The sequence below is a fragment of the Perca fluviatilis genome, chromosome 2, assembly GCF_010015445.1.
Source record: "Perca fluviatilis chromosome 2, GENO_Pfluv_1.0, whole genome shotgun sequence".
Lineage (NCBI taxonomy): Eukaryota > Metazoa > Chordata > Actinopteri > Perciformes > Percidae > Perca > Perca fluviatilis.
The window spans coordinates 21,880,582-22,151,000 of record NC_053113.1 but is presented as its reverse complement, the minus strand read 5'-3'; the positions used below and the strand labels follow the sequence as shown (position 1 = coordinate 22,151,000).

At 40.0% G+C, this 270,419-nt stretch overlaps 8 protein-coding genes across 21 annotated transcripts; 2 read left to right on the top strand and 6 right to left on the bottom strand.

Annotated features, from left to right (window-relative positions):
* Window positions 1-42,069: 42,069 nt before the first annotated feature.
* Window positions 42,070-89,150, bottom strand: st3gal4 (ST3 beta-galactoside alpha-2,3-sialyltransferase 4). 4 transcript variants are annotated; one of them, XM_039780426.1, is made up of 13 exons: window positions 88,687-89,150; window positions 83,470-83,554; window positions 74,319-74,386; window positions 71,866-71,952; window positions 70,027-70,102; window positions 69,622-69,711; window positions 67,963-68,060; window positions 67,495-67,558; window positions 64,896-64,991; window positions 53,096-53,285; window positions 52,466-52,603; window positions 43,069-43,218; window positions 42,070-42,979 (listed from the first exon to the last, which is right to left on the bottom strand). In XM_039780426.1, exons 4-13 carry the CDS (start codon window positions 71,915-71,917, stop codon window positions 42,893-42,895), a joined length of 1,041 nt encoding a protein of 346 aa, XP_039636360.1. In that variant the 5' UTR covers window positions 71,918-71,952; window positions 74,319-74,386; window positions 83,470-83,554; window positions 88,687-89,150; the 3' UTR covers window positions 42,070-42,892. The 4 variants fall into 4 exon arrangements, with proteins under 4 accessions (XP_039636360.1, XP_039636376.1, XP_039636369.1 ...); XM_039780442.1 differs by having other exon boundaries at window positions 71,881-71,952; window positions 88,687-89,137; XM_039780435.1 differs by lacking the exon at window positions 83,470-83,554.
* A 3,344-nt stretch (window positions 89,151-92,494) lies between these two features.
* On the bottom strand, window positions 92,495-95,683 carry LOC120570530 (toll-interleukin 1 receptor (TIR) domain containing adaptor protein). Its single transcript, XM_039818925.1, has 3 exons — window positions 95,299-95,683; window positions 94,466-95,098; window positions 92,495-94,238 (listed from the first exon to the last, which is right to left on the bottom strand). Exons 1-3 carry the CDS (start codon window positions 95,369-95,371, stop codon window positions 94,045-94,047), a joined length of 900 nt encoding a protein of 299 aa, XP_039674859.1. The 5' UTR covers window positions 95,372-95,683; the 3' UTR covers window positions 92,495-94,044.
* A 1,717-nt stretch (window positions 95,684-97,400) lies between these two features.
* On the top strand, window positions 97,401-106,820 carry srpra (SRP receptor subunit alpha). The gene is made up of 15 exons (XM_039777878.1): window positions 97,401-97,515; window positions 97,633-97,770; window positions 98,282-98,365; window positions 98,508-98,671; window positions 98,867-99,027; window positions 99,144-99,306; window positions 99,758-99,911; window positions 100,051-100,172; window positions 101,034-101,155; window positions 101,315-101,401; window positions 102,109-102,281; window positions 103,979-104,192; window positions 104,333-104,496; window positions 104,935-105,033; window positions 105,543-106,820. Exons 2-15 carry the CDS (start codon window positions 97,648-97,650, stop codon window positions 105,669-105,671), a joined length of 1,959 nt encoding a protein of 652 aa, XP_039633812.1. The 5' UTR covers window positions 97,401-97,515; window positions 97,633-97,647; the 3' UTR covers window positions 105,672-106,820.
* Window positions 106,821-106,928: 108 nt separating this feature from the next.
* Window positions 106,929-123,298, bottom strand: fam118b (family with sequence similarity 118 member B). The gene is made up of 8 exons (XM_039777887.1): window positions 122,731-123,298; window positions 121,538-121,627; window positions 121,029-121,281; window positions 115,613-115,840; window positions 113,759-113,887; window positions 113,280-113,577; window positions 108,461-108,526; window positions 106,929-108,169 (listed from the first exon to the last, which is right to left on the bottom strand). The coding sequence occupies exons 2-8, from the start codon at window positions 121,618-121,620 to the stop codon at window positions 108,156-108,158; spliced, it is 1,071 nt and encodes a 356-aa protein (XP_039633821.1). The 5' UTR covers window positions 121,621-121,627; window positions 122,731-123,298; the 3' UTR covers window positions 106,929-108,155.
* Window positions 123,299-124,875: 1,577 nt separating this feature from the next.
* On the bottom strand, window positions 124,876-132,628 carry ilvbl (ilvB (bacterial acetolactate synthase)-like). Its single transcript, XM_039788863.1, has 13 exons — window positions 132,221-132,628; window positions 131,510-131,711; window positions 131,035-131,162; window positions 130,662-130,958; window positions 130,040-130,137; window positions 129,738-129,874; window positions 129,328-129,462; window positions 128,914-129,028; window positions 128,520-128,689; window positions 127,949-128,019; window positions 127,775-127,846; window positions 126,619-126,724; window positions 124,876-126,177 (listed from the first exon to the last, which is right to left on the bottom strand). Exons 1-13 carry the CDS (start codon window positions 132,332-132,334, stop codon window positions 125,999-126,001), a joined length of 1,824 nt encoding a protein of 607 aa, XP_039644797.1. The 5' UTR covers window positions 132,335-132,628; the 3' UTR covers window positions 124,876-125,998.
* Window positions 132,629-132,715: 87 nt separating this feature from the next.
* Window positions 132,716-139,818, bottom strand: LOC120572799 (beta-galactosidase-1-like protein 2). 8 transcript variants are annotated; one of them, XM_039822263.1, is made up of 19 exons: window positions 139,325-139,680; window positions 139,039-139,107; window positions 138,832-138,927; window positions 138,643-138,751; window positions 138,464-138,556; window positions 138,293-138,374; window positions 137,995-138,059; window positions 137,689-137,773; window positions 137,284-137,421; window positions 137,114-137,194; window positions 136,867-136,973; window positions 136,214-136,360; window positions 136,030-136,101; window positions 135,152-135,230; window positions 134,340-134,427; window positions 133,975-134,089; window positions 133,589-133,705; window positions 133,354-133,471; window positions 132,716-133,132 (listed from the first exon to the last, which is right to left on the bottom strand). In XM_039822263.1, exons 1-18 carry the CDS (start codon window positions 139,573-139,575, stop codon window positions 133,361-133,363), a joined length of 1,905 nt encoding a protein of 634 aa, XP_039678197.1. In that variant the 5' UTR covers window positions 139,576-139,680; the 3' UTR covers window positions 132,716-133,132; window positions 133,354-133,360. The 8 variants fall into 8 exon arrangements, 7 of the variants coding, with proteins under 7 accessions (XP_039678197.1, XP_039678231.1, XP_039678205.1 ...); XR_005641495.1 differs by having other exon boundaries at window positions 132,719-133,132; window positions 133,277-133,471; XM_039822297.1 differs by lacking the exon at window positions 132,716-133,132 and adding an exon at window positions 139,776-139,818 and having other exon boundaries at window positions 133,165-133,471; window positions 139,325-139,510.
* Window positions 139,819-143,825: 4,007 nt separating this feature from the next.
* Window positions 143,826-167,699, top strand: LOC120551419 (beta-galactosidase-1-like protein 2). The gene is made up of 20 exons (XM_039788856.1): window positions 143,826-144,323; window positions 145,104-145,289; window positions 145,581-145,649; window positions 146,129-146,224; window positions 147,061-147,169; window positions 147,654-147,746; window positions 147,947-148,028; window positions 148,821-148,885; window positions 149,073-149,099; window positions 150,138-150,225; window positions 151,746-151,889; window positions 152,756-152,836; window positions 155,293-155,399; window positions 162,149-162,295; window positions 162,629-162,700; window positions 163,115-163,193; window positions 163,347-163,434; window positions 165,323-165,437; window positions 166,390-166,506; window positions 167,190-167,699. Exons 1-20 carry the CDS (start codon window positions 144,220-144,222, stop codon window positions 167,274-167,276), a joined length of 1,956 nt encoding a protein of 651 aa, XP_039644790.1. The 5' UTR covers window positions 143,826-144,219; the 3' UTR covers window positions 167,277-167,699.
* Window positions 167,700-168,857: 1,158 nt separating this feature from the next.
* On the bottom strand, window positions 168,858-250,707 carry b3gat1a (beta-1,3-glucuronyltransferase 1 (glucuronosyltransferase P) a). 4 transcript variants are annotated; one of them, XM_039822319.1, is made up of 9 exons: window positions 250,099-250,707; window positions 211,499-211,726; window positions 189,275-189,437; window positions 182,556-182,698; window positions 180,474-180,545; window positions 179,857-180,368; window positions 175,473-175,769; window positions 172,341-172,447; window positions 168,858-172,015 (listed from the first exon to the last, which is right to left on the bottom strand). In XM_039822319.1, exons 4-8 carry the CDS (start codon window positions 182,665-182,667, stop codon window positions 172,361-172,363), a joined length of 1,080 nt encoding a protein of 359 aa, XP_039678253.1. In that variant the 5' UTR covers window positions 182,668-182,698; window positions 189,275-189,437; window positions 211,499-211,726; window positions 250,099-250,707; the 3' UTR covers window positions 168,858-172,015; window positions 172,341-172,360. The 4 variants fall into 4 exon arrangements, with proteins under 4 accessions (XP_039678253.1, XP_039678269.1, XP_039678261.1 ...); XM_039822335.1 differs by having other exon boundaries at window positions 180,474-180,506; XM_039822327.1 differs by having other exon boundaries at window positions 189,279-189,437.
* Between the last annotated feature and the right edge of the window lie 19,712 nt (window positions 250,708-270,419).

Genomic DNA, 270,419 nt, shown 5'->3' with positions numbered 1-270,419 from the left:
GGAACAAATAGGAGGGATACATCAAGAACTTTGTTGCCCCCTTTCCGTGTCTAAATTTGAATTCATTAATTCAAATTATACAGCAGCAAAGTGTAGGTACATCTCAGAATTCACCCAAACCCTGACATCTACCAATAGTTGTCCAAGCCTATAAAGGCTTAAAACCAATGGTTTCTCATGGATTAACATGATTGTGGCTGCTGGAGTTCTCAGGACTTCAGCAGCATCCCTGAATCAGCTTTGTGTGTTTGGAGACTGCAATTACACAGGCACATGTACACACACAGGAAGACACAATCACAGAAAACAGCCGGCACACTGATTACGAAGACCACCACAGTTATTAACTAGCAACAGAGAAAACGCTGCACAAGTCAAAGGGGTAATCGCATTCATACAGCCTCTACAGAGTACAACTTGTCGTAAAATGAAACATGATGTTACATTAGGTGGCCAGTGTGTCAGGAATTCACTGAATCACAGCAATGTGCTGTCAAGGCTATTCTTGTCAGAGCTATTACATTTGGGAGCTGGATCGTCAGCAAGCTGACAGTCTCTGATTCAAATCTGAATAATGTACGATGATGAATATAATGCGCCATTGAATGGTGCATTGAAATAGGTACCCAAGGCAGGTCCTCGTGGGTGAGCATGGGGGTCTGTGATAAGAGAAGAAGAGACGGGGAATCAGTCATCACTACCTCAAGCCAACACCGCACATGAACGCACAATAACACCCACAAACACACAACAATACGCAAAGTTATTTATTTAAGCTTTTTCCAAGTTAGATGTGCCCTTTTTTACAATGAGGAAGTTATTCAAGGAAGAGAACAAAGAAAGTTGCTAAAGCTGATGAATGGCACCGCACCAACAGAGTAACTAGCTATTGTTCTTTTTCTTTACATGGTTAGCTGATGCTCTTCCCTTCTACTTTAAATAATGCATGCTTGTTATGAAGAAGGAAGCACTATAGGTCGTTAACAACTGTGTAGTCAGAATAAAACATCCTGCGCAAGAAAGAGAATTATAGTCACAGACAAAAAAAGCATGTGGGAGGAATTTTACTCTGGTACAACACAGTCACAGTGTAAGCTCTTTCCATAGTGTTGCTCCATCCTTGGACTCCCATTATTCTGCTTTAACAACTCCCAAACAGACACAATGCAACAGGGCATTGGTTATTTTACAGTATGTTTCACATTTTTCCATGGATCGCCTGGTGATGTTTTTTTTGTCCATGATCCAGAGCAACATCCAAAGATGAAAAGGCAAGCTAACCCCATTGTCCCCTCTTTAGCAACTGTGTCACCCTGCTGCAATTATATCTTATTAAGCATTCAAATATCTTATTACATGGTACGGTAATGGCTCCCTTGTCTTTATTTCCTTACAGCTCCCACAGCTACAAAAGAAGGCTTTATGTCATTTGCTTCTTCTTTTTTCTTTTTGAAACTTGTAATTTAATTCTCTGTGTGCACTGGTAAGATTGGTGCAAACTGTAGGTTGAAGACTCTTTTGCACATTCATATTCATGTGCAGCTCTATGTCGCACCCGATAAGACCTGGCGGTTTTACTAGGAATCTTCCTTTGCACAAAAGCTGTAAGCCTCCAGGATCTGGCACTGAACATGTTCCAAAACCTTATGTAATAGCTTCACACCGTGCAAGTGAACCAATCACAAGAAGGAGACATATTTCAGTCTGCTGCTTGTTCATGGTGAAACTTAGTTTGAAGCAGGTCAATTAAAACAGTTTTAAGCACTTAATCTGTGGGGAAAATATTTTCAGAAATGTCTGAAATTCAGGGAAAACAATACCCCCATATAAGAGCTTCTCATACATCCACATTTCGTTAGAGCAGAAACATTGCGTGCTACCATACAGCCATATGTTAAACACAACAAACAGCCTAACCACACAATTCTTAAGACTGTCTTTTCATAAGTGAACGCATAAATTACACACATAGTGGCTAGAAGTAGGAAAAAAAAAAGCATTCGCACTGCCAGACAAGTTTGTTTGGTTCTGTATAAAAGGAACTTAATAAAGCATCTTTTTTTCCGAAGTTTTGAATGGAGCAGGCAGATACATGCACAGACACACAGAGATAAACCTTTGCCTTTTCCCAGCCAGGAGAGAGAGGTCTGCCCTTTGATGTTTGGAGGATGGCGGCCTTTGATGAGAATTTCTATGGCTGCAGAGTGGCTGTGGCTTCAAATTAAGCTGGCTGAGCTTCTCCTGTTGAGAAGCACAAGCAGTCAACACTGACGGCACAAGAATATTGTCACAATGCCTACCTCTGTTTAGGCATTTTTGCATATATTTTATCAGCGCATTCTCATGAACGGGTCCGTATGATATCATACGAAAATGAGTACACACCAAAATGTATGATATCCTACGAAATTAGGAGACCACTGGTCACGTGATGCCGGCTGGCTACTAGCTCCATGACGCCGAGCAGCCGCTACAGAGTTTCGTGACTCCAGCTACAGACCTCCGTTGTATCAGTACCAGAAAATAGATGACTTTGAGCCTGGTAAAAAGCGCCGCGAGCTGCCGGTCGTTTCGGTGGACATTACAGTTAAATTTATTCCACAAAATATGAGCGTTTCGCCGCGACGAAAGTTAAGATTAGGCACCAAAACGACCAGTTAAGATTAGGAAAAATATCGTAGTTTGGATTAAAACACTCCGAACGACAGAGATGGGAAGTAACGAAGTACAAATACTTCGTTACTGTACTTAAGTAGATTTTTCGGATATTTCTACTTTACTTTACTACTTTTTTTTGTGGCGACTTTTTACTTTTACTCCTTACATTTTAACACAAATATCGGTACTTTCTACTCCTTACATTTTAAAAATTGGCTCGTTACTTTAGTTTTGTACAACAGGTCGTAATGTCGGAGAATAGCGCTGACCAGGGGCGTCGCACCCGTGGGGATGTGGTTTTAACACCCACACTTTTCCCGGTGATCGCTGTCTGCCCCCTGTCATCTCATATACCACATATGGTCATTTCCTTTTCATCAGCAACCAATCTTGAAAGTCAAAGGGGGATTATTTGATTCTAAAAGCGCAATCTCATTGGCTGATGCCAATTTCTGACAACGTGATTCGCTTAGAATGGTCACGTGACGCGCTCTGACATTTCCGCGGTAGTTCAGAATGTCAAGGAAGTGCGTCGAAAACGGTCGAAAATCACCTCAAAGAAGACGAAAACAGTTGTTATCAGCAAGAAGACACAGGGGATTACACACTAAGACAGCAGATGATGAAATGTCTTCACATAGTACGTTGATGTGTCAACTATCGTTCAGAAAACAGGAGTTTTCAGACAGCGGAGGTAATCAATCAATCTCTCCCTCTCTCTCTCTCTCTCTCTCTCTCTCTCTCTCAGCAGTTTACAGAAATCCATAGCCTAGCTACATGTCATATATTAAATATGTGGGTGTCACATATATACTATTCTACTATAATTACTATAAAATACTAAACCAATCTGTAATTTTGGGATCCTAAGTGGTTGTGAGTCCCTCAGGCTGTGGCAGGCAGATCCATATTTAGCTGTCAGTAGAGCTGCTGTTCCCTCTCCTAGGAGAACTATCAGCTTCTCTTCTGGTGTTAACTTTGGGAAGTTTTATGTTTTGGGCTATTTTTCCAAGGTGTAAATCTCTTAGTGAAGATACTTTTTCCCAGTGGAGGAGGAAGTGCATCTCTGTCTGACCCAGTTGGTGGTCACTGAGCCTGTCTCTCTCTGACCTGTCTGTCTGACCCGGTTGGTGGTCACTGAGCCTGTATTTAGTATGGATGGTAACTGCACCTTTTTAGGTTTACTAGCAACGTTAAATGAAAGCTAATATGTACGAGTAGTTTCCCATGTAAGAGGTATAACGTTCCGTAATATTAGCTGCGTTATAGCATTCATAATAAACGGATAAACGGATCATAATATAATTACGTATGTGGTAATTTGCATAAATAGCACAACAGATCTAAACATTGGGTATAGCCAGGTGAAAATGTAAAAGTAAAAAGACTTAATGTAAAGGTCTGAATGGAACCCATTTAGGCTACCCATGAGAATTAATACATAGAGGCAGGAAGAAGTGCTTTAAACCAGTATTGATTATTGAGTGTATTAAACCAGTATTATTATTATTACAGAGATGGGGTTTGGGGCTGAGTCAGTGGGACTGTTTTTTGGGGATGAGTCTGAGGGAAGAACAAGGTAAGGAGAATGCAGAAGACAAAAGGTAGGTCGAATAAAAAATGTAACCCCCCAAAACAGCCCACGGACCCGCGCCCCAAACCCCATCTCTGCAATAATAGGCTAATTAATAAATGCTGGTTTAAAGCACTTCTTCCTGCCTCTATGTATTAATGCGCATAGGTAGCCTAAATGGGTTCCATTCAGACCTTAATATTAAGTCTTTTTCTGTTATATGTCAACAATATATGCGTAGTTGGAAACCAGCATCAGCTTTAAATACGGTCCTAATCTAGTCCTCACTAACACGTTTCAAATAATTTCACTGGAGTTACCGTTATTATTTTTCGTGTCATCAATAGGCTACCGAATTCAATCTAATTGGATACTACGTTGTATGCATGTAACGCACCACTACAAGACGACTCGACAGATTCGGCCGCATTCTGCATTCATTTGCGGCAAATAATTGCAGCTTGATGGTGGTAACGTTAGCACATAGTAGTATGGACGGCGACATGATTGAAAATGAAGAAAACAGAGATCCCAGAGATTAGGCAGACAAGCAGCAAGACATTCCCAATCATCCCTGGCCTTATCTGAGAGAGATGTTTGAGATAGGCTAGGAGGCGTCAAGTATGACTCCTGGCCAATGTGCTGCGTAACTCTAAAAGTATGAGGAACTTCTTAATTAATCTATGTTTAGTAATTCATATTGTATCCTCTATTTTCTTTTTATATTTGAGCACACACACACACATGTAGATTCCTTTACATGTTAAGGGGACGAATAAAAAAAGAGAAACTTGATCTGTGAATTCTCACAGAATCACAATTGAATTCATATCTTGCTACTCAGTCAGAATCTTATTAAGTTGGAGTTCCAGTCTCTGTAACAATAATCATATATGGGATGTTTGGCAGACATCCATTTAAAATGTAGACGATGGAATATAAAGAGCCTGGTTTTTATGTCCACTGAAGTTTCTCATCTTGCACTCTAGTAACGTGTGTGGTCCAGGTAGCTTTGCATAAAAAGTGGTTGTCATTCGCAAGGCTACTTTTACTTTTATACTTTAAGTACATTTCAAAGCCTGTACTTTGTTACTTTTACTTAAGTAAAGAAATTAAATCAGTACTTCTACTTTTACCAGAGTATTTTTTAACACAAGTATCTGTACTTCTACTTAAGTACGGGAAGTGAGTACTTTTGCCATCTCTGCCGAACGATCATGCATTTCCTGGTTGAAAGGCTTTAATTAAGGGAAGTGAACTCCGCTCTCTGGCTTGTAAGTCCTGTACAGTATGTTACGGCCCACCCATCCACCACAACCTCTTCCCCACGCAGCCAGCCACATTCATATACAATTCAATTCAATTTTATTTATAGTATCAAATCATGAGTTATCTTAAGACACTTTACAGATAGAGTAGGTCTAGACCACACTCTATAATTTACAAAGACCCAAAAATTCCAGTAATTCCACCAAGAGCAAGCATTTAGTGCGACAGTGGCGAGGAAAACTCCCTTTTAGGGAGAAACTTCGGACAGACACAGTCTCTTGGTAGGCGGTTGGGGGGTGTGATGAACAGTGGTAATAATAGTCACAATAAAGATAATGGAACAGTGACTAGAAATAGTAGTCATAGTAGTTCATGGCATATATATATATATATATATACGCAATATATATATATATACGCAGTCTCAGCCTTCCAGCCTTCGTTCCTGACTACAACCTGTCCCCAGTTCTGCTCCACTGCCTCTTGCCTGCTTTGTTTGCCCTTGCTATTGATTACCTGTTGTCAAACTCTGCCTTGTATATGTATATATATATATATATATATATATATATATATATATATATATATATATATATATATATATATATATTTAATTTTATCCTCTTGGCCCCCTTGGGAGCATAGGGTGTCCACCATGGATCTCCACCTCACTCTCCTCTGCGCTAAGATTTTTAATTCTTGCCAGGAGGTCCCCATCTTGGTCAGTTCATCAAGCATGGACCGCTTCCAGTTGGATTTAGGTCTCCCTAGCCAACCCGGTCTCACGGCAGTTCGTGTAAATGTCAACGTTATTCTTAATCTATTGATACGTGTTCACAGAGACGTTTTTCTCGTTTTTTATGTGTAAATATCACGTTATTTTCTCAGGGAAAGGACGCCGGGAGGCGGCCCGAAAAGGAAGCTCCATAATCCGGGAGGCGCCCGCCAGGCGGCCCGCTGGGGACGCGCCACAATAACGGGATGGCGGAGGTTGGGTTCAGGAAAAAACATTACGGGGAAAGGGCGCCTCAAATGCTGGGAGACGCGCCACAGTAACACGTGGGACAAAACGCCACACGCGGGACACGATCCCTGCTCGCCCGGGTGAAAGTCCTGTGTTGTTTGACCCATCCACCACCCCGACCAGCCTCCCTACGCGGATTTTCGGCTTTTTATATTACTCCCTACCATTTTCATGCTGTGGCCACAAAATATGCTTCCCATGGAAATACATTACTTCACATTTTCGTGTTGTCCACCACGTAAAAACCGAAAAAAAAAACGTCTCTGTGAACACGTATCAATAGATTAAGAATAACGTTGACATTTACACAAACTGCCGTGAGACCGGGCTGCCCTAGCTTCCTCTTGCCTTGGGGATTATTAGTCCAGAGCTTGTCTTGCTATGTTCCTCGGATCCATTCCCATTTTCTGGATTTGCTTCTCGTTCATGCGTCTCCACAGGTCTACATTTTATATCTTGTTGTGCCACCAAATCCTCAGTATGTATCTGAGACAGTTGTTAGTGAACGCTTGTAGTTTATCAATGATTGATTTGGTGGTTTTCCAGGTTTCACAGCCATATAGAAGGGCTGAAGACTGATGCGCAGCTCGACATCTTTATTAGCTTATCCATCTGTGCTGATGTTGCTTCCCAGGTATACAAACTCGACCACATCTTCCAGGGATTGCTCCTCGATTGTGATAGGTTGGTGGGTTTTGGTGTTGAACCTCATGATCTTGGTCTTCCCAACGTTTATCCTGAGGCCTATCTGTTTACTTTGTTCATGCAATCTGGTGGTCTTGCGTTGGATGTGTGAATGTGTTCCTGAGATCAGAGCCAGGTCATCAGCAAAATCGAGATCTTCCAGTTGCTCAAAAGGGTTCCACTGTAGTCCTGTCCTTTGACCATCCACTGACATTTTCATTGTCCAGTTGATGGCGATGAGGAAGAGGGGGGGGGGACAGTAGGCAGCCTTGACGTACTCCTGTTTTTATAAAGAGGGTGTCCGAGAGCTTACCATTTGAGGTGACTTGACCTGTGAATCCATCATACATGCATTTAATGATGTTGACCAGTTTTATGGGCATTCCATAATGTCGGAGCAGCTTCCACAGAATGTTTCTGTCTAGACTGTCAAAAGCCTTTTCGAAGTCGACAAAGTTTATGAGTAGTGATGACTGCCATTCGATGCACTGTTCGACAATTATTCTGAGTGTTGCAATGTGATCTGTACAGGAGTTTCCGGAAACCTGCTTGTTCTCTCCTGAAAATCTTGTCTAGTGGTTATTGTATTCTGTCTAGGAGGATTTTGCTGGGGACTGAGAGGAGCATGATGCCTTTCCAGTTTTAACATTCGCTTTTCTTGGGGACTGTGACAATTAACCCCTCCTTCCAATCATTGGGAATCTCCTCTTTTTCCCAGATGTAATTTAGGAGCCCATGGAGGATATATATATCTATACCTGTTAAATTTCTCGTTAATTATTCAACCAATCACATGGCAGCTGCTTCAATGCATTTAGGGGTGTGGTCCTGGTCAAGACAATCTCCTGAACTTCAAACTGAATGTCAGAATGGGAAAGAAAGGTGATCTAAGCAACTTTGAGCGTAGCATGGTTGTTGGTGCCAGATGGGCTGGTCTGAGTATTTCACAATCTGCTCAGTTACTGGGATTTTCACGCACAACCATTTCTAGGGTTTACAAAGAATTGTCTGAAAAAGGAAAAACATCCAGTATGCGGCAGTCCTGTGGGCGAAAATGCCTTGTTGATGCTGTAGGTTAGAGGAGAATGGGCCGACTGATTCAAGCTGATAATAGATCAACTTTGACTCAAATAACCACTTGTTACATCCAAGGTATGCAGCAAAGCATTTTTGAAGCCACAACACGCACACCAGCAGAAGACCCCATCGGGTACCACTCATCTCCACTAAAAACAGGAAAATGAGGCTACAATTTGCTCACCAAAATTGGACAGTTGAAGACTGGAAAAATGTTGCCAGGTCTGATGAGTCTCAATTTCTGTTGAGACATTCAGATGGTAGAGTCAGAATTTGGCGTAAACAGAATGAGAACATGGATCCGTCATGCCTTGTTACCACTGGACAGGCTGGTGGTGGTGTAATGGTGTGGGGGATGCTATCCTATCAATATGGGCCAACATTTCTAAAGAATGCTTCCAGCACCTTGTTGAATAAATGCCACAAAGAATTAAGGCAGTTCTGAAGGCGAAAGGGGGTCAAACACATTATTAGTATGGTGTTCCTAATAATCCTTTAGGTGAGTATATATATATATATATATATATAAATAGTATAGTATATATAGAGCTTATATAACCTCTTGTTTGGACTACTGCAATTGAGTCCTGTCTGGGGTCCTTACCCACACCAAGACCTGGCAGTATATCACCCAACCCTCATCCACCTTCACCGGCTCCCAATTAAGTCCTGCATCAAACATAAAATCCTCCTTCTCACCTACAAATTCCTTCATGCCCTGGCCCCACAGTACCTCTCGGACCTCCTCCATCCATTCACCCCACCCCGAAACCTGTGGTCCTCAGATGCTGGCCTGCTCTCCATTCCCCACACCAGACTCTTTACTTTCGGAGACAAAGCCTTTAGTCTTGCAGCCCCTTCCCTCTGGAATACCCTCCCAGGAGATATACGAAATGCTACATCCCAGGACATTTTTTTAAAAACTCCTGAAACACCACCTGTTTACCACAGCCTACAACCTCCCTTAGCTTAGCCACAGTAATTCTGTAAAGTGTCCTTGGGTTTCATGAAAGGCGCTATATAAATAAAAGTTATTATTATTATTATTATTATTATTATTATTATTATTATTATTTGTATTATTATTATTATTATTATTATTATATGAGACGATTGATATCACTCATGTCTGTACAGTAGACTACTACACATAAAGCTACCACCATCAGCTGGCTAGTTTCTTAGCATTAAGACTGGAAAGAGCTAGATTGGTTCTCTTCCACGGTAACACATTCTGCTCATACCAACACTTCTAAAGCTCAATAATTAATATGCTATATCTTGTTTGTTTAATCCATACAAAAACCAAAGTGTGAAAATGTTAAGTTAAGATAAGTTGCTGTTTTACAGTGAGTCAGGCTAGCTGTTTTCCACTGTTTTCAGTGTTTATGCTAAGCTAACCCATCCAGCTTTAACCGTAGCTTAATATTCAGCATCCTAGACTTGACACAGCTCCCCAAAAGTAAAGCTAAAACATCTCGATCAAAATCGATCGATCGAAAATTAGTACACATCAAATAAATGATTCCCATTCGTGTCATACTGATGTATGTTCAACTGTTAATTTTTCTGATGAGTTTGGTTTTAATTAGTTATTTCTTGCTATAAAAAGGGGGTGTAACTTTAATATTGACAGCTGTGATTGACATGCAGTTAAGTCCGGCGGATGTTTGTGCGGGACCTCAATAACACGGCTTCAACCCTGATCATAACTGGGCACACTCTGGCTCCAAACAACGTCACTAGTGCAATATGGCAGCACCTGTACTTGGAATGTTTTGGCTTAATTTTTGTACAGTGGGAGGAAATGGAGACATGTCGTCCATCTTAATAAACAGTCTATGTTTAGCATACAGATACTGTATGAGACAAGAAGGTGAAGAAGTGAATTTCCCAAAATCTAGAACTATTATTTTAACTGCAGAGGGGAACCCTTAGGGACTTCTAGGACTTCAGAGAAGGCCCAACATATCAGCAATTTAAATGTTATATTTAAGATATTTCAATTAATAATATTTTCCTATTTTAATTCTAATTTGAGCTTGATTTTTATAATCAAATTTGCTTCATAAATAACAGTGTTACTGTCCTAAAACCTTAAACAGAGTTGTCCAGTCAGATCTAGTTGTTATTGTGTCTAGGTAAAAAAAAAGAAAAAGGTTACTGCACGGTCACTCATTGGTTAGGACTTCATGACCGGGACAGAAGTCCAGAGCTTGTGTGTAGTAAGTGAAGGGTGAATTAGTCAATCACATTTCACTATTATAGTGGGCGGGACAAAAATACATCGCCCTACGCCTTCCAGAAGCCCGTTGTCTTTAAGCTAGGGTCAGTGAGCGCAAAGTTAGAACGAAGTACTATGGAGGACAACTGCATTGTGGCTAGCTTGATAGCATTGCCTTTTTTAGGGCATGCTTTCAAAGATAAGTGATCGATAATCAGAAATGGAAGACAAAGTCCAGCATGGGATTTAACGGAAAAGGGGAAAAAGGTTGAAAGGCATTTTAAGACTACTATTTTGCATTGCTTTTATTGTTATTTCTATTCTAAGTATGGAGAAAGACATCCAATGGATTTGGGATTTTTGGAGCGCATTGGAGCTGTGTGTCGGAGCTTGTTGTGCAGTGTGTTCATATCTTTAAAAAGTACCCCAAAAAATCATGACTTTGCAACATTGAAGGCCCAGTGTCAGACCCCACGGTTCGCTACTGTTTAACAGTCTCCAAGTCAAAATGCTCACCCAAAAAGGAAGTATAAGGGGAATTAAATAATTTGCTTCCCTTCATGTCAGAAACTTCTGTGGATGTAATTGTTTAATGCTCTGTGAGACAATTCTGTCACCCCAGGTCTACTTTAAAATTGTACAAGCCAACAGGGTTGGATTAACACTGACCTTTTAGCATCATAGTCAGCCATAATTTCTACAAGAATACTGCAGTGAAACATGAACAGAATTTAGAGCTGGTGGTGAAGAGAGGAGTTTGTAATCCACAGGCACTTTAGAAGTTTACTGACTCATCATCATGGCATAGCACAGAGCAATGCAGCAAACATTGGATGCTGTGGTACTTTGGATTTAAAAAAAAAAAAAGCAGAGATTTTGGTTGAGGTTTGCTTGCTTTTTAGTATTTCCTTTGCTTTGCTTTTGGTTTATTAGACAAACAATTGGAGTCTGGAGGTTTTGAGGAGAAGCAAGGGAAGTAAGTGGAGAAAGAACAACATCCAGAACGTAAATGGGGGAGGACGTTTTCCCTTTCTACAGCCTAACCAGATTTTAACCTATCTTAGAAGTTTAAACAGTTTTGGCAGAATAACTGCACCATCCTAATGCCATTGTTTTTCTACTTGCCTCTTTCTGGAATATTTTACAGCCAGATTTTTCTGCCTCTTATCCAAATATTGCACTCGTAAGTAGGAAAAAAATAGGCTGTAACTGAAGCGCACTTTTGAACTGATGATGGATTTAAGCCCTCTTGAGAACCCTTTGAATGTGTAGGAGAAAGCAAGTGAAGTCTGTGAGATGTGAGAGATCCCACATCAATGATAGAGATTAATCAATAGTTCCACACAATGGCTCCAAATGAAAGCATCGATTAGCTTTGTCTGGGAGCTCTGTTACCAAGAACCACTTTGCAATATTGTCTGCCATTCAGGAAAGATGCAACCTTTTCTGTTATGTTGAGAGAAATGCAAAGAAAGAGCAGACAATAAGGATAGATAAATGCCTTTAGACGCTTTAAGGGTTTACCCCAGAAAGCAGCCCTCCTTTTTCTGTAAACAAACATAAAAATTAAATGATGTAGAGTTTTTTATGTTTTCATTATTCCCTGCAGTGAGGGTAGCGTATAATGTTGTAGTTGCAGAAAAACCAACTGTGGGTTTATTGGCAGAAATCATCAAATCACATGAGATACAGTATAAATGATTAGATGTGCCTTAATAGAGAATATGTTATATAATAATGGAAAATAAAATAAAATGACTTATTTCACTGCATGCTGTGCAGTTCACCAGTTTGTCTGTTAAAGGCAGCTGTGTTAAATCAAATTACCTCATGCAGAGATAAGTCTACTCTATATTTATCCGTTCTTTTCTCTCTCCCTATCTCTCTATTTTTCTATCCATCTCTCTTGCTCATTGAGTAGGTAACCCTCATGACTCCTCTCCCTCCTACGCACCAAAACAATACTTGAACAGGAAAGAGAGCTGTCCGGTTCTCACCTGCCTGTGGATGATCATCGCAGCACACACATGCATGGAGGCAAATTGCGAAATGCCATAAAATTAAAATGACTAGTGCCCTCCTGTGCCTCTGAAAACGGGAAAGATTGAAACTACATTTTCAATTCCTCCACAAGCTCTAAAATATCACCTATTTGATGCTTTTTCTTAAAGTCTGTTTTACACAATACAGCACTCTACCAGCTGACAGAGAGAGTCCACCGCCAGCAAAATCCTTGCCTCTTAAAAGACATGCTCAGTTATTACTCATACCTCCAAACCATATCGTACAGTACAGTATGGACACTGTCTCACTTCAACATCTGTGGGTTGTTTGGGTTTTGAGAGAAATATTGAATATGTATAAATGTGACTAAACTGTGCTGTGTTGAATTGTACTGAATTGAAGCATTTTCATTTTCCAGGCCTATTGTCTCCTTTGGGTCCTGCCATTTACATGCATCTGTGAGCTGCTTTGTGCTATAATTCTTCATGCATAAGTCAGCTGTCCTTTATGAGTCATACTATAATCACATCAAGCATATACAGCACTACACATACATTGCTGCTGTTTCATACGCATTCACAGCAGGCCACTCAGAGTGCGCCTCTGAGGGAAACGCTATCTCGCTTCCTTTATGCAAACTAAGCCGATGGGTCTCAAAGACTCTTGAAGTCCCAGAAGCTTTATGCATCTTCAACACGTGCTTCCTTGTCACATGCATGTCCTCCCTCCAGCCAAGCTAGTTGTTTTGCCTGTGACCTTTTAACAGATTCCCCTGGCATCACTGCAGCCTGCAGTCATTTGCAGTGTGCTCCGTCCCAAACAGCATAGTAAACGTTTGCAAAAGGGTCATAAACTGTATGTCAAGCATCAGAGGCAGTCTGTTTGATGATTTTTATACAGATGCGTGCATCTTGTTGTCATGATGAAAATATTTCAAGGGTGAAGAATTAGAAATATGCTTCCCACACAGACTGTGATTTGTTTGTTTGCCCTTTAGCATTGGATTAGGACTATAATTAGACAAATGAAGTATGCTAATGAGCACCTAGCTTCTGGAAAGCATATCTGACAGCCTCCACCACACGCTCTGCCAAGTCCATAATCTTTACCCCAAATCCCTTTTTTTTTTCAGCTTCTAATTTTTTCTTCACTCTATTGTGATCCCATTGTTAAAACACTCATTACATAACATAAAGTTTGTTCACATTGATATGGGTGTGAATGGTGAGGGGAGTTCTCACGTTTGTTAGTTGTTTAAGTGCATCTTAATTTGACCCAAAGACCCCAGAGAAATAACACTCTTGCATAACTGTGCTCTCTCAGATGGAGATAAGAAATTTGTCCCCTGTCAGAACTGTGCTGACTGTCCTGGTGAATCACACCCGTGCTCACGTACCTTTTTATGCTGATTCCATGATCCAGAGCAGGCTGTTTTTCCTGTCTCGTGGCAGGAAAAAGTTAAAGTCTCACTGTTCACTCACTGTGGAAATTTCATCTTGTTCGAAATTTCATCTTATTTCAATCCAACACACCAATCATTTCTGTGTTCCTTTCATTCAAGTGCATTGAGACCATGTCTAATGGTGATATTAGACTTTGAATAAATTTGATTGATTGATTGATTGATCGATCTAAAAATAATTAAAGGTATTTTTAGAAAGGTTTTCTGTCAGAGAATTGCTACTAGCTTTCTAGGCTAAGCAATAAGTGCAAACAAGCAAGGACAAAACTCCACCGCGAGGCTTTTAACTCACACAAGCAATAGAGTGCACATCACACTAGTTTTAGCATCACTTCAGTGGTAACCAGTTCATTTTAGAATTCATTTTAAAGTTCTGCTCCTTACTTTTAGAGCCTATATCTACATATATATACAGTGTTTCCTTTAGGATTTTTTTTAGCAGTGGGGGCAGTATTTTTTGAGTTTCTATATAGGCCAACTTTGATATTTAGGCTAAGCATTCTGTAGCAAATAACAATAAACCCACTATTAATTACATTATCTTAATGTAGTGTCACTACTTCAGCATGTAAATAATGCACCTACAATACAAACGTGAGCAAGGGCGTTCAGCAATCTCTATTATATCTAATCAACAGCCACGTGCAATTTAGCTCGCAGGTGAAGAATACAAACGAAAATCACTAGTTAACTTAAATTTGCAAGACCAGGCTTAAATGAACTGACAACATAAGTTATACAACTTACAGTTCTGAAGGACGTACACAAACGATCTCAACTGGCTTATCATCTGGACAGGATCTCTTTTTCCATTCTCGCTTTTTCTGCCGAGCGACTCGAGTGCCCGCTCGCGGTGTGCAGCTCATGTCCGCACTATTCTCCGACATGCACTCTAACAATGCAGCCCTATTTCTGATACCGTGGGTGGCAGAAATATTGCCGTGGGGGGGGCGCCACGGTCAAATCAACACAGAGGAAACATTGATATATATATGTATATGACCTGATACCCGTCGCACTTCTTCCTGGAGTCTGAGGTCAGATGTTGTTAGTGGTCTCCCGCACTCATTTTAAAACCAGAGGGGATCCATCATTTCTGGCAGTGGCACCCAGGCTGTGGAATGCACTGCCCCTCTCTTTACAGTGTTCAAATTATGTTGATTCTTTTAAAAAGCAGTGGAAGACTTTGCTATTCAAACAGGTTTTTAGTTAGGGCATTTATGGCTGTCTGATTTTATGTACCTTTGTTTTCCTTTGTATTCTTATGTCTTTTATTTATTGTATTTCACTTTATTGTGAAGCACTTTGTGATTTTTATCTGTGAAAAGTGCTTTATAAATAAACTTTACTTATTTACTTACTTACTTACAAAAACAAAATGCCTAAAACTAAATCACCAATATCTTTAAAATCATCCACAAAGGCTTGAAATGATGAGATGTTAGTCGAGGGAAGAAAGGAAGAGCTGTTCACTGTTTCTAATTAAGAGGAGCTCACAGTATTCCTTAAAATCAATGGAAGCTATTTTCAGTACTAAGCGTTTAGACCTCTGACACCAATACTCTGTAAGCAGTTGGATTAGTCTGACAAAAAGGAAACTTGGAAAGAATCAAATATAAAAAATCCAGGATTGATTATATTTAAAAAAAAAAAAAAAAAAAAAAAAGTATGAAATCTATTTTGTTGTGTTGCATTCCCATAACATTGTCAGACAAGTAAATAATCCACACATCTTTTTTCCTTAAAAACCTTGGTTTTGTCTAATGCTTTTATTTATTTTTGAATTTCCTTTAGTTTAATGTTTGTGTAAAACACTTTGAGTTGCCCTGTGCTGAAATGTGCTATAAATAAAGTTGTCTTGCCTTGCCTAATGAATGTCTGAGGATCGTGAAGTAAGTTGAAGTGACGGACATAGTGTGACGTTTTTGTTCTAACTTTGATGTAAAACCGAGACTCTCCTCCCCAAAAAAGACCACATAGGTTGTTTGTACAAGCAGTTAACTACGACCTATTTAGAATAGTGGCGGCAACCTGCAGTGGCTGTAGTTTTGTAATTATGATCGGAGCAAAGGAGGAATTCAGGTGACAGATTGTAAAGAGCGATAGGTCGAGGTGGATGGATAGGTCAAACAAATACAGGACTTTAACCCAATATTGACCTTTACAGTAACTTACATACACAAGTTAACTTGTAAGTTAAGTTACGTATGTAACTATATTATGCTACATTATGTAACTAACATACTTATTTTGCTAAACCTAATCCTTCTTTCTGAAAACTCCGGAAATCTTTAGAGCTGATTTCAATATTATCCATGGTGCAGTGCAATTTGTTATCCTGAACATCAAATTAGATAGATACAATGTTATGTTAAAAAGTCCTTAGAACTTCTCGAGGGTCACATAGTGGCTCAGTCGATGGTCGTATGTGTCCCATCAAGTCATGCGATCCAAATTTTCACATTTGTTGCAAAATGAAACCTCATCCCTTATATATCCTGTGCCCACACTCTACACAACCTAATCAAGCAAAAATCCCATGATAGCAATCTCATGATGGCTCTCAGGAGATGATGAATAATGTTTAGTGAATCCTTCAGTGGACTGATTTACCATTTATTAGCATGCTGCTAACATCTTGATGGGTTATACAATCACCTTGTGGCTCTTAGGATATCATAATATGTTGCCATCTTGATTGACACCTTTACAGTTGATGAGGCAAAGGCACAGTCTGAATTAAAGAATGTTTTCCAATAAATAGCAATTTGTGGGCCAATAGATGAAAAGATTGATGTTACTTTTATGTTGTGTATGGTAAAAAATGATGCTACAGCCAGCAGCCAGTTAGCTTAGCACGAAGACAGGAAACAGCTACAATGTATCATTTTTTACACTTTTGTTTTGGATTAAACAAATACATATAGAGTGTTATTAGTGAGCTTTAGAGGAGCTGGTATTCCGTTTTTGTTCAGAGAAAGGACTAACCCTGCTGTCTTTATGCATGGATAAAGAGCCTATAAGCTATAATCTGATGCTGGTGGTAGGTTCATAGTAAGCGTACAGACATGACAATGGTATCATTCTTCTCATCTAACTCTCGGCAAGAAAGCAAATAATGCGTATTAATAATGCATATTTCACAAAACGTCAAAATATTCTTTTAATTCAAGAAGCCCATTGAAAAGAAATGAGAAAAGCTGCGAGATTTGTTTTCATGTGATGTTTTTAAAGTGGCTGAAATGTTTTTAGTGTCTTCTCACGGCTCATACAGTAGCAGTACTTAAAAATACGTTAAATTTGAGACAGAAAAATTGTGGGGTTTTTTAAGATTATTTTTTGGGCATTTTAGGCCTTTATTTATATAGGACAGCTGAAGACATGAAAGGGGAGAGAGACATGTAGCAAAGGGCCACAGGTCTGAGTCGAATCTGCGGCTGCTGCATCGAGGATTAGACCTCTATATATGGGCGTATGCTCTACCAGGTGAGCTAACCAAGCGCCCTTGCTCAAATTTTTTGTCCTTGTAGATGTGTGTCATCAGGGCAGTCAGCCCTGGCATTTTCTGCATTTGTATGTGTGCCTGTATGTGCATGGCTGTCTGTGTGTGTGTCTGTGCATGTATTTATGTGAGAACTCAGCTGCAAAAGGATTTAATTAGGATTGGATGGCTCCTCGTATTCCTTGTATTCTCAGCTATTATACAGGCAGGCCTCCTGTGGGACAAGCTCTCCTAAATTAGAAATGGAGAACTGCTTTTCATTAAAATGTATTCAACCAATCCACTGATTCATCTAAGTGCAAAGGTGTCAGAGTTGCCTCTGTCTTCGTATATCATGAATCTGGGACCATCTTGCAGCCATTCAACTAGAATTGTTTTATTTAATCTCCAATAAAAGACAATGTCTGACAGTTAATTGCTTTAGCCTCTGTGCTCCATTAAGGTGGCATTCAGACTGATGACAAAGCAGCAATGGCATCGCAAGATTTTGCAATTTGCAAAACACTATTGCTCCATCTGACAAATGCCCCTTGATGGCTCTTGTTAATGTCATTTTTAATCCGCACATATCCCTGCTGGGTAGATGTCATGGGTAAAAGGGCTGTCAGCCATCTGCAGTATGATAGCTTCATCAGGAAAATGTTGTGTGACTTGATGAGCTCACGCGATATCTTGGTGAAGTGTGTGACACTTTTTTTGTGCCACTGTACGACTGGATTTGAAAGTGGTCTTTAACATTTGTGGGAAATAATTGCGGAAACTATTGTCCGTTGGTGCTTATAACAGCAAGACTACGGCATATTATGTTCATAATTTCTGATTCCGTGCAAACATAGTAAGTGTTGCTACACAATGTAGATGTATTAGAACAGTTATCATCTTTACAACAACACAATGGTGTTCAACAATATCAGAATCTTTTTTTCTGTGCAAATAAGTGTTCCAAACCTTACTAGATATCCAAACCTTAACATTTAATAAAAGAATAAATACAAATTTAATGAAAATGACATGAAGCATAAAATAAAATGTAATCCACTTTCTAATGACAACATCATCCATTTTTTACTTTGTATAATGTTTGATATTACTATCATCCTATTCCGTGGGCTTTGTATATTCACTATCCTACTTTCGTGGATAAAAGGCATAATGGGTCAATAGCAACATTTGGGGATAGAAATTGATTATATTGTAACTAATCTGATCGTGTTTGCTGTTTTACACACTGTGGTGCATCAGCTTACAGTAGATATATGCCATCCACACTGACAGCAGCAATCCCTTGCACACACACTTTTAAAAATGGTCATAATTCTGAGCACAAAGCTCCCCTTTTAACAAAGCTTTCTGATCAAGTCAAGTCAGTGTCATTAATGTAGTGCTGAATCATCTGGCATTATTATCTCAGGGCATTTTATTATATAGAGCAGGGCTACACAATACTCGTCTTATAGTATTCACTCAATGAGCAATCATACCTGCCCACTCTGGAGTTCTGGGCTCAGGGCTGCTGCTTGGCTCTTCACAGTCACTGTTAGCAGCAAACTGGACTAGTGGCTGCTGCTGAGGATCTACAAGGATAAGTTTGATTCATAAATATGAACAGTGGTTTGCAGGCAACGTTGTATGATGTTCTGCACGACCACTAGTGTCCTGCACTGCTCGAAACTAGCTTAGCTTACCCGTATCATCATTTTCATTTCACTTTTCACTGGCAAACTGCGCGCTGGTTTTAATGAAAAAGTTCCTTAGTTTAGCACATCTGTCAGCGTCACTTTCTAGAACTTTCCTTTGCTTGCGGATTGCATCCTATAACAAGCCCTGCTGACTAAAGTGTACAAGGTGACAGTTTGTTTGTTTTTTGAGCAAGGTGCTGCCGTCGGAGTCAAAATATAATTACCTCATAATAACCAGACTGCACTCTGTAGTGGGCTGCATTAATGTAGAGAATGTTGGGCTGCAAGATTAAATAAATAAATAAATAAAATTGGCTGCAAGTGCAGGCAGCCTAGGAATAGCACCCATGATATATTTCAACTATGATTTCAACCCAGTGCTATGACTGAACACCGCCAACCAAAAAAACTACTTTTAGACAAATGCATGATATTATGATGTTTTTCAAACTGTAATGCTGTAAGCGAGTAAATCTAGTTCTGAGCTGATCAGAGACCAGTCAAGACACTTCCCTGCTGGCACAGACAGAATCATCACAAAACTGTCTCGGCTCCTTCCAGTTGTAAAGGTAAAACTCTCTCAATCAGCGCAGTCTGCTTTGCTCAGTGTGCCAGCTCTAAATGGTTGAAATTCATGCCCACTTACTACACTGGTGTGATCTGCATTGTGAAGGCTTCACGGTGCAAGAAATACAATTTCTCAACTAATTTATTCCGACGCTTGTTGCGTTGAATACATAAATGGAACAATATTTTAAGAAAGTGACAGCTCCACAAACAAAAAGATTAATATCTGGGGTTAACACTAGTTTGTATTATTGAAGCTTTAATCTTGCTTAAAAAGGAAACTTGTAAATGTTCTTAATAACATAAAAGTAAATAAACATGTTAAATAATGAATTTGTCTTATCAGCCTGACACTGTGTGTGCTTAAATATGCACCTTTGGCTGCAAATTGGCTTTACTGTGATTTGTAGATGGGCTGTAGATATCAGGAGTAAGTCTGATTTAATAGCAAAACCAAAAATGATTTAAAACAGTGAGAAACAGTAATGCAACAAAAATAAATAAGCCAGGCAAGACTAATTTAAAACACCACAAAACATCTGAAGTGCTTGATCCTATTTTGCTGCAGCTTGTCTCTATCTAGCATCTGTTATTTCACACCCTGTTATAGCACAGTACATACAGTACAGTTGCTTCTGGGTTAAAAGTTCTGGCTCTTTCCAACAAACCCTTTCTGTTTCGTGATGCCGATTCCCCCCCCCCCCCACGCGCATCATTATCATTATCTGGGCCGGAGCCCAACAGCTCCATCTTATTCACATTTTAAATCCAGTAAGACTTTTCTTCCCTCTAACAATTTCAATTGGCCAAAGAAAATGACAGCCTACCTCTATATTTCATATAGTGGCCCTCCCATTCTAACTCTAATTAATGGACAAAGCAGCTACAGCTAAGCGCAGCACTTTGATGTAGGGCTATTAGAATGTAATCTGCCCCTGAGGCTGAGTTTTTATTAGCCAGTGTTTTGATATAGTGAGCTGAGCTAAGGTTAAGGGGCTTCTTTGTCCTTTAATCGCTGCAGGCAGCCTGTCTAATGACCCTGATTCCATCCTCCACTCCAACCTAATCTCACACACATCATCTGTTAATGATCAACACATATTTCTCCATTTTCATCCACCTCAATTTTAGTTTTTCGTATTACATTTACATGTACTTGCTCACTCTGTCTGTTTCTCTGACTGCTGTCAATCACATGCAGACAGATGGTAGCTTATATTTAGCCCAAATAGAAATATGGGACATCTGCAATTCTGCACCAATGCCAATTCTTTCCACCACATAAACTGTTCCTATATAAAACTGAAAAGTATTTGCAGGTTTTATGTGAATGGACATGCATTTGATGTCCACAGAAAGAAGTAAGACGTTTAAAATGGTTTGACTGACACAATTTCAAATTTATTCAATACCAATAATTTAGTCTGAATGTTATATGTGCCAGACTAAATTAATAATGTCCTCTACAAACATTTACTGCAAAAGCATAAGATATTCAAACATGCTGTCTTAAAGTGCTCATGTTATGCTTTTTGGCTTTTTTCCCTTTCCTTTATTGTGTTATATATCTTTTTGTGCATGTTATAGGTTTACAAAGTGAAAAAGCCCACCCCAAAGGGACTTACCATCTTCCAGAGAAAACACTGTTCGCAAACTGCTCCAAACAGCTCTATTGTAGCATTCACTTTGTGCGTCACTTTGTAACACACGTTATAATGCTCACCTAGCTGCTGGCGTGGCACGCCCTCGTGCTCTGCAACTGTCTAGATAGTAGTCCTTACCTAGATACTGCACATGTGCGACTCCCAACAAAGATGGAACAGAAGTGTGATGCCTCACTCTGTAGCTAAAACAGAGTTCAACACACAGGGTGAAAAGAGGAGCTGCTGCACTGTGTAGTACAACTAAATTATAGTGTTTTTTGAAAATTAAACCATGTAAACCTATTCTGATATAACCTCTAAATACAATTATGAACCTGAAAATGAGCATAATATGAGCACTTTAAGATAATGGATTTTAAAAACCCTTCTCATTCAAAAACTTCTAATTAATTGTTTTGTTCCTCATCTGCACCAAAGTGTAAAATTCTAATTCATGTTTGCCTTTCTCTCTCCCAAGTAAAGCTTGGTCAGGTCTACCTGCTGGAGAACTGTCTAAGAAGAAAATCCCTCATTGATCCTCTCTGCTCTATATGTATACTTTTTACAGCATTGATGCCAGCATCATCATCAGCAAGGTTGCCAGGATGCTGTGAAAAACTAAACTAAGGACAGTGTAACACAGACTGTCAGACACCTGAGGCAACTGCCAGGGGAAAAGCAAAGGGATGTGGTAAGAACTCATTGGTATACAAAAGAAAATGATACTTATTAGCTGCAGGTTAGTTGGTTACATGGTTAGTACTGTAGGCAATGCTCCCTTAAAGAGCCAGACTCTGAGTAGTAGCCTACTAATGACAACCCACGGTCCTTCATGACAGAATGTGGAGCTGGTGTGGAGAAGCTAATTTTTAAATGACAAGCTGTGTAATGCAACCACACGACAGCATTGTTATTTTGGAGTTTTCAGGCTTACATGAAATTGCCTGCAAGCAATTTTCACATTCACTGTAATGTTGGCTACCAGGCAGTGACAATTTCCACATTGAATAACATTAAAATTTAAGCGTCACTAACTAAAATGGGTTGCACCACATCAATTCATTCTTGCATAGAGCTTTGTTGTTCCAAATTTAAAGGCCAATTTCTATAGCTATAGGGACTATAGCCAAGCTGTTAGATTAATTAATGGTTTAATATGGAGTTCTGAGATGCTAGCTTATACTGTATATATATATATATATATATATATATATATATATATATATATATATATATATATATATATATATATATATATATATATATATATATATATACAGTACAGGCAAAAGTTTGGACACACCTTCTCATTCAATGTGTTTCCTTTATTTTCATGACTATTTACATTGTAGATTCTCACTGAAGGCATCAAAACTATGAATGAACACATATGGAATTATATACTTAACAAAAAAGTGTGAAATAACTGAAAACATGTTTCTTCTTTTTTGATAACTCACTTCACAGGTGTGCACTTCACAGGTGTGCTTTGTCAGGGTTAATTAGTGGAATTTTTTCCCTTATTAATAAAAAAGCAAAAGGTGGCTACTTTGAAGAATCTAAAATATAAGACATGTTTTCAGTTATTTCACACTTTTTTGTTAAGTACATAATTCCATATGTGTTCATTCATAGTTTTGATGCCTTCAGTGAGAATCTACAATGTAAATAGTCATGAAAATAAAAAGGAAATGCATTGAATGAGAAGGTGTGTCCAAACTTTTGGCCTGTACTGTGTATATATATATATATATATATATATATATATATATATACATATATACAATGCTATATAATACATTATTTTTATAAAATATCAATTATAGCCACTTTACATACTTTGATATTTGAAAATATATTCCAGAGCTTATGTTCACTCAATCAGTTTGATATAAATAGGAAGAAGTCTAGATACCCTAAAGCAGGTCTTATTTGTGCTACTCTCATGATACAACATGCATAACTGTCATTGGATTTAATAATTAAAAATGTATTATAAAACACCAGGAGAATCACTAGAGGGGATGGCTCACAGTGATAGGGAAACTAGATAGCCGCTAAGGGGTGGGTTGCACACACTCAAACACATAACAGAGTTACTTGAAAAGATCAGATTTTCACATTTGACAGCCTTACATTTGTTTGACGAATTTCACATATAATTCAGTTTTGTGTGTAGCGATGAAGCCATACAGTATCTCTGACTTTCTCGCTGTCTCAGTTTCCCAATATATATTGAGTAATCTTTAGGTCCTAATACAGTACATTGTGTGGGACAAATGTGCTTTCTTATAGCTTTAGGGTGTAATGTGTCCCTTAAACCCTTTAGGAATTACACGCCTGGGTTATATAGCTTGTGGCCAGGCCTAGTTTTGCCTTGAGGGTAATCCATTTTTTTTAAATGATTCTAAAATTAATCAGTAGCCAGTGAAACAAGGCCAATATAGGAGTGACAAATGAAATGTTTCCTTGAAATGGTGAAACCTTCAGGCTGCACTTTGTACCAGTTGAGATAACTCTGTCTTAAGCCCTATTCGCATGGGACAGTATTACCAAGGTATCTCATGTGATTTACAAATGTATAATTGCCAACACAGTGTCCATAATTCTCGCCCAGGAAAGAGACAGAAAAAAGACCCCAAATCACTGAGATGCCTGTTCGCACGGCACTAATACTATAACATAACCTCTGTGTTTGGCAAAATATGGTAGGTAATTTGCATTGAAATTTTAACTTGACAAATTACGGACATGACAGGATTGAGATGACAGACGACGTCTGCAATTATTACCAATGACCAGAGGTCCCCAAATACTAATCCTGTGTGACTATGGCTTTAGGCAGAGATACATTTGACAAAAGCATGTACAACTTTCTTAAGGGCAGCAGTGCATAAAAATACCATATTTGGGAGATATTTCTTAAATGAATAAAGCAAGGCTGTACAACTTCCTATAATTTGAGCAGCAAAACCAAGGTCTGTATCAAATAGGTGACTCAAATAACTGGAATTATGAATTGTACTATTGCATTAAACCCAACTTATCTGGTGTTCAAAGAAGGAGAAAATCAGCTATTTTAAGTAAACAATCAACTACAGTTGCATGTCATGCGTGTGTGTGTGTGTGTGTTGTTGTTGTTGTTGGTGTTGTGTGCGCGCGCGTGTGTGTGTGTGTGTGTGTGTGTGTGTGTGTGTGTGTGTGTGTGTGTGTGTGTGTGTGTGTGTGTGTGCCTGCGTGCATACGTGCATACGTGCGTGCGTGCGTGCATGCATACATCTATGTCCATGCTAATTAATTGGGACAGGAACCAAGGGAGAGTGGATCTCCAGCTGCTCTTCCCTGCCTCTTTACCCCTGGGTTAATTCACTCCTCTGAGACCAATACACACATATGCACATGCACGCGTGCGCACACACAGACACAGAAAGAAATAGAGAGGAGGTGTGTCATGTAAGGGAAAGAAAATCGGAGGTTAAGACTGACATAGCTTAGAAGAGGCAAAATGGGAGTCAAAAGGGACATTTGCAGCTTCACGTATGCCACTTAACTTGCTGTCAGAATCTTTTTGAGGTAACAGCCCCCAGAATACTACTATGTAAGCTGCAAACTGCAAACTTTAGATGTACAGTGATCAATGACACTTTGAATTTGGGGCTTTTTGCGGGCCAAGATCACCAACTGAAATAACTGTAGCCTAATGGAGTGTCCTATTTTCCTGTGGTGATGGTGATATGAGCTCAGCAAATATTTGGGAAGCTATGTTTATTTCGATTTTAACAAATTTAAGATAGATATTACATTTATTAACTAATATAACTGTCCACAAAAATTTACCCAATTTTGCTTATCTTTATCTGGGAGCAGAATTAATTTAGAAAAACATTACCAATATTATATTATTCATCTTGTAGCACCAACACTAAAACCTGTTAACGTGTGTCATGTGTCAGTTATTGAAAATGAGTAGATACTGGACAACTTACTCAGGTGTTGTGCATGGTTCATGCTTCTTTCAGTCATGCTTTTGGAAAAATTATAATTTAATAAGTATGGGGTGAGGGGGTCTCTTCTCAGGGCCATCCAATCTCTGTACGACCAAAGTGAGAGCTGTGTCCGGGTTCTCGGCAGTAAGTCGGACTCGTTTCAGGTGAGGGTTGGCCTCCGCCAGGGCTGCGCTTTGTCACCAATCCTGTTTGTAATATTTATGGACAGGATATCAAGGCGTAGTCGGGGTGGGGAGGGGTTGCAGTTCGGTGGGCTGGGGATCTCATCGCTGCTCTTTGCAGATGACGTGGTCCTGATGGCATCATCGGCCTGTGACCTTCAGCACTCACTGGATCGGTTCGCAGCCGAGTGTGAAGCGGCTGGGATGAGGATCAGCACCTCTAAATCTGAGGCCATGGTTCTCAGCAGGAAACCGATGGAATGCCTTCTCCAGGTAGGGAATGAGTCCTTACCCCAAGTGAAGGAGTTCAAGTACCTTGGGGTTTTGTTCGCGAGTGAGGGGACAATGGAGCGGGAGATTGGTCGGAGAATCGGCGCAGCGGGTGCGGTATTACATTCAATCTATCGCACCATTGTGACGAAAAGAAAGCTAAGCCAGAAGGCAAAGCTCTCGATCTACCGGTCAGTTTTCGTTCCTACCCTCACCTATGGTCATGACCGAAAGAACGAGATCTAGGGTACAAGCGGCCGAAATGGGTTTCCTCAGGAGGGTGGCTGGCGTCTCCCTTAGAGATAGGGTGAGAAGCTCAGTCATCCGTGAGGAGCTGGGAGTAGAGCCACTGCTCCTTCGCGTCGAAAGGAGCCAGTTGAGGTGGTTCGGGCATCTGGTAAGGATGCCCCCTGGGCGCCTCCCTAGGGAGGTGTTCCAGGCACGTCCAGCTGGGAGGAGGCCTCGGGGAAGACCCAGGACTAGGTGGAGGGATTATATCTCCAACCTGGCCTGGGAACGCCTCGGGATCCCCCAGTTGGAGCTGGTTAATGTGGCTCCGGAAAGGGAAGTTTGGGGTCCCCTGCTGGAGCTGCTCCCCCCGCGACCCGACACCGGATAAGCGGAAGAAGATGGATGGATGGATAATTTAATAAAAATTATATTGTAATAATCTGCCTATAACGTAATAAAAAATGGTGAGCAAATTATGTCATAAATAACTTTTAGGGCAAAATGTAACAAGTTATATTACATGTAACGCAAGAAGGACCGATGGATTTTTACTGTACTTTTTCTTAAATATCCTGACTAATGGCCAATGTAACTTTCAAAGAAACTACTCTGAAGAAATATAAAAATGCAATGTAGAGTTGCAATATTCACTTACAAGGAATTCATATCCATTAGGGCAGTTGTAGCAAACAAGAAAGATCAATACAAATAATTTGTAGCTACTTTCTATATAGACTAGACTAGACCCATGCATTTCTTTTGAAATACAGGTCAGGTTTCACTGACAAGAGAAAGTCTCTCTTGCACAGACTTGGATTGGCTAATGGGGAGCACCGGTGAGCCGGTCTGTTTTTTTGGTCGCAAGGGCCGGCAGTGTTCAGTCATGGTACTGGGTTGAAATCATAGCCGAAATGTATCATGGACACTGTCCCTAGGCCGCCTGCACTCGCAGCCCACTCTTTTTATTTACAGTATTTATTTTTTCTTGCAGCCCACCGTTCTCTACATTCATGCAGCCCACTCGCACTCGCAGTCTGGTATGACGTAATTATGTTTTGACCATCCCGATGGCGGCAGCTTGCTAAAAATAATTTAAAAAATCACGCAAAACGTAATACAACCTTGCAAACCAGCATTCATGTTAAGAATCAAACTTATCCTTGTAGATCCTCAGCAGCAGCCACTAGTCCAGTTTGCTGCTAACAGTGACTGTGAAGAGCCAAGCAGCAGCCCTGAGCCCAGAACTCCAGAGTGGGCAGGTAGGATTGCTCATTGAGTGAATACTATAAGAACTACAATTAATATTAATGAATAGTATGGTGTAGAACTGCTCTATATGATGCCCAGAGATAATCAATGATGACAGATGATTCGGCACTACATTATTGAAACTGACTTGATCAGAAAGCTTTGTAAAAAGGGGAGAGTTGTACTGAGAATTATGACAATTTTTAAAAGTTAATTTAGTTTCAGAAGCAGAGCCAGTACTGTGCACGGGATAGCTGCTGTCAGTGTGGAAGACACTGTAAGCTGTTGCACCACAGTGTGTAAACCGGTAAACATGATCAGATTAGTCACAATACTTTATAAAGTGACCCATAATGCCTTTTATCCTCGAAAGTAGCATAGTAAATATAAAAAGCCCAATGGTGTCCCTGCGTGTGGCGTTTTGTCCCGCGTGTTACTGTGGCGCATCTCCCGACGTTTAAGGCGCCCTTTCCCCGTAAGGTTTTTCCTAAACCCAACCTCCGCCAACCCGTTATTGTGGCGCGTCCCCAGCGGGCGTTTCAGGCGCCCTTTCCCTGTAAGGTTTTTCCTAAACCCAACCTCCGCCATCCCATTATTGTGGCGCGTCCCCAGCGGGCCGACTCACGGGCGCCTCCCGGCTTATGGAGCGTCCTTTTCGGCCGCCTCCCGGCCGCCTCATCCAGTGCGTCCCCAGCGGGCCGCCTCGCGGGCCCCTCCCAGCTTATGGAGCTTCCTTTTCGGCCACCTCCCGGCGTCCTTTCCCCGAGAAAATAACGTGACATTTACACGTCTCCGTGAACAAGTATCAATAGATTAAGAATAACGTTGACATTACACCAACTGCCGTGAGACCGGGTTGGATATTCCATCACCAAATTCACTTCTGAGACTTTTTTATGCGAGAAATCAACTATATAGGTTATCATCATCAGGTATGGAAACACATGATTGCTTAAATGTAGACACACCATTTAGGTTTAATCACTATAAAAATGCAGCAGGTAAGACTAGTATTTTCTGTACTGTATTTTCAGGGTTTTTTTCAGATCTTTTTATTTATTTGATGTTTTTTGTTTACTGTAATTGTAGCCTTGTCTGTTGTTTGTTGAGCTAACAGTGTTATGCACACTACTGTAGCATGAAAACTGGGACATGTTTTGTTGTGATTCTCCATGTTGACATGTTGACTGATTTGGGTGTATGGAGAGAAATAAATTATATTTTCCTCAGTCTGCAGCATTGGTCTTATGCGAGTACAGTCGATAAAAAATAACGAGCCGAACCTGTGCGGTCAACACAGAGTAGCTGCAGCTACGTCTACAAGCTTCCACTTAGCAAAAACAGCAGTTGTCGGGGCAAGGTTTAGAGTGCCTTTGTGCCTCTTAGCAGACACAAAATGCAATTAAAATGTCTGTGCAACATGAACAGGGCCCTTACGTGACAACAAGATGCATTTTCAACTCAGGACTGTCAGGATCCTGCTGTGACTGACTGCCTTTGTGCCGCTCTGGTGGCCATTTTGTATATTGTGTTGTGTTTTCTACTTGTTGCTGTTCCCCATGTGCTCTGTGGTTACCTGTCTGTCATGTGTCTTTGTCTCCGCCCATCCATTTATATGGTCTGCACTTCTTGTCTTGTTAGTTTCCTTCCATTTCTGCTCTCACCTGTTCCCTATTATGGTCTTGTCTAGTCCCCTGTCTTCCTGTTAATTGGTCTGTGTATTTCTAGTCCTGGTGTTCCTGTGTCCTTTGTTGCTTCGTTTCTCTGTTTGTCCTGTGAGAGTCCTGTTCGTCTGTTCTTTGTTTTGTTTGTAGTTGTAAGTTTGTAAGTTGTAGAGTCGAAATAAAGCGTGTTTGTCTGCACTTCTGCCTGGAAGAGTCTTGCATTTGGGTCATCCTGCTGAAACCGTGATACAGACATTGTTTAAATTCACCTACCCTGTCTCTATCCTGCCGGTAGCTAGCTCTTCCTGCTAGCTGCCGTGTGTTCAGCTAGGCTTCTGTGATAATCATCACGCAGCAGTTCTGTGTGTATTTGTAGCTCATCCATTTTGTGTGTGATCAATCTGGTGTTGGTGAGTAGGAGGCTTGGCAGTGGCGATCTGTGTGGTAGTTCCCTTAGCCGGACTAGCAGGCCCGACCGACCGGCGTCCTTGCTTCTGTTTCCTCCCCACCTTCGTCACCTCCCACTCCCCACAACAATCCACAGAGCGCTCTCCAGAGGACAGGTCATGCCTTCGCAATGAAAACTTGAAGTTTATTCCCCCTCAAAAATAGGTAATTGAGCACTGTAGTGGTTATGACCATATTAGTGACTGTGTAACTACATGGAAACGGGCCAAATGATGTCTGTGGCTTGCACAGTGATAGCATTAGAGAAGGCTAGCTGAAGTCCCGTTGTAGCAGGAAAAGTTAAACAGTGTGCAGATCGCTCCGAGAAGCAAGGATGCTGGTCGAGCCTGCTAGTCTGGCTAAGGACTCTACCATACAGATCGCCACTGCCAAGCCTTTTGGTGCCTTTTACGAAGGTATGTAGATTTACCAGTTTGATCTCTCTCTCTCTCTCTCTCTCTCTCTCTCTCTCTCTCTCTCTCTCTCTCTCTCTCTCTCTAGGGCCAGCTAATCAAGGTTTTGTCCCTCATCTGCTTACTGTAGCACTTTTTCCCCCTTGAACAGGATGAAATAAATTCAGATGTGTCAGATCTCCTTTAAAATAATCTGTAGGGAGCTAGAATACAGAAGGGGAGTTGATTACTAAGTAGGCCTAAGTGTAGCTCTCACTCCACTAAACATATTGATGTTTCCTGCTGGACCATGACTCTTATTCAATCCTCCTGTTATCTTCAGATTTACTAACACCCCGCATCCTTGGGGTCAGTTTGACCCCAGAAATTTAAACCTCCAGAGAATTATTGTAATTAAAATGATCACCCAATTTCATGTGTCAGGTACTTTATGTTTCTTTGTTGACTACCTAAATACCCATTTAGAGCAAACATAATCCCCCCTCCGCCCCCCACATCTAGAATACCCTTTACTCGACTATGAAAAAATATGCAAATTACCATAAAATCACTGATTGACCTACAATTTTAAAGAAAGCTTTGGCATGTTCACATGTAATTATAGTGCCTTTTAAACCTTCTGCCATGTCTAGTACCACCCTCATGCCCTAATTCTCTCTTAAGGTGCTTCCCAGTTTACACCTGCATACTCCAGAGATAGCTGAACTGTGCATGCTACCCATATTTTGATACCGCATTTGTCCGGGTTGTTTGGTATGCATTGTCTGAAGTGATAGCGGCAATGAAATGCAACCAGACATTTATCCACAGTCACGTGGGGCCTGCATTGTAATGAGAGGGTAATTGCTGGACCCACTTATCCCATACATCGTGTATCGCTGAGAGTTTGTCACAAAGTGTATGACACAGTTGGAAACATGGAATGTCTTATGTTGCCTTTGCTGTTGTTTCAACTTTTGACTTGGACACTCCTGCCAAAATGAGTAACCCAATTTGGGTTTGTAAGTGGGTCCCATCCAAGTCTTTCCAACTGTCCCAATACAGTTAAACTAGGGAGAGGGACCATGATAACTTTCCATTTTTGGAAGGTGAACGTGTCCACTGGAGGCTAAAAGAGAACACCATCTGCTGATGGTTGAGAGACAACAAGACTATCAACCCCTACAGTCTTTTCTCATCTGAGGAGGATGCCTCATAATCATGATCCTCCTCAACATTTCTCACTCTCAGACTCATTCTCGTCTATGTCACTTTCCCTGTCAAAGACAAAACCTTAAGAGGCAATTTTTTTCAATGGAGAGAGTATAAAGAAAGCCCACAGAGCACCAAGAGAAATGGTTTTGAAGGCTGCATTACAAACTATTATGTTTGTTCCGCCCCTATGTTGTGTGAAGTATCGATGTCCTCGCAGGAACCATATTTCCCCTCCCTCAGTGTGGGACATATCAGGGGTTCTTGCACTACTACAGGTATGGTTATGGCAGGGCCTAAAAATTATACAATTGCATTTGATAGTTGCCTGAATATCAGCCAAAACAACCTAAACAAATGTGTGTAAAATGTCCATATTCACAATATGTTTCATACAGCTAAAACAGCCTGGGGCACCAATGTGTACAAAATGCATACAGGACATTGAAAGTATATCATCATGTTCATTTTATGTTTACTTAGTTGTCTCCATTAAGTAAGGAAAAGGGTCCTGTCAGTTACTGGTTTCTAATCTGTGTATGCCACTGAATGTGACCACTACCCAGACCCCATCAGTCCCCAACCGGGTCTCGGTCATGGTGCAACAATAAATGTAGATAAACATGAACACTAAATCAACCATACAAAACTAAAACCCAGGTAACATGCACACCCAAAACATTGTTAGAACATTATTAAAACTAGGGCTGAATGATTAATCGCATTTGCAATAATATCGCGATATGTTAAAACGCGATTTCCTAATCGCAAAGGCTGCGATTTGGTCACGTGACTTGTGAGACAAAATCAGTCTGCACTTCGCAGAGAAAGCATCACTTGGCATGCTAATGCTACACCGTATCTTGAGCAGATTTCTGTCATTCAAACAACTCTGAGTTGTAGTTTAAAACTTTTACAGCCATTTTAATAAAATTAAGGGTTTTATTCGGGCTTGAGTCCATACATGCAGTTAAAAGATACAGGCACACAGAACTGAAGGCTCGGTTAGCAACAATTAGCTCTGATTAGCGGTTAGCTCCAGTTAACTAGCTCCGTTGTAAAGATATGGAGTGGAGGAGACTGCCGCGGAGAGGGGTAACAACCAGACTCTGATAAATGACATTCGGGGAGCTTTCACAGCAGCGTGGCCGCGTTGTATCAACGGTTTTATTAGTACAGTTAATCCCACGGCAAGACCACCAGCAGCATGCTACTACTAACGTTGCGGTAGCTTCTCTGAGCAAGTGCAGCGTTGACGCTGTCATGCACGCGGCACGCAACTTCAAGAGGGGGAGGGGCTGGAGGCAGCTCCTCTGTGTGCGCTGTAAACAAATACACCATTAATATATATATATACTTATTTAACTGTCTAGTAAAGTTCAAAGACAGTGTTTAAAAAGTACAATCCACATGTTTACATTTGTTTATTACAGTAAATAATAATTAAATAATCTAAATACTACTAAGTGTGGTAAAGCCACATATTTGTTTTTATATTTCTGCACTTTAGTTTGTGTGATTTGTTTCTGACTTTTATATACATTTTTACACCAGGCTAGGTCAGTGCTCAATATACTACTGTGATTGAAGTAAATAAATAAAAGATGTCATTCATATAAATCCATGCATCACCTAATTTCATCATCACATACAGACCTGGCCTCCAGGAAAGAACAGTTTGTTAAATATATTTAATCTTGTGTTGTTCATACTATACAATGATTTATTGCTTGTCTTTGTTGAATAATACAGAAGACAAAGACATATTAAATCGCAATCGCAATATTGGTGAAAAAAATCGTAATTAGATTATTTTCCAAAATCGTTCACCCCTAATTAAAACACACTTTAACTAGGACAGAAACCGTTCAGAACATAGAATTTTTCCCATGAGCCTTTGCATCGCTTCAGCGCAGAACAGTTCAAACATCCCCCCTCCTCCCATCCAGAAACATAACATCCTTAGTTATCTCTGCTTAATATGATTTGTGTACTGCAAACTTAAGCTGATTATTACAAACAACTAATGTGATTTAGTTATGAATATGGTTCTAACAACACATAAAATAATAGGTAGTGATCACTAAAAAGTTTAATTACAACTAAATCTGGGTTTACAGTGCAAAATAGACACTCCCATTACCATGACGGTGCTGACGAGTGGATTTTGTAGAGGAGCTCTTTTGCACCACTCAGAGTATTTGCCTATGAATATCATTTAGACAGGAAAAAAAAATGTTTTAGGCATTATGAAACAATCCACCTCTGGCGATATTTTTACATTATTTTGTATGGTCATTACTGAAGCTTCTGTATTACAAGCAGACAAGGAGAGGGAGAAAGAGAGAATTGACCTCTTGATAACGTGGGTGGTCATTACCACATCCAGAGGTGGTTGACAGGTACAAAAGGCTTCAGCTTACTCCAAAAAAGTCGAATGGATATTGAAAAAGCGACGGCATTATTATGTAAGTGCACATTGCAAGCAAAAAAAAACACATTTCGCCATAAGAGTGCAATATGCCGCTCAATTATCCAAAGCTGCTCTGATTCTATTCCAGAGAGAAAGATAGAGGCAGAACATGATGCAAAAGAAACCCCAATGTTTGCCTCGAGCTTACAATATCATCATGCATTCAGTCTTTTATTTATCTGTGTATAACAATAACAGTAAGATCCTGTATGACAGATCCCATCATCACTCTTTTCCAAGCTCTTTTCGTCTGGATTTACAGTCAACACAGCATGAGTGAGGTGCTCCCATGTGTCAGCAAACAATTTTAATAAAGAATAAATAGTGACAGTGTGACATAAAGAAACAAGACAAATAAGGGTTGTCTCTGTTCTACCCTGCTGTTCACCACATGTCAGTCCCATATAAATGTCTACTATGCATTTACAGTATAATACAAAACTATTCAGTAGTAAAAGAAAACATTAAGGAATAAGGGTAAATAAGGTACAACTTCTTTGAAAATGTGCTAAATGAAAATGAAATCCTTTATGACAGCTATTCTGCTATCTGAAATGAGCAGTGGTATTGTATAAAACTAGATATGATATATTGATTATTAATGAGTGCAAATTGAAACATTATATCCATCTCTCTTTCTCCATATCTCCTTTCTCAGAGTGAGGAGGAGGCAGCGTCTGTCCTCCAAAAAGTCAACTCATAATGCGCTCCAATAGCTCTGATGTTAATATGTATCAAATACTGTGGAGGTGTAAAGCTTGAGTATTAGATGCCTGTGGACTGGGAGCTCACATTATTCACATCTCACAGCTTCTTAATACATGAACATGAACATTTTCTGATGAAGTTTGAACAGTTTGGTTATTACTGTAAAAGGTTTCTGTATTTCTTTGTTCTCTTCTCACTGGTTAGAAGTGGGCAGGGCTGAGTTGAAATATGTGATGTCACCTATTTTTATGCAGCAATCTGGATTTAACAAACATCTGAATCAAAATCTGATGAACGAGACAGGAGTCCATGACAGGAGTCCATGGTACAAATACGTATTTTGAATGAACTGTTTGAATTTATTCTCCTCTCAGCGTTGAGTTAAAGGAACACGGCTACTTATTGGGACTTATTCACTTATTCCCCGTATCCCCCAGAGTTAGATAAGTCCTTACATACCCTTCTCATCTTCGTGTGTGTTGTTACTCTGTCTGACGCACCCACCGCTAGCCTCGCTTAGCACAGATGCTGGTGGTAACCGGCCCCTACTGCTCCCAATAAGTGCCAAAATAACACCAACATTTTCCTATTTACATGTTGTGATTTGAACAACTACTGGGAACTTCCCAGTATGTATTAGAAGATGGCTGTGTTTCATGTGACACTGTTATTTGTACACGCTGTGACTATACAAATCACAACATGTAAATAGGAAAATTGTGTTATTTTGGCACTTATTGGGAGCAGTAGGCTAAATGGAGCTTGGACCGGTTACCTCCAGCATCATCCAGCGGTGGGTGCGTCATACAGAGTTATGACACGCACGGAGATGAGAAGGGTATGGACTTATCTAACTCTGGGGGATACGGGGAATAAGCTAAAGTCACAATAAGTCAGCGTGTTCCTTTAAACTAACGGGCAAGATTCTTAGTATGTGTTATCTCATTTTCCATTTTTAATAATTTTGTATTGAACGAAAAGGTGCACAATCAACTCATAATTCGCTGCAATAGCTCTGATGTAACAGTTTTTTACGATTGTTTACACACTAAAATAAAAATGTCCACACAATTTGCAAAATTCTACTCCAATGAGCAAAACACCTCCACAGATTTGCACAACATTACACACAATGTCTGCTTCACCCTTTTTGCAAAACATTACACACAGTGATTTGCAAAACTCTACACACATTTTCACACCTTAGACACAGATAAGGATTGTGAGGTTACTTCCTTGTCATTACAAAGCCCCGGATTGCCAATGACCACACCAATGAACGAATTGGATAAACACATCCACCAGGTGTGGAAGCACACATGTGCTAATTTGAAAACGCAGCACTGAGGTGTGCTATATGGCCTGATCCAGCCAGACGGAGAGATGATGAATAGTTACAGTATTCTTGTTGCTTTTACAGTAGTTTTTCTTCAGAGTCAAAGTGTGTGTACTTCATGCAGTAAATTTTATTTGTCTACAGATTTTATTTGTTTCATTGATTTCATTGTTGGTTGATAACTGTAACTGATTATGGTAAGAAATACTGTAAGTATTGAAATAAATACTTGAAATATTCAGTCTGCAGCATCTGTTGTGCAGTGCTTGGTAAGTTTATAGTAGGCCTATTTATGTACATTCTCCCTATATCTCAAACTAATCATGAAGAATGTTGTGGGTTTGTCACTTTTTTTTGTCATCTAAATTATCCCTTACATAACAATGTCTGGCCAAAAATCTAGCACATGCTATTTCCTAAAATTAGTTTTTTTACAAATGTGTTTTTTATTTATCACAGCAGTGTGAAACTGGCTGCAATAGTGTCTGATCATTGAGGACTGTGTTGGTTAAATGAAAACTAATAGCATTTTCACAAATATGTGTATATGTTTTGACTGAAGTGTGTATGTTTTGACTGAAGTGTGTCATTTTGCAAACAATCTAGGAATTATGCAAATTGAGTGTGGTGTTTGGATAATTGTGATTATATTTTGAAAAAAAGAACCCGGTTTTCAAAATTGCGTGTAAACAATTGAAAAAAAATGTTATATCAACTACTGCGGAGGTGTAAAGCTTGAGTATTAGATGCCTGTGGACTGGGAGCTCACATTATTCACATCTCACAGTGTCTTAATACATGAACACGAACAGTTTCTGATGAAGTTTGAACAGTTTGGTTATTACTGTAAAAGGTTTCTGTATTTCTTTGTTCTCTTCTCACTGGTTAGAAGGGGGCAGGGATGAGTTGAAATATGTGATGTCACCTATTTTTATGCAGCAATCTGGATTTAACAAACATCTGAATCAAAATCTGATGAATGCAATAGTTATGAGACAGGAGTCCATGACAGGAGTCCATGATACAAATACATATTTTGAATGAACTGTTTGAATTTATTCTCCTTTCAGCGTTGAGTTAAAGGAACACGCCGACTTATTGGGACTTATTGACCGTATCCCCCAGAGTTAGATAAGTCCTTACATACCCTTCTCATCTCCGTGTGTGTTGTAACTTTGTCTGACGCACCCACCGCTAGCCTCGCTTAGCACAGATGCTGGTGGTAACCGGCTCCTACTGCTCCCAATAAGTGCCAAAATAACACCAACATTTTCCTATTTACATGTTGTGATTTGTACTACTACTGGGAACTTTCCAGTATGTATTAGAAGATGGCTGTGTTTCGTGTGATACTGTTATTTGTACATGCTGTGACTATACAAATCACAACATGTAAATAGGAAAATGTTGGTGTTATTTTGGCACGTATTGGGAGCTGTAGGCTAAATGGAGCTTGGACCGGTTACCTCCAGCATCATCCAGCGGTGGGTGCGTCATACAGAGTTATGACACGCACGGATATGAGAAGGGTATGGACTTATCTAACTCTGGGGGATACGGGGAATAAGCTAAAGTCACAATAAGTCAGCGTGTTCCTTTAAACTAACGGGCAAGCTTCTTAGCTTGTGTTATCTCATTTTCCCTTTTTAATAATTTTGTATTGAACGAAAAGGTGCACAATGGGGAAGTAGAGAGAAAAGTAGAAAATAGAAAGAATCTCCAGGAACTACTTTTTAAAATTGTATTTACTGTCTTAAAACATTTTAATGGTTTTAGTCAGCTCCAAAGAATTGTTACTCATTAATGTATTACAGACCATGATTTTTTTTTAACTTGAAACAGGCAATGAGTATGTTATATTTAAACTTGTCACAAATCTAACCAAAGCACTCACACCAATTAGCTAAGTTGTTCAGTATCAAACTCATTAAAATTATTGTGTTTTTTCTCTTGAATTGTTAATTATTTTGTCATGAATAGTTACAGTTATAGAGACATACTCGAGATTAGAAACTAGGTTTTTACGGGTTTTATAGAGAAGGGCCTTATTCTCCTTTTCGAGTCTGTTCATGTCATAAGTTAGATTTTAGTTTCTTTGTCTGTTAGTCCTGTTCAGCATTGGAGGGGACATGAACCCTATGCCCCCACCCCACACAGACAGACAGACACACACACACTGCCTTTACAGTCTGCCACACCACTCTGTGTGAAGTTGCCTGATTCAGCATTCATGTCATGCAGCATGTGTGAGGTCCTTTGCCATCTCCGGTGACACAAAATAAAATAAAATACTGGGTCGTGTGTTATAGAGGTACAGTACACACTGCCGCCTCCAGACATCCAGTCATCGAGGACAAGCAGACAGATGTACCAACATACTGACAGAAAGAGCGGTGCCAGGATAAAAGCTCCACCCTCTTTGGCACAACAGGAGGAGGACGGGATTGTCACACTCTGCAGTATGTGTGTAGCAGGATAACAGTCTTATGTGGCTTAGCGGTACAAACAACCTGGAGATCTGCACATGGAGCCAGAACAAATCAGTACATCCAAACACACACAAAACATTGACCGTGTAATTTGTATTCCATGCTGTATCTGGAGGTCATTCAGAGGTAAGGAAATCTATTCTATTCTCTGACCTTAGACCCCTATTTTGCCATGGCTGGTGCACAGAATATGCCAACTGTCTGTGTCACAGCCTCAGAAAGAAAGGGTGGGGGAAAAAAATCGAAACTGTACGTATCGTGAAATCGATACTTTTCAATATTCAATATTTTCTTTCTTCTTTTTTTTTTTATCAACGATTCACCTAAATATTTCCTGTTTATACGGTACAGCTGACAGTGACTACGTCATATGTGTTTCCAGCAAAACACATCGAAAGCAGAAAATGCAGAAAATACATGTCATGTACTACTTTACAAATTAACTAAATGTCCAACTGAGTGAAAAAGAAAATTGCAATACTCAATACTATCGAATCGCAATACTTCTAGAATCGCAATGAATGGAAATAGCAATACAAATCGAATCGGCACCCACGTGTCCTGAAAGAATTGAAACAGGACAAAAGCATATCATTCCAAGCCCTATCAGCAAGATTGTTACATATTTATTTGTTTCTTGAATCACTGTTTTTTTTTGGAAGACTATAAACATGACTTGCTCTGACTCTAACTTGGCTTAACTTGCGCTCAAAACAGGTCCTGTTTCCTCCAGCATTTATTCCACAGTGACTTTGTAATCGCATTCATTAAAAGACATACAAACATAAACTTCATAAAACCTGATAATAAAACCATCATACAAACCTAAATTTACATCTCTGGGCTGCTGTTCACTCATTTTTTAATGAGTGAACAAATACTGAGCTAACAGAAAATACTCCTTTGGCTGCCTGTGAGAAAACAATGATGGCGTGTTAGCCTTTAAATCAGCTGAGTTGGCTGACCTTTTGGGCTGAGCAACAGATACATGGAACTACTTAGCATAAAGTGTTGCGAATTAGTCTGTTTCTATTTTTTTGGTAATGTTTTTTTCAGTTTGTTGCTATTTTTGACAGTTGTCCTTTTCAGTTACCGAATAAAACTGCGCATTACACACTGCTTTTTTTTTTAGCCCAAAGCCTCTCTGCAGGGAGGAATGGATGGAAATTATACTGAACATCACATGGACGCAGTGCCCACATGAGAGTCGGGAAAAGGGGCTTTATGAAGGAAAAAGCAGAACTAGCAAAACTCACACTGGAGAAAAGCAGCTTATCTTTTTTTTTTTTTACCTCACTCTTCTTATTTTCTACTCATTCTCCTGGTTCCCATGGTAGTGTTGTGTTGTCATGAGCACCTGACTCACAGCAGCTCTCTGGGCTGTGGGGGAGTTATCAGTGAGCCAAGCAAGATGCCCTCTCTCTAGGTAGCTGGCTACATACAGTACTATACCTCTTCTGCCTCTTCCCACACAAACTGTCCACTGGGCTCCTTACACAGACACATCATAGAGCCACATTGTGTGTCTTCATTCTTTTTCAACAATGAGAAAAAAGGGTCCTCGGGTGTCGTCACTACATAACTCTGTAGGCTACCTGATATCATCAAGTTAATGATTCAAGGTAGAAAACCGACACCTTGCAGCACATACAAATTAAGTCTTCCAGCTCCTGATCCCCTTTTGTTGACATCAAACTGCATAAGAGCTTTTTTTCACTTTTATTCACAGAAAACAAGTGATTTAAAGTATGATGTGGCACTATCAGGCTGGGAGCATAGAGCAGATAGTGTAATGAGATATACTGTAATAGCAATCACACTGTCAGAGCTTCGGTCTGCATGCTACTGCACCTACACAGTGTCACAGCAATCGTCACGGGCCATGTATATTTCTATGAAATTGCTGCTTTGAAAAATTACAACCAATGCATTTAGGGTCATAGTGTACTGGGGGTCTGCCTGAAAGTTCAAAGCTTTGCATTTCAAACGAATCCTATTGTTTAGTGGAGCCACGGGCTCATTCTGTCACCGTAACATGCATAAATGCGCTTAGTTAGTACACCACAGCGTGATCGGTGCAAGAGTTTGGAGTTAATTCACAGAGGAGCTACCCAGGCTAAAAATATGTATACTCACTGTACCATAAGATGCTTTGGTTAACAGCGCTGTATATAACATGTTCCTTCTGTGGCATACTAAAGCCCAATGTGGAGCTTGGAGTTCAAAGGTGTGCTTACAGTACAATAGATTCTCCTGAAATGTCTGACCTGATTTTCAGTTGTCATATAAACAGCCCCTAGATTCACACAAATCCTAAACAATTATGTAACTTCCTGTTGTGTAAGAGCAGTAAACAAAGCCCATTAAGCGTTACGTGACTAGGTTCTTCCTTCAACACTTTCTGTTGTACAGAAAACAAATGCATATCAAAAGTACAGCTAATTTACATACTGTCTAGTTACATATTTTAAAGAATCAATATAGGTGAGGTGTTTTCAGTCTTTGTAGATCTGAGTAGAAACATGTGGAGCTTATGCGTGTGTGCTTTTTTAACATGCCTGAATGCTTGAGGAGGGGATGAAAAAGGAGGGTTTTCATTGGCGATTTTAGACCCTTTTTAGGGGGGCTTAAGCATGTCAATAGTGTTCATAGTGTCAGAAAACGTTAGCTGATCTTGTTCAGTAGCTAGCTCAGAGATTATCGGCTAATGAAATAACTGATTTAGCAGGGGGGGTTAACACTTTTGCAAGGCACTGTATCCATGTCACATTGTCATTAGGGGCTGAGCCCCCCCTAAAGGTCTGATCCTAGAATCGTCCCTGATGGTTTTACAGTATGCGACAATACCCCTCTAAACATATAGCTCTCAGAACTAAAATGATGAGCTTTAAATGGGCTAAAAAAGGACGTTTTGTTTGTCAGATTGGCTTTCAGTTGTAAGAAAATCAGTTAGTACCAACAATTGACAATTGTAGTAAACTGATTAAGAAGGTAGGCGTTTGATTATGGTCTTTGCCCTGCTGCAAACATGATTGCCCACCATATCAGCAGCATGCAGGCAAAACACAGATTTAGGCAGAACAGAACACACAGCTGAGCTAACATGCAATAGCAGAATTAGTACACGGTAGTAAAAACACCCCTTCATGTCAATTGAGTTCTGCTAGTAGCAGACAATGGCACAGTTCTTTCTTTCATCTTTCTTTCATCGTTCTTACAGTCTGATGTTGAGGAGAAAGTCTACATCACTATTGCACTACTCCATCACTTGAGATTTTACCTTCATAAAAGAACACATTCACACCAGAATATGGAATGGGAATAGGAATGTGTCACAATAAGTAAGATATTATTATTATTATTATTATTATAAGTGGTAGTAGTAGTAGTTATAGTAGCAGTCGTTTTCCAGCATTGTCTGTACCTTCCTATGATTGAAAGCACAACAAATGTCTACTGTAGTTCTGATATCAGCTGATAAAGTGGACCTTGTCACAGCTGATATTGTACCACCATACAAGTGAGCCTAGTTTATAAATGCCAAGGGCACAACTCCATTCAGGCCGTGCTTACAGAGAGTAGAAACCATCGTTAACATCTGTCGCTACTGACATATGCATGTTCGTCATTCTAAATTATAATGTGAAATTTTCCAGTCTTCCAGATGTCCATACTGTACATGTACGTGTTCCCTAATGAACACATGTGCTAGTGCTAGTTTTGCTGTTACCATTACCCCAGGCACCTTGAGATGGCCTGCTGCATGACTGCACCATGTGCAGTGCAGTAGATTACCTACTGTAATATGCATGCAATAGAGGCTGTCTGCCATCTAGTGGTGTACAGTGATATCAATGTTAATGACAAGCAGCAGTTCAATGCGGGGGGGGTCACTCTGGTCAATGAATGTGAATGAAAGTGTTGGGATGTCCATACAGTGGATATATGAGCGTGTACAATAATCCATGTGAATATAAATAAGTTGACAAAACATATGTTAAATAAGATTCATTTTGATTTGCTTTTAATTAAAAAATGATTTCATTTTCTGTACAATAAAAAATATCCAGTGGCACCATTTATTGGTATTGTTTCTAAAAAAAAATAGCCCCCCACCCAAAAAAAGGATTAAATAAATAAAAATAAAAAAACAGACTGTAATCAAACACTCTAAGAAATTGGCAAAATACAAGTTGTATTTCCAGTCCAAGAGATCTAAAAGTAAAGTGAATCTAAAACTGTGTAAATCAGGATTGTGATCAATTCATTTTCCTTTCATTGAAACTAAAATGTACATTGAAAGTTAAATCTCACAAAAAATCTCTATAGATTATTACACACCTCTTTACTGTAAAACAGATTCTGATTTGATAATACTGAAAATGAACCCATGCTATCAAATGGCCATAAAAACAACATTAAAGCATTGGAATTATGCAAAGTCCAGATATAATGTGATAATTTGCTTATCACAAAACGACAACTGGGTCGCCACATGAATAGTTAATGTCCTGCAAACTAACTATGAAAGTTGTGATTCAAAACCTTTAAAGTTACAAAACTTAAAAAACTGTGAGCCATGTTACCAACGTTTATTCTACTGGACAAATTGAAGGAAAGTTGTTTAAAAAGCAGGTAAATCACGTTTCATGTTTTGGAGTTTGACAGAATATTAGGCGCCAGGAAGATTAACATTCTTCAGAGCTAGATCTGTGACACTCGTGTCACCAAATAATGCCTTAATGCACCAGCATAATGTCTTGCATCCCACTGCAGAAGGCACATTAAGATTTCATTTGGATGGGATGACCTGAACCACATTCAAATGCTATTTGGTGTGCAATCATTTCTTTTTGGATTAAATCAAAGTGGAAAAGTGGGTGTATCATCATTGTTGGTGCAGGTTCAAAATGGCTTTCGAATCCTCCAGTCTTTTTAAGGCTTCAGCTTCATGATTGAGGTCATGGTAAGAATTCTGCACCAGATAGAAAAAGGAGCATTTGTATGTTATAACACAGGATGTTAAAACAGAGACTACATTTGAAGTAGATGACTGGAACCCACCTTCATAGACTTCATGGTGTCATATCCGTAGTAATGGATAGGGTGCTTTAGGCTCCTTGTGTTGGGGTATCCAAAACCAGCAATGTGGACCACATCACAGTAGTTGAGAGCAACAAACACAGCGAGGATACCCGTGGTAGGATGCACTGGCTGCTGAAACAAACAAAACTTAATGAAAGCACACTGCCATAATTGTGTCTCCTGGCAAACTTTTTAAAGCCCATCTGTGTAGGATTTGAACATTTCTGAAATTGGTGACTCCCTGGCAGACAGCTGGTAACACACAACTACACCAAATTTCACTTGGATTATGGCATTTCTTACAAATAAAATCAGAAGCACTTAAAAATGATCATCATACACATCATTGGTGATGGCGCAGTGGATATGACACATTCCTTTGTGGTGGGAGATCTAGGTTTGATTCCCACTGTGACACATTAACCAATGTGTCCCTGAGCAAGACACTTAACACCTAATTGCTACAGAGGCGTGCAACCTCTGACGCATATTGCAATTGTAAGTTGTCAAAATATTGATCAAAATGCACATTTTGCACAACCTCAGATCATATGTTCATTTAACAAAGATCGCCTGTTCAATAAGACACAACTTAACATCAAAGTACTACTATTTCAAAAGGCAATTCACACATTACATTTCAGATGACTGTCTATTCATTTCATTACAATCATATAACTACAACTGCTCAAAATGGTAACTGTTGCATTACTCTTAATGCATAGTTGTATGGAAACAGACAAACAATATTCCATGTTTAGATCATGAAAGTTTCAAGATAACGAGATTCATTGTTAGCATGTTAATTTGTCACCAGTTAGCATGGAGCAGGAACCAATTAGACTACATAATCTGTGGATGTAATATTTCATCATCCTTCTTTACTGTAATGTACTACTGTTTACCAGACACTGTTTCTATGGTCCCATGTACCACCTTTAAGACTATTTACTGTATTGACAGTACTGCACTGTATGGATGCAGGCCCTTGGAATTGCTTGTCCAATTCTGCCAACTCATTACTGATGATTGAGATATATAATTTATATATACTATATATAAAGTACTGTATATATATATATATATATATATATATATAATATACTGCTCAGTGGCCAACAGATCAGACTGTGATTGTACTCAGCAGCTTCCAGGTATGAATGTGGAACTGTGTGAATGTGACAGGTCGTCGTTGAGAATGAGAATTTGTTCTCAATCGACTTACCTGGATAAATAAAGGTTAAAAAAAAAAAAAATATATATATATATATATATATAAATAAATATATATAATATATATAATAAATATATATATATTTAACCTTTATTTATGTGTGTGTATTTATATATATTATATACTCATACCACATTGGTCTGTAGTATTCTCTCTACTACTACAGTACTTTTACAGGGATGTATTTATATGTAGTACCATAATGAAACATGTATGACCTATTTTGTACTACAATATTTAATGATTGTACGTGTGTGGCTGATCTAAAGTAACGTTTCAATGGTATTTCACCATAAATTAGTTTTTTTTGAACCAATAATTGGGCAAGTGCAAGATTTATTTAAAGATATGAATGCACAATGCAATGTTTTGAACATTGGATAGCCTGTGTTACAAGTGATGACCGTTTTGAGTTTTGTGTCTAGAGTTTTGAAAAATGATGTCAAGGTTCTGAAATTAGTAGCAAAGTGATTGTAAAAAACTGTAACTAAAACTCTACATGCACTCAACATAACATTTGCTTGACACATGAAAGAGGTTATGAAATGAGAACGTATGTAAAAAGTAAAATGCTAATTGTGCATCGGTTTTGTAGTAAAAGATAGTGTTGAGTGTTTTACACAGCCAGGAATAATAGACTGAAGTGCAGCCTCTCATTCCACCACTAGATGGAAATAGAGGGCAACAGAAACAGCTGCTCCTGACCTTCACTTGCAGTTCGTCAACACAAGCCTTCCACATGTACAAAATACTGTCCAATGACCTCAGCTGCAATCGTTGTGAACCTCATGCAAAACTTACAGCACAAAAAACCCCACATCTTTCTCTTGTTCCTATTCAAGATTGAATGCGCTTACTGTAAGTTGCTTTGAAATAAAGTATCTGCCAAATGATTGTTATGTAACGGGAAACATCATGTGAGCTTCTTGCAAAACAAAACAACCCAAACATTTTAAAGGAACATTGTGAAATGTGCAAAAGTGGGTTCAAACTTTCCAGGTCATTTAATACAAAGATAATCCTCATTTTGTCTTGCAGCTTTTTTTCCAGAGAAGAGGTAATTAACATTAGGTAAAACATACCGTTAAAGCACACTTGTGTGCACTTTACAGTTATAATTCAGTCACTGCATATTTGTTCAACAATGTGGCGTCTTCTTTTACTCAACACTACCTGTACCCTTGACCCCTCCTCCCTGGCAGCTTCCTAAAGGTCTTGGTTGTGTGACAGAAGAGTTGCTGAACGTTCCCCTGCAAATTGGGTCTTTTCCAGCAGCTTATTCACTACCTTAGTATGGCCTCTTCTGAAGAAAAGCACTCTTGAGACCAGTACCAGAACAAGTAACAACGTCCCCTTGATGTGTTTGACGCAAAATACTTGATACATGTATTAACCTTCAGCTAAGAAAATAATGTATTAAAAGAAGAAAAAACATTCTAGTGTATGCTGGTGCTTTTTTTAGTCGATTACCCTGTCCTTATTGAAAGGTTAAAAACATGTAGACTATTGTATTGCTGGAGTGTTATGTTCATCATAGTAATTTCTTTCTATGTGTAGCTGCTATTTGGCTGCTTTTAGGCTCCATGCATAGCAAATAAAGAACAGTATGTGTCCACTGTAATGTATACAGTTTTCTGCTTCATCTAGAAAATTTGAGACCTGTTGACAACCTTTATTATTTGCCTTATGGAAATCAATGCCAGGATCAATGCATATGGTTCATGACGTAACAGCCTGCTTGGATGGCACACAACTGAGATTCTATTAATGGTAACATTTTGATTGCAATTTTAATAATGGTCCAAAACAATGGCCTTCAACCATAATGGGAACATTGTGGTCAATTCCTAATGTAAGGCACTACAGTGAAAATTAAGGAGGAGCTCCTTGAGATATGCCATCTCATTTTTGAGTCATCAGACACAAAAGCATGGATATTAACAGAAAATATAGAAAAATATATTAATACATAAATTGAAATTATAAACAACAAAACAATGATTATAATAACATAGAAAAACACATAAAAAAAACAGGGCTCTCTGACACCATACATGGATTAGTATTTTGTACTTTTAAATTGCTTCTTAAAACTTACTTTTTTAGTAAAGCGTTTATGAATATTTAATACGTTGTTGTTTTTTATCATCCTGCCCTGCCATTGCCCATTTACTGTATGTCTTTGTACATTTACAGGCATGTATGTATATGTGTGTATATATGTATGCCAGAGATGGGGACTTGAGTCTGAGACTTGGACTCGAGTCGCACTTAAATCGCACAAACAGATGACTTCAGACTTGACTTGCGACTCAACCCAAAAGACTTCAGACTTGACTCTGTTTTCAACTTGTTTTCATGCAATTATTGCTTTTTAAATCTAAATTCATTCATGTATTTCTATTTTCTTTTATTGGCGCATATACGTTGGGGAAACGTATGACGAGCTGCATGTCCCCTGCCCTTTGCCATAATGTGCAACGTAACACGTGCTCTATGCCTATGTGCGTGCACTCACATATCAAAAAATGCATTGACAATGGCGACACCAAGTCCTCCCGGAGTTGTGCCTTTTGTCATTAGTTTTGCTTTCAATAACTTTGTAAACAGTGGCACCAAGATAAATGATGGTGGATCAACAACGTCAAACTTCATCAGGCATCTCAAAACACACCCAGAAACACTTGCTAATGTGAAAGATACGTTAAATTTAGCATATATCTTCCCAGGTAACAAGCTAACCATCGCAAAGTGTTGTGCTAATGGTGGAAACGGGCCAATTGTATCTTTACAGTTGTATCCATATGATGTGACAGACTTAGGTTAAAATTTCACCAGGTCCGAGGGCTAGAGGGATGTGTTAAGTAGCAGAAGATTAGACTATACAGTGTCCTAAATTGGAGACCCAATGTAAGTTCTAGATTTAACAAAATTAAGCTAGCTCCATTAAAGCATACGTGATATTTTTCCCTTTCACAAGTTGAAATGTTGAAAAATACAGTTATGAAATTGAAACAGAGTTCTTAATTTGTGTTTCTTCAGATTGCATTGCAGTAGACCCCATAAAGTTATCCTACAACTGATTTTGATACTGTACTGTATGGATGGTAGCTACAGATTTAACAATACAGTGTTAGGGACAGACCAGATGGCCAGAGACTTGCGACTTGACTTGGACTCGAGCTCAAAGACTTGAGACTCGACTTGGACATGAATATATGTATGTGTATGTGTATGTCTGTGTGTGTGTGTGTGTGTGTATGTGTGTGTGTGTGTGTGTGTGTGTGTTTTTTTTTTTTTTTTTTATATATATATAGAATATAGAGGAAAGGACAGGGACACCTTCTCATTCAATGTGTTCTTATTCTCATTGACTATTTACATTGTAGATTCTCACCTGAAGGCATCAAAACTATGAATGAACACATATGAGAATTATGTGCTTAACAAAAAAGTGTGAAATAACTGAAAACATGTCTTATATTTTAGATTCTTCAAAGTAGCCACCCTTTGCTTTTTTGATAACTCTGCAAACCCTTGGTGTTCTCTCAATGAGCTTCATGAGGTAGTCACCTGAAATGGTTTTCACTTCACAGGTGTGCTTTGTCAAGGTTAATTAGTGGACTTTTTTCCCTTATTAATAAAAAAGCAAAGGGTGGCTACTTTGAAGAATCTAAAATATAAGACATGTTTTCAGTTATTTCACACTTTTTTGTTAAGTACACAATTCCATATGTGTTCATTCATAGTTTTGATGCCTTCAGTGAGAATCTACAATGTAAATAGTCATGAAAATAAAAAGGAAACGCATTGAATGAGAAGGTGTGTCCAAACTTTTGGCCTGTACTGTATATATATATATATATATATATATATATATATATATATATATATATACATATATATAACAGCTAAATGCACCAGTGATGACGTATGAGCAGGACCACACGGACTCTGTGGAATCACAGAATATCCATCACATTTTAGACAAATTTAAAGAATTAAAACTCATGTTAACATATCTCCACCCCAAGCAGAAAACAGTCTGCTAAATTCTGCAGATTTTCATTCTGTGTCACCGCTGAAAACTGTAAAAAGGATTGCGTTTTGGTCTGCTGATGAGTGTGTCATGGTGAAGGGTTGCATTTAGTGATGTTAAACATTAAACAAGCCAAAGACCAAGAGGAAAGGTGGATATGTATTATTGGTACTGTGTACACATAAGCTGGTATCACTGAAACTTAATGCATGCTATTTCTTTAGTCAGAATGAGAGACACAAGGAGATAAAAGAAAGGAAAATAAACCGTGATGATGATTACACCCTCTGGCTAACTTAAAGTCTAAAAGAGATTATATACAAATAACAGGGTATCCATGGGAACCTTTGTTGCATGTCTTCCCCCTCTGTCCCCCTCACGCTACATCCCGTAATGCCTTGCTGTGCCTGGCTATGACATGAACTACTACGACTACCATTGTAGTGACTGTTCCATTATCTCTATTGTGACTATTACCACTGTTCATCACACCCCCAACCGGCACCGTCAGACACCGCCTACCAAGAGTCTGGGTCTGCCAAGGTTTCTTCCTAAAAGGGAGTTTCTCTTTAGTTTTTCTTTAGAAATAAAAACTAATGTGAGATGTAATGACTTGAGCCATGTTGTTTATGTTGTCCCTGGCGGGCTCTTACTGTGCACAGAGATTTCCCTGTGTTGTTTGCCATTTCCCAAACTACTCTGTCAATGATTATCCATGTTCACGAAGAAAAGAAGGAGATCATTTCCACATGACTGGGAGATAGAAGAAACATTCTCTTTCCATCCCTCTCCAACATGTGCACACTTTCCCCAACAGACTTTTCATATCTCTCTCCTCTACAGCTTTCCGCGTTATCATCAAGTTTTCTCTGCAAGACTCCTGTGTGCAAGGACATTTATACTGCATAATACAATACCAGTATTTACAATGGCCTGTTTCCCAAATTTTCACTAGCCAAAGTTTACTGATTGTCAAAACCATTGGTTTTTACCAAGACTAAAGGTATTTTGTATACTGACTATTCATTCATATAAGATAATGTAAATTAACTATTACAATTTCAATATCAACTTATTGATTTTTTAGACATTACCTATGGTAGTCAGCTGCAACTTGTCGAGTGTTGGATCTATGCAAATTCAGCTCATATGCAAAAATGAGTTTTTATCAAGCGTCCAGCTCTTTAGCCATAACCCCTTAGATGGCTAAGAGACAGACTCTCTACTTTTGGTTTCCCTGATAGGAAAGAGTGCACGTGTATGGCAGTGTGTGTTTAGTATCTGTATGTGTGTGTTGCTATGCTTAAGTGCACTCATGTTGAAATTTTGCCATATCTAGGCAGTCTAACCACGACAGCCTTTATAAGCAATTGAAACACAGTCTCTTTAATGTACTCTTCATTCCTCTCTAAAACATTACACCAGATCAATTTGCTTTTGCACTCAGTCTGTCTTTTTTTTCTTTAATTCAGAAACTGAGGACCCCACAATGGGACACAGCTGACATTCTGTGTGTATTAGCCTCATGTGGTCGCCAACACACGATCGAAAACCAGAGGTCTGCAGCGGGCCGGCGCATAATTTGGATGTAGGCCCATGGAGCATGGGAGGGGAGGCAGAGGCTTGGGTTTGGGGAAAGGGGTGTGAACATAAGAGTTGTGTGTGTGCATGTGTGCCTGCAATGCAAAGGAATGAAAAGGTGGGGAGAAGTGTGTGTGTGTGTGTGTGTGTGTGTGTGTGTGTGTGTGTGTGTGTGTGTGTGTGTGTGTGTGTGTGTGTGTGTGTGTGTGTGTGTGTTGAGGGGGTCCTTGTCTATCTGGCAAGTTCATTAGCTGAGGGTGGTATCTGCAAAGAGGAGGTCTGCTACAGTCAGGACTCCTGCTAGTATTTTGAGGATGAGGAATAACAATAGACTGTAAAAAATAATGGACGGAGCTTTCGGGCCATATAAGTGAAACCAATGTGGAAGTGCCTTAAACATGCATTCTATCAAATTTCCAGCAAAGGGTGACTCCCCTGGTTGCAAAACGTAGTCGGCTTACGTAGAAGTCTATGAGAAAATGACCCTACTTCTCACTTGATTTATTACCTCAGCAAACATGTTCAGGTCTCAATCGCTAGTTTTAAGTTTTCTTCAATACAACATGATGTTCATTTTGTAAATTAAGGTCCCATTTATTTTAAAATTGACAATTTAGCAGGGCATGCTTTAGGGTGGTTCTACACGCCGAGCTGTCAATAATGGTAGAGGCTTAGTAATGTATATCGATGACACTGTGTACATTAAAATAACTCGTTTTTGGTTTTGGGGTGAGTCATCCTCACCAGCTCTGCACTCTTGTCCAAATATGGTCACTTCCAGGTTCAAGAAACCCAGATGGCCATGGCCAAATTGCCAAAGTCAAGGCTTCATAATGGTAGTCCACAAACCAATGGGTGAAGTCACTGCTGCTATGTTAATTATTTTTACAGTCTATGTGAATAACCGAGGACAGAAATAAGGAAAAAGACAAGATATAGAATGAAGATAGTGAGAGAAAAAGGAGTGTGTTAAGCTTGTTCATATTATTAAATATATTTGCAGCCATATAAATATAATATATATGTATATATATATATATATATATATATATAGCATCCATAGCGCAACGCCCAGGGACCAGCTCCTGTTGTAATGCCAGTACCTTCGTCTAGGGTAGCGGCAGGAGGAGAAAATGCAAGCTCCAACAAAGCTAGCTCAGTTTCTGATGTTTTAATACTCTTAAAGCATAATGTTCTGTAACTGTCTGTAGGCTCCAGGTCTTCCCATTGCTTTATCCCTCCATCTTTCTCCTTCTCTTCCCTTCTACCGTTCCTCCCCCCGTTGGCCCTTTCCAGACTGTACAGATGGCGCAGAGCTCCTGTCGGGCGAGCCCGCTGATAGCCTGTAGGATCGCTGCCTTCCCACTGCTCACTCTTCTCATGCACCAGCTAGCGTGTGTGTTTGTACTGCAGTCCAAAAGGGTACCCCCCACCCCCTCCGCCTCACTATTTGACAAAAAGGGCTCAGGAGAGGGGAACAAGCAGAACCAAAACAAAACTTGGCTCAGAGACAAGATCCCTACCAAACACACAACAAGACCCTCTTGGCAGATGGGATGCAATGGGCCAATAAAAACATCTACATGAGTAATGGTTCTAGTCAAATCCCAGGGTGTTTCAAAATCCAATCACCTCAGCCAAAGAGTTGAGGTCCAATTTGTGAAACTAAATAAATCAATGGTAGCCTACACTAAAAAAAACTTCATGTGTTATGTTTTCTCATTGCACAATCACTGCTCCTCAGTTATAGTTTCATTAGTTAGTTTATGGTTATGTTTATGGTTATGGTTTTGGTTATTGTATATTTTTTTGATATGTTATGCTAAAGTTACCTTGTATTACCTTCACTTTATCCTTTACTTTCATGTTTGTTTTATTGAGCCAAACTTCACAAAACAATAAAGATCGACTAATCTGTTGACGCAGGGATTTTTTCCTGAAAAAACAGCAATAATCAGCTTTACAGAGACGAAACACAGAGAACCGCCTTTTTTTCTAAGAACAGAACATCTGGTTGAAATGTATACAATATTTTGGCTTTCCTTCAAAAGCCAATTATTTTCCCAGTGATTCACTGTGCAGCCTAGAAGACACACAAAGCTTATCATGTAATGGGATGCCAGAATGCCAAGCAGAAGCTAATCTTCATCATGTTTTGCAGTAATTGGATCCACAAAATAGCTATTGACCCGGCTACATTTCGAGAGAAATGCCTCTTCCAGTAAACTGTTTATCACAGCGCTTAAGATGTATCATTCTACAAGCTGTGGCTAATCAGCGGATGCTCCATCCAGCCTTGTTAACATTCATGTGGGGAGTAGTGAAGGGCAAAAAGGGGGAAAAGGGAGGTATGGGAGAAAGGGAACAAACAAGAAATAGACGAGAGAAGGTTCTAGTGGGAAAAATTATTTTGAGGTTGACAGAAATACGAAATATTAATGAGCTGCAACAGAGGAAAGGCATTGCCACCACATTTAAAGTTCATGATTCTCAAAACAGTGACATGGAAGTGGATCTCTCACCTGTTTACTTTTGGGTTGCAGCGGGATCCGGAGCAGTTTGTCTGCAGTCTTGTGCAGAAAATGGGGGTCCAGCACTCTGATTTTACTGGTGTCACCCAACCAGATTTGGGGAGGGGGCTTCCAAAAGCCTTTCCTGACCTGGAAAGCACACATAAACATGGATAAAGATAAGACACCGGATGTTGTGAAACTGAGATGAAAAAAAAAGGACAGAAATAGAGTAAAAGATTGCTATGTTTAGTTAGAAAACTGAGTTCATTTGCAGAAACATAGATACAATTGAAGCTATGACTCCCTTATGTCTGGAGGCAACCAAATTTATGTGCAAATTAGCAAGTAATGACCCTGCAACTATTAGCAGAAGGAGGCCGGAGGTGCCGGGAGCAACAGAGTGAAGGATGTCTGCGATGGAAAATACATTTAACTCTGAAGGGCACAGGCATCACTGAAGTAGAACCTTTTAAGTATTTGTTCCTGATATGGATGGCTGGCAAGGGTTGGAAAAGAAGCTAAAAGGATTGTGTTTATGTGAGACAGAGAGAGTCGGAAAGAAAGTGAGACGGAGTGAGATGGAAAGCTGTGTGTGTGTTTGTGTGAGAGAGAGAGTGCATTCTCACACATATCCTGTACCCTCTTCTCATTATAGAGGATCTCTTTGAGCCAGCGGAGATCTTGCGGCTTGAAAGGCACCAGGACCATAAGCGTGCCGGGCTCGTTGTGCAATCTAGGGTTGTAAGAGGCCGACTCGGGATAGAAGAACCTCATGGTGGTCTTGTTCCCTACGTCCTCCTCATAGCCTCTCACTGGGGCATCGTTCAACCTGAGGCAGGGACACAATGCTATATTTAGGGACGAAACTAGTCAGGTTTGTTTTATTTTCATTTTTAGCAATTACTCATGCAGTAATATAGGAGTTTTTTTTCTTTAATCAAACAGTATTATCATTATCATGACCTTTGCAGTAGGAAGGATTGCGAAGATCCAGGACTTACCCAAATGATTTGAACATCAACAATTTCTCAGTCCCTCCCCCCTTTATGCTAAAGCCCAAAACGGTCTCCTAAGCCCCTCCCCCCAAGGGTGAATGAATGCGTGTGCATGAACAGTGACTGACACGCACTGACCCCGGCCCTGATTGGTGCATCTGAACAGGGAGCGGTGGATTTTTGCAAATCGCACTACAGGCTGTAGGTGGTGCCAAAGGAGCCAGATTTTTTTTTTTTTTTATTACCTACTTCATATAGTTCTATTGGAACATAGGGTCAGTTTCAGCAAATGACAGAAAGTTAGTTTTATAAGGCTTACCTACTGCATCGTTAAAGGCAGCAATTTCAACCTGGGTCTTATTCTCCTAATTGTCTATTCTGGCTTATGCTAACTTTTCATTTGCATTTGACATTTCCCATCTCCCTTGTACGGTGGCCAGGTAGTGCAAAGCAACATTACAAAGAATGAAACACTTTTACAAAGCTCGAGACAAATTTACATTTTGGAAAACATTTTTACCTACCATAAAACACAATTACATGTGCAAAACACTTTTACCAAGGACAAAACAAATTAACATTTTAGAAAACAAAATAACATTTTAGAAAACAAATTAACATTTTAGAAAACAAATTAACAAGACGCAAAACACTTTTACCAATCCCGAAACAAATTTACAAATGACAGATTCTTCACGGAAAGGGAATGTACCACATACCGGAAGTGACACGGAAGTGATGAGGTGTTGTTGGTGAGCACGGTCAATTTGTGTTGTCGTTGTGAGTGTCGGTACACACGATCCGTTCTACACATGCGCAAGATAATGCTGTTTTACCGAGGATACGACCTGCACGATCTGTTCCATGCTAGCCTATGGCTAGCCTCCACCGGGAAGCTAACGTTAGTTTAGCTAACAGCTAATTCGGCTAACCGCTAGCTGACAGCTAGATTCAGTCTAAAATAACATTAAGTCAAACTTAATGGGAGAAGCAGGCTACAGCTAAATTAAGACTTTACAGTAATAACAATAAAGACAAATATTGAGTGATTGTATTTTAAATGAGCACAAGTAAAGTAGAACTGACGTAACAGCTGTTATATATGTTAACGTTTATTTTCAAGTTTTATTTTGAGGGTCTTTTAAAGGTACTACATGCTGTCTCAGCTAGCGATTAGCCGAATTAGCTGTGACCGAAAGCGTGGAACAGATCGTGCAGTGTCGTAAATCCTTGTACAACAGCGCATGCGCGAACATTTTGCACATGTGCAGAACAGATCGCGCATGCGCAGAACGGATCGTGCAGGCAGAACGGATCGTGTACTGACAGTGAGTATATGGCGTGAATTAAGTTTATGGTGACCCATAGATATATACATGTCGCCTTGACTACGGCAGTTCATTGGATCGAATGCGTCAATAGAGCCGCCATCTTGGAACAGGGGCGACACTCCCTTATATAGAGAGCCGAAGTCCCGCCCCTTTCGGTGGACCTCATGGGACCTAAACTCGGAAAAAATATGAACGGTAGTGAACGGCGAGAAGCAAATTATTTCTTGATCCCGTTTGAATTGAGCCATGGATTACAAATATGATGTTCGTCAATTTAAAAGATAATTTTTCAACCGAAGAAAGTCTCAGTTACCCGTAGTTTTGTCGTAGTACCACTTAGTTTTGTGTGAAACCGCTCAGTGGACTACATCTCCCATTTCACACAATCTACCTCACCTAGCTTGATGCTTGGTTTGCTCGCTAGCTAGCTAGCTTAGCTCTGTTCCACAACACAACGTAACGTTATCTTAACTGCTGTGTTTTATCCAGTCAAGTGTTTTCAGCAGAGAAGCAAAAGAACAAGCGAGATCCTCTGCTCATTAGAGTAACGTTACATCCCGGTACAATACACAGAGACATCGTAGCTTCAGTGAGACGTCATCCATGAAGTTTGTAGTCTTTCTAATTACGTATTTTCACAGTCTTATACTTCAACAGTTTAACAATAAACTGAGACTTTCTTCGGTTGAAAAATAATGTTTTAAATTGACGAACATCATATTTGTAATCCATGGCTCAATTCAAACGGGATCAAAAACTAATTATTATCTCTCCATTGACCCTTGTTCATATTTTTCTGAAAGATAGGTCCCATGGACCGGAAGTAGAACGGCGTGACTTCGGCTCTCTATACTGTCTATGGGCACTCCTCTTTAATGCATCAGCGTCAATGTAGGCAAAGGTCTAACGGAAAAAAAATCACTATAAATCGTCAAAATCTCAAACGATGTTCTAGTTTTTTTAAACAAAAAGACAAAGAGACTAATTAATGTGTTAATACAAAGACTATTTATTATAATCAGTTCACAGATATGAGTACAAACGGAAACTTCACCCTTCTGAACTAAGAGTTTCTGCTTCAAAGTTAAGTTTAAACAGACTGAAATGTCCAGGCTCACTCCTCCACTATTGATTCATTTATTTCTGTGTGTATTTATTTATTTAACGAGACTTAAAGTCATGTTTCATCAGCCACAGTCCGAGTCCCGCCAGACTCCCTTTAGGAAACCTGTGATTTAAACTTCAGCAGGCTGTGACAGTCCGCTCCGCCTAGTCCTGGTTATGGTTCTCCCGGGCTTCCCTTCCCTCCAGTGGGCCCAGCAATACGGCCTGGGTCTCCAGCTGCGTGGTGTCGGTTTTGGCTCCCAGGATTGGGCAGTGAACTCCAGGTCCTGCAGCCGCAGACGGACTCAGCTGCCCCCTGCTGTAGCTTCTATCCGGCCGCGGCTGTCGATACGTTCCCTGTTTTTCCAATGTTTCCGTCAGGTCCGCGTCCTTTAAAAACTCCAAACACCGACCACACGTAAAGCAAAACCACATTAAGCTGTTCATGTGTTTGCCACAAAACGGGCAAAACATCCCTCCATGTTCGGTCACCATAAACTTCATTCACGCCATCTACTCACAACGACAACACAAATTGACTGCGCTCACCAACAACACTTCATCACTTCTGGTATGTGGTTCATTCCCTTTCCGTGAAGAATCTGTCATTTGTAAATTTGTTTCGGGACTGGTAAAAGTGTTTTGCGTCTTGTTAATTTGTTTTCTAAAATGTTAATTTGTTTTCTAAAATGTTATTTTGTTTTCTAAAATGTAAATTTGTTTTCCAAAATTTAAATTTGTTTTCTAAAATGTTAATTTGTTTTCTAAAATGTTAATTTGTCTCGAGCTTTGTAATGTTGCTTTGCACTTCCCGGCCACCGTACTCTTGTAAGGTAGGAAAGCTTTTTTGCACACCTCTTTGTCGGACAGGTGCGTAGGATATGATCAAGTAGCAGATCAAAAAGTTTTGAGAAAATCCTGTACACTGACCATTACGCAAGCAATAATTTATTAAGAAGAAAAATACAACGTTTCGCTCTCTGACCTTCATCAGGTAAATTCCTTTTACCATCTCTCTTGTAAAAATTTGGGAAATGCAACTCTGGCTTAACAAGTATATCAGAGTTAGCAGTCTGAGCCTCCTAAAGCTTTACAAATAAACTTAAATTTTATCTAAATAACTTTCCTAAGTCCAACCAAAAGTACACAGAAATTGAGAGCCGTGAAACCACAACTTTCAGATTCTATTTCAGGACGTAAGAAAAACTAATTTAAAATCCCATATGCATTTGTAATAACACAAAATACAAAACAAAAAAAATACAGCATTGGAACAGAGCCTTTCTAAACAGCACACCGTTTTAATTTTCATGAGAGGTATAGTTTTTTGTATGCTAACAAAGTAATTGTTGCACTAGAATATGGAGAGTAAAGCCCAGGAACATGTTTTTTTTTTTCCCAGAAAGAAATGCTCAATGAAAATTGCAGAAGAGTTGTAAAAGCTAGTGCAACAGAGGCAAGACTATAATGCCAGGGCTTTGCCTCTTAGCTATTATAAGAGATCCACCGGCTAACCAAGCTAGCTCTTTGGCTAGTTAGTAAGCTAACTGTTTGGTTAGCCAACTAGCAAGCTGTTCATCTGAAAAAATAACAAAACATCTATATCCTTTAACAATTTCATGAAATGAAAAACGTTCATTTCACTGTTACATTGATTCCCCCAGCCAGATAAGTTCTTTTTTTCCCTCTAGATATCTTCTGTAACTTTTCAGTGTTTCTTTTAACAAATTATTGACAAATCTTTAAAAAAATTAACACAATAGCACAGCATGAGACCCTGCACTTTGGAAACCCAGTGACGTCAAACTCTTAGGCATGCATTGAATTCTGAATGTCAATAACCTTACTCTGCTTGGCCAGGGAGCGATTAGCTTCTGATGGAGAGAGAAAAATGCATTGTGGTCAGGCCAAATTCTGACTGTTTGAAAGAAGCTAATAAAAACTCAGAATGCTTGTGTTCATTCCAAGGCTGTAAAGTCAGATTTGCAGAGTGCCTTTGTCCCTGAGTAAACTAAACGCTTTCTTTTCTCCTTTAAAAGAACTAAAGAAAAAGTTTGATAATTGCTGAGAGGATGGCTCTATGTCTGGGTCAGATGGCCACGCAGTCGGATACTGTCCATCATTAGTCTAACTGTCAAGTGAATTTAAATCCTGCTTTCAGTGGCGGGGAAAATCACCACATTCCCTTTTTAAGGTCATCTAGCAAGGTTCTCTCTGTTCTATTTCATATAGGCTTCGCCCTCTAAGCCACGCTATGGGTTCATCCCTTCGCGCATGCGCAGTCGTGAAGATTTTCTTTCCCGCCCTTGCGTGCCGCACGGGCTTCAACTACGTCTGCAATTACTGTATAAAAACAGGGCGGACCCATTGCTCTGCTCCCACTTTTTCTTCAAGCAAGAGCAGTTATGAAGAAGGTAATGAAGACTACCAGCTCCAGCGGCGTCCACCTCTGCCCCTGCTGCGAGGCCGGTTACATTTCCTCGCCGGACCTCCACCCCCGCTGCGAGACCTACCTCGGCGCCTCTCACACCGGCAAGGCTCTCACGTCCGACGCCTCAAGCCCGTTCTGCGCTCACCTGCCTTCTAAAGAGCTTCAACGGCGGGCGGACGCTTTTCTGGCCTTTGAGGTTGACGGAGAGGGGGATGGCAGCTGGGCGGACCGACGTGACACCGTCGACGCCCTGGAACCGCTGGAAGAGGGCGTCTTCGACGGAAGGGAGGACTGGATCTGGAGACACGGATCAATGCCTTTCCGCTACGGCTCTCCCAGTCTCCAGAACGGCCAGGGACACCGCCTCAGCGGTCTTCCCCTCTGCCGTAGGTGGCTCAACCCTCCACCACCAAGACTCTTTTTATGGACCTGCCGGAGATCATAAAACGGGCGGCGGACCAAAGGGGCATAGCGCTTCCAGCGGAGCCTCCAGCCCCCTCTCGCGGCCTCCTGAGCGGTGACATCTACTCTCAGGAAACGCCGTCCAAATGGGCCCCACTCTGGCCGCGCTTCACGGAGCTTCGGCCGTTCGTGGAGGAGGCTCTCTCTCAGCCAGGGAAACTGAGGGCGCCAGTCTCGCGCTATGCCCCGTTCACACGGGTTCATTGCGACACAGAGGCAGGCTTTCCTTCGGTCCCCCCTCTGGAGCAGAGCCTGGCGTCGATCCTGCTTCCGAAGGCTACCTTCTTCAGCCACCGGAAGCCGTCCCCCCCGTCCCCCCAGGACCAGGTTTGCGCCCATGTCACTGACCGGTCTCACCAGTGTGCGGCCCAGGGCTTAGCGGCGCAAAACAACATAGCCTTGCTAGCCTCCGCCGACTCCGCCATGGCCACCAACCCGGAGGCGCTTCCTCCGGAGCTAGCCACGGAGATCGGCAAGGCTATGACCACCATCCTCACCCTCACCACGGCGACCACGGTGGCGTTGTTGAGGATCCAGGCGTGGCAGACTGTGGCCCAGCGAAATATCTGGCTCCACATGTCACAGCTACCCACGGAAGACAGGCGCGAGCTTCTGTATGGTCCCATAGCTCCCGATGGACTATTTGGACCTTGTCTACAGACAGCCACATCCCACCTCCACCAGGCAGCCGAAGAAGCAGAGCGGCTACGGCGGCTTGGCTCCTGGAAGGCGACGCCTCAACAACAGCGCCACCGCTCTACCAACCGCCATAAGAGGAAACGCCCCACAGCCTCTGCTGCGGCTGCGCCCTCCCAGGCTTCGACCTCCGCCCCTCAGTTTCCCCTCAACCTAGCAGCCCTTGTTCCCAATGAACATTACGCTGATATGACAGATGTTCCCCACACAAGCACACACCAGGTCACCGCTGCTCGCGGAGCTGCACCGCTCTCTCACTATGCAGACAGCGGGAGCAGACGCCATGCCGCTACACTTAGCGCTGCTCATTTCTCCTCCTTCCCCTGGCTATGCTAGCGGGATGAGGACGACGATGACCCGCCACCCTTTCGACAGGGCCCTACCATGGGCTGGGTGACACGTTCTACCCACGTCTCGCCCAGCGGCGGGACGGGCTCTGCGCTTCCTGCTAGCTATGTCTGTAAACAACACACAGACATGCGCGCGCCCGCTTTCAGAGCACAGCGCGGCATGGATCAGACTGACACACATGGACTCATGGATGTCAAAACTGATATCACGGGGATACACACTCCAGTTCGCCTCCCCCCCGCCTCGCTTTGCGGGCGTGTTGGAGACAACTGTGTCGTCCCGGGCGGAATCAGACGCCATGACGTCAGAATTACGGGAACTGCTGTCAAAGGGAGCAATTTCCCGAGTTCCTCCGGGGGAGGAGAACGAGGGTTTTTACTCCCGATACTTTCTCACTCCAAAAAAGTCAGGCGGGTTTCGCCCCATCCTCGACCTGTCCCAGTTCAACCGGTGTGTCATGGTACATCCATTCCACATGCTGACTATCAAACGTGTTGGAATGCGTGCGCCAGCAAGAGTGGTTTACATCCGTGGATCTGAAAGACGCTTACTTTCACATCCAAGTCATCCCCAGACACAGGAAATTCCTGCGCTTCTTTTTCCAAGGGGCTCACTTTCAGTACAACCGACTGCCAAGTCCATGCACTTCCAAGAGCATGGAGACCGCACTTCAGCCGTTGCGGAAAAAAGGCGTCAGAGTCCTGTTTTATCTGGACGATTTGCTCATCCTTGCTCCCTCTCGGGAAACGGCGGCGCTACACACCGTGTCAGTCCTGCAGCACCTGCAGACACTCGGTTTCGCCATAAACTGGCAGAAAAGCGCATTGGTTCCCTCACAATCGATAGTTTATCTGGGCGTAGTGCTAAACTCGATTCTTATGAGGGCCAGGCTGTCAACGCCGAGGCAAGATGCGCTGCTTTCTCTCCTGTAGCGCACCACGCCCCGCGCAAAGGTGTCAGCGCTGTCTATCATGCGCCTTCTTGGCATGATGTCCGCGGGCTACATGATAGTACCCCTGGGGCTTCTCCACATGAGAAAAATCCAGAGGTGGTTCCTTCGTCAGCGCGTCGACCCCATACGCCACAAGTGGCGAATGCTGACTATCCCTCCCTCTCTGCAGTCAGACCTGTCATACTGGGGAAACCCCCAGACCCTGTCAGCTGGGGTTCCCCTGGGCAGAGTGACGTCATACGTGACAGTGTACACGGATGCGTCCCTCACTGGCTGGGGAGGAATGTGCGAATCACAGGTGGTGGGAGGGGAATGGCCTCCTCCTCCCCTCCCACACATAAACTGCCTTGAGCTGTCCACGGTGCTGAAGGTCTTGAAGCACTTCGCCCCGAGGGTAGCAGGGAGACATGTTGTGGTGCAGACAGACAATGTCACAGCAGCGGTGTTCATAAATCGCCAGGGCGGCGTACACTCGGCCCGGCTATTGGAAATAGCCAGGAGCCTCCTGCTGTGGTCTCACCATCATCTGCTGTCCCTCAGGGCCGTCCACATCCCCGGGATACTAAACCGGGCGGCAGACCTAATGTCGAGGGGGGGACCCTCTCACAACGAGTGGAAATTTAATCCCACTATCGTTCGGAAGCTGTGGAGCAGGTTCGGGGAAGCGGAGGTGGACCTGTTCGCCTCACGAGAAAACACACAGTGCGCTCTGTGGTTTTCCTTGAGCTCATGGGACAACCCACCCCTGGGCGCGGACGCTTTCTCCCACGATCCCTGGCCCAGAACCCTCCTATACGCTTTCCCCCCGGTCCCTCTGATCCCTCGCCTCCTGGAACGCATCCAGGAGGAAGGCCTGTCGGTCATCCTGGTGGCACCGGGGTGCACGAACTTCCCGACGCTGGTCCAGCTGCTGGTGGCTCCCCCATGGCAATTGCCGTGGCGCGAGGACGCCCTGTCACAGCTGGACGGCGCAATAGCCCACCCCCCGACTGTGGGGCTGGCTACTGAGCGGGAACGCTTGCAGAGGTTAGGCTTGCCACCTGCCGTGGTGCGCACCATTCAGAGCGCGAGAGCTCCCTCTACAACAGCGTGTTACGCGGCGCGTTGGTCCGCTTTCCAGCGCTGGTGCACGGAGAGGGGGTCAGACCCCATATCGTGCCCCCTGCCCGTCGTACTGACTTATCTCCAAACACTGGTAGATAATGACTTGGCCCCATCCACGGTCAAGGCCTACGCGGCAGCCATTTGATCTTGCCACGAAGGCCATGGAGAGAGAATGTTTTTTGCGCACCCCCTGGTAAAATGTTTTTTGAAAGGGGTCAGACGGCAGAAACCCGCCGTGCGTTCTCTCACGCCCCAATGGGATCTGGCCCTGGTACTCCGAGCCCTGGGGAAGCCCCCTTTCGAGCCCCTGGCACAAGCCCCTCTCAGGTTGCTGTCTATAAAAACGGCGCTCCTCCTTGCACTGACATCAGCGAGTGAGCGACTTATGTGCGCTGTCAGTCTCGCCGTCCTGTCTCTCAATCAGAGGGGATGGGAGCGCAGCCACCCTACAGCCCAACCCTTCCTTCACACCAAAAATTTTAACAAATTCCTTTCGAGGGTTTTTTCCCTCCAGGGTTTTTTCCCCCGCCTCATAACAACGACACGTGGGAGGCATCCCACAGATTGTGCCCGGTGCGTGCGTTATCACAGTATGTTTTACGCACGGCGGACATAAGGCGGACACAGCAGCTGTTTGTTCACTACAGGGAACACTCCCAAGGGGCGGCCCTGTCGAAACAACGCCTGTCCCACTGGCTGTGCGAGGCTATCACCCAGGCCTATAACACGGAGGGGGCGCAGCCCCCCCAGGGCATTCGGGCACATTCTACACGGGCTCTGTCTGCATCGACAGCCCTGTTCAGAGGCATGTCAGTGTCCGAAATCTGTGCAGCGGCCTCTTGGGCATCTCCATGCCCTTTCATCCGCTTCTATTTGCGGGATGTGTCTGAGCCCTCCCTGACTCACTCGGTCCTCTCTTCTCACAACGACAAATGAGGCCCTGTCGTATGTATAATTGTATATATTATGTACATATGTATATGTTTTGTCACTATTATACAATCACGACATGTGCCGCTTTATGTTTTCTTCTGCCCCCTCCCCTCCCCCCCCCCACTCTAGTCGTCTGGGAGGAACTCGGGCGTCCCATAATTATCAATCATGTATTTCCCTCATCAATCAGGCCTGCATTCTCGGCTTGGGCTTTCAGCCAGCTAACAGGTCGTTGCCATGGCGGCACATGAGAGTTAAGTGACAGTAAGGGAAAATAAGTTAGTCTACGTTCCACTTGTGGGATCTGTCGCAGGTGGCATTGACTACATCAGCTTCGCCCTAACCCATAGCGTGGCTTAGAGGGCGAAGCCTATACGAAATAGAACGATAGTTACGTTATTGTAACTCCAGATTCTATGAGTATAGGCGTAGCCCTCTAAGATTCGGGCCACCTGCTCCTGGAGTTACAATAACGTAACTATCGTTCCTTATTTATCAACCCAAACAATCCTGAAACATTAAGGTGGTTATTAAGAGGTCTTGGGTTTAACAATTGTGTTATCAGAAATGATTATATAGTACAGTCACTTCCTAAAAATGCATAGCTTGGAATGGAATCAAAAAGCAGCAATGCAAGTGTTACATGTGCCTCTTGTGTCTTGTTTCTTTCTCTCTCTCTCTCTTTCCCATTCTGCCCTCCTCGCTCTGCCAGTTGCACACCTGAGAGTAATCAGTGCTCAGGTAGAGTGGGGGAAGTGATAAGAAGGCAGAGAGTGGAGAGCACGAGAGAGCACACTGGCAGCATACCAGTGAGGAGTTTTCTCCTCAACTTTCTTTCTTCCACAAGCAGGTTTGTTTGTTACTTTTGGGAGTATTTATTATTTAATAAAGCTTGTTGGATTATTGTTAACTTGGTGTTTGGCATCCTTCTCTTTATATATGTTGCATCCTCCATTCCCTTTTGAGCCTTTGTTTGTTCCTTTTAATGGAGGCCGTAACATATTTGGGCCCAAATATGTTAGAGAGAGAGAAAGAAACAAGACACAAGAGGCACATGTAACAGCAAGTTTAGAAGAAATGCATTTTTTACCCTGATAAACGTAAGGAAAATTTGTGTTTGGTGGATTATTTCTCTGTGGTAACAATGCTTTTTGGCAATAAATATTATACCGTTGGAAAGCCTGTTTAGTTCCCTTTCAAATGGCGCCCCATTTGTAAGGAACATGCATTTGTGGGATGAGCAGCAGCACTGAGTATGTGGGTTGCGCCCCTGAAAAATTTGCCAAATCTTCTCTGCCAATGCCAAACAACTCTGGCACGAACAGCACGCATATCTCCACAGTCTGGGACCGAACTCTATCCTCCAAGATGACAACGCTCGCCCCCACAGGGCAGGGTTTATCAGAGACTACCTCCAGAATGTGGGAGTGGAGAGGATGGAATGGCCTGCCAGCAGTCTTGACCTCAACCCCATTTAACACTTGTGGGATCAGCTTGGGCGTGCCGTTCGTGCCAGAGTGACCAACACAACCACGTTGGCTGACTTGCGACAAATGCTGGTTGAAGAATGGGATGCCATCCCACAGCAGTGTGGGACCATGCTTGTGACAAGCATGAGGAGGAGGTGCCAGGCTGTTGTGGCTGTGTATGGTTCTTCCACACGCTACTGAGGCTCCTGTTTGTGAAATGAATTAATTGTTAAATTGCCAATATGTCTTGTTTCTTCAAACTTCAATCATCCAATCCACCAAACACCAAACGAGTCAATGGCAGAATAAGCTGTTTGGCATTGGCAGAGAAGATTTGGCAAATTTTTCCACATACTCAGCGCTACTGCTCATCCCACAAATGCATGTTCCTTACAAATGGGGCACCATTTGAAACTAAACAGGCTTTCCAACGGTATAAGATTTATTGCCAAAAAACATTTTTATCACAGAGAAATAATCCACCAAACACAAATTTCCTTACTTTTTGTTTTAAGTTTATATTCCTATTCTCTACAAACAAACAGAATGACATATAGTGAACAGTACTAATAATAACTTAAAGTGATTCATGAGGTGTTCTATGTGCTTACCGAAAGACCACGTCATATTTGTTGATGGTGCTTCCCAAGGAGCTGTTTTTAATAGCAAAGCCATTGCCTATGACAACACAGGTTCTGCATTCAGGGCTGTGGAGAAAAACACCACATAAAAACGTGTTTTAAAGTTTTGTACAATGAGTAACACCCTCTCTAGAGACATAAATGACAAAATATTTATCTAGAGCAGAGATCTTCAACAGGGGTCCGAGACCCGTAGGGGGTCCTCAGAGTTACTGCAGGGGGGCCCCAAGTTATTGTTGTTGTTTTTTTTGTAAAAATGTATATATATAAAAATATACATAAACATGAGTCCAACATATTATTAGCAAAGATAAATCGGCCTATTTGTGATTTGTTGTTCATTTTACACATTGATGACAGGCTTACTGGCCTGTAGTTAAGGTAGCCATCCGCAGATACAGTTAATCCTTAGGATTCACTGTGCTACATGTACACTCACCTAAAGGATTATTAGGAACACCATACTAATACCGTGTTTGACCCTATCCTATCAATATGGGCCAACATTTCTAAAGAATGCTTCCAGCACCTTGTTGAATTAATGACAGCAATAATGAATGCAGTTCTGAAGGCGAAAGGGATCCCCCACACCATTACACCACCACCACCACCAGCCTGCACAGTGGTAACAAGGCATGACAGATCCATGTTCTTATTCTGTTTACGCCAAATTCTGACTCTACCATCTGAATGTCTCAACAGAAATCGAGACTCATCAGACCAGGCAACATTTTTCCAGTCTTCAACTGTCCAATTTTGGTGTGCTTGTGCAAATTGTAGCCTCATTTTCCTATTTTTAGTGGAGATGAGTGGTACCCGGTGGGGTCTTCTGCTGGTGTAGCCCATCCGCCTCAAGGTTGTGCGTGTTGTGGCTTCACAAATGCTTTGCTGTATACCTCGGTTGTAACGAGTGGTTATTTGAGTCAAAGTTGATCTTCTATCAGCTGGAATCAGTCGGCCCATTCTCCTCTGACCTCTAGCATCAACACGGCATTTTCGCCGCCCAGGACTGCAGCATACTGGATGTTTTTCCTTTTTCAGACAATTCTTTGTAAACCCTAGAAATTGTTGTGCGTGAAAATCCCAGTAACTGAGCAGATTGGGAAATACTCAGACCATCTGGCACCAGCAACCATGCCACACTCAAAGTTGCTTAGATCACCTTTCTTTTCAATTCTGACATTCAGTTTGGAGTTCAGGAGATTGTCTAGACCAGGACCACACCCCTAAATGCATTGAAGCAGTTGCCATGTGATTGGTTGATTAGATAATTTCATTAACGTGATATTTAACAGGTGTTCCTAATAATCCTTTAGGTGAGTGTATATCTAACATTAAAACATGATGTATAAATATTAGTGGTGTCAGTTAAACACGTTTTTAACGGCGTTAACGCAAACCCATTTTAACGGTGTACATTTTTTTTAATCGTGAGATTAACGTTCTTTTTGGCCTAGCAAACTTTGTAGTTTTTTTCACATGCTATTGCAACAACTAGTAACGTTATAAAAAATACAACACCACACCGGATCTAGCTAGACCGGAAACAAAACAACAGACGCGCCGCACACACCTTTTTGGGCTTGCGAGCCGGCCAAAGAGTAGTAGGCAAACGTTACGTTATGAGTGGAAGGCGAGCACGAGACGCCGAAATGGATGCCAATAAGATTCTGAATGGAAAGTTTACTTTTAAAAAGTTGCCAAATGGTTCCATTCACAAGACCAAAGTGATCTGTGTGTTTTGTCGTGAACTGAGCTATCATCGCGGCACGTCCAGTCTGAAATACCACTTGATGGCCAAGCACACAGCTGATGCGAATTCTCCGGCCCCTCGTCAAAGCCAGGCGACAAAAGCACAAAGCAAGCCGATCCACTTTTCCATGTTGATAAGAGCATTAAAATGGGAAAAAATAATGTGACAAAAAGAAATCAAGGGACATTTAAAATAGATAAAAATGTGCAATTAATTGCGAGTTAACTATGACATTAATGCAATTAATCACGATTAAATATTTTAGCACTAATAAATATATGAATATGTCAATAATTATTATTTGAATGGCTTTGTATTGTATGCACCATAAAAAAGGTATGGATGAAGGCTTTAGGCCAATCCCTATGCGTTATTGTAGGCTCAGTTTAATATGCAACTCAATTTTATACAATATGTTGTGGGGGGGTCCCTGCTCCGTCTCTCTTTCAGCTAAGGGGTCCTCGGCCTAAAAAACATTGAAGACCCCTGATCTAGAGCAGTAGAACCCATGGGTGCTTTCTTGACCATAATGATGGACAATTATGTGGCTAAGCACTAACAGCTACCCATAAGTGCCCATAATCACAGTGATGAAGTTATGCAGGACTGAAAACGTATTACAGGATGCGTACCACAGCTGGAACACATCTTCGACCAATCGCAATGTTTTGTCCATCCTGTTAATCCTGGACTTATAGTATATTGTAATTACTACTGCAGTGCACTGTGGACTTAGTAAATCAGTAGAAACCTGGGTTAATAAAACATTGAGCCAGGTATCATGAGCCAGGTTGGCTGAAGTGTGCTCACACTTACTTTTCAATTTTGGCAGGCAACTCATCATTTCCAATTACAGCAAGAACTTTCACTAGCAGCGGCTCTAAAGAGAAAGCAAGAAATGGAGTCCTTTAAATGGTGTAATTGTTTGAAAACTTTGAATACAGATGTGCAATTCACATAAAAGACAGTTTGTAGTGCTTCGGCAGTAATACAAGCTAAAATACATGGTCAAATTCCACAATGACTGAATTGTTATGTTTTTTAGCAAAGCACTTTGACTTGACTATAGCAGTAAAGCATCACTGTCAGATATGGTCATACATTTAATCACAGAATATAAAGAGTCATTTTTTAGTTCTGCAAACGTCATCTGTAGAAATAAGTGAATATTTAAAAAAAGGATAACACATACATCTTCATACAGCAACCAGTAATACCAGGGTGTAGGACATGTGCTGAGTAAACTGAGCAGAAAGAGCAGGGGATAATATAAAGTCAACATACCACTGCTTTTAATTCCATAAGGTAATGCCAGATTTGACAGATGCTCCCGCCAGAAGAAATCTTCCATTTTCAGAAAGAGCTGCATCTTTCTGCTAATGCTGCATGAAGAGATGTCAGGGCAGGAATTACAACATAATACTGCTGTGCACTGTTTCACTGTATAGATGAATTATATTACAGGAGGGGTTGTGGCTGAGAGAGGGGAGGATATGAATTAAAGTTGCGCCCACCCTCCACACCTTTAAATCTCATTTAAAAACATATTTTTACTCCCTGGCTTTTGATTCACCATAAGAGCTACTGTGGTCTTTGTTGTCGCTGTCATTGTTGATGTGTTTTTTTTTTATATTTTTATCTCTGTAAAGCACTTTGGTAACCTTGTTGTTTGCTTAAATTGTGCTATATAAATAAAGTGGATTGGATTGGATTGGATTGGATGAATGAGGCGTAAGACAGCGAGGATGAAAAAAACTACTTTCCATTTTTTGGCTATAACAACTATCAAACCACACAATGGACAACACTAACTGTGCTGCCAGTACAGTACAGTGTTCATATTGGCGCATGGAAAAGCTTGTCTTCACTTTTCCAAATGTTCTGGTATCTATTAAGCAGGTAGACCAGACTCATTGTAAGTGAACCAGCCATTTATATGATGCCATTCAATAGCAATTTCCCTCATTAAAATCCCCTGTTGGCATTTCTCTGCTGAGGAGAGGGGAAAAAAACAATAACATTCACAGAGCCTGTGGAGTGAGACAAATGTGGCAGGTTGTAATACGTGAAACAGTTGCCTTTCTGTGTTCGCTGGTTTCAGACTCCAGCTGTTTATGACCTACTGTATTTGACAGTGAGTTTCTAAGACATTTATTACCCTTTTGTGCCAGCTAGCGCTTCACAGGAGATCAGGATAAATCTCCGGGGAGGAGTCTAATTAGAGAAATGTCACTCTGATTGCCTGGAAGGCCTCTCTGTGACTGTAATAACTGATGTGAAACCCCTAGAACAACCAATCAGTGACTTTATGTAAGACTGCAAATCATGTTCTTTAACAGTGGTTAACACAGGGATTATTAATCTTGAGGTCAAAGGGCGGGCAGTGGATGGTCTACGGGAACTGTAGAAATAAACAGTGACCTCGGAGGAGGTTGGGACAAACCACAGATGGAGAACATATCAGTATTTTGTAACAGAACAGAGACCACAAAAAAAACAGTAAATATACAGCTGAATAAACTGATAATAGAGCATATGAAAATAAATGAAAGGGGACTCAGGGCTGTGGAACAATGATTACATGTCAAGGCAGACAAACAAGCTATTGTCTGGCTTCCAAAAATGTAACTTTATCAAGAGCTCATTCTTAGCCAACATTGGTTTATATATTAACCCTCCCTCTCAACCCTTTAATTAACACATTCCACTTGAGTTACTAAAACGTACATTTAGATGGCAAATTGATTCTTATAATATGTCCTGTTCTTTTTCAATGTAATGTGCTTTTCCATCATGGCATTGGCGAGTAAAGACCAGTCCTAACGCTCCAAGGAACCTGGCACCTTATGTTCAAATAAAAATACTGGCATATCTTTCTCCCTTAATAAGCCATCCACTCCCTCCAGTTTGTAAAAACAAAAACACAGACATGCCATTACTCACTTAAAGTTAAGGCTCTCCCACTTCTTACTGGTTAGCCCGTCACCACACAGCGGCTTGCTACTGTCCGGACACTTGCTGCTGCTTCTGTAGCTGAAAGACAGACAAGTACCACAAATTAAAGTTACTGCTGACTCCATAAAAACACAGTGTGCCAGTAACTGGGTCCACACTACTCAAAAAGTGCAAGAATGGGCATGTGTGAGGGCCTAACTTGACCAGCAGCTTAGACGTCCAGATGATTACTATGTGGGTTGTCCTTTTAACTTTTAGTGACTCAGCACTGCACAGATTTCAAGAATTTACAGTTTTACCAGCAATGGACATAACTGTAATTGTGTGACCTCAATACCGAGAGCGACCAAGAAAAAAAAAGAAATGGGTGTGTTAGTGTGTGGGTGTAATTACCTCTGAAGTATGACATAGGTGGCGTAGTATATGACAAAAGAGATGAAGAAGAGGAGAATTAGGAGAAGCCACCATGCTGGAGTCAAAGAAGAGAAAAACAGAAGAAAATGTACAAGAATAAAACATCACATCCAACACATTCTAGTTTCAAATTCTTGACACATTAAAGTGCAATTTCTTCAATGTTATGGCCATTTACGTAAAGGGTGCTGCAGTGAAGGACCCTATGAAAGAAAATAATCTACTGTAATTGTGATTTTTATTGACAAATAAAAAGCTTTTGAAAAAAGGTACTGCTCAACAGTTGGCATCCCATGTAACACAGGTGTGGTTTCAGTATCACACGGGGTACTGAAAAATGAAACTAAACTGAATATTAACAGCTTTCTGCAAATTCCACTTGCTATTTAGAGAAAGCCGCTCAGGTCCACAGGAAACGCTTTATCCTCACTCACAACTTAAGGACAACCGTTTGAATTAACACGCATTACCTATTCAATAAGACCTAAAATGGTTCTTCTCTAATTACCGTAATCAGTAGTATACTTTTGAGTCTTGACAGGTCAGTATGATAAGAGAGAAGAAAGCTACAGGTACCACTGGCCACCATGCATACACTTTCAAAGTAATAATAATGGATACTTAAAAGAATAGTTTAACATTTTGGGATATACGCATATGCGCTTTCTGTCTACAATTTCATGAGTGTATACAAAATATGAAGCTATAGTTATATTTAATGTGACACTATTGCTTCATATTTAGTGTATCCATATTATTTTTTTATTTTTATTTTTTTATTTTTATTTTAAATTAGTTTATTTGTCAGGGACCATGCACAGTTCAGGCCCTGTACCAGAGTTAGCTATACAGCTAATTTACATCTGTGGTCCCTCGGAAAGGGAGATAGATACAGATATATACAGATATATACAGCCGAGCCATATGCTGGTTAGCATAGTTTGGCACAAAGACAGGTAAAAGGGGGAAGTCCAAAATAACTAATAATTTGTTTAATCCGAACAAAAAACAAGGTTTCAAAACAACAAGTTGCAGTGTAACAGGGGGTTTTGTGTTGGGCTTTTTCTTGGCTGGGCACAGTGACTTTATGTAGTCTCTGCTGGATGCATAGCAACCTCACTATGATCAAGCTATTTCTTTGCAGACAAAACAGCCTATAACAAGTACCAAGAAATGTACTGTAACTGACATTCAGTGGCAGACTATATTTCAATCAAGCAACCTCAAATGCCACTTGCACTCTTTTGTTGAAAAGAAATCCCTGCAAATGGTCTCTGGCTATGGTATAAAGGCAGGAGCCCTCTCATCTAAAACAAAATCTAAAGAGCATCAACACAGCTTTGTGTTTTCCCACAATAATTTAGTCAACATCTGGAGTGAACAAGGCTTGCAATTTTTGATAAGTGACTAAATGTTGTGTGGCTAGAAGCACAGTAGACTGTTATTACAAAATGTAGTAGGGACAGTTATCATTGTGGAATACAGGATGTTGATGCGCAGTGCCATTCTAGACCAGTGGTTGTCGATTATTTCAATCTGTGACCTAAGGTCAATTGTCTTAACATTCTCCTGATTTTAAAGGCAAAAAACTGGTGGTACTAAGCACAGGTAACCCAATGAATATAAAATAAAATAAAATAGTGGTTATAATGTTAAATAGAGGGATCATTAAGGGCATTTTGGTCCATAATCCTCTCATCATCAGATGAGAATAAACACAGAGATCATATTAGTGCTTTACTGAATATCAAGAGAGGGATTTAAGTAATCATTATCAAATCAGCAATTAATAACATCTGATAATTAAAAAACACATACCAAAAAAGAGCTTACTTTTAAATGCCTTCTGGGACATCTTCACATGCTCCATTGACCTATCATGTCTGTACAGTGCATGAGGTCATCCTGGGTGAGGGGTACAGAAAGGAGAAAGACCAAATGTATTAGAACCTCCTTCAAATTGCTTCATGAAAAGCAGTCTCCTTTTCTGAGCAGATGATTTGAAAGAGGATCCACCATAAATAAAATAAAATAAAATATACAGCATGTATACATTGACTCATGGTGGGCGTTCCATACCCACATTTCAAATAATTGCATTGACTAGCTTAGATGTTAGTTAGTGTCAGAGTAAATAGGAGGATCAGAGAAACAAATGAATGCAATGAAGCAAAAACACAACAGGAGTGTGCATACCACAGAGAAGGGGAGAATAAGAGACAAAAGCAGAGAGAGCGAGAGAGAGAGAGAGAGAGAGAGAGGAGAGAGAGAGAGAGAGAGTGAGAGAGAGAGAGAAAGAAGGGCAGCAGATAAAGGCCGATAAGTTTAAGAGGATCATACTGGACTAAGAGACGCTTGGTCCATGAACTGAGGGATATTTGCAATCCCACAACATCACATCAGCTACAGGGCTTGCTTGGTTGCTTTAGAGATTTCAGATTACAGTGAAAACCTGATTAAAATTCATGTAACCTTGCACACTTTTGACTATTTAATGCACAATGCACATCTTATCAACAATCATCCTGATTCATGATTTACAGAGGGAGGCCATAGCCATCCACCCAACCAAAGAGTTGCGCAAAACATGCCTGGAACTGCTTCAGGGCCAGCCCATCACTGACAAACATTAGCGAACTGAAGGAGTGCACAGCTGAATATCTATTTTGAGATGTGCGCATGCGCACATTTACCCGCTACATTGCAACAGTAACGTAATACGGCTGTAAGACAGCGAAGGAGAGGAAACCACATGATTGATTAACACCCTCAGAAAGACACTCTGCACGTATGACTCTGCAATATCTAGATACACCCTTCTGTAAAACAAAACCATTTCAATCATTTCACAACATAAAATATGATATGATACTGCTGCCTCCTGAATCAGGGTGTAGTTTCTTAAAGTTAGAGCATTAAAGTGTTTTCATTCTGAACCGGACATGAGGCTGGGCTGTACTACAAAAACGCTAAAACAGGTCTAAAGGAGCACACTTCAAATGTATCTTTTTCTTTTATGAAACAATGAGTCACTGTTGTGTTTGATGAAATAGCACATGTTGTGCTCATTAGTTGATAAAGCCATTAGTCAATCGTCCGGAAATGTAATCACCAATAATTGTTACTGTTATTGTTAAAAGCTGTGGTAGGCAATTTATTTTTGGCATCGTTGGGCAGAAATTCAATAATAATCTTTCAGCATATTGTAATTCAAGTGGTCTGAGAGAAAACTAGACTTCTGCATCTCATTTCATACTTCAGAAACTGTAGCCTGTGTATATGCCTGTGCAACAGAGAGGGAGAGCTGCAGGAAGAGGTTTCGCTCTACGTCAAATTATGTTGGTTTTTTTTGCTTTCCATTGCAGCTTTATGTCCTTTAGTAAGCTAAAAGTGCTCAAACATTTGCTGATCCCAACTTCTCAGATTTGAGAATATGCTGCTTTTGTCAGTTTAAATGGGCATATTTCACAGTTTGTTTTACAAACTAAAAGACAGATTCATTGACACTATCTAGCAGAATGTGAGTAGCATGACCGCACCTCGCCACTTCCGGCATTTCTATAAATACCCACCTAACCCTTTCCTCCTCTTTCACTCTCCTATTCTACACCCCTCCCTCCCACTCACTCTGTTTCCCTCTTCCTGTTTCTCCTCTCCATAGGGTTCTTAGGGGCGTCCGTCATGCCCGGCTGCTACGTCAAGCTTCCCCACAACGCAGACTGCAAGCGGAAGAACCACAAGCGAGCCTCAAGCCCAGCACACCATTTCTTTCATTTTTAAATCATTTAAACTACTTTCCTTGAAGGTGTGGTCCTTGCTAGTGAAACAACTGAGGCCTATGCAGCTGATGCAGCAAGTCAGTGGAGTGGCTGTGGTGCAGAGGTAGAGTGGGTCAGGCCTCAACCACAAGATTTGGGGTTCAATCCCAGGCTCATCTGGCCACATGTCAAAGAGTCCTTGAGCAAGACACTGAACCCCAAGTTACTCCCTTGATGCTGTATGTGGCTGTCCACTTCTCCTTTTGCTTAGAACGGTTTAAATGCAGAGATTGAATTTCACTACATTGTACTGTATGTTTTTATGTGATGAATAATAAAGGTTTGGCTGGCCCTGAATACAGATTCTTTCAGACATTTCATGATTATGAAGTGCTTAAATATTGCAAATTGAAGTGTACGTTTACAAAAAATGTAAATGAGGTTCTCAGGGAACTGTGTAGCCACCAATTACAAATCAACAAAAACCCACAACATTACTACAAAACATCTTACCTTTTCCCTCTTTCATTTCCAATTAGTATGTCCTCAGTGGTACATATGTAATGAGTCGGGTTTTCTCCCTGTAGTAAAAGCAAAACATAATTTGACATATGAAAGCAACAGGAGAATATCTGCATAACTAACTTGTTATGGTTTGTTTTCTGCTTGTCTTTGGACTTGATTAGGGTACTAAAATAAAACTGCCAGTTGTGTATTGAAAGCAACAGGAAACCCCATACATGGCAGATCATTTTGTATAGAAGAACTAAATTCTTACAGTCTTGGATATGGGCTGATCTTCTAGTCTTCAAATTTATAGCATACAGCTAAAGCTAAAATGATTATTATGGTTGATTGAAAGAGATTCATTTGATAATTGGTGAGCAAAATGTAAAGATTTGCTGGGAGATAGTAAGTTGGACAAAACAAGTAATTTAAAGACGGGACTTTTCACTGTATAGACGAATCACAAAAATAACTGACAGATTCATTGCTAAATGCAAAATAATTTGTTGCAGCCTTACATAGTATAGCGCTATAGCCCTCTATCAACATCCTGTACGTGAGGGAGTTAAAACAGCTGGACATACAGGAGGCACAGGACCCTCTAACAGACACAAGAGGCAACACAAGAGCAGAGCAGCACACTGCCTGGCTGTGTGTGACACTGTACAACGTGTGGGGGAAGGAGGGGCGGCTGGGAGAGCAAAGGGGGTCAAACGCTGCGCTGTACAATGCCGGGGGGCACGCTGGCCTGCTGACTGACACTGGGAAGATGTGAGGGACCAACAGAGTAAGATTTAGTCCTGTCAGAAATGCCCTTCACCACAGACCTACATAAAGCATTGCTGCATGTCTAACCATGGGTCACCAAAGAAATGCAGACAGACCACTTAAAGAGCTGAGTCACACACTGTAGTGATTAAAGATGAGTCAGGCTGCACAGTGGAAGTAATTGGAGCAAAAGCACTGCATGGGAAAATATTGTCAGGGATTTGTTGGTTCCTTCCTCCCACATTCCAAAAGCAGACGAGGGCTGACAAGGCTAATACTGTAGGTACTTGGCATGAGTAGAAAAACATGTCATTATCAAGCTAATTATTAAAGATTAACATTTATTTTAAGATTGGCATTAACATGAGCTCCATATTAAGATAGTCTTGTTTTATGGTAGCTTTGAGTAAGGATGTAAACAAATAATCATTATTTAATTCATATTAATCAATATTACCAATTAAATTGATGTATGAATCAAAAATAAGATTTATTGTGAGATTTATTTGGGTCGATTGTAAATGGGTAAAGTCATTGCAACGCGGTCAACACAGACAAAAATTATGACTCAAAATGAACTTCTTCTTTGAACCCCTGTTACCTACCAGCTGATTTATCTCAAACACCAAAAAACACTCTCTAAAGAAAATCACATGTGCATTCTGCTCACAATAGAAAATCGGCTCTAAAACACATAATCCCTGAATTTAATCCGGTCGGAGGAGCTAAATCTGGTGCCCATTTGTAACACTTTGACCGCTTTTATGAAGAAAAGCTTTCAAATAAATTGCAGGCTATAATCAACTTATTTTGCTTCCTAAAGAGATATTTATTTTTTAACAACAATACTAATAAAATATATATACAAGAAATAAACAGGACCGAAAAGGTGTAGGCTGAAGCCTGATCTTATTACACCTACCCTTTTTTCATGAATTATATTCTTTCATACGAAGATGAAAGTTACAGAAACTAAGTATGCACTATATAACCCAGTACAACACAAACAATCCCATACATTTTGTGTACTTTCTGGTATTCACACTTCTGCTTTATATTTGTTAATCACCTTATGTTTAAATAAATTTTTTAATCGGTAGATTGTGTGACATTTTCATGTCAATTTCTAATTCATTCCACAGTTTAACTCCATACACCGAAACACATCTTTGTTTTACATTTGTTCTGATATCCTCAGGGAGCCATAGAATATGTAGAATGTACAGTAGATGAGACAGGGTGACTCCCTGCCGGGTTTCTGTGGTATCATGTAAGGACAATTTTGATCCTAGGATTCTCTAATATCCTAAGCTTCTTTGTCAACTTCCACGTTCTCAGATTTCAGACAACATATTATTAGTAATCCATACTAAAAGATTTTAATCATCAATCTATATCTCTAAACCAATTCCATATATAGACAAATAATTTGCTATTGGCCTAAACTGCTTACTTTTTTCTCTTTTTTACTCAATATGTAAAGTACCCCTTCTGCAGTTGCTAAGGGGTACATGGAAAGCCTAGTATGAAAACTAGTTAGCAAGTGAATAGGGAAATCTAAACAGTAAGCTAAAAGTAGGCTTATGGAGAAATGGTTGAAGTAATTTGCTAAAGGTAATGAATTAACAGCTCAAATAGGTAAATGTAAATGGTAAACCGTCAAAATAGTTAGCTACATGTGGATAAATGGTTGAACTAGTTAGCTAAATGCGATGGATAATTTTTGGAAATGCTTGTAACGTCTAGCTTCTGCCACTCAGTCAGTGCAAATGCAAACTTGAACAAACCAACCTAAACACCAATATCACTTGTATAAAAAAAATATTGTCAACTATTATATATCCAATATTGTTACAGTAAGATAACATCCAGTTTGAAATCAGATCAAATGAACACATTTAGAACATGAAGGGTGGTGTCGATGCGTTGGTGTATGAGTCTGACAGGGCTGAGGGATACATTAGATACAGATACAGATACAGATAAACTATGGAAGTAAATCGGTTTCATCAAATTTTGAAATTAAAAAGCCATTGAATTTCTAGCACCAAATATTTATGCACTGAACTCATGTATCTGAAATGTTTGCCTCTGAATTTTACTCTTCAAATTTTGGACAACTAATTTAAAAAAAAATCCAATATAACAAATCCAGATGCTAAATACAATGTTTAAAATTCAACTAACATAATTTCAACTTGCTCAAATTCAACAGGCCAAATTCAGCTGCAAAATGTAATGTTTAAAATCCAGTGTTGACATCCGGGAACCCAAGAAAAAGCAATTGATTCTAGAATCTAGATCGGTAGTAGTGAAAATTAGTTGTTGAACATTTCAAGAGTAAAACTAGAGGAAAAAAATTAAGATACATATGATCAATGCATAAATATTCAGTGCTAGAAATTCAATGGCTTTTTAATTTCAAAATCTGATGAGACAGCTTTACTTCCATAATAAACACTAATTTCCATACTTATGGTTAGCCTGTGGTTTTTACTTTGTTGCTTCACTTCTGCTGTAAGTGCTTCATGTGTTCTATGTCATCCACATTCCATCATGCAATTTAGGTAGGTCTTTGTTTTTTTCACTTCCATTCTCTTAGCTATGCTGTTATAATTCTAGACTGCCGGGGAAGTTCCTTCCTTCCTATGACACACTGAGCTGCTCTCTCATCTCTGTTTTCACTTGTTTCCTTTTGTATGCATCCTGTCCCAGAAATGCTTGTTACTAAGTTATAAGAGTCCTTATGTTTTTTTCTTCCTGCAATGCCCGGCCGCGTCTTGCTGCGTCCTGCTGCGTCCGCCGCATCCACCCATGCTCTGCAGCGCCACGTTGCATCCCACAACGCCCTGCTGTGATGTTCATACGCACAGAGTAGTCAGGATCCGGTATTGCAGACTGCACTACTCAGTATGACACGATGTGCCCTGCTATGACATGAACTTCCACGACTACCTTCGAAGTCACTGTTCCATTATCTTTAATGTCATCACATCCCCAACCGGCCCAGTCAGACACCGCCTATCAAGAGTCTGGATCTGCTGAGGTTTCTTCCTAAAAGGGAGTTTTTCCTCGCCACTGTCGCAACAGCCACTGCTAATGCTTGCTCTTGAGGGAATTATTGTAATTGTTGGGGTTTTGGAATTTATAGAGTGTGGTCTAGACCTACTCTATCTGTAATGTGTCTTGAGATAACTCTGTTATGATTTGATACTATAAATAAAATGTAATTGAAATTTAATGGAATTCCTGTTTGTTTCTAGAGGAACTGAGTTTCAGAATTCCTTTGGAGTTTTAACTTCTAACAACAAATACGATATTTTGCTATACAGACAAAAAAAGTCAACTAAATTATGACTGTACAGTATTCTCTATTGCTCAGGATAGCTAAAGATGATTGCCTCAGAACATAGACAAACACTTATAGTTCATATTTCACAATAGGAACTCCACCAAAGCTTTACAAAAACATGTTTGCTCAATTTGATACTAATCTAAAGCCCGTTCCGAACAGGCACACGCTCTAAACGGGCACTACACTAGTTCAGAGTACACCGTCATTTGACAAGATGTCTTATTAATAAATTGATTTATTTACATTTGAAACATGAGTTAATTCTTTTAGTAATCACCTTATGCAGGTCACAGAGTGGTGTGCTGAATGTACCACGTGGTGTGAGGATTGTACTTAAGAGTTTTGACAATTGTAAGTTTGTTTCAGTAAATGTGCCAAATCGATTGAGAAAAAAACTTATTAGTTCTATGAAGGAGAAGGTTGGCTCTGTTGTATTTTGGCAACAGCTGACCATTTCCAATTGGTCATCGCAGACTGTTCCCACACTGAGATATTGAACCAGGGTTACATATCTTTGGGCTTTACGGTCCTTACCATCTGCAAACAACTGGGCTTTGTGTGTCGCATCCAAAGGTAATTACTTGAATGTATTATCTAGAACAAGGATTCATAGGAATAAGGCATCTCATCAGTAAAAAAGCTGATGGCTGTATACTGCACTCTGCTATAAATATAATAAGAAAATAGCTTTCTTTAACATGCAAACAAGCTCATATAGCTTTATATTCTGTGCTCTAAATATGACTAATCTCAATAACAATAAGATGTATTTAATTTGATGCATCTTTTAAATAGTGCAGTAGGAGTGAGTCATTATTGCAAGGCATATCAACTCTTCAGACTGCGACCAGTGAGACGGTGCAAGTATTTTTGGCACGTGTCACTGCAAATTTGACAACTTTTTTTTTTTACATTTCATGTTGGAAACCAGGAGGGAGCAGGTCTGCCAGAGTTGGCCAATGTGTGTGAGAGGGGTAGGGTCTTGGAGTAATTAGTCAGCTGCTTGTGTTTCATTTTTTACCCTCATAGTGTTTTAAAACTTTCTTGTGGCAGCAATAGAGGCAGTGATGTTTACTGTACGGTATTCTCAAATGGTCTCCAAACAGACTGACAAGTCTGATCACCGGTTAAGCCTGGTTCACACGGGACGATTTTAAAATTGTCGGCCGATTTTCCAATCCTGAGAGACCCCACACACGGTGATAAAAAATCACGGGTCTAACAGTTTTGGTCGTACAGTGTGTGGTGCGCAGCACACGGCAAAATCAACACATCACACACGAACCGATTTGACTCCCGAGCATTCCCAGGTCAGACGGGAAATCTCGCAAAATCCCTCGAGATCAAACGTGACTTCAGAGTAAACAATCATTGCGGACGAAGAGGATGCAGTGGCAATAGTTTGTAGTGTGTTTTTAACCAAAAAAAAACGTTATCAAAAGAAAAGGCGATGGTCAAAGAAGACAACGCGAGCATGGACTATACTTGCTACATCATGATATGGAGGTGATTTGTTTTTTCTCATAGAAATGTCGTTAGGTATTACACAGATTAATAAACGTTCATATATTCGTTTCCATGTACTCTGGTGGACTGCAGTTGTGGATGTAGTTATGCCCATCGACTTTATTTATTTTACACAGGCTGCGTGCTCGTTTGTCCCCGGGGGACACCACACACAAGGAGGAATCGGGCCAAATAAATCCAACGATCCCCGATTTGAGATCGGAGCGGTCCAGACGTCCTTCCGAGCAGACGAGAGCAGTCTTAACACACCACACACGGCAGGAATATCTGATCAGATTATTTTACGATAATCGAAACATCCTTAAGATTGTCGGGAGGGGTGAATCAGGGCTAAAATCAGCCTAATTATCCTGCCGTCTGAACCAGGCTTTACATGACGTTGGGGTTGCATTTCTCCCAAAGTTAACTTTATTACAGTATTAAAGGCCCTGGACAGCCACACAGGTGTTTTCAGTTGTTCTGGCTGATTAGACCTCTGCCCAGGTTAAAGGTGATATATATGGGAATTTATTACGTCACAAATTTCATCTACCAATAAGAATGATAAAGATGTCATGTGTCCTGCCCTAACAGGTGCAACAGAGCTAACTGGAGGCTCAGAAAGATGTCAATCAATCAGTGTATACACACCCACAGAGTCCTGGGAAGAGGTCTAATCAGCCAGAATAACTGAAAACACCTGTGTGGGTGTCCAAGGTCTTTAAAGAAAAAAAACGAATAATCAAATCCAAAAATTGAAAATCAAATACCTACCCAACAAACGAATATCCGAATATTCGGATCCAGCCCTACTCGTTAGTGTTGAGCTCGCTCTGATCATGTTATCGACTGCATTTTAAGCGCTATACAAATTCAATTTATTATTATTATTATTATTATTATTATTAGTAGTATTATTATTATTATTATTATTATTATTACTATTATTATTATTATTTTTACTCAGTGTTGTCTCAGTCTCAGACAAAAAGGACTGGGTTTTATTTCAACACCATTGCAGGTATATCACTTTAGGGATGCACCTTACATTTGGGTACTCGCCAATACCGAGTACTTACCCTCATGGGTCGGAGGGTGTTTTCACCCCCCCCCCCCTCCTCCTCCTCTATAGCTACAGACACAGAAATGGCACATACTAAGGAAAGCTCATTGTGGGACTGGCTCTAGTGGCTGTAATTCTGCACCAAGGCTGAATTTCGGAAAAATGACTTCAGATACAGTATTAGGGGACCACTAAGGCCTATATAAAAGCACCCAAAGAGCACCATGTCATGGGACCTACAGTGCCTTGCGAAAGTATTCGGCCCCCTTGAACGTTTCGACCTTTTGCCACATTTCAGGCCTCAAACATAAAGATATAAAACTGTAATTTTTTGTGAAGAATCAACAACAAGTGGGTCCCAATTATGAAGTGGAACGAAATTCATTGGCTATTTCAAACTTTTTTAACAAATAAAAAACTGAAAAAGTGGGCGTGCAAAATTATTCAGCCCCTTTACTTTCAGTGCAGCAAACTCTCTCAGAAGTTCAGTGAGGATCTCTGAATGATCCAATGTTGACCTAAATGACTAATGATGATAAATAGAATCCAGCTGTGTGTAATCAAGTCTCCGTATAAATGCACCTGCTCTGTGATAGTCTCAGAGGTCCGTTTAAAGCGCAGAGCATCATGAAGAACAAGGAACACACCAGGCAGGTCCGAGATACTGTTGTGGAGAAGTTTAAAGCCGGTTGGATACAAAAAGATTTCCCAAGCTTTAAACATCCCAAGGAGCACTGTGCAAGCGATAATATTGAAATGGAAGGAGTATCAGACCACTACAAATCTCACGAGCCCGGCCGTCCCTCTAAACTTTCAGCTCATACAATGAGAAGACTGATCAGAGATGCAGCCAAGAGGCCCATGATCACTCTGGATGAACTGCAGAGATCTACAGCTGAGGTGGGAGACTCTGTCCATAGGACAACAATCAGTCGTATACTGCACAAATCTGGCCTTTATGGAAGAGTGGCAAGAAGAAAGCCATTTCTTAAAGATATCCATAAAAAGTGTCGTTTAAAGTTTGCCAAAAGCCACCTGGGAGACACACCAAACATGTGGAAGAAGGTGCTGTGGTCAGATGAAACCAAAATCGAACTTTTTGGCAACAATGCAAAACGTTATGTTTGGCGTAAAAGCTCATCACCCTGAACACACCATCCCCACTGTCAAACATGGTGGTGGCAGCATCATGGTTTGGGCCTGCTTTTCTTCAGCAGGGACAGGGAAGATGGTTAAAATTGATGGGAAGATGGATGGAGCCAAATACAGGACCATTCTGGAAGAAAACCTGATGGAGTCTGCAAAAGACCTGAGACTGGGACGGAGATTTGTCTTCCAACAAGACAATGATCCAAAACATAAAGCAAAATCTACAATGGAATGGTTCACAAATAAACATATCCAGGTGTTAGAATGGCCAAGTCAAAGTCCAGACCTGAATCCAATCGAGAATCTGTGGAAAGAACTGAAAACTGCTGTTCACAAACGCTCTCCATCCAACCTCACTGAGCTCGAGCTGTTTTGCAAGGAGGAATGGGCAAAAATGTCAGTCTCTTGATGTGCAAAACTGATAGAGACATACCCCAAGCGACTTACAGCTGTAATCGCAGCAAAAGGTGGCGCTACAAAGTATTAACTAAAGGGGGCTGAATAATTTTGCACGCCCAATATTTCAGTTTTTTATTTGTTTAAAAGGTTTGAAATATCCAATAAATTTCGTTCCACTTCATGATTGTGTCCCACTTGTTGTTGATTCTTCACAAAAAATTACAGTTTTATATCTTTATGTTTGAGGCCTGAAATGTGGCAAAAGGTCGAAAAGTTGAAGGGGGCCGAATACTTTCGCAAGGCACTGTATAAGCGCAGTGGCCATGGGTTGGACATTGCCCAGAGCTAATGGCAATACAATAAATCATATAATTCCTGATATCAAAATACTGAGTGAAGTTTAGAAAAGAATGAAGAACGCAAAGTCCGATGACGTTATTCACATGCATATTGAGTAGCCATGTGTTACCAGCTCCAGCAGAGAGGATGGTTTGTTTACACCAGCAGCTAAGTTTACAAGCTATTGTTCAAATAGACTTTATAGACTGGCAAACTATACAAACAGTTAGACTACAAATCGACAGCTTTTATTTTAGCTTATTTGTAAAATAAAAACGCCATTTTCAGATTAGCATTGGGGTTGTTAAAACAGCGCTGTGTATATATATATATATATACATGTATATATACATGTATAGACCGTATGAAAACGAAACAAATCGAAATATCGTTTCCTTCATGTTTTTATGCCTGTTAAGCTGATGAGAGACATTGGGCTGACACTGCTACTTAAAATAGCTTCAGCCCATAAGCTTCAGTAGTGAAGCTTACAGGCAACAGGCTGCTGATGTGCTTCTTCACAAAGCAGCTTTGGAAACACTGTTTCTGTGATGTGGTGACGGCTGGGAATCTCATACCTCCGCTCCAGTACACTGAGAAGACGTCAAAACCCAGTGTTATTAATGCGTAAGCCTGCCTGCCTGCCAACATCCAGAGAAGGTTCTGAAAAAAGAGAAAATCAGTTAGGCCTACAATTTAAAAGGAACTGAGATATTCGAAAAACGGAGATACAGAGGCAATCTAAGGAACATGCATTTATGGGATGAGCAGCAGCGCTGAGTATGTGGGTTGTGCCCATGAAATATTTGCCAAATCTTCTCTGCCATTGCCAAACAGGTTATTTTGCTGTTGCTACTGACACTTGTTTTGAGTTTCTGTACCCCCAGGTGCTGACAATCAGGTCAAAAGAGTGCCTATTTTAACAGCCAAAAATCTCCAAACAGCTGGCATTGCTCCTCTTCTGCTGCCTAAACCTGCTCGACGGAGAAGTTAATGTAACGTTGCTATAAGGTGGTATTGCGTGTGGTAGTATTGGAGTAATTTTATGATGTCAAGTATGAGTACATGCGCATGGCATCGGACCGATGCCGGATACTGTCATCGGTATCAGTGCATCCCTATATCACTTAATAGCCTTCGTATTTACTGATTTATCTGTATTTTTTACCGCTCCCTTTAATTGTTTGAGCAAGGTAGAGAGAGCAGAGACCGTTAATTAATTACATAAATTACAATTAAATAATTACACACAGACTGCTTTGCCTTGCCTTAAGCAAATGGCAAGTTACTTTAAGTTTGAGTTTAAATACACAGTTGCCTGAGGCAGAGGCAGTAATACAGTACATTGACAGTAATAATACTTTGTTTACATGTGTGCATTTGTTAAGGACCATTGTGTCACAAATGTGACTGTAAACTAAAATAAAACAGCACATTGTAGTATTTTTATTTATTTGTTTTGGTGGCTTAACGTAACCGCCACGTAATGTAATCTATCTATCCTCTTTATTGATCCCCAATTGCAATTTACACTTTGTTGTTATTGCAAACTAGACACAGGCCTGAAATACACATACTTATGCTCAGGTCCTATACATGCACTAATGGAGAGATGTCAGAGTGAGTGGGGTGCAACTGCTTAACAGGCGCCATGAGCGGTTGAGAGGGGTTTGGTGCCTTGCTCAAGAGGAGGATCAAGGTCAGGAGGTGAACTGGCATCTCTCCAGCTGCCAGTCCACACTCCGTACTTTGGTCTGTTCAGGGACTTGAACCAGCAACCCTCAGGTTCCCAACCAAACTCCCTATGAACTGAGCTACAGCCACCCGCCTCTAGCTCTCTATCTCTCCATCTATCAGTCTGTCAGCAAAGAGCGGAGACCGCTTGAAAAATAAATACACACAGGCTGCTTTGCCTGGCCTTAAGCAAATGGCAAGTTACTTTAAGTTTGAGTTTAAATTAGAGATGCACCGATTGACCGGCCAGTGACCGGAATCGGACGATTTTCACGTGCTCGGCCATGACCGGTGACCGGCCGGTCAGTCTGACTTATGCCGATTTTATGCCGGTCAAATGCACTCGAGCGCCGCATGATTAACATCGCGCAAGATCAGCGCACCGCCGCTCAATCACCTGTTCATGAAATGTTATAAAGTCGTAATTATATACTGCTCTGCAGAGCAGTCTGCTCTACTGATCTCAGCCGCTCTCTCTCTCTCTCTCTCTCTCTCTCTCCCCTCTGAGGCTCAATAAGTGGAACATGAAAACCGCGGGTCCCGTGAAATATGACAGCTACAGTTTATTGGAAAATAGCGTTGGGCACACTGACTTTGATGAATTTTTGCTGTTGATCAGACCCCAGATGAGACAAGAAGCTAACGTTAGCAAACGCTGCCGCGACTGTCCCTCTGCCTCTGACGCTGCAAGAGACGCTGTGTTAAAAAAAAAAAAGAGACTGTATTCCTCCGACCCGCTGTATTAACGTTACTGTTTAAAACGCTTTCCAGGTTAGTGGGGGTGCATATACCGCTCCACACCAACATTAAAAACGTAGTAATCTTCCCCCAGCGTTTAGTTTGTTGCTAAACTGTGTGTAAAATGAGTGGTGACGTTTATGTTTTCAGGTAACGTTACTGTTGACGTTCAAACAGGCCTGCGTGTGTTTTGAGAAATATCTTTATACTACAAGGCTATATTTATTATATTAAGTTGGTTATTGGATGTGAAAAGAAGGAAATGGTTCTAACATTGCTCTTTAGATGTGTGTGAATTTCCCACACCAGGAGTAATTTATATAGTTATATTTTATAGTGATCCATTATCTGTTCAAAAAATGTTCTATACAAAATGCAAAATGTTCTATTTAAGAAAAGATAGAAAATAAATATTTGGGTGTGCTGTAAAGTGGTTAGAAAAAATGAAATCGGAATCGGCTAAAATCGGTATCGGCAGGTCAAACTCAAAGAAAATCGGAAATCGGAATCGGCCTAGGAAGTTCTAATCGGTGCATCTCTAGTTTAAATACACAGTTACGATCAAATATTGACCTTGTCAAAACATAATAGTGCTTGTGTGTTTTTAGCTTTGTGAGCTCCTCTCTCTCTGGCTTGCACATCAATCTTTCCAAGATACTATTTATCTCTATCTATCTATCTAAAATGCTGTACAACAACTGCAATCTAAGTGTATTACACATTGGAAAGATGTTATTTTCTGTCCACCCCTTTGTCACTCCAACACACCACTCTAATCTGTCAAGTTTGGACTTCCGAGGTGATCTACAGATCAGTACAAATGGTCTACTCTCAGCATGTTATGTGAGTTTGTATCACAATAAAATATGGATAATATTGATTTACAGTAAAGCCCCCTTAGCCCCATTTGGCCTCCGATCTGATAGCAAAAATAACATAATTAATACGGTTTGTAGTGTTAGGTACATGCTGACACCTGAACACCAGAAAAGTAACTGAACTGTCCTGGTAAGTAAGAAACAAAACAAAACAAATAGCCTAGACACTTAGAAATGAAGAATGTGTATACAAGACCATCTTATGTGGTTCATATATAATTAGGATGGAAAGATTTGCAACTATCTTAAAATCAACTTTTCATCTTTTTATCTGTCTTTTTTAAATTTTTGCACTGCAACACAAAGATTTTGCAGCTGACCGTCAGTGATTTAGAGAGGTGAAATCCCATGGGGTGATCATATAGTACACTCTTATATATTTAATCTTTAAGTATAGTTTCAGAAAAAAAATTTACGGGACACCATAATTTGTTAGTAAGCATTATGTAAATTTTAATTGGTCCTAGTGTCATTTACTTTTTGGAAACGTTAGCTAATTTTGTTTATGAAAGCAAGTTTTCTTAAACTTGATTTACATGTGAACAATATAATTTTGTACAAATAAAGTATAAATAAAAAAAATGTCATAACAATTTTTGGTTTCTTGTAGTTACTGTAATTAGTGTAACATTGTTTCAATATATCAAAATCAACTAGGCACATTCAGTGTCAGTCACGACTAAAAATCTGACATTTAGTCATAACGAGCACTTTCAATATGGTTTCAATGTCAGGATCAATATAGATTCAATAAATTGAAAAAGTATAGTAAAACAATATTTCACTCATTCGATCATATTGTGCCATCTGGGTGTCTATTTTTTTTGAAAGATGACATTGAGATTTACATAATCATCCTCACACTCATTCACAATCAAGAGTTGTGGCAAACAAAACAAAAATGAACATGCCTCACACTAACAAGAAGCAAGCATCCAATAGGGGAATGCAATGGTGGCAATGGATCAGAAATCAGTAATCCCAAATTACTGTATAATAACCTTTTTTGAAAGAACAGCAGTTAAAATTTCTGTACCCAGTTTGGGCAGTATGCATACAGTTACATTTCTGTACCCTACGCTGTCACATCAGACCTCATCGTGGCTAAGTTCCTACAGTAATTGTCCTGCCTCCTATGTACAAGTTCGAGACAATATTTGCTTTCCACTCACCCACCCACCACAACTTTGGCATATTGTCTTTTATGATGTGAAAGGCACTGTCCTGATCCAGCTGGGAAGATTCATGGCACAATGCCAAACATATATTTGGACTTTGGAAGGGTGAAGTGCAGTATAAAGCCACTAAATTACATTATATGACTTCATCTTATCTTTTAATGTAGTTATTCTGCAGGTTCTGCAGAGCTCTTAAATTAAATCTGTTGTTGTCGCTGGTACCCGACCTAAGGACATTGTCAAATCATTTACAGGTAAATGTAGGTTGAGAGATATAAATGGAAAAATGAAAGCCCTTTTCATAATATCCATTCTTGATTGTCATATTGATCTTGTTGCTGGCTGCTAGACTAAATTACACAGACTGTTCTTTGCTTGAACTAAAAGGCAGACTTGCAATCGACTGACTGATTCAAGGACAGGTGCTTCCCAGTGTGTGTGTGTGTGTGTGTGTGTGTCTGCGTGTCTGCGTGTGTGTATTCCTTGACCTTGTGTAGTAACAAAACAAATTGCATGTGAACAAATATGACAAAGTCCCATTAAATGCAACATCAGTGGTTAAGTTACAAAAGAAAAGACATTATTTCTGTGATAAATAGAAGTCTATTGTAAAAGTAACAGACATATCTGAAACATACTACAGTAAATGTTTACTCTTCAGTCAAATGTTGTGTTAAACTACATTCAGGAGTATGTACTGTAGTGGAAAAACACATCTGGGTTTTGCAGCAATAAGCAACACACAAGACTGATGCATCAAAAACTATGTATATGTATTGTTACTATGTTACTATGTTATTCATGCAGCAATGCCAATGCAGCTCCTTAGTCTTTATCTATTAACATTTGCCAAACGTATTTCATAGTGTACCCTTGCTTGATTATTAGAGTGAGAAGAGAGAAATGATAGGGTACCCGGGAGGCTTGAGGTTTAGTTCCACTTCGAGTCAGATTCAATGCCACTGATCACAGGACATAATAACTCTCGGTGGTTGAATAAATTCAAGAATACATGTCATTATCCTTTACAGATATGATGCAGCCAAGTCTTTTCCAGCCCAGCCCATCCATCCAACCGATCAAAAGGAAAACATAACTAAATACACTGATCCAAATGTACAAATAAATATAATACATTCCCTATATCGTGATCCAATGAGGCCAGTTATAGCAGATCAGTGGTCCCCCATGTCTCCCTACAGGCACGTAGACTAGAAAACTCCCAACACAGGCTGCTCTAGGTTAGCTCGAAAAGGGTGTTACTTACCAGCAGCGCTGCCCGACAGAGGAGCTCTAATCCGTGGAACAAGCCTGTTGTACTGTACAATGATGTTGCAACCAAGTTCACGTTGCTCTTGGTGACACACACTGCGTGGGAAAACGCGAAATATGCGTCTGCCTGTAGCACACACACCCGGGTGGAAGCACTGGTGCGATGTGAGCGTCAAAGTTCATCCCTCGAAACAATGTGGCGGAAACAAGAAGCTGGCGGAAACAAGAAACGTACACGCTAACCACAGGGGCGTTTACAGTTGGTCTGAGTGCCCTGAAGTCTGTAGGAACCATAGACTGTATTAATATTAACAGTCTATGGTAGGAACGTATAGCGGTTCACTGGAACGCTTTTCTAATTATCTCCGTTACAGCGCGTTCCCTTTTCACTCAACGCAAGGACGCATGCGCATGGGTACGCGCACTGGAGAGAACAGATCCAAAATGCCATGCCTGTAAAAATGTACAAGCCGAAACTTGGCGGTGCTGGCGTTGAATTTTGAAGTTCACAAGTTCTCGAATCGTTCCATGTGATCTCCAGTTTATTGTGATTATATGCCCCATGCCTCCTCAATCCGCCTCAAACTGGACTTGTATCCCAGAGGAACAACATCTGGAAATACTTTGCTGTTGGCTGTGAGAGTCTTCTTTTAAACCTCTGAATTTAAAAGATAACAGTGAAACACAGGGACGAGCAGTGGTGGAGGAAGTACTCAGCTCTGTTAGTAAATGTCCATAATAGCAAGTCTACTCATTATTCAGCATGGCTCCTTTCACAATAATAGCCTATGTTGTTGGAGTATTATTATTATTAGTAATGAATGATTAATGTGTCAACGTCATTTAAATGTTGCAGCTTATAAACTACTTTATATAACCTACAGTTGTGGCTTAATTAATAAAAACTAAAACAATTGTATAATTATAATTTATTGACTTTAAGTGAGGCCTGTTTTTGGTAACCTCTAAATATCAACTAGGAATTGAGTTTGATGCATCATTTAACCAAGTTTGTATAGGCTGTGTCTTTGTCTTGTCTGCATTAGGAAGGGAGAAGTTCCATGTAGCACAATGATTCCTGAGCATCCGCAGGCCCCTTATCATGCCAAAGAACCTACATTTGGAACTGGTTGAAGTGTGGTTGTTCTTGTTGTGTTTAGAATGCACCTTCAGCATTAGGAAGGCATTATAAATGCAGGTTTTCGTGCAGAGCCTTTTGCTACACACATTAGAGACTGCTTTGTAATGTGAGAAATATGCGTCACTTTTTTTGTATCGCTAATAATTAATCCAGGCAAATCCAGACACATCAAAATACCATGGCTGCATAAATGTAGGCTGCCTGTGGGGCTGAAACTGAAGTGCACAGGTTAATTAACTTTTCCATGTCAGGTATCTTCTGCTAATTTTGAGGAGTTGCCCTATCTTGTATTAGATTGTGAATAAACACTTGTATCTGCTGGCAACAAAAGTTCAAAACCGAGATAACACCTTGAGCAAATATTTGCTGGCTCCAGACCAAAGTACGTGAATCAATTACTTACAAGCCTATTCATATAATTGTTGCATTTCATTATCAAGTTACGGTTTCCATAATTCATGTCTGACTCAGTATACAATTGCTGCTGTTTATTCTGTCTGCACCAAATGCAGATATAGTAGAAAACAACTTCTCTCCCAGACATGCAAGAGGGACAGATGACATGGTTTTGTGTGTTTAGCGTACAATTTTCATTTCACATAATTAGCCAAAAAAAAAACATAGTATGGTCAAAAAATGGTTACCATGCACAGGTCTTTTGCAGAATGCATGGAGATCCTTGGGTCTTATACGTTTAAATGTAACTTCCTGATCAGTTGAGTTCAGATCAAATCTTTATTGTACCAATAAAGCACAAACATTGTTTCCAGGAAAACATCAAGGAAAAAACATAAAGAAACAAAGAAATTATTTATAGCGTTGAGAATCCTAACAGAAGTTATGTCAGGATACTGTGGTCTAGACCACACTCTATAATAATAATAATAATAATGATAACAATAAACCCCAAAAAAACTTTTTTTATGAAGCATATGTTTTTTCTAAAGCAGATGCTAAACACCTGACTGCATCGAACAAATATTAATAACTTAATTTTGTGTGCCATTCTCCTTTTCATGTTTCATTGCACTGTATGGCCTACATTCACTAAAAACCCAATACAAGGTTTGGTCTCCTGCTCTCTTTTAATTAACCCAGCTGGTCCTTCGCTGTAGCATGGCAAGCTGAATTTACTCACCCCAGACAGAAATGTCCAGGTCTGTTCCACAGCGCCCAGTGGTGACTAACAGCTGATTGCTTTTCCATACTGTTGGTGTTCCAAAGCACACCAGCTTGCCGTCTTGTGGCCTGAACTCTTTCCTCTCATTCATTTGTTGCTTCATACTGAAAGTGCTGGGATGCTGACTCAAAGCATGCCTTTTCAGGGGTTTTTGTCAGCTATGTTTAGATATTGCTTTAGTCTTAGTCCTAAAATCAAAAGTCCATGTGGGTATTAGTCATATTTAATCATCAACTTTATCCTAGTTTTAGTCAGTTTTTAGCAGACTTAAACAAATTTTAGACTTCAGACTTTAGTCTCAGCTATAAAAAAAATATTTAGTCAAAGAAAACATGCAACATGTTATTCTAGTTGTAGACCAAGAATGAGCATTTAAGTCAAACTTCAGCAGACTGCTTGTGGGTAAAATTTTATCCAAATAGATTTTAGGCTACCATTAATATGGATTTGGAAACAAATATTTACATCTTTGCATGCAACACAAGCGAAAGGAGCTGACTACTACCCAGAAGACAAAGTTGTAGGCTGTATAATGCTGTGCATTCTCATATCAATCTCACATTGCAAATAAACTGGGCCTATATTTAGTTGGCATTGAGCCATTAAAAATCATCAGGACCTGAATATCAAATATGTGTTGTATTTATATTATGCTTTAGTTAGCGTGGACTGCATGTTTAGCACTCAAAATTAAACAAACTTATCTTAAACAACAGGCTAGTAAATTTAGCTTGCCCGGATACTGGTTAGATTTGGGTTAAAATGCAGTGTCCGTAATGGGCGCTTCGAGGGTTAGGGGTTAAGTTAAGTTTGGCTAAACCTCCATATGCAAGCAATGTCACATTGTTGTTAATGTTAGACCAGTGTTTTGGCTTAAGGAATAATTTGACATTTTGACAGTCGTTTTCTTGCCGAGAGTTCCGTAGGTATGATAAATGTGAAGCTACAGCCAGCATTAGCTTAGCATACAGACTGGAAACAGAGGGAAACAGCCTAGCTGGCTCTTTCCAATGGTAACAAAATCAACCTACCAGCCAGCTTGTTATTGTACCAGGACCCCTGAAGTTCACTAGTTAACACGTTATATGGTATTTCTTTAATCCGTACAAAAACTAAAGTCTAAAAAATGGCAATTCACCATTTTGTGGGGTGTTATGAGCCAAACATTGAGGTGACTCTTAAGTTTTGTAGTATTCTGTAGTATTCCCAGCTATTTTTTTTTTTGCCATGAGGCAAAAAAACAATACTTACTTTTTCTATCCATAGCATTGTATTTGAAAGTCCAAATGTCCAAATGTCAACCCATTCATGCTGTTGCCATCATGTACATTTTCAGTCTCCATCTCTTGTTAGTCAAACTATATAGCTGTAGAGTACACACTCTTGCTAGGTCAAGGCTTTAGCACACCATTGGCGGTGCATTGCTGGTGTGTAAAAGTTGCCATCCAAGATGAAGAGAAATGTGCAGTGACAAAAAGGAGATTTGGTTTGCGATTTTTTAATTCCATTTTAGTTTCCTGTTTTGTCGTGTCATCTGGAAGAGGATTTGTTATGGCAACAGAAAAAGCCTCATAGAACATCTGTGTCTTTCAGAGATTAGTCTAAATATGTTATTATGTTGGCTTGCCACAAAGGAGGCGATTATCAAAGGTCTTTTATTGTGGCGCTAAATGTCTGTTGGTGTTTAGGGAAAGGGAAATGGGAGGATGATACAGATTAATAAAAAGCAAAAAAAGAGAACATGTAGACAGATGGGGTCTCATGTAAAGAAATAATAATAAAAAAACAGCCCTTGTCTGCATCAAAAAAATATCAGGATCACAAATGTCATGCTCCAGTTGACTCAATGAACACCTGACATTCCACATTATAGTTGATACACATTAAAATGCCAACAATCTGAAATGAAGCACTGCCCATATATTTGATTATCAACAGAAGGTGCTGCCAAGGGCATTTAAGGCTAATCATACCTAACAGAGAACTGAATGTTTTTGTTTGGGTGAAGGAAGGAAAGGGTGGTTCTATAATTCTTCAACATGTTCAGACTTTGTTCCGAAAGCTGAGATAAAAGCACTCAGAAATATATTGTGACTGAAATATTAATACCAGCAGAGCAGAGCCATACTTGTGAGCTCTCGCTGTGTTTAAGAGATAGTTCATAGACAGTATAAGTAAAACACTGTGAATTTTCTCAAAAGGAATCACACTTCCTCTGTTATTACTTAAAGTCCCAGTTCAGCAAAAAGGTCATGTCACTGTCAGTTTGTCATGGGTGGGTCCCTTGTACTCTCACTCTTCCTCTGTTATTACTTAAAGTCCCAGTTCAGCAAAAAGGTCATGCCACTGTCAGTTTGTCATGGGTGGGTCCCTTGTACTCTCGCTCTCTATTTCACACACATACATGTACAAGACACTGTATGTTATCATTGTTGTTGATGGTAAAATCTTTTTTACATAACATTACACTATAGAGAGATCACACATCTGTGACTGGCATCTCCTCACAAGCCCTCTTGATTGGATAGAAGAGGAAAATACACCACCTAGTGGTAAACACTATATGTATCACACTATTATCATCATTTCATCCACAGTATCATCCACATTAAAGTACTCTCTCAGTTTTTACTCTGTTCAAAGGAGGATCAAATGCATTTATGGCGTTTTAGTGTCCTCTATATCGTAAACATTAACTATGGACTGCAATTGAACTGAATTATGTGTAACAAGCTCAGACTATAACCACACATTTTTATGATATGTGCTCATTGTTTACCTAGGACATAACACACTGTAGGCTACTTCTCTAGATCGGACACAGGATATAGGTCACACTGCTGCTTGTTTCCTATTCATCACACATGCTTAGACCCAGTTTGGGTTATGCACATAAAAAGAGGAAAAGCCCTTGCATCACTTTGCTTTAAATACCGACATGATGCAATAAAAGGGTCATTTAAGTTGAGAGAGTTGGTTCAATAGAAGCAGTTTTTAATTCAGAGCCACTTGCCCTTTATTGCTGTCTTTGATCACTGTTGATGATTACAGGAAACAACACTGAAGCTTTCATCTCTCTTCTCTATCTCTTCCAGCGGTACTGAAGTCTCAGTGGGGAAATACTCTGACATCAGCTTGTCTTTTTTTGGGCTGCCTTCTCCACCTAGTCCATGGCTGTCCATGCTGCAATCAAATGTCTTCTCATTTTTAACCAGGTCTTTCAGGTCTGGAGAAGACAACAAGAGGAGAATATTAAGAAAATCCTGCCCTCCAAAAACTGTAAGGTAATTTGCAGATGGGCTTCTTTTTTGCAGCTTACAGGAACCACAATAATAACTTGACATATTTAGGAGAGAAAAAGACAATTTGCTGAAAACAGACTTGGGGCTGAGAACAGGCTCAAATTATGCTTATAAATCTGGCCCAAAGAACATAATCTTTTCCATTACTCACACTTGAGAACAGTCTTGTTGACGAGAGCATAACCTCGGTCAGGGTTTCTGCTCAGGTCAATGTAGAAGTAGAACCTCAGTTCCTGAGGATACTCAGAGTGGGACAGGTTCTGAACCAGGGGAATAATACGATTGGACATAGGTCCTTCTGCCAGAGCCTGGTGCATCATATACTTGCACCAATCATCCTGCAGGAAGTGAGGAGTGATAAGCAGAGCCCTTAAGTGGCTGTTTTGCACAGCCTGGCATAACTCTGTGGACATTGCACCTCCTGGACAGGTGTCCCTCTGCCACAGAAAGCACCTTAGACTACAAGGCGAAGCCTCCAGGAAAGAGACCAGGCGTACAGCCTCTTCAATGTCACTGTCCACGGAGCTGTGGCACACAAGCACGTCATACTTTCGGTTCCATCTGAGCAGCGAGCTCAGAGCAGACTGTGGCTGTTGTGGTTTTGAACGGGATGTCCCCAGTGATGATGATGATGATGAAGATGACAAAGAAGAGCATGATGATGTAGATGAAGGTGAAGTTGTTACGCTGCCGACAGAAGACAATAACTTGTTTGTCACTTTTGTTTCTTGTTCACATTGCGCTGATACAGATGCTCTTGATTTCAAGAATTTCTGGATCCAGCCTGAAACGAGAAAGACAAACTATTTTTGACTTGATTACACATGTTGATAATGACGAATCCTTCCTAGTCCACTTATAAGTCATAAAGGCTATGTAAGCATGAACATTAATAAATATAGCACAGTTACAGATAAAATACAACAATGGTGTTCAAACGGAAAAAGACAAAGTTTACATCAGAAATGAAAAGACTTAACTCACCATGCATGTCTTCATTATGTTTGTTCAACGCCTCGCCAAAAGTCCTTCCAGAAAACGTGTTCAATGATCTCATCTGTCAAAAAGGATCTTCTCCGCCCCACACACACACATTACCTATGGTAGCTGAACAAATAACGGCAGCAACAGAATGTAACAAAGACAAAGTGGAAACTTTAATGGTTGTTACTGACATCCCCAGAAAAAAAACGGAAGTTGGTAACTGCTGAAAGAGATGCCTCAACATATCCAGTCAAGTTTCAAATGCAAAGTGTCATAAATGTTACACTTCACCGAGCAGATAGTTAACCCTTTGTTAGAACCATGCATATGGACAAAAAAGCTGATTTTTAACAATAAGAACATTTCATAGGCTACTTCCCCTGAGTATTTCATAAGACTACTTTCTGATCTGAATGGGTTTTTTTTTTTATTAGGAAGAAATAAGAGGAAGGACAACATGAACCGTTGTTCTCCACACTTACAAACCCAACCAACCACTGATATGCTAATGTGAAATCACCAAGCCCATAAATAAAAAAAGACTGTCACAACTTATTGTGTGTTTTACACATAATGTAGGCTACATATTTCATGCAATGTATATGTGTGTTGTAAATGACTTTTGTTTCTTTTCTCTTTTTTTTTTAATTATTTTTTGGGCATTTTTTAGGCCTTTATTTCACAGGACAGCTGAAGACATGAAAGGGGAGAGAGAAGAATGACACGCAGCAAAGGGTTGCAGGTCAGAATCGAACCCTGGCCCGCTGCATCGAGGAGCAACCCTCCACACACGGGCCCCCGCTCCACCAACTGAGCTATCTGGGCGCCCGATTTATGTTTCTTTACCAGATTATTCATTTCTGTTGTGCAAATGTCTTTTTATATTTACTGTTGTTCCTTCATTGTCTCTTATATTTGTGATTGACGTATTTTATTATTTTGTAATATGTCCCTTACATTTTCTTCTTACCGTTTTTCTTTAATGGTGCCTTAATAAGCTTTTTAAATGTTTGTACTTCTAACAATCTGACAATAAATATCTTGAATCTTGAAACGTTCATCATACGCACAGCTGAAAGTTTCCTGCCTGTATAAATAATATTTAGTTAAGATAAGATAAGCTTAATTTATAATTTATCTCATGCAGGGAAAATTAAGGGGAAAGTATGAAGGCAAGCTGGTAAAAGCTATTTGTATCTAAAAAAGCTTGTCCCAAAAGCACATCTTCAAACGGTGTAGCCACTTCTCACTTTGAGTTAAACTGTTGATGTCCTGAACATGTGGTCCCTGCACAGCCAAGTGTACAGTTACCAACTAATGTTGAATCAGAATCGCTGTGTCATTTTTACATCATGAAAAGTCAGTGCATGTTTATCGTGTTGAACCATTTGGTGGCTTACAGAGTCCTGCTTTAATTTTCAAATTTTCTTTCAAGATCAGGTGGAATATAAAAAATTCAAATGAAAAACAAAATGGTCCTGTCTCTAAAGATATGTTCAAAGAAAAAACTGGAGAAGAAAATGATTGAGTGGTAACCAAATGGCAATTTATTTCACACTGTTGAAATATTTCATTAAAAGTATAAGTCCTGCGTTGAAAATTGTAAAAAAAAAAAAAAGTGTGTAAGTGACACACAAAATGCAAAGTAAAAGTAAAAGTAGGCTTCTCAATGCAGAAAAAATGGCCACTGTGATTTTTATACTGTGTATACTGAGTATGTACTGTTTATGTATTGTATTTTAATCTTCTATACATATGCTACTGTTGCGTAGTTTGAACTATGTATCAAAGTGTATAAATTGATCATATTTTTATGTTAAATATGAATTTGTAAAGTAATGACTAGCCTCAGTTGTAGTTGCTAAAAGATAAAACATTTTTCTCTGAAATATAATGGAAAATGGAAATACTTTTTTTTAACCTAAACTCAGTACACTGGTTCAGTATTATGATTAAAGGGGGAATATGTAAAAAAATAAATAAAAAAAACTCACCCATGGATGTATTATTACTCTCCCCTCACCCAATCATGGATGCAGAACAATCCAATGGTTCGCTATGAAATCGCGCATGCGCGAAATTCAGGAAGCAAAAAAAAAAACCAAAAACGGAAAAGCGCGTCACTTCCCAGTTTTGCATCTGACGTGTCTCAAACAGTTTTGCATTGGTGGTGGATTTTACTCGTTGGGTATTTATTATCTATTGGGCTAATATCTGGTAAGATTAAATAGTTTGAAGAGTAGGCACTAGCACTTTAAAGGTTTACAGGCCCATTCCTGCATCGCAGGGCTTCTGTTTCACCTTTTTTCCCCCGTGTTTGTCTCTTTACTCTAGATACGTGGTGGCAAGATGCTAGATTTCTTCACCATCTTCAGCAAAGGGGGGATAGTGCTGTGGTGTTTTCAGGGAGCCGGGGTCACTGAATCCTTCACCGGGCCTGTCAACGCTTTGATCCGCTCCGTAATCCTTCAGGTGGGATATGGTGACCGGTCAAAACCCTGTGACAGATGTCTGTGTTGTCTTACTATCGGTATGGCTTGGACAGCTAGCTAGCTAACGTTAATGCTAACGCTAAAGTAATAGGTAGCAACGCTTACTTAGCTTACTGCGTAACGTAAGTGTAATAAACAAGCTACGTTTGAGTGGCATAAAAATACCCATATTACGAATTCTAACTAAAATGTTGACATAGATTGTGATGCAGTGAGTTATTTCACATTGTTAAGAAGACACAGACATTAGCTGTAACGTTAGCAACAACGGCGTGTGTGTTTAGCTCCTGTTGACATGTCATAATCAGAATCCTAGTTATTAACAAAGTAAGTTTTCACTTGCAAGGAATTTGCCTTGGTGTATACACTAAATATGTTAAAAAGGGCAAAACAATAACGCAATGAACAAAGTCAAGTATTTATATTCACTACAGTCAAGAACATATATACAGAATAAATATCAACGACCAACGATGTTTGTGATGTTACAGGAGCGAAGTGGGAACAATTCATATACTCACGAGGCCTTGAGTCTGAAATACAAGCTCGACAATGAGTTTGAGTTGATTTTTGTGGTAAGTCTCTCAGCTGCACACAAAATGAATTCAACACCATTGAGGTGTGCAAATATGCAACTGTTATACATATAAGCTATTCATGTTGTTTTGGGTTTTACATGTTGATGATAACTCTTCTCCTTTCCTTGTCTCTGTCCAGGTGGGTTTTCAAAAGATCCTGACGCTGACATACGTGGACAAGTTCATAGATGACATTCAGCTTCATTTTAGGGATCGTTATAAGAATGAGCTGGAGCAAAAGGGGGCTTTGAAGCTAATCCAAAACAACTTTGAATTTGATGATGACTTTAAGATGCTTCTCAGGTAAAGACAGTTACACAATTACAGGTGATTTTCAACGCAAGTGATGTCATAAAGTATACCCCATATTAGAAAAATGAATACAATCCAGACCGATGTGTTTGCTATGAGAATCAAAACAACATTTAAAGATGCTTCATTAACCAACATCTTTTCTTGTCCTGCCCGTTCTGACACACATCAAATGTTTCCCACAAGAGAGGCGGAGGAGAGCAGCAAAGCTCGGAACCACGCCACCATGCGGACCTTTAAGGAGTCTGAGAAATCTCAGAAAACTGTGAAGTCAATGATTGAGACCAAGGGTGGGGAAAAAGTTAAGGAACCTGGTGGAAAGAAGAATAAAAATACCAAAAAGGAGTGTAAGTGATGTTGGAGCTGGTTGTTTTAAAATAGCTCATTGTAAATGGTGTGGGTGTGGGTGGATCAACATTTCAATCTCAGTCCTGACTTGATTTTATATTCCAATTGTTGCCAGCTCCTGCAGCTGAGCCCGTCAAGGTGGATCAAGGCAAGGCCTCGTCCTCTGGGCCGAAGGTAGTCGAGAATGGTAACCAAGGCTTGACTCCTGAGGAGATCATTCAGAAGAAGCGAGAGGAATTTATTCTCAAGCGCACAATGGTGCCTGCTGCAAAACCCATGTAAGAGTAAATACATTCATGAATGTCAAGCAAGATATAGTTTAAATAAAGGCCGTTCGTACAGCTGTATTTTGATTTACTTAGCTGACTCTCCAACAACAGTGTAGAATGGCCAATGCACAGAGCGATTTGTATCAAGTCTCATTTCAGCAATAAGCAAAGTTTTGATCACCAAGTGGATCATTTACAGTTAAACCACAATTTTAAAGAGCATGAAAGGCGTTATCAGATGTGATGAAAATAAATGCAGGTTACATAAATAATTTTTTTACTTGTCCTTATTAGAGTCAGAAAAATGATTGTGTTTTTCAACACTCAAAAAATACTATTAATATGCATTGATATGATCACACTTGCTTTCTTTTTTACATTAACTAGAAGGGTTTTGTCAGTCTCACAGTGTCTAATTGTTTATTTCTGATTGCCTAATTCTGATAATCTGTCATCCCAGTCACAGTAAGTCCCCAAAGCCTCAGAAGCCTAAGGAGAAACAAATGCGTGTTTGGGACATGGGTGGTAGCAACACCAAGGAGCTGGACTACAGTGGAAGGAATGGAGATGGTTCCCAAAATGGCGATCAGAACCAGGAAGCACACATTGACCTGGTATGTACCCCACCCCTCCAGTCTCCCCCCCCCTCCCCCCCAACGAGATTTCTAGTTAAAGAGACGTCTCCACTAATCGCATTACTAATGTTAAAATAAATTCCTAAAATAAGTTCTCGATGTCCTGGGTGTGTTTCAGGGGATGCAGCTAAGCTCCATGAAGGGTGACCTGCTGTCTGTGGACTATGAGTCCAGCGAGGAAGAGGAGATGGAGGTTGAAGAAGAGGAGAAAGTGGTTATCAGTGAAACAAGCAAGACAAGGTAAGAGTGTTTAATTGTTAGATTGTTGATTAAGGGTATATTACTATATAGTAGAGATGCACCGATTACAACTTTCTAGGCCGATTCCGATTTTCTTTGAGTTAGACCTGCCGATACTGATTTTAGCTGTTTCCGATTTAATTTTTTTTTCTAACCACTTTACAGCACACACAACTATTTATTTTCTATCTTTTCTTTTTATTAGAACATTTTGCACAAAACATAGAACATTTTTTGAACATATAATGGATCGCTATAAAATAGAACTATATAAATTACTCCTGGTGTGGGAAATTCACACACATCTAAAGTGCCATGTTAGAACCATTTCCTTCTTTTCACATCCAATATCTAACTAAAAATATGTGATTTTGGTTTTTGGTGTCGTCCCTCCACGCCCTACTTTTTCCTTGCAGGTGTTGCATGTTGCAAACTTGTTATCTTCTGCACACACGCTGAAGAATTTCCAAACAGCTGACATGTTGCAGGTTAACTCACGAGGTTCCCTACGGGTAATGCCGGCCGAACGGCTTCCCACGCGAATTGCAATCCGACAACGGCGGAAGTGACGATGGAACAGACGGCGAAAGTTGAGAGAAAGGAAAAAGAGACTGTGCTGTCGCGTCCGTGTGTGCGTGCGTCCTTGAGAACTGTAAGTCGTATAACTTATGTTGTCAGTTAATTGTAGCGTTGACCGGCATGAAATCGGCATAATGTCAGACTGACCTGCCGGTTTCCGGTCACCGGCTGGTCTATCGGTGCATCTCTACTATATAGGTATGCTATGGTTATAAAAATCCTGCCATGTCTTGCTTTACGTTTTACAGTGAACCGTTGCCTAGCTTTGTTTGTTGATTTCAGCTCCAAAAAGGGTGGTGGTTTTGGGGGCATGTTTGGGATGCTGAAGGGCCTGGTGGGCTCCAAGAGCCTGACCCGGGACGACATGGAGTCAGTACTTGAGAAGATGAGGGAACACCTCATTGGTATGATGTCACAGCTCTCTCTCTCTCTCTCTCTCTCTCTCTCTCTCTCTCTCTCTCTCTCTCTCTCTCTCTCTCTCTCTCTCTCTCCCTCTTGATTTTCTGCAACATTTTAAAAAGTGCATTGTCTGCTATTCATTCTTCTCCTTTTTGATCCAAAAGCAAAGAATGTAGCAGCTGACATCTCCTCCCAGCTCTGTGACTCTGTAGCCAAAAAACTGGAAGGCAAAGTCATGGGCACATTCACCAGTAAGTACACTTTGACATACCCACAATCCTCCCCCGCTTTCTTCAAATCTTTATTTATTTGGTGCAACGATTAGTTGCAACACAATGTGCGTCTTCTCTGCCTTCACCTGTCCTTCTCCGAGAGCACGGGCCTACATGCTACATGCTAGGAAATGGGATTACAGGAATGTGTTTTCCCCAACATCCTATGATAACCACAGTAAATCGCATGCACAGCATGTGATGTATAATGTTGCTCTGACCAAAATGTTGTATTTGTAAACATCCCACGTATGGTGACGTTAAATGGGATTAGTGTTGCAAGACCATTTGCATGTTTTATATTGTCGATGTTTTTATTGAATTAGCCCCCTTATTTGTTGCTTGAGATTTAGCAGTAGATCCATACTGAGATTCACAACAGTGCAACTTGCCCATCAGCCTATCTGTGTACAGTTTTCCATCCATGTTAGTCTCTATATCAGTTGTCAATATTAGCTCATGATTTTCACAACCACATCAAAAAGAACCTTAGAAAGTGTACTTTCATTATCCTATTGATGACAATGAAGTATTATTTGGGTGCTCTCACCCTAGTCCAAAGCTCAATATAGTAACTATAATCATGTTAATTCTAACAAAATTAGATCATTTATGTAAGTAATTAATGTGTGTGTGTGTGTGTGTGTTGTGTGTGTGTGTGTTGTGTGTGTGTGTGTTGTGTGTAGCTGTGGCCTCAACGGTAAAGCAGGCTCTGCAGGACTCACTGGTGCAGATCCTGCAGCCCAAGCGAAGGGTAGATATTCTGAGAGATGTCATGGAGGCGCAGAGCCAGCGAAGGCCTTTTGTCATTACTTTTTGTGGTGTCAATGGGGTTGGAAAGTCCACCAACCTGGCCAAGGTGAGTTGTCATTGTTAAAATTTTAATGACATGTGCTCCAAGGAGACCATTTTCATCCAAGTGCCCCTATGTTCTTGTGGTTTGCTGACCATTTACCCACGATTTCTTTTTACTTTCCTCGTGCCCCGACGACTAGCGTTATAATCTAATTAGCGGTTTGCGATGAAACTGGTCGCATTCGATTAGCATGAAAACCTATCCCAGAGAACGGTCGACTAGGTACACGTGTAATTAACCCCTAGGTTCATTTTGTGCCAGATTTTTCCTTTTTAAGGAAGAGGGTTCAATTTCTGAGCTTGAGGGCTATCGTCGTCGGGGCATCGGTCAGAATGCATGAGCCACGAGCCTTCAGTCCACTTAACAAAGTTTATTTCCACACAAGAAGTGTGCGTCACGCAAATGATAAGGACAAAAAAAAAAAAACACACATGGGCCAGTGAATCTAGAACAAAACAAATTAGAACTAACAAAAGTCAACAGCCTCACAAGTCCATCGTCAAGAAATAAGGATTAACAAGGCTGTCAGTTTATTAACTTGGACATGTTATTAAGAATGAACGTGCAAAATATAACTAGTCTGACCAGCTGCCGCCCCATGTGAAGGTGAGAGAGAGCGACTGAGAGGGAGTGCAGCCTGAAATGAAGAGGGACCAGGTGAAGGTGGTAATGAGGGGTGACGGGTAGAAGCATTAAACCCGCTCAGTAACGAAAGAAAGGAAGTAAGGTACAGGAGGGGGGGTAGGTGAGAAAAGTAAAATAAGACAATAATTGAAAATAGGGATCTTTACCAGTGTGGAGCCCTTTCTCATTTCCCAAATCTGTACGTCCTCGACTCCTTGATCCTCTGGCTTGTGACCTGGAAGTCATTCTCAGCTCGCCATGTTTTAAGGATGTCCCAATTCATAAAGGGCACATCGAGGAGTGAGGAGGCTTCTCGGAGGAGTTATAATTGAGGATACACCGATGTATCCTCAGCTGGCGTCGTTTCACCCGTGGCATGTAAACAACGAGGCGTGAAGGAGGAGAGAGCGATAATAGAATTATATCCGCGGACCTGTGGTTAATCTAACGTTACGAATCGGGTCGGTCGATCATACAAATTAACATTCTGATTAGTAGCGTGTCTTCAAATATTTGTAGTTGGTGTTATGGGTGGGCCACGCAGACAAAATCAATATTTTAAACAATTATTTCAACATTATGTCAGGGGTAGCCTTGCATTGCCAGACATATCTCCACAGTGCTGTGTCAGCACTAGAGTATGTTCTGGCTACACCACTTATCTATTCTGGGATAGGGGAAAAAAAAAATGCTCTGGCTTGTTTGTATTTCTTTAAAGCAGTCACAGTTGTCTTGGGCAGTACAGATAATGTGAGAGAAGCGCTAGATAGAAGCCAGACTTACGTATGATACTCAAGTATTGAAAACAAACGTGCCCTGTTCTATTCAAGTGTTCTAAACAGTGAGAAAGTATGAACAACGGCATGACAAAATGTCAAAATGTCTTCTGTGAAAAATGGCATATTCTTGAATATGTAAACTTTTTTTTTTGTTTTGTTTTTTTTCACATTTGCCCAGCTCTAGATGTCGGATCTCTTGCTTCAGAGTGTACATTTTGAATATTGGTATATATTTTTTACGCTTTTCTTCTCATGTCCACATTGTGTCCTACCAAATGTGTCTCTGTCTTGCTTCAGATCTCTTTCTGGCTGATCGAGAATGGTTTCACTGTGCTGATCGCAGCCTGTGACACGTTCCGTGCCGGAGCCGTGGAGCAGCTCCGCACTCATCAGCGCCGCCTGAACTCTCTGCATCCCCCCCAGCAGCACGGAGGACGCCCGGTAGTCCAGCTCTATGAGAAGGGCTACGGGAAGGATGCTGCTGGAATTGCCATGGAGGCCATTGCCTATGGTAAAATACTTTCTTTACTGTTGAGTAATTATTAACTGTAAAGCTGTGGTTTCTTTGTCGATTCCACTTTCCATTAACGATTCATATCACCCCATATGGTAAAATCACATGTACACCTTCTGTGTTTTTCATCCCTCCAGCACGCAACCAGGCCTTTGACGTGGTGCTGGTGGACACTGCTGGGCGTATGCAGGACAACGCCCCCCTAATGACAGCACTGGCCAAACTTATCGCGGTCAACATGCCTGACCTAGTACTGTTTGTTGGAGAGGCTCTGGTGGGCAATGAGGCAGTTGACCAGCTGGTGAGACCACTCACAAATTCACACTTTATTTTTATTTATGTTGAGAAGAAATGTAATTGACGACTGACACAGAGGAGAAAGGCAGTGTTATTATAACTTGAATGGGAATTAAGGTTTTTCAGGAACGCTTCAAATCCTTTACTTCAAAGTTTACATCATTTTGTGCCTTTACTTCAAAGTTTACATAATTATGTGATCACTTACTAGAACTTTGTACTGACTAAATACCGAAATGCTGTAGGATGCAATGGATTTCTGTTATTCTTAAACTCTCCAGCAGAGGTCAGTGATGTGTTGTCATTATTGCAGACAGATGTGTGTTTTCCTTACCTCTACACTTAGTGAGATGGTAAGAGGGTGCAATACATGTTAACTTTGGTTTCATCAGTTTTCCCGTGAATAACGCCATTTTTTTTTTTTTTTTTCTCGTGTCCTCAGGTAAAGTTCAATCAGGCTCTGGCAGACCACTCCATGTCTGACAAGCCTCGCCTCATTGATGGAATTGTTCTCACTAAGTTTGACACCATCGACGACAAGGTATCTTATGTATATTCCTATCCGGCTTTAATTAAGTGGCCTCTAAATGATGTTTAGATGCAGTTAAGGATTTGTCTGTGGCTGTTTTTAGGACTTTTAATTTGCAGCTGGAAAGTCTGTAGCTCTCATGCGTCATCCTTGCTCCTTCAGTTTTTTTTTTCCCCCCCAAACTTTATCTTATTTCGAATTAGTTTACAGATATTCAGTCATCACAGTATGTAATCAGATAAAATAAGACAATATGTACAAATAATATGAAAATAAATATTAAAGTAATAATCTAAACAGAGAAATATAGGATTCAAAGGTACAAAAGAGACGGGCTTTCAAACTTCCGTTAATAATATAGACAGCAGGAGCACTTAAACAAAGAAATTTGAGTAGACATCAGATATTAATATATCTTTCTTATTTGATACCAACTTAAGAGACTCAAAGTGCATGTCAAATTCAACCTGGAATAGTCTGAAGCACGGTGTTGATCTGGAACTTCTTTTCTTCCTTCACAGGTTGGTGCTGCCATCTCCATGACTTACATTACAGGTCAGCCCATTGTGTTTGTGGGCACAGGGCAGACCTACAACGACCTGCGCAGCCTCAACGCCCGCGCTGTGGTCAGTGCCCTGATGAAGGCTTAAGTGGCTGCATGTCCTGCTGTTTAATCATCGTCGTAAAGAAGCCAACAATACCCTTCTGCCACGCTGCCGTGAGATGTTCCAGCCCTGCTAACCTGTTTCTCATCCTCCTGCCCGCTCTACTTTGTGTCAAATGAAGAACTCATATCATGCACAGGACTGTATTCTGCCAGTAAAGGACAAGTGTGCACTTTGAAAGACAGAACATTTTGCAACAAAGCCAGAGGGGCGTCCCTTTGAATCAGTTCTAAACTTCCGGGCCTACACTGAAAAAGTACCTCAGACCAGCCATTTTTAAACAGTGGTCACATCCAAATGACATTTTAGCTGACTAAATGGACCTAGGCTTTAAATGTCACCAGTTTAATGGTTAACATAGTAAAGACTTACAAAAAAAACAACAACAACCCTACCTGGCATTTTGTCAGTTTTCCCCTCTTCATGTAAATGAGGTCAGGTCGTGAAGGCTTGCTGGATGTGACATTTCAGCAGCTGCCTGAGGAAAGCTTAGTGACCATTGTGCCTAATAATCCATTTCCTGTCTTCTTAGTTAACACTTTCACTACATGGGTAGTTCTCCATCAAGAGTACCATGGCAGGTCAGGTCAGAAACCGGTTTACAACATACAGTCATAAAGTAGGCATGAATATCAACACTTATGAAGTTAGTAGATGTTGTACTCTCCTAATCTCTCTAATCCAAAAATGGAATAATGACAAACTAGTACACACGTTCTGGATTGATTGTTCTACGAAAGTTATCTCCCAGAGCTTCTTGCCTACCTGACACAGTTAACATATTTTCATTACAAAATGGAGACTTTGATTCCTGAGTTTATAGTTGATGAAAAGTGGAGATATTTTGTAAATTGAATTTTTTTAGTTCTTGCAGGTTGTCTGTAGCTTTTCAGACTACACCGCCTGTGTGGTCTGTGGAAGTTCTGAGCCTTTTTATTTATGTTTTCTCCTTTTGATTTACTCTTCATTTATAAAGAGGAAATATAAGTCTTAAAATATCTCTAGCCCCCTTTAATTTGTGGTAGTGCAATATACGCAAATCAAGAGTTAAAACGGACGATTTGAGCTAATTTATGAGAATGTAAAAATTTCTAAATAAAGCTGCTATATGCTATGACAGCCTGTAAAGTGGAACCTTTTCTGTCATATGTTGCAGGGACGCATGGTCTGTAGCTCCATTACAGACTGATCCAGTATGATCATCAACACATAACATAAGACATGCAAACAAGACAGGACAAATGAGATACCAAACCCTTTATTTTGAAAATAGTACTTATAAATACTATGTCAGAAAACACATGCAAGTATTAAAAGTACAAAAAAGGCTTACAAAGAACATTTTTAGCACAGGAGTGGCAAAGTGATTGCTACTGGCTGGGAGCCTCTCTGCTGTCTTCTGAACTTCTGAGGACAGAATCATAATGTATTTGCAAATCAAGTAACCATCCATCACTAAGATTAAGTGTGATTTCCCCATCCCAATTCCCCATCCAGTAGTGTGCAAATCAAGTTTAACTGGTTTTAAAAAGGTAGAGCATGACCTAACAATCCTTGCATATCAACACAAGATTGTCCAACATGACTTGGCCGAAACATACAAGCCCACTTTCTTAAGCCAAGCGGCGTGTTATCTGTACGCATTTTCAGCGCTGTATACAGTGGACGGGTTGGGTTTAGGAAAAGAAAGCAACGGTTGAGTTTAGGAAACGTGACACGCGGGACACGATCCCCGGTCTCCTGGGTGAGAGTCTTGTGTTTGACCCATCCGCCACCCCGACCAACCTCCCCACGCGGATTTTCGCCCTTTCATACAACTCGCTACGCCGTAAATTCAAACGCAAGGTAATGTAAGTCAACGGAGGCCAAACGGCGTTGATAAATACAATAATAAAAGAGTATGCGTCTTGATAACACGCCAATAATGGCAAACGAATTGGCGTGTCACACATACGCCACTTCATGAGATCAGTTGGAGATTGCTTTCAGTTAAGATCACCTACAACTTCTCTTCCCGGGGCAGGTAGGTCAAGGTGATGCAGTTCGATTGCATCATTGTAATCCAAATCCAATCAATGCAGAGAAGTCAACTGACAGTGGACTCAGATCTATAATTTGTTGTCAAATTGAAGTGAGACCATTCCATCATCTGCATATTTAAAACTTTCTTTTACTGTACATTCGCAAATGTTGAGCAACATTTAAAGACAGTGCAGTGGGAGTGAGTTTGGCTATTGGCATTAGCGATTACTTGCTTCTCCTTTCCCTTTTAAAGCAGAACTAATAAAGGAAAAATCACAGACACCTGTGAAACCCTGTCAACAGCTTTTAGGTGTGCCATGGCCCATAGTTTCACCACATTCCTAAATCCCTTGATTGAAATCGGACTCTAGTGCTACTCAAAGTACACTGATCTCACGACGGAGCTGTGGAGGGAAAGGACTGATAATGATCCCGACTGTGTGCCTGTCAAGAATGATGGGCTGGGGCAAAAAGAGAAGGAAGGGACTTAAGTGAGCAGTTGAGAAACACAGAGCATCAACTGAAATGTTGCCACTGACATGCATGCAATACTGACAAGTCGGTTGTATCTTTGTGTAAAGGAATGCCAGCAGTTCTTTTGATACTAAAAATCAAGAACACACCTGACTTTTCTATCTACCAGCATGCAGTAAGACAACAAGAGCCTTGGACAGTACTTTACTGTATTATTCTGGAAATGTCTCTTGCAAGTGGCCACTGCCTCAAGTCAAAGACAAGCATTCAGTCCTAACCTTGAAGGAGGCTTTTCTGTGCGTTAAAGCCGTTCTGCTGTTCTTCCCCATTTCGTGAAGGAGACCCTGCAGATAAAGATAAAGAGACAATTATGAAATGCAGGCAACTCTCATTCTGAAATCCTTTCAGAGAGAAGAGCTAGCAAGTTAAGCCAATCTACTAAACTGAAATATAATGAATCCCACAATTTATTTAAATTAATTAATTAATTTATTAAAACTTATGTTATGAAACTGGGACTACCGACTACAATTTATGCCATAAATCAAATCTGCTTCCAGTCTAGTTTTAATGCTTCGACTCTGGTTCAATCCGTGTTATAACATATCCACTAGACTGAAATAATGTCCTGCTTTTTTTTTTTTGTTCCCTTTCTGGAACACATTAAACAGTCGGATACTATTCACGAATAATTTCTGACTTAACTATAGTACCCGATGAACACAGTAAATTCCACAAGAAAAATTTAGATTATTTAGTTTAAAGTTGTCAAACAAACAAATGCATTTACTGTGCACTAATTAACCTGGTACCATAGTAACAGCAGTAGTAGACCAAACTACCTCTTGACTGGAAAATACCGAACCCATTTTGACAGCAGAAGCAACCAAGCATTGAGTAAGTCAGTAACCTTTAAAATCAATCTGCAGATGACAAAGAAAATGTTCAAAACAAGTTTTATTTTGTTTTGACTCTCTCTCTCTCACACACTCTCTCTCACTCACACTCTCTCACACACTCTCTCTCTCACACACTCTCTCTCACACACACTCTCTCACACACACTCACACACACACTCACACACACACACACACACACACACACTCACACACACACACACACACACACACACACACACACACACACACACACACACACACACACACACACACACACACACACACACACACACACACACACACACACACACACACACAATTATTCATGCCAATTTTGTGGAAATATAAATTGGTTTGAGTTGTTTTTTTGGGGGGGGGGGCTATATATTCAACAACAACAAAACGGATGCGTGAGATAAAGCTGTTTTCACACATACAGGTAATTCACTTCTCGTTCCTCGCTAAAAGTTCAAATCATTTTTACGTTATTGCGCAACTATTTTCATCTGTTGCTGAGTAACGTACGTTAACATCCCGTGGTCTCTTGAATACCTGTAGCAAGCTCCTTTGCAGTGATAAAAACAAACGTCGAAGCGGAGCTCCGTGCTACAGAGCGGCGATTGCAGGTTGTTTAAGCCGCTACAGACCTCCGTCACAGCTCGGTTGTATCAGCGGCATTTAGTAGATGTGTTGAGCTGCAACAGAGTTCCTCAACACCGCCTCTGGTGCCCCGCATGGTGCTCCTTCAGGTCAGCTGTAGCTGGTTGTTCAGTTATCCGAGAATAGGTGACTCTCAGCCGGGGACAGTGCACCGCGAGCGGCCGGTCATTTCGGCGGCGTTTACAGATAAGTAGCTAAGTAATGAAACGACTGGTTAAGAAAATAATTAATGTTAGTCCCTGTCGCTGCCATGTTGTTTGTGTATCTCTATGGCAAACGCGCGGGGGGAGGGATGAGCCCGTTCGGAGCTACGGGAGCCCAGAGGGGAGCGTCGGCGGATGTTAAGGAGAAAATCGATTTTTCATTTAAACAAATCCACGTTAACTACACATTCGAGTTAATCGATAAAATCGATTTATCGCCCAGCCCTAGCACATCATATCATCCTTTTTAATGTGCAGGGACCAAATAGCTCATATTGCAATGTTAGCCTAATCATCGTTACTCATAGAGCTACCATTTCCCACAGTCAGTGAATATAGCCTATTCTGAGTACAGTGCCGGTCTACGGAAAGCCGTTCCACTCCCTATTCAGCCCCATTGTACCGGCTTTTGGTTGCAGTTCCACTGGGGGTGATCGCGGTCCAGTGCAAAATGAATGGGACTCTATGGAGCTAGATGGCTAAATTTGTTTTCGCCTGATTGTCGTTGAGAAACCTCAGATTTGATTGTAGTTTTTGCAAGTTCAACATGTGTTATAGGTCGAAAGTTGAATGAACGAGTACTTATGTCCTTTTGATTTCTTACAGGGTGAGTCGTTGTAGCCCATAACACGCTAGCATTTTGCTAATGAATGCTGATTGGTCAGTGAAGGAGTGATTACGATCGGAGATCCTGCTTGACGGCATCCGAAGCAGAGCCTGAATATCAGAGTGAATATTTTGGCGTGGTCTTTAAAACATTAGCAAACCTCTTTCTAGCACATGTATAAACAGGGAGAGCCTTACCTGTTAGCTGTGTTGTCGATGCCTCGAGAGAACAAAGGAAGCGACTCAGAGCTTGCTGTAAAGCAGTATCTCTGGCCGTATATGTGTATTACGTCATTGACATTTTAAAAGGCTTTTTAGAACAAAAAAGCGACTTTAAAAAAATCTAACACACAACAGTGTGTATTTTTTTAGCCTCCCCTTTCGAATGCAACATTCAAATTACTAGACAAAAAATGATATCCTGAGAAAAGTGGGTTTTGAGGGGTATAGCTCCATAGAGCCCCATTCATTCTGCACTGGCCTGTGAGCGCCCCCTATATGGAACTCTGGTGGTACTGCAACCAGTTCAGAAGCCGGAAGTAACGAGGGAGTGGCACTTCTTGATATATTAGAAGTTCTTTGACAGTGTTATAGACCCTTTGCAAACACGTGACCACGACCACGTGACGACGCCATGACGGACGGCAGAATCACCAGAAGCACAAGCTAAACAGTGTAGTAGACGAGCGGAAAGTTTCATTAGTTTCAAATAAATAACACTAAATAAACTGTAATAATACTACTACTACTACTACTGCTGCTACTATCTTCTTCTTCAGACATTGTTTAAATTCACCTACCCTGGTCCCTGTCTCGATCCTGCCGGTAGCTAGCTTGCCCCGCTAGCCGTTAGCTGCCGTCCGGTGAGTGTAGTCAGCCAGGCTTCTGTGATAATCATCCCAATAACAATCCATGGAGCGGTGGTGGTGTGGCTATGTCTTCCAGTTACTGAAGGCTAGCTTTAGCTTGCGCTTGGAGCAGCAAGTTCATCTGCCTGTTGCCTCTCTGTCTCGTTCTTTCCAACGCTTGTGAGGCTAGTTCTTCGACTGTATACTCGGGTTCGAATAAATAAGGACGACCATCAAACTCAAAAGGCTCTTCCGTGTGTTGTATATCTGCCATGTTCGCCATAGTTATGTTACTCCAAGCTTCTTCCCTTGTAAACAAATCTGCTCTTCACTCTTCACACACTACGCTCCGATCGGCACACTACTGTTTACCTTTTCCTGCTACAACTAGCAGCTAGCACTACGGTTTTTTTTTTGGGGGGGGTGGGGGATACACTTCAAGACGTGACATGTCACCACCGTGAATTGTTTTTGGGATGATTATCACAGAAGCCTGTCTGAATACACTCACAGGACGGCAGCTAGCAGCTAACGGCTATCAGCTAGCAGGACAAGCTAGCTACAGGCACGTACCGTTGTTCACTGGCTGAGCCAATGCATCTTTCTAATGGATGCCTGAACGCATCCCAGCTCTGGGAAATAATTCATCAAACGTTAATCCATGCAGTAAATCACAGAGTGTCTATGATTAGTATTAACCACACATAATGTAACATCTAGCCATCGTCTTATCTGTGATTATATTCGCTGCTGACCGGTGGATATTTCGACGCGATGGGCAGCAGCTAGCGAGCAGTCCAAAGCTAGCAGAGTGATATGACTCTAGCTGCAGGTAGCTGGTCGGCTAACCGGGGTAGGAGCTCCGCAGACCCACATTTAATTCAGTTGTTTGGCCTTTTTGAAGCTAGTTTCCGTGCCATGTCATCTTTAATTTAAGCAATATTTTTTGTATGTGTGTTAAGTTAAATGATCAAGGGAACGGCTTACTTTTTGGGATATGTAAGTCACTGAATAACCGATGATAGTTATGTGGGACCTGTTAGCAGGAACAGCTGGTTAGCACAGCAGCTAGCTGGGTGAGGAAGTTTTATTATTATTATTTATCAGTCATTTAAAACAGAAAGGCAATACATATACATGCTTGTGTTGGTGAGGATTACTCTGCAGATTGTGTATGTGAGAACAAGAACAGCGAACACACCCGTTTGACTCATAGGTTTGACTTGCCGTCCGTCTACAGAATAGCTTTTCCGCCGTCCGTCATGGCGTTCATAATTCGCGGGAGTAGAGTGTGACGTCACGTGCAAAGGGTCTATATTTGAGATGAACCTCTATTTGAGGAATAAACAGTTTAAATTATTAGCTAAATGTACTGCAATGAATAAATGTTTGAAATGGTGATCCAAAAGTATGGTTGAAATAGATAGGTAAAAAGTAATAGATCCACTTTGGGGCTGCTAAACTGGCACTATAACGTTACCCACCACCGAGTCTGTGCCACATATGCAGGGCCTGACTGTGCAATGCTCTGTATGTAAGAGGGTACTCCAGCGATTTAGTATTGCACTCCCATTAAGTTGGGGGAGTCACAGGAGGCGGATTAAAAAAAGAATGGTCAAAATGGAAGCAGCAGAGGCCCCGATATGTTTGAATTTTAGTTGTAAAAGTAGTATAGGTCAAGCTCCAACAACAGTGGATCCTAAATTATCAATAATGCAACTCAACATCATCTTTCATTAGCCCCTGCCTGCCTCCTAAATGACCACTTCTTTGAAACCCCACACCTCTAGTTTGACTCCCAGGCAGCCGTGCAGAGCACACCCTCTCCTACAGTACAAACAGGCGCACAAATGAACGGTGATCGACTTTAATCCTCCTTACCCCAGCCGTTGGTTGACACATCCCGGTTGCAGATCTCATTGGCCAGCCTCTCAAAGTACTCTGGGAGGTCGGCATACTCGTCTCCATAGGAGATGACCTTAATGCCCTTGTCCAGCATGTTGTCACGCAGCTTCTTGAACTCCCCCACGTCCTCTCGCCGTACCAACATGAAGTGTTCAAGGTCCGACTTGTGTTTGACTGCCTCCAAGAACAGAGCCTGGAAAGTCGTGTCGTCTACTGTGCGCCCGCAGCCGAGAAACACAAAAGATTTGGTCTCGTACAGCTTCTGGATCTCCCGCTGTTGAAACCAGAGGTAATATATTTATTACTAATACACTTATACAAAAAGCTACCATTTCAAATACATCAAAGTGCGGAGGCGGCAATTGATTGACACTTGACGCGTTTAGTACAGAATCTTGCAGAATAAAGTCCTTTTATCAGAGACATAACCAATAGTGAACAATTTCCGGGCTCACCATAACTTCAGTGTTCCTCAGTACATTCTGGTAGCCTGCAGGGTGCAGTACAATACCACTGGGGTTGGTGTAAACACCATGGATATGCAGAACACTTAACATCCGTTTCTCCTGAGCCCACTCCAACACCTAGACACACACCACACACACACGCACACACACACGCAGACACAAACACCGACTTACTTAACAGTCCACTGCACTCAATCCTGTTCTGGCTGGGCTGGGAGTAAAATCACTGAACAGCAGTTAGAGGATATTATCCCTGATGGAGACAAGGCATAAATACCAGGACTGAGAGGCAACAGGTCTCTCAGAAAACTCTGACCAGTTTTTGCAAATGTGTGTTCTATTTAACAAATAATCAACACAACTTTAAAACGCACTGGGACATAAATTACATGACAGAAAAATGTTCATTTTGCGGAGAAACTGGTCGGCAGCGAAAACGACCCGTTTACTAGGGAAACACTGGCTTCTCCTTCATCCCATTCTTAAACCCAAAGCAAATATTGTTCAATCTATAAAATTTGACAACAGCTGGTTAGAACTTTAACCTCCACCTGTCAGAGACAAAAGTCTCTTTCAGGACAAAGCATTATTGGTTTGTCTCGGCCAACGAGGAACTTCACTGCAAGGTTACTAGGGGTGGGGGAAAAAAGTCAATACAGCATAGTATCGCGATATTTTTCGTGGCAATACTGTATCGATACACAGACGCCAAGTATCAATCTTTTATGATATATGTGTTGGTCAGTCTGTCTGCTTGACAATCCCCATTTTGCAGCAATACAATTGAAGTGAGATGAACAAACAGAGAAATGTATCTTTTTAGATAAAACAAATGTTGACAAAATTGTCCTTTGGGGACATCATTTGAAACTGGGAAAAATTTGAAGTTGGAAAAAAGGTAATAAATTGCAATATATCGCAGAATATTACAATATGTTTAAAATCGCAATAATATTGTATCGTGACATAAGTATCGTGATGATATCGTATCGTGAGGCCTCTGGTGATTCCCACCCCTAAAGGTTACGTCATAAATGTAACTGACAGTGACTGTGCAGTGAGTGAGTTCACCCATATGATCAGAGGACAACATACTCTTCAGCCCCCTCCACACTAGTGTGTTTGTGATTTGAGATTAAAATCGTCTTGTGAAATATAACTTGAACTTTGAAATTTGTCAGACTATTAAAACAATACAATCTAGGTCTGAACTAACAAAGTTTTTGCTTAAAAAAGGTCCAAGGTGTAGGAATTTCTCCCATCTAGCGTTGAGATCATATCGCAATCAAATCTCTCGCGCCACGCAGTTCAAAGTACGTATTACATCTACGGTAGCCTTCTTGCTCTTTTCAATATCCTTTTTCTTTTTCTGGGCAAAGAAGAAGACCCCTGCTCCTGAAATTTGGATTTTGAATATGTGTGGTCCTCCATGTTTCCTTCTTCAATCTTGCCGGGGCCTGGGAAGCTACGATACCCATTAGCAGCATTAGCAGCACCCGTGAGTTTATCATGTGACAGCGAAAACGCAAAAGGCGGAGCAGTATGTCCTGTATGTCCCTTACCGGCTAACGTATTTCAAGATGGCGCATGAATATGGAGCGTCTACCCCAGATCATGCGAATGCAAATGTAAAAACTTCAAGCCAAAAGGAATACTTTTTGAATTGATGGTGGTGGTAAATATTCATGAAAAAGGACAAGTTTGTGAACGGGCAACACAGATTTTGATAACGAACAACTAAACACGTTACACACTGGACCTTTTAGTGACCTTTGCTCTCATCTGAAAAAAAAGCTGAGTGTATTGTGGCAGAAAAGATCAATCAATCCAAGCTCTGTTTACCTTCTTCTCATCGGTCAGGTCCAAAGACTCCAGCTTGGTTCCCTGGTGAGCTGCATAGATCTCCAACAGGTTGTCAAAGTTAGTAGTGAGGACCAGCGCACCGCTCTCCATTAACTGCAGCACTGAGCGCAGAAGATGTTTCCCTGCATGCTCCATCTTACACTCCAAATTGTCAAACACCTCGTATAGACAGTCCTTGAAGAATGTTGATCGCACATTGCCTGTTCTCTGTAAAATAAAAAGAGAGAAAATGATAGGAATAATAAAAGAACACATTACTATATGAGTAGATGGGAGAAATTGTTCAGTTGGCATGCTTTTCATGTTTTTAAGCTCAAAACATCATGAATACTTTATTAGGTTGTTTGGTGATGTTACTGCGAAAAGTGGCAAAGCGCAACGCACAATCCTACTTATACTAGACCAATCGCCAGCTAAGCACCTTTAAAACAGCACTGAATGCAGTGTAACAGCTAAAAAAAAAAAAAAAGAAGTGCAGCAAACAATAAGCAACACTATGATCAAGTGCGCCAGGAGGAAGTAAAAATTGCTATAAAAATAAAATGACATAAAGATCATTGGAGCACACAGATCCTGAGGCTATCACATCTAGGTTCTGAAGTACACATGTGTGTTGTGAAGTAGTATTTCACTGTTGCTGCAATGTAAGACAGCTTTACTACAGCCTTCTCACAATAGAAGAAAACTGTGCCCCAAAATATGCTTTGATTTGTTAAGTCTTAACACAAGAATGGCCAAACTTTTGTAAATAATCTGCACTTTCCCAAGTTTTCAAAGTGGATACAATTTTCCAACCTAGAATGCTGTGTGTACTGACTGAAAACTGATTCATAAAATAACCTCTGGCAGACACAATTAAGAGACAACCATACAGTGTCATTGTGAGGTATGTTTGTTCCTTATTTTATCAAATATTTACTGAGTAAATCATAATATATTTTCAGTGTGTGTGGCCCCACTGGGAATTTAAACCCAGACACTGTCAGTTACCACACATTACCACATTCACTGGAAATGGCATGTTTAACTTGTCTGAACATGAGCAGAACTACTGTATTAGTTTAAGGGCAAGTATGTCCTGTTAAAATATTTAAATACCAATAGGATATTGTCAAATGTACCACAACTGTGAGATCAAGTGCACTTTCACAAACCCACAACAAGCAGCCTTTGAATGGGATTGTACTCTTGAGTACACAGTTTTACTTATCATGCCATGTGACCTGACCATGTGTGTCTTTAAATAAATGTGTGTTTGAGCCCAAGTTGAGCAACAGTTACAGGATATGCTTTGGATGCGGGGCGCAACGGCAGAATAATTGCTACCACAAACACTGGAGAAAATGAGTGTAGTGTAATTTCCCCATAGAAAGAAATCGAAAAGTAGGTCCATTTTATTTTGTTTTTCCATGTTGTTAATATATATGTGTATGTATGCATATGTAGCCCAATCACCACTCCTATTTGTAGACGCATTAGGTGTCAAGATGTCAGCCTAGTTACTACCGTTAATCAGGAGTTTAGGCCCAAACTTGAGTACTAAGTGACTCATATAGTCATGTACTCCACTATTTTTGTTTTAACATGCTTTCACCAAGACTTCTCCTTGGCATCACCTTCCACAGGAATTCCAACTGGCACCCTAACTGCCCCAATTTACTCTCAAGTAGAGACTTCAGGGGTGTGTCAAGTGTGTGCCAGTTTTTTTAAAGTATCTACTCATGGGCAACTTTGTTCTGTATCAAACACTCCATCCCCCTCTCGGATACTGACCACAGCTCGTCAAATAGCAACTCGCATACCACCTTAGTCTGCTAAGAGATTATGGGTTGTGAATACACAGTCAGAATCTCACCCTTACCTGGCCGAGCTGGTTGTAAAATGAAAGAGGCAAAAAAAAAAAAAAGGAGTCTGGCAGCTAAGAATAGCAAAGCGTAGTGTAGAGATGCAGTGACCAAGGTGATCCTAGCCTAGGGAAATGCTCCGCTGGCTTCCAGAGATTACAGCTCTAATGGGCTTAACAGTGGGAGTCCTTTCCACAGGAAGAAGCTCATTATCCACATCTAGTGTCTACAGCACCCATCCTGATCACTGGGTGTCCTTGGACTGTCTCAGGACTTATGTAAGGACCACATTAAGTGCAAGTAAACAACTCTGGTTTCTAAATATTCTCTTAATACATTGTATTCATTTTATGCTAGCTCTGGACTGCCCTACTGTGGACATGCATACAGTTAGCACAAAACCGTGCTATAAAATTCCTATAACACAGTGACTTAAAAGACCACATACTGTAGCGTGATCTTTCTTCCACAGACAGTTATGGTTAATTTCACAATGACCGTTGACTTTGGTAAAATAAACCACCACCGTTTCCTTTAGCAGCAAGGGACGTAGAGAGCTTTATCATTTCCAAATCTCAGATTATCATCAAAGCCAGTATCAACACAAGATCAAATGTTTCCTCCAGTCACCCAAAACATTGTTAATATTTCTTGCCTGAATTGTGCAAATAAACAAGTCGGCAAAAGTTGTTATTTGCCAAGGTCAAATGTGCGAGAGGATTTACAAAAAAAAAAAAAAAAGTTCTCCTTCAGTTTTAACTTCAGATTACCCTCATTACCTGGCACTGTGTGCCTGCAAACCACCATAATCCATTTCAAACACAATTCCATGAAAAGTGGGTTAAACTCTCACAGCTGTTAAGTAGACTGGAGGCTTCGGTTTTCTTAGGGTATTTTAATATTAGGACATATTGTCCAATTTCATATGCCTTGAGGAAACGCTATAACTCACATGCTTAAAGAAATTCATTTTCTTGGGTCAGAGGACATCAATTAATGTCTAGTGCGAACAGGTGCTCTTAACTGCAGATGGGTTTTGTGAATGGAATCACTACAAACTAATGTCCTCTCCTGTCATTTACAGTATGCTTGCTGTTTGGGTGGTGCTTTAACTCTGTCTGAATGGAAAATCTGGGCTAGGAGGGGGCAGCTGGTTCACATTATTCTATGCTTGTTTTTTTTCTCTCAGCATGCTAGAGCCTGCTGTGTCTGTAGCCAACAGCAGTGGGCTGGTGTCTGCACGACTGTGGATTGAAATAAACACGCTGGATAAAGCCATAAAAGCGTTGCTTGTTCGCTTTGTGACAACAGGCCGGCTGAGGGCAGAAACAAAGCGCTTTATCAATGTCAAAGGTGCGATGAGACATGACTAACACAGGAGGCAAACTGTGTTAAGGCTCCCATCTGCCAGCTCTGCTCCAGACTAGACCAGTCCAATATAGCAAGAGAAGTGAGGAATATGGAAATCCAAAAATGTTTTTATCCATTTTCTTTTGAAAAATATTTGTAATAATCCAATTCGTTTAGAGCTGCAAGGTTCTGTAAAAAAAATAAAATAAAAAAAAAGGAGAATCCTTTTTTTTCAGGGTTTCCGCGAGGTCTTAAAAAGTCTAAAATTTCAAAATCAAATCAAAGTATTGTGTTCTAGGTCTTAAATAATTTTGAACAGGTCTTAATTTCCCTACCTCTTATGCTCACTGAAATGTTCCTGCAGCGCTTTACAATGTTCTTTTTTTAATTCTGTGGTGTAATTCTGTCGCTAGTCCAATTATAATTTACTGTATTACAACTACAAATTAGACCAATATGCAACTTAAATTGCAGCCGATCTAAACACCAGTCCTATAATGCCAATGAGGAAATCGGGGGAGTTGTTTCAGACATTGTTTTCACACTCTGACATCTGAAAAAAAAAAAATTATGTCACGATATAGGTCTTAAATTTCATTCATAATGGCCTTAAAAAAGTACTTGAAAAGTCTTAAATTTGACTTGGTGAAACCTACAGATACCCTGTTTTTAAATGTATAACTTTCTCTGACTTATTAGGGAACAATAACAAATACATTGGTTGCCTCTGTCAGGGATGGTGATGCCCTGTGTAAGGATCTTGCTGTGTTTGTATGGTTGGTTGGCAGGGATTTTCTGTTAGTTTTGGTGGGCTTGATTGGTTCACGCATTTTAGGTGATAATAAGATGTGATGTTACTTGGTGCTGCAACTATGACAAAACATTGGGCTTTTTGCTGTCGTTGATGCAACTTTAGAGTAAGATATGAAAATGAGATTGCGCAGAGGTAGGAATTGAAATTGCAATCTAATATCAATTATGCAGCCTTATTCGCAATAACAAATTCATGTGATGTTTGGTTTGTTTTTACTCGTTTATACGGTACCGCTGACGGTGACTACATCATATCCATTTCCAGCAAAACAGAGCGAAAGCAGAAAATGCAGAAAATTCATGTTATGTACTTCTTTATAATTTAAATACATTTCAGACTGACTGACATTCTTCTTAGAAAACAATTCGTTTTTTAGAAATGTCTCATGATATATTGTCTCTAGAGGTGTATTATTCAACTTGTGTTTTTGTTAAAGAAGGCAAAGAAAATTGCAATACTCAATACTATCAAATAGCAATACTTCTAGAATCGCAATAAATAAAAATGGCAATACAAATTCAATCAGCGCCCACGTATCGTGAAAGAATCAAATCGGGACCTTGTCCACATTAAAAGGCGAGGGGTTCAGTTTTTTGTAATGAACCAAAAGTCTCATATATGATGTCCAGCTTGTTGTATTTTCATTTCTCTTTGGAAAACTCACAAATGTCATCTGAATTTGGATGAATAAGTCATGACTAACACCAAGAACAGGACAGGAACAAAGTGAACACCAGACTGAATAATAGGAACATTTAAAAGTCGGCATTGCTTCGCTAAACACATTTGTTCTTTCCAACGTAGGCTTTTGTTTGCTGATAAAACCAAAGCATTTGTGGCCTGACTTCCCAAACTACCATATAAGCGTAGCTTTGTGCATTACTCCCAAGTACTCAGCAGTGAAGGTTTAACCTGCAAGAACGTTTAGTTAAGTATTTTCATTAAAAGGGACCAAGACATTTTGGTGCCTAGAAAATCAGTTCACTGCAGGTATGTACGCTGTACATCTGCTGTAAACCTTGATTGTGGTTCAGCTCATGTGCCTTCATCCGGATGTTTTTTTTATTTTCAACATCAACGATGAGAAACAGAAAAATAAGCCTGCTCCTTGCATGTGTGATTGATTCTACATGAACGGATTAGAAGTGATTAGAAGAGTTTGCATTGACCAAAATTAAATTTGTAAGAAAAAAGTCACAAACGAGCCTTGTGTCATTAGCTATAGGTCTTTTAATGAGATACGACTAAGATGTCTTATCTCAATTTGATGGAAGTTGAACAAAATGCCCCTGGCTGAGAACAAGGACAGTGTGCTGGCAGTCTGTCTGCAATGTGTTTGTACATGCTTGACAGGGTGGTGTATAGAGGAAAGGCAAGGCAGTCTTACCGGGGAAAGTTTCTGAATGAGGTCATGGGCCACATGAACCAAATTCTTATCTTCCTGCATGTGCTTCTGGAAACGCCGACTCTCCTCCTCCTCTAGTAGGTCAAAGTCATTGGCTGCATCAAGCAAGGCCTGGATGAGGCCTTTCCAGGAGCGAAGTGCGGGGACTTGAGGGGCCACTGCAGAGCTTACCCCCGTGCCAATCACCAAGACTAGCTCAGGGGCTTGCTTGGTCTTCAGGCTGGGCAGAAGTTTCCTTTGGGGCAGGCAGAGATTGAGTGATGATGGTTCAAAATATGGTGCTTCCCAAATCCTTCCACACAGCATTAAACAAACCATTTTCAAGCAGATTAAGATGCAGCGTGAAACTAAAACCTAGCTGTAGTTGGTACCAGAAATAAAAGAGGAACTCAAGAAAACAAGATTTTAATCAGCCCTGTAGACAAAATTGATGCATGAGTCATGGGCAGACTGTGCCGCTGGCTCCAAAGCAGCACCTGAGCTTAGCTTACCTGGGCTTTTTTGCATTTGAGTCTGCATCCTGAGAATCAGCTGCAGGTCGCTTCTCAGTTTTCACTGCAACAACGGAGGCCATTCAGGTCCTGTAACAGGAACAAGATTCTTGTATTTTTTCTAGATTAGATTCAACTTTATTGTCATTGTGCAGAGTACAAGTACAAAGACAACGAAATGCAGTTTGCGTCCAACCAGAAGTGCAAAAAAAGATGAAAAGTGCAATGGTTTTCGCTGTACCACCCAGGAGCACAAATACAATCAGAATCAGAATCACAAATACTTTAATAATCCCAAGGGGAAATTATTTTCGTTACCACTCCAGGTATACAAACAATAAAAAACATATATTATCAATACTTTAAACATATATATAAAATATCAAATGTACAGCGTTATGTGCAAAGTGCAATAAAAAAAGAGAAATGATTGTCTAAATACATTCCCTAATTTACTGACGTGCGTCTGTGGAGGGAAAAGTCTGCTGTGCGTCGGGGGCAAAATAGGAATGATACATGCGTCGGTGTACAAAGGCAATTGCGCTGAGTGCAAGATAGGGCCCAGAGAGTGCTGATGCGAAAGACCCAGCAATGCTGACCAATCAGAGCAGACTAGTCTTTTTCTGGAGGTGGCATAAAGAGAGAGGCTCTAAAACGAAGCGTTTCAGACATGTATATTCAGATAGACAGTATCGGGAAATAATGTTTTTTTTTTTAAATAAAACATATAAACATGTTCTAGTGGAAATTCAAAATCAATGCAAGTACGAACCTGAAAATGAGCATAATATAGCACCTTTAACACCGTCCTTATTTAACAGGAAATAATGTATAAATTTCCTCCTGGCAACACACCTTTGCCTGATGACACATGCTGTTTGCCATTGTAAAACTACAACTTGCAGTGATATTATTGTTCCTGGAAACTGTGACAGACAAGGTGACGTTAGCACGTTTTATTAAATAGCTGGTGATTAATAATATTGTATTCTTAACATTAAGTCAATGCCCCACTGGTCCAACAGAAAGCATGTGCGGGGAGTTAACGTTAGTAACGTTACTTAGCTAACGTTAACACAGTCCACGTTTTAATAACATTCATTTCTAAAGAGACAATAGATTACTGTACGATAGAAGCTAACGGTCACGAAAAAGGACAATTGGTAACGTTAACCAGCGCTGCCATTACTTACCTTGATATAGGTAGCGTTAAGTTTATGTCCAGTGTTTATTTTCGTTCAAGTAGCTAGAAATCCTTTTGATTCGAAGTCAGCGAAAGCCAATTCTATATTAACTTGAGCCACGTTGAATCATGACGTTAAATAGCATATGGGTATCCACTTGAATTCAAACCTTTTAGCTTTTGACGGCGTTAATGAAACCTGATGATAATGTAACGTCAGCGGGACCGTAAACCACCAAAGAATAACTCAAAGAAAACTCAACTAACGTTTAGCCTCTTCCCCTTAGCTTAACGCTAGTTTGTTTTTTGCTTTAAGCTAAGTTAGCTATCTCCGAGGTTTGTCAAGAACCCGAAACTGTGTCTGTATACTTGTCATTCTGATTATAGCATATATCCGTGGTTAAACACTCTCTTTAACTAAAATGATATCAGGTAATCTCCCCCGGTTACCGTTATAAATCAAAAATGCTCTCAACTTTCCCTACTTCCCCGGCTGCTCCAGTAACCGTCTATGTTTAAGTTTAGCGGAGCTGTTGAAGTCACCGCCTGTGGTGATGTGCACCCGGTCTTATGATGCATTCAAGTGCTGTACGAATAACTGAACTTTGGTGTATTGACCCGCATGGGAAATCTTGGCAATGAATCTTGGTGCATGACATCAAATCAGTTAAACTGAATACAATATATATCAGTTATTAACAGGAACAGCGCACGATTATGGCAAATAAGTCGGTATTTTCATGCAAGAGAGATGTCAGGATTAAACTTGTACCATTCCGAAGTAATTTATTAATAATGCATTATTCTGTAATATTTATATCCACGTATGTACATATTAGTCTTTAGTCCTCCACTGCATCAAAATATATATTAATACAACTTTTGTTTTTTACTACACAACAACAAAGCACCATTTTAATGGAAGTGACATCGAACAAGGGGAAGAGGCTAGACAGCAGACAACAACCTACAGTATACTGTAACGTTAGCCCAATGTAAACCACAATGTTTACACCACAAACTGTTGCTTACTCTAATACATTATTGCGCAGATTGCAGCCTTTTGGAGACAGTGGCACGTAGGCCTACGTCTCTTTTCACTTTCTAATATACAGTAGCATCATTCAGAAATCTGTGGAATCAAATGTATGCAGAAATCAATCAATCTTTCTTTGTGTCCAAGGCCTCACATTAGACAATTAAAAAATAAATAGTCAGAACTCTTTTTTTTTGTTTTGTTTTTATCAGTAAAACACTTTGGTAGTTAAGCTGCTACTTATCGATAAACCCAGCAGCAGACTTTTTTTTTTCTTACCAGATGGCCTTTTCCCCCTAATACGTATGCTTTTCTCCCTGTCCCATAAGAGTAACACGTCAGTATAGACTACTACAGGAAAACTGCTTCTAGCCTGCCATCTTCTGTTTAAAATAACAACTGCATTTTTTTTAAGTATTTAAGGCAAAAGTCACAGCTTCTCAACAAAAACAAAATATTTGCTATTAAAATCCTTCAGGATTTTTGTCTGATGTAAACCACGTATGTTCTATCAAATGTTGCAAAAAAAGGTTACTTACAAATACTGTATGATAATGGTTGTGTCAAGTTGATAGCTGATGTGGAAATGGTACAGAAGTTTTGAACCACTCTGCTAGTGGTAGTGTCTCCCTGTACACCTAGCAAAGTTAGACCATAACAAATCCAGGTAAAGACATTGTTATGGACCCCACAAAAGGTATTGCTGTAATTGATTTCTAATACTTATTAGTACATCAAATATTTACCCTGAGAATGTGGGACCCCTTGCACCATGGGTATGGGTACAGGTGGCCTGAGTAAACTCTTTATGCTTTTTAGTGTTTCCAAAAATACAGGGAAAATGCCTTATTAGGAGCCGTAAAGCAGACGTCCTACCCCATAACTTTACAAGCGGACCTGTTGACATTAATAGGGTCCAAGCTTCATAAAATATACACAGTACCTCTATGTTCCAGCTCTTGCCAGATTTTCAGTTCAAGTTGCAACGAGTGTCAATATTAAATACAGCTGTAATGCTTTCTTTGCAATGAATCTGAGTGGTGTGAAGGTCTGATTTTCTCAAATCTCTACACAGATTCAGACTCAGTTATGTGGCAAAAGTATTTCAAAAGACCACTCTTTCCTTTTTCAATTTATTTGAGAATGAACCCAAATTAACATTGTATGATCAAACGTTTGATGTACTTTCCTCAAAGTACCAAATGGAACAGCAATATACATGTATTTTGGAGTGAGATGATCCACACGTGTTTACCTGGGTGAGTAAATAATTTATAATTATAGTGCAATACATATTGGGTATAGGCATATTTATATGCCCACATCAATGCATACAAGTGAGTATTAAATATGCAAATACATAACTGAATCAGCAGACACATATTCAATCTACACATATCAATTGTATTCGAAGACGCAAACATTAAAAGGCATACAATTTGTCAATCTTCAACATTCAAAAAATATTTTTCATTGAACACATTTTTATCCCAAATCATCAACCAATAAAGAACATTACAGCTGTAAAGTTGAATGTCTCCCCAGAAAAAGGCTCTTCGTTCATTAACTAACAGGAGAAAAGGCATACTGGTCGCATTGGATAACTTTTATCAATGCTCTCTCTTACATATGATTTTCAGTCACTGGTTTATTTGCAAGAAAGTTATAATAGGCTGTTTAAAGGTCAAAAGTCTAACCACAAGCTCCTGAAGAGGTAAAAACCCTTAACAAAGCAAGATATTCTGATTTCTCACTCCTTCCCTTTTTAAAATGCAGCAATTATCCACAACATGGACATCAAAGTTGCACGAGGCACAACAAAAGATTTAGTTTCTAGGCTGGCAGATCTGGAGCTGTAGTACTTCACTCAAGTATAATGTAATACAGTAGTAAATAACATAGACTGCAGATTTATAAATAATTACACTTTGATATTGAAATATCAGAGTCCTTATTCTGGTGTTTGCAGATGTCTTACTAGTATGATTTCTGACTTGTCTGAGGAGGGAAGTAAGTGATGGTTCATAAAGTCTTGTAGGAGATCAGCACACTGTGAAGTAATTTTCCATTACCAAAGTGAAATATGGCTTTAAGGGCACAAAGGATTAGCATTGGTCTGGTCATGGCTCTACACAGTATCCAGCACTATCTTCCTTCTCTCTAAAACCCCTCATAGAGCCTGATAGTAAAGTCTATGAAGATCCAAGGGTAAAGGAAGGAGTTCTAAAAAATCACAGCTGCTCTATACAGAGATAGAGCCCTCTCTAAAGTTGGTCTTCCCTATCAGAACATTGAGAAGTGTAGCCTTGCCCTCCTGGGCCTCCCTCTGAGCCTGGCGGATGATGTCGCTTAGCCTGTCCTCATCCTCCCGCCCTACAAGGTAGCCCTTACCACCGTAACCATCTGCCACTAAATGATAATCTGCAAAAAAGGGATAACAAAATATAATTTGCCATCATACATACATACATACATACATACATACACAGTACAGTCCAAAAGTTTGGACACACCTTCTCATTCAATGCGTTTCCTTTATTTTCATGACTATTTACATTGTAGATTCTCACTGAAGGCATCAAAACTATGAATGAACACATATGGAATTATGTACTTAACAAAAAAGTGTGAAATAACTGAAAACATGTCTTATATTTTAGATTCTTCAAAGTAGCCACCCTTTGCTTTTTTGATAACTCTGCAAACCCTTGGTGTTCTCTCAATGAGCTTCATGAGGTAGTCACCTGAAATGGTTTTCACTTATATATATATATATATATATATATACATACATATACATATACACACACACACACACACACACACACACACACACACACACACACACACACACAAATTTACCTGTAAACGCAAGGCCACACGCCACGTTGCTGCCAAGTATGGGAACCTGCTCTCTGGATATCTGACTCCAACATGCGTCATTTCCCACCACAGCTATAACTGGTGTCTGGGGAAAAGAAAGAGCAAACATTTGGATTAGCACAAGAAAACAAAGAGAACTAGAATTACCGCATTGCGGTCGTATGCATCCGCCAACCAGTCAAGTTGCAGTTTACATCCACGTCTGTTCAGACTCATACAATATGTATTGAATACTTTGAAACAATTTATTAAAACATGGATGCTTCAAATACATCTTCAACCCGGCAGCACAGAAGATCTATACAGTCACCACAGTTTCAAGGTGGACACCCAAGATTAGTGTCACCAATTCAGAATCTGACCAAATGGGAAATATGGTCACAGTCTCCCCTTCTGTTTCTGAGTTATGGAATTGAATAATGGCCAGAAAAGTGTTTTATGATGTCACAGTGAAGTTGAGCTTTTACCTTCTGGATATAAAATGTCATCACTTCATCATTTTATCCTATTAGACATTTGTGTGAGATGTTCTCATAATCAGCATAGGAATTCTTGAGTTATGGACCAAAAAGTGTGAGGTCACAGTCACCTTGACCTCCAACATCTAATCAGTTTATCCTTGAGTCCAAGTAAACGTTTGTGCCAAATTTAAAGAGATTCCCTCCAGGCGTTCCTGAGATATCACATTCATGAGAATGGGACGAATGTAAGGTCACAGTTACCTGGTACTTTGACCCCTAAAATCTAATCAGTTCATCCTTGTGTTCAAGTTTCAAATTTGAAGGAATTCCCTCCAGGGGGTCCTGAGATATTGTGTTCACAAAAAAAGGGGTGGACAAACAAACATATGGATAGACAGACAACCCGATAACATAATGCCTCTGGCCACGGCTATCTCCGGCACGGAGGCCCAAAACTGTAACTGCAGACTGCACTTGAATGGCAAATACCTCGCTCTCCTATTTCACCAGTTGAGGTGGGACAACTTAACACCAAATTATTGTTATTGGTGTGTTGATACTGATACTGGCACGTCCTTTATATTTGCAATATTTATTCCAGCATTGCACATGTATTATGGATCATAGAGTTGCTTACATATGTATAATGTAAATATTAGGATTAGTGACTTTACCTTGTGTCTAGTGAATGTGTCAAACTCTGCAACACTGTATCCTAAGGAGCCGTCACCATACACTATCCACACCTGAAAGGCACCAAAATGTAGCATTAAATTCATACAGGGTGAACCTTGATCAATACGTGATCAGACAAAGCACTTTTATAAATGCCTGAATCAATACAACACCTCAGATTCAGGCCGGCACAGTTTTGCCCCCAAGGCAAATCCTCCTCCAACTCCCAGGGTCCCAAAGGCTCCTGTAGGGACAAGGGACAGTAAAGTTTTGTCACTAGGACAGCAAAAAAAAAAAAAAGCATGATTTACCTCAGAATATATTGCTGTAATACAGACAAAACAACTTGTGATTAGTAGCTCACTCTTGTGATTTTGGCCTTTATATATTAACTTGACTACAACAGCATTTTGTTCTGTGCACTAACGTCTTCATGTGGTGTGAAAAAAGTGACATCAACAAACAACTGAAATCAACTGTTTTTTTTTTTTCATTTTCATCATTAAATTCTCTCTCTCTCTCTCTCTCTCTCTCTCTCTCTCTCTCTCTCTCTCTCTCTCTCTCTCTCTCTCTCTCTCTCTCTCTCTCTCTCTCTCTCTCTCTCTCTCTCTCTCTCTCTCTCTCTCTCTCTCTCTCTCTCTCTCTCTCTCTCTCTCTCTCAAACATTTAAATAACTAAACATCTATTGGTTTAATCACAAAAGTTCTAGATAAACGAATTGTTGTTCGGTTCATGTGATCTAACCTGGATCTAGCCATCGCATAGGTCCTCTTGGTCTCATTATGTAAGCAGCACTTCCAACAAAATCACCCCCATCGGCAACAATGATGCTGTCCTCCGCCATCACCTCATCCACACAGTGGAGGACTTTCAAGGGATTTAAGTGGCGTTCGGTCTTCTCATCAGCTTTAGCCCTGAAATAAAAAAATACTGTAGTTGAGTTGATGGAGACATGATTTTGTAGTTAGAGAGTTGTAGTTACAATATTGATGAAATTGTGTTTGCGTTTTTATGATTTAACATCTATCCAGAACCTTTTTTTATTTTTATTTTAGAGAACAGAGGTTTAACGGATGGTTTTACAATAAATGCTGACACACTCACAGATTAGGGACCAGGGATCATCCCCTCTGCTCACCTGTTTGCATTTTCTTTGGTCACATCTCCTGCTTTGAGGCTCTGAGACCATTCCTCTGGACAGCGATGGCCCTTCAGGCCATTGGAAAGCCGCACTAAAAATGAACCAGCATCACCTAAAATAGAGCAATATTTTAGACTCTTACTATTGAACTGATGTATTTGCCATAAGGTCCAACCCTGGAGTATAAATCCATAGTCAAACATGTATGCTTACATTCACAATGCTGAAACAATACATATCATACATACTGTATTTTGATAATTTCTAATGATATAGGGTGTTAGGTATAGAAGGAAAGTGACAAAAGGTTTTCTAAAACTGGCACATTCTACACTAATCAGTAGAGATCTAAAATGAGACATTGTTACTATAATTAGGATCATGCATCATGATGGCAGACTGTGAACATACCCTGAATTGCTATAGTTGGTTTCCAGAACATATCTGAGTTTTTCATCAGCTGCAACTTATCTCTGTTGACAGCGATGATCTTACTGCGTCTGTTGAGAACTCTGCCGTAGCTCAGCCGGAAGTCACACACAGTGCCTGCAAACGTTAACAGGCAATATGAACATTTCTCTAGGAATTCTGGACAGCCTGTGGCTATACTGGCTACTAATACAGTTCAACCTCCAACAGTATTTCAACAAACATAAAAGCAACGTCCAGAGTGGGTTTCAGTTTATTTTTGCAAGGAACAGCTGTCACTCGATGAAACCTTATATAAAGAATTAATATAATTTCTGAATTGTTAAATACATTATAAACTGTTATTGATATGTTAATATATATGATTTAAACTGTAAGACGGTGTACCTGACCTGCTAATAGCACCACGTCAGCCTCCTTCAGAGCATCTCGCCTGTTCTGTCTGATGTGGATGGGGCTGTCTTTACCCAGCATGCCACGGGACATGCCCCCAAGGAAGCATGGGATACCCAGGTCCTCCAATGCCTTCCTATGAAGCAGGGGGGGGAAAATTGCCCATATGAGCATTGCTAAGTAAAATTACCAAAGAAAACATCAATGCTTTTCGAATTAAAATGGGAAAAACTAATGTAAGCCCCAGAATTTGAGTATGTTCTAGGATCAACCGTGAGCAACCAAAAACAATGTCCTTTACCTGATGTCATCGGCTGGCGTCGGGGGTAGTGTTGCTTGGCTACCCAGCAGAATAACAGGTTTCTTGGCTCGACTCACCAGCTCTATGCACTTTTGTACCTGATTTGTATTGAAAGAAAAAAAACTGCATCAAAAATTAAAACTCTGGTTTAGTCATCTTAATACTGTACTAAAATAAAGACTGACGAATGAATGACTAAAAATGAGCAACATCTTATTAAAAAAAAAATAAATAAACAAAATTCAACCATCATGTGAAATAATCGTATATGCATTATTGCATTTTTGCCTTTATTATTTCACAGTTGGAAATGACATGAATCGTGGGGAGAGAAAAAAAGAGCAAAAGTTCTAGGTTGTATAAAAGATCCAGGTCAGACCAGAACCAAAAATGGTGAGTTTACAAGGTATGTGTTCCAGACTTGGGGGCTCCCATGTCACCCTGCAGGCTATTAAGTGATGTCTAGCAATGTAACAATTCTCATTTCACTTCACTTATAAAGTTGCTGATTTTAGTCACGTACAACACTCTTTACACTTTATTTTCATGCAACTGTAATTTTATAATTCTCTGGAGTCAACTGATCTTCTTATCTCCATACTTTTTTGTGCTTTTACACAACACTAAATAGTAACGTGCATAGTATACAAGAAATGCTGATAACATACCATGAGACAATTTTGCCCATCAGGCCTTTGGGAGGGTTCTTAACTCCAAACTCTTTGGACACAAGATGGTAGGGATAGAGCGTGTCGATGGGGAACTCTATGAAAACGGGTCCAGGAGTTCCCGACTGGGCGATGGCTAGGGCTTTCCTGACAGTAGGCACAATCTCCCTGATAGTCCTGATGGAGGCACAGAACTTACACAGCGGCTTGAAGAGAGACATCTGATCGATATCTTGCAGCGCTCCTCTGCCCTGTCGCACAAGCACAGTTGATGGAGAGGTTAGAGAAAAGTTATCATGAAGTGTAACTAGTTTACACACATCATACCTGAAGTAGTGTACCAGCAGCTCCTCCCATGAGCAGCAATGGAGATTCAGCCATCTGAGCATTCTTCACTGCTGTCACTGTGTTAGTGAGGCCTGGGCCAGCAGTCACTGCTGCTATGCCAACAGTTCCTGGTGGAGAGACAATCAAGATTGCTATCAACAAGCCCCAAAAAACACACACTCACGACTGACTCAAGGATCTAACTAAACACTGAGACAGTTCTATCTAAACGTATTACTATAAAAGATTGTTTGCTGTACCAATGCCAAAATACTACAAAATATACTGCCGAAATGTTATCCAGCCACTATTAACGCTGTCAGTTACACACCTGTGTTTGACCTGAAGTACAACTACCGCAGCGGGACAGCCCTTTACCAACAGCACACCCAATTCCTTTATTCTGCATAACTTCCGGTAACACCAATGTGAGCTTCAATAAGACTGAGGGTCATTCTTGTTCATAAATCTGCACCTGAGAGTCTCGCCACAGCATCAGCAGCGAAGACAGCAGTGGCCTCATGTCTGGTGTCCACAATGCGGATGCCCAACTTCTCGCAAGCCACCAGGATAGGCGAGATGTGTCCACCGACAAGGGTGAAAACGTACTTGACCCCGTGGGCGCGGAGCACCTCTGCCACGCTCTCGCCACCATGTCGTGGGCTCTTCGTCTCAGTCTAAAGTGAGTCAGAGGACAGAATAAAGGACAAGTCAGTGAATATTAAGACAATGCCTGATAGCTCACTGATTTAACAGAGGATACAAAAAAAGCTCACTGTCATATATAAGCGGCTGTCAGTGTGAGTTGATAACATATCTAAAAGGTCACACTATCTATTCACTCCACTGGTCTTTTATATTTCACAACAACCACATATTGTTCTGGCTTGCAGAGGTTATGTAGATCAGGGCTTTGTGCAATCACACTAACGATCTATATATAGAGATAGCCTTTGTGCTAGAAAACCACAAGGTTGGTCAAAGTTAACGTGATTAGAGGCCATCTTACCTTTCACCTTTCACCTGTGGACAACCTACATAGCACAGGTGATTTTCTAAAGCCAGATAATGCAGCTGTATTTGCTACGTTTGATTTGTGCAACGATGCTTTAAGATAAAAATGCATGTGGAGAGAGGAATAGCAAAGCATAGTTTAGAACTGCAATGTTGAATTGTGACAACCTACCTTGTGAAACAACTGGTAGAGTAAACCAAGTTTGTAGGCTGCAAACACAAGCCCACCCACCGCAATGCCCGCAGAGCATCCAAGAACTGTGCCAATGGTTCCAAATGACTCCATGTCAGGATGTGGAAGCAAACCTTTATTTATAAAAACTCAACTTAGCTAAACTTAACATCCAAACCTACTCTTAACTGTTGCAGTTCAGCAGCTCAGCTCGGCTAGGCTAAGGTACTCTGGAGCTGCTCTTACAACCACTATACTCCCATTTCGAAAGTCTTAATTTCACTGGTACGTTCACTGTGAAATGAGCTAATATCAGGTTATTGACAAAAGGCTGTTAAGAACACGTAGTCGACACTAGTTGAAATTACCGAGTGCTCTTCCTGTAATTGCTGTGCCGACACAGGAACACCAGCGGATATATTTACAAGTCAAGCTAGTTAGAACTGCATGTGGAACTTCCGGCTATTATTTTCAAAATAAACCCACAGGCACAAAGTGTCCATATTACAGGTTATAATTGGGGTTTATTATATATTTTCTATAACTTCAACCATATGCATATCCATATTCATATAATCAAAGAAATATGACTATTACTTCAATAGTACTTGCCAGAAATGAAATCATAGATATTTGTCCGTGTTGGGCAGTATAAATATGTTTACCCTTTATTGTGAAGTAAAGGAGGACATCTTTTCCGGTTACCGGGCTTTGTTTCTGGTGAAATTGATTTGGCTGTGTGTGGATCTGTGTTTAGAGAGAGTGTCGCTCTAACAGTGTATCAAGTGTATGTATGAAGTACAAGTCTCTGGTCCAATGAGAAGCTTGTGAGGGCGTGTCACGCTGTCAAAGGGTCAAACCAGAGCCACTCTGGGTCAAACGTCGTTATTTCTAATCAGAGCAAAGGTCATACTGAAATGAGAAAACAAGACAAATCAGACGATGTTGCATAGTTGAATTTAAGGTTTTAAATAGAAGAAAAAAAAAACTAAAGTGTACAATATCAATTGAAAATAAAAAGAAATGTAATTAAACACATGGTTAGTAAATTAATACCTTTAAATCATATGAAAAACTGTATCAATAAACGTATATCTCCATATAGTGTGCATGAAAGTGTGTTGTTGCTGTACATTATTTTTACAGCAGTGTGCAAAAGGGGAGTTTGTAAACATCAATTGTCTTTCCATGATCAGGATTTTCAGCAAACAGTATTTTGTCATCCGCTTTTTGTTCCTCGAAAACAACTATCTGAAAGAGAACATGAAACATATAAATTTTACATACACAATTTGCCACAAATCATCTCGGGAAAAAAAATAGAAAGAAGAGGTGAACTTTATTTATATCTATCATTCATCAGTGTACCTGATTTTCTCCACTTCTGAGCCAAGGTCCTGGGAGATAAAGGAAATGCTGGGGACCAATGAACCAGTGACGTCCAAGGTTCTGCCCATTGACAAACACGGCTCCTTTACCCCAACCCTGTGGATGGATGCACTGGTTTGATCAGCAATTTGATGTGGACTGTTTGTTTTCAACTTGTTAAAATACCAATTAACTGCAGTATAACACTGATGTAGAATGTGTCAAACATATTCAAAATACTTGTCTCAATTAGAGATTGTGTGTAATATGCTTTTATTAAACATGCATGCGAAATACTGTATTATAAATTAATATAAGAAATAGTAGATCAGTACAAGAAATTGCATAGTCATAACATATGCAGTTTCACATAAAGGAAAACTCACAGGCAGTATGATGAAGGTGTCTCTGGGAGGACCATCCACATACAGTCTGGCCTGGAAAAATCCTGGAATGGAGGGCGACTTGAAGTCAGACTTCCATTGACCTGAACTCATTAATCTGAAACAAGATCAAACGTTCATATGAAACTGTAAAAATGCAAAACTGAAATCAACATTACATTATGAGCTGAGAAGGATTTGGCAAAGCATAATAACTGAGTTCTGTGATTTACAAACCGATTATTGGATATTTTAGGGTTGATCTGCCCTTTAATTTATAACCAGCAAATGTATATCAGTGTCAATGAGGAGGTCTAGTAGTCAGGCCATTTTTACAGAATGAAAAAAAATTAATTTAGTTAACCAACCTTTTCATAAAGCCTGGCTTCATGTCTAAACAGAAGATGGTAAATCCTCTAAGAGGGGCGTGATTCAACAGAATGTCACCCACGATGCCTGTAATACAATACGAGGTTTTGTTGAGACAGACAGAACAAGTCAGTCATTGTACACAGTGGCAGTGATTTGACTTGTTTAAGTAAACTGAATTGATTTTCAGTGTCCAAGCAACATTTTTTTATGTTTTAATACTTCACTTGGCTTAAGGCTTCAGTGCGTAACTTTTTTATATTAATGGACATCCGTTACATTCAAGCCATTGCCAAATGAGTTGATACAAAGCTAATTAAGACTATCAGCTCCACACAACTCTCTCCGTATTTCTCAGTATGGCTATGTTCAGAAACTGGTGTCATCTGGCGACTTTCGTGCACTGAAAATCAAGTGAAGATAATTGCCTCCATCATATTTTTTTTATTCCTCTGTGTCCTCCTTGGCTACTAGCAACTGCGTGGAGGAGGGGTGGGGGTGGTGCGCGATCGCTTGTATCGTATCATGTGGATGGGCTGACAGTTTTGTTGTCATTACTTAGAATTCCTCATGGGGGAGACAGAAACTACGCCCTATAGCTTTAAACACTGTTGAAATCTATGTTAAGAATGGTTTGATTTGAGTCTGGAAAACTGTTCTTAAGTTCAGGTCTGAAATATTATACCATATAATAATAATATAATTAGCAATGCACAATGGCTAGTCATAAATTCTGGTGTACGCAAAAACTGGTGTACGCAATAAACCAATGTACTGCACAACACAAGACATGTTTGAAGGCAGAATATACCTTTGCGCTGATCGTCCAGAGCTTTACCATAATTCACTCTTCCACAATTCTCCACAAGCAAGCTCAAGGTCTTCTCTCCCTTCAATGCACATAACACCAATATAATTTGGAAAGTTATTCAGTAAAGAAAAGTAATCACAATGAGACAATCCAATATGTCTCTGCTCATGTGAATTTGCCAAATGAAAACAGTAAATAAGTGAGAATACACGTATAGGGTCCACATGTAATGTATACAGCATCTCAGAACCACTTTTAAGTTTAATTTTGTTTGAGCACAATTAGATGCTCCAAAATTGGAATCTGCTGCACTCAGAAGCACTCTGAAAAACCTTAAATCTATCTGGCTATATATTTAGCCATCACACAACATTTGGGCAATACCTCACAATAATGTACTGCCAATGTTGCTGTATGTTTTGCTGAATTAATTACAATCCTGCAGATAACATTTGAATAAGGAAATTGTTTTTCAATTATGAATAAGAAATGTAGCAACAGTGTTTTAATGAAATGAGTATTGTACTATTCTGCTTTCTTTAACAGAAGGAAACATACACAATCTATTTATTAGAATTTTTGTTTTTTTGCTTTGCCAGTGGACTAAATTTCTCACTTGTACCTTGACACCATCTCAGGAAAAATGTCTTGACCAGTGACCACCTCCAAATACAGTATATTGTGTTCTATATTCCTTCTCTCCAAAGACAACATTAAGACGTGTCAGAAAAATATTTCTGGGATGCTTTAGACATATGGGCATGTGTACATGCTGTAGGTCTCACCCTAAATCTAAAGTATAATTTAAAAATGTAGGTTTTTCAGTAGCTAAGGACAAGGGATATAGGGAGGACAGACACAGTCACAACAGTCAGTACCTGTACATCAGGGAGTGCCAGTTCATGAGTCTTGTAGTCCAAACTACCAACACATTGTCTGTCCACAAACACCTAAAGACAATAAAAAGTCATGTTGTATAACCTCAGAAAAAAAGATTCTGAAACTTGATTATGCATGTATATTTATGTGTGTCTGTCTGTGGACCAGTCTGTAGATTCTCACCAGTGCTCTATCTCTGATGTTGTTTCTGGAAGTGAGGGTTCCTCCATTGGTGATGGTGGTTTCATACAGTGTGTAACCATATGACTGACCATCTTTATTGTTAACAGGGAGATTCTCCATGTTCACCGGCCTCTCTGACCTGTATGGCTGAATGAATAGTCAAACAGAACGTGTTAGATACAGCAATATGGCAGAACATCTTGAATCAGATCTCTGAAGCCAATGGAACAAAATCTCTATATGTGTAGTTTTACAGGCAGGGCAAGACACCATCATCACTGCTGGGGATAGGAAGTTCCATTCTCACTGAAATCATACAAGATGTGTATGCATGCATGACACTGCAACACACTTGGAATAAAAGAGTCCACCAAACAGCATATGACAGATACTTCTAAAAAAACATGACACACTGACACATTGATGCATGACCAATCCCGAGCTGCCAGGTGTGAGACATGACATTGAGCATGAGCAGCATATTGCTACATCACTACCCAAGTGCAGATAGCAAAGCAGACACACAGGCTTATAACAGAGATGTCCTGTCTGTCTGAAGTTCACCACATATTTATATATCCACAGTTTGGATAAAAACATTTCCATTATATATATCCACTGTCACACCAGACAGGTGTTTGCCACCTGCTAACCTTGTCAGTGAAGTGCAGGCTGTCCCACAGTGACAGGTGCTGCTGGATGGCAACAGGGCCGTATGCTCTCCTCTCCCGAGGAGAGGGCACTTCAGGAAGAGGCGCAGCTGGAACATGAGTTGGCAATAAACATTTCAATAATGATAATTAGGGCAGACTCAATTACATTGGGTAATAAAGTCATCAAATTAATTTCTAAGTGTACATAGTTTTTCATAAAATGTGTAATGGATGTGGAAGACATTACAGTAGTACTGGCTGAATAAATTCCTCAAGACTTGATATTTTGGTGTGCAGTCTCCAGCCTCAGATAGCGGAGCGTCGTAATCTGCAAAAACAGTAAGAAGCAATGCATTTGTTAAGGGGAATCACATTCATAAAAGACACATCCTTTGTTCTTTGGTCATTCCTACCAACCATAACTGGTGACCTGAGGTTTGTAGGTGCCAAAGTCCATCGCTCCATTCATGAAGCCAAAGCTGGTTCCCCCATGGAACATGTATAGATTAATGGAGATACCTCTCTCCAGGATCTCTGACACAACAGCTAGCATATCTGTAAACCATATAATAGTTAATGATGACAAAGAGCAATATGTAGCAATGATTGATGTGTTAAGGCTGCAATGTACTTCTCCGTCAGTTGAGTGCCCTTGAACAATAGTTGAACCTAATAAGTCACATTCTGAACGTCTGAAAACAGACATTGTCCATTGTGAAGCTTGTAAGTGTGTAGAATGGAATGTAGAGTTATGCTGAAAACGAGCATGTGCTCAGCACAATTTTTCACTGGAAAAATGATGGTTGAAAAGTGTTTCCATACCCTCATGATGGAACACATGGTGATGTTCTCCCCAGACATCAAACCAGCCAGACCAATACTCCATCACCATAAGAGGTTTCTGGGGCTACGCAAAACAGAATGCCTGTATTAAATACACATCTTTCTACTGTAATTATAGAGCCACAGCATGGCTTTAATGAGAAACAAAATCAGCATTTTCCTTTTTGGATTTTAGCCAATGCTCTTACACAATACTACGGTATGCAAAAGTAATTACAAAGTCTTAGATTTTCACTGTTACAAGTAATCAGTAGTGAGTGCAAAAGCCACCCAATACAATCCTACCTGCATGTCAGCTAAGTGCTGGATAGCTCCAAACGACAGTCTCTGAAGGTTTATTGTTTTTAGTACTGAAATGAGCAAGATTTAGATAAAATGAAGGACAAAGTCAAACAATGACAAAGTACATTAGGAACTGTAATATTCATAAACATGTTTCAGGTTTCAAGAAGAAAAATGTAATCATAATAAAATAAAATATCCTCAAAAGAATACACTTTAAGGAGTCAATTAAAAACACCAAAAATTACTTCTCCCCCCCGCCTTTGACTGAAGGGTTAGCTATCTTGGTTATCTTCATTACCTCCCTCCATGCCTCCATATCTCAGGCCCTCCCAGTTGTCTGAAGTCAGCAGGAGCTCCTTGATCCCTCTGGACTGTAGACACTACAGGAACATATGCGGAATTCATTACATTATTATGTATTGTGAAATGTCAGTAAAAAAGGAGCATTGCAATACATCACTTAACTCACGTTCTGTATAAATGGCATGTATTTCTCATCTTTGGCATATGAGCCATACTCGTTCTCAACTTGAACTGCAATGATTGGGCCTCCCTCTTCAAACTGAGCAAACAAACGAGGAAACATAAGCTGAAATCTCCAATTATTCTTTCAGGAAATACTATTACAAGACTTTGAGTTTGACTTACCATCAAAGGTTTGATTACAGAGACAAGCTTGTCAAAGTAGTTGTTGACAGCATTTACAAATCCAGGATAAGTTGTCCTCAACTGCATGCCTTTATCTTGTAACAACCAGCTGAAAGAAACACAAGAACAACTTCTTTGCATACTGCTAATACATGGCAATGTATTAAAGCAATGGGCAGATGGTGTTACCTAGGCAACCCGCCCAAGTCCCATTCAGCGCAGATGTAAGGTCCAGGACGTAGGATCACCCACAGACCCATCTCTGCGGCTAAACTGACATAGGCCCTGAGAAAGGCAGATACACCTTCTAATTTCTTTAAAAAAATAATCATTCTGCATGAAGTTTAGTGATATTTACATCTACAAAGAGAAAGAAACAGAACATCAACGCCTTACATGAGGTCCAACTGATCCTGGAAGTTGAATGTTCCTCTCTCAGGCTCATGCAGATTCCATGGTACATATCTAAAAAAGCAAGTAAGAAAACATTTATTTGTAGCTTATAAGCAATAATCCAGTGGCTTGTAAAAATCCTGATATTTGCTTTGTTTCTATTTCATTTTAAGGTGAACAGTTTAGTTAGCCATTCCATACAAACATTTGATTTTATTTTTTAAGTTCTCAAGTGACATAATAGTGACACTCCTGTGATATGAGGCGTGAGTTGCAGTTAGGAGCCTACGTTGTGAGAGTATTGAGGCCACAGGCCTTCATCTTTAGCAGCCGGTCCTCCCAGTAGGCTCTGGGGACACGGAAGTAATGGATGGAGCCCCCCAGGATGCGGAAGGGTTCTCCCTCCAGAGTGAACTGAGACGAGTTGGCCCTCAGACCCTCCATACGGCTCATTCTTCTCAACTTAGGGTGATGTCTGGTGGGGACAAAACTTCTGAAGCATGTCATACTTGTTGGATAATACAATTCAAAGGTGTACATGTATCATAAAACCTTACAAACAGTCGGCTACTTCAAATGAAGCATCTGAGTAATATATTGTACATTGTAAGAACATGAATGGCAAAAAATTAAAAAGCACTATAAAAATAAAAACTTACCAAGATCGAATATGAAAGTCCCAAAGTCTCAAATGCAGAATAGAACAGAAATTCCCAATGACATCAAAAACATTGCTGTACCTTAAAGCTGAGCTTGCCAGGGAGGATGTGAAGGGATGAGATGGTGAAGGCGGATCAAAGCAAAATGTGGAAAGGAAAGAAAAAAAAAAAAACCCCCTTTTTTTTTTTTTCTCAGTCAGGTAAGGGGGCAATTAAGTAAAAAGCTCGCAAACGCAAAAAAAAAAAAAAAAAAAGGGTGTGTGTGTGTGTGTGTGTGTGTGTGTCATGTTTCTTCATGTCTGCCCTACTTAGGATAAAGTTGTGGTGTTTATTTCCTTTTGCTTCTAGAGCACATGGACATTTTATGATCAGGCCTATTAATAAGACCATAGAACAAGGAGCACCACAACAAATTACAGATGAAAAAGAGCAAGGGTTTCACAGTCTACATTGTCTGACATAGGCTATCTAGAGAGGCGAAGTCCCTCCCCTTCTGGTGGACCGCCATGGGACCTTAACTCAGAAAAAATATGAACGGTAGTGAATGGGGAAAGACAAATTATTTTTTGATCCCGTTTGAATTGAGCCATGAATTATACATATGACATTCATCAGTTGAATAGATAATTTCGCAAGTCAGGAAAGTCTCAGTATATTGCTAAACTGTTGAAGTATAAGACTGTGAAAATATGTAATTTGAAAGACTACACACTTCAAAGTCGCATGGATGACGTCTCGCTGTATGTTACTCTAATGAGCAGAGGATCTTGGTTGTTCTTTATGGAGCCAGGACATTGACAGTAACCTGTGGTATTGAAAATAAAAATTGGCATTGAAACAACAAATATTGGAACTGAAAAATTTTGAACTGAAATATAAAACACAAACATCAAAAAGTAATAATCTCACAATGCTATTATTTTATTTCACTTTGACATATTTTTGCATTATGATAGGTTTTTCAATGCCAATCTACATTTTTTCTTGATGTCTGACTTTTTCAGTGACAGTTTTTTTTACGCTGTCAGGATTTTTACAATGTCACTGGTTTTCAGTTTCAACTTTCTGTCACTGTTTTGGCGTAGGGAGGGAGGGGGGCCTGAGGGGAGGGACAAAGGGCGTGGTGTACAGGTAATTTGCATAGGCTACTGGGAGAGCCGCAGCTCCACAGGCATCCTCACAGATTACCCATATCTGCAATGGCTTCCACAAGTTCACCTGGAACCTCCAAATCTCAAGTAAGTCTGTTTATTTCTGCCATTTCTTTTCACGTAGAAGCAGGCTGGTTTAGTGTTAACTTTAAATGTAGGCCTAAGCTGTGGCAGAGGTTAGAACTGTTCTCTTAATACATCCATGCTTAGCACACCGTCAGCTAACTTGTGGCTAATTGTAGCTAAGTCTCCCGTTGAAAAAGCTAACCGCCAGAGCTAATACCACATCAGCTAGCCCACTTGGGGGTTTAAAGTGATATTAATAGTGCACTGATGTGTCAGTCTTTAAGAGGGTTCCTGCTAAATCCCTCCAACAGTCTGCATTTATTTTGTACCCACTATATATTTGTACCGATAGACTGTATAACAGTCTGTTTGGACCACGCCTCAGAGGGACCTTGACACTACCAGACTTGTCCAGGACCCTGTGCAGCTTCAAAATGTTCAATTAAACCTTTTTTTCAATTTTGTTTTGGATGCTTATTATGGCCATATGTGCATAACAAATTAAATGCACACCTAAAGTGTGCATTTTATTTACAAAAAAGTGTAATTGTTTTGTGAAGTATTCTAAAAGCAACTGCAGTCTTTTAACATTACTTGTCAATTACAGGATATACAAGATCTTTTCTTGGGGGGGACCGTGACAGAAGAGTCTGCCAGTGGAGTACTTTTACCACCCATCCAGTGCCCTCTGAGGCCGCAGACTGTGGCAGAACTATGTGATTCTTTACACATAAACATGGCAGGACAACACAGGAAAAACATTTTGTTTTGTTATTTTAAAATGACAAATACCACTACTACTTTATATGTAGTACTGATTTTAATCCTTAACAATTTTTGAAATGACATGCATTTACAGTATGGGCTCCAGCAAAACAGTTAAATCTGTACCTTTTCAGTGAATAACAAATAAATATATTCAAGTAAGAATTTGACTCTATATTTCTTAACAAATTACAGTAAATGCAATGATAATGCATATGAGGGTTAATGTGTACTGGCCTATGCGAAGGGTACAAGTCCCATTTCATGACTTAAAAACAGTGTAAGTGTAAATAGTCAAAATCCACAGGCTGACGTTGCAGAACTTCCTGAAGCCTTCTCAGCAGTCTCTCCGTAAGCTGCCTTCCAGTCGAAGGTGCCTGTAATTATACACAACTTAGTGAAATCAGATGAGAAATGTAAAGGTTATGCCTTTGAGCCAGAAATACCACAGACATACTAGTTTTTGTTTACAGGCAAGTTTAAACATGTATGTCCAAGTAAACCTTTAACCGATAATATCAGTTTAACAGTTATAAAATATTGTACTGGACTGTTTACATGATAATGTTAACTTATGTTCAGCTAAGGCAGTTTTTCAGTAACTGTTTTCCCAGTTGGAGATGTCAGTAAACGCGTTCTGCCTGTGTGATTTGCCTAGAAACCTGTCAGTCAGCAGCTATACTTGTGATTGGAGGATAGTTATGGGGGAGGGGCGTTCCGTGCCAGGCGGCAGGTAGAGAGAGCGGAGCTCGTTCTCTTAAGACATCCATGCGAACGGCGCAGAGATGCAAGCGAGTCAAGCCTCGTACACCAGCAGTAACACTGGCCTTAGGACTCCTTAAAGGACAGGAATTACTGTTATTATAAATACTAGATTATAGAAGATAGATTGACATCCCTGGCGGGAGACTTAGCTACAATTAGCCACAAGTTAGCTGACGTGTGCTAAGCATGGATGTATTAAGAGAACAGTTCTAACCTCTGCCACAGCTTAGGCCTACATTTAAAGTTAACACTAAACCAGCCTGCTTCTACGTGAAAAGAAATGGCAGAAATAAACAGACTTACTTGAGATTTGGAGGTTCCAGGTGAACTTGTGGAAGCCATTGCAGATATGGGTAATCTGTGAGGATGCCTGTGGAGCTGCGGTCTCTCCCAGTAGCCTATGCAAATTACCTGTACACCACGCCCCTTTGTCCCTCCCCTCAGGCCCCTCCTCCCTACGCCAAAACAGTGACAGAAAGTTGAAACTGAAAACCAGTGACATTGTAAAAATCCTGACAGCGTAAAAAAAAAAACTGTCACTGAAAAAAGTCAGACATCAAGAAAAAATGTAGATTGGCATTGAAAAACCTATCATAATGCAAAAATATGTCAAAGTGAAATAAAATAATAGCATTGTGAGATTATTACTTTTTGATGTTTGTGTTTTATATTTCAGTTCAAAATTTTTCAGTTCCAATATTTGTTGTTTCAATGCCAATTTTTATTTTCAATACTACAGGTTACTGTCACTGTCCTGGCTCCATAGTTCTTTTGCTTACCTGCTGAAAACACTTCACTGGATAAAACACATCAGGTAATATAACGTTACAGTGGAACAGAGCTAAGCTAGGTAGCTAGCGATCAAGTTTAGCATCAAGCTAGGTGACGTAAATTGTGTCAGACGAGAGATGTAGTTCACTGAGCGGTTTCACACAAAACTAAGTGGTCACATGACAAACCTATGGCTAACTGAGACTTTCTTCGGTTGAAAAATTATCTTTTAAATTGACGAACATCATATTTGTAATCCATGGCTCAATTCAAATCAGACCAAAAAAATTATCTCTCCATTGACTCCTGTTCATATTTTTTTCGAAAGATAGCTAGGTCCCATGGACCGGAAGCAGAAGGGCATGACTTCAAATCTCTATTTAACTAAATAGACAAAATATTGCACACAATGTTGTCAGCTGAGAGCTGTCAAACAACTTCACATAATAGGGTACATTGTATTTTTGCAAACTGTAGCTACATGTTTATCATTATTATAAAAAAAAACTAGAGAGAAATATTCAATAATGTCACTGACTGCATTTGCAAATGCTGATTAGACCCTTGGTCTTATGTTCTGCGTTTCTTCAGCAGCGTAATTTTGGGACGGTCCCTACAGGAGTACAGTCGGGTGTTTAGTGTTTACTTTTGGACAACTAACGTTAGGCTATACTAACGCTAGCTTCCCCTGACATCAGATACTGGTCACACTAGCTAGTTTAACATTCATTTTTCATAGACATGTTTAGTTTTTTGAATTAGTAATCCCGGAAGTAACGATACGAATAATTTAGCGTTGTGTACTTATGGGGTAGCTCAACTTCACTGGCGTTATCATATCATTTTTGCGAAACTGGAATAACGTTAGCCTATGTTAGATGTGACATAACCGTATACATTGAGATAACGGGATTCTAGTCCACATCGGAAAGAAAAAGATAACGTTATGTACTTTAAGTCGCGTTTAAACAAGAAACGTTCATACTTAAGTTGTGTTGTTATTGCCAATGGAAAGCTTATCGATGGTCAGGCTTCGTCTGACCCTAAAGCAAAGATATTTTCTCCTGCTGTGTTTTGCCGTCGGAGCGATCATTGCCTATCAGTTTACAAGGTAAGCCGGACATTTCAACAGTTAATATAAGCCTGAAGAAAGTATCTAAACATAAGCCTGAAGAAAGTATCTAGCTAAACATTCAACTAACAAGTGTCATGCATGAAGATATGTTTCTGGATGAAACCGCGCCCACTGAAACGTCGAATGTTATGTTCGAGCTTCTCCATGGTGTCCTAATAAGCTTGACTGTGTGTGCTTAGTATTTTACTGCCTATATATTCATGCATTCCTACTCAGCTCTATTCTTAAGAAACCAACCAAGTTACCTGTGAACTCTCACCTGCTGGACTGTGGACACTGAACGTGACTAACGTTACACATAACAAGTTACCTGTCACTTTGTTACACTTCACTTTATCCTGTTTTGAGGTCAAATCACCATGGAAGTCTCAATGTAAATCTTTTCTGCTGATCAGAATGAGATCATGTTATTGTTGTATCATTATGCTGAATTACATAAATAGATACTTAGAAGAGAGCTTTGTAATATCATAAATTGATGAGTTGTCAAAATCAAATGGCTTTTAGGATAATCAGCCATAAATGATTATCCTTAGATTAGCCTACTGCAAGATGACCAAGAACACGTTCTTAGCCCCAGTTTGTGTCTCTCCTGGTATGATTACATTCAAATGCAGTGATAACAATAATTTGCCCATGGGCATATTCGTTTACAAGCTTGCTTCATACTGTAGATATATGTCTCAAATGTCTTCATGGCCTTTGATCCAGTAGCACTAGTTCTTTTTAAGTTGTAAACTGTATTTTGCCCCCTAGGAATCGCCTTGAAGTAGAAAGAATGAGCCGTGTGGAGGGTCTGAGGGCCAACTCGTCTCAGTTCACTCTGGAGAGAAAACCCTTCCACATCCTGGGGGGGTCCATCCATTACTTCCGTGTCCCCAGAGCCTACTGGGAGGACCGGCTGCTAAAGATGAAGGCCTGTGGCCTCAATACTCTCACAACGTAGGCTCCCACTGCAACTCATTGCTGGTTGAAGACACTGTACCTGTACACCAGAATAAACCATGTCACATTGTTGTTTTACTGGAGAAGATAATACACAGATCAACTAAAATCTGAGTAAAGTAGAGCAGAATTCACGAGTAATATGAAAAAGGGACATAGCAGTTGATTTTTTTTTTTTTTTTTTTACAAGAATCAAATGCAGTCTTATAGTCTTATAAACCACTAAAATCCATTAGCATTAAACTACTAAAAGCACATAAAAAACATCAGTTTTATTTCTGTTTCCAGGTATGTGCCGTGGAACCTGCATGAGCCTGAGCGAGGGGTGTTCAACTTTGAGGATCAGTTGGATTTAGAGTAAGGAACGATGAAGGGAACGCTCCTGAGACTCCTGCAGATGGCACTGTTGCATTGCAGAAGGGCTCCGCATTCCACAGGCTTGGATAATTTGATACTGCAGCGAATGGTTTAGGTTTACCCTTAAGAGATGTTTTTTATGATTAATTAGCTATACGCTCAATCAGTATCAGTGCTTCTTGATTCACTGATAAATTGGCGTTGATCCACCAAATGCGCTGCTTGCCGAGAAGTCTAGTGCTGGAAGCACATGTTACCTCAAAACAAAAAAAATATGATTTGAAAATGAAAAAAAATGATATTACATATTTGAGAATGAATGACATATAATTAACAATTAAACATCTGCTTTGATTATAACTATCTGTCCACACTTTATATCTGCTGTAGTAAACATTTTAAGTTGTATTGATCTCATGTATTGTATAAATCAACCTCATTGGCAGCCCCTTTTTGCACATTTTATATCCTTCTCTTAGAGCCTACCTCCGCCTTGCAGCCAGCTTGGGCCTCTGGGTGATTCTACGTCCAGGGCCGTACATCTGTGCTGAGTGGGATTTAGGGGGACTACCCAGGTAACAATCATAATTATGTGTTAGCTTTTGTATATGCCTTACAGCCATACATTGTAAAACATTATTTTAGAATAGCCAATGGGGTGCTAAAGTAACCCCTTAAGCTGGCTTGGAAATGAATTGTTCAGTCAGATAATCTGTTTCTTAGTGGTATCTTTGCTGCAGGCTAAATCCATTAAACTCGTGAAAATAATTTACTTATGTGAATTATTTCAAGTTGTCTCTGTCATCTATTTGGCCAGTTTCCCCAGACGTCTTGCTACATACTATACAACAAAGAATTTGTCTTGATGAGATTTTCCCACCTTACAGTGTTGTACATATATGATACAAAGACAACAGGCCTTTACATACAGTGTAAGACAGGACATTTTACATCATGTAAGTAACGTCTAATGTTACTCAGATGAAAGTCACTGATGATTTACCAGACTTTTAGTGAGGTGTTAGAGAGAACGATAATTAAATCTGACAGGCATAGCTCCCTGAAAGGATGAATTCATTTAGTTCTGTAATCAAAATAGATTTGAACAGATAATGGGGTGAATGTTGGAGGGAAAAAGACTGGAAGTAGGTATTTTTGGAGTAGTTTTGCCCTCCGGGAATGTATGGTTGAGGTAATATTTATTTGATAATCATCAAAACAGAGTGTTTCTAGGGGCACGCAGTGAAGCATGACTTCCTCTGCACTGCACTTTATGATAGTCATGCTTAGGTTGGTACGATTATGTTCTAAAAAAAAACCTAAAGAGAGTTCCCAGCACAGCACTTTGAGGAATTTGTGTGATATTTTGCTTTTTGGACATTTTAAAGGTTTTGTTGTGATTTTTTTTCAGTTGGCTGCTACGGGATCAAAACATGAAACTAAGAACAACCTACCCAGGATTCACTGCTGCAGTCAACTCCTTCTTTAATCAACTCATGAAGAAAGTTGTTCCACATCAGGTACTTTCTAGAAAAAGTATACAAAACCAAATATTTGATTAAATTATGACTTAAACTCCTATATGCTCAAAATAGACAAGCTAAATTATAAATTATTATTATTTCATGGTTACATGCATGCGTCTGCCAGTTAATTAAAAAAATATCCAATCCCAAAAATATTTTCTATAATTTTTAGATAGAATCCTTGTATTCACAATCATATTTCATCTCTGTAGGCAATATTTCTGTTACCACCTCCTAAAAACAGCTTTTGATCATTATGTTAACCATTGTTAACAATACAATGCACCATAAACAGTAAATAGTTCAACTTGTGTCCTCCCAGCCATATTTTCTTTCTTTTTTTATCAGCACCATGCATCATTGAACAAGCTCTGATTTCCATTTCACAGTCTTTTTAAAATTCAGCTGTATTGGGGAATGGTCAATAACTGCTGCCAGGCCCTAATATATGTCCTCTATTCACATAATTAATGTGCAGTACTCCAAGGGTGGCCCAATTATAGCAGTTCAAGTGGAGAATGAATATGGCTCCTTTGCTAAAGATGAAGATTACATGCCTTTCATCAAGGAGGTAAGAAACACAATTGTACAGTATATTATTTGGACAATGCTTGTCAGCTCCTACATGAGAGTGCACGTATTTACTTTGTCCTCCCTGCTGTCCTTTACTCACTCCCCTGTTCACTCAATTTGAAAATAAGTGTCACTTATATTTCAGAAATTACTTCCACTATTTTGTTTAGTTGCCTCCATAATCCTCATTCTTTCCAGGCATTATTGTCAAGGGGCATCACAGAGCTGCTGCTGACCTCAGACAACAGGGAAGGACTAAAGCGTGGCGGAGTGAAAGGAGGTATTGTCAGATGGGCTGACAGACAAACAAGACCCAAACAAAATAACACATACAGCATGTTGGCTGGTGTATTTTCACACAACGACTAGAGGTCTGAACCAAAGGGTGGCCCCTGGTGTCAGGCAGCTGCTGTTCACAAATACACACAAAGGAGTCTGTGTTGTACCAGAAAGTTGTTCCTTTTGCAGTTACAATGGCATGAACATGTGATGCCGCAATATGAAAATATTTTCTTTGACACATATGCTATTTTAATGCACATGCATTAGCAAACATTGTCTAAAAGCCACAATAAGGTTGTTCTTCACTGAGATGAAGAGTATTTCTGTTTTTATTATCATTGCAAACCATGCACTGTCATCATCATAATTGCAGGCCAGGATTCTCCAGAGTGTTGTTATAAACCCTCCTCTGGGTATTTCTTTTTCTTTTCTTTTTTTTTATAAATGCAGATTTCTTAATCCTGATTTGCATGTTAGGTGAACAGTTAAAGTGTAATGCCTCATTATGGCTGATTCCTAATGCAGAACCATACGTTAGACAGCTTTAATGCCTGATAACTTTGTGATTTGAAGAGAAGTTTGCTTTACATGAAAGTCTAAGGTGCTATGTTAACCTGCTAATACTTCTTTGAAGACAAGAAAAGAAGCTTGGGAGGATTTAAGCACAACTCAAAACAATAACAACTGATGAACACTGTTTGGTATTAGTTTGAACTGATGCTCTGCATCTTTGTTAGTTTGTACATGTATATGTGGTAACGGCTATTGTTCTACCTTTTTGTGTCTAAAGCACTAGAAACCATCAATTTCCAGAAACTCAACCCGAATGACATCAAGTGTCTGGATGGAATACAAGTGAGTCTTATTTGTGTGTTTTCTGATCTAATCAAAGATCAAACTTAACGTTAAGCAGACGGTATTATCTATAATATGAAAGAATATCTTTAATCTTTTAGACAATTTTTTGGTTTGTGCAAGCGCAATGAAGTAGTTACTGAAAGAACATTTGGACGTATATCTTTTTTTTTTTTTCTCCCACTAGCCTAACAAGCCTAAGCTGGTGATGGGGGTGTAGTTTTTAAATTCTAATTTAAGATTGTATTTTGTTGAGGTATTTTTTTGTAAATAGGCTAATTTAAACTTTTTGTTAGCAATACAAACCCAAAATGGGTACATAGAGCGAGTGTCTTAGGGTAAGAAAGGCTTAAGACAAACCTTTTTTTTGCTGAGAATAAAACAGTCTTTGTGCCAGGGGAAAGACAGGCTATGGACAAGCTCACTGCTTTGGAGGTTGTATAAGATAAATTCTCCAGACTGAGTGCAAGGCAGTCTCTCTAACGCTGTTGTTGCTTTACAAAAAGGCACAGAGCCCACTCAGTGCAGCTGGGATGTACAGCTTAGCATATGGTCATTTCTTCCTTGTTTTGTGGCTTTGTCAGAGATTTATACTTTTCATGCATGGTGGATTGTGAGCCAAGTATCACAAACCAGAGTCTGTGTCCCATCCTCTCGACTTTGTCTCTGGGCCACATACTTCATGTTCAGAGGCCAGATTTTTCAAACATGTCTTTGTACAGGATTGTTCCAAAATGTGCTCCTCTGATTCTCACTGACTGTACTGAACCCAGGTGAAGGTGTTACGCTTTGCAGGAGTCACATTCATCTCATGCCCTCGCACTTCCACTGTATCCACATATGCTGTAGCTACACATACACACACGGATACACACTAGGACTGTCTTGCCCTTAGCTGCGTTAAATGAGGTTTCAGTTGATGGGAACATAACATTGTGTACTTTAATTATATGCAGCTACAGTATGTCTTATATGTCTCAGGTTGTATGTGCACAATATTGAACTGCCTGCATCTAAACATAAGGCATTGAAAAATATGTGAGATTGAGGACAAAGTTAGGTTTACATCCACGTGTATATCCTTGTGGACTAACAAAAGTGTTAAACACATTTTCTTCCTCATAAAACATTTGCGGAGCATATTTTTTGGAAGAATTTGAAATCAAATTGACACGGTTTATGATTACTTGCTATTAGGCTTCTTCTTCTTCTTGGTGCGTTGCTATATTTCTTGGCTCCTTACTGCACCAAGTTGAATAGTGTGAAACCATTGGCAGGACTGCGTATCATGTCACCCACTTACGGTGGTGGAAAGATTCAGATCCTTAAAGGTGCTGTAGGTAGGATTGCGAAGATCCAGGACTTAGCCAAACAATTTGAACATCGACAACTTCTCAGTCTCTCCCCCCCTTTCTGCTAAAGCCCAAAACGGTCTCCTAAGCCCCTCCCCCCACAAGGGAGAATGAATGCGTGTGCATGAGCAGTGATTGACACGAAGTTAGACACCCCCTCTGGCCCTGATTCGTGTATCTGAACAGGGAGCGGTGGATTTTTGCAAATCGCACTACAGGCTGGAGGTGGAGCCAGAGGAGCCAGATGTTTTTTTTTTTATTACCTGCTTCATGTAGTTCTACTCAAACATAGGGTTGGTTTAAGCAAATATGACAGAAAGTTAGGTTTATAAGTCTTACCTACTGCATCTTTAAGGAATAAAACAATAATGTAGAAATCTTACTTAGAAAAAAAAAAACTTGATTTCAGAATATACGTTAAACAAATTGATCTGCTTTGAAAAATGGCTGGAATATTCATATCACATCTTTTGAGAAAATGATGAGCTAGGACACAATTATGGACTAAATCATCGACTGAAAGGACTTGATTTGATTTATCATTTTGTATAAAACATCTTAATTAGCAAAGTAATACAGCTGTTAAATAAATATTAATAGTAAATGTACTTTGTAACTTTCCACATGCATAATGCATAATAACCATGCATAATATGCATTCATAAAAACACCTGTTTGACAATTGTAAAGATTAATGGAAGTCACACACTCAGCTTCTTGAGTGCTCTCAGAAACATCCCATTTCAAACACAGTGCAGAGCCTCAAGCTTCCTTTTTACTCTCTGTCATTCCAAGCAGCCATCCACAACTTAAAAATGTTCTGAAAATGAAAGGGTTTATTATGTATTTTTTCCTCAGTGAGAAATGGAAAGGGGGAAAAAAAGACCCTAGCCATGCAGAAAGTGTCACAGCTATGAAATGAAGGCTGGGATATTCAGAGGGGATTCATGTCCTTGACAGTTCAGTGCTCTGTAGACTGCAACACACCCAGCAGTTGGTCACAGCTAACGCCACCAACATGAAACCAACCGAGTCTGGCTCTGTCACTCACCCTGCTCAATTGTTATTCATTAAGGCTCATGTCCTTGATTCAAACCATTAAAGTCAGTCCAATTTGACTGCTAAAGTCCAATTTAAATACCTAATTACTTGCGCTGCGGTGTTCGCTGCAAAATCTAGGAAGCCAATTTGTGCAAGGAGGTAGGCAATTTTTTATGGGTGTGAGCTTTGCCCCGTAATAAATTATAGTAACCTGTAATTGTATGTGGGGCTGAGGTCTGTCACATGTTTCAATTGATTTGGAATTGAGGGCAATAGGAATATTGAAACAGTGGCTTGTTAAAGCTGAAGTTAAGTGGATATGTTTTTCATTTTGTCACTCGTGGGTTTTAATGTTTAGCATTGTATTTACTATTCTCTGATTTACTCACTGGTTATATCAGAATAATTAAGATAAATTATAGACTTTTTAAGTAGTAAATTATATTTGTCCTTTTATTTTTTGACAGACATGATACCTGTGGTCACAGAGATCCTTAAACTGGACATGTCTATCAACCTCTACATGTTCCACGGAGGGACAAATTTTGGCTTCATGAGTGGAGCGTTTGCTGTTGGAATGCCAGCACCTAGACCTATGGTCACAAGCTACGGTATGTGTCATGAATCTGTTTGTGACGAGCATTTTGTAACATTTGAATGAACAAAATTCCTTGTGAGTTAGGAGAAAAAAAAAAACACCATATACATATCAGGGTTGAACTAGGTTCAATGCCACAAGCATTCAACACAAAACTGCATTTTAATAGCCAGAGATACTTACACATCTGCTGTTTGTATCCTGATTTTGTAAAGCCCACTGATTCTGCGTCAGAGTAGGCTGAAACAGTCCATAAGCTTGTAAAAAAACATTTTACTCAGGAGTGCACATAATCATCAAACAATAACCTTCTTGAAATATAGTGAGTAGGTACATTCTGAGCATATATGCTTGAAACAAATGTGAATAGTGGAGGTAGGTTAAAACATAATAAGGATATTTGAAATGTCTGTAGATGGCGCTATCCCTACTCCTGAGCCGCTGACCTTCGGCTGCTTTGAAATTTGAATATGCAGTGTGCATTAATGAATTCATTACCTAATAAAATGCACGGGAAAATGTAAATTAAAGATGGTACAATTGGTTTTATATCCTCCTCTAGGGTACTTAACATTGTAATGACCTCGTTCTTGAGAAAAGAGGAGAATTCTGAAAACTGTTCCCCAGTAGAGAAGACCACCTCTGACCTTCAGCAGTCATTATACCTGTTTTTACTCCTGTGAATGCCTTTTACCTTTTTGCCCCAAAAAGACACTTTTTGTCATGATAAAAAATAAAATGTGATAAAATGTGTCGGCCTGCTGCTGTCTCAAGATGTTTGATAGAGGAGCACAGTGAAAGCATCTGCCACCGTTAACAGGCATCCCTGCCTCTCTCCGGCTCCCGAGCCTGCTGTTCTGATAGCGCATTATCTTTTAGATTACGATGCTCCATTATCCGAGGCTGGGGATTACACCACCAAGTACCATCTTCTGAGGAATTTATTCAGCCACTACCACGGTGAGTGTCGTGTGTTGCTGCTGAGTCAGGCCCTGCATCTTCTGTCTTTTCTTCTTTCTCCCTTTTTTTTTTTTTCTCTTTTTTTTTTTTTTTTTTTTTTTTTTTTTTTTTTTTTTTTTTTTTTTTTTTTATGTTTTTTTTTTTTTTTTTTTTTTTTTTTTGTTTTTTTTTTTTTTTTTTTTTTTTTTTTTTTTTTTTTTTTTTTTTTTTTTTCCCAACCCCTCACCCTCTCATTTACACATTATTATATATTTCTAGGCCTTTTATCATGTTTATGTCTTTTGCAGTTTTCTGTATTTGTAAAACAAGGGTTTTTGGTTGGGGGCAGAAGTCTCAGGTGTTTTGTGGCCACAACTGAAAATGTAGCTTTTGGCAAGCTGGGATTGAGTCTAGTAAAACAAAGTAATAATTTGCCCAGAGTTGTGGTGATTGAAGATAGTTTGAAAAGCTGCATGTGCGTGAATACTCCTTATGTTTTGTAGTCTGCTGAACAATGAGCAGTGGCCTGGATATGAGAGTCGAGAAGGCTTTTTGTTCTGCTCAGCAACTATAAGCACATGACACAATTCTTTTATTAGATCATTTTATTGTTGTTTGGTTGTCAAATCATGTACAGTGTGTCACTTACTCTTTTCCCTTATGTTTTTGCATAACCTGGCATGGATTCAGCATGTCTGTCAAAAATCTTTGACAACAACATGGCTCTAAAGTAGGCCTGTGACATGTACGCTTTGGGGGTTGTCTTATTATTACAAAGCCGCCAAAAATTACAAAAATACAGTATATAACCTAAACACGCTACACATACATCTGCACTACACAGTCTGTCTGTGTACTTGCAGTATGCCAGCTCACTATTGATGGTACCCATTTATCTTAAAGCAGTTTATGATTTGACATATTTATTCTTGTAATCATCATCATCTTCTGCGAGGAAAGTCAAATGACAAATAAATAACACAATCTCTTCCATACAGGATTATAGGGACATTTGGGGATAATATGGGCTTTGTTCCAAATCTGTGACATAGTTTTATAGAAATGTATTTTCAACAGACACTCTTCCCCTCTTAGCATTGGCACATCATATATACTTACAATAGCACTGGCTTGTAAGCGAGCCATTTAGGAGAAAGATGTTGGCCGTTATCCTCGAAGCTTTCCTTAAGTGATCCAGATGTTACCACTTGGTGATAGGAAATGCTGTCAAGCCTTTTTCAGAGGGACCGCTGGTGTCTCTGCACGCTTTAACACCTTTAAAAGCAGTGAGGGGTAGGATAACCACTGTTAATTTTTGTAAAGAGACTGTTTTGCAACATGGACCACAAACTGGATGCTGCTGTGGAGGGCAAAGGGCTCACCCAAGGAGCCTTAAAAGCAGTTTCCTAGGGACAGGTTACTTTTATGATTGGTATCAAGTGATTCAAAGGCTTTCGAGGAGGAAGACTCCTCCTCTGTTGTTTTGCTGGTTAAGCTAAAGCAGGCCAAAAAGTTAATACATCACCACTTTTTCTTAGTACCAGCTGTACACAAAAGATTGCTATGGTTTGCTTTTACACTTTAAATGGTTTACAATTATTTAAATTAGCAAAACAGCCCTCTTCTGGCTCCCTCTTTCTTTCTCTCAGGTGTGATACTGTATGTAGGTGCAACAGTTCTTATCTTGGCAAGTTTTAAAGCAACACTAGAGAACTTTTCCCGCTTCGGTCCCCCTACAGGTTGGAAAGGGAATTGTCCGTTACATTACATTGTCCAGTTCATTCGAACTACAGATCCGCTACCCGATCTGACAAACTTCTATAATGTAATGTAATGGACAATTCCGCTTCCAACCTGTAGGAGGACCGAAGTGGAAACAGTTCTCTAGTGCTGCTTTAAAGGAACACGCCGACTTATTTGGACTTTAGCTTATTCACCGTATCCCCCAGAGTTAGACAAGTCCGTACATACCCTTCTCATCTCCGTGCGTGTTGTAACTCTGTCTGACCCATCCACCGCAGGCCTCGCTTAGCAAACTGCTCCCAATAAGTGACAAAATAACGCTCACATTTTCCTATTTACATGATTTGTATAGTCACAGCATGTACTAATAACAAGGTCACATGAGACACAGCCATCTTCTAACCTTATACAAACTGGGAACTATATTCTCAGAACGCGAAGCACTGCTACTTCTGATACCTGGGCGGAGTGATTTGCTCGCAGCACCTGAGAAGCCCCGTCGTGAGGAGCAGAGAGTTCGCCTGGAGTTCGCTCAGAGTTGGCGTGTTCCTTTAAGAGATTTCTGCCTAAGAACAAATGTATATACTGTACATGTGGGCAATATATACATCATGTTGTAATAATTTCAAAATGCCATTTGTTTGGACTTCTTTGCATCCCCTGGGCAAATACAAGATAAAGAAAATGAAAATGAATTCATATACAGACAGAATAACTGCCTCCTTGTTTTCCAGCCCAGCCTCTACCTGAACTGCCCTCTCATCAGGAAAGGAGAGCGTACCAGCCTATTGTCATCCACCAGCACCTGTCTCTGTGGGACAGTCTGCATTTCACTGACAAGGTAAGCCACAGATGCACAGAGAGTGCCAAAATTGAAGGCACAGAAATAATAAACGTCACCTGTGTAGCAATGCTCAAAACAGAGTCAGAAGGTTGTTGACAGACAACAGTAATACACAAATTGTGTATTTGCTCCATAAGCAATACACACAAGCCAATCAAATAAACTCAAAGAGCATTTGATGTTAATTATGTCCGTTGTGGTCTGTGTACTTTATAAAAAATTATTCTACTGCTTAAAGAGCCTTTGCAAAGCACATGCAATTCTCAAGTCTATCCCAGCCCGAGGACAGGTGTATTTACAGAACCAGTAACAGTAGCACAAGCTCCCTATCCCTGTTGATATGACATATTACATCTGTTAACTACCCGTTGCCAGTAGTTATTATAATCTGTTAGCATCTTTGCTAGGCATATTTTACAGTCAATGAACATTAGCAGTGATAGAAACAACCCCACTGTTCGGTCACAATAACACAAATAATCACAGTAGTCACCTGCGCTCTTGTACCTGTTGGCATTGTTTTTTTCTTGTGATTCTGTCCATGTAATTACCTCAAGCAAATCACTACCGTATCTCTATTGACATCATATATGAAGTAACTTCTTCCATCTTCCAGGATGTCATTTGGTCTATCTAAAATATAACAAATAGGGGTATCACAATAACGATTTTAATTCGAAAATTGATCGAAATCAGAAGCAGGATCGGTGATCCCCCCCAGTATTTTTTTCTCTCTCCACACTCAAAGAAAAAGACAACAACAGACACAGCGTAGCTTACCAGCTGGAAGCATGCAGCTAAAGACACAGGTATATGTTAACTTATCTTTAGCCTGCAGCTTGACTTTTTCAGACACCTGCTTCCCTGAAGTCACCAGTGTGGCAACATTTTGCCTTCCTGTAAGAGAGTTACTGTATGTAAACAAACAACAAAGGTAAAGCATGTGCGTGCCAAAGGGACTCCATGGTGCCTTCAGGTACACGTCTTTAAATTAATGGTGCATTAAATTGCGTCACTGAAAAAAACCCAGAGAAACTCAAACTGTTGTTGCAAAGTACCCTTCTGTTATCTAGCGGCTCTTGTTGTGGCATTGCTGTCCCTGCTGGAAAAAAAATAAATATCGAAAATCAAATTGAATCGTGGTTGTTTTTTTGTGATACATTTTTTATTGAAAAATGTACAAAATATATATAATCACATCATATACACAATTTTTCCTTTCTTTTCCTAACCATCAATGTAACAGAAATAAAGTCCTTTGCACATCATTAGGGAAGCAACAGAATTAGGACCCCTATAACACCCCCCCCCCACCTCCAAGGCGACTCCCCCACCCCAAGGCGACTCCCCATAATCCCCGCCCACCCAGGATCTCTCCCCAAATAAAAATATACCAGAAAGATCAAGGTCGGCCATGCTGCACCCTTTCTTTAACTAACTTGTATGCTGCCTCCCATGCCTGCAGAGTCTCATGGCTGGCCCCGTGCATACGGGCAACGGACCACTCCATCAGCACAATTTCAAGAAATGAATTGGCCCAGTGCTGCCAAGCCAAGGAATGTGGCGGCTGCCACCTGAGGGCCAGTATCCTCTTGGCTGCTGTGAGACCGGCCCATAGAGTACGTTTATGCTGCAGGCACAGATTTAAGGAAGAGTCATCATTAAGCAGAAGTAAGGCTGGGGAAACTGGGATCCTAAGCTTGAGAATGTCACTTCAAGTGAGAGATATTTCTTTCCAGAATCTAACCACGCCGGGGCACTCCCAATAAACATGCAAGAAAGACCCCTGGACATTAAGTGGGCAGAGATCACAGTTTGGAGACGTGGTGATCTTCATAGAATAACGCCTTCTGGGGGTGAGGTACATCCTATGAACATACTTGCAGGGCCCTATTTTAACGATCTGAAACGCAAGTATCAAACGTGAAACACAAGTAGCTTTGTGGGCGGATCTCGGGTGCTGTTGCTATTATACCGGCGGGATAAATGAGTCTTGTGCCCGAAGCAAATCTAAAATGGGTTGGTCTGAAGTAGTTAGGTGGGGTTTGGGTGTAACGTGAAAATAACCAATCAGAGCGTCATCTCACATTCCCTTAAAGAGCAGGCGCGCTTGTTCCGTGGCGGATTGCTATTATGACGGCGGATTTGCCTGGCGCACGCCAGCGGGAGCTGTCCAGGACAAAGTAATAAATGCCCGTCTTGACCGGGTGGCGATGTTGCTGCGGCCTCTCGGGCTGCAGCCATGGAGCATGGGCCTCCAAACGCACCACCTGCACCTGTTGTGCCCCTTCCTCCTCCCCCCACTCCATCTCCGTCCACCCGCTCCACCAGGAGTGCATCGCGCATTACTCCCGGACCAGATTCCGCCGGAGTGTAACATCACGTCTCCTTAAGTCCTCTAATATTTCCTCATTTATGTCATCAACACATTCATGATTCATGGAAATGTTGTGTAAAACACAACAAGCCACAAAGAATGCTGCGACTTTTTGAGGACTGTACTGTAAAATCCCTCCTGACCTATCCAAACACCTGAAGCGCATTTTCAGTAATATTTTTCTTTGTAATTATGTATGGTTTGCAAAAATGGGAACTGCTCAGACCGTGTAGATGAGGGAAGCAAAGTGTATGCGCGTTGTGCACACACTACATTATGGCCAAGCATGCGCCCCTAAAATAGCATCTGAATAACACGCTACTGACTTTAGACCAGGATTTTCCTGGTCAGTGGCCGAATTGTTTTCTGAAACTGCAAAATAGCACCAGGGAACGTTTGCGCTGGAACACTCCTCCTCTTTGCGTCTGTGGAGGGAAAAGTCCGCTGTGCGTGGGGTGCAAAATAGGAATGATACATGCGTCGGTGTACAAAGGCAATTGCGCTGAGTGCAAGATAGGGCCCATAGTGTATTAATTGATGGTTGGGGTTTTTGGACGTACCACTAAGATTTTCCACACTGTGTCCCAGCAGACCTCTCTATCATGTACTTCACTTAAATCTCTATTCCAGATACCCTCTACTGGTTCAGAAATGAATTTGTAAAGTTTAGAAATCATCCCCTGTGTAGGTCCTACTGAAGCAAGTAACTTACTTAGGGGATGTGTAGGAAGAGCTGTTCCCCACGGGACACCGTATGCCGTCATAGCTGATCTTAACTGCATATAAAAGAAAAAAGATGAACCTGGAAGATCAAATTCAGCTTGTAGGTCGTTAAAAGCTCGTAAACCATGGACACCATACAAATCTTTTAATACATTCACTCCCCTATTCTTCCAATGTGAAATGAGAAGGGTATGTTACCAGTGAGTAATGAGAAGTTATTAAAAAGTGGTGTGTGATTATGCCAATCTGTGCCAACATGCTTCATTACAGCACGGTAAGATGTGAGCAGAAATGATATAACAGGGCCTAGTCGTAATTTGGCTTTTTTCAATGGTATATTAGCATACACCAGGTCTTGCAACCTGTGAGGTAATACAATATTCTCCTCAATTGGTCTCCACGAAGCGGAGGAACTAGGGTTGAACCACGTAGATAAAGGGCGTAGCACATAAGACCAGAAGTAGATTTTAAAATCTGGCAGAGCTAGCCCCCCTAGTGTCTTATCTCGCTGGAGAGTCGTGAGTTTTAGGCGCTTTCCTTTCCATATGAATTTAGAAACTAATGACTGAAGCTTATCCCAATACCCCAAAGGGGTAGCAAGAGGGATCATGGAAGAGAAGAAATTAACACGAGGAAGTATATCCATTTTAACTATTGCTATTCGGGCTTGAAGTGAATTAGGAAGATTCGACCAGCGCTCAAAGTCCTTCTTTATCTGACTGTATATACCTTGAAAGTCTTTTATTGCAATAGACGACGTGGAGGGAAAAATTTCAACTCCAATTAAGTTGTAGAAGTAAAATGCAACAGAAACTTTCTCGCCAAGTGATTGGTTAAAAACCTGTTTGGAAGGTGTCATTGAGTCTATTCAGTTTCATGTCTACCAGTATAGTTCAGCCATTTACACCATGCTCTTCAGGGGCATTTATATTCAAACCAGATGTAGCACGTCTGGCAGTCGCTTACAACATTAATTATTCACTCCCCGTCTCAATAATTTGCTTCCCTCTGAGACGACAATTACTTCGCCCCTGACCAGCCACACACACTTGTTTTAAAAAGAGCGTTTTCTCTTCAGAGGCTTCAGAAAGACTGAGTGGGATGTCTGAGTTTGATATTGTATCTGTGTGTTTGGAAGTATGTGGTTAATTGTGTCATAGCAGGGGTGTTTATTGTCTTGTGAAGAGTGCATAATGCACCTCCCAAGGGTATGCAAAAGAATGCTGCTGAATACAAGAATTGCTCTGAACGCCAGACAGGAAAGCTTCATTAGGTTTGATAAATTGTCACTTTGGGTGAAGCCATCTTGCAAGTGGGAATCATACAATCCCATCTGCATTGAGAGTGGTTTCGAAATTACGTGTTCCCTTTAAAGGTACAATACATTTCTGCATTAAAATGTGTAAAAACAACTATATATATTTTGTCGAGTTGTGTACACTATCCCAAATGTTTCCAACGATGTTCAAACCCAGAGAAATCTGTTATTTTATTTTAATGACACAGGACGTTTCATTTAGTCACCTGTCAGTGGCGTCATAAAACCTTTGACCCCTCTAGTTACTCTAACTTCCGTCAAAACACGGGAACCCAGTTGATTTGTTCGGGAGTAATTGTAAATCAAACAATGTCAAAGAAAGAACAATACTCAGTAACCGTAATACAGCTTGCTTTTTGCCAAAAAGGCATAATTTTGTCATTGATTGCATGCCATTAACAATACAGTAATACAGCAGGGACCTTATTTATTGATACATTTCTATTTCGATCGATCCAGCTTAACATTATGTGCTACGTTGACATGCTAATGCTTGGTGGGGAACGTTATAAGGTTACAACATCGTTCAACACGCTCATTAAGTTATTTTAAGTATAATTTTTTTAATCAAGGTAAAGTTAACATTAAACAGCACTGGGCTAACCCACGATTATGTTCGCCAGCTATCGTTAATGTTAGTTGTAGCTATAGATAGAAGACAAATCAAATGCTAATTTAGCCAGCTATCCCACCCTGGTTATTCTGCCTCACTCTCCGCCAGTAAGGGACTTTAGTTGGGATGAGAGCGGACAACAGCCCCAGGGACACAACACATTCACAGCAGCCAGCCATTATTATTAATGTACAGCAATCTCAAATAGGATGGATACCCGACCCGAGCCCAATGGTACCCAACGGTACCCAACGGTACCCAATGGTACCCAACGATACCCAACGGTACCCAACGGGCCGGGCCGGGTTCGGACAGATATTTAGAAATGATGTTCGGGTCGGGCTCGGTCTCATCAGCGCGATAAGGCATTGAACATTTTAAATTTAAAACAGCTTATTATGTAGGTAGCCAAAATATTACCCTAACATCCATCTTCCTGTGTGCGGAAATTTCTTTATGTAGCTGTGACGAAACGAGCATATTAGGCTACATGTGGCAGCGCAACAATGGAAGACGTTAAAAAGAAGTTGGCCTCAGGAGATTACCGTGCGCTTGTTGCCCCGTGTGCGCTGATGCGCTCATCTGTTGACATTTCCAAATGCCTTCCTACAGTTGCTTAATAAAAGCGTGCTTTCCACATAAACAAACGTACATGTGTCATTAGTATGAGAAAAAAATTATTTTATCTGTGTCGGGCTCGGGTCGGGCTCAGGCATAAATATCTAAATGCCTGTCGGGCTTGGGTCGGGTTTGGTTACTGCTCGGACAGAAAAATGCGGCCCAATCCGCAGTCTAATCTGAACTCAGCCAGCTCAAACTCCAGCGCCGGGTGATAATGATGCTAACGGCAGTCATGGAAACAGACCATATCGCCCCATGTCCGAGTCGCGTTAATATGGAACTCGCGCAACTTCTAGGCAAGACCCGTCCTTCAATAGCATTCACACACTACTATTGGCCAGGCATCTATGTTTAAGCAAGGTAACGTAACCCGATTTGTTCAGGTCCTATCCCCTGACCAATCGGCTATTCTAACCTTAACCACTCGAGGTCAATGCCTAACCCCAACCAATCGAGCTGCTTCGTAGGGCGGGACTTGCCGAAGTTACATGCGATCCAAAATAACGCGTCCGAGTCTGGCTGGTGTTGTGCTGAAATTCTCCTGTCCCCGGAGATACTCAGCGGCCAGCCCCAGCCGCGAACTAAGTCTCTCAGCGGTGTTGAGTAACGTTACAGCAAACCATTTTTTGTGGTTTTAGCTGCTGGCTAATGTTAGCTTGCTTTCTCGTTAACTGGTCAAGTAGCTAGCTACCAATACAGACTGAATCAAGAAAATGTAAGTGGGAGTATGTATGTGGGGGAAACTGCAGCTATTTTATCAGAATGACATGAATAAACGTTCATAAACGTAATGTGGATAAAACTGTAATGGATAAACCCATCTGTGAACAGATATATTAATCAGCAATTGTGTTAAACAATGTAAACTACAACTCCCATAATGCCACTCTGCGACGTCAAAAGTCCGTGTTTACATCCTTTGTTTTGATTGAGAGAACCCTTGCAGCAGAAAATGACATATTGTATGTTTAAATACAGCAAACTTCATGTAAAAAAAGAAAATGTCTTTAAAAACATGATTTTTAAGGTACATTGTATCAACAACAAACCTTGTGTCTATCTTAAGCTCTTTATATGCATATTCATTTTTTTAGCCATTGAAGTCAGAGAGGCCGATGAACATGGAGAATCTCCCTGTCAACAATAACAATGGTCAGTCTTATGGCTATACACTGTATGAGACCACCATGACCAGCAAAGGAACCCTCAACTCAAAGAACAACATCAGAGACCGAGCACTGGTAAAGACAGAAGGACAGACGGCAACATAATGCATCCACAATCACACATTTACACTTTTGTTTGTGAGAACGTTTAAAGCTGTAATCTGTTAGAAATCACACCCCTGATCAGTGTACTGTACGTGTGGAGTACTATTAACAAGCTCAGGCTGCTACCAGTTGCTCTGGTGTTAATATCAAACATGGGAGCCTGGAGTTTTAAAAAGTTTTTATTTATAATTCAGTGAATTACTGATTGTAGTAATAAACATAATGATATTTATAGAAATAGCAAGAATAGTTTCTGATCTGGCTTTTTTTTTTTTATATTTGTTACAATCTTTGTCTTCCGAGGTTTTTGTGGACAAACATTTTGTTGGTGTTCTGGATTATGAGACGCAAGAACTTCCACTCCCTGATGGGAAGGTACCGTGTGTGTGTGTGTGTGTGTGTGTGTGTGTGTGTGTGTGTGTGTGTGTGTGTGTGGTCTGTGTCTTCTGTATGTAGTTAAGACCTAGCTCTGCTGTTAGCTACTTTCAAAAGCATAAAGTTGTAAATATTTAACAGCATGTAAAAGCTACAGGGGATGCCGATAGATGTTTTTGGCAGCAAGGTCCCAGTATTAAGCCATCAGCAAACCTTCAAACGACCGTTTAATTCAACAAATTTTTAAATAGTAAACTTCAACCTTACAGAAAAGTGCAGAGTCAGATTGGCCTTGATCAGTTACTAAAGCCAGACAAGGTGAAATTATTTTTTTTGTTTGTTAATTCTTTCCATTATGGAATACTGCTGTATTTCAGTAATGCCTCTCATGTTTTATGTATTTTTTCACCGAAGGGAAAAAGAACTCTAAGTTTACTGGTTGAGAACTGTGGAAGAGTGAATTATGGGAAAACCCTGGATGACCAGCGCAAAGGTACGAGTTGTTCTGTAAACTGATTTTGTAGAAGTTCCAGTCAGCAAAAGTCTTGCTGAATGATCTTTTTAATTAGATACCTTGACAGAAACTAATTAGCAGTGTCTTAAGATCCATAAAAAGAACTTAAAGCAGCTTTGACTCACCTTCCAGGTCTTGTGGGAGATATCGAGTTAAACAAGCGCCCCCTCAGTGACTTCATTATTCGCAGTCTGGATATGAAGCCAGGCTTTGTAAACAGGTTTGTGTCTTTCAATTATTACCCTGTTTCCCTACATGTTTGTGTTTTTCTGTCATTAAGTCCGCCAATCCAGCCAATTATCGTCCTGATTAACAAATTTACAGTCGGAACATGATGACAAAATGCAGAACTCAAAACACAGCCCATCCCACAGCTAATTCAGTGTCTTATGTTAAACATCTTAAATTATAAGCAGTACAGTAGGTAGACCACATGGCGGGAGTCAGTGAATATCTTTGCTGTTGTCAATGTTCTAGAGGCTCAACATAAGGAACATTCTACCTTTTTGTTGCTAAAATTAAAGTAGGCAGATCAAGCTGGTGTTTACTTTTTCACAGTGACAGCAAAATGTGTTCATAATACACAGTAGTAGCAGAATTTAAACTAATGTTAAGTTCCAGGTGAATAAAATAATGAAAACACTACATGAAATCAGTTCATGTGTTGGTCACAAAAGATAAAAATGCATTCACTGAGGCAGTCATGAAAGTCATTACAGCATTATGCCAAACTTGCTGCATCAACAAAGAAGAACAATAATTAAATGTTAAACAGGATTTTTTGATAAATACTACAATATATTTACCAAAGATCTGACAAGATCATTGAATCAACTCCGAGACAGCGGCTTAATACAACTGTTCATTTATACCTTGCACAGTACCAGTACACACATGCACTGACTGCTATACAATGGAATAATGTGAAATGGTGCAAGTAATTTACATTCGGACATGTTAATATTTGTTAGAAGCCAAAGGCTGTCTTAGATGCACAATGTCTTTTGCAAATTTCCAAACATGGTGGGAGACCTTTAATGTGGCACCCATCCCAATAATAGTCATTAGGTCTGGTAATTTCTCCACAACAGCCAAGTATTATTAGGTCATTTTGGCAGGACCCAGTGCACCCCAAGGTGCAAATGCATTTCTCTCATGCTGTTTCCATATTACAAAATTATAATGCTTTTCTACATTGCTAATCCCATGCAGCATTAGTGCCACTGACACAAGATTTAAGTCAAACATCTTCCACAACCCTTGCTTATTATGTGTTGATATTTAGAATTCCTTATATTGATTATATTCTGTATGCAACTCATATTTGTTGCACACATAAACATCAAGGTCACTAGGATTAGCTGACCTTGTTTCTTCAGAGTGTTTGTATGTGTACTTAGAGAACTATCTACATATATTTTCAAGACATTTTTATATATATATATTTTATGTATTGAAAAATTGCAATCTTTTAACATCAGCACCATCTTGGAAATGTCAAGGCCTGAAGCCCCGTCTAAGTGAACACTAAAAAAAGCATAACTGAGGAAGTACTTTTTTCTTCCATCATGGCAACCTTTTGAATGTACTTGGAAGCAAAATATAACCTATAGCCAAAACAAAGATAGTGATTCTGAATATTTCCCCTGCAATCCATGTCCAAAGTTTCACTTGACATTTACTGTAGGCATATTAATACGAATGACATGATACACCGTGTACTGCTGGCTGAACACCTAGAATGAAATACCTTTATTGTCATTGCACATTGTACAACAAAGAAATGGTTCATTAACATTCCACACATGCACGCAGGCTCACACACCACACACACACCTGCGCACACCTGCCATACAGATAAATAACAATAATAATAATAATAATGATAAAAGAAGAAGAAGAAAGTAAGTATGTAAGTAAGTCATAACAAAGTGGAATATCAGAATCTACTATTTGTACATGCCAAATGCTATTGCATTTTAAAAGTCAAGACTGAGGTTTTGAGGAAAAACTACATAAGACTGCATCCAAGCAATATATTAGAGAAGAAAAGTGTAATCTGTAATCTGAGCAAAATGAAAAGTATGCAATGTATTCTCCTTTTACAGACTTGAGAGTTCAGGCCACTGGATGTCTATGCGTCAGCGGCCCTCCTTCCCAGGGTTTTTCCAGGCCAGACTCTATGTGAACAGTTTTCCTAAAGACACTTTCATCAAGCTCCCTGTGAGTAGGACAGCCAGTGGGCTTGCAATCCAGTACAGCAGCACTACAAACTACAGACTGACATTAAGTTGATCAATACCTCAATACACAATCTGAACCAAAAACGGAACATTGGAAAAAAAAGGATAGTACCGTATTTGGTTCCCAGGCTTTATTATTGGATAGGATTACTGTATATTGACTGGTGTTTGGGTTATTTTCCACAACCTCTCATAGATTCACATTGAAAATCAAGTTAGGACATTTATTAAATCTGATATTTGACTTCCTCTAGATTGATCAGAAATCAAGCTGTACTTCCATAGATAATTCACATATCTAAGTGCTGTATATTATTAAGTATAATGTTACCTGAGCTTTGGTCAGACAATTTTGGCATCACAGGACTGATATTTATTCATACAGTTCTGGTCCTGTAAGCTGTCTTCACCACATAGACAATAGATAGAGGAATCTCTATTTTGTATATCTGATAGGACTTTTGACACCAGAAATTAAGATTCAGAGTGCCAGCTCACATGCCAGCTCACTTATAATTGTCTGGATGTATTTACACAATAATAATGTTATTTCATTTGTGAGAACCGAGAACATCTTAGAAGGGTCTTTACAGAAAAAGACGTTCTGTTGATGATCCACTTTTTATGCAATTCTACATAATGCAGTTATTGATTGAACAAGGGCCTTTTTACCCTCCTGTTATATTGCACATCACTCAGGGGGTTTAAGCTTGTAACTTTCCCTCAGTTTTCCATTGCCGAAGTCACTGGATGTTGAAAAGCGAAGCGAAGAGCTCCTCAAGCTCTATTAAGCAAAAGATACTAATGGTATTAGAAACAAAGGCTTGCCATGTGTTGTTGGTAGTCCTCAACATGTTTCTTTTCTTTATTCAGCATTCAATTGGCTGAACCTGCCTGTTGTCATGGTGAACAGTCACTGGTTATGTTCACAGGGCTGGAGCAAAGGTGTAGTGTTTATCAACGGCAAGAATCTGGGTCGCTACTGGTCCATCGGTCCTCAGCAAACCCTCTACGTCCCAGGTCCCTGGCTTCACAAGGGGGACAACCAGGTACAGTACTTCTGTCTTAATTATAGGTGCTTATCATTCAATTATTCTGGAGACTTTTAAATCACTTTAACATTGATGACCTGATCTCAAAATTGTTAGTGATGTACAGCGCTGCACAGGAACACTTGTCTTGCACTGGTAACCTTTCACCAAGGGTGTCTTTAGTCCCATATGTTTGTTATTTAACAGGATATTTAAAAAACTATTAAACCCATTATAGTGGACAGTTAGGCAATATCATCCAATCTTGGCTGAAGTTGGTACATAATAGGTTTAAGATCCCCATGTTGCCAAATTCCTCCAGACGTCCTTGAAATACGTTTTGAAGAAAAGGTTTTAGGTATCCACTATGTGCACACACGTCACAGATGTGCATGTTTTCTGAGTCCTATCTATTTCCTTCACTCACCTCTACTAATACGCCAGACTTAAAGCACATTCCCAGATCAACATGTTAGAGTACACAGCTACTGATATTCATCACCCTGTAGCTTTGATATTGTTGGTCTGGAGCACTTTCTGGAAAAGGCCTTATATATCTACTGTAGCCTATCTACTCTGTTTGTCCTTCTTGCCTTTCTCAACTTTTCTTTTCTGTGCATTCATTGACATTGGTGCTCAACCACCCACTTACTGTCCTTTCACGACCTCGGCTAAGCTGGTATTTTTTTTATTTAATACAGGTCATAGTGTTTGAAGAGCAGGAAACAGATGGGAAGATTCAGTTTGCCAGCAGTCCGGACTATGGCATGACAGTTGATGTCCAGTGAGGACACGAGGCGAGAGGGGAGCGTGGATGAAGAGAGGAGGATGATGGGAGAGTAGCTGGGGAGAACACAATTGAGGCGATTGCCCCAAGCTTTGTATACTCAGGCACTGACACCCCCAGAAGTGGCACATGTCAGTCAGTGAACATGTTATTTTGTGTCCTATCAGAAGACACCAACACAGCAGTGTTACAGACCACTTTTTCATTTAGTGACTGTATTTATGAAATTCTTTAAATTCTTTTTGTTCAATTTAGTAACATTATCATTAACCTGCATTAAAACTTCATAATTGGAGACCATTGGACTTTGTTTGATTATAATAAAATGTTGTAAAATATCTTCCTCCCACAGTATTCATTTTTAAATTGCAGGCTGTGTTAAAAGAACTGTAAATAAAGGCGGGTTCAACCTCTGTGTCATTAAGACCAACAAAGCTTTATTTATCCTGCACACCAAGGGCCTGTTTAATATAACACTGGCTGCTTCAAATTTACTTTCTCATGATATGCTGTGAGCTCCTGAAGGGAAGTCAAGAACTGTGTTTGAATAGCATTTTTTAAAAACTCATCTGTGGTGGGTACTGCTAATTATTTTCTGTAAAGATTGATGCCACAGTAGTAGCCGTGCTGTCACATTTGAAGACTGAGCAGTGTATGTTAACCAAATTGCATTGTAACATAGACTGTAGCATTGTACAATATTGATAGGTAGGCTAATCTAAATGTGGTGTCAGGTATCCTGTGGTGCTGAAATCCTGGATCCATTTGCACCAGCTGTCCAGATGCGATCAAAGTTAGCCTAACAATCTACAGAAGTGTAAGATTTAAGTGGAGATGTAGGTATTACTCAATTAAAACATTTGTCACCACATACAGTAGTTCTTATATAGAAATGAGTTGTTATTAAATGTTGCATTGTAGCTAACTGGACAACCAAAACCAATAGTTAACACAAATTATTTAACGTTAAAAAGTAACGTTAGCTCACTGTATGACCTGTTTAAAGCACAAAATGGTACATGGTCGACATGTCTGACTTTTGAAATGCTGTTTAATTATTATGTAAACTGGGAAGATTTAAAATAACATTTCACACAATTTTACACGCAAAACTTTACACCAGTAATGTTAGACTATTTACGTTGGTTAGCTTCGCATTATTGGATGTTTCCTACTTATTGTAAATGCATGAATGCTATTAACACTGAAACCCATATTTCTCCATGTATGTAATGTGTATATATAAATAAAACAAAGTCAGACCTACAAAGGATTAGCACATGATTTTGGCTCAGCTATCTTACTAGCTAGCTAGCTGGCTTTCGGCAGCCTACTATATCCTACATATTGGCCTACTAAAGTCCTTACTAGCTAAGATGATCATTCTGTGTTAATGGTTCAACCTGATGTAGCTAGCTAGTAAATCACTATAGCTTGAAACCAGCTAGTTGTTACTAATAACTTATGGAGGACTGGACACAAGCTTTATATACCAGGAAAATATCCAGTGTCAGATGTTCTGAACATATGTAGTCCTACAACAAAAGACGTCCAGTGTACAGACACAATACTCCAGCACAGGTGAGGTTCTTCTCAGTTATTTATTTCTTCATTCGACTAACATCTTTCTCTGAGACAGAATTGCTGTGGCAAATAAACAACCTAAGAGTCACATGCATAAAATGTGAATCACATGAGGCTGGAGGATGACAGTGGAGATGAGGAAAAGAGAGGACTAAGTGTATTGTGCCTTAGAGAAGCCCCTCAGAGGGTAATGCTCATTAACTGACATTAAATACGGAATAAACTGCACTGCTAAAGTTGTTCTAATAGACTAATTCTTTGTTAGTATTAGATATTGCTTGATACGTCATCTGTCTTCAAGGGTGAAGCCCTTTTGAGTTGTTCTGCTGCTTTAGGACACACAACAGAGAGTAACATCACATAATCTTATTCAACCAATCCAACCACATGCTGACCTGTACGCCACATGACGTTTGTTTGCCTGCATCTTGACAAGAGCGACGTTCAGAAGATGAGAGCGGGAATTTAGTTTCAGTTCAGTTAAATTATATACAACATACTCAATTTCCAGAAACCCTGTAGTGCTCAAATTAAGTCTTTCACACACTAGTGTTTTTTTTCCATTTTGGATTCTTAATTTGTTAAAAACAAAACATTTCGCTAAAAACATTTCAGGTGGATTCATTCATTTAGATTAAAAGCCGATAATGACCACTCAAGTAGAACTTCGATCAACAACAATGCTATAAAGAAAATTGTGTGTGTGTGTGTTTGTGTGTGTGTGCGCCTGTTGGTAACACTAACCTATTATTGATCTGTATGATAATCCATGTGTATACACAACACTGTGCGCATGCTTTTTTTAGACAGCAGTTGGCAAATGCAGATTTAAGGGCAAACACTGCTATGATTCAATTGCACATTTACACTTGAAATAAATACATAAATAAATATATAAAAATCGATTTTTAATAAATAATGGGAGGCGAGTGGAAGAGTAGAGCAAATCCCAAGATAGTCTGCATGATCTCCATGGAAGACCTCTGTGCAGTGTAATATCATGCAGTCAATTAAAACAGCCAGTGTGATGAGAGATACAATACAGCCATTTTCTGAATGTGTATCTTATCATATTCCAAGAGATATGTAATAAAGACGTTTTGCCCGGCTGATGAGCCCGAGAGACTGGAACATCTTTGTAAGTTTTCATACTGCAGTTTTGTGTTTGTGTGTGTTGAAAGGGAAGGTTTACACAGAGATAATCTGGCATCAGTACAGAGGCTCAGTGTTTGAATTGTCTCCAGCTACTTCTGCCGGGCAATGTTAGATAAGAACCACTGCTGTGTATTGCACTAGACGGATGATTTATCAAGTTGAGGAAAGATTCTATTATGCGAGGTGTAGAATAACTTTGTTACAGTGTTCAGCCGTACAGCGTCATAGTTGCTGATGTCTATCGTTGGAGGTGTGATGACTCCCTTCTGTGATCTAGTTAATATGCAACAGATGGATACTGATACCAAAATAAACCATGATACAGCAATTCACAATACTGATGAAGGCGCGTCAACGTTGCTACCAAATCATTAGCAAAAATAAGATTTCTTTTTTGTTGTGCTTTTCTTTAGCCTACTGTCAAATTGAGAGTAGCGTGTATTCTCTCATTTCATACGTATAAAAAACAAACATATTTTTGGGGCCATGCATAATTTATCTGAATCTACCCTTCATAACTTACACCAGCTGTTCGAAGGTGAGCTGCAGTAAAAGTCAGCAGATGTAGCCTGAGCATCTAAACTTTTATTTTGGGGAATTCTGTCTCCTTCACGTCACGGCAAAGAGTTTTTCTGGAGAGGGACTGACAAGCCCAGTAAAAACATATTCTCAGGCTTTGATGCTGTTTTATCCTGCTCTTTTTTGTACTTGCACACACAGCAGACCCTTGTTAACCAGTGGCTCGTGGACACATCGTGCATAGACAATGGGGAAATATTTGCTCTCTAAAGTGACACACAATGTCAATTAGGTCAGCATTCATGAGTCTACCGTATAGCTGATTTGAATTTCTTGGCTATGCGTTATGAATGTCTCACAAACCGGTGTTTCTATTATCAAATGAAATTGATGATGTGCTATTACTCTTTCCATGTGTTGAACCTAGAGTGAACCTGTGCCTTGTTGTGTGTCATGAGGAATTCATCAGGGGGAAAAGAGAAGAGACTGTGTTGTTTTTTTTTTGTTTTTTTTACATATAAATACAGTAATTATAATGCTTTTGTCCAAATTTGTCAACAATCCTCTGATTGTTCTCATGTTGAATTACTATTTACACATCTTGCCACAAAGGAACATCATTTGTGTATTTCTTAAGTGCTAAAAAGTGTTTTTCATGTTTACGTGTACCTTTCAGCTCCAAAGCACAACAAGGGGTACATTTCAACCAGCAGTGTACGGGGGTGGCTAAAATGTATGAGTTATAATGACACCACAAAACCAACAATGACAACCCAAGAGTAAATGTAGGTAAGAGTCAGTAGTATCGAACTAGCAAGTCACGTGCTCGTGAGAAAACTCGAACCGATTAAATTAAATTAAAACAAACATATCGTTATCAAAAGAGCATTCCTTCCCTTGCTACAGTATGTTTGCTCAAAGGAAAGTCCACACAGACATATTTGTCCTTGGAGTCGTGTTTTTATCCAGGCTGATGATGTAGTCCGTGTCCTTAAATCCAAGAGGAATTTCTCTCTCGAACCATGTGCAGATCCAGACAATGTGTGTTATATTTCCTCAGTTTTTTTGAGGTGACGGATATCCTTTCACCTGCTTGTTTAGTTGACTCCGCTGCCTGTATGCTTGTCGTAATTGTGCTGTCTCTTTTGTTACGTTGTCCTCAGCGGGCCGTTGTACCGTGAAGATGCAGGTCACGTCTATCCACGCCGACCCTGCGAGGCGTCCTTTATTTTGGCTCCTCTGCACTTCAGTCGTAGAAACCTGACAAATAACGGCTGCTCTCTTACTAATCTGTGCTTTAATATGGTACATTTGTACTGTTTTAGTCCATATTTCAAAAATGTCAGATTCAGTCAAGAGGATTAAATCCCCCTTCAAAGGCCCCTATTTCCTTTTTTTTCCTGATGATTAAGAAATGAGCGCCGGTTGCATTTATCAAGAGACTCAGCTGTTTCCTTCCTCCGCAGGTCCAAGGCCAAACACCTGCAATACAAAAGGATTAAGATATGCTGAGAAAGAGCGCTAAGCCTTAATTAAGTTAATTGAACCTGTTTATTTCATAGGTGACATTTTCTAATGGACAACAGCTGCTGTAATTGTGTCCTAACAAGAAAGTACATTAGAAATAAATGTACAATTTAATAGGAAATATTAAAAACACCATTTTTTTTTTGCAGTCTAAGTGAGACCAGGTGGAAATGATCATTCCATTTCCAATTCCCCTTCTGATGGTAATGTTGATGGATAAAACAGGGTTCAGCTCTGTAATAGAAGGTATTTCAAAAATGTTTAACACATTATTATTTACCGTGGTCTGAGGGGACACAGTCAAATCTCCACATTGGGGTCTGTGAATCCTTTTTTCCCCTCGTTTACAAGGACAGGTTTCTCCGTTCTCGTGTGCCAAACGAGTATCTGGTGGAAAAAAATACAAAAAACAGGAACATTAGTAACATGCTGTTCCCTTAATGCACTTATTCAGTCTACTCTCCTTTTCAGCTCCCACTCTGCCTCATGTTCTTCAAAACAGTCAATTCTGGTTCGAGCTCCAACGGTACATACACCACCACAGGGCCTGTCTGTGTGTTAAGAGCTACTTGAGCGTGAACCCTGCATTAGAAGGGAGTGAAAGGGGACCAAATATAACATAGCTCTCTCAGCTTTGCCTGTGTTAAGTCCTCTCCTGCCCATAGGATAATAGCTACCTAGAAAGGACAGCCAAATGAAGACATTTCGTCACAGTACGAGCTTTTGCCTTTGCAGTAGCACTACAGTTCTTTGCACAGGTATACTATTGTGCCACCAAGCCTTCAGACTGGGTTCATTTGGCCCCAGGGACTGGACAAACATCCAGGGAAAGGATGGCATGGGGAACAGGGGAGGGGGAAAAAAGTGTCAAGCTCATTTCCCCTGCTCTTCTCTGCGTTGGAACCCTCCTTCCTTTCATCTCACAGTGGCGGCAGCCATGAATTATGCATAGGGAGTGTATGAGATGTGCCAGGAGCCCACTCCCACTTTGCTCAGGTGTAGGGGGAGGTTAATAGTCACGCTTGCATCTGAAGTGGTTGATCATAAGTAAGAGAGATGCCCATGCACGGCTTCCCATTTCTTTCTTCCTCTTTCCCTCCCGCCCTTCTGTCCGTCCCTGTGCTCATCTGTAATCAGTGTGACGTCCCTACCTCCCCGTTCCTCCCATCTTCAATTCCGCTCTCTCGGCCGTTCCCTGAATCCCTTCTTTTCATTTACCCCTCTGAATGGCTGGGAGAGAGCGGGAGAAAAAGCTGGCTGAAAGCGTCTCTCTCTCTCTCTCTCTCTCTCCCTTCCTTTCCCCCCTCTCTCTCTTTGTGTGTAGGTACTGTATGTGTGTGTGTGTATGTGTGTGTGTGTGTGCGTGTGTGTGTGTAAGGGTGATTGTAGTGTGGATCCCCATAGCTAGAGCCCTCTGGCTGACTCCTCTTTGCCCAGAGAGAGGCCTATGAGACCCAGACCAAGGGCTGTGTGTGTGTGTGTGTGTGTGTGTGTGTGTGTGTGTGTGTGTGTGTGTGTGTGTGTGTGTGTGTGTGTGTGTGTGTGTGTGTGTGTGTGTGTGTGTGAAAGAGTACTTGTGAGCAGTGTAAGAAACATAATCAATGATATCCAACTTTTCAGCAACAACTTTACTCTAATTTACTTTCTGACGATCAGAAAGTCGTGGGATTTTTGTCATGAAATACAAGGATTTTTTTTGCCTTGTATATGTTGAAAAGGGACATAGGGGAAGACATGCAAAGCAGTAGCCTTTTTTCAGCTAAGGGAGCCTGAGGCATCAACACTTATGATACAGTAAGCCCTGTATTCCTGATTGGTGATCAATGATCAATGAAAACAAGCTAATTTTCTCCTAACAAACACCAATTATGTAATGTTTCAAGAACATTTTAAATAATAGGTTTAACCTTATCATAAGGGAAGTGATTTGGTTCAATGTCATTAGGTCGTCTTTTAAAAAAAGAGTTTGAGAGAATTTGCTTTCCTGCAGAGAGTTAGATCAGAAGATCGATACCATTCTCCATATCTTTGTGCTAAATACAAAGCTACACAGTTTACAGCTTAGCTTAAATACTGAAAGCTAGCTTGGCTCTGAAACAAAAACTGTTTCAGCTCCTCTAAAGTTAATATAACTCTTGGCAAGAAAGCAAATAAGGGTATTTCCCAAGATGTCTAATCTTTTTGTGACTATTCCTTTAATAAGTCATGGTCTTATGTCCTATAAGGAAGCCATATTTTGACATATTTTTTGAAGTAGTTTCTCCTTTTTTCTTGTTTCCTTTGTTTCTGGGAAGTCACAGTTTTACACGCCCTCATGTTTTTGATTACATCATCTAGGCAGTGTGCTAGTAGCATAGAGTTAGAGATACAAAGTTTGCTCTTACAAAGCTCATGAAAACCTAATAATTCTCTCTGTTGCTAAGTGGGGGCTGTGAACACTGTGAACAAATACATTGTGGTTTCTTACCACTTTCTTTTCTCTGAATCTGGTAAAAGATATTTTACCAAGATGGTTCAGCACACAGATTTAGCTTTTTAAAGGTTATATCATTAGTATGCTAAAGCCATTGGTGGAAATGCTGCTTCTCACCTCTCCTCTACTCCACTTCATTTCAAAATAGAATATTGTACTTTTTATTTATTTTACAGCTATAGTTACTTGATACTTCACAGATAAAGATGTTACGTTCAAAACAGATACGGTAAACTTACAAAATACAACGGACTATTAATGATTGAACCAACTTGCTTCCCAACTTGTTTAGCTTGTGACCTATTACGAAAAGCAGTGTGTAGTTGGGGCTCCTTGTAATGTTTCAGATGAGAGATTTTCCATCAAAACCTCTCAGATGGTTTGATCTAAAGAACAGTTTATTAAGAGGCCGAAAGAGATCAAATTTTCCAATATTTCACAAAAACAGTCAAGATTAGAGAAAAGCCCAGTAACCGAAAACAAAAGTTGTGTATCCGGATTTTGTTTTAACTTTGTTTCTACTTTCCTACACCAATACAACCTCATGACCCACTAGACTTATCTTGTGACCCGTCGGACGGACCTTACCCCTAGGTTGGGACCACTAGAGATGTATGCAGATTACACTCTGATGAATCAGTATTATTTTAATGCAGCATGAGTAAAATATACTTAAGATAGTACATTCTGCTGATAGTTTGACTTGAGTAGGATTTGAACGCAGGATGTTAACTAATAACGGAGTACTTTTTCATTGATTAATTGGTACTTTTATTTAGGTAGAGGATCTGAATATGTTTTGCACCGCTGTCTACAGCAGGTATGATTCCTTCAAAAACAGTTTTTACCATCTTCACACACAGTTTAGCAAATCCCTTAACTACTAACGGCTTAAGTCAAGCTGCTTAAAAGCAGCAAACATTGAAAGAAGGGGATTACCTTAGTGCAATTGGCTGCTTTAGGCTCCAGGTCGTTGAGTGTGACAAGTTCCCGGAGCAAACTACTCTCCTGGTAGCCTCCTTTCACCCCGCGAAGCTTAAAGTATGCTTGCGGCTTGAAGAGAATGAGCCTTAGGTTGATGGCAAAGCCAGCCATGTCGATGGCAAAGGGACGATGGGGGTCGAACACTGTCTTCCAGCCATAGACCTTTCCAGCTGCATTTACCTTGGGGGACTCGTATCGCAAGCCGCCCACAAAGGCCACAGGCCACACTGAAACTTTCCGAGTTGATCTCATCTAGCGAGGGGAGAGTCCAGAAGAGAAATGGAGAAAGAGAAGAGAGCCAATTAGTCATCTGAGAAAGCATACATGACAATGAGACACAGTATTTGAGCATTAGCTGCCAGCTAACAGCAGAGCGTGGACAGAGGGTTTTTAGAGCTGCTGTTATTATTCATTCTGAAAGAAATTGAATATTGACCAAGCCATTGTGCCATGTGCAGCTGACACACTGTTAGATGAAGGCAGGTCACACACATTGTTCAGCAGCTGCCCTACAATGAGATAATTAGACACAACCATCTTTAAAGGGAGTGCAGTGCCAAGGGGGTTTGAAGGAGCCAAGCCATTAGAGCAAGTGGCTCTAGTTGCTGGTTGGCTGAGGAGATTCTTTAAGGTAGAGCACTGCTATCCTCTTTTTTTTTTTTGTCCTTTAATCTTCCAGCATCAAACAATCTTGCCGCCCTTTCCTTTGTCTGCCTCTCAGTCAGTCTTTGCCATTCTGGGAAGAGCTGCTGCAGTCATAAAAGGTATTTTTTTTTACAATGAGGGAAGAGGAAACAGCAGAGTTAATCATACTCAATGCAGCAGAAATAATGATGCAGGAGCCTCTCTGGGGGATTAAAGATAAAGGTGCAAGTGCATACTGTGTGTGGTATGTGTCTACTGTATAAAATATATTATATATTACAGTGCTTGCATACATAGAAGAGCATGCATAAAGAAAATGTCCATATGTAAGCTTGTTTGCGCATGTGTATTTGTTAAAGTGTGCATTGTACATTCAAAATATATGTTTGTGCAAATCACAAGCAAATAACCTTTAGCATATGAGCTGCTGTGTCATCTGATGGGCTTCTGCTGTGTGGTCAGTTCAGGGGATCAGAGAGCAGTGTGAACAGCATGAAGTGGGCTGGAGGCTTATGGGAATCTATGGATTTGAGCTTTAGGGGGGGAAACTGTGCCAGGCACCCAGATAAGATATGAGCTATGGGTGTTAATGGTGGAAGAGAGATCAGAGAGATGCAAGTGCTTTCTCCGCAATGCTTACGCTGTTTCTATTGGTTGCTGAGGAGCTCCACTACTGTAAGTACCGTCTTCAAGGTTGCCCTGCCAGTTTCTTTGTAGCCAGGCCACAACTGAATCCAGCCACCAACCGATTTTGCCCAAACATACACCTGTCTTCTTCCCTCATAGATAAACGTTACGTAGAACTTATATCAAAACAAAGCATAAATCGGGCTCTTTGCAGGCAATGTCAGGAGGCTCGTCACTTTACCATCAATGCTGAAAATGTGAAAACAAGTATTCCACCTGCTGCCACTGGTGGGAATATCAACCAGAGCAAAACACACAAACACAAAACCATCTTCTGCTAGCAAACCAATCAAGTGAAAATGCAACAATGTTCCTCTTGCTCTTGGTGAACATGATGTGTTTGTACAGTTTTTTGTTCATTGTTTCTAGTTTGTATTTGAATGCCTGCATCTGGATTTAAGCTCTTTTTCTTGCTCCACTTAGAAGGAGGCCTTCAGAGACAAAGTAGCCGTGTTTCAGGGAAGAAATACAAAGAAAAGAAATCCCAAATTCTCACAGAGAAAAGAAGGCAGGCATCCAGGTACATTATTCAGTCCTTTAGGGTGCAGTGAGGAACAAACACAACAGAATTGTCATCCATTGCTGCCTTGTAAGTCTTTGTCCAAACAATAGAAAATGTCAATAGTAATTTAGGTGTAAGGATTCTGATTCAATTTCCATTTATTTATTAGGGCCTGAGATAGAATTATTATTATTCTGCAAAGTTATTGCATTTTTTAAGGGCTAAAGGTGTGTAAAAAGGTGTGAACATTTGTACACGCATCAGAACCGGTGAAAAATATGATATTTTGGCACGATAGCGCAGCCCCTAAATTTAAAAGAAAAAGCCCTTGCAGGATGCAGGATCACCTACATGTATGAAAATTGGTAGGCATATGTATAATGTTCAGAAAAAAAACAACACTTGGAGCATACCCTAAATGAACAGGAAGTCTGACATTTTGAATTTACTGTGCAATTTTTGGACGTTTTTTACCATTTGCATGGATTGGTATTTAACAAACTCCTTCTACAGATTTAATCCGATTGACTTCACTGTACATTGTCCAATCTGCCACAAACTTCACATGCATGACAGGAGTCCAGGCCTGATGACATCTACATACCAATATTCACTCACTGTCATAGTGCCACTTACTGGCAACAGGAAGTTAGCCTTGTGTCAACAAAAATCATCCGATTTACATGACATTTACATTGTGTGGGCTACACTTGATATCGAGCAACATAAAATGAGTATCATGCTGCACCCTATACTTTCATAACTGCCCCCTTTCATAACTAATGAACCATTCGACTTAGACTCTTGTGTGAGGCATCATTCCACTCAGCAGAAAGTTCCTTTTTCATTTGTGATGGTTACCCCTTCCCTGTACTTATATGTCCCTTCCTTAAACCATTTATTGTAGACACTTAGGGACACAGGAAGTGGTACACATTTTGCAACATATCATTTCCAATGCCACACACTCTGTACAGGCAATACAGTCTAACTTCTGTGAGAACTCCTGTGGAACTGCACCTGAGTTTACACTACATGGTGACATCAAACATGAGTCTGTTGTTACTGAAAGTTAATGTAACTTAGATCATGAAAGTAATGCATTCTCTCAGAAAACCGCTTTTGTACTACCTCTCTTCATTACTGTCAACCTCAGTATCATCTGTTTTACCGATTTTCATTTTTAGATATTTTCATTTAGGTTTGTAATTACTTTTAACTTCTTTTAATTTTTCTTAAAAGTGGAGCAGAAAATGTACTCTAATTGCTCAAAATCAAAACATTAGCTCACTTTTGATTAACCAGGGGAAAGTGATGACTCTATTTCTTACACATGGAGCGCAGTGCGCACCAATCTTTTTAACCAAATTTTTACTATACAGTAGTGTCAGCAAACTCTTCTGTAGTTGCAGTCAATTCTCTGCCTTCCGTCTATCTGGCGGTCACATTTTTGTTTTCTGTCTCTCCCTCTCCACTCCTCTCTCTCTTTCCCCATCAGGGCCGTTACTTTGGCCCATAAATAGGCCCGTTGGAGTTGATGGAGGGCCTCAGAGGAAGACGGAGCACTTCTGCTGATTCCCAGAGAAAGGTAATGACAGGCCCCGTCAATACCCGGCACTCCATTTACTACAGACCCCGTCTGCACTGCTAACAAGACTTGAGGCTAATACTCATAGGACCTAGACCGTGTCCGTTCAGGTAATTCAACTGATGTTGAGATGGATGGCCTGAGATGTACTGATTACATGCCCACACTTCTCTCCACCAGCTCCAGATCCCTGACTGTGCTTGTTAAGATCTAAAAAAATGATTCAAGTTACTGAGAATTTATGGTTCACCCCGCCTTTACATGTCATGTCACAGATGCCTACAGTATATTGCGGTGAAGTGCCATATCATATATTGTATGTGTATTTATTTTATATTGAATTAAAGTAATAGTAAAGATCTACAAAAAAACATGCAATTTCAAAAGTAAAGATTTATATTTGTGTTTTTGCTGGGAATGGTTCAATCTCCCAGAATTACCCACCAACATCGGCGGTACAACGTTTGAAAGGTGGATGGAACTTGAGAATTTTCAATAGCAGTCAGTACCGAAAAGGAAATGGTTATGCTTAGGTATAGGCTTTAGAATCTAAAGTTCAGATAATAGGTTTTAGTTTACGCTTAGAGTTGCAAATACTTTAGAAATTGGGTTAAAGTTAGAGGTGACTGGGTTATGGTTAGCACTTCCATTTGTAATTGTAGTTACACTGGGATCTATAAGAATACAGCTATGGTAAAGCTAATTAAGCTACGTGTACATGGGAGCCATAACTTGCTGTTGACATCCTCTCATCATAGCACTGCATTTAGAAACATTTTGTAAAGATCCAAATGGTATTATTATTATTATTATTATTATTGTTATATCTCATTGTGTCTTGCTGGTCTTTTTCTAGCCAATTTATTGTAAAAAAAAAAATATGCATGAAATGAACATGACTGTATCCTAGCTCTGACCTCCTCAAACAGCTCCAGGCTGTATGTGTTGTCGTCGTCTGCAAAGTAGACGATTCCAGCTTGGCTGCTGTTGGCATTGAAGGTCTCCCTCAGCCACCGCAGGGCCAGGTTCCTCTGCATGGTACCCCTGGGGATTCTGGGGTCCCGAGTCTCACCCCGCAGTTTATAGTTCCTGGGCGTCTCAACATTGAGATGGGTGTAGTTAAGCCCTGTTTCTCGGAGGAGCCGAGTGACAAGAGGCGTTCTCCTTTGGGAGTCCTCCACCAGGATCCAGTGCAGGTTGGGAACATGGAGAAAAGTGTTTGCCAGCCGTGTGAGCTCCGCCTTCTGCACCGGTCGACTGTATGTGGGGGTGATGATGTGGATGGTAGGCAGCACATCGGACCATGGTGGAGGCCGCGTATACACATACTCTGTCCTCACCACCTCCACAATGTCCTTATCTGAGGCACAGTATTCCTTGGAGTCTTGCGCCTGGCCACCAGCCTCCCTCTTGCCCTCGACACCATCATCTGCAGATTTGGGGATAAGAACACATGTAAGGCATTAGCGCAACCTTGGGCTGCCCTTTGTATATTTGCCTCAGGTGACTACAACCCAATGGGGGTAAAGTGTACCTGAGAGCCGGTGGTGGCGAACTGCAAGCCTCTCTGGAATGATAAAGATCTCTTTTACTAGGTGGTGACAGGCTGCAAAAAGTGAAAGCAGGCACCGTGAGAGGATAGCACAGCTGATGGACAGAGAGACAGGGCAAGGAAAGGGAGGGGAGAGATGAGCCTTGTTATTCCCCTGGCGTTGCCTTTGGGCTTTTCTTTCGAAAGAAGAAATATGTGGGTATGTGGTTCCATTAGGTATGTCCTCTTTTTATGTTCACACCACCACAGGCTTCATCAGCCTCTGCCTGCCCCTCCATGTCCTTAACTTACTACTGCTATGTTACTTTCCTGCAATAAACATGGAGTTATTTAGCTGAAATCAGTCCTAGTGTTGACATTTAATGTTATTATAAATCTATTTTGCCCCAGAGTTCCCTAAACATGACTACAATTGCTGTGATTAACTTTAGTGTAATTACTTGGTTGTTAACATGGACTGAACACAATCAAAAACAGGTAAAGACTCCACTGCCAAGATATTTTGGCTCATAAATGACTCCATAGCATGGTTGATTGAATGAGATTATTTGGTTATTTACTCAAATGTGCATGTTTACATTGGTGGTTATTACACTTTTAAGCACACGTTTTTTGGTTATCTGAATTCTGAATACAGGTAACACTAAAGAGAAATTAAAAAGTAGAAAAAAAAAGTATTACAGCTGGGATTAGTGAATTACCTTTTTTGGACATTTGACAGTTACAATACAGAGTTAATTAATTTAATTAATAATTAATAATCCAAGCTCCCAACAGCTACAGCGCTACAGTAGTGAATGTTCGGCTACTAACACGCTGCTTTCTTTTTTCTTTCTTCTTAAATAACGTCAATCTATTTTGAATGTATAAGCAAGAAAAATGTGACCATTTACTCAAGACTTGCATGTAAACTGTGGTGAAACAGTCCGCTGAGACTCCAGAGGTAAAGGCTGTGATATTTTGTCCCTAATAGATTGGGCATGATGGATAGAATATGATTATATAATCATTATGTTGGTTGTTCTTTTCATTGTGCCACAGCTAATGACAGTCTTTGTCACTGTTCTGCCCGAGCTCCAGTCACACCTCCGACATACGGAGGATTTTTCTGCAGCACACAGATTAACACAATCTGCCGATGGCCAGATGTTCAACAAAGGCTGCCAGTGAGCGTGCTGCCAAAAAGGCTCTAGCATCTCTTTTAAGAGAGCACAAAAAGAAGCCTGTGGGCAGAGCTGGATCACATTTTATACTTCTTTGTGTCTTCACCGTATTTAATTGTCAACACATTTTTCATAAAATGTAGAAATGTGGTGAGAAAAAAATTTTTTTGGTCAACTTTTCTGGCATTTATTTTCTATGATTGTCAACTAATCATACACTTTTTAGCTGTGTATATAAACTGCAGAAACTATTTATTTAATATAATTTGTAGCTTCTGTTGACTCCAGACTGACTTGGGTCATTTGTGTAAACTTGTTTTGTTTGGTAACCCCTGTATGTGCATTCATGACATAGCTCTTTTGATTTGCTATGGCTCTAATTTGGGTTTGTTTACTCTGCAGCATACTTGACATTTTACACTGTTGATTTGTGGTCTCTGGGGGATCATTGGGAGGCTCATTAGTGTGTGTTTTAATGAATCAAACTGGTGTGCAAACGTGATATTACACGTGGATGCAAGATATCCCATGAAGCTAATTGAGCAGACATTTATTATTTCAAACTGCTGATTAAACAAACTGAAATTCATTCCACTGAATGCTGATTAGACACAGCTAAAAAAAAATAATGATTTTCAACTGACAGACTAAATATATGATATCAAAAATAACTCCCAGAGTATATGTTATGGTAACTTCTCAGTATTCATCAGGCACTAAACAATCCACGCTGATGAGGTTTACAATGACTGAAGTGTAATTGAGCTCTGATGAAGCGGATGGTCATGGTTAGTGAGTGCCTCAAAATGAACAGCCTGTTGTATAAACCTGAAGTGCAGTGTTAGGTTCGAGGATGCACTTCAGGTTTGATATTGCCAGTGTATTGCAGTGTGCGGCGTACCCTTGCGGATGGCGAGGAGTGGAGCTATAGCGCTTTGGTGCCAAACAGTGATGAGCAGAGTCCAGGGTAACACGATCAACACGATGGCAAGAATATCTCTTCTCTTCGGCATCTCCAGGATTGGTTATTTGGCTCGGCATTACCTTGAGAGAAAAGATGGTGGTATTACCATTCTGCATTTCATTTCAAATGGTATTTCAGGTCAAGTCCCTTTTGAGAACCTTGAAAATAATCCATGAAATGTCTGTGGTTGTGTTCATATTTGCACATGACAAACATTTAGAGAAATAACCAACACCAAATTCAAGATTCAAACAAACACACAAGTTGCTGAATCTCAATAACTTGGGAATGAGGAGGCACTAGAGGACACCCATATTCATGCAGACCAAAAGTGTCATTGACAGAAATTGTGTAAAAGTGTACTCTGAGCTGTTAAAACAAAATAAAATTATATTCTGCACCAGACACAGCGCCATTACAGTCTCACCAAAAGACATTAACAGTGAGATTATGGAGCAGGTGCTGTTTAACCTATGCAGAACACTGTAAGATGTTGAAAGAATAAAGGTTATAAAATAAAACCGTAACTATAAGTGTGTCCCAGCCAACAAAAGGAAGGTCAAAGCCACTGAATAAGCCATGGAGCAGGAGCTTGTGCTTTCTGCCAACCCTATGGGCTCATCTGTGCCATAGGACCGGGCAGTGACTACATGCCCAGTGCTGAAACTATTCACCAGCCCAATTGGCAGGAAACAATGTACCCAGAATGTTGGTTGACTGTTTGGGAAATGCGCCATTCCCTCTGAGTCCAGATCATTTGGTTCAACGTTGTATCCCTTTGAAAAGTATAATTACAGCATGGAAGACATTCACTCAAATTAATAGAAATATCTACAAATTGATCTTTAAAATCAATTTAAAGTATCACACACCAAGGGTTGTAGTGAGGTGCTGATGGTGGAAGGAGGTGAGAAAAAATATAATATAATAATATTATATGCATTTCTCTATTTAATTTAGATGACGTTCCTGCAGTTGCAGTCATACTTTAAACAAAATGACAAGAGACACTACATTTCACACCATATAGAGATTTCAATTGTATATGTATAAATGTTACATAATACATATTATCTCATAGATCATGTAGCTAAAGTGAAATATCAGCTACGTATCGGCTTAAACAGCTAGCTAGCAAGCAACTGCCGCTCTGTAGCACGGAGCTCTGTAGCCAATGTCACGTGACCAGCCGACGGTCTCCTAGTTTTGGTATGATATCATAAATTATGTTTTAGTGTGCTTAACTTTTCGTACGATATCCTACCAACCCGTTCATGAGAATGCGTTGCAGCGCTTTCAGAGACAGTGAATCCAGCTGTGAATACATCTTTTGTCTATGATTTTTAGGACCAACAACGAGAATCTCAGTCGCTGTAGAAAGTTTTTGGACATCCGGCAATTAATATCGCTGATACAAATACTAGTTTGTCAACAGAGCAGAGGAAAGTGAAATGTACTGTGTGTCTAGGGCTGGGTATCGTTCAGAATCTTTCGATCCGGTGCCAATTTCGATACCTCAGTTTCAATACCGATTCCTAACGATACCTCAGTTTCGATACCGATTCCTAACGATACTTTTTTCGATACCATATGTTTTAAAATCCATTTCAACATCAACAAAAATACATTAAACACAAAGCTTTTATTTCCACCTTAATTGTGAATCAAAACAGTTATCAAAATTAAAAAAATCTGGTAAAACTGCTCACTCAGAGTAACATTAATAAAAGTGCCTTGCCTTGCAAGCTCAGCCTGTCAGTCAGTCATCAGGGCAGAGAAACCACCGTTGTGGCTGCTTGTAAGAGGAAGTGGAACGTCAACAGCACCGCGACCGCTTCCGCTCGCCATTAATATCATATCACAGCAAACGCTGTCTGCGTGAAGTTTTAAAAAACTGTAACCACACTTGAAACCAACCGTGACTCTCTGTGACTTCAACAAAACTGCAGACAGTTTACTCCGTCCGCACCTCTCCGTGTGCGTATGTGTGTGTGTGTCGGTCGGAGCTCCGCTCTGTGTCAGTATGCAGAGAGGACAGATAAGCTTGCGCTTACACGCTAAGACGCTTTTGGAACCGAAATTTGGCACCGAAAGATAAAGAATTTTTCGATACTCATAGGATTGGAATATTTTTTTCGATGTACGAAATTTTTTTTTTCGATTTTCGATGTTCGATGTAAGTATCGACGTTTGGTACCCAGCCCTATGTGTGTCATCTAGAGCTTCGTGACGCGACTACATACCTCCGTCACAGCTGGTCTTATCAGCGGCAGTTAGTAGATGTGTTTGGCCCGTTTGGCCGCCACAGAGTCCTGTGTGTGTTGTTGAATACTCGATTCTGATTGGCTGCAGGGTGTCCATTAAAAAGTGATGTAGGACATAGTACTGTCCAGAGTGATAGAGACTGTCTATGTGTAGGACACGTAGGACACCTACTAAAGGAGTTCCGCTGAAACTGTCTGTTTACTGTTCTAAATGAATGCGCTAGCTACATTAAATCAAAAAGGAAATGTGGATTTATTATTTCCAACTCGTCCTCTGAACACCACAGGATGGCGCTAAAACACACAGGCTGCAAGAAGTCAGTTCTACTGCCCCTCTGACTGACGTCTCACAGAGAATAACGTTATCTCACATCCCGTTCACTGTTCAGCTCGCTGCTTCAGGCTGCGCCGCTGCAGCCGACAGTAACGTTACACATCGCGGATCAAATTCTTCGTAAAAGTTGTTGGGGACTTGTTGGGAGTCGTTGTTTTGGGGACAATGACATGGCTGGATAGCTAGCTTGTCTTGTTGTTCAACATACTGTCAAATATGATTGCCAACTCTACACAATGTTATTAACTTTGGACCTTGCTAGCATAACGTTAGCTTTCTGGCTCGTAGTTAGTTAAACTGAAAGGTTCTATCCATAGAGCTGAGCGGACTATATAAATATCTCCGGTTGCTAAGGGAGGCAAGTCGTATCTAAGGTCCTTCTTAATTCCTTTGGGAGTCTAAATGTTTGCATTGCATAAGAACCTGATGGATGGGAATGATTGTTCCAGGTATTAGTCAAACCCAGAGTGATAGAGAAAGATGGCTCTGGTCAAACCGTCAGGCGTAACCAGGGAAACGGAGTTATTGTTTGGATAAACTTTAGATTTCGATTGTAAAACTAATTAAAATATGAACTAATGTTTTAAAAATATGTTATTTGGCAAGTGACCATGGTATAAGCGGGTTACCTATCACCCCGACCACCTCCCTATGCGGCCAGCTGCGTTCTTATACAGCAGCAGTCAATGTGGTGCGCACAGCAAAAAAGAAAAGAAAAGTGGAAATCATACAGTGGTTAACTTTTCGTGGCTTTTCAAAAGGGGTTCATGAGAACAGGAAATACAATGAGCAAGTCAAGAACCTTATTGTTTTTGATACTGATCTCGATTTTGAAAAACACATCATCACCAAAACAGCATTTTATTTCTTAAAAAAATATATATCAAAACTTAGACTTCATTTCTCAATCTGACTCTGAGCCACATGGTGCATGCATTCATCTCCAGCAGGTTACACTACTGTAACACTTTATTTGAAGGATTATCCAAACAAGCAGTAGGACGCCTCCAACTCATTCAAAATGCAGCAGCCGGAGTTCTTACACAAACACGTAAATTTGAACACATTACTCCGGTACTCAAATCACTTCGTTGGCTCCCGGTACAATACAGAATCACTTTCAATAGTCTATAAAGCACTTCATGGTTTAGCACCTCAGTACGTAGCTGACTTGCTAACTGATCACAACCCTATCAGGCCTCCCAGGTCATCAGGCAGAGGCCTGCAGGATTAGACCCAGGTCAGGTGAGGGGGCCTTCAGTTACTGCTGTATACTCTCTGGAACAAGCTGCCTGATGACCTGAGGTGTGTGTGTGTGTGTGTGTGTGTGTGTGTGTGTGTGTGTGTGTGTGTGTGTGTGTGTGTGTGTGTGTGGGTGTGTGAGTGAATTTGTATGGTCACACTTGTATGTTTTTGTTCATTGTCTTGTTATGTTTATTGTATTCTTTTCTATTCATGCTTTATTTTAATGTGTATGCTGTTTTTAATGTAAAGGACTTTGGGTTTACCTGTAATGGTAAGGTGCTATACAAATAAAAATGACATTGACATTGACATAGATAAACATCATAAACAGCGTTGTCTAAACTTTGAATAAGTAGAGGTACCTTACAGAAAACACTGCAACCTTTTATTTAGGATTTGTCACAATTTGATAAAAAAAATGGTAGACCGTCTCTTTATTTTTTTGACTTGACCTGTAACCTTACAAACTATTGTAATCTAGTTTAATTGTTAAAGACGTGTTACTTGACCTAGTAAGTAACGCTGGGTTAAGTTGTTAGAGCTGACAAACACAGCTAACAGACCTGCCATGCCTAGTTACTGTTGCTAGGCTATGATTGGATAATCACTGTTCAGACAAGGGGCTTAGCCAAAAATAAATTTTTCTCAAATCTATGGTGGAATAAAAAATAAAAGACCTGGAGCGAAAAAGGACTAGCATTTAAACACACTTCTTACTCTGTTAATTGTTATGCACAAATAGCATATTTCATGAATGAGACCCTTTTAATTGTTCCTCCAGCTGTATTTTTATGCAATGATCTGCCAAAACTCGTTGTGAAAACAATAAATGAACATTATTCAGCATATAGACGTTGATTCTACATTGTATAATATTGAGATATCATTTTTTTTAAGGACACAATGAGTAATTTCACCCAAAGTTTGAAAATCAAAATCAATAGGCATACCTCACACACATTCGCAATAAAAATGTTTACATTGCGTTTCAAAAATGTAGAAGTTAAGACATGGTTTGTTTAAGATTACATTTTCAGACTTTCTTATTACTGTGTCCACTTCCTGTGCTGTAGCCTACTTCAGTGCCACGTAGCTCATTTACATTGAATCTAAGGACGACAGACCTCCCCGTCTCTCCCAGGGACTGCCCTCCTTCTCCTCCTGAATAGGCTTCTGGCATTACGCCGAGCCCTAACTGGAAAAATGCAGTTATTAACTGATCTGCTCAATTAAACAAAGGAGAAAAACAGACATAATGTGAGCCCAGGTGTTTGGCGTATTCATTACAGCTTTACACATGAGGAAGCAAGTCATCACATTTCCCACAGTGATCCTGTTCCCACTGCTGGGGAAGGTGGCAGTATATTGATGCTAAACATAATTGTACATGCCAATTATATATATGGAGCTCTGTAAACAAATACACCATTAATGCAAGAGCCATCAGGTGAGAAGAGTGTAAGTGTGAATAGTTCCGACACACCATACACTATCTAAGTGTGTTCTGCTGAGTTGTAGGGCTGTATTTGTTCTATTTCAGTGGAGAGGTGATTTACACTGAAGTCCTCTGCTATTATTATTGTGCGTGCATAGTTGTATAAAAGTAGTTTTACAGAAAATAACATTACCCACATTTCAAGTCCTTGAAGGGATGATATGATAAAAAGAGTAAATGCATTGAGCCACGTTTTTGAAGTAAAATATGTAACCAAAGCTACTGATGGGGAAAAATAAGCCTTTTAGACCATTTCATTGTAACATAATGCAAACAATCTGTTTACATCCTATACATATGTATCAGAAGTGTATGCACTCAATTCCAACACTTCTTTTCAGTAATTCACAAAGCAATGGATGGCACTCGGGGAGCACAAACCCCCACTAATGCTGAACGTCTACCTATCACACATCATTGTTATTGCTTACATTTTCTGTGATATGGATTCCTTGACCTTGTGAATATGCCCTTATTATAGGCAGTGCTTAATTTGTAAAGTGGGAGGTCCCGGAGCGCAGAGGGTCTTTTTGACATTTTTCCCCTGAGTGAAACGAGGCTAACAGCAATCTCAACCAGCACAAGCGCATGTGTCACTTGAAGTGCCTCCCCTCCCTCCGTCCCTCTCCCCCCTCTGCCTTACCCTGAAAATTCACCTCAAAACGCATCGAAAATGCAAACACAAGATTTTTGTGGAACTTTAATGGGGAATAAAGACTAACAATTGAACACTACACAAACAGTAATTTATTTTTTTCATTTAGGCGATTAATTTTTCATAGTGACACAGGAGGTGCCAGATCCAATAAAAAAGATTCAGGATCCAACGTCGGAGGTGCCGGAACATGTTCCGGCGTGTTCCGACTCAAATTAAGCCCTGGTTATAGGGAAGTATCTGTCTCGGTTAGCTATTATAATGGTGGCTGAAACATTATTGGAGAAAACCCTTGAATTATCCCATTATCCAAGCCATTCTTTCAAATCCAAAAAGCCTGTTTCAACATAGAAACTGCCTTTAGTGCCTTACATTTCCCATGATGCGGTTTTATATCATCTTTTGTTAGACCCTCCCTGCCTGATAAATTCCCTGATGAGGATGACATCACTATGCCATCAACAGGCTTATTTTCTCAGACTTGACAGTGCTCCTCCCAAACTGCAGTAAACATTATAAAACTGTTATAATGAATAATATCGCAGGTTGAGTAGCAGTCCCTGTGACCTTCACATGTAAAATCAGTGGAATCCCCCTTTAATAACATTGCTTGCATACAATTAATACATCTATATGAATGAATTAAAGGCGCTGGATGCTCACCCACAGTTATAACTGGATCATGGCACCACTAGTGGTGCGCAGCTGGGAGGGCCACACTGCATACTGGACGAGCTACGTAGTGGTGACGTCCTCCATGACACTTCAGCCAACCATTTCCTCTTCCTCTGCCGTGTCACGCAGACAGGCAACACTGAGACCAGACCTGTAAAAGAAGAACGTTTCTGTGAACATGACTCTGTGATGACAGATTGCGAGTGGTTCTATGTGTTTTTACAGTGTGTACCTCCATGTGCCCCCCTGCTTCTCTCATTCATACCAGCATGAGACATCCAAGGACAGTCAGCCAGGTTTAAAGAAAGCAGTTTGGACAAGCTCTAAGAGTCAAATGCCTTACAGAGATTTTTGGCTATAGACACCTTTGAGAGCGGTGTGGCTTTGTGACGTCTATTCATTATTTAACATCAAAGAGCTTGGGCTGAAAATGCAGCTGAGGAAAAGTGTGTCAGTATCAAGTAATGAACTCTAATAATAGATCATTTTACCTCATTGAATCCAATCTAAACTGAACAGACACAGAGTCAGTATTTTTCTTTTTTCATTCGCCTAATGTGGAAAATGGAAGAGGGTTAGTCACAACTCATTTGCTTGCCAACAGTCTGGGGTGGGGGATGTCACAAAAATAAACTGGCATCATGTCTTATTCAAATACATCAGAGGGAACGCTGCTTCTATGAAGGCTTATGCTTCACTCAGCCGATAGGTCTGGCAATGCGAGACTACTCAGTCAGTGATGTCTGTACGCTGTAGACTGTATTTGTTAGTGGCTTTGTACTAGAGAAGCATATAAATTGCAAATACGTAGGTTTTGGGGAATAAACAGCAGGAGTCCCAGAATCATTTTACCGAGGCACACTGTTTTATAAAAAAAAAAGGCAAATTGCCTTTGACCTAGTATTGCAGTAGGGGGTGTACAACATTTCAGCACAATCTATTTTCAGATTGCCTTGTCTCATTGTCCAATTCCTCAAACTGAATGATCATGCATCTGAGGGTTGCAGTCGTGTGGAAAAAGAAATAAAAGATGAATATGAGAAACGGTCTTCATGGGTTAGTGCAGCTTCTGCAGCAGGCTATGTGTATTTTGTGGCAGCAACAAGCAAGTACTGTAGTGACAAAAACAAATAACTAAACAGCAGCGATAGAAATGCTTTACAGTCACTGCCAGGTACTGTCATGCATGCAAAGTCACAATGACAGTGTTGTCGCTCTGATTTCTGTACAACACTCCTCTCTTTTGCGCATTGTGAAGGAAACTAAACTACAACCTGCCAAAATCTCAGACTCCAACGGGCCATTTCTCAGTGCTAAACATTTTTGAAAGAAAAAGAAACCAGCTGCCATCTGAAGGGAGCTGGAGCTCATATTGGTTATGTACACAAGATAACAGTGCTATAAATGCTTGTTTTGTGATATGATGAATGCATTCATTTAAAGTCTTGATTTCTCCTTTGGCACAGAGTTATTTACATGTTTAAATAGGGTTGGGCCATGGAAGATTACATTCTTTTTTTAAAGGAATATTTAACTTTAAATTAATAAAAAATTGAATTGGTCCAATACTTTGGTTTATAACCAAACACCTGCCAAATCTATGGCATTCCCATCAGCCTCAGTTGTTCTTTGTGTTTAGTGCTTATGAGCAAATGCTAGCATGTTAACACGTTAAAGTAAGATGGTGAGCGTGGTCTACACGATACTTGCTTAACATTAGCATTTTAGCATTGTCATTGAAGCATGTTAGCATGCTAATATTATTTAGTTCAAGCACTGTGAGAGAGTAGGCTACAGCCTCAGAGTTGCTAGGATGACACTAGACTCTTAGTCAGAACTGACTGTAGGACACACTGATCCCAGTTAAAGTGGATGGTAGATGTACACAAATATACATAAAACAATAATGCTGAAATTATATTTCTCAGACTCTTCTGATAAATTTCAATCTAATCTGTTTTGTTATACTACAGTAAGTTGCTTATCTGTTTTTAATGTGCTATACAGTATGTGCTGGTTTTACTGCAAAGTGTATTTGAGTACCATGTAAAGCGCTATATAAATTAAATGTATTATTATTATTATTATTATTTTTAATGTAGCACTTTCCTCTATCTGCCCAACAGGTGGTAAAACAGAAATAGGCAGCACCAACAGATAACTATGTAAACTATGTTTGTGTCTGTGGCACCTGAACTGTGTGATGGGGCAAGAATACAGAAAGTAAATCCCACACCAGACTGCAGCAGCCAATAGCAGGTAATGAAGCTTGACAGCCTTTCACATCAGCACGAGTTAACCAGCTGTGAAGGGAACACCTGCCGCTGATTAATAAAGAATCACAGCAACAATGCCACGTGTGAAAATTGTTGTACTGATTGTTGAACTAACACCATTACACCCAAAAGGTGAGGCGGGAGGGGTGAAACAATACGTTGTCAGTACTTTATTTATTACTAAGTAGGCTACTTTTTTAGACCCAAGTAGCATCAGCTTTAAAATAATAAAAACACATTGTACTGTATATATGTAGCACATCCAAGCTATTACACAAGTGCCTCATTAAATATTCCTTTGAATCTAGCTTTATTTGTTTTGGAAAGTATCTTTTATTCTTTAACAATAGATCTTCTGAGGATTCAGCAAGCAGCAATTGGAACAAAAAAGGCTCCAAGTGATTTGTTGTGTTGCAGTAAGATAAAAATTAATTCCATTTCATGTAATGTAAAGATGGATTCTTGTAGTACTTGTCATGTATTATATACATATATATATATATATATATATATATATATATATATATATATATTTATACATATATATATATTTTGTTGGTAATAGTCTATTAAAGTACTATGTTGGTAATACTAATTATGAAAGGATTTGTTTACCTGAAATGTATGTTCTCTCTTTACCATGCTTACCAAATTATATCGCAGCCAAAATACCTTAATTTGTAATATGAAGGATTTTTGACAAAAAAAAAATCTTAACTCAAGATCCACTTACTAGCCTTTTTCCAAGGCTTTCAGACATATCTCATGGTCTTCCTAGGCGGATGGAATTTTCTCTATTATCATGGAAATACATAGCTCAAGTAGTTGTCAAGTATGGAACTTCACGTGATACTGAACTTCTATAACTACTGATCACCTGTTTTGACCAAAGTTACCAAGGCCACGCAATGATAACTGAGCAAATTCAATCTGCCTACAAAGACCACACAATGCAATTGAAAGCATGAAAAATGTAGACAAATGAGCTAGTAAGTGGACAATGGAGTTAAGCTATCTCTAAGGTAGAGAAAACACTTTCATGCTTAACTTTGTCAAAATATTCCCAAATACTAAGTACATTTTTCTATTTTTAGATTACTGCCTCTCCAAGTTTAGTTCTAGGCAGTATTTAGTTAAATATCAGTTAAGTCATGTATTATGTGAAATTAAATGAATATTTAATAAAATAACATGCTCTCTTTATGAAAACATATTTGTATTACATTTTAGCATAAAAGGTCAACATATGTTAAAATGTATTACTGTTGTTTGGGCTTTAAACATATTTTAATAGGCACTGGACAGTCACATTGTCAAGTATATACAATATCAGAACCATCAGGTCAGCAGTGGCAGGCTCACACATTCTCCCTCTTTCTTCTCCCTCTTCCCTCTGTCTTCAGATTTGTAAAGTTGAGTCTTCAAAGACGAAGCGGGGGCATGTTTCCAAGTTGTTATCGAGTTTGCCTCTGACTTCTGTGATCCCTTGGCCCTGATCGTCTCCTATTTCCAGAGGACCCAATAATAACATCATATTTCCCTTGCTTGCTTTCTGGCATCATTTTGATGTACTCTCCAGTCGGCAGGGAAAACAGGCTCTCTGGAGATAGTGTGTCTTGGTATGTCCAGTCGTTCGCTTTAGTTTATGAATTCATTGGACTAGCTTGGTAAAGTAAAGCACAGAACAGTTTTCAGGGATATCTAGGGAACCTTGGATGACAAGTTGCTGCAATAGATCATTATTGATGTTACTGTCACAGCCCCCACAAAAAGCTGTCATTAAAAGTGAATTTTGAATCTCTGAGCATTGATTCAAACATGCTTAATTGCTTTTAAAATATAATTATCAAAGAGCTGAATTCAAGGCCCAGAATCATCATAACATCATTGCAACGTTTAATAAACATACAGGCATTTGGCTTTACTCTGGTACATTTTAATCTAAACTAACAGCTTACAATGTTACACAGTTAAACGTGTCATGGATGCAGGAACAATGCAAGGCACTATAAGTGGCACACTATAAATGCCTTTAAATACACATTGTGCATCTGTGTGCATTTAAAACAGGACTAAACGGAACATTTATAGAACTGAAAAAACTCTTTGACATTATGTCAAAATATTAACCAAAATCTGTGTGTGTATATATAAAATGTGTGTATGTGTGTTTGAATGCATGCACGAATTACAGTGTAATACTTCTCATTCTCAAAAATTAGGATGTCTCAACGACCTTAAAGGGCCATTTTTCAAAATTAAGCAATAGCTCAAGGCAGACCGTGGCGTGTTGTGATTAAACCACATGGAGCTTTGTTAATCACAACATATAAAACATCAAGTATGGCAATATGAAAGTTACAGTCACATACAAATTTAATGTTTTTTTATTAATAGATAATAATGTTTACAATAAAATAGGCCCTCGTGGGCTGGCCGTCTGCACATACCGAGGCGATTGCTATGGAACAGAGGTAACCTTAGCCTACACTAGCAGCTAGCATAGGCTATTTATTTTATTTAATGCTAAAGAGTTAGTTCAGGTTCACTAAAGTCAAACATAATACAAACAAGAGAGCACAGACGCAGAGTGGTACTTATAGGAGTTGTGGCATGTGGTTATTCAAATAAATAATTAGGCATATTATAATAATAAATATAATGGATGAAAATCAATTTGAGGCTGCCTCGTTGTTGTAGTCGAGAATAATGTGTTGCACTGACAAACTAATTCAACTAATTAGTGGGCAGAGGGGGAACTGATGACATACTGTACAATGGTAATCTGAAAATCTTGAGCAGAGTTGGCAATTATTTTGCTTTTCAAAATGTGAACAAACGAGTCTAAAGTTCTTGAAATTAAAACCGGCATACAACTATCACAGATCTTCATGTGACAAAAAAAAAAAAAAAAAACTTGTGTTGGAGAAAGCATTTATGTCTGCCATGTTTGTTGCTATGCTACTATTTATATTCTATGTTTGGGTTCAACGAAAGGTTGCCTTCACACTAGTTTTGTGTAACTTCTCCCATCAATCCAATTCACACCTGCCATGGAGCGTGTTTCTTCAAAATTTGATGCTCTCCTCATGAAACAACTGCATGCTTTGAGTCAAGCTACTAATAGCAATGCAGGGAAGGCAGCTACTGTATACTTTGGTTGGCTGTGAGAGGAAAGACAGTTATGTTGTTTACGATCACGTCATTTTCTTAGGTATACATTATATCATGCTAACTGGATTTTTAACATGCTAGTTAAATTAACATTGGTAATAATTTATGAAGTCATTAGTAATCAAAGAGTGTCTGAAGTGTGATTAACAGATGTAAACCATTACAGAACATATCAACCTATAATCTGCCAGATTTCCACTATTCGCAGAGCACAAGACCAGTTATTCCAATCACTACAAACGATGTTTGAAAAAAAAAGAGAGTGTGGCAGTAAGTGCTGTTACGCATGCTTGATTTAGATGATGAGGATGGCTGTTTCATTTTCAGGAAAACTTGAATAACCCATTAGCTGTGAGCATTGGTCCTGATTGATGGCTCCAGTCCATGCCTGGATCAGGCTGCCTCAGCAATGATGAAAGATTTAAGAGCACCAACCTTCAGGCAGGTTCTTTTCTGCTGATAACCGTGGGGGATAGCCTAGCGCAGTCTGCCCTTAACTTATCCTGACTAATTTATAGTCCGGCTCACCCAGGGCACATTTGCAATGCTGGACCTGGGAGCACGACGCAGCCTCTTACAGCTGGCTGAGCAGACTGAAGGAGCTCCGCCAGGATTGCAGAGGCTGCCACTGCGACGTGGACCTGCCATGTTGGGTCAGCGCAGTTCAGCTCTGATCACGATAGAGTCGTGGGAGATGTCATTTTGGGGAGACTATGGAGAGCTGGGTTAACAGCACTGTCTCGTTGCTCCTCATTATGACTGCTAGAAATAGTCATTTCTACACTTTCGTTTTTGTATGATTAAACAAATTGTATGTAATGTGTTAATTAGGTTTAATTGTTTTGCAAGGTTTTGCTAGCTAGCTGTCTTTATGCTAAAGTAAGCTAACTGGCCACGGGCATTAGTTTTTTATTTATTGCAAAGAGAGGAGATCAATTTTTCTATCTACTGTAGCTCTCCACCATAAAGCAAATATGCATATTTGCCAAAATATCAAATGTATTACCTTGCTGACCTTATAATTAATAAATGAGAATAAATGATTCTCATAAACAAAACTGACCAAAACTTTATATGAATAATTTGCCCTGCAGCAAAAATGGAATTAATAACATAATCATGGTTCATAACCATGGTTCATGGTACATGGTTCACTGCAGCCGTTAGAGGTTAGGTTGTACAGTACTGTGAATTAGAAAATTTGTGCGCCATCAACATGACAAACAATATCAATCATAAAGTATAGGCAAATGACACAAAATCAACACTTTACAGCCTCTTATTCATGAATGTGGACTTCAACAGTTCCCAACAATAAAAGGAAAAGCATAGTGTTTATCTCGTTAAAATTGGTTTCTGTGTACAGGGCATTGACTTCCACCACATGTGAATGTACAGGCTTATTGTGCCTCAGCAGCATAAGGTCAAAGGTTGACAGAGGGAGCTCCCAGATTCATTAGCTAATTAAAGGCTGCATCCCGTGTGGGGCTTAGATGTTCGACTCTCTACTGCACTCTCGCTCTCAGACTTCAACATGCTATCTCTGTTGAGCTCTGAGTTCCTTAATGAGAGTTAGACCATGGATTTCTCCGATAAAAGATTCCCCAGTGTCAAAGTCCCACAATTAAATGCCCTTGTGGAGGGAAAATAATATAATTATGAATCTGATAATCGCTAATTAAACCTAAGGGATTTGATCCAATGCAATGACAGTATAGCCAAGAGTTGTGTTAAGAGTTTTTTTTATGAAAACTCACTGCTTGTTTGACAATAAATCAGAATCGTCGGGCATCTGATGAATCTTTTTCAAAATCAAACAAACTGAATTTTATCAATAAGAAATGTTCAATACTTGGAAAAATGACATGGGAACAACAGCAGCCTCAGGTGAAGAAACCGGAAACCAGTGGGGAAAATGTGTGTGGAGTTCCGTGACCAACATGAGACAACTGGGTGGCCCTACCGTGTCATAAGTGTGTAGCAGTGTAGTGTAGCTGCATTTGTGAATTTAAATCATGGAAGTGCTAGAGGACCGCATGCATACTCAGCGAAACCTTCCCCAGGATAGGAGATTTTGAGGATATGTCTGATGCAGAGGCAGAGGAACTTGGCACATAACAATGTGACACAGCTGCCAGTTTGCTCATATCCATCTCTGGTGTTTTCTTAATTATATAATTAGTCAGGGTGTTAGTATATGTGATTTACCTCTATGACATGCTGTCATTAACTTTGAACCTGCCAGAACCTGCCCCCCCCCAGGAGAAAGCTAATTTGTGGAGGAGACTAATTTTAATAGCTTTGGTAATTAGTGGATGCAACATTATTATTATTTTCCATGCTTGATGCATGTGTGAGTCATTCCATTTGCTAATGCCCTACGCAGTGTATTTTATGAACACAATGATATACTAGAAGCCTTAAATACTTTATGTGTCACAGATGATGTCTTTGCACTCATGTGTTGACACATTAAGGGCTGGAGTCCAAAAACTGAAAATCATATGTTAGTGTTTCCTACTATTACCAAAATAAATAAAAAACTGATCTTACTAGTGCACATGTATCTCATTGTAGTGTATATTAAAATCATTATTTGCAGCAGTCTTAACAAGCTAGTCTTTCCACATTATTATTCAAATTCTATATTAAAAACAGTTTAGCACTTATGCACGACTTTTACACAAATGGTATTTCTTGAATACCACCATAAAAGCACTGACATTTAAAGATCTCGGTAAAATGTCAAATAAGTGATGATGTCGAATGCAGGCCTAATGAAATAGCAAGTCAGCCTAGCTTCCAGCTCAATGTAAAAACAAGGCACCTTTGACATTTCAACCCGAGCCTTGATAATCCTCTTTTTGCTGGGCTCTCAAATTGTTGCTTATCACTTACTATTATTATTTGTCCTTTGCTTGTATGCGGCTATGCACAGTCACATTCAAAGAGCACCCGGGGGCACAGAAAGATGACACCGACAGAACAGTGTTGACACAGCGACTGTGTGTCTGCTGATGCTACATTACAGAGGTGTCACTGACTCAACGGAGCAATGACTTTGCTGAGATAAAGAGCACAGTGGTGACTGACGGCAACGCTGTCACCAAATCCATTGGCAGTTTTCAGCTTCATGGATGCTGTGCAAGCATCAGTGAAAACAACAGTACTGTGTCATAGTGATAATGATAATAATAATAATAATAAAGATCATGACTTAATACACCAAAATCAAATCTCAAATGTAACCTTAATTCATTGCCAGACCAAACCATGTTCTTATCTAACAAGAGAACAGTGAGGCTCATTGCGAGGCTTTACTTGAGCTAACAATTACCATGTTAACATGCTTAGATTGCTTTTTTATAATTGATGTTAAAGGAATAAGTTTGACATGGGAAATATGCTTATTTGCTTTCCAGATTTAGATGTGAAGGTTGAAACTGCCCTTATGTCTGTACAGTATGAAGCCTCTGTCCGGAGCTGATAAGCTTAGTTTAGCACAGAGTGCAGGAGATACAGCTAGCCTGTTTCCGCCAAAGAAGTGTAGAAAGGACAAGCTTTGGTTTTAGGGGAGGTTACAGCCAGCAGAGACTCCAGAGAGTCATTGTGCTGGACCAAGAAATAGTACTGCAACAATTTTTATACTGTGGTTGTTGTGTCAATTACTGAGCTACAGAGGTGCTGGTAGGCAGATTTTTCTTTCCTTTGGACAGAGCTACCTGGCTAGCTATTTCCCCCTGTTGCTTGAATTCGTAAGCTGATTGGCTGCTGGCTGTAGTAGCCTAATATTTACCAGACAGGCATAAAGGTGGTATCAATCTTTTATCACACTCTTGGCAAGAAAGCAAATAGTATAGTATTTCCAAAAATGTTAAACCATTCCTTCAAAATTTCTTAAATTAGCAACTTTTATCAAGCGGGATTCAGCATATTTCATATTTTTTGGTTTTATTTATTTTTTTGTCAACAGTATTTGAACCAGCGATGTACCGTGTATCTCAACCATATGTTTTAGATTGTTATTTTCCATCAACTACAACACACACACACACACACACACACACACACACACACACACACACACACACACACACACACACACACACACACACACACACACACACACACACACACACACACACCACTAACATAGTCACACACCAAAGCCAGCATGACTTTCCTCCTGCCTAATGGTGGTCAATAGCCTATAGGCTGAGGGGGAAACCCTAATCCATTCGCCACTACTGAACCATATGACCCAGTATCTATAATGAACCCCCTTCGGGGCTGAGGCATTATATCTGGAAATGTCTCCAATTAGGCCATCTAGCTATAAAGTCCAGGGAGTATTGGGCAATAGCAAAATTAGAAGGGGGGTTGTGGATGGGACTGAGCTACAATCAGGTGTTATCAGAGCTGCATTCAATAACTCTGTTCTTAGCATGTGTATTCTTGTGCTGCTTAAAGTCTGCTGATTGCACAAATCAAGGCTATTTTTCCTCCAGCTTACTATAAAGACCCATATCATTGCACACTGAATCCTCTAAACAGCAGCTCATGTTAAAGCAGATTGATACAAATTCTGTTTTTATGGTCATCGGCTTAGATTACTTGAGGCCGAAGCATGATTTTACATTTGCATAACATCTCAATCTGACTGCAGATCATCCTATTTATCATATTTTCAGCCTTGTATCACTTCCACTGTACTGAAATGCAGATCTTAAGTAGATTTCTTGGTGGGTGACTAAAGAAACATGACATGTTTTTTATGACACCTTGGAGGTGAGACGTCATCATGAGTTTGATGAATGTATCCCTAAAGTTTGACTGACCCCTCTGGGCCTTTGACCTTTAATAGAGCTCAAGGATTTCTAGTTGGATGGATGGAGTATAGACATTAGGCAAGATGAAAGGTCATTGGCTTAATACAACCATTCATCTAGCTGCAATCATGTAATACTGTCACATTGTGTACTTGAATTATGTGCCTCATCATAGGCCTGACAGTATTTGACAATGTTTGGTTATATTTTCAATATGTTTCTGAATAGTTTGTTCAGTTGTAATTAGTGATCATTCTGTCAATTGCTTTATTATTATTATTATTATTATTATTATTATTATTATTATATATATATATATATATTATCACACAAAATATAGAAAACTGTTTTTGTTTACTCATGTTGTAAATGCATAGAAACCTATCATGTTTACTTTTCAGGCGCTGTTAGTCTTTATTACAAAATGTCTTAGAATCAATGTGTTTGCAGCGATGAAAAAAAATCTTAAATGTGATAAATCATTCTAGGATCAGATTCAAAATTGTAGCGACAGCTTTTCAACAAAAAGCATTGTGTCCTCATTTAGAGATGTGCAGAGCAGATCTTAAATATACTTTTGAGTAGGATGTGCTTTCCTTGCCTGGCTCATGCTCAATTTATCTTGAGCATTTATAAATGCCAGTGGGCAGAGAAATGACCCTTTCTTTCTCTAATGCTGTTGCATTATGGAATAACTTCTGGTTGAGCATCACAGGATTTTCACTGGCTTATTATTGATTAGCCTCTTTGTCCAATTCAGACTGACACATTGGTTTTCATGCAGCTCTGAGTCAAGTCAAAACTCATACAGCACATCCCTTCTTTCAAATGGTAACCCTACATGAGGAAGCCGCTTCAAACAGCTTCACCCTGAATATTGCTTCAGTTCTACAGTATGTGTGTTTGCATGTGTGTTTGTCCGTGTCCATATCTTAACCACTATACAAACCAGATGAGTGTTTGTGTGTGTGTGTGTGTGTGTGTGTCAGTTTGTTCTGTCACGGTTGGCGAGCTCAGAACATTCCAATGTCGTTGTTCATTATCACCCTTTCTGCTTTGATTATGTTCTATGATAAAATCAGAGAACAACTTTTAATCTTCATCTATTCAATTGTTTCTTTGCTTGTGCATCCGCACACAATCTGCACACACTGACGTGTGAATTTGACAAAACTTGATAACAATGATGCATCTCAGGATTTCAGGAAAAATTTCTAAATGATAGTGATTTGTCCCAGCCGGAGGGATACAACCATTGGAGACCAAAACAAGTTGTTACTGATTGGCACTACACCTGCTGGATGACATTGTTCACTGTCGCCTGAAAATCAAGCAACTATGTTGCTATGATTTAGCATCACAAACCTTCCCCATAATTGTTGTTTTACTTGTTGTCTGGTGAGGCAGTACCGTCAGTGTTCTTTTATTTTGAACGATTAAAGCAGTGGTTCTCAAACTTTTTTCAATAATGAACCCCTTTTGAATTGTTTCTTTAAGCCAAGTACCCCCTGACCAGCGCTAGTCATTTTCGGTAGAAAAAAAAAAGTGTATATAAACAGGACCAGTACAGCGATGTCAGCGATATTTTTACTAACCAACAGCCTTGTAACTGAAAAAAATTAATTGCTAGTGATAAAAAAAAAACACCAAAACTGTAGAAAAGACAAAAAAATTGGAAAAATATGGTAGAAATAAGGAAGGAAGTAAGTCAAGAATAGGTCAAAAAGGTATGAAAAACTTCAAAAACAGTGACATAAGAAGAAAAAAGCGAGAAACTTGTAAAAAGTAGAAGGACAGTATAGGAAGGAAGGCAAGTTTAGGTCCAAAGAAGGCGACACAAATGTCACATTTTTGGTAGGAAAAAAAAAAGTCTACATAAAGAGGAACAACGTTCTGGACAACAGCCTTGTAACTATTAAACATTTTGTTAAATATCTCACGTACCCCCTGCAGTCCTCCAAAGTACCCCTAGGGGTACACGTACCCCCATTTGAGAAACACTGGATTAAAGGGCTCTCCCTCACTTGAGACAGTGACATGAACCTTCCCCCACTCCTGAATGAGGCTGTCCTCACCAGAAAAAAGTACAGTGTGTGTTTAGCATCGGACTTTGACACTGGAGAACAGGGTCTGGTTTCCCAAAGATAGACTTTGACTATGGCTATGGCTTAGATCTAACTAATAGTCAAAATATATAAATGCATAAATGCATCCCCTAGTAGTAGGACTAATTTGCCATGAATTCTTGGTACATTTAAAAAAAAAAACATGGCTGACCAAGCTACTGAGTCACAGCTTCTCAGCTGAAATGTTTCATTTCTTGAAAAAAATATAAAAAAGACACGCACATTCCCATGCCTAATAGGATGGGTGCTGGATCAAAGAAATATTAAAAAAGAAATCTGCACACCAAATCTAAGGAAGAGCCTGGTGCTCGAAACATTACACAGCATTAAAGTCCTTCTAATGGGAGCTCTTTGGTGTGCATATCTACTTGTTTCAATGATTTCTGGAAGGATTTAACAGTTACATGGACTGTGAAAATTCATCGGTGAGTGTAACAATACAAAAAACCTCCAGCACCACATCATCTCAGTGCAGAGCAGGCGTGTTGCAGAGCTGAGATGCTGTGGCTTCTTAATGTGGCAGGGCTCAATACTGCTAACCCATCAGTCAGGATCAGGATGGTTTCTTTGGGCAAACGAAAACCATGTCCTCACTGCCGTATATTTCCAACAGTTTACTGTGCTCTCTGTAAACTCTTTCCTCTCTCATTGCTTGCTCCACAACATGTCAGCAAACACAAATTATGAGCCATGTTTTGCTCTTTTGTCATTTGGTTCCACTGATCAGCAGGTGTCCCTGATTGTTACCATGGAAACATGGGTCTTAGTTCTGAGTTAGGCTGGGAGGTAGGGCCACCTTTGCCTCATTTACTTAGATGTGGTGCTTTTAGTCACAATGACCCCTACTCCTCTCAGTTAACTGATTGGTCAAACTTCCACCTACCGGTACAGTGTTTTTCACACTTAAATCTAACCTGATTTAAACAGTTTAACATTTAAACAGTGAGACTAACTCAGTGCAAAAAGCTCTGATAACATGGAATAAAAAATGCCTTGTTTTTTAAACAAAAACACTAAATATTGTACACAGCGGCCATATACTCGGCTAGAAAATAGAGCAATAAGATTGCCTCGAAAGGAGTTTGTTGGTGCTGAACAGCTGCAGGGCGAGACACTGTTAGTGTATCCCTGTTTGGTTCCCAATGGAGATGGTGCAACTCTGGGGGGTTGTGCTTTAGTAAAGACTGTAAAGTGCTGCTAGTTTAGACTGGCCAAGGGCTGTCTAATGACACACACAATCACACACACACACACTCACACACACACACTGATGTGGTCTGATGCGCTTTAGGGCGATTTATGTTCTTTAAATGCCTTTAGGATCTCCCGGTTTGTGTGTCGTAGCAAGTGAATGCGTTTATATCTGTGCTTGTGCTTTTCTGTGTGGACACATGGCTGCATGTTGTCTGTACGTGTGTGGGTTTCATCAGACAACTTAACGCCAACTTTCACAATTCCCCAGGACCTTGCTGAGTCTTAGAGCAGTCCTAGTTATCTAATCTTGCAGGAGCTAACTGTGTGCAGGTACCATACAGCGCTGCAGCCAGCTGGCTCATGGATAAATCCCAAATTGTCTGAGAGACTGAACCACTTATTTGGGTCATGTTGGTTTGGGTAGAATGGAGCTGTTCAAATGCTGAACTTCCAATGATATACTGTGCTCATTTTATCCTTTTGTGATAACATACTTGTTTTTCTCCACGATTTGGCATTCGGTTTGCATGCCTTCTGCATGTGGTGTGTTTGTTACAGTAACTGTGCCACACAACTCCTCTGCGAATGGTTTACTCTCCAAAACCAGGTTGCTGTGCACTGAATAATTCAATGTTCAAGAGGGAAATGTTAAGAAACAGTGTTCATGATAATATGAAATTGCAAAAAGTTGCATCATGCCACAACACTTTTTTTTTTTACTCCTTCTATCCTTACAATACAACATTATCTATGTCTGAGATATGTGTGTCCTTGCTACTGTCCTTTCAGCAGTTCTTACAGAAGATAACTAATTTCAACAATGTCTTAAAAGGAGTCATGGATTTCTTTACAAATAAGCAATTAGTGGGTGGTTTAATTAGTTAAAAGGTGGCTGCCTTAGTTAAACAAACATTTAGTGAAGACTTGTGGAATACAAGATAAACTAAAAAGCACAAAAACTCATTCACAAAGCATTTTGGGAGCCGCTTTTTCACCACAAGTTTTTAGGTCAGCCATATGTATGCTTGCTTGGCTTGTGAGAATTAATGCTTGACAAAACTGCCAAGGGGACAAATGTAATTGTGGTGTAGGTGAAAAAAGCAAGTAAACATAGATGCATTTAAGCACTTTCTAAAGCCACCAAATGTGCGTGTTATTATCTTTGAACTGCTTATTTTGTGTAAGTAATGACATACAATGATTGCACGTCATGCTTGAAATGTCATCATTAATCATAGAAAAATTCAGCAGCTAATGAAAATGAAATTGAAATGAGAAAACGTCCCCTGTAGGACTTCTGCTTAGCCGGTTTGTGTCATTACAGAAAAAAGAGCTTGTGCAACAAAGGGCAGAAGAAATGCTCACAGTAGATTTGGTGGAGCGACAATGATAAGCAGTGTCTTCCCTGTATAACAAGCTCACCCTACCACCGAGCTGAAATCTAGGCAGTTCATCTCGGAAGTTCAAGGATTGCATACTGTTTGCAGGCATAAGGAGAAAATGCAATGGGTGCTTTTTGAGAAAGGCGCATTCTCACTTAATAATTTATGTTCCAATTTTTTGTTCTACCAAAACCATGGTCTCTAGCGTGTTTATCATCCAGATCAAGTGAGAGATACAGGTCCCTGGAACCGAATGGAAAATGCACTTACTGTTAATAACAATGCCTGGAGGTTCTGCTGCCTTAGGCCAGGACAAGCATTACTGTAATGCATTCTTAACATACACTGGCCTTTTCTGTATATGCTGAGCTCTTTAGACACTGGTACACTGTACCTCTGTTTGGGAGATTAGTCTGAATGCTCCAGCTGTGATAAAGACTGAGGCAGATAAACACATAAAGAACACCCAATGTTGATTTTTGCATCTAACATAGAGTAGGCCTACAACATACTTTTCACATTGTACACCAGTGACTGCAGGAAAGTACACCCAAATCATCATTTCGTAAAATTTGCAGACGATACAGCAATTCTGATCCTTCTCCAGAAGGACATAAACCTTTCTGTGTACCACGATGAGATCGACACCTTTATCAAGTGGTGTGACACCAACCATTTTATCTTAAATGTCACAAAAACGCAGGAGATGGTCCTTGACCCAAGGGAAGTGATTGACCATGAGCCAGTCGTCATCAAAAATCAGGAAATCACCCAGGTATTGTCTTACAAATACTTAAATAGGTGTCCATATAGACAATTCTTTCTGATGAAAAACACACATTGACCACCTGCGCAATAGACTGCAGCAGAGATTATACTTTCTAAGGCGACTGAGACTGTATGGAGTAAGCAGCCAGCTCAAGCTCGTGTTCTACCGGCGATTCTGGAGAACATTATCAGATTTGGAATCACAGCATGGTTTGGCAACTTAACAGTGCAGCTAAAAGCAGGCTGGTCAGCACAAACAAGACAGCTATGAGGATAATAGGGAGGAAAGAGTACAAGCTCATACAGAGTCTGTACGAGTAAGCTGTTAGAAAACAAGCCCAAAGAATCACTGCAGACTCTACACCCTCTCTTTTCTGAACATGGACTCGAAGAAGATTCTGTGTGCCGAGATGTAAAACAAACAGACAAAATTGAGCGTTTATCCCAACGTCCATCAAGCTGCTGAACTTCAATAGTAAATCTTGGCACAGCAGAGCAGGGGTGCAATAAATACACCAGCACTTTTTGCACTTTGCACTTTAATTTTTACAGTTAATTCTTAGGATGTTGTGTTGTCTTTACTGTCATGTGTGTCCTCCTTTTGTGTCCTAGGACGCTTGTTGATCTTTCATCTTTGTTAGAATGTTTTTTTCTGTTACATGTTTATGTCGTGAAGCAATGGGTTGTAGCACTATGTCCAAGACATATTTCCCTCGGGGACAATAAAGTGTATTCTATAACATCTGACTTTTTCCAACAATATGTAAATGGTGCTGTATTACCTATAACTGCTGAAACTTTCCCATAACCATATGAGCCATGTGCTTAGAATTGTATAGAAAGTCTTAAATCACATGGATTATGATCTTAAACATTGTCAGGAGACAACCTATACTGTCAATAACAATGCCATTTTTCATCTAATTCATTGTTTGGTCAATAATACATAAAAAAAAAATAGTGAAAAAGCCCATCACAATTTTCATAGCCCGAGGTCTTTTTTTGTGTGACCAACAATTGAAAATCTAAATATATTCCATTTACAATATAATGTTATGACAAGGTAAAACAGTCAAAAGTATTAAAGTAGTTGCCCGTAAATTTTCTGTTGATCAACTGATCAAGTAATCACATCTTAATCATTACATCTTTAAATTCCAGTAAATTAGATTTTATTAAACTGTATTATATATATATTTTTTTTTTTACATGCATTGTATTATATATATATATATATATGTATTATTATATTTAGGCCTGTATTCATTCGTATGCTTATTTATTTCACAATGTCTCATTCATTGAATAACATTTGCACATTTTGGGTCTCCATATACAACACTTTGTAGATTTTAGATTACAGAATCTGAACACCTTACTCATCTTATAACATGAAGTGGAAAACCTGCACATTTAACATGCAGTAATTATTTTGAATACATGTTTATTTATCTGTGCAATCTTTAGCCAGAGTTGGCCAGAACAGAGAGAACAGAGGATTTATATTGTAAATGTGTCTGGTGGCCTCTCGGAGCTTTCTCTCATCCTCTGTGTCAAACTCTGTCATACCCACACACACAAGTTTATCTTCCATCCCTCCTTTACATTTTAGTGTCCTCCTCTTTCTCTACCTCATCTTCCCTCCCTCTCTCTCAGAGACAATTTCTTCCTGCCTCTTTTATTATTAACTTCCTCCTCTTCTTGACCCCATCTCCAACCTCCCTTCTTTCCCCCCTCTTCCTCCATTCATCTCTCTCTCTCTCTCTCTCTCTCTCTCTCTCTCTCTCTCTCTCTCTCTCTCCCTCTGTCGTTTTGACTGGCTCTCTCTGGAGGCGGATGTGTCTCTGTGGCCCTCTGCAGATCTGGAAAGGACATCCTCTCAGTTTAATTCAAGTCAACCCCGGTCTCCTGGTGCTCCAAGGCGCAGCATGTGTGACAGCTCTACAGAGACAGCCAGAAGGAACAGACAAGGCTCATCTGCATATACGTGTGAGTGTTAGTGTGTGTGTGTGTGTGTGTGTGTGTGTGTGTGTGTGTGTGTGTGTGTGTGTGTGTGTGTGTGTGTGTGAGAGTTAGAGAGGGACAGTGTGTTTCAGCCAGGCATCTTTCAACATTTCCCTGCAGACTGAAACCGTTACTTTCACCCTGGCAGCAATCAGAGCCATCTATAAATCTATGATGAGAGGGTGCTATGTTGATTAGTCAGTGCTAATTCAGCTCACACCAATTAAGAGGGTTGGATGTGCTATCTAAATTATTACATAACATATGATATCTGCTCTAAGCCTGTTGGAGAGACTGTAAATAAAACTATGATCTTAAAACTGTTATGGAATTGTGCCTTTTTTCACATGTAGGCAAACAGTTTGCCTAGCAGCCGCATATCGTGTTGCCGCCAGCAGGAATATTGCATGCAAGAACATTTTATTGCCATCCAATACATACTGTAATAAAGCCCAATAAAACAACACACACTATATCCTCAAATATGACCACGTAATTGAATCAATACCTATCTGCCAGTCTCAACAAAAACAAACACAAATGTAGGATTTATTACAGGGCTGTTCTATTGGATTGCATTAACCTGCAATGTATTGCTTGTATTTTGTCAATACTGTATACTCACAATGACAAAGCAAAAATGCTGATGTTCATGGTAACATTTTTAGTTAGTTAGTTTTTAGTTTAGTTACCATGACATGGTGCTCTTTGGATGCTTTTATATAGGCCTTAGTGGTCCCCTAATACTGTATCTGAAGTCTCTTTCCCGAAATTTAGCCTTGGTGCAGAATTACAGCCAAATTCTCTGGGTGGGCAAAGCAGAGTAAGGGGAGGTAACCTTGCTCCTTATGACCTCATAAGGAGCAAGATTCCAGATCGGCCCATCTGAGCTTTCATTTTCTCAAAGGCTTTACGCCTTTTGCCATTTTTAGCCACTGGGGGACCATAGGCAGGCTGGGGGAACACATATTAATGTTAAAAACCTCATAAAGTGAAATTTTCATGCCATGGGACCTTTAAGTTAGTAAGTTTTCCAAATATTCAGTCATAACTCAAAGACCAATAAAAATTGACCTGATGATGGCACTAGATGAAAAGCCATCAGGATACATCCGCTTTGAACCATCAATGTCTGTACAAACGTTTGTGCCGATCCATCACGTAGATGTTGAGATATTTCACGGGTTAAGTGATGTTGAACTACTGCTGGCGCCAGAGGAAAAGTCATTAGGATTCATCCTCTGTGGATCATAAATATCTGTACTAAATTCAATGTCTTGTTGTCAAGACATTCCACTAGAAGCAAAAAATATCAACCTCATGGTGGCGTTAGAGGAAAAGTCAGGAGGATTCATCTTCTGGTGATCCATGAATGTCTGTAGAAAGCGCTGCATGATTATGGTTTGTCAAAGCATATCCAAGAACTATATACTGTATATGATCTGCCTTTACGCAAGGCAAGTCAGCTTTATATATATATATATATATATATATATATATATATATATATATATATATATATATATATATATATATATATATATATATATATATATACAGTATCTCACAAAAGTGAGTACACCCCTCACATTTTAGTAAATTGCCGCTGGCAACAAAAGTGAGTACACCCCTATGTTAAATTCCCATAGAGGCAGGCAGATTTTTATTTTCAAAGGCCAGTTATTTCATGAATCCAGGATACTATGCATCCTGATAAAGTTCCCTCTGCCTTTGGAATTAAAATAGCCCCCCATCATCACATACCCTTCACCATACCTAGAGATTGACATGGGGTACTTTCCATAAAATCATCTCTCAATGCAAATCAAACTAGCTATTAGGCTAACTGACATAAACCCATGCCAATCTCAAGGTATGGTGAAGGGTATGTGATGATGTGGGTAGGGCTGGGCGATAAAATGATAACGATATGTATCGCGATAGACACGTAATCAATATCAATAGAAAATGCGTTCGATAAAACGTTCGATAACTTGTTTTTTATATATATTGTTTTTTTCTTCTTCGGAAGAAACCAGAAGTTGCAAAGCAAGTTTGGTTGCATGAACAAAGGCACTCACTCTCTGGTAACCTAGCAACGTAGGGAGTGACACTCTAACAGCCAATCATGTAACAGTATCATGTTTGGTTGCGCCACATCGCTGTCTCGTGTTGGATTCTACAATAACAGAACCGGCGGCGTGTAGCGATAAGTGGAAAGTGAGTGCCGCAGCGAGCGAGGAAATTGTTGATAAAACAGGAAAAGTCAGTATGGCAGTTTTGGGGATTTTATAAGTCTGACCGTCGTCCCCACCAACACTACCGCAAACTTGTTTTACCACCTTAGCCGCGCTCACACTTTGGAGCAAAGCCGTATTCGCTAGCAACGTCCAACATCTGCAGCTGCTACACCGCACAAGCAGCAGACCGCCATGGAGAGGTACTCTGCATCAGCGCCTTACTAAACGCTACAAAGAAATAACGGAGGCAGACGTGCTGAGCACTGTCCAGAAGCCAGGTTACCAACCTAGCACTAAACCTGCAGAAAATAGTTCTTCTCAGGTTTCTCTATGTTTATATTTAACACTTTGCACCATTTTATTACACCTTATTAAGCAGTTCTTACTTATTCTTTCTTCACTGTGATTTAGACTTAATTATTTGAGTGATTTCCATGGTTGTGTTGACATTTCTGCTTTTATAACTGAGGGGATTATAATCAGAGGAAGGTTAAGTTTAAAATAAAAATGTTTAAATTTAATATATTTTTCTCCTGGTCCTTATTTTAAATAGGTCATAAAAAATATCAATAATTATCGATATCGACCGATATGAAACACTTATATCGTGATACAGTTTTCAGCCATATCGCCCAGCCCTAGATGTGGGGCTGTTTAATTCCAAAGACCAAGGGAACTTTATCAGGATGCATAGTATCCTGGATACTATGCATCCTGATAAAGAGGTGATAGAGAGATGATTTTATGGAATCTACCCCATGTCAATCTCTAGGTATGGTGAAGGGCATGTGATGATGTGGGGCTATTTTAATTCCAAAGGCCAAGGGGACTTTATCAGGATACATAGTATTATACTGGAAAAAAAAAAATAAAAAAAAAAATTTTTTTTTGAATTGTTTTGACATTAATGGCTGTATGTTGAGTTATTTTGAGGGGACTGCACATTTACACTGTTATACAAGCTGTAAAGTTAATACTTTACATTGTAGCAAAGTGTCATTTCTTCAGTGTTGTCCCATTAAAAGATATAATGAAGTATTTACTAAAATGTGAGGGCTGTACTCACTTTTGTGAGATACTGTATATACACACACACACATATATTATATATATATATATATATATATATATATAGCACATTTCAGCAACAAGGCATTCAAACTAATTTATTAAAACAAAAGTATCATTTAAATTGTGCTGTTATGCTTTTTTTTATCATTGTCTGTGAGCAGTTGGTGTAACATAGCCTACAAAAGTTTAATAGTTGGTGCAGTGTGAAACATTGCTATCGACTGATGGTGTGATCCCAGGGCGTTTGTGGTTTATGTAAGTCATATAGATCTGTGTGCTAACCTGTCTTATTTTAGCTGAGTTTGTTTGCACTGGGCAAAAGGCAATATGAGAGTATAAGGTTTCAATTCATCTTACCTTAGGCTTGCCAATAAGAAATCATGATATTTTCTTTGGTGGTGAGAAGACAACAGAGCCTATAAGCGATGTAACAGCCAAGCCTCTCTCACTCCTTCTCTCTCCCTCACCTCATTATCTCATCATCTGCTGCCATTTGCCACTTTAAGATTATTTCCTCGGATTTGTCATCAGATGCATCAGCTCTTGAGCTCTTTTACACCTCCTCCCTTCCTGTCTTCCTCACCTCCCAACCTTCTCCCCCATGCTCCCATGCACTATGCCCACATATATATCAACCTCTAATAATATCAGAGGCCAGGGTATCGAATGATTATTTTGCCCCTGTCCCCCACTTAATTCCTCTACTGGATTTCCTAGTGAAAATGGAACATGAATTGGACAGGAAGCGAGACAGAAAGTAGGAAGACAGCCATGATAAAGTGAGACAGAGAGTGGGAGAGATAGTGGGTGGTGGTAGGCTGCTATCACCTGCATCCCTCTATACCTTTAACCACGTCCTTTGATGCTCAGAGAGATTCTATTTTAGCTGCCTTGTAGAAAAAAATAAATAAATAAGGAAGTGACAGTGAAAAAAAAACTGTATTTGAAAAACATATCTGGTTAAAAATGCACTGCACCTAACAAACGGATCAATATCTTGCAATGGTTCTTAGATGTAATACTGGTTATGAACTTGTATGTACTGTACTGGAACAAAAACATCAAATGCATGGGAATGTGTAGCACAGTCCTGGTCAGTTGTATGGACATTTGTTTCCCCATAACAATGAGAACAATAGGATACTCACAAGCAGTCCTCTGCCCGTCTGCAGTAAGCACAGGCCCCTCCTCCAGTGTATTCCTCTCCTCCTTGCGTCGTAGGATACTGCCACAACTCTTTGTCTCAAGCCTGCCTTTATTGTTGCTGTCTGGAGAGCAGAGATGTCTGCAGTTGCAGGTGGTGAAACGCAGTAGGAAGCTGTGTCACCGGTGCTATCCAAACTCTCCCAACAGTTTCACGTCCTCAGGGCTGGCCTCTGGAAAAACAAGAGCACGAGAGAGACGTGAGTAAGAATGGGCCCCCTCTTTCCAATACAATGATGGCCATTGAAGAAAGGGAATGAGCAGGATGGCAGCTGGCAGGAGACGCTGCCATACTATAACAGCCATTGGGTCATTCTCAGTGCCTCGGTGGCCGGGATTTCTGTTTGCATCTGGACAGCTGTCAGGAGAGTTAATCTTTGTGTGTGTGTGTGTATTCCTCTGAGGACTCTGATGAGGTACAGTTACAAGCTGCTTGATGTACTGGAAATTGATAAGATTTTAGTTTTTGCCTTCATGGGGTGCCTTTTAGGACTACACCCATGTAGCTGACTTCATTTCCGCATATGGGTATTTCAAATTTTTATCATACAGTCTGAAAACCAGTTGCATGGCCTTATATTTCTATTTTTTTCCCCATGGAATAAATTAGTTTCTTTGTCCTACGCGCTCAGAAAATGAAAACAGAACAGCAAAGAAATAAATTGCTGAAATATGGCCAGATGCATATCAAAACACAAATTTGACAATTTATTTAGCCCATCAGCTATTAATAGCCTCCTTCCTCTAAAGCATGGCCTCTGGGGAGCGTCATTTCAAAATGTTCATTTGGAAGAAATAAGACAACACGGCAGCTGCACTTCTCACTCACTCCACCACAATTCCTCTCCCCCAGCTACCGCTCTCCATTATTGATGAGACTTCCTCTGTCGGCCTCATCTGCAACAGTGTTGGTTGTCCTCGCCTGTGGGCAGCTGCTGTGGTTACAGAGGGGGACCAGCTGATGCCACGCAAGGAGAAACGAGACACATTACTCGCCTATTGACAAGAAGCAGTGTCGCAGGTTTGTTATTGGCCTGATATACATTCAATAGGGTTGTCATAAGGGAAGAAAGTAATTATCTCAAAACCATGGGGAATACCCCTTCTGTAGATCCAGCTGACTCGAGGATTCTCGACCTGAGCCACAGGATTTAAAACATACTCTGTGGAGCCACATTACTGGGGATGGAGGAATTAAGCTTTCTGAAGCACCAAATCACTGCGAAGCAATTGTGTTGAAGATGGTTCACTGTTTCGAAGCATTTGATACAGTCAAAAATGGCAACATCTGCTGGCCAAACCCTTATTATTGCATTGGTGGGGATGGACGAAATCTGAGACCATAAAGAAACAGTTGGTCAGAATACTAGTGACAGAGTCTACTGCTCTGTGTTCAAATACTGAGGCAGTTCACCTTATATCCTGTATTCACAACATAACAAGGCATCGTTTGGGGTGTTCTGTGAGTTTTGGTGTGGTGAAGCGAGGCATTAAAGCATCTATCAAAGCTCGATACTGTGTTGAGTAATCACTACAAAGTACAACAACAAAAGCACCAAGGTAGAAACATGGATGCAGAGCTAAATGACAAAAAACAAGCTACATTCGGCTAGCAGGGTTATAGCTTCCCATACAAGCAACATCTTCAGGCTAGTATGTCATTGCGATTTGTGATCATGCATTTCACTGCAACTGCTGCTGAAAGACTAAAAACCTACTGTCAGAATTCTCTGTAACGAAAACACATGTTCATAATAAGAGGGAATAAGAAAACGAAAGCGTCACTGGCATGTGAAGTCCTACATGTAAAATGTATTAAATGTACTTAAAGAAAAAGAAAACTCTTTCAACATACACTACATTTATATATACAGTAATATGTTATTTTGGAACAATGTAAAGGCGTGTCCACATTAAAGTGGAAAAACAAGGGTTAATGTGCAGAATGATCCGCATTGGTGGGCATGGTATTGACCACCATTACTTCCTGGGGATGCTGTACCAAATGGCACCACCTTAGCTACAATGATAATGTTATTAGCACTTGATCGCTACGTTTCCGAGACTCAAACTGATTTTTTTGTAACAAACCTCGTAGCTGCATCTGCATGCTGATATTTTGCTGAACGAAGATCTTTTTTTTCTTCAGAAACAAGTAATTTGTTCTTTGTCCCATCAGTGCAAAAAATGGTCAACAGCGATTGGCTGTGTCCAGAAAGCATAACAGCTCACCTAGCCTAGAAATCTAGACGCACCCTAGCGGCAGCAAATTTATTTTGCAGCCAGGGGGATCTAGGCACTCTCCGTTGACTTGCGAGCTGGACAACCAAACTCTGGTCAGGCCAATCACATCGTGTAGAGTCGGTGGGCGGGCTTATGGCTTCTGCTGCTGGGAACAGCGGTCTTCTGGAAGAGTTGGAGTTAAGCTTTTCTTTGAGAAAAAAAGTAATTCTTAAAAAAGGAAGATGTGTTCGGAGTTTTGCCCGACTGGATACGGCAAAAGTTGTAGTAGCGCTATCCTATTGCGTGCAGAGGGAATTTGAAAGACAACCGTTTATCCTGCCCCTCGGCTTGAGCCCTGTCAACGGTGCGTTCCAAGACCCAACATCTTGATGTGGGTCTGGCTTGTCAGGCTACAGCTCACCCTTATGGGCCCTCTTTTGACCCAGGGCCTGGTTTCAAGTCCACATTGTTTTTCCGGCCCCTACACCATCAGATGCAGAGACATACACTCTGCTTCCAAAACACCATGTTATATTCTGTTTTGACATGATGGAGATTGAAAGACCTGTTCAAAGATACACCTCCTGCATGGCAGGGAACAATACATCACTGCACCACCCCTAGAGGCTCCAAGCCCATAACTGTAGCAATGTCAGGTTTAATGAAAAGAAAATCATCATATCATGTGTGATATCAATAAAAATGTGAATGAAAATCAATGTAAAACAAATCAGAAACAAAAGTGAGCATGACATTATGCAAACAACACACAACAACACAGAATATAATGTAAACAGACCAGATTATAAGTCAAAGAAACTCTCAGCAGTTGCTCAGCAGGTCATTTCAGCACCAAGGGACTCTGATGGAAAAAGCTCAAACAGCAATAATTGTCATCTTAGCCTGTGGAGTGGCCAAAGGGGGCAAAGGATCTGAAGTTGAGTCTTTTGTGCCATGCGTAGCTATGGTTACAACACTGAATATAAATTGGCTGCTGTCTGATAGGAGGTGTAATATAGTGAAAGCAAAAGATAGTGATAGTTTCAAGATAAGCTGATGCCATTTTAAAATGAGGATGGCTATTCATTTGGCCAGTCATTTAAACGTTACTCCAAAACCTCCACACCTGCCTATCTGCCTAGGGCTGTTTGGTCTTATTTATATATATTAACATCATTATTCATGAGCTACAACTGGGGTTGACCCGCTCTGTTTACAAAGACAATGGCTGCTTAAAACTGAAATCTCTATCGACGAACCAAATTCAGACCCTAAAAGGAAATAATTGTCTTGCTTATATAAACCATTTATATATTAAGATACTTGCAACTAACTCATTTTTTTTCATGTTCCGATACATTATTATAAATATAGGTAGTCCCTGTGTTTCAGTTCTCTTCAGGTTATTGGGGTATGTTAGAGATTTTTACCCAGCAGAAGGGTTCTGCATTTCATGTGATATTAACATCTGCAATGCACTCAGGAACTCCTTCAGGACTTGATGGACTCACATCACAAATCCCGGACTTAAGAGTATGTGGACAGCCAACCCGGTCTCACGCCAGGTCGTGAAATAGTCACGTTATTTTGATTTTTTGATTCGTTTACAGGTCACGATTTTGACGTTTATTTCGTGTACACGTCACGAATTTTGTACGTGTACAGGTCACGATTTTCAAACCTGCTCTGGGGGACGCAACAACGGGTAAATGAGGTGTCCACACGCCAGCCACAACAACAGGACGGACCGCAACACGCGGGACATGATCCCCGGTCTCCTGTGTTGTTTGACCCATCCACCACCCCGACCAACTTCCCTGCGCGGACTTTCGCCTTATCAATACTACGCGCTACCGTCATTGTTCTGTGATCACGAAATATGCTGCCCATTGAAATAGATTGGTTTAAAATTCTTAATCACCACACTAAAAAAATACATTATCGTGTCCTGTCCACGACTCAATAGATTCAATAACGCGACTATATCACTGCCATGAGACCGGGCTGCAGCAGGCGGCTCATGTTCTGCTCTATGACCAGACACCAAACACACACACACACACACACACACACACACACACACACGGTGTATGTGCGTGGGAGCCCGCAGACATTCACACTCTTTCAGACAAGCTCATACTGTGCGGAAAGCTGTGGCTCTAACGTGGGCTGACCAATACGACCACGGTCAGTCTGTGCATCTGACAGTGACGGATGGAGGACAAAACATTAAGACGGAGGATTGGATTGGATTAATGTAACCCATCAGAATAGAGATGGACCGGTGTGTATACACACAAATGTATCATGAATCAATGCTTCCTCTTGCAAAGGATGTGGAAGAAATCCAAATCACAAAATAAAATAAAAAAGTGTAATAATATGACACTTCTCTTCCTTTATGCAGTTTCAATTGTGATTTATGTTTCTATATGTATTGACTGCGGCATGATTTTTAATATATTTTCTAATCTAACACAGAGGCTGCAGCAGCAGCTGTGAGAGCCCTGCAGGGACAAGCCTTTCTAATTCTGCTTCCACCACTCACCGGGAGCCATGTGCAGGACATCAGAATAAAACGTACACACACACACAACACACACACACACCCACGCCCGCACACGCACGCACGCACACACACACACACACACACACACACACAACACACACACACACACACACACACACACTTGCCCATAGCAAGAAAAGCAACCACTGCACTATGGCAAGGGAGAAGCACATGCTTACTTCTGCAGAATTCACTATACTTTTATGTGTATCTTTGCAGCCTTGGAGAGTCAGACCTTTGCTGCACTCCACTGCAGAAATTCCCCTGATATACAATAATACCACCAAGGTATGTGTGATCACCATTGAATAATATTATTGTCGAGTGGAAAATACCCTGCTGTGAAAAAACAACAAAGCCTGTCCTCTGCTGAATCTTTGATGGTGCGTCAGATAATGCCAGAGATAATGGCAGACCTTGTGGCCTTTTTCATTCTGAACACATCTGTCATTTAAGTGAAAATTGCCAGGTTTCTCATGAAAGAGAATTCATAATGCCTTTGAGTATGGCTCTATGATTAATTCAGGCATGTCAGTTGGTGAGTAAATGCTTCTTTATTCTCGTGTAAGTGGTCAATATTAATAATGCACATGCGGGTCTAAGTTCAGCATCCGTCTTGGCAAAGTTCAATATGGGAGGTTTCACCAGCCGCACACGCTTGTCACCACATTCTTACTCTTTCTTTCTCTCTCTGCCTCTCTCTTTTCCAATGCAAGCGCATCACTCCATCCTTTCTCTCTCTTTCTGGCCCTGAAAGGCGCCGTATACCTCTGACGCCTATTCTGATAGAAAGATGTGGCCCATCAGCAGTAATTGGAGGAGCTGTGGTGGTTGGGTTTCTCTAGGAGGCGGCAGAGTGATCGATTCCATGGATCGTGGAGGTGGGCAGGCTGGCTGACAGCACTGCATCCCCCACAGCTCCTGACAGCTCAATGAAGGCCAAGCCGCAGAGCACAGGATGTCCTTATACAAGAACAATAATCAAGCGTGCAGGTCACCTTCGAGCCCCCAGAACTCACAGCCATCCAGTTAAATCATAATTATCCATTTAGTCGATTATCAGCTGGGTAGAAGCATGTTGAACCTGTCATTACACTCACATTAAAGAATAAAGGAAATGTCAGAGGCCTAATAGCGATGATGTGATGTAATTATCTCCAAGGTGATTTATTTGAAAGATTTTACAGCGATAATCTCTCGACGCCTTCATACATTCTCTGAGGTATACAAATTTAATTGCAGAGTGTGTGCGATGACACAATGAAATAGCACAAGATGTGGATGATGGATGCGACAGAGACTTCACACAGGCAAGCTAATTTGCATTAAAAAAAAATTCAATACAGCGCTGCATTTTATAATCACAGCTTTGGAGAGAAGTCTTTGTTTGTCCTCCTGTTTATGGTTTTGCTCAAGACCAAAACTGTGCGGTGCTGAGCTCAGCCTGATCATCGGTTACCATGGCGACACACGGTAGCTGGGACTGATGGCGTAGTAGAAAAGCGTATCACAGGTTACCTCAAAAGAACTATTTGTTTACCTTATCCTTACCACTGTTAGACGTCATCTTACCGTTTGCGTCAAGAGAAACCTGGTGACTCTGCTCTGAATCTGCCGGCAACTACAACAACACTGTACGAAAATATGAAAAGCCCAGTCAGTGTGGCTTTAAAAGATCATTTTATTGATTCTGTTGAATAAATGAGGAAATGACCTACAGAAAATTGGCCAATATACTGTGGCCTACATATTTCTTGTGGTAAGGCCTTAAATCCTACTCTCAACAAAGTCCAGTGTGAATTCCAACACACTCCACATCCACCAGTCAACGCAGAGGTTGTTCCACCGATAACACACAATATGTCAATGAATTGCTCCAGTGGCTGCCATATCTTTGACAATATTAGGCCTTGTTGCAGGGTTTCAACCCTGTGACTAGTAATATTATAGCGGCAATGATTCATGTAGCTCTGACCGTGCCAAAAAACCTCTATGTCCTGGCTTAGAGCCAGAGCTATTAAACCTTCCCAGCTATGGCCACATGCCGACTACTACATTAGAACCACACAGAATGTTATGTGTAAATGTAATAATGTAGTCTTCAAAATGTTTTTGTCATTAAGATGTGTCATATTCTATGTACTTAGTTTAATGTTTTGATTATTATTATTAATTTAGTTCTATAATGGTATAAATGCGGTTTCATAGCCTTTTCTACAACAACAGGAATAAGATTGTGGTGCACAAATACTGATATTTTATTTATCTCTTTCTGAATTGAAGATATTGAGAAATCAGCCTATAATAAACCCTTCATGTGTTCATTTAAAATTATATATATAATATATGTATATGTAATACCCATTGATTACAACCACCAAGTGTATACAAAGAATACAAAGGCTATAATCGCAGTGTCCTCACTAATAGCTACAGCCCTGAAATTTGGCCATGCCAACAAATGACAGCTCAAATGAACTAGCATTTTTTGTAACCCCACTGACACTTTGATTTTCATACTATTTAAGAATTAAATTACTTGTTCAAATTTCCTTTTTTGCATTGCAGCAGGAGTTAAGAGCAACTCTGATCCTTCAGGAGTTTGGCAAATACTTTTAAACAGCCTCCCCTTAATGCTACCTGCTGATCCCCCTCAGGGAGAACTTTTGACAGAGACGGAGGACAGGAGAAGGTTGTGGCTTTACAGGCAATCCCCCTATAATATTACCTCTCTTCCCTCTGCCACACACACTCACACACACACACACACACACACACACACACACACACACACACACACACACACACACACACACACACACACACAACACACACACACACACACACACACACACACACACACACACACACACACACACACACACACACACCACCGCCACCCACACCATTTCTGGAATACACTGATCCCTGTGAAGAATTTCCAGCCTCAGCCAGAGCTGCTGAGCTGTACAGGAATAACATCAGCAGCCTGAAGGTGCCGCTGGGTGAAACAGCCAGAATCTCAGTTGGTCTCTGGAGTATAAATAGATAATTGCTCAATGGTGTATCCTGTTGGAATGCAACACTACTCTGAAATATTGTTTCCAGGACTAACAAGAACTACTCAAAAACGTTACTTAAAAAAGAAAAGAAATATCTATTACTTTTAATCACAACAAAACATTTAGACCACCTCCCTGAATGTTGTGAGTCTATACTGTTGGCTCATGGCTGCTGTGTACTTCACTGCATCCCTATTGTACCTCTACCCTTGGAGTGGCCGATTTGACAGGCTGGTGTTGATGTTTCGAGGACCATTACACAAATAACGCACTCACTTCCTTAAGTGAAGAAGCAACCACAGCCTTTCAGTGTGCCTTTCATCTTCACAGCTGTCGCTCAACCAGCCAGGGTCATTTTCAACTTCTGCAGGAATTCAATTGACCCCAGGAAGATAGTCGAGGGGCTGGCAGTGTAGGCAACTGCTATTGTTTCCACTTGGCAGCTTTACCTTTCATGTTTGGTTCGAGGCCTTACACCTGCAGAGTGGTAGGAGCGGCCACCAGACACTATAGGAAACTTTGGAGGTGATGACATGCTCCAGGCTTGAAGTTTAGTCGCCGTTCCTGTGATGAATGACAACTGTGGTGGTCGCTGTAGAAAGACAACAAGCCTGTGCTGCTTCAAATATTCATCACTTTATCTCACCTGGTTTTCAAAACATCATAATTTATTTATGTGATTATTGTTCACAACACCTCTGCTGACCTCAGCGCTTTAGTGAGCATCATAAGGATTGTAACTGTATGACTGCGGGTCACTTAAAGATCTATGTCGTTAATGATTCATATAAAAAGAAGGCAGCCATTATGAATGAATCACTCCTTATTCACACTCTTGACTATAACACTTGAGCTTACACTTGAGTAGGATATTGTGGATATGTCATATTTCATTTTCAAATAAGTTGTCCTATTTGCTGAAACAAGAAGAGTCTACAGCCATGGTAGCAGCTCTGTGAGACTGTACTTACTGTAGGCAGAGTGGTACTTTGAGCTTTATGCTTACATCAGCATGCTAACATGCTCACAGTGACAATTAGTCAAGTCCTTTAATAACGGGGTTCTGTCAATACAGAGTCCGATTTGATAATAATATCTATCTAAATGATACAGCTGCCCAGTGCACACTCAAGCTACAACCTGAAAATGAGACGAGAGAGAATTTCTCCCAAGATACAGTATTTTGTTTTCATTGCCGAAGACACTCAGTATACATAAAAACTTGCTTAAAATAAAAACATGGTCAGTGCCGGCTAAAAATGAAAAGCTGCTACCTGAAAGTTTTGCACACTGCTCATTGCTAATTAGGATAGGCTTAGATAATCTGTGTATCTTGCCAGCCTGTATTTCAGAACTCAGAGTCACTCAACACTCAAATTTGTATTTGCATTTGTAGTGAAATGCACACTGTAGTGCCTGGATGCCATAAAAGAGAGCTTTGTAATTTACTAGAAGAAGCTGAGTTAGACAAAACACAGTACAGTAGGATCACTAGTGACAATGTTAACATACTAATGTTTAGCAGGTATGATGTTTCACAGGTTCAGCCCTATTAGCAAGCAAACATTTACTTATTGGCACTAAACAAAAATGACAGCTGTGGTTGATTGGATTTCATTAGTTTTGCAGGTATCTGGTCATAAACATAAGAACTGGGCAATTTGAAATTTAGAATGATGAAAAGTCAGGAGATTAAGATAGTCATTACAATGTATCCTCTTGAATAGCCGTAGAGAATTTCTTGGCAATCCAATAGCTGTCAAGACATTTCACTCTGAACCACACACATCAACCTCATGGTAGCACTAGTAGAACTACTAGTACTACAGTAGATTCATCCTCTGGTGACCATGAATGTCTGAACAAAATTTAATGGGAATCCATCCCATAGTTTTTCCGACATATTTCAGTCTGGACCACAATGGTTGACCGACTACCCAACAGACCGACATTGCCAACCATAAAGCCATGCCACTAGCGTGGCTAAAAAAACCTCTCTAAGGCATTTCAATGTAATGACTGTAAGACTAATAACCTTTCACTTGCAATCTTTACCATGGATTTCTGTAAAGTGCAGCTTAAATTCTGCCTAAATATATTGGCTACTGTTGGGGCAGTTACTGTAATAGTGTTTTACTGCACTGCAATGATTGCCTCTGCATTAGAGCTGACCTCTAATCATATATCATATTACCTACATGTTTGACTCCACAGCTGCACACTGGCAGTCTGAACAGTGCACTCAAGCAAACAATAAGAAATCCCTCTAACATGCTTTAACAATTGAATCCTGTGCCGGCTGCAATTATAAGTTACTCCCCGAGGTACTCTCCTTGACACCTTAAAAAGGTAATATACCTTCTGCCGTAGAATAATCACATGGTTCATACTCCTAGTCTGCATAATAACAGGGGCTTGGGGGAATTGAAGGGCTCTGCTACCCATAAAACAGGGGGCTTAAGTAATCTTAGTTAGAGGGGAGGCATTAAGAAAAACATGGATGTCCTTGTTGGATCACTGCTACTGCATAGCTTGGACAACCTGCCTCGTTTGGATAAAGACGTGGTTAACAGTTCTCTCACGGCATCTTCTGACAAGCAGCGGTGTGAACAGCATGCTGACTCCTTCCTCAAGTCTATCTATCTATCTATCTATCTATCTATCTATCTATCTATCTATCTATCTATCTATCTATCTATCTATCTATCTATCTATCTATCTATCTATCTATCTATCTATCATTATTTAGTCAAAGTTTTGAGACAGAAGGAGTACTTGTGACAGAAACTGCATGAGCGGACAAACGTATTGCTCACGAGATGAATCTCTACTGACAGCTCCGATCAGAAGAGAGACAAATGACGAGGCATCTGCCCCGATCTGCCGTCAGCAGGCCTGAAGAGCACTGTCTTGTTCACTCAGGGCTTGTTCAGGCACTACTTCATATTCGACCAGGGGATTTTGACCTCTGCATTTTCTATTACATGATGCTTCCTCCATAGTCACAACAACACAGTGCCATCGCTGGTGACTGGTGAAAAAGTTGCAGAGGCATTTCATCTTGATTTGATACAGTCGTGTGGTCACTTGGCAAAGCACACATTTGCTATCCCTTGACTGAGTAGCCGGAAAAACATACTGTGCAGAAAGGATGTGGTTGAATCCATACTGATAGATTTTGAAGGCACAGTATGAGATTATTTTTCTGATATCTGATTTGACAGGTCTGGGAGAGGCTACAGTGCCTATTTCACCCCAAAACCTTTAAAAATATGGAGTCCAGCACATTTTATGCTCCTCTTAGGCTCCAATTGCTGAAAGTCTTATATTATATGTCTTCTGCAAACCTCTCAAATACATTTTAACATTTTATAATGAGGCTTCTACTCGATATAATCTTGAAACAAATCATTAAAAAAATACTTTGTGATGACTGTTGAAAGATCTCTTAATTGATTTGATACACTTTGATGGCTGCCAGTCCAGACCTCTGCTCTTGGCTAAAACATAAAGGATTTTGTCAGACGGGAGATCTCTGGAGCGCGAGCCATTACAGCCAGACAGAGCGATGAAACCCAGGCGACACACCAGCATTTGGGCCTAAAAATGCCTTTACTTTGTCAGTTTCCTGAGGAGCCTACATGGGAAAATGGCTCTGTATTGGTTTATTTTTTCCTTCCACTTAATTGCTGCAGACCTGCAATATGTCATCTCGGTCCACGGGAAGAAACAGCCTCTGTCTCACTTGCGGGATAAGTTTTCCTGCCATTAAGAAGAACCTCATTCCAATTGCAAGTATTTTGTGAGACAGCCGCTGTAATGAAGGCAGGGATATGCTGACATAGCAGATCACATTACAAACATAGGAGGTAGAAGTGTGGTCTAATTGCTGACTGGGTCAAAAAAAGAAAAGAAACGGAGCTTATTGGATGCATTTCAGACGTATAAAATCTATTTGCAAACTGTCGATGTAAGAAAAGATAACTTCTCTGATCTGCATATTTCACTGAATAGATTAATGTCAGGAGAGATTCTAATTTAGATTATCTTGCTGATTTCAATTACCTATCCACTGTGCAATTCACACGTGTTTTCCAACATTTACCTTCACCTGAGTGGCTATTTCTGGCACTTGGCATACAGAATGTGTGCATACAGTACATGTACATGCAGTATATATTCTTAAGTCTGCTGTGTTAACATACAGATATGTCTTTAGTGGTTAAGTGTTGTAGGAGTAACCTCTATATGGGAACTGACCTGTCACACAAAGACTGCATATTCACTGAGGCTCCCTGTGGACACTCAACCATGCGTAACACTCGCTCAAGCCAGAAAAACAAAAAAAAGTGGCTTTATGAAGTGACTGATAGGATGTACTGCAGCGACGGGTAGGAGACCTAGAATTCTCCACAGTGTTACCACAGAAAAACTGGCCTCAGTGTGAGTGAGTGACATTAAATTGGAGGGCATGAAGGTCTAAAGCTTACTCTTTTATCTGATCTCAAAGGGGCAACTGTGTTGTATGGCCTGCATTTCCAACATTTTTGTGCCTGCAGCACACAGTGTAGAGTACTGCCTCTCTTATTACACACACACTTAAGCTAGGGAAGCACATGTACTTAAAATTTCTAGCAAACAAAAGTACTCTTCTATCGAATTCACACTTCAAGGGTTTACTTTGAATACTTTGCCTTGAGCATTTTGAAAACAACTGACAGGCTGCAGATGCAGGAGAGTGGAGTGTGATAGAAAATTGCATATCTAACTACTAACTTGTTTTTAAGTTTTTGGCTGCTTGAGTCTTTCACAGTTTCTACCTTTAGTACAAATACATGTTTATATTCTTAGAATTTGATTTCAAAACTGTTGATTTCAAAACTGTCTCTGCTAAGTGTGTTCAGACTGAATGGAAGTACATATTACAGGCAACAAGAAAGCACACAAAGTTTTTGTCAGGACGTGAGACAACAATAAAATGAGAGGGTCTGCAAGTAAATAAGCAAAACTACTAGAGTTTTAGGCAAGTTTAAAATCCCTCTGTATCTGAACTGCAGCACACACATACACAGGCACGCTCCACAGTCCAAATTGTCTATAGCTAATTTACAGTCTCATCCATTGGCTGTTTGTGTTTTTTTCACACAGACAGTGTATTTTTGCAAGTTGAAAATGTGTACAGTCACTAATAACAAAACTGTAATGTTTCCAAAACAGAGTCTTAAATCAAATAAAATATTAAGTATGTAGACTACAAGGGCTTAGGTTGCAGTTTACTGAGAATCTAGTTGTATAATGTAAATGAAGTGCAATGAATTGTTAATAATATTGCAGTTTCTTAATAACTTCTTCAAATAATGCCAAGTGCAATACATTCAATTAAACTAAACATATTTCTCAAATCCAATAGATTTCAATATGAAGCTGTGCTGCTTTGAGCACTAAGCACAAAGTGCAATTAAACAGCCCCTCCTTGGTAAACAAAGCTAAACTTGCATCGAAGGCAATATATCCACTGTGATTATTTACCACCCTGAGCACTCAGCAAAAATCAATAACATGTGCAAACATCAAACCAAACAAGATTTGCAAATCAGTATTCATAAAACAAATGCACAGGGTAAAAAAACAATCCTCTAAACTACACAGAGCCACTGGTGATAATAATTATCCTGGGAAGTTTAAGACTTTTATGGATTCCTTTGCATTTGGGTCATGGATGATTTAAGCTGCAAAGTGAAAGTCAAAGTCAGTTCATAATTAAGCCAACACAAAGTGTGTATGCTAGCGTACGTCCTTGTATGTTTGTGAGACAGAGTCTGCGTTCCTCACTCTTGACGTGTAAATGGAGAAACTGTCAAGTTTTACCCCTCACATTTAAATTTAAACCTGCATTAATGAATACAATAATGTGTAACGTAAAAGGGTCGCTCATTGTGCCAAAATAAGAAGAGAATTATATGACAGCAGCTCCTTGGAGATTATTAGCCTTTTTATTGCATTATTTTGGTTTTAACCGTTTGTGTGGCTCATTCTTCAAAGTTGCCACCCTTTGCTTTTTTTATTAATAAGGGAATAAATTCCACTAATTAACCCTGACAAAGCACACCTGTGAAGTGAAAACCATTTCAGGTGACTACCTCATGAAGCTCATTGAGAGAACACCAAGGGTTTGCAGAGTTATCAAAAAAAGCAAAGGGTGGCTACTTTGAAGAATCTAAAATATAAGACATGTTTTCAGTTATTTCACACTTTTTTGTTAAGTACATAATTCCATATGTGTTCATTCATAGTTTTGATGCCTTCAGTGAGAATCTACAATGTAAATAGTCATGAAAATAAAGAAACACATTGAATGAGAAAGTGTGTCCAAACTTTTGGCCTGTACTGTAGACCTTAGTGGTCCCCTAATACTGTATCTGAAGTCTTTTTCCCGAAATTCCGCCTTGGTGCAGAATTACAGCCACTAGAGCCAGTCCCACAATGAGCTTTCCTTAGGACGTGCCATTTCTGTGTCTGTAGCTATTGAGGAGGAGAGAGGGGGGGTGAAGGGTGGGGTGTGGCCTTGACCAACTGCCACTTTGCTCGTTTGAAATGTCTCTCTCTCATGTGTGGGCCAAATTCTCTGGGCGGGCAAAGCAGAGAAAGGGGAGGTAACCTTGCTCCTTATGACCTCATAAGGAGCAAGATTCCAGATCAGCTGAGCTTTCATTTTCTCAAAGGCAGAGCAGGATAGCCAGGGTTCGGTTTACACCTATCACCATTTCTAGCCACTGGGGGACCATAGGCAGGCTGGGGGAACTCATATTAATGTTAAAAAACCTCATAAAGTGAAATGTTCATGCCATGGGACCTTTAAATAGAAAGTCCCTAAGAAAAGTCTACGTCTGATTCATGACGTGTTCTTAAACAGCAGAATTGTTTGCAGGTGTGTTCATAGAATGATGAATCCCAATGTATTTGTAAATTGAAAGCTCGTGCCTGTTGATCCTATTTAGCATAGGTAAACGCCCATGTTAATTCCCATAACAGGGTATGAGATGGCAGGGCCGTGTAAGTGTAGGCCTCAACTCCAAAAGAAAGAAAAACTTTAGTAATTCTGAAGTGGAGGTACTGCTGCAAGAAGTTAACGAAAAACGAGACATCATATTTAGTAGTGTCAGCAGTGCATACTAAGCAGCAAATAAAACCGATGCATAGAATGCAGTTACTCATGCAGTGAACGCTGTATCTGGAGAAGGGCGCAGAACCGATGAAGTAGAATAGAAATGGTTTGATCTGAAATCTGAGGCAAAAAAATTATTACTTTAAAACATAGAAGATACTCTTGGCGTATAAATAGCAAGACCAATTACTTATTATTGGATGGCAGGGTTCCCCGTTGACATAATTGATGTGAATTGAAGCAAGGCAGGTTTATTTATATAGGCCTAGCACAATTCATACACAATGACAATTCAAAGTGCTTTACAAATGAGCAGTAGTTTGTATTTATTAAAACAAACACATGTATAATTATATGTAAAATAATGAAAATAATTAGCTACAAAATGGAGAGAAATGTTAAATTTTAAATTAGAACGGACGAAAAGGTATAGCTACTTGTTTTGCGCAAATGTGTCAGCTCTAAATTGTGCGTAGGAGTGCTCTTGAGTGTGCGTAGATTCTGTTCTTACCTAAGAACAAATCCCAAATAAGAAAACATTGGTGAATGCCAGAATCTTCGTGAAAACTGCATAAGTGGGGTTTAAGAACACATTTGTTCTTAAGAACGTTTGGTGAATGAGGCCCATTGTTTTCTAAAGCATTAGCTGTAACAAATTCTAAGCTAACAATATGTGGTGGTTGTGTACCTGTTAGCTTGTTTTGATGTTTTCCTACTCGCTAGTGGCCAAATGATGCCACACATTGATTAATGCAGCTTTAAGATAACTACCGATATGAAAGCCACTAAATAAATGAACAGATAGCTTATGAAGTTGTAAAATAAAGTAGTCAGATAAGCAATTAACTGTCAAGAAGCATCATGGAGATGCTATTACAAGATACTGCTCTGGGGAAGACTGCCAAGCAACAAGACAGCACATTAAGTATTATATATATATATATATATATATATATAAAATGTATATATAAATAAAAAATCCAATGCCTCAGCAATGGAAACCTTCAGTTTAAATGTTTTAATGTACAAGGATGAAGATAGAAAATGTGACTGAAACATGACTGATGAGAAGAATCCTTACAGTAGCTGTAATGATAATGGTGAGGAAGACAAATAAACAGACTCTGCTCCCTCATCAATCGCAGCCAAGGTGCCCTTGAATAAGATATGTAACCCAACGTGATAATGAATTGTGTAACCCTATTGCTGCTCTGTTCTGTTCTTCCAGTATAAGCCAAATACTGATGATCCAACATGATTTAAACTACGTAGCTCTCCGACAGCAACAAGGAGCCTGTCTCTCTCTCGCTAAGCTGGTCCCCACATTAAGGACAACTGAATGGAACATCATACAATCAAGTCTTCATGGTCTCATTGACCCTGTTTCGACCTGTAATGTGCCGGAAAGAACTCTGCAGATTAAAGCACTAAGGCAGTGTCGTGGTTATGCAGAGCGTAACACCCCGACTGCTCTGCTACTGTTTCACAATATACACTCTGGCATTAAAGAAAGCCATAAAGTCCCTTGAATGATCACCTTTTTACCAAAATGCATTTATAGGCTTTGTGATGCTGTTAAATGTTTTTTTACTAAGCTTAGCAGCTGATTCAATAGAGTAAGCTGTCTTCTGAAGATATACAAATATCTATAGTATATTATTTTTTTGAGTGAAAGTTTTAAAGTGGCTTCTACTACCGTTCAAATCTGGTGCTCAGTATTTGCACATATAATGGGTGAATTAGGATGCTTAGAAAGCAGTCATTTTTTAGAGGACTTGAAAGCAACGTGTATTATCCTTGCTTCTTGGTTGAGACGTTCAAGTTAATGCGTCTTTTCTCCCCCTCCAACCAGCAAACTCTCCTCCCATTTCAACAGACTTCTAACAATATGCATTGAAGCCTCCAATTGATTCGGGTTTCAAATAGAATCACTTCTCTCCACTGCCTGCCTCCTCGCGGTTCCAAATGCAAAATGTGATTTACATCTCCACAGACTCCTTCAGCCACATCTGTCTCATTCTCACTGCACACTTTTAAGTACCAATTTGGGGCCTTATTGAACCCAGCTTAAAGTGCAAAGAGCGATTCGTCATGAAATTCATTGCTCGAGACAAAAAAGTTCAGAGGCATTTTAATGAAATCTGGGCATAAACGGCCAGGGGAGCACATATGGATCAAATATAAGTGGTCTCTGTCCTTTTTGACCAAGCTGGGACTTCCTCCACAGCTCCTACTCTTTTCATCCTCCAGCAGGGTCTTCGGTCCTCATTTGTCACCTGTGCCACCAGGCCCGAGGAGGGTTGTCAGGTTTTGATGAATGGAGCATGGGCTTCTGTCTTTACTCTGCCATCCATCAACTTCTGTGGATGTACAGCATTAAAGACAAACATCTCTTGCTGGGCATCTCGTCCGAGATTGGTGAGACATGATTTTTGAGAGATTCAGGTTGGGATCTGGCTAGAGTAGGGCTTGAATTTTTGGTTGATTAAACTTCCGGCTATGTATTGTATTGCTGACCGCATCTACATACATTGCATAGTGTTCTCACAAGCTGCTTTTCCATTGCTTCCTCTTATGTACTTCCACAAAGACCGCATGTTAGCCCCCAAGTGATGCATTTATCATTGCTCACCTGTTTCAATTTCCATGCGTTACAACAGCAAACAGCAAAATACAGGCTGTGCTTCCCTATTTCACTGATGACTCATCCTCTGGTGATGTGTATGGGACAGGTACTTGTTAGAAAAGCTGCAGAATCTGTGCAGTAAATCATGGCAGCTACATAGGAACAATCATGTTGGTCAGTATTTAAATTCTCTCAGATACTTCCTTTTTGGGAAAAAACATATTTTTTTCAAAAAAATTTTTTTTATTTTTTTTTTTTTTTTTTTTTTTTTTTTTTTTTTTTTTTTTTTTTTTTTTTTTTTAAAAAATTTTTTTTTTTTTAAAAACACCCACTACAAGCTTGTTTCACTTAAAACATTTACTGAATCTGTCAAGACTTTGGTCCTTGGATGGGAACTTTGTGACAGCTCAGGCTTAGGTATTTCAAGCCTGTGCAAACTTCTAGTCTCTTGGTCTTTGGACACACTGGTCCTGCTCATTCAACCTCTCTTCAAGTGTCACGGAGAAGTCAACCCTGCATTATGTAGGTAAACCAATTTGACCGAGCGCTTTCAATAAAACATAAAGCCCAGATGTGCGTTTGAGGCTGCAGCAGTTGCAGAAATCCTAACACATCAAAAGTCTATTCTCTCAGGAAGAAAAGGAGCACAGATGAGGCTCTCATCTCCTCTCACTCCTTCTTGCTTGTGTCTCACACCTTTGGGAAATCAATGCCCGTACTGTAAATGTAATTTGGATTAATGCATCATAATCTATAGACAGCTTAGAGACAGCTGTGAAAAAAAAACATTCATTTTCGTAAACTTGTTATTCTGATACTTTTGAAACAGAGGATTACCATGGATGGAACTTCATTTTCAAGTTGTTAAATCTGATCAACTACATTGCTCCCTCTGCCCCTATCTCCATCTATCTCCCCCTCTTCCCTCTCTGTAGTCCCCATCCCTATTTCTTTCTCCACTTGAATTAGCAGTAATAGAGTCTGGGTGTGCAGCCTCTTGTCCGTTCATCCTGACAGACCATGCCCTGCTTCTGCTCTGTCTCCCAAACACCAGGCTATGTCGCAATTACATTACGGTCCAGTGGTATCAGGGGTGCCTGTGTCAAGGTGATACCATGTGAAAGAACACCTGCGTGTTCACATTGACCTTCAACCGGTAGAGGTACGAGCAGGGCTCTACAGCTGACACTGAATCCTCCTCAGTGCCTTCATGCAGAACTGAGGCCAATACTGACGGGTTCAAGATGTTGGTTTCATTGGAAGGCTGGATGGAGATGTAGGTTGGTGCCCTTAAGGAGCAGGTCTCCTTTCACAGAATGAAGACATCATGCTTGGCTTCTCTTAACCTTGAGATATTACCTTGGGCAAATAAATTTGAGTTAACATTTCCTGTCATAAGTCGGCTGTAAAAAAAAAAAAGTCTCAGTGTTTATATCTCTACAGGCTACGTGCCATGTGTGCTAATCTGAGCCTGAGGAAAAGTTTCAGTCCTTGTCTTTTCTTCTTCCTTCGTACCATCAGGGATTTTTTTTTTTTTGATAAAGGGATATCTATCTATCTTTGGATTCAGTCACTGCTGGCAGAATGAATACCACTTTTCAGAGTATATTAGTTTTGTATTGTCTTGATTAGGATTTAAGCACACATTTCACAGCCTAGTTTAATTTTATTATTAGTTAATTTTGTATCACTTTTATGTAAGTGTTAGTAACTCATGATTGCGCAATTATGAAATAAAGTGTACATAAACTTGATTACACCAAATAGAAACAACTGTAGGCTCAGGATGGGACACATTAAAACTACTAGTTCTTGAAGTTTGAATTTTTAGGATTTCAGTGACACAAAAGCCTCACACATAACTCTACACAAGAAAATAAATCCCAGTTTGTCTTGGATGTACAATAAAGTGTTTACATCACATTTTATGAAATTAGATATGACATTTTGGAGACACTCTTAACCTTTTCTTTCTGACCTCAGCTACAATTTTGCAGAAAAAATGTTGTTGTTGGTTGGGTCCCAGTGAGATCTCAACAATACTAATTTATCTCTGCCTGTTGCCAATAAGGAACAGTGTGAATGAGATTTTATTGATTGGGTTTTTAGCAAGGCTGCTGTTGCATGTCTCCAGTGATGACAGGTTGTCTTTAAAACGGGTTCTATAATATTGTACTGACTTGAACTCAATACAGTATTTGAATTTAAATAGGCTCTAGCTTGAGAAAATCATAAGACATAGAAGCATTTTACATCATGCCTGCCTGCTGCTTGAGCTCAGTTTATGCGAAGCTACTTTGGGCACAGTGCACTTATCAGATTGGTGTGAAGCTTAACACCAGCCACACTTTAAAGGATAGCATTTCCTCTTTATTTAAATGGCTTAAGCCTTCTTAGATTTAGCCCTTTTTTTCTGACGTAATGCGCCACTATCACTGGGTGCAGCCTCACTAACCTCTCATTACACAGCATTCAGGACCAACCAAAGCACAAGACTTAACCAAAACGTTTACATTGCTTGATTTAAGCAGCTGCATCCTCATGTCTCATGCACTGTACCTTAAACCTGGCTATACAGTGTTGCATGTGAATAATGTCTTCCCTTTGCTTGTTTCAGCACTGGTTGGTACATTGTTTGGATTGGAGGAAGCGCCGTTCCTATTGAGGGATGTAACAGAAGAGACTGACTGACTGACTGAAATCATTAGCTATGTGCAAGGTGAGGCAAAAAGTTTAAAAATGTTTCCTCAGTTCCCTTTTTTTTCTATATTCGTACCTCAGCATATGTAGAATTTTATTAAATAATTACTCTGATTACTTTATGTATCATAAAGTTATTATATGCTTACTTCAGCTGTTTGGGTGTTTGTTTTTAATGTAATGCTTGTAGTTACTACATTGCTCTTCTATTGATTTTTGTTATGTTTCACTGACGAGCTGTTCTGATGGATTGTCTGCCGGATAACTAAAACATTAAAATAATGCACAGAAAATTGACTAAATACTAGTTTGAACTGAAGTCAAAACAGAAATGGATGAAGTGATGGATTGTGAAAGTGTACTTTCCAGAAAGTGACATCTCATTTTCAACATGCACGCCATCCGGCGTCTATGAACTGAAACCAAAGTGGAGACAAAGCCCAGTAGCAAATCCTTCCATGAAGTTCACATTTTTAGAGAGCCTTACAAAGGGAAGAGAAATGTACTGGTACTGAAGTGAAAATTGATGAGATTTTGAAAGTGGAACTTTCACAGCTAAGGCTTACATTTCAGAAGAACTAAGGGAGACATGGTGTGAAAAAAGTACTTTACACTTCTCCTAAACATTAAGGTTTAGAATTTCTCTCTGAAAAGCACAGTAAAGGGGAATTTGACTTTTGAATCAGCTGTCGGACAGTGTTTCAAAATACAGTATATGGTTTGGTGGGGGTGCGCGATATATCGATATAAACAAATATATCGATATATTTTTAAATGAGATATGGAATTAGACCATATCGCATATATCGATATAGTTCAAATGTGATCCTTGCTCCCATAGATATGTCGCCGCGAGGTTCTAAACATACGTCAAAACCCGCGCCATCTTGGAACAGGGGCCGAAGCATTCAGATCAACGCTAAAGATGCCGGACTTTTGTACTGCTTAATTATGTTCGATAGAGGAAAAGAAAAGAAAAACAGCAATGGATAACATTTAACAGGTGACAATGTGTTTTATGATTATATATGCCGCCGGACCAGCAATCTGAGCTCCGGCGGCAGCGGGAGGCGGAGAGCCCCGCTGCCGCAGCGGCTCTTCCCCGGGCAAAACAACAGCCGCTTCGCCGCTGCCGCGGTCCCCGCTGATCCAGATCGGACCAGCCAAAGACAGAGTTGTGACCGGTAGGATCTTACACGTAGTCCAGGACGAACTGTATGTCGATATCGGCGGAAAGTTCCACTAAGTTTGCCGGCGGCAGGCGGACGGAAAGAAGCTACAGCGGGGCAGCGACCGTCTGCGGCTGCAGGATCTGGAGCTCAGTGCCCGTTAAAATTACATGTAACGCATAAATACATACAGAAATAAATAGTGGAGGAATGAGCCTGGACATTTCAGTCTGTTTAAACTTCACCTTGAAGCAGAAACTCTTAGTTCAGAAGGGTGAAGTTTCCGTTTGGACTCAGATCTGTGAACCGATCATAATAAATTTCTTTGTTTTGTAGTCGATAGTTCATCTTAAGTTTATTTAAGTGGAAGCAGTATCAAGTGGAAGAATGGGACTATAACCTAGGCTTACAGGCATGAGGCATTACATTTTGAACAAAGTAGATTATATTAATATCTAAAGCTTAATTGACCTTTGGAACGAATCACAAATAGCCTATGGAGCTTTGATTTCAAAAAAGGTACTCCTGTTATACAGTATTTAGGTTTACATTTTATTGTTATTTGAACAGCTGAGCATTTAATCATGAACCAGGTGAAGAAACCGGTTTATTATTTATTTGATTTTGCAACTGTTTCTATGAAACTACTTGTGACATGTCATATTTGATTTGGGCTTTGACTGAACATTTGCTCTCACTTCGCGGAAAAAATATCGGGATATATATCGTATATCGATATTCAGCCAAAATATATCGGGATATGACTTTTGGTCCATATCGCCCAGCCCTAGTTTGGTGCAACAAAACCGATGCCACATTTTTATCTTTCGCCACTGAGGTGAGAACTTAGAGCACAAGTGATGGAACAACAGGCCATATTCAACCAGGTGCAGTGGCCGCACTGTGTAATGTAATGCTCTGAATAAAGTTGAAAAGGAAGGCAACAGGAAAAACCCCTTCTCTCACACTTTCTGGGGGGGGAAAAAAAAAAAAAAAAAACAACAGGGGTTGGGGGGGGTATTTAATAAAATAAAATATAAATAAAAAAAAAAAAAATTTGTTGATATTTGGGGAAAAGGTTAAACCCCCCCCCCCTCTGGGGGTGCCCCCCCCGTGGGCGCTGCTGTTGTTTTTTGTGTTTTTTTTTTTTTTTTTTTTCCCTTTACAACCCACAACAAAAAAAACCCCCCCCCCCCCCCTTTTTTTGTTTTTTCTCCCCCCCTTTTAGATATTACTATTACTTTTCTTTCCTCTTTTCTTTTTTTTTTTTTCTCTCCCCCTCCCTCCCCTTTTTCCTTTCCTCCCTTTTTGTTTTTTTCTTCTTTTCCATTTACTTATAATAATAAAAAACCATACGTCAGCCCACGAAAACAAGTTTCCTCTTTTTTTTTACACAAATTAAGTAAAGTTAGTTTTTGTGTTTTACCTTTCCACAATATCTAATATTCTTTTTTTTTTTTATGTATTTTTTTTTTTTTTTTTTTTTTTTTTTTTTTTTTTTTTTTTTTTTTTTGTTTTTTTTTTTTTTGTAAGTTTTTTTTATTATTATTTTTTAATTTAATTATTTTTATAAAATTAACAAACATTTATAACAAACAATTAATACCTACATTATTATTTTTTTTTTTTTTTTTTTTTTATTAATTTAATATTATAAAATATTATTTAAAAATAAAATTATTCTTACTCCTCCCCCCCCCTTTTTCTTCTTTTTTTTTTTTCTTTTTTTCTCTTTTTTGGTTTTGTTACTTTGTTTACTACCTACACCCACATACCCTATTACACACCCAAAAAACACACACACAACAAGCACACAAACAACACACCCCTAAAACCCCACAACCCCAACACCCCCACACACCCCCCCCCCCCCCACCCACAACCCCACACACCCCCACAACACACACACCCCCACACAAAACAAAACAAAAAAAAAAAAAAAAAAAGTGAGTAAGAACTATGTTAAAAAATGGCTTGGCTTCTTCTTTTCCTCTTTTCTCTCCTGTTTCTTTTTTTTTTCCCTCCCTTTTTTTTTTTTTTTTTTTTTTGCCCCCTCCTCCCCCTCCTCGCTTTTTTTCCCTTCTCCTCTCTCTCTCTCCCTCTCTCCCCCCCACCCAACTCTCCCCTCTTTCCCCCCCCTCCCCAACACAAAACAAAAAAAAAAAAAAAACTCTGGCAGTGGTCCTATATTGTTAACTTGAGGTAACCACATATGTAGAAAATTTCATTTTAAAAAGTATAATTATCTAAACCATACAAAGTGGCTATTTTTACACAGTGATTGAAGACCCTGTCATACAAGTCATAATATGTAGAAATAGACTCCCTGTCCCGTGTACTCATCAATCAATGCTTGCAGCACTATATATAAAGATTTCTGCACTGCATGAGAATAAAACATGAGCCACACACCCAGAAATCCATATCCATTATCGTGGCATGCATGCTTTTCATTTGCAGTATGGCGTGGCTGGAGCCATATTGATTTTCATCTTCCCCTCTTTATACGTGTTGTAACAGCATGTTCTCCCCCTCTGTATTTGAACTCAGCAAGTAAGAACCACACTTGAACAGAACCTATCAATCATAGGTGATTATCACCGATGTTGTCGGTGCAGTTAACTCGGCATACGGTCGTTGATCTGTCAAATCACAGATCTGTATCTGTGATTTGACAGCCAAGGCTGTTTGATCATTGTCTTGTTAGGAATTTTGTTTTTACAGTAACTCACAACTGAAAACATGCTATTTTGTTTTGGCTGAAAAATGAGCAAAGAGAGTATTATTAAAATGTTATTATCATTATTATTGGAAAAAAATGGGTTTCTTATTCATACTGTAGATTAACAATGTCCCTTACTTCCTTATAAAATCCCTCATTCAATTTTGAATCATGAAAGCAAAGGATTATGTTATTAACTGTTACTATCACTAAATTTGAACTTATTTTTTAGGTTTTTTTCACTAGTAAATGAATAAACTTGAGAAGTGCTGTGGAACTGATTGTACTCTACTCAACCTGACTTCATGTGTGCAAATGTTTTAAGTTAATTTTACAAATGGTGTAAAATGCAAACACTATATGCAAATATTAAGACTTATGGGAACATACGGCACATGCAGTTATGCACACACACACACACACACACACACACACACACACACACACACACACACACACACACACACACACACACACACACACACACTAAATCCTTTACAGCCAAAGAAAATGTCACCCTCATGGGGCAAATCTGGAATCACATAAGAAGAGGCCAGCTTCTTTCTTTGTAATGCTCGTCTGTGGAGGAACTGCGATGACCCCACCGGTCCCTTGTTGCCTTCCTGCTAAAAGGCTTATGATCCAACACTACAGCAAATTAATTGTTATGCAATTGGACACTTTTTCTGTTTCCCTCTAATTCTTTAGTAGCACATAAAGTACACAGACTCTCGTCCCTTTGTCCTCTGTGTACAGTCTCCTCTCCCCTGCCTTCACCCTCCCATGACTGATGACACGCCCCCTTGTGTCTTTTGGTGTGCAAACAAGATTTGAGTGACACAATCATAAAACTATTAATTAATAAAAACCTCCTCTGAGTGTCCTTCCAGGAGCCTGGTCATATTCCCCTGCTGTTATGCTTATCAGAGAGCATCAAAAGGCTTAAAATTCACTGCGGTAAGTCCTGGTTTAAAAAATGTCTGTACTTGTAAAAATGAAGCCACAACATGATCTAAAAAAAAACCCATATAATCCAACTTGTTTATATTTTATTGTATTTTGGCTTTTGTTGAAGTGTAAGTCTAACACAAATCCCGAAACAAGAATATGAGTTGCTTTTGAAAGTGTAAGTGGTTACAGACTTTACAGCAAGATGAAGCACATACAAAATACAAACACACATATTATGAAGAACCTCAGTAATCTTAACAGTTAGGGGTTGGGAAGAAGACCAGGTATTCACTTCTCTAGAGCCCGGTGCTTTCTTTTCCCCCCATTTATTCTGAGTCATCGTGTTCAACTCAGACATGCTCAGCATCACACATGGTGTCCAGCCCTTCTTGGTGAAGCAAGAAGGGCTGGAAGGGCACAGTTAGTCCCTAAATTGGGCTGATGGTCATGCACGCTCGGGCTGTAATTTGCTTTGTCACTATAACCACAGCTAAAGGTGCTTTCCTATGCCCATCTGTTAATGCAAGAATGCCTGCTACACAGCCCATGTCTTGTTTGTCTTTGACCAGAAAAAGGTTTTTCTTAGCAGTGATTGTTAAGCGGTAAGTACTGTACCCAACTTGTTAGATCCCATTGCTAGCATTTGATTTGAGTAGCATTGAGCCTGATTGCAGTGGTGGGCGAAGCAGCTCCATGCAGCGGAAGAGGACACAGCTCTGTTCTCAGCCAAAAACGCAGAGGTTTGGTCTCTTTCACTGGCTCTTTGAATATGAGCGTGTCAATACAGCCATTGCACAAGGCTGCATATGCCCCTCTGGCATGATTCCTCCCTGACTGAATCGATTCAAGCTCTGTTTATCTCATTAGCTTGTAGCGTGTAATCAATCACACAAGGGCATTTGTTTCGGGCCTCCAACCCACCGTGTATTATTATATAACTCAACTCCTATCCTCAGTGTGAACATTGTTCTTTCTTCAGTTATCTTTAGCGATGACGCTACACTGAGCTGCATGTAACTGAGCACAGCTTCTTGGCATTCATTCAAATTATCCTGTTTCAATAATGCTAAGTGATGTGGTGCCCATTAAGGCAAAGGACAAAAGACACATATGCATGAAACACATGCACGCATAAACACCTGCACTCATAATCACAAAGTATTTTAAAATCCACTCACAACTCTTAGAAGAGTAATTACTGTAAGGTAACAAGGTGCTCATTGTGTGTGTTCGCACTACTACAATAATGTGCTTCCATGTATTTGTTTATTCTTTTCATTAAATTGCAAGATTTCACATCCATTTCCCCACATTTTATGAGGCAATATCATCAAATTTGAACACTAAATTTAAACTGAAAGCAAAATGAGGTACAATATAATGAGGTAAAAACAGGTAACTTAATCACTGCAGTTTAGGCTAAAGTTGAGTGTACTTGTTCCAGACTTGACTGAAGTTGTTCTGTACATATCAGTCATATCAGGACGACAGATGTAAGAGCACTGGACAACATTTAACTGTGGCGGGCTACAGCAGGGGGGCTCCACCTCAGGTCAAGCAGAAAATGCTGCCTTTGCCTATTTCACGAGCCACGTTGATCACAGTACAGTTCCTTCGACATACCATCTCATTACATACATGCATCACCAGGCAGCACAAACAATTATTATGCTGTCATTTATCGGAACTACCACTTTATCTACTTAGCAGCAGTTCGCAGTAGTAATTTGCGACAAATGTCTCCGGCAACGTACTTTTGGTCTTTTCCCTCTGTACTTAATAAAGACGAGGCTGACATAAACAAGACATTCACTATCATGGGAACAAAATTCCTACAATAATTCATTTTCATTGAAATCCTCTTAAACTGTACTAGGGTTTTGAGAGGAGACAAAATAGCCGGTCCCTCTGTGCAAAGTTCTGTTGATCTGTTAAAAACTAAATTAGACTTCAGAAATCACTGAAACACTGAGCTTAGTGATAAGTGATTGTGTTTAGAATGTAATTTAATGGTCATCCAGAAGCAGTATGACAATGCTTCAACAAGGGATCTGATACTCCAACTTCTTATTGTATATTATTAAATACCCCCCCTTCTTTTTTAATTTTTTTTTTTTTTCCCTTCCCCGCGCAATGTTGAGATTTGTTCGGTGACTACATTCTAGCATCTACCTTAGGTTGGCTAGTAAAAGAGTAGGCTATAAAAGATGGCTATAAACATTGGACAGATTCAGCCATAAGCCTACATGTTTGAGCCACCGGGTTCAAACAGGAGGCGGCGGGGGAGCCCCCCGGCGGACAGCTGTCTCACAGAGCCGGAGCAACCGTCCGCCGTCACAGAGCATGGGCAGCCTGTTTGCAAAGCTCCACAGGTTCGCAATCTGCAACTATAGTTTCGCCTTCCTGAACCCGATGTCAGTCAGACCCAGACTCAGACGTGGTGTCTGTTTTGCACTAAAATAGTCGACTACTTAGCCTCTTTTTTTGGTTTATGTTGTTTATTAGCTTGTTAGCTTGTAACTGGCAGTGGCTGACGGCTACGATGACAGTGTGTTTTCGTTCTGTGGTGACACATTTTTGAGTGAAGGAGGACCTCAATATTAAAAGGAGATATTGTGAGGGGGCACTAACCCCAGTTGATACAGCATACAATCTACATATGTACAATTTACAGCTTGCATACTATGTACTACTGCACAAATCATTGCTCAATTTCTGCTCTAATTATTCCCACATATTCTCCAAATGATATTCAGAGCCATCATATCTTTAGTCAGATGGTACGGACGGCTCAGTAGATGTTGCCTGAGGGGCATCATGTTCAGCCCTCAGGACTGAATATGTAAACCGCTTATCAAACCTGCTGGTTAGCATGAAGCATAGAGGACTGAGGGTAGGCATCTGTCAGTGTTTCCCCACATTGTGAAATAAAAATGTAAATATCAATAAACTTAAAATCACTATCGTTAAAAGTCCACCTTATTCATAACTTGCCAATCTTCTTTGGTACACAGAGACTTCACTTATGAAATGATTATGAAAGTGATTATGAGCATGAACAGTTTAAGCTCTTTATTTTGTATCTGTATTTTACAGCTTGTTCACGGTAATTCATTCTTATAGCCAAGAAGCTCAACAAATGAATACTGGTGCAAGGCAGGTCAGACTTGCTGCTCATTGCTCTTTAAGTCCAAAGCAGAAGGACAATACATGGGCACGGTTGATGCTCCAACAGGTCACCTAGTTCTTTCAAAACTTTTAAAATGAAATCAATTTTTTTTAAATTAGTTGGATTTCTGACACCCACACACAACAGGCCACATCAAAGAGGATTCCCCCCTCAGGTGCTAAAGGGATCAAGAGGAAATATTTAGAGTAATTGAAGTCCAGGAAAAATCAGAATACACTGGAATGGTTTAAATTTACATTTTAATGGTAAATGACAACTTCTTAGCATTCATGAGGGACACAGGCACACGTTGCCTTCATTACCCGTGTGCCAGCGTGATTCTGAGATGCAACACTGTGAGTGAGAAGTAATTGGCGCCTACTGCACATGAAATGCCATGTGAGCAACAACAAGAACAATAAAAAAAATGCTAGCTAAGACCTGTCATCTCGCATTATACTGTTTGGCAGCAGTGAGCAACAGAAATGCTGACTTCTTCTACCTCTCACACACCTTAAAGTGTTTAAACTTCCACACAGATAATTTCACTAATTTTGGGACTTGACAGAAGTTGGATGTTTGGAAATCCTAAACCTAACATAACAGTGAAGTGGAATAAAACTAAAAGTTCCTCTCCCTGCACTGACACATTTCCGTCTGTATTTACTTTTACTTCAGCCTTTCTGCTGTGTTGGTATTGTTGGTCTGGAAATGTAAATATACCACAAGGAAAAACAATCATCAATATTTAATCTAGAGTAATTCCCTGCTGCAAATGAGTGTTTATCCATCTCACTCAGTCAAAACAGTCACAACTGCTGCCTACATTACCTCTAGTAACTCAGAATGGCAAAACCAGACAGCCCTCTCTGTGCCAATCCTATTTCATACTTTGTAACAAGGATGATTGCACCATGGCAGAAAATGAGTTCAGCACATTCAGCATCGATGGACGAAAAAAAAACTGTCATGGTTTTAATAGTGTTTTCATGGGGTAGATTAGTAAATCAGATTGGTCTCAGATCTAGAAAATAATTTAGAAAATGGAAGCCATAATGTGCTCACCATGGTTTTCTTCTTATTTTGCACTCAACAGCTGTTCGCAGAGGTCCAGACAAACACTGCTGGACTGAGCTGCAAGAAAGCAAGACATATCAAGAACACCCTCAGCAAGGCACTCAACCAATTTGTTACATCTTAAAAATCATGACATTAAACGGAAAAGATAATTTTGGTCACACCCATGTATACTTGTGCCTCAAGTTTGCAATGAGATTGTGCTAACACCCACTTTGATGAAATTAGAGGCCTTCATGTAATGCAAAACACACATATAAAAACCCTCTCCACAACTTCCTCCCACTCGGAAATGGGGTGTAAGTCAAGGATATAGTCTATTTCCTCACTTGTTCCTCCTACAATTTACTGGATTCGTAAAAAAAATATTGTGGACCCCATTTCAAAATCTCCCTGAACTCCATAGCCATATAGGATCTTTCCAATGAGTATCTACCAACGCAAGCCAACACAGCTTTAACATAGTATGTAGTCCTCCCAGATGACCTGGAGAAAGATTGGCTGGTTGGCTTTTTTTCTGAACACACTGTAGCAGAGAGATAAAAGTACAACAATTGTCACCCTGGTGCTAGGTGTAATCAATCACATGTAAGGTGATCGTTTCTTTTCTTTATTTCAAAGGGTTCAAAACAATATGTTTACAGTCTAACCACAGTTTGACTACAGGCTAATCATTCTTGTCCCCTTGTCCCTCTGCTGTCCACTTTACTCCTATTACTTCTTTTACTAATCCATTTTGTCAATCAGTATGTGGTTTATAAGGTGGTAGAGAGATTTTAATCTATAAATGCCACTCAGTTTGTGTTTATTGTTTGTGTGTATTACCTTCTGTAACAGGACAACCTCTTTAGAAGGTGTTTTTTTTTATTCTGAGGTAGGGATATTCTTGCCATTGCATGCAGGGTTTTTTCAGTCATTAATTCATTTATCAGATTTCACATTAAATACACTGACTATGACATGCTGTTGCAACTAGATGACGCTTACAGACGCACACCATACACCAGGGTAATGGTGACCAGTGTTTTAGGCCTTTATTTGTATTGGACAGCTAAAGACATGCTAAAGACATGACATAGGTCCGAGTCAAACCTGCGTCCACTGCATCGAGGAGTAAACCTCTATATATGGGCGACTGCTTTACCAGGTGAGCTACCCAGGAGCCTGACCAGTGCTATCTTTGAGAGTTTACTGAAATAAGCGTGTTCATAAGGTGATCCTTTCCCCCTATAGAGGTGGAGGGCCACTTAGTTCTTGTTAAAGCTGAGGGATTTACGACAAAGCCTCGAGGATTTTCTCAAGTGGGTAATTGAGAGAGCTTGTTTGTGCCTTAAAACCAGAACTTTTTGTTGTGCTGTGTGTTTGCCATTGCCGTTGCCTAATCTGTGAGTAATTACAGCAGCTATCCCTGGAAGGAACTGGATGTTTATCAAACAGACAAAAAAATAACATAAAATGGAGTCACTCTGTCAAAATCATTCATATTTGATTGTATTAGCTGTGAATAGACTCTACTTTGGTTAAATATAATACATTAATAATGGACTTCAGTTTGGAATTCTGGTAACTTTTGTACACATTTTTTCACATCTGATTCCAGCGTGAGTAGTAGTAGTAGTAGGAGTTATTTAGTGATATTGCTTGATTTTTGAGGTCACATCACATCATGTACAGTATGTATTTAATATAGACTACAAGAGCAACCCCACAGTGTTCACCGCCGCTGTCAGGTCACATCATCATTGCATGGGTGACGAGAAGGGAAACCTCTGTCATTATGTGAAATGATCATCTCAGCCTCCTGACCTCAGACACCTCCTGTTAGCCACAACATTTACTATAACTCCTCCTCCCCCTGAGCTGAGCACTCAGCTGTAGACACAAGCTGTGCCATCTTCACCACGCTGATTATAGGTTAAGTTCATTTTTTTCATGAAAGATAGAGTGGGACTCTTCCTGTTCGCTCTCTTATGTTATGTAATTGCAACACTCAAAGTAAATATCTTAAGATTGGAGAAAAGAAAAGAAGTGTTTTCCTCTCTATTCTTGGTCACTGTGTGTGGCAGAATATGGTTTGACAGTGGGGGAGGTAAAGCTTGAGGGCTGGGTCAGGGGCTTTGCTTAGTGTTTGTGCGTATTAGTGTAGACGGTGTGCGTCTTTGTGTGTGCGTGTGTACAGTACACTTTGTGACTGCACATACTATACGCCCCCAGTAGCATCTCTGCTTCGTCTTCTAATCTCCAGCAGGCCTGATGATTGTGAACACAACTGATACCACACTGCCAGCTGTCCCTATTATCTTCTTTTTTCTTACACCCCCAGGGACCACGGGTAACCACAAAGACACATAATGAGATTATACCCCAAAAAAATTAATTAAGAGAAAAGGGAAACTTATTTGAATCGTGCAGCATTACTGATTGAACCAGTAAACAGCATTACAAGCCTTAGCAGCAAATCCCTGTGAAACAGAAACCATGCTGTTCATTTGATTGACACACAAAAAAAAACTTGTTCAGCAGATGTTACAGGTTTTTGTTTGCAATAAAATACCTGCCCAAGATCTGAAATAAGAAAGACTAAAACATGTTCTTAGTGTAGCTGTTCTAACCAGCACAGTGGTCTATTTATTTTTATTTTTTTATTTAACCTTTATTTATCCAGGTAAGTTGATTGAGAAGAATTTCTCATTTGCAACGACGACCTGTCACATTCACACAGTTACACATTCATACCTGGAAGCTTCCCAGTATAACCCCAGTCTGATCTGCTGAGCCACTGAGCAGCTCCACTGGAGCGGTTGGGGTTAAGGGCCTTGCTCAAGGGCACCTCAGTGGTGGTAATGAGGGAGGGACAAGCGCTGCTCTTTTCTCTTTCCCCACACTGTTTGTATCCTCTCGGTCTGGGGATTGAACCAAATTGAATTTGTTGCTTTGAAAAAATATATGAGCTTTTTTTTGAAAATGATAAGTGTAATAGAATAGGAGTCTGCTGACTGAGTTGAACTGAAACAGCATCAACAAAAGAACAAACAAACCCAAGGGTCTCCACTATTGACATGAGCAATAATGAAATATTTTAGAAGACACCCTGTTTTTTTCATGGAATGAAGGTTGATCTCCAATGTATACATTTTAAGGGGTACCTCCTACAGTTTGACTGGGAATACAAAAGGTCTACTGGTCAATGTCACAATACAAGCGATCAAAGTAGCTACCTCTGGGAGACAGCGACAAACACTTCAACAAACAGCCTCTTACATGATCAAATTCCAACATATCTCGCAGCAAAAAAGAGAAATAACCAAAACAGCAAAACATTCAGTAATTTCTGAAACAGCACAATGTAGGAAGCAATAGCAAACAAAAAAGGTATCAACATCCAGCTTTTTATTACACTTAAAGCCCTCCATTCCTTTTTTAATGCACATGTTTGCGACTCATATTGCTTCACTACTTCCAGGATAGTGTCCCATCCTCTTATAATCCTCGGTTTTCAAACCCAATTTCCCATTTAAGTGTGTGGTGATGTCCTACATAGTGATTATCTTTGGCAACCTTTGCTGAAATTGCTAAAACAAGTCAGGATGAATTCAACAGTTACAGCAGTTTGGAGGAATTGAACATCTAATTATTCTGTGCTGCTGGTCACTCCAAGCGGCTCTGATGTACCGCAAGCAAACAACTGCTGTCCCTGGAAGGAGGAACGCTGCTGGAGAGAAGGAAGAGTGCCTCTTCCATCACAAGTCTGTGGAGCACAGTTTATACTAATTCCTCTGCAGGACATTAATGAGCCAGGATAGTGGCTGTCTTAATGGGCAGCCAGACAGATTTTAAGTGCCCCGTGGAGTGTAATCCACAGAGGTACGACAGCACTGCTGCAAGGCCCAACAGATTGATTTTAGTTTCATTTTGGTACAACTTTGCTTCTAAGCTGTTCATTAAAAAGGGCATGTATTGTAAGCCCCCTGCCTTTGGGACCACCATGGGCCATAATGAAATGATGCCATTCCATATTTTCATACAATTCACACTTCAGTGGTTGACACTGTGTGAACCAGGCTGACTTATGTTGTTGAGCGAACACCATTGTTACAAGCAACCTTTACTTATTAATGAAGATCTTGCTTCCCTCTAATTTGGATTCTTACCATCGGAACAAAATGAAACAACAAGTAAAAAGGATAATATTTTATCACGAACATCCAGTAAAGAAATGTGCAGGCAGTGTTGGAGGATAACTATTAACCAGTCCCTCAAGTATTTCGCTGCCTTTTTTTGAGATTGTTGCGGCCCAAAATGCATGATTTTGCGGGAGCTTTTGTAAAGAATTGCGATAAAAGTTGCGATGTCTTTTGTATGTTTGTTGCAATGAAGTTGCGGGAGACAATGAAAGTTGCAAAAAAAGTTGCGATTTTATTTTTTGTATAGTTCTTTCAAAAAAAAGGAACCTTGTTTCGGGGAGAATAAAACTATTCTGAGCTGGGCTGAGTTTTCCTAGTAACCTTACCAAAAAGGCTCAGGATGCTGCAAATGTTGGTATAATATGAAAATGGCTGGTGGATTTAAGACAAAAGATTATAATTTATTGAATGAATCAAATTTGAACATATGCGTCAGTGGCTTGTTGATCTTTAGCCTACATTGTTAGTTAATTTCCTAACCTGGCCTGGGACTCACATTCATACGATTTGATAAAGTACTTATTGGACTTTAATTTAACATTGCACTTACAATAACCAGCGTACCTGTCCTCAATTTAGGTCATCCTGTACGTCTCATCTCCATTTTTTCCTGCATCCACCGTGTGTGTTTGTGTGTGTGTCAGTAGCGGGAGGAACTGTATGAACTGTATATCACTCAAAACATTTTCTACGTTTTTTTTGTTACAAGAGGACTTTTTACTCTGAATTGTAGGAATTGCACATCGATACTGTTGGAATTGAAATAACTTTTGGATGAAGGGGAGCATAAAATCTGGGTGGAAATCATTTGATCTAATCTAGCCCTTTTCACGAAAATTGTGCTATTTTTCAATAAAAATAAAACTGAATCTTTATTTTTATTGTTATTGACTTGGATTAGGCACAAATCTGAACGGAACCATGCATAAGTAATAGTCATTGCTTGCTGATGAATATTACTTTAAAATGCTGGTATTTTTCACAGTTCACACATGCAAAAGCAGGTATTTTGTGTTTGCAGTAGGAAGCAGTGTTGTAGTCGAGACCACCTAAACCAAGACCACGCCACCACCAAGACCAGAGTGTATCGAGTGTGTGTAAAGGGGGCAGGGAGAGGGTGATTACAGTAACATATTAAATATAAGTCAAGTTAGTGGTTGCATTTGCAAGTTTTAACACATAAATCAGACAATGCACAGGTAATTTAGCAAAATCCCTGCAGTTGTAGTCTTGACCGGTCTAGAAATAAAATCCAGAGTCCTCTTTATCCGAAACTGAGACAAGACGAGTAAAAATACGATCGATTACGAGACGAGACCGAGACCTTCAAAAATTGGTCTTAAGACCGATCTTGAGACCTGTGTGCTGTCAATTTTCTACCCTTAGATTCAGACTTTTTGATGTAGCCTCAAGATCAGGCTGCTGTGGTGTCACGCTGGTAAACAGTCAGTGGTTAATATTCAAGATCTTAAAGATTTAGATTCCCCCCAGTAATCACTGCACTTGTTTGAGTGTGCTCTTCTGATGCCTATCTTTACAATAGCAAGATGTGACAGACCATCTAGCTTAGCTGTCTGTGTGAGTGTGTATGAATTACTCAAGTTCTATATACCCATATGTACCTAACCACATACAGTACTGTGGGTTGTTCAGCTATATAAAGTATTTGTTTTATGTGATGAAGGCGATGTTTTATTCTCATGACGGCCGCTTCGCCCCTCTGTAGCCTAAGGCTGGACAGCTGCATGACTGAATCTGCAGAGAAGATTCGCCCAGTGGAGTGGGGTTCAAAAACCTATATCTGTGGGCTCTCAGTGTAGGTAGACGTGCTTTACATGCACCCACACGCTGCCTTCTGTTTCGAAACCTCCACAGCCTTGTTCAAAACATTTGTGCAAAGTCTAACCCCTTCATCTTGTCGGGCTTCAGGCACATTATTACACTGTGCAATCATGTGTGAAATGCTGCTGAGCTATCAGTGATGAACACATGTCCTCCACATATGGACATGCAACACCTGCATTTCTACAAGATGATGTATCATATTGTATAATATAATACTGATGACATTTGTTGTACAGGAAAAAGGTAAAGTTTGGTGCCACTTTACATTAAAGCATTAGTAAATTTTGTATTAAAAGTGCTCATATTTTCAGGTTCATAATTGTATTTAGAGGTTGTACCAGAATAGGTTTACATGGTTTAATTTTATAAAAACATTATATTTTGGTTGTACTGCACATTGCTGCAGCTCCCCTTTTTGTTGAGCTCTCTGTTTTAGCTACAGAGTGAGGCATCTCACTTCTGTTCCATCTTTTTTGGGAGTCGCACATGCACAGTAGGTCAGCACTACTAGCCAGTCAGAAGCAGAGTATGAGGGAGTGCCACGCTAGCAGCTAGGCGAGCATTATAACGTGTGTTACAAAGTGACACATGTTTGTCACGGAAGTAAAGGCTGGACTACAATAGAGCTGTTTGGAGCAGTTTGTGAACAGTGTTTTCTGTCAGAGATGGTAAGTCCCTTTGGGGTGGACTTTGGGCTTTTTCACTTTGTAAACCTATAACATGCACAAAAAGATATATAACACTATAAAAGAAAGGGAAAAAGCCAAAAAGCATAATATGAGCACTTTAATAATATGCTGTTATAATGCATTGTAGTGTGGAAATGGCAATGTGTGTCCATGTAGGTTGCTTTGTCTTTGTTCTTCTAAATGCCTAACATTTTTGACTTTACATTCCAATGCTTATCATATAGTGACTAGCTTTAATAATAAAGAGTTGTAGGTTCTTCATTGGGCAAAAGGCATTCAGCTCTCTGGTTTATATTTTGACCCTCAGGACAGGGCTTTTCCTAAAGAGATAAAATGCTCTAAAAGCTCTATTTATGCAAGTATACCATATAAACTAACCACAATCGTGGATTGACAACCAGGCCAACCAAAAATTATTTTCATTTATGAATTATAATGGTTATGACGCGTAGATAAAGCATTAATAACAGATTTGTTAACCATAAAAATGGAAATAAAAATGGAAATAAATTACAATATATAAATATGATATCCTTTTAGTATACCTATTTTATTCTATTCTATTATATTTCATACTGCAAATCATGAGTTACGGGGGGCAGAACTGCAGCCACATTGTGTGTGTGTAATTCTGGCACTTTGTGTATTGTATGGCTAAGGCGAAGGGGGCAAACATGAACACAGAATGAAATGACAAGCTGTCCCCTTCCATAAATGAGATCTGGATGCCATTTGCTGACATTGCCAGACTGAGCAGAAACTAAATATATACACGGTCAGAGAGTGCAGCGCAATAGAAGCATGCTAACACCCATGTAAGGGGCAGCTGGGAACAAGTACAGCTTCGTTGCATGTGAACGTACTGAACAGGCTGAGACACAGGGGGCCTGGTGTTGCTGCCATCATGTATGTAGTCTGTGGAGTCAGTTAAGAAAGGTAGGAGCACAAATAGTTAATTCAGTCTATGGAGGAATGCCATTGTGTGTTTTATTGTATTTGTGGAAGAATAGATACACAGCAGCCCTGCAGTGACCAGAGGTTTGGGTTCATTTCCCCATATAATATAAAAAATACACATACTCACAGCACTATAAGGCTCATTGGATACAAGCATCTATCAAATAGCTATTAAATGGTATTCTAATATAACAATTTCACAAAGAGCGACTGCAACAATATTGCCTCTGTTCTCTGTCTTTTTGAATGCCACTTTCCTCAGAGAGTGGCTTGATTGTAAAAAAACAAAAAAACAACTTAAGAGACAGCATATTTTATCCAATATGCCTGATGTCATGATGGGTGTCAGCATTCTGTGACTGGACCAGTCTGAACTTCCAGGGAGAGTCAGGTTGATGTTTTCTGACACATGAGTGTCAGAAAAGGACTTAGGACAGGAGCCCAGACCTTTGGCATTGTAACCACACTGTGCAAAATTTTCCACTGAGACTACTGAGAGTCCCTGTTAACTACAAACATACATATAATTTAGCACAGAACCCTGCAGTATTGATGGTGCCAACGTACATTTTCTAGTTCATGATCATGCCAAAATATGCCATCATTGTGTCATTAGCGGACAGAAGTGGAACACAGGTTGAAACATTGCGTCTCCAGGATCAGGGAGTTGCTCATGCACCTGTGCTGGTCAAGAGAACATCCACTACACTGCATCTTTTCGCAAACAGCCAGTGTTTCCTAGGAAGGTGTCAGAAATGAGAACGTACAGCCCACTTAACTCCGACTCAAGCTTTCCTTTTCTCAAGCCAATGCCCCTGTTTTGTACGCTTCTGTGGACAAGTTGTTATTTTCGGTCTGGAAGATAGTGTATGGCTCCCCAGGGTCACCAGTGAAAGTGCTCTGTCAGACTTTGCTTTAGAAGACCCCCCACACACACACACACACTTTTTTTTTGTCTTCATATGTTTTATTTCTTTCACATGAGTTTTAATGTGTACCACAGGGGATGACATTCACATTTTATTAATTTGCATTTATCAGCTGAACTGACTGAATCTAAACTTTAATTGGACCTTGCGCGGCAGCTCTGCTCAGTTAGAAGAAAATCTCTCAATCCTGCTCTGCTATCTCAGCACCCAAATGCTCATCATGAGGATTATCAGCAATTCTTTTCATCAGGCCAACAGTGACTCTTCTCTCTACCCCCGGCTCACACTGCCTCTCTGCGGCATGCAACATGCATAGATTTTCCCTCTCACTTCCACTGTGCTGCTGCACACAGCGACCCAGGGACAAAGATGGCAATCTCCCCGCTGCTGTTACAAACCTGATCAGATTGGTTCATCTCTATCAAGCATGCTTTCAAGTGCCTCACAGATGTATATCTGACCCTACCGACCCAGAGAGAAAAAAAAGGAAGATAATCATTATTTTTACCTCATTCAGAGACTTCAGTGTGAGACTGCTATTCCCAGCGCATGCGGCAGAAGGACTCCCATTCATTCTAGAAATCCTGTTTTTGTCCCTGCTGTGTGCTGTCCCCCCCTTCCTCCTCCTTGTGCCTTGTCGAAAGAGAGGCAGCAGTCAAAGCATCCCTTTCTTTTATTCTGCCGTGCCCGCTGACACCCGCCTTCATGCCTTGAAAGATGGAGATGAAAAAAAGGAGGGAATATGAAGCAAAGAGAGGACACAAGCTCCCAGGATTTATTTTCCTCCCTTCCCCTCTCTCTCCTCTTCTTGCGCTCACACAAGCCGAAACAGGCGCATGAGGGGGAGACGTCAGAGTGGCAGCGATGTATTTGTTTTTTACTCCGTGGCTCTTCGCCTCTTCTTTCTCTTGTTCTGCCTCCCTCACTTATCCACTCTACCTCTCTTTGTATCTCTCTGCACCTCTCTGTTTCTCTCTGTCCGCGGCTCGTTGGTTCACACAGAAGCGGGCTGCTCTGTCGTAACGGGTGACACGGCTCTACGCGTGCAGAGCCATCTGTGAATGTGCTTATGTTGGGGGACTAAAGTAGCCTCTTAGCAGAGATTGAGACCACCCTTCCCTCCTCCCTTCCAGAGATAGGCTTTCCAATGGCATGTACCATTAATGCTCGGAGCAGGGTGGGCTGCAGCACAGAAAGGAGAGAGGGGGAGAGATAGAAAAGGGGAGGGGGAGTTGGTCTGAGAGAGGGAAGCAGAAAGAGAGAGATGACGGAGATTGAGAAGAAGTGAAGAAGAAGAAGATGTGGTCCTGGTATTCCTGTTTTTGGTTGGACCATGGTCCGGTTGGACCGTGCCCTTTCAAATTGTAGTGGCGCTTTTACCTCTGCTATCGCCCATCAATCAGCTGATTAACTTTGTCATTAGGCTACTGGGTGGATGTTGTTGTTGTTGTTGTTGTTGTTGTTGTTGTGTGTGTGTGTGTGTGTGTGTGTGTGTGTGTGTGTGTGTGTGTGTGTGTGTGTGTCTGCTTGGCTGCTCCTCTGTCACTCTCTCTTCAGACACAACTGAAATGTTGGAATGTGAAACAAGTATGCCTGTGTTATTTAGGAAAAAACAATCACAAACAGCAGTGACAGAAAACTCCAGGAGAACAGCAAGGAAAGGGGAAAGGAAATCAAAAGGGTTAGCAAGAGAATCATATGTGATCATTTATCAGAATAAGATAATTTCTATCATACATAATGTCTTCTATATTGTTTATAATAAATTATCAATGTTTTTTCTTGCAAGATTTGCACGCACTTGGCAGAAAAGTAGACGGTCAGATCACTGCAACAGCACAATTGCTTAAAGGTCCCATGACATGTTGCTCTTTGGATGCTTTTATATAGACCTTAGTGGTCCCCTAATACTGTATCTGAAGTCTCTTTCCCGAAATTCAGCCTTGGTGCAGAATTACAGCCACTAGAGTCAGTAGTGAGCTTTCCTGAGGAGGAGAGAGGGAGGGGCAAGGTGGAGGGTGGGGGTGTTGCCTTGACCAACTGCCACTTTGCGGTGCTGTTGAGCAAGCGATGGCTGTCTTTCTTATTTGGTGGGCCAAATTTCTTTCTCTGGGCGGGCAAAGCAGAGAAAGGAAGGTAGCTACCTCCTTATGACCTCATAAGGAGCAAGATTCGAGATCGGCCCATCTGAGCTTTCATTTTCTCAAAGGCAGAGCAGGATACCCAGGGCTCGGTTTACACCTATCGCCATTTCTAGCCACTGGGGGACCATAGGCAGGCTGGGGGAATGCATATTAATGTTAAAAAAAACTCATAAAGTGAAATTTTCATGCCATGGACCTTTAACATGAACACTTAAAGGAAGCAGGCATTGCTTCAATGGCAGCTGGTGAAAGATAAAATACTCAAATAACAAAACATTATGAAGAAAGGATGAATCCTCTTTAAAATAGAACCATCTGAAAGCAGTGGAAGGAAACAAAGTCCTCCTCCTGATGATGTCATTGACATGCATAATAATTAGCCATATAGTTTTATCGCTATCGTCTCAGCCAGCAGCTAAGTTTACAAGAATTTCCAAATTTTAGGATACATGGCAAACTCAGATAAACAGTTAGACGTCATACGGGGCGGCTGTGGCTAAGTGGTAGAGAGGTCGCCTGCAAATCAGAAGGTTGGTTGTTACGATCCCTGGCCCTGCAGTTCCATGCCGAATTGTGCTTGGGCAAGACACTGAACCCAGAGTTGCCCCCGATGCTGCGCCATCGGAGTGTAAGTGTGTGTGAATGTTTATCTGATGAGTAGGTGGCACCTTGTACGGCAACCTCGGCCACAGTGTATGAATGTGTGTGAATGGTAAATGGTTCCTGTACTATGTTAAAGCGCTTTGAGTAGTCGTTAAGACTAGAAAAGCACTATATAAAAACAGTCCATTTAGATTTACAGACAGCTTTTGTTATAGCTTGTCACAATTCGGTATTAGCCGAGTTAGCACACTGTGCTCGTGTGAAACATAACGGCAGTGGATGAGAGACTGCAGCAGAGCAGATTACAATATTGCTATACATGTCTGCATGTTTATCCTTGTTGAACAGGGGTATTGATAAAAGATTGGCTTTTTAAGGTTTAGGTTTTAATGCACTTACGAAGGCTACAGTAATAAGTAGTTGTCTCCACCGCGGCCTCTCTGATCTGCTGTTCGCTGACTTTGCTCCGTGTGTGCATGTTTGTTTGTATGTGGAGGAGCTTAGCCCCGACACAGCAGGGGAGAGGTTGCAGCATAATGATAAATGTTTTAGACCCGGGGCCTGTTTAATACCGGGTTACGGCTCCCATCCCTAAATGAAATGATTTTTCTTATTCATCGCATTTAGGTGAAATTTACAATGTGTTCATTTCATTGCGCATGTTAACATCGCAATTACAATGTTAATACTTTTGGTCAATACTGCTACTATCTAAATTCACATTATAGACATCACCACTGACTATCCATGTACAATTAGGCCACAATTAAGCATATTGACCTACACGGTCCAGCTGTACACTAGGTTATGGCCTAGTCTTGTTCATTGTGTAATAATAAATAACTCTGCATAAGCAAGTGACAAACTGGTTACATTTTCTTTGTAGTTTGCAGATGTACACATGACCTCACTGTACAAATTATTAATCTCTGACAAAGACATTTAAAGACAACTGCTTGGAAATATGCACTGTATAAGACGAGAGCATATGTTGTTTTTGGCAGCGGTAAATTCATTCTGGAAGAGCTGCAATTGTTTCACAGATAAAGCATTCCCTCATGCATGACTGGCCGCACAATAGCACACATGCAGAAACATATTGGGGAAATTGGGTGGCATATACCAAATTCTGCATGCATGCAAAAGTAATTTTGTTCTGGATGAAAGAAAGTTCTCAGCGTATATATCTTCAGATGATAGTTTCAGTGATTGGCAGGGGCTAATGCAAATTGTTGACAGCACAACATTTCCATCCACCCCAAAAGTGTAGGGCTACCATCTAATTTCAGGCGTCACTGAATAACGAGCCTGTCTGCTGTGGAGGTGAGACAGCGTCTGGTGTGGGGATCAAAAACCATCACTTCGGCCAGCTCACCTCTTCTGAACCCAAAGACCACGCCTGGCTCTCAGAGGAGCTTGGCCAGGCCGGAGAGACGAGAGGAGGGCTATAACACCGAGGTGGCCCTGCGGTGGACATTACACAGTGGCAAAACAAAAGGACCTCAGGGAGAGGGACAGACAGAGAAATACATGTATAATTTCCCTGTGTATCTTATGCATGGAAATGACAAACTCACACACAGACATCTCTACACATTTGTGTTGTTAATTACGTGTGATATATGAAACCTCACAGGCAATTTTTTATTTTGCCCTTTCAGTAGAACGAAAAAAAGTAGACAAGCAGCCAAGATGGATTTTAAGTCACTAAATTGCTGTTAAGAGTGCAGCCACTAATGGGATGGTGTGAGCTTGTCTGTAAGCCTGGATAACCTGAAGAAAAGACATCAGATGATCTTGCGACTGCATGCTACATTTCTCTGCAAAGTGTTATACGGTATTTTGAGCTTCAGTACAGCAGTCGGCTCGGACTCTCATGACTTGAGTCGCTGAATCAAAAATCATGAGAGTGTGACAAGGGCGTTTCAACAGAACAATTTACTGGAAAGGATGAGTGTTCCGGGTTGGCTTCATTATGTGGAGAAAAATAGAAAAAAAGGGGCCTGTTTGAGGGTCCAGGGAGCGTATGGAATCACATCCGATCAGAGTGTTGTATTAAAAGTAGACAACTGTGTATGTTTTTGTCAGCTGCTTGTGTGCTTTGAAGCTTTGAAATCAGTAAAAAATGGAAGTGCGTTCCCTTATTGCTATTTTGAAAAAGTATCTAAAGAGGATTTAGAGTTCAGAGTTCAGATTTTTATGGCAAAGGATTCCGTGCCTTTCACTCTTTTTATATTTGGCTTCAGCGAATCAAAGTGGCACTGTGTTCTTATTTCTTCAGTAAACCCAGTTATCTGGTCTTATGAAACAATGTATATGTGACAAAGCCTCAAAAAAAGAGTGCAGCCGCCCATCCAAACAGCTTCTGAGCTTTTAGAGGTGCTGTTAATGTTAATTAAATTGATTTCTTTCTTTTTTACTTTAGGACAGAGCCCGGTTAGCTGTTTCGTAGCTGTTACTGTACAGACAGATATGAGAGTCGTATTAATTGTCTCATCTAATTCACTGTACCAGAAAGCGATTGAGCATATTTTCCAAAAATGTCAAACTATTCTTTTAAGACTTTTGCCACCTAACAAAAAAAAAAGATGTGTGAATTTAATGTCAGCCTCACTCAGTTCTCATGCTCTCAAAAGCAGGTCAGGCGGAGATTCCAATGAGCCATCAGTTTGAATGTGAACTTGAGTGTGTTTGATATATGAATCATTTGAAACATGCTTGTGAAAAGGACTATAAATAAACTTGACTTGACTATTCAGTTTGCGAACAGAACACGATTACACACACAGTGCCTGTTTTGACATACCATGCAGCCACAGAGTCAAGGTCATATGTCTTGGGTCAATATATCAAGAATCTTGATCGTCTGATTTATCTGCTGCCGTCAATCCTTTCCTGGGACATAATGCTGTTTGTACGGACAACTCAAGCATGAAGCAATGAGGTATATGTGTGTGTGTGTGTGTGTGTGTGTGTGTGTGTGTGTGTGTGTGTGTGTGTGTGTCTGTTTAAAGTGTGCCATGCATGTCTTAAATGTTTCAGAGCTTCACTATGGCTGTGGGTGGTGCCTGTTTCCCTTTTGGAGGAGAATGATTTTTTCTCCCACAAGCCATCTGGTGTGTCTTTTCAGGCCTAATAAGAGAGAAACAGAGAGGCAATGGAGTTTAGCTGCTGATAAAGATTGGAGCTCAGTGGGCCATCACGCAGTCCAGAGAATGTAATTGTTCTTTGCCTGGCAAACTATACTCACTTTGGGAATTGTTACACAAATGCATTTCTTTGGTGGATGATAAGTTGAGTTATCATCTATTCCAAACCACTAAAAATCAATTTTGAAAAAAAAAGTATTCCTCAGTCAGTACCACTGAAATAGAGTACGCTTCATTCAAAAAGAGTTATCAGTGTGCTAGAAGCAGGCTGATGTTACCTACCATTTTAGCTACAACAATTCATTTAAAGAATGTCCTCTGATTGATTTATGTAACGTCTGCTACTGCGCAATTATCTCTTCACACAGTCTTCCTTTAGTCAATGTATTTTTGTATTTTTGTCTTTACCAACCAATCTCCTGTTAAAGTTTTTTTTGTCACTGTTTTCAAAATGTCTGACTCATATGTGTCTCTGAACCAGACAGCTCTACTATAAACTCTCCCTGGTGTGGATGAATGACACTAGCTTGAATGTGATGGTTATAAAGAACATTAAACTGATACATGGGCAGGTGGCCTGCCTAATAACAGCCTGTGTTATAGCTTTCCTGCATCTATGGCCTTGGGCTGTATCATTACTTGGAGGTGAGTGTGTTGCCAGGTGACCCCCCCCCCCCCCCCCAGACAGTCCCAAAGACAGATAGATAGTAAAGGTGCACTGGCCCTGTTTCCTGATAACAAACGAGTGGCCTTCCTGGAGGGAGCCAGAATTAGAGAGCAGATGTGGAAAGAAGAGTAAACCTTATCATTTAACTAACATTAAAATAAACAGCTGCTCTGACCTCTATATTGTGAAAAAGGTTAATTAGTCACAGAGAATGAAAGCAGATTGTTAAAAGTTACATTTGTAGTGTTCTACTTCTGCCCTGGGCGGGGCATCGTCGAGTCTTCCTCACAGTGTCCAGACGGGTGTAATGCATCTGTGGACAGCTGGATGGTTGTCGTCATTTTTCTTCACCGTTATGTAGGAAATTATGTCAAATGGGTGTGTGGTTATGAGATTCTCCCTTGGCAGCATTAGCTTTGGGTACACACATACTTTGTGTGTTGTCACAAATTCCCCAAACATAGTATGTCATTAAAACATCAAAACAACAGGTTTTAATGGCAGATTATATAAGATTATAGCAATTATATCATGCTTTGTTTAAATTCAATTTCAAATCAATGTAACCACCGAAGCTCCAGCAGGGGAAACTCCTTCCGAGCACACCGACTGGGGAGGGCTCCCAGGGAGAATATCCCTCCACCTAGTCCTGGGTCTCCCCGAGGCCTCCTCCCAGCTGCTGGACACCTCCAGGGAGGCCCAGGGGGCATCCTCACCAGATGCCCGAACCACCTCAACTGGCTCCTTTCGACGCAAAGGAGCAGTGGCTCTACTCCGAGCTCCTCACGGATGACTGAGCTTCTCACCCTATCTCTAAGGGAGACGCCAGCCACCCTCCTGAGGAAACCCATTTCGGCCGCTTGCACCCTGTCAATGTAAACAATGACGTGTTTTATTTTATTTGTTTTAACATAAATACATTTTACACTTCACCGGTAAACATTTATGTCAGGCTTTTGTCACATGCTCCAGTCCAGATGAATAACTTATAAGACATGACAAGATAATAATTACCTGCATTGCTAAAAAGCAACAAATACAGCATCAGTTATAGTAAAAGTTGAATAATCTGACTACAGGGCAAGGAATTAAGACAAATAAAAGTGAGACATATTTTTGATATTCATATTGATTATGTTATCCATTAAGGCAGAAATTAATTATACATCCCACGATTCAGTGTTGAATATCTCTTTGAATGCTGTGTTTTCCTTTTTTACCCTAAAAAATACAAGAGCGTAATGAATGATGTGTAGTGTAATGAATGAGGTTCTTTGTCTGCTCCAATGCAAGCTGCAAACATTACCCTGTTCGGCTAACTAGCTTACTGCCCAACCCAGCAAAGCCAGGAATATGGATGCCAGGAGCCTTTCATACTATATTATTTTTGTGGGGTTACAACCTGCTAGTGACAGTTGTCATTGCAGCTAACAACTGTATGGCCCCCAGCTAAAATAATGAGGGTTCTGGCCATCATTATAACAGTAATTGTGTCAAATTCGATGGAGAAACGCAAGAACAATTGAACCCCAAAAGAAACTAAACACATCCTCCAGCACAATTATTTACGAGTTTTATTTTGACACCTAGCAGTTCATATTGCAGTTCGTATGATATGATAAGAGCAGATTTATTAGCAGTCTATTTGTTGATCAGTTATGCAATGGAAGTTGGATGTGCCAACTGGAGGTTTATGAAGCTCAAAAACAAGTCCTAACCTTTTGACCACAATCAACTGAATAGAGAAAATTTGCAAATAGGACAAAACATAACCTGAGTCATCCTTTAATGGTTTCATGGGTGAAATGTAGTTTAGAGGGTTTTCAAAAGCTCAGAGGAGAGTGGCGGGAGGCCAAGTCTGCCCGATGAACAGCTGTCTTTGGCAACAGCAGAGAGGCTGAAGAAGGACTGTATTTACATTGAATTAGGCTGTCAGTTGGACAGGGTCCTCGGCATGCTAGCGTCTCAGACAGATCAACAAACAGCTGTGATTCAAGGGCAAATCCTTAGACACCTACAAATCACAGATTGACACTCCTGCATCTGTGAGAGGGCTGAGCTCCTGACACACAGATAAGAATGCTGTGTGTCTTCTATTCTTACTCTTACAGTAGACCAGATATGCCTTTACTCACCTGCAGAAAGCTATTTCAAGCCATCATCAAGCCCAGCGATGGAGGTGAGTCTTCAAAATACAATGTTTTAGATGTTTATAGCTAATTGGACAAAATGACATCAGTAGTCAAGGAAGCTGGACAATCTCAGCTCTTGATGGCTTATGACTAATACACTGTGGCCAAGTTTTCTTGACCAACAAGTTTGTTCATGCACAGTCTTTAGGGCAGTAGTACTAAATAATAGAAAATATAGAATGTAGAATTTACAGCAGATTTTGTAACACAATCTTTTAACTTATCCTCTTTATCTTACAGGTTTCCAAGCAGGTGCTGTGATTGGTTTGATATCAATTTTGAGAAATCAGACCTGATGAACCATTTAGAGTGGGTGATGCTCTTCTTGAAGAAAGTGAACGAATGTATTTCAGCTAACTTTAACTCAGTAATGAGGACATTCCTTTTATTCTAAATGCAAAACTATGTAGATAGACAGAACCTTTATTGTCATTATACAAGTATAATAAGTATAATATGCATGATGAAACTTTGTCTGTCTTTCTTCCCGGAGGGGAACTAACAAAAAAACAAAAATAAATACAAAATACATACATATCTAAACATAAAAAAAATATAAAATGTGATGATAAAAGACAGGACAAGAGCAGCAGCATCAGTAAAAATTGGCAGTAAAATTAAAGTGCATATAGTGCATTTTATTACTATTAATATCCATGCAAACAAATTAAGGTTTTAGCATATGATCAGTTGTGTCTTTGTAAATTACAATCAAGCATATCAGGGGGAAAAAAGTATCCTCATTACTTACATTTCAGATTTTCTTTTTGACAAAGTTCACACCTTTGAATAATTCAAAGCCACCTCTTTGTGGGTGTTTTGTTGCAACATTAGGGCTATCTCCTGCAAATGATGTTAAAGGGTGCTCCGATTTGGGCATGAAAGCTTTTTAACATAACTTTAATCGTTACTGTAGTAATTGCATCTCAATGTTAGCGTTTACTATTTAGCTACAAAAGCTGCTTAACAGGTTTTAAGATGGCATATTTGTTTAAGTACACATAATATCCAGTTTGATAACATACAGACGGTCACAAACACACAAGCACATACAGTAACTAATAATTCTGGGTTGCTGCAGATATATGACCCAACAAAATTGAATATATATTGCTAGGAATAGCTGGTAAATGCAATGTTTTCAATTCCTTGTATTTAATCCATTAGCAGATAAGGGTAGACTTTAGTCACAGAGGTTAAACTAGTGCTGGGCGGTATGACCATTAATTTTTATCACAGTATTTTTGTTTTTTGCATGACTGGGCCTAATCATAGGTTTATAGTCACTTAATATGCTGCCATGGTGTTTTGCCCTTTTAAAGATAGTTAGTTGTGGGCTGTTGATTGTTTTAAACGTTTAAAGATCTGAGATAGATCATCTAATGTATGCAACAGTATTTTCTGTGGAGGTTTGTTTTGTGTGCATGACATGAAAATGAATCAAATCAATAAAAAGCCAAATTTGCTGTTTATTATAACTACAATCTTAAAATGTACCATTACATTGAAACATATCTATGCATTTTTGTATATGGATATAATTAGATTAGACACAAATGCTTCCAAAGTCCATAATCTTCGATTTTAATTTTACCCTGACTCTGATATAATATAACTGCGTGCACAGTCTATTTTTTCAACACATTGACTGAAAAAGGTGGATGAGATTCAAACACTGCACTTCCTGGTATTATGCATCACTACACAAATAGGTGTTTACTTGCAACTGTGCTCAAGTGCTGTGTTTTGATGCTGCAGTCCAGTCCAGTCCATCTTTCTAAGAAAATACTGCTTTATGTGTGAGAGCTCAGAAGTCGTGAATGAGCGCTATAATGGATATATATAGGACACCATCACATTGTTTCTTTCCACTGAATATTATGTAGATGCTGTCTCGTCAGTATGCATTGGCAGATGGTTAGATTTCAAGAAAAATAAAATTATAGCTGGCAGTTTGGAAGTGGAGCTATAAACAGGCAAAATGACTCAAAACTGAACCGAACAACAGCTGCATACATTACATGATCTATTCAGTGACCCCAGCTCTGCTTTCCATATGTGGAAATTCCAGCACACATCACTCTGTTTTGAGAAAGCAATAGCTCAATCTGGCATAAAAACCTCCCTCCCTAATAGATTAAATCCAAAGGCAGCACTTTTCCAACCAAGTTTGTCAGCAAAGCCATCCTTCGATTTTTTTATACATAATTGTGATGTGGCCATATCCTGTTTGAGAGCTTTGGGGTTTTGGAGGTGTTGAGAAACCAGAATTAAACAAATGATGAAAGTTACAGCATGTGAACAGTTGTGTCCTTATGCTATTTGTGATCATATAAAAAAAAATCATTTGAGCCTAATGTTAATAATTTTTTATAACTAATTTAAAGGGTGTACCAAGGTTTTCTTGTTGTGCCATCATACTGTACATTTATACAGAGCAGTATATAATTTAAGATGGTTATTCTTATTTTAAGTGTTTGATGATGTGAACATTTGTGTTTTCAGCATATGCTTGAGAAACAACTAAATATAATCTTCAATTTTAGACATTTCAGTTTAGTAACATAACTGAGCTTATTTATTTTATTTATATTTTTATATGACTGTTTATCATATTCATCACTGCTAAGAGCAACAGCAGCATAAAAACAACATTCAGTCTGCATTTGAATGGAGTTTGCAGTTTTGCCTCTCGAGCTTACAATTTGCTTGCAAGGCAGGTTTGTATCAAATTTATGGATGAGGTTACTGAAGTGCACTCAGAGATTTAAAAAAAAAAAAATCATTGTGGGAAAATGCAGGAAAAGGAAAATCCTCAGCTACCTTGAAACCGGTAATCAATGAAGCACTGGCTACAAACAAACAGGCATTTTTTTAGCCCTCTCTCTTTCCACCAGCCTTTTATATACACACACACAAATAGATGCACAAACTAAAATTTTAATATTGAATTTGGCCAGCTTTTTTTTGTTTCATCAAAGCTCAACTCACTTTAGATCTTTAATAAATGCAGTGGACTGAAATGCACTCTGGACCAATGAGTAAATTATGTGCGTCGCCAGTGTCTGATTAAAGGACTCTATCTGACATATGTTAAATATTCTATTCTACTAATCCCCCACTGTGCCTGAATAGTTTGGTTGAATAGTTCAGTATTGTTCCATAATGACATCGGAAGAAAGACCTATTTTCAAAATAGCTTGTTAGGGTTTTCAATGTGCAGGCAGTAGCCACAAACAAATAGGGAATCCACTGTACTTATTAGGTTATTACTTATCGTCAGCATGCATCGTCAAGCACAGAAGCATTTAACCCCCAACGTCTGCTGAGTGACAGCACTGTAAGATTGTGGTCGAATGAATGCAGCGCCCAGACATCAAGATGTAAATGTGTGTTAACTGCCAATGCGTTTCGGTGTGTTGCTGAGCTTCTTTTTTGTGTAGGTTTACAGATGGCAAGGTTAACAAGGTAATTAAATCCACTTTATTGATATGAAGATCAATTGTTCAGAGGGAAATATTCATGTTTCAGCACTTGATGATGGGTCTGACTGTACGTTAAATATGATACATTGACATCAAGACAAGTTTCAAATTAAAGGAGCAGTAAGCGATGCTGTGCAAAGATTGTTGATATTTGAACTCAACTGCAAAACAAATACAACCCCCCCCCTTCAGAATCTCCATCCCCCAGATTCATGGCATTGTGACGCGCATTGCCACGGCGACCAGTGACACTTCTGCTAGTATCTCTGCTGACTTAACGACATATGGCAGCATTGATGTCAACTAGCTTGTGGATTAGCAAACTGTCGCTACTGCTGTAAAGCCAACCAGTTGGGAGCAGCCATCACAAAACGGACAAGGTTAAAATGACCTACTGAAAACAGCAAACAGTGTGACAGCGAAACAGCGAAGCTAATTACTCGTTACTTGTCTATCAGAAGGAGAGCAACCTTCCTTTGAAATCACGGAGCTTTCTGCAGCATTGAAATGCCTCACCGATGTTAACACGGTTCTTCCTCCTTTCCTAGTCATACAACAACTTTGTTACTTTATACTCAGACCTTTTCCTCTTTTGCTGTTTCTCAGCAATCTCATCTTGATAACTGCTGGCATGGCCGGGGCACATTTACATGCTGCCCCCCCTACCCCCATCATAGCTTCAACGAGCAACTGGCGCTGCCTGTTGCTGTTTGGCTGGAATAGTGTTTTGGTGCTTGTGCAGGAACACCGGATTTTTTTTCAGCGCACACAGAAAATAGAGCGCTAGGTGACCGTGAGGAGATATTTGCTGAATTAGACAAAATCTTTATTAGATTAACATCGCTTAGTGCACCTTTAAGTAGTCTCACTCAAGAAAAGAGCCAGTTTGTGTTTAAAACACAGTATACAATATAGAGTATGCTGAATTTTATTTCACATCAAGGATCATTTGAAAATCACTTCATTACACACGCATGACATAGTCATGAATAAATTAATTATTTGTTCACCTCCTTTTTGACCTTTATTCTGTACATGTCATGTGATGGTGTGTGCTTTTTCCTGCAATTCTCTGCTTTATATTCGCAACGTTACACATATTCAAGGCAGCAACATGTTTTGGGGTTGCCCAGCACAACCACAGTCGGCCACTCAGCAGCTTCACTGGAGCGAAGGTCTGTTTCCTGTCTTGATCAAGGGCACCAGTACATGAGGGAGGCTGTATTCTTTCTTTTTTTAACTCCTGTTTTCTCAGGTGTTCCATGAATTTAAATCTGTTACCCTCTGATAACAAACATGGTTTTCCATTATGACCTCTAACTATAATGCCCGATTCTCCCTGCTTTTAGATGACTCACTTGTTATTTAAGGTTTTAGGGCACCAATCAATTGTACATTTATAGTTTGATGTCAATGGCACTTTAGCTAAACACTTAAGATGCAGCATCCCCCGAGAGGCCAAAATGTATACAAAACTTCTTATATTTTCTTTTAATAGAGGGTTTCCGCGGGGTCTTAAAAGTATTGAAAAAGTCTTGAATTTAATATTTCAAAAATAAGACCTTAAAAGCATTACATTTTTTTACAAAGGTCTTACATTTTTTCTTGTCCTTTGGTAGGATTGAATAAATACCGTAACGTCATGAATAAATATTTATATGGGATAAAACACTCACTTAAGCAATTGGCATTTACATTGGCATATCATATTGCATTATATTACATTACATATCTTATCTTGCCAAGGTGGAACTAAATGTAACAACTCCTACTTCACTAGTTCAATGTTATATAATTCTTTTTATTTTGTATTTTAAGTTTCATAGCACTGTTATTAGAGTACAAACAAACCTCACAAATCTGTTGTGTTTTAAATATGAATAAGAGTATTATAATAAAATGTTTTAATAAATTAAGGTAACGGCACTTGGTAAAAAAATATTTTCTCGGGCTTTAAATCCACACTGATTTTCCATTATATGGCCGTGAAGTTGGTATTGAATTTCATCCTAAAAAGGTCTTAAAAAGTCTTACATTTAACTTGGAGAAGCCTGGGGATACCCTGTAATAATACAGTGTTGAACAACAAGCTGCTTACTGGTCAAGTAGGTGTGTTGGAAAGTTAGAAAAAAAGAAAAAAAAATTGATACAGAAGAACCAGAGATATCATCTTTTTATTCTATGCATTATTCTTCCTTGGCAAAACATGATGCCTAAATGTCCAATAATGCAACTCAAGCGGCGGCAATTCAGTCTGAAATTTGGGTGTGTTGTGCTGGTAGCGGTTAATGGAACCTTGAGCATGTTTGGGTTTGTGACCTGTGACTTCTCAAAAAAAGCAGTTGGGACCTCTTGTCGTGTTTCAGATGTCTATGTAATACACCTGTTACTCAAATACCAAATAAAATAATTCGTCCAGAACAATAACGGTAAATAGTACAATATTTACAACAACAACAAAGATCGTAATATCAAAATATAACAGCATTACCATCAAAGTAAACATTACATTTTTCTTTCCTTCCTGCCAGCATGAATCATCTCACGGCCCTTCAGATGTATCTTGTGACCCTTAGGGGGGGACCTGGCCACTAGGTTGGGAACCACTGGACTATATGAAGTAGAAACATCTAGCTCTACCTCAAACATTACACATTGATGAATCTGTAAAAAATCAACAATATATCAGGCACGTTTCTCAACATTTCTTTGTTTTGCTGATAATACTCCTGTATGTTTACCTAAGTAGGATTTTGAATGATTGTTTTTCATTGATACATGAGTATGTAAGTATGGAGTAAAAAACCTGAGTACTTCTTCCACCCCTTAATGTTACATATTTTATTAAATTTAGAAATAAGCTGAGAACAGTGTAGGGAACAGCATAGGGTCTGCAACACGTTATTCTTGGCAGAAACGAGACAGGTTCAGCTGTTTTATATCCACAAGTAAATGTGTTGACATACATTTGTACACATGTATTTATTGTATGAATGTGCCCTGAAAATTATTTTTATTATGACTAATGTGATTACGTCAATGAAGCAAAATATGCTTGTGTGTGTGTGTGTGTGTGTGTGCGGTTTTTTGTGTGTGTGTGTGTGTGTGTGTGTGTGTGTGTGCGTGTGTGTGCGTGCTTGTGTGTGCGTGCGTGCGTGTGTGTGTTTGTGTGTGTTTGAGCGCATACTGTATATCCAAAACCTCAGTGGTGCCAAGTCAGCATTGAAATGCTCTGCTGTCCAGGAAAACAAATCAACATGCAGCTGTGCCCAACTTTTTATTTATTCATACTACACAGATGTTTGCAGCATTTTTGTGTCTACAATAAAATACACAAGAGTACTGTGACAGACGCATGATAAATGAGAAGAAAACAGCAAACAGTATGCAACAAACACAATAATGCTCCCAATATTTGGTACAGCACATGCTTTGGTCTACAGATTAGACAAACTGACTTTTGATGCTGTGATCACCATTTCAAATAGTCAAACCAGGTAGAAAATATGAAAATGAATGAGCATTGCTCTCCTATGCCTCAAGAATACTGTTAGGGTTATAATGCTACAGTTGTACGACTGTGGCAAATTCATCATATTCTTGATATAGAAAGGCTAAAAAAAAAACTAAAAAAGAGTGCGGTGGGAATTTTGTGGGGTTGAAATACAGCCGGAGAGATGTAAAGCAATGAAAAGTGCCTGCAAGGGCACAGCCCGTAGCTTAAGGACAAACCACTGGTGTGGGGGTGAATTGCTTAAATAAATCGTGGAAAGCAAAACCATCTCAGACTAACATTGATTTGGTCAAGGAGTGAAGCAGGTGTTGTTGCATTGATTTCTCTTTGCCACTGATCAAATCCTAAGCATGGGCCTTGCCTCGAAGGCGGAAAGTGTCAAAGCTTTTACAGTCACCTGAAGTACCCGTTGTTAGGTGCAAGGAAGTACACAGCCACAACACTTAATAACGCATCTATCCATCTTTCACCCCTTATTTGGTTTCGGGTCATTGTGGTAGCAGGATAAATAAGTGGACCCGACATATTTCTTCTCAGCCACTTCCTCCAGCTCCTCGTGGACGATCCCGAGGCACTACAGGGCCAGATGGGATATATTTCCATATATATCTAGCATGTTCTTGGTCTACCATAGAGTCTCCCCCTTGTTGGAAGTTGTAATATAGGATGGCAATAGTTCAATTTCTGTCATGAGTTAAAGGGATGGTTCGGAGTAATTTCACCCTAGGGTCCTCCAAAATAATAATTAATTTAATGATTAAATAAGGTAGTGTCTCCAAACTTACCTCAATTATAACTTGTCTCCTGTTAGTTGTACTACAGCACTTTAAAAAAATAAGTGAAATTAATAAATATTTTTGTTGTATCTCTTTTCAGTGTTGTAGTTTGTAAACGGTCCCTAAGCACTCTTCTTACTGCCGTCTCACCGCCGGCTGCCTGTAGAGACCAAAGCCATCAGGCAAGTGTTATTTAAATAAACTCCTGGTGTACTTACAAACTTCGCAATGCCTCGTTACAACCAATTTGTACTACTGTAGAAGTTTGGTACCATTCCGGGCATTATTAGTGGGGTAATTTCCGAGATACACCTTTGGATCCATTAGCGCCTGCACTAAACCATTCGGCTGATAGCGCTAACTCGCCCAATGTTAGACCAAGGGAAAAAAGCTTCTGGGGTAGTGTTTGGCTCGAGGTCATGGTGCAAAGGACATTGTACACTGCAACCCGGAGAAGGTGCTGGGTGAAGGTCTTTACTGCATAAATACATATTGTGTAGGGAATGCAATTACTACTATTTATCTTTGCAGAGCTTGAGGGGCATTGTTGGATTGGCAGAGTAGACAAAGGGAGTGCAAGATGTTTTGGTCATGTGATTTTAGCATGCAGTTGCATGTGTTCTGTTGAGAGGTCACCAGGTCCCATACAGTATGTATTTTAAAAATTAATACTACTGTTGTTTATGCACTTCATTCTTCTTTACTTTACCCTTTAACTTTAAGTCCCATTCACTTTATGACTTGTTTATGGACATTTGTTCCCTGCAGCTATTATCAAGTGATTGTCTTTTGTACACAGGAGAATGTGCTGGTTGGCATGCAAAGAGAAAAACAAAGTTATGTAGATATGTGCTCTTTGCAGTCCACACCTAGTTCTTGTTCTAGTCTTAGTCTGTCTTTCAATCCAAGTGTTGCTTTTTTCATTCCTGCCAAAAAAGTGAAAAATGATGTCGTTGAAAAGTGACTGAACAGAACCTATAACAAAGATGAGCACACTTTTTGATATTAGCACGTTTGGTGAAATTACTGGTAAAGTGTAGTTTTGCTGCTGAACCAGAAAATATGGGATGTTTTTGTTGACTTTCATTTCTCCTTTGGTCTCTGCTGCGCTCCTTCCCAGCAGTGTGTGGCTTTTCACTGTCATTTCCCCTCGTGGAAGCTATTTCCCATGCAGACCTTTGGAAGGACAGCCAGCTAAACCTCCAAGGATCCCTTTACCTCATCTTTATTCAAAGCCTCAAAGTGCCTTTATACAGTGTGTGAGTATACAACACGATACTCACACAATAGTATTCACTTTGCCAAGAGTTGGATTAATATTACTCTCATGTCACCAAAGTACAGTATAGTGGTCAGCTTAGTTTAGCATAGTGACTAGAAACAGGGGAAACAGCTATCAAGATCTGTATAAATGCAATAAAATCCACCTATCAGCAGCACCCATACAACTCACTAATTAACACATTACATCTTGTTTAATTAGTATGAAAATGGAACTGTAAAAAGACTATTTGTGGTTTTAGGGGGTTAATGTGCCAGACTATTTCTTGGCAGCAACTTCCTTCAGTCTCCACTAGTTGGTGATGACAAAACTCGATTTTTGTAACCTTCTTGATCGACTGTTGGCTGTTTTTTTTCCCCACAGACATTAGAGTGGTCAATGTTGTCATCTAGAACTTTTAGGCAAACTATTGGTGTCACCCTCTTGCACCTCAGTTGGTCAAGCTCTCATCACATCACTTGCTACTCATCTTGATTAGCTGTAAACAGCTTCAGTCTGAACCTCAAATCTATAAAGTCCTCTCGAGGAACATAAGGAGCAGACTGAATAACATAATTGTTCATTGCAAAGAGAAGTGCAGATGTTCATCTGTGATTTTTAATGGGTTTTATCTGCTGCAGTAAACACGCAGACACAATCTTTTCTTTAATTTCTGCATACCTTCTGTTACTGGGACTTCAGTTTCACAACTAAAAATAAAGTCCTGACCTCATCCAAAGCAGAAAGAATTAGAATGTTGTGAAATATCACAAATGCTACTGAAAAGACAATTTCAAACAAGCAAGGGGTTTAGTCATGTATACATAAAGTCTCCATAAAAAGTAACATGCTGCGGCTTTCAGTAAATGTGGAGTCTTTTAAAAAAGTATATACTGTCTGCACACAGCTGCCCATTATTAATGCATATCTCGTTTCGTAACTCCATCCTAAAAAGCATTTTAGAGTGTTCTCACAGCTTGATAATTTCCCACACATCTGCCTTTAGGCCAAGCTCTCCAGTCCAGCTTTCCAGAAAGTGCTGCAGAAGCGCTGACACAGCTAACCTGGGTCTCCCATATCTCACTTTTCCTCAATCTTCAAAGAGGTCAGTCTGTCCTGCCCTCTCCTCTTCTCCCAAAGCATCGCTCACCCCCCAACATTCATTAGTCTAATGAGTTCAGCTACCGTCCAAGCAACCAATGTCAGCCGACAGTCACACTTATCAGCCCCCGCAGCCCTTATCCAAAGAGCCACTCCTTCAAAATGTGATCTGTATCTCTGACCAGATCGATACGGCAAAAACTAATACTCGTCATCAAGGTGAAAAACAGAAATAAAAAGCTGGAGTTTGTTACTCCAGATGCAAATTCCGATGCTTGCTATAAATTAACACCTAAATTAAGTTAAAAGCATGAGATTACTGTCGTTTATATGAAAACAAACTCACATGCAGTATTATAAAAAAACTTTCTCCATCTTTAATTTAGCACTAAATCAAGTGACGCAAGTAACTAAAGCAAATTTTAGGCTTTAATTCCTGTTCCTGGTTCTCGCTGTGTTTTCAAGGACTTTGGTGGTTGGATTTCAGCAGACAGTACAGTTTGGGTATGATCCGTATGGGGAGGAAAGAGAACTGATTGTGGGTCGCCTCTATTGAGATTCTGCTTTCACAGATAAGATAGCCCTCGGAGACATGCTGCCTGCAGGCGCATTGTCTTCTATTTCCAAATCCAGTCGATCATATCTGGGTCAGAATATTTGGCTAATTAGAGGGTAAAACAGTTTTTTGTAATTCCACAACAAGGGGATGTGCCACACTGAGCATATTTTTCAAAGACAATAAGATTGTGACTGCAGATCCCTGATAGGCTTTTATACCTCCATTTATAACAACGTATCTCCTGCTCATCAGCACTGTAATTTCCTGCAGAAATTGCATTTAGGCACTTGGTATTCAATAGAGGATGTTTATCAGATAATATGAGCCTGTGCAGTCTAATTTGCATGTTTCTGAGGGGCTAGCATCATGACTTCAGTGCCGGCATTTGAAAGCAGAAAAGAGCAGGCAAAATTTAGATTTTGTCTTTGAGCTCTCAGAGCATTATATTCAAAAGAGCCTGAGTTCAAGATCTTTCATTTCTACACCCCATCAGATATGCCCCCAGTGCAAATGAGATTTACACATGCCACATTGAGATAGCACTAATAGAGCACAGCGCTGCTCCCTCCTCTTCCCTAACAGCTCATCTGTATTCTGTGAAAGAAAACAGTAGAAACAAGCTTGAGGGAATTTTGTCTAGTTTAGCAGAGCAGGTTGTTATATAATAAAAGTATTGTATACTAATAAAACAGATACCATTGTAAAAAAAAAAAAACTTACACAATTGCTCAGTATAGTATATGGCCATACTACTTAAACTATGATGTCCATAAAAACAGGACATTATTATGCAGGAACTGAAAGGTCCTGTTGTGAAGTTGTTAATATGTCTACGAACCAAGGTGAGTGTGTCTTTTTCTTAATTGCAGCAGAGGTCATGTGGCAGAACCACACGTCAGCACTGGGCTGACAGAGATGTAATCGATAGAAGCAAAGTGTTGCATACCCTTTTGTGCCTTGGTGTCATGTTTATTCCCCTTTTTTATTGTTTTTTAGTTTTCCTTTTTACCTTCAGGTACACCATGGTCATGTAATTTGATAAAGTTTGATGTAATGTAAATGTTAAGTTGGGGGAGCTTTGCTTCAAGCGTTGCCGTCTGCTCTTTAAGATTGAGTGAATCACTTCTCTACATGCACCCTGAGGATCCCAGATGGCTGCTGTTACAGAGTGGACACCTTCAGTTACAACACAGCTGTGGGAGGCTGATTAAAATAAGAAAGACAAACATTGTAACAAGATAGTTGCAAAAAATAACGTCCGTTTGGACAGAATGCAAAAACTTGCTTTACTCTCTGTACGAACACACCGTACAAATCAGGCATGCCAGCAGCTCTGAGGCTTTGAGCTAAATGGTAACATCAGCATGCTAACATGATC

Coding starts and splice junctions, on each gene's coding strand:
- st3gal4 (XM_039780426.1), bottom strand. CDS start 71,917: ATGGAGCATGTGAAGATGTCCCAGAAGGCATTTAAAAGTAAGCTCTTT. Junction 69,712..70,026: donor ACCTATGTCATACTTCAGAG/GTAATTACACCC, acceptor TCTGTCTTTCAG/CTACAGAAGCAGCAGCAAGT. Junction 64,992..67,494: donor TTGCCTGCCAAAATTGAAAA/GTAAGTGTGAGC, acceptor TTTTCTCCACAG/CCCTGAATGCAGAACCTGTG.
- LOC120570530 (XM_039818925.1), bottom strand. CDS start 95,371: ATGAGATCATTGAACACGTTTTCTGGAAGGACTTTTGGCGAGGCGTTG. Junction 95,099..95,298: donor ACATAATGAAGACATGCATG/GTGAGTTAAGTC, acceptor TTCTCGTTTCAG/GCTGGATCCAGAAATTCTTG. Junction 94,239..94,465: donor CAACAAGACTGTTCTCAAGT/GTGAGTAATGGA, acceptor TGTCTTCTCCAG/ACCTGAAAGACCTGGTTAAA.
- srpra (XM_039777878.1), top strand. CDS start 97,648: ATGCTAGATTTCTTCACCATCTTCAGCAAAGGGGGGATAGTGCTGTGG. Junction 99,028..99,143: donor TAAAAATACCAAAAAGGAGT/GTAAGTGATGTT, acceptor AATTGTTGCCAG/CTCCTGCAGCTGAGCCCGTC. Junction 101,156..101,314: donor GATGAGGGAACACCTCATTG/GTATGATGTCAC, acceptor TTGATCCAAAAG/CAAAGAATGTAGCAGCTGAC.
- fam118b (XM_039777887.1), bottom strand. CDS start 121,620: ATGGCCTCCGTTGTTGCAGTGAAAACTGAGAAGCGACCTGCAGCTGAT. Junction 115,841..121,028: donor TCATTCAGAAACTTTCCCCG/GTAAGACTGCCT, acceptor TTTATTTTACAG/AGAACAGGCAATGTGCGATC. Junction 113,578..113,758: donor TGAGGAACACTGAAGTTATG/GTGAGCCCGGAA, acceptor TGGTTTCAACAG/CGGGAGATCCAGAAGCTGTA.
- ilvbl (XM_039788863.1), bottom strand. CDS start 132,334: ATGGAGTCATTTGGAACCATTGGCACAGTTCTTGGATGCTCTGCGGGC. Junction 131,712..132,220: donor TCTACCAGTTGTTTCACAAG/GTAGGTTGTCAC, acceptor GACTCACTTTAG/ACTGAGACGAAGAGCCCACG. Junction 127,847..127,948: donor TGTGCCGGCCTGAATCTGAG/GTGTTGTATTGA, acceptor GGTGCCTTTCAG/GTGTGGATAGTGTATGGTGA.
- LOC120572799 (XM_039822263.1), bottom strand. CDS start 139,575: ATGTACACCTTTGAATTGTATTATCCAACAAGTATGACATGCTTCAGA. Junction 138,752..138,831: donor GACTTGGGCGGGTTGCCTAG/GTAACACCATCT, acceptor TGTTTCTTTCAG/CTGGTTGTTACAAGATAAAG. Junction 138,375..138,463: donor ACATGCCATTTATACAGAAC/GTGAGTTAAGTG, acceptor ATGTTCCTGTAG/TGTCTACAGTCCAGAGGGAT.
- LOC120551419 (XM_039788856.1), top strand. CDS start 144,220: ATGGAAAGCTTATCGATGGTCAGGCTTCGTCTGACCCTAAAGCAAAGA. Junction 146,225..147,060: donor GATTTAGGGGGACTACCCAG/GTAACAATCATA, acceptor ATTTTTTTTCAG/TTGGCTGCTACGGGATCAAA. Junction 163,435..165,322: donor AAGCCAGGCTTTGTAAACAG/GTTTGTGTCTTT, acceptor CTCCTTTTACAG/ACTTGAGAGTTCAGGCCACT.
- b3gat1a (XM_039822319.1), bottom strand. CDS start 182,667: ATGCCGAAGAGAAGAGATATTCTTGCCATCGTGTTGATCGTGTTACCC. Junction 180,546..182,555: donor ACTCCTCGCCATCCGCAAGG/GTACGCCGCACA, acceptor CACTTTTTGCAG/CCTGTCACCACCTAGTAAAA. Junction 180,369..180,473: donor TCGCCACCACCGGCTCTCAG/GTACACTTTACC, acceptor CCAAATCTGCAG/ATGATGGTGTCGAGGGCAAG.